At 45.4% G+C, this 286604-nt stretch overlaps 2 protein-coding genes across 2 annotated transcripts; both read left to right on the top strand.

The window, feature by feature from the left end:
- Nucleotides 1-50264: 50264 nt before the first annotated feature.
- GPC3 (glypican 3) lies at nt 50265-195972 on the top strand. Its single transcript, XM_032196473.1, has 8 exons — nt 50265-50450; nt 58378-58539; nt 115175-115869; nt 136477-136610; nt 138680-138805; nt 149637-149757; nt 169350-169503; nt 195359-195972. Exons 1-8 carry the CDS (start codon nt 50288-50290, stop codon nt 195529-195531), a joined length of 1728 nt encoding a protein of 575 aa, XP_032052364.1. The 5' UTR covers nt 50265-50287; the 3' UTR covers nt 195532-195972.
- Nucleotides 195973-213870: 17898 nt separating this feature from the next.
- Nucleotides 213871-282995, top strand: GPC4 (glypican 4). The gene is made up of 9 exons (XM_032196364.1): nt 213871-214083; nt 243633-243791; nt 258575-258966; nt 270349-270514; nt 276908-277038; nt 277159-277305; nt 277753-277889; nt 279720-279895; nt 280222-282995. Exons 1-9 carry the CDS (start codon nt 213915-213917, stop codon nt 280428-280430), a joined length of 1686 nt encoding a protein of 561 aa, XP_032052255.1. The 5' UTR covers nt 213871-213914; the 3' UTR covers nt 280431-282995.
- Nucleotides 282996-286604: the final 3609 nt, after the last annotated feature.

Raw genomic sequence — 286604 nt, 5'->3', positions numbered from 1 at the left:
CACTGACAGCTTTGCTTTAGCAGATCCACAAAAAATGATTGCAAGGATTCAGGATAGAAATCAAAATAAAGCATAAAGATAATGAATGGAAGATGTCCTGGTAAAAGAGAATGCTGAATTGCTTAGCCACACTGCAGATACCACCATTTCTAGTTTACCAGGAAAAAACAAAACAAAACAAAAAGTTCTTCAATTAAAGGCAATTAAAATATAATTTAAAAATTATGAGTAATGTTGACCATACACCCTAGTTGGTAGCCATATATGGATTTCAAAGACCTGTGCTAAGACACAAGTGTCTTGTTAGACACCTGAACTGGTGTCTAACAAGCTTTGAGATCTACCCCAAAACACCACAGGCAGACAAGTCTCCTCTGTGCTTTTACTATAAAAGAACAGCTCAGTTTTAAACCCTGGAATAAGTCTTAGCCGATAGATACTTCGTTGCATTTGTGTGGGTTTTTGTTTGTTTGTTTTGTACAAGGTTGTTAATCTTATCTTCTCTCATTCTCTAAGCAGCCACAAAGGTTCCAGGCTTTAAACTTTAAGTGAAACAAAACAAGCCCCCATAAATGCCCTTCAAAAGAACAAACATTGCCAACAGTGACTAAAGCCTTAACCATTTTACCACTCATTATTTTAGTGTAAAGATAGGTATAAGGTAGTGTGTCCACAATCCTGAAGTAGCGCTCTCATCTCCCAGGATTACAAAGTGTAGGGGTTCCTTACTCAATTTATATTGAGTTAAAAGCACACGGCTTTACACAACATTCCTGTATAGCAGCGTGTTAGCTCTAACTGGCATTAGAGGTCTAAGAGGTGTGCACTGCGGTGTGTATCCAGAAGGATGCTATTTTTGTGTTTAGTCACCTCCATATATGTATTTTCTCTGTGCCACATTTGTGCTGCTCTCTGGTGATTCTGGGACAAAATAGTGGCAAGTGCTCTCTTCAGACATAAACAAGGGCTTTCTACTGACCTAAGTCCAGGTTTGTCTTTGTGGGGATCAATAAAATGTTATGTATCTTGAGGTTTCACGTAGTATTGTACCCATATTTGGAATCTCATGCTGCAAGTCATCGCCAAATACCTCTTCAAAAAGAATGTCCCTTCATCTCCCTGCTTCTCTCTGTCTTGTCCATACAGACGGCAAAGGTTTAATACCTGGAGCAGTTTCTTTCTATGTGTTTGTACAGTGCCTATTAGAACAGCATCCTGATATTTTCTAGGGCCTCTAGCTGCTACGTTGTACAAGTATTTAAGAGAAAATATTTTTACATACTAACTACCAGATTTCTTACCTGTGTTACGGTGCCTTGTGGATTATACAAACTAAGATGTTCCTGCTCCCATAGAATTCACAAACTGATTCTTAAAAGGAGATGAGCATTACTAATCAGTTATGTTACAACTAAAAAGATAAAATGCCATCAAGTAGTAAAGGTTTTACATCATTTAGGAAGTGTAATAAAAATTAAATAGTAAATCAAACAATAAATCATTGTTCAGATTCTTCTTTTTGAGGAGAGGACTGCATTAAACATAAATATCCTGCATGTGGCTTAGCAAGGTGGACATCAGTTCTAATATCTAGAACGCTGGATTTTATATGATTTTATTTCCAGAAGTAATAGAACAATTTCAAACAAAATATATCTGAAGAGGATTAATACAGATCATACTTGTTTTGATTTATGGTGTAGTTAATTCAGACTGCACTCTTGTTTTAAATACACAACAGATGTTTGTGGTTACAATCAGTAACTGGAACATACAAGCTGTTGAGGCTAGAGGTAAGATAAATTTAATGATCAGTGAAAGACATTAGAACCACTTATGTTCTAGTATTTTAACTAGATTTTTTTTTTTTTAATGCGAAAAACACTAAAATTGAAATAGCTAATGATACTCTAATTTAAATAACCATCTTTAAGTTTATGAATTAAACCAGCAAAGTTCACTGTGTGAATATTGGAGCTATTGTCAGAGCTATTGTTTCAAGCCATCTGTGGCTGATGGAAAATATCTTCTCCTTATTTTGTATTCAATATATCATTAAAACCATCACCACTTCCTAAAAATAAATAAACAAATCTTAGACTGTAGACTTCAGTTTTCCATCTAGAGAGGGATTTCGCAGCTATGGATTTAATATTCTCTAGTGTTTTTTGAGGTGCTAGAACTGTCTGGAATATGTTTTCTACAGCTGGACACTAAAGATAACAGGCCACAGTTCCAAAACTTACTGGACAAACCAATACAGTTCACCTCTTCGTGTCAGAGATCCGGTGACTCCAAGTGTGTAGCAGTGTGTGAAGCAGGTACCTGTAATGCAGGTACCATTCAGGACAAGTCAGGCAGAAACATCATCAGCTGTGATCCTAGTAAAAGAACATTTCAGACAGCAGCTTCCCCTCTGCTCCCCTGTTGTCTGCCAAGTGATTGCAGAGAGCCAGCCTATAGATTGTTTCAGCAGAAAAAAAAAAAAAAAAAAAGTTGAGAAAAAACAATGTTAACAAAATCAGGTCTCCATCCCTGCTAGGGATCCTAGAGACAGCCTCCATGGAATTTGCTAACTGCCACAATTCCAAGAAGGAATCAACCAGTAAATAGTGTGAGCATATGGAGAGCTGGCTCTTGGTAGAGTCTATAGGACTGGGACACCCAGTGTTACCTTGGCTCAGAGGTGGGGAGTTAAGAGACAGTTGCACAATGTTAGCTTCTGGTTGAAAGGAATGTTCTTTTGGTTAGCATTGGCTTGTTACCTAGACCTCTCAAATTTTAAGTATTGATAATTTTGTCTCCACATTAGGAATCACTGTTCATCTGGTAACTAGAAGCACTGGCTTGTGAGTACCAGCAACAGCTTTCAAGATTGTCTTCTGGGAATACCGGCACTAGGCAAGTAAAACTGCAAAATTTATGTAAAATGTGGGTGTTAGAATGACATTCAGAGTTATGACAGTCAAAGAACAGTCCACAGTTTTGTTCAAAAGAGGTAGATGTACTGTGTATAAGGTCTGGGAGATGACTCTTGCATGTGCATAGTTAATGTGCTTTCCTACAAAGAATTTACGTCCTTCTGACTGCCAGAGGAAGTGCAGTTGCACCATCACCTGTGTCTTTATTAACTAGAGGGGAGGGAAGATTAGTTTTTAATTTTCAGCCAGATCATCAACCTGAGCTGACTCATCTCAGACCAGAACTACTGCCAGAGCCATGGAAAGATGAACGTGCTGCCAGGAGGGAACTGTCTTTCACCAGCAGCCAGTCCAAGCTGAGTGTGACACGACTGCAGGAGGGCACTTTTTCAGGCTATTTTTTGAAGTGCAGTAAGAAAATGTTGGTTTACAAACCAGGACAGTCTGTTGCTTGGAAACCCACCTGGCCCTACAAGGTAGCATTCTGAGATCCCGAAGCTCTCCCCTTGAGAAAGATGAGATGCCTGATTATTCAGAAAGTATCAGTGATCAACACGCTAGCATCCCACGCAACAAGGAGATGGGACTGACTTGTTGCCAGATCTTGTCACTGATGCTCCTGGCCTCGAGTTCAGCTGATATAAATCACCCTGCATAGCTCTCAATTACTTTACACTCCAGCAACATTGTCTGTTAGAATGATGTGTAACAGCTAGACAGAAAAGCTGTAAACTAAACACATGCTCTGCTATTGTGTTTTATTGTAGCATCTATGGTTTTCTGAACTGAAATTGTGGACTTTCTATGAATTACACTAGCACTACTGAGCAGTCATTATGTGTTGCCATTAAACACATGGCCAACAGCATGGAAGCACCTAAGTATTGTCCAAAGTGCTTTCTCATTTCAGTACTTAGGAAGAGTTGTCAAACGCTAATGGGTTGCCTTCATATTCTTGTATCATCTTAGGATAAAACTTAATTATCACATGAACTACTGTGTGGCAGGAACCAGCCTTCTGACAGAGGTATAGCAAAGACCTATAACAATGACAGTGTCTGTGGGGGGGCTAAATCTCACCAGGATTTTACAGTTGGCATCAAACAGTTTTGGCCAGTTTTTAGTTTATCATTTCATTGGGATGCTATGCTGTAGTTCTCCACAACCTATTAAATTCAGGTTTAAAAATGAAAGGCAATTCTCAGTGCAAATAAATGGTGACAGATAGTTGAAAAGCAGTGTAACAATTGCATATTATATTTTATGAGCTTTCTTCTAGCAGTAACTGTCACAGTAACAGTATGACATCTGGGACACTGAGAATATTTGATAGTCTAGCCTAAGGACTGCAGTAAGTGTTAGTAAGACTATAAAGTCATTATCTCAAGTGCCATTTAACATGGTGTCATTTGACACAACTCAAAGATGGACACTATTTTAAAGACCCATGGATCAGATTCTCTGCTAGTGCACACTGCCATCCTCCCAGGGACAGGACCTGACCACGGATTATCGAAAATTCCCTATGAAGTATGAAAAATACAGATTTATTAGATTAAGTGCAATATTGGACATTTCACTTTAAAATAGTGAGCTTTACCGTAAACACTAACAATCTAGCAACTGTGGTAGTGCCAAAGATGTGTTTATCTCACTTTTTTCTGCTAGCTAATTCGGTGACAACCTCTACATAGCTGGAAATAAAGCCACAAAAGCATTTAAGCAACCAAGGAAAGCCCTCAAATCAATCACTCCAAAGAGGTTTAAAATGAAATTAGGTTACAATCTTGCAGGTTTCTCCTTCCAGAGCAGGCATGATGGAAGAACATTAAGCACAGGAAAAATTCTGCATGTGGTAACAAGGACCCCAAGGACTTAAATGAGTAAATGGCCAAGCAAAGGAGGCAAGTTAAATAGTTTCAGTGCAGAGGGAAGAGAGAATTCGGCAGTATTTACCAAAGAAGTCAGACAGAAGATTAGTTTCAATTTGTCTTAGCTTCAAGTCAAATGTGCTTCTAAATCATCAATACAATACACAGGCATGACTGCAGTAGTGACTGCGTTTTTGGGAGGCAAAGGAAAAGGGAGAAGACTGGCTGTAAGGATGCTCTTGGCCACAAACACAGTTTTGCTTTACAAAAGAAGTGATGAATACTGAGCAGTGCGGCGCTCAGCTCTATGCAGAGCAGCATGGGGAAGACGAGCCTCAAACACAGGACAGGACAAAGGCCAGAGAAAGCTGCTTTGGCATCTGAACTGGATGCTTTTGCTTAGAATATCCCAAACCATTCGGCCGTCTCCTTGTGCAGCCATTTACTCAGTTCTGGACTTGACTGTAGTACAGCTGGAAACAAATGTTTGAATATGTGCGATTCATTTTACTTTCTTGTACCCATTTTTGGTTCTCTCAGTTTGACTCTTCCCAGTTCCTTTGCAAGTCTGAACATCACATCCCCCGCCCCCCTCCCCTAAAACATACCCTTATAACTTATAACGTAGTTTGGTCCTGTAGCTTCTTATAACTTGATTTTCTTTAAGCTAGCTATTGTTTAATTACTACTTTGAAGTCAATTTAGCAGAAAAAAAAATCCCTAGTTTAAGGTGGCTTTTTGCATCCCCACCAAGCTATTCAGCAGGGTATTCAGCCAGGATACAAAACTGGGCTGAAGCTTTAGGAGCTGAATGGATTCCTCCAGTAGAGATTTAATTTCCATGAAATTCCTCCATGAAAATCCACTCACTCAGATCTGACAGACAGGCAAAGACCAGCCAATACCTTTGAACTGAGTAATTTTTAAATGTATCCCACCCCTCGCTGCCCCCCCCCTTCCCATGTAAATATGAATCGCTGGGGCTCGGGGCGGGTTTTAAGGCACCCACCTCTGCACAGGGCGCAAGGCCGGGGAAGCACGGGCGGTTCAAGCGCATGGGGCCGCGGTGACTCCCCGATGACTGCACTTGGGGTGGTTACAGGGAGCGAGCCCCCAAGCTCTCCGCTTCCCCGGCTGTCCTCCTGGGGAGGGAAGCTGCAAAACCCTCGCGTCTCCATTGGGCACCCAGCTGCACAAAGGGGATGCACAAACTGCTGGACGTGAGCGCAGCCAGAAACTGAACTTCCCCCATCATGCACGAGCCTAGCAGTAGCTTGTAGGGTGCTTGTGGTGTTTATTAGAGGAGCAGCTTGCTGCTTACGCTTAACTCGCTGCTAAACCCGCAGAGAAGTCTCTTACACGAGACTTTTCGAACAAGCAGCCTTTTAAAATCTTTTCCTACACAACCCAGGCCGTGCTGCAGAGAGAATTGGTCTCTGAAGAGCCAGACGGACGGCTTCTCCACCCCTTCCTCAGCACTCTCAGCTCCCGCATTTGCAGCACGAAACCCCCTCGGAGCTGGGACCCCGGCCCGGCTGCTCCCGGCCGTGCCCCGCGCCCCCAGCGCCCCCTGCCGGGCTCCCGCAGCACCGCGGGGCCGCCACCGGCGGCTGCTGCCCCTAAGGGGTCCCTCGCAGCCCCTCGCTTCCCAAAATATTTACCCCGAAGGCACCGAGTGCATCGCCCCGCGGCGGGGCCGGCAGATGTTTTGCAAGCAGTTCGAAGGCTTTAGGATTCCAGGCATGCAGGAGCTTTGCGGCATTTAGTTTGCTTGTAGCGACTTCCACCTCGCTCCTTATTTTCCTGTGTTTTCGCCTTTTCTGTGCTGGTCTTACTTCCGAGCTCATGTTGCTGCTTTAGCTTTACTTAGAGTCTTGTTGTAAATCTTTGCTCTTTGGATTTAAATTAATAGTTTCTCCTTTTGCCTGGAGCAACTCTTCATTAAATCTTCTTAAGTTTCCTGATTTTTCACGTAAGTCTTGTTTTCAGCCTTGAAGCTTGAGATCTTTTTCAAAGCTTGTCCTTTGACCCTGCTTTAACTGGGCAGTTTTGCAGTGAACCTTTCTTCTTCTCCTTTTTTTTTTTTTTTTTTTTTTTTTTTTTTTTTTTTTTGGCAATTAGCTGTTCCTGCTCAGCATTTTCAAAGCCTATTTGTAGGTTTTGACGCATAGTTTTGAGTTGCACCAGCGCTACACTGAGCAGCACGGAGGAGTTTCGGAGACTTCTTCCCAGCCGGTCTGCTGCGTTTCTTGTTGCTAATTCCCTTGCATTCCAGGCACAATGACCCTCTGTTTCTTTTAAGCTTTCTTCAGCTCCAACATCTAAATTACCAGCTCCACAGCAGGCAGAATCCCTGTCTGTTTCCTCCTTTGAAATGTTTATCTTTGCACCTACTAACTTAGGTTCATACTCTTGAACAATGAGTTTGGAAAACCATTCTTTCCTTTTGAAACTTTTTTTTTTTTTTCTTCTAGTATTCTTGTAATTGCCATATTGTAGATTTCCCCCCCTCTCTTTGCTCTCTCTAAAGCCAGTTTTTCAACCGTCAGTGATTCAGATTGATTGGCTGGACTCAAAAAGTCCAGTGCATTGCAATTAGGAGAAAATAACTCCTCCCTGTGTTTTCTGTCCATTCCTGGAATTTGTTTCCTATCAAATGAAAAAACAAACCAAAACAAACAAACAAACAACAACAACAAAAAAAAAAGCTACCATCTTTACACTCTAATTTGAATAATTATTTTTATTGTATTTGAATACCTTTCTTTGCAGTTCTCATATAAGCCTGCAGTAGGAAACTCGCACCACCAAAGTGGTTGTATTCAATTTTAGTAAGTGTATTAGCAATGTTAGCTCATGCTAACTAAACTAGACAGGAGCTTAGCTGTATTTTAGCTGTTGCTGTGATATTAAAGCTGTAGGTATGTTATTAGTTTGTTGGAGGAAACATTTTAGAATTACATGTTTTTAAGACAAAAAAAAAGAAGTGTATTTAAGTCATGCATTAGGCAAAACTTAATTTTTAAATAAAGTAAGCTTTATACAACCTTTATTTAAAATGTTTACATTTATGGACAGAGGACTACAAACTATGTTTGCTCTAAACTCACTTCGTCCTGTAATCTCATCACCACTCAATCTCTTCAAAGGCTCTTTGTTTTAACATTTGTGCTGGGATCTGACTATCTGAAACTCTGCTGTGGTATAGGTGCTCAGTGTTATTTAAGAACTGTGGAGGTGTCAGACCTTATTATGGTGCATTACTAAAAAGCTACACATAGTATAAATAGGCAATATATGCTGCTTCTGGTAACCCTGACAATAGCCCTTTAATGCTGACCTACAAGATTCCTGATATTCCAGTCATAGTCCTTTCTTCGTATACAAACTGAGCAGACACACAGTTATGCAGAATCATTTAAGTTTTCCAAGAGAAGCAAATATCTGTAGGAACTTTGATGGTATCTCCCAATGCATATCACTAACACCAACATCAGAACAAGAGTCAAAGTCTGTAGGAGTGGGAAATTTCAAGTACCTCATTTACTCAGGACCACTTGTTCAGCTATGTTTCATTGCACCGTAACTTCTGAATCGAGAAGATGAAACCAAGTTTACTTGCTGTTGAAAATATAGGAAATTTCATCTGGATCTACATTAAAGTCCCATAAGAACAACAGCATGGGGTGAAATATGTTGACAAAGGATTATGGTAAAAGTTTGTTCTCAAAATTGGATAATCTAAGCATCATTTACAATTTTATAATCAGTATAAAATAGGTGTGAACAAGATCTTTGACACAGGGTTTATGTTTGTAGATGAAGAAAGGTAATTACTAAATGATAATAAAAGCTGTAATATTTCATTTAACTGAAATCAAGCAATTGTGCAGTAATGAGTTCAGAGATGCTTTATTATATGTCAAGGATGAATAGAATATGTTATGAGTACAAATGAATTGAGAACCAAATGCTGCAGAGAGGATGTCTTCTACCTTGGTTTCCATGTAAACTTTCCACTGACATTAGATGAGGGTCAGTGTAAACTGAAAGAAAAAGTCCTAAACTTCTGTCCCCATTGAGTGAGGATTAATAATTGTGGAACCTATTTTCCCCTACCATGTGGTTTTGATCTTCCTGATCTAGCCGCTGCTAGACAGCAGTGCAGTTGTTTCAGTCTAGATTCCACTGAACAACAATCTTAGAGCTTGTCGCTATGATGGGGCCAGCAACTGAGCTAACCTAGAAAGGGGCTTGAAGCCATACAGGCAAAGATCTTACTGATCATAAGAAAATGACAACTTCACCTGAAGTTGTCCTTCTAGAACAAGACTGATGTGCAAAGACTGTGTGTAACAGAAATTTGCAGGCTATCTGGAGTGAGGAGCTGTCATCTTCAGGGCTACTAGAAGGGAATTTGCAAGAGTGGTGCACTCATGTAACAAGTGAGAAAAAAAATGCAGTCATGCAAAGGGAAAAAAAAAAAAAAAAGAAAAGGAAGAAAGAAGGAAAAAAAGACAAGGAATGGTGGAAGGAAAACTAAAACGTAAATGCTATTTTTTTGTCCACTATAATGTTAAGCTTTGAATCACTCCAATTGTATACCTCAAAACTCAACTCCAAACTTTGGAAACTTTGAGTTTTACCAATAAATACAATAAGCCATGACACATTGGTTTCATAATAAAAGTATGCTGACTTCCAATGCATCAAATAAGCCAACACCGAACAATAAATTTGCATTTAACTAAACACTGAAGGCTGAATTTTCAAACACGCTGAGGATGCAATGTTGTATAAGGAAAAGGAGTACTTCTGATTTCCAGCCACCACCGTCAGCTGAACTTTTCAGTATCCTTCCTTGTTCAGACTCCAGGCATTGCTTGATGCTAAAGTCAGCCAGTTCAGCTCACTGATCTAAAATTACCTGTGGAGGTGTGTTGTTTTCTAACAGGTCAGCAATGTGAACCAACTCACCCTGTACCTGTGTGAGCACTCAGGGCAGGAATAAGCAGCTGCAAGATGAAAAGAGACTGTAAGAGAGTGGCAGAACCAGCCTTTGTACTGCCATCCTGCTTCAACACTGAACTGAGCAGAAAGGGAACTGTCCTAAGCACCAACATGATTCTGCCAACCTGATATGCCACAGGGACCTCAACAGGAAATTAACTGTTGATCTCAAAATCCTGGATATCTGTCAAATAAATCACTCTCATGCTCATGTACGTGAGACTGAATATACAGCATGATCTATAGTTTTGAGTTCTACCATCAAAACCTAAAGTTTCTGCCAGTTCAGTTAAATTGGCTCCTGAGGTGGTGCAAGTCCTGTATGGTTGATGCAGGACCCACCTGGCCATTGCTCCACCAAATTTCCAACAACTCTCCATCAAGATGTCAACGTCCCGAACTCTGTTACTGCAACTGCATTGGTCCATCTTCATCTCTGGGACTTGCAGCCTGTCCTCCAAGGTTTGCACTAAAAATTGACTTTCTTACTTTATATATACAATACCTCTGAGCTAAACTGGTAAGTAGGGGGGCAGGAGAGGAGGGAAGGAGAAATTCATGGTTTCCTGCTTTAGTCTGGTCTCAGAGGAAGTCATTGTTTCCTGCAGCTTGGGTAGGGGAACAGTACAAAGCAGCTGCGTAACTGCTTCAAGACAGAGATCTATTTAGATAAGCCAAAAGCTGGGTATGACTGAGCAAAGAGCAGCACTGAACATGGCTGTAAAGAACACTGCCAGTCCTACCACCGCATCAGAAGCTGCCAGAGCTGCCAGTGCTATGTAGCTGTATTTATGTGTCTGCTCTCATGCCAGATAATCCCATCACCACCTCGCAAGAACATGATGTATCCACAATCAAGCCCTGTGTTTGTGGAGTCTCCTCTTCTCATCTAATGACAAGGACGTTGCAGAAGGGAACAGAGGGGGTCTAGGTCGCTCTGATAAGAGGTGACTGTTTGTGACCTAGGTAAGTTTGACCTAGGCATAACAAAAGAGGAGAGAAGCACTCAGGTAGGTATATTTGTCTTTTTCTTAATTTTATCTTTTTCTTTTTTTTTTCTTTTTCTTTTTCTTTTTTTTTTTTTTTCCATCTTCCTCCCATACTTTCTTTACCTCAATATCTCCTCTTTTCCTAAAAGTGTCTTTTCCAAATGTCTCCAGGCATCGAACAAGAAGATCACTTTATGAAGTGACTGTTATATTTTGGCGTCAAGATCATTCCAAACTTCAAACTGCATGCTTTCTTTGGTTAGACAGTTTTTCTAGCAACAGATCAAAAATTCCAACTATAACAAATTACACTTGCAAACTGGTAAGCGATCATTGGAAATTGAAATGAGGCCACAGTTTGCCATGCGCAGCAGAGCACACGGCACACTGTAGAAGCTCTTTGCAGAGTGCTTTGTAACACAGCAAAAGCGCTTTAGCTGAATCAGTGTTAGCTACAAGTTTAAGGGAATGCTGCTGTCATCAAAGTTACTCCAGTCTGACGGCACTGAACAGAGCAAAGCTTTACCAAGAGGAACACAAACACTTTGAACAAGTAATCAAGCTGCAGAAAAGAATGGATGGCAAACCACGAATACGGACATTTTACTACATCATGTTTAATCACCTGTTCTTGTAATTGGTAGCACTGCCTCAAAGCTCTAACAACGCAAGACTGAAGAGAAAGAAAGACATTTTTGTGCTGGTTGGCTAGGACATTCATCATTCTCTACTGGAAATGCTCTTTGGAAACATGGGTGAGCCAGAAAATATTTGAGACAAGAACTAAAATAAAAATAAATCCACTATACTGATGGATCAGCATCTAACCTGCTGAAAAAACAGATGTTCCCTTGACCCACTGCTAGCGCTGCCCATCACCCTGGTGCTGTTTCCCCTACTGTGTCTGTCTTTGCAATTACCCTTGGATCGTGCCACCATGCAAGTGTCGGTGCTGGCTGGTGGCATGCCCCAGTGTGCCTCTTCCACCAGGCACAGACACCATTTCGTCTGGAACACCAATTTCAAATAAACCCCTTATCTCCCCTGCTTTCACCTGAATCAGATTAGCTGAGCACATATATGCACAGTAATTAATTAAATGACTTTTCTTAATGAGGACAGTATGAGTTACTCTATCTTTAGATCGATGGGGTCAGTAGTCTTTGGCAAAGAGCTAAGATAATAAGCTGGAGGCAGCAATATCTTCAACTGCCCTTGCTGGCTCTGGAAGAGAGTATTTGTAAACAGCAGGAGATGTCTAAACACACAGTAAAAATAAATATCTCGTGTTACAATTTGAGGAGTACAAGAGCTCTGTTTCCAGGTGACTGAGTAGAAGAAGGCAATGGGGTTAGCAGGCCTTACAAGGGGCCTCAAGACTCAAGCCATCGGATGCCCCATAAGGAGCCGTCACTCCTCAAGTCAGTCAGCACCCGGACTGAAGTCGTGTGGTCTGAAAATGCAAAGCAGATCATCAGCTTGTTCTTCTGGAAAAAAAAAAAAAAAAAAAAAAAAAAGTGCATATTAAACAACTTTTCAGAAAACTGCAAACAGCTTCTGTAATCAACCTTGCAATCCAGACCAACCTTATTCCCAGTATCTTAAATGCACCAGTGTCCTGGTGGCTCCTCAACTCGCTGGCGCAGCTGGAGCATGAGCTGGAGTGTTCTGAAGGAAGCAGAGCACGTGAACAGTGTTGCATCCCTGTCACACACACAGCCACTGGGACATTCATGGGGGTTAAAAAAAAATGAGTGAGGACTCACTAAGCAAAGTGGCATTCCCTCTTCTTTTGTACACAAAGTCCTTCTGAAACCAGTTCTTAGCAGCCTTAGCAGCCACAGAGGTTGTACTTCTTTTCAGGGACAAAGAAACCTGTCAGGTAAATGGCATTTACAAGAAATTGGCAATTTAATTCTAAAGCATTAGAAGAATGATGTCTTTAAGTGTGACATTGTCTTAGGCGTTTATATCCACCAAAAAAAAACAAAAAACAAACAAACAAAAAAACTCCTAAAACCTGCAAAACCACCAACCAAAATCATATAGCAGGAGGATAAGGAGGAACAGCTTAGGACTGCATGAAGACCAAGAAAGTTTCCAATTGCTTTAATTTTCATTTTATTAACTCTTCCTTAATGCACAGTTCATATCTGCACCATGAACCGCATATGAGATATGCTAGTCATTTTGCTTAATGTACTCGGTGGAAGGTGCTCAGACATCACAAGTGATATAGATGGCATGAAGATTGTCTGCTGCTAAATTTCCTGAGAAATTAGGCCCACTCACTAAGTCTACTGAGTGACTTGTTAGCTTTTCCAAGTTCTGAACTGAACATTCAGCAAGGATCTTCTCAGATTTGTGGCTATAAAATAATGCATTGAGAGTTACTGCCAAGAAAAGAAGGGAAAATTAAAGCTTTTAGTATAACTAATAAAAATTGCTTGAATCACAACCAATTTCTCCTGCAGCTTTAGGTAGCACATGGCACAAGTCTATCCTGGATAAAATGCAAGAGATTCTGAATTATCAAGTTACCTTTTTTGAGACAAAGTTAGGAAGCTTTTTGAAGCATTATAACATTTTATTGAAATTTCATTTGAGACCAAACATATTTGAATACTAAACAGTGCATATTATGGTGAATTTCAGTGTAGATATTAGACACCAGCAGAAACAAACAAAAACAAAAGCATGTTTGGGGGTAATATTGTAAAATAATTAAATGGAATTCAAAAGCATCTCAAATAACTTGCATTATAATGTATACGTTTACGTCATCTCAACTTGTATTAGAATGCATATGTTAACCTGTATTATAATGCATCACCTTACCATGACTACCCTTGAGATTCAAAGCTGTGCTTACCTGAGCTAGGATATCTTAATTACATCTGGGAAAGTATTTAGGGTTGGATAGGAGATAAGATATGGAAAATAAATATATTATTTTACTGCATACTGTTGCTGTTTTTAATCTGATTGCTGCAGATATTTGGACAAATGCTCTGAAGGTCAGGGAGCTACACATATAGATGGACACCTTTCACCTCTAGGTCTTCCAGTCCACAAGAGCTCAAGCTCCCTGTGTTGATGTACCTACTGCATCTTCCCAGAGAGAGCTGCTTGGAGAATTACATTTTGCAAATAATCTGAAAAACAAATGTAACCACAGGGCAAGCACATTTCCTAGAGTTATGGGGGCCCTGAAAACTTTTTACAAGGTGGATGAGTTTTCTTGCACACTTTTCCCCGACACCTAGGAAATCAGCTTGAACTTTCCATTATACTGTGCCATCCTGTCAGCTTTTCAAATACTTGAAAACAAAACCAGTGTGGGTTTATGAGACAGTTTACTCTGGCTTTGGGATTGGCACTGGGGTGTCGTACCACACGCTGCTCTACTACCAGCTGGTTAATCTCTCATTCTCCTCCAAATGCATTCATGTAACAGCTCTCCCCATTGTATTCTTCTACTAAAACATGATTCAGACCCTTTCTGAAAACCAGCTGTTCACTCTGGCAATTCCTGCTGCTAATCAAGGTTTCATTAGTTACAAGTTTGTTTTTGTTTGTTTGTTTGTTTTGTCTTTATTTATTTATTTGTTTGTTTGTTTTTTGTCTGGACTTAATCTATCACTTTTCAGCTCTATCAGAAGTTACATTAAAACTCAGATGTATTTTTGTGCACAAGCCCACCCATTTTTTTAACTGGAAATGGGCTGGAGAAGCAGTTTTGATTGGGAAGGCATCCTTTGTCTGACACTATCAAATGAGAGTTGTGAAAAGCCGGACTGTTGGGCAGGTTCCCAGTCTTCCCAGTACAGAGAGAGGTTTGGTACTGTATGTTATGAAGGGGTTGTACTGGTTGTTTGACACGGGTGTCCAAAGGAGCAGTGGAGATAGCTGTAATCCATCCTCCTGGAGAAAAGCCCAGCCAAAGCTTTTGACAGGGTTAATGGAAGAGGAAATATCTTCTGTTGCTCTTCCACAGGTGTATAAATTGCACAGGAAAGCAATTACAGCTCTTCATACTAGTAGCTTGAATTTATTTTGATTTTCATCAGATCAACTAATATAAAATATATTTCTGAGATATGCAATAAAGAACGTTAGTTTATGTAATATAAAAATTTAAAATGAGATTATAGAATTAATATTTAAAATGTTAAAAATTCAATTTTAATATTTAAAATTTAAATAGGTTGTTAAAAATGTATTTTATATGTGCATTTCTTGTGTGTGGTGGTGTTTTGTCCTGTGCATATATAATATCTCATGGAAATGTGTGACAGATATGCTATTATTTTCTGTTTCAGCCTCAACATTTACTTAGTCAAGGATGGAATTAACAGCTTGGTAGAATGAAGGACCTCCAACTTGCATCAAGTAGTGAGTGATTGTTCTGTGTTTAGCAAAGGCCAAACCTACAAATATTTACTGAAATACTCCTTCCCTCTCAGCTTTCTTTCATTGTGTTAAATGGGAGCACTAAATGAAACAGAAATTAACCATAGTTAGCCCCAAAGTTCATTTTTCATTTTGATTTTCCTGGTCTAGTGGTGACTCACCATTCTGGCGTTACTTGCAGCCAATATTTCAGCATTCCAGTGGCTGATAGAGAAATTGGTTTAATTTAGTTCTGGTAAATTAGAAACACCTTCCATTTCCAAGGTAACAAGAAATCTGAACAAAAAGAACAAAGGTGTCTTTTGGACATGAAACACTTCTCAGGGGTTATTTTTTCTGTTTCCAGGTGCCTTCCTTTTGGTCTTGGAAAAATAGGCATCGCAACTTGAGAACAGAGCATAGAATTCTTTGAAGGGGAGGGCATATATGGGAGCCATAAAATATCTTAAAAATACTCTATCTTGTTTTCCAGGGAAGATTTAGACAGCTGTGGTATACATTTCAGTACAAAAAAGCATTCAACTGCAAACTGCAATATTTATGTTGGGAAACAGATCCTGCTCTTGTCTTCTGTAAGCAAAATGTCTTTATTCTGATGCACGATTTAAAAGAAATTAGAAAGAGAGAGAGAGAGCATCACAGATGCTTCTGCCTGCCTCATGAGAATTTGGCTAAAAAGGGAAAATGAGAACATGAGGCAATCCCCTGACAAGTGCCATGAAGCTTTTCTGAATCAGATTTCTTCAAGTTTTGCAAACCTTTTTTTTTTTTTTTTCTTTTCTTTTTTTTTTTTTTTTTTTCCAATAGGAAACTAAACAGAACTCCAACACTTGCTTAGAGATAATACACTTTTAATGGAACATTTCACTTTGGGAAATACCTAATTTTCTATCTTTATAGGATGTAATCAGTCTTACTCCTAAAGCACAGAAGACTGATGCTGCACCACAGGGTCCAGTGCTTAGCATCGAAAAACAAGTCAGGTGTCTTATGTCACCCTCCAGTATCCCTGAACGACTCTCCTCCATTCCAGCCCATCTCACTCCCAAGACAATCTCATGTTTGATCACTTCGCCATTCCCTACAGCCCCACTCCAAGACTTCTCCAGCTTCGTGCAGAGTTTTTCACCCAGCAGCTGCTGTTGCTCTCACTAGGACCATTAAAACTACTTTAGATTACTTAAATTTGGAGTTAGGAGGGGAGATCAACCTCCAGCTTTCTGCTGTTAGAGTATTGATTTTATTCAGGGTGTGATAATGTAAAGCCACAAATTCCAACAGTTAGACACTGGGCTCTATCTTCTCTTTAAAGAGTCATCTTGTAATAGAAGCATGTATAAAAACTGGAACAACAATGCAGGAATATTACAAAGATATAGTATTAAAGCCAACAACACTTAGTATAAATAATTTTATTTTGTGAATTAGATACACATTTATAAGAAATGTGTGTGTTTCCTTCTTGAAAAATTCCAAAGATGGACTTTGGAAAGCTGTTAAATTTCCTAACAGATACTCAGTTTTCATTAGTCTTTTTGAAAGAGTAAAGGATGCATAAGAGTTATGATTTAACTGGAAGAAAATATAATAATTTCTAGTGTTTCTCAATAAAATTGCAAATACCTAGTAAAGCCCTTTTTAAAAGACACTAGTGAATTAATTAAACAAACAAACAAAAATAAATCTAACTATAGCTAGATATTAAAATAATGTTGGATTTTTGTTGTTTGGTGCTCCTTAATTATTTCAATGCTAAGAGCTATTCCAGGATTAATTCTGTGACTTTATGAGCAGATATTTGTTAATGTTTGGATATTCTAACAATTTTTTTAATGATATCTTCCTTCCTCAACTTTAATCTTAACTATATTTTAACAAAGCATGCAACTTAAGTTCTGCTGCACAAAATACCCTCCATGCCTTAACAAACTTTAGGGTCCTTTAACTGCCTTTTTATACAGAATTTTAGGCTGGGAGGAACAAAAGGATGCACTTTTCACGACCCTGGAACCCTGTGACCACTGGGAAATCAAAAGGGTGGTGACACGAAGGAAAACTATTGTCCACAAAAATAAGCTCTTCAAGGGGCACCAGGAATGCACAATAAAATCCCAGTTTCCTTTGTGTAGCTGTTTATGCCTATGTCTTGCATCATCCAAAAGCTCAATAAAAGATCTAAACTAAAAAGGAATCTGGGTTTCTAAGAAAAATCCATATTCTGCACAAAAAAACTATGTGAAAAAGAATCTTTTAAGAATTCATTGTCTTTTCACATATTAAATATGTAACTCTGAGGCAAAGAAAATCCTTTTGCCTGCTCTATGGGAATCAGAGAGGGAGATTTAAAAAGTTATTCTAGCAAATAGGAGCAGATGGGAAAATAACCTGATTTGTCAGGACTGGAGGATTTAGAGATTTTGTTGCCTTCTAACTCTATCTTTACTAGAAAATAGGAGTATGTAAGAGTTTAATTAGAGATCTACTAAAATCTATTTTGACCTGAAAATATTTCAAGTAAAAGGAAAAAAATAAAGGAAAACAAACAAACAAAAAAAGATGACTGGTCCTAAATTCTTAATTAAGCAAAGCTGCTATTGAAGCTAGTAACCTTTTTGTCCTTTGAGGACTACAAAACATGGAAAAATAGCCATACCTTGCAGACAAAAAATAAAGACAAATAAAACTATGTGTGAGTTTTGCATGATAGTCTCTCAAAATAAATTATTATGTCATATATTGCTATACAAAATAATAAAAAAAAAATGTTATTGTTGTTAAAGTCTTTTTCAAAGACTTTTTCTAATTCAATTTGAAATCAGTGGAGAGAAAAATTCCATTGACTTTGTTAGACTTTGTATCAGAGCATTGCCTGGCAATTTATGCAAAACATTAGAATTATTTTTTTTCTTAAAAAAAAATATATATATTTTAATATAAATGTGTAAAGGGAAAATATGCAGTTAGGACACTTGTTTGTGTATAAATATTACTCAGAGATTTGCACAGCAAAATTAAAGTGCTGTGCTTGTAGAGCAACTTCAATGGTCAAATACTATTTGTAAGCAAAAGTGAAATCAACTGATTTTTCTCATTTCTTCTTAGAGACCTGAAAAAAAAAAACATAAGCAAAAGCATATTTTGAGAAACAAATACAGTTCAAATGGCTGTAGTTTAACAGTCTACATTTATATAAGGAAAATGGAGAAGTAGCTTTTTAAAAGTATATATTACTTCAAATTGTATAAATTAGTAATCAAAATGAGTGTGAAAATTTATTTCTGGTGAACAATGCCAAAAGGACTGATAAATTTTATGGTGGTCATCTTTACAGACGTATGTAAAATAATAATTTTAACAAAAGGCAATTAAACTGTCCTGAAAGCGATAAATTCTGAGTTGCTGATGCACATGATCTTTTTAACTATTATATTTTGCTGTAGATTTTATAGTAAGAATACATTATACAATGCTTCTAAAACTGATTATGTGAAAGCTGGAACAAGCAGCACAATAAGGGACTGCAGTCTAATAGGCATTCCAAAAACTTAGTAAAAAGCCCAAACCTACAAGTGACCTCTTGAGCCCTGAGGCACATCATGCAGACTACAACATTTTGGAGACAAACTGTACTTATTCCTAGTCATTTTTTCAAACAATTTGTGAAGTGATTTAACATACCCCAAAAAGTAGAAGATAAATTTATACAGGGTTTTGTGTAATATTGTAACAACAAGTAAAGTTTAAGAATCGAAACAGTCTTAAAGGTTGATGTATTTTTGCACATTTAATCAAGACTTGATGCTACAAATGTCCAAAAGGGATTTTAAAGACAAACAAACCTCAAGGGAAAAAAAAAAAAAAAAAAAAAAAAAAAAAAAAAAAAAAACACATTAGAATTCATTTTATTCTCAATGAATGTTTAGCCTTCATAAAGTTTTGTTCTTTCTGGTTAATGCTGAGAAGAACGATTTATCTTCTAGGCAAGCCAAACACCATCAAAATATTCAGTGAGCCAGTAGTGGTGATCAACATTTTTTAATGCAGCACTCCTTAGGAGGAATGTAAAAGAATAGGATCTATCAAAATGAGTCATTTAGAAAGGAAAGGAAATGTCTACTTAAATCCAAATAAACAAAATAGAAAGGCATATTGTTTTAATGCTATACTTTACAGTGTGGGTAAGATGCAATATGAGTGACACAATCAATGTTTAAATTATACAGAGGTTCTTGTGCAAAATCTTGCTGTAGAATCGGCATCTCAGTTTTACATGGAAATGCATGGTAAATTACACATATATATGTACTGAGTGAACTCTTTTAATTTGTCTTTGAACTTTTTAAGTTTAACAGTTTTTAAGCAGAACAGCCAAAATCTACTGGAGAAGTACATGGCAGAAAAATATACTTTAAATCACTAAACAGAGATCTTTTTGCTGCCTTTTTATACAAAATTCTGGGTCCATTATAACAAAAGGATGCACTTTGCACGACCTTGAGAGCCTGTGACCATTGGGAAATCAAAAGGGTAGTGACACTGAGGAAAACTATTGTCCAGAAAAATAAGCCTCTCCAAGGGGCACCAAGAATCCACAATAAAATCCCTGTTTCCAAGAAAATTCAGGCATTTCCATCAAAAAAGACTGGTAAGATAAATAGAATGTCCTCATAAGCCACAGATTCTTAATAATACAAAATGTCTAAGTCCATGGTAAACAAAGCCCCAACGAAAACTAACATCTACTAACTCAGGCTTCTCAAGACCTAGGTCATGACCTAGCGCCGTGTCACAAGGTACCTCAAATGCATTTCTTAGCTGAAATTGCATGGGGCTTGTTTTGCATAATATATATTTCAGAGTTTCACTCCTGTGCAGAGCTCACAAAACTGCTTCAGATATCTTCTGGATGACAAATATGATTTCAGTGCTAATAATTGTTGCTGCCATTATCCTTTGAGAATTTCAGTTTACGTAAGACCACATGCTGATCTGAATGAAACCCTATCATGCTAGTTGCTTTCTTGCTGTCTGCCCTTAAATTTTGTGCCTTTTTGTTTTTCTTCAGATTTTTCAATTAATCCATTTTGAAGCTTTACAGAATCAGTAGTTAATGCATTTTGGTATATTTAATACAAACTCTTAATCCTTCATTTACTTTTGTTTTATTTTTGTCTTGAATTCTCTTCTTTTTTTTTTTTTTTTTCTAATGATTGTACGGGAGAAGAATATTTGTGTCAGATTCAAATGTCATAATGTTGTATTTTGTGAAAATTAAATGTAGCTATGATGATGTTTGAAGAATGACTGGTTTGATCTTGAGCCATGCTTGTAGTAGTAACTTCCTCTTTTTCTACCTCGATCCTGTAGGAGGCAGAAGTCAACAAATCTCTTGCTATTTTACATGGCATGAAGGCATTTTTGTTACTGAATGCCATGTCTTTGCTAATCAGTACTGGCAAGAATTAATTGAACAGGGAAAGTTATACCTGCCAATATTTTTAGTTGATAGATACTTTTTAAAATCTCATCCTGCAAATATTTACATGCACAAGTAACTTTGCCCCCATAAATAAAGCTACTTGCATGTTTAGGTGCTTGCAGAATTTGCCTATAGTTTCCATGACAATCTGAGGAAAATAAGGTATAATTTTGCTGTAAGATTTAACTAAAAGGCATATGTAATAGGAGGACATGGGAATTAGATGACTTATTTATTAACTCAATTTAAGTGTAAATTCTCAAGAGTTATGGCCTCCAAGAATTTCTGTACATTGGCTGTAATTTTAACTTTTATCCTTGCAAACAACGGTTGGGAGCAGTATTAAAGGGATGGTGTAATGAGTCAGTTTCATGGGCTGAATCACAAGAATTTGAATGTTTTCACTTATTTTTGCAAAGCCGACAACTCTGAAATGTAAACTGCAAATTTGCCTCAACTAGTTGCATATGGCTCATGTTTAACCAGACGATAATTTAATGTAATTAGGTGCACAGTAAACTGTTCTCGAACACTAACAAAATTTGGTGTCCTGAGATACAAAATTTACATGAAACACTGCCTTCTATCCACATCAATTCCATGTACTCTGTCCTATTATGATTAATGAAATTGCATCGCAGAAAAAGTTAATAATTTTCATTTATACTGCGGGGGTAAAGTCATGCAAACATAGGGAGGGGGCTGTCTTTCCAAGGCTAGTAGCTTGAAGTTCTAGAAAAGCGACTGTGGCAGGTTTTTTTGTGGATGAGTTTTGCCAATCTGCTGGAGCAGGAATTGGTTTCGTACCCCATACGAGAAGGGAAGCGGGGAGATCGCGCTGCCAGCGTAGAGGGCACTGTATCGGCTCGCCTATCGCGGTGGCTGGCAGCCCAGCTGCTTAGCTATGCAGAGGAGCTTTTGCTGCGGATCCCGGAGTGCCACCGCGCCGCGGAGATGCTGCGAGCCCTCGCTGCAGCTGGCTGGGAAACACGAGGCAAAACCCCATCCCCTGCCCCGGCACCTGGGCTCCTGGGGCAGCCCGCACCCTGGCTGGGGACTCTGCAGCCTCTGCCTTCGCCCCAGCCGTCCCCCTCTCCCCCTCTGTTATTTACAGCGGGTGGATATTATTCAGGGTTTTGGAGATCCTTTCCGGCTCTCGCTCTGCGATGTACTTCGACCTGTTGGCAGCTTGGGGGCAGAGCCAGGCTGGCTGGTGCTGGCAGCGGGGAAAAGCTGCTTTCTGGAGTTTGTCGCGGCTGAGACCGTTTCTTGCGGGGAATTCCAGCCTCCTCTCCTCGCCTAGACATTTTGTCACCGCGTTCTGGTAAAGAGCTCCCCTCCTGGAAAGTTTTTATTATTATTATTATTATTATTATTTTTCGAGACCGTCTCGAATGTTTGTATGTGAACTCCGGTATTTATCCACACTTAGCCTCATTTCCAGGCTTGCTACATCTGTGGACTTCATTCCTCAAGAAAGCACCTTTTCCCACTGTGCTCAGCTAGACTCCACATTCTTCCTTGTGCTAGGGCTCGTTTACCTCCTATCACGTTTTTCTTTTATAGCAGAAAACTTGGGGCATGGAGTAAAAGGATCATCCTTTAAACATGCACATCCAAAAACGTGTCACACTACTGTCAATACGTTCTCAGCAAGGACCTCGAGCATGCACAACACATTCCCTGAAAAAAAGCCTTGCCTCAGGATGAGAGGTGAGGATGTTATGCCTCCAGCCATAGCTCTGGGAACATACAGCAGGTTTAAGCTGTTTTTATGCCCTTCTAATCCTGAGCTGCTCCACAGGCTGGAGTAGACCCTAGCGTTATTTAGTCAGCCTGAGGTCTCAACCAACGTGTCTCAGCTACGCTGTGAGCTAAGCTCTTCCCTGGATTTCCACAGTGCTATTGCAAGAGGCAACAGGCTCTCTGAGCTGCAACTTCGAGTGCTGCTCCACTCCCGCACAAACGTTTGGAATGGAAATCACTGAAGGGAAACTTTGAGAAGCTACATAATGAAATGCCTCTCCCAAATGGAGGTAAAAAGTACTCTGCACCACCCTGCTCTGAGGAGCGCAGCCTAATTGACAGGATTTTGAATGTAATGGCTTCATACACTGATTTCTGTCGAGGATGTCTGCTGTGGTGCAGTCAGTGCTCCTGAAGACATGCTGATTGTCAGAGCACTTGAAGAATGACGGGCTCTGATCTTGCACAGAACAACAGGGCCTCGGGGATGCTCTGGGTGCTGATGGTACCACGTGAAGCAGGTGCACCTGGCAGTTTCAGATGTTTATAAAGGCTGCCCAGCATCGATGGAAATTTTGTACATTAAACAGACAACCTGAGAGCTTCTGTCTGCAATGTGCTAATATTTATTCAGAGGGGGAGAGAGAGAGAAGAAAGAGAAAGAAGAATCTTAGCAGTGCATGTTGCACACAACTGTAGGAATTCAATGTCGGAAAAAAAGTACCAGCTGTTTTTTGACTGTGCATGATTATACAATGTGTGTGCCTGCTGCCAGTTTTCTCACATGTTCAAATATCTATACCTCTGCCTCCTTTTAGAGACTGCCTGTCAGAAGCCGTTCTCAGAATCTAGCATTAGCTTGACCTCCTAGAGTGTATATAAGCTGACCAAGTGGGGTAAGGTAAATGTGTTCCATTCACCTGAGAAGGAACTCCTGGATAGAGAGCAACATTTAGATGTCATGGCACAGTGGGAACAGGAAGACAAGCTTTGGGTCTTTGGGGCTTCTCATCAGGTCCTTACATCAAACATTGATAATATATGTTGATAGCAAATAAAAACATAGCCAGTATCACATCACATCCTACAGTAACAGAGCAACAAAGCGCAAATATATGTATATATATATAAATTCTATGTGTAACCTGCAGTCAAACAGTAATTTATTGACTCATTTCTAAAATGTCACGTGGCGTAAAGGAAGTATATTTTGGAAGTACATGTCTCATCTAGAAATGACTTGAGCATGCTTTTAAGTTTACACACTGTGAAGATTAAGCGTGTACTATTCTGCTCCACTGACTCGAAGGAGGAGTTAAGCGTGTACACAGAATTCTGTGCAGGACTGGGACTGAAGTCTTCCCTGACCTTGCCCACTACCCTTGGACTAGGCTGAATAATCTGTAGGACTGCTCATGTCTGTGAGCTGCCCAGTGCACGTATGAAGCGTCTATCACATCAGTCTCGGTGTAACCTGCCTTTGTAACTCATTCTGATGGAAAGATGATTGCTCATCAAGACAGAGTTTTCGTGAACTGCAAATTTATACAGCCCCCATTGAAGGTATTTATAGAGTTTTAAGGGGCTGAGCACCTACTGAGAAGTGTGGCTCATCATGGGTAATATTTTCTCTCTCTAATGTCAATATTAATTCTTATGAAAATTAAGATTTATACAAAATCTTGACAACTCACAACATATTCTGATTGCCAGCTGTGGAGAAATAAAATATATTAAGCAATTTACAAAAGGGGAAGTTGTGCACGGTTACAAAATAGAAAACTGTACTTTGTAATTCATATACAGGGATATGCACATGGTATAAAATGTCATTATATGTACAAATAATCAAAACATCAGTGATATTTAGCAAATTTTGGAACCTGTCTGAGAAGAATACATACATTTGGAGTGAAATAAAGTAAAGAAACAGTAATACAACAAAAACTTTTTGATGAGAAAGGTGAGTCTCAAACCACAGAGAGTTTAATAAAATAATATGGGAAGGTATAATCCATGATCTTACTAAAATGGCAGAAGGATATGTATCTGAGGATGTATGTGTTTAACAAGACTAAGCCTATCTATTGAGAATCCAAAAGAGAAACTATGTGGCCAGATTGGCTGTGTATTCAAAATTCTTGTCTTCAAAGAATTGATTTTGATGTGAAAAAAAGAAAAAAAAAAGCAAAAAAAAAGCAAAAACTGTTACTGAGAAGCATTTTCAATATAGCAGTTCAATATTATATTGGGCCCTGTCCTGTGAACACGTGGGTTATCTACTCATGCAAGTAACTGCCTTTCCAGTAGACAACTTATATCCAGATTTCAGGCTTTAACCCATGTGAAACCAGAAAGAAAACATGAAGAACTCAGTACCGTAAAAGGATGAGTTTCTTTAACTTCCCCTGATCTCAATGAAAGTGGAAGCAACTCACAGAATCAAAATCTATAGAAATTGCATAAAAGAGTTGCAGAGAAATTGAATTTCAGCCTGGATTGGAAAGCTAAATGCAGAATTTAACATATTTACATATCTACTGAACTATGGAAATAAATATCAGACAGAGCTTTTATTCTTTATATTTACTTTTTGATTTAATAAACATGTCTATAATGAGTTGTCAAAGAGTTCTTAAGAAGACAGCTTTTAGACATTAGTATGCGGCAATCCTTTAAAGCATATCAGATATACATAAAATGTTATATTATTTATCACAGCAATCAATACTGTAAAAGAAAAAATAATAGAATTAGACAAACTCCACGTCGTTTCTATATATTTGATTCTCAATGCAAATAATTTGTCATTTTATATGTAGATTGGCCTTATTTAGGAGTGGGTTTAGTGGTTTTATAAACGTGTTTCACATAACAAGAATGCAGATAACTTAGGTTAGCTTATGTTCCTATTTTAAAGATTCACAGATGAAGTACAATAAATAGAAAGGTGAATGTTAGTTTCAAATCTGTTTTACTAAGACAGTGACAAAGGTGTGAAATCTTTTGCAATAAAAACTTTTTCTACTATCAGTTATTTTTCATACAGAATTGCAAATACATAGAGATTATTCAGAAAATAAACTTGAGTTAAATTTTTCATTGACACTGAGGAAAAAACTGAATCATAACCTCCAAGTATTTCTTTTTTGTCTGTCCTCAAAAGAATAATTTTCATTCAACCTATTTTTCACCTGAATGCTTTAAAACAAAGACAGTTTAGCAGGAAATGACATGTAATCCATAGTTATATGAACAATCCAAAGTGTGCAGAATGCAAAATTAAGACAAATCTTTAAGGAACTCTGCTCCTGCAAAGATTTACCAAACTTGTGACAGTGTGAGCATTCTCAGAAAAAGTTAGCCATCACTTTTGGATCAGGAGAGTAACTCTGTAGCTAATGATTAAAGTACTTTCTCTTAAATATTCTTTTTGTTTGTTTGTTTGTTTCTTTCTTTCTTTCTTTTTAAGATGACCTGTTCGGTGTGAACATTCTCTTCCAAAATTATGAAATATTACATCTGAGAGACTCCAGACTTGGCTGTAAAATGATTTCTGGGTACTGATTTCATCCTGTTGTTTTGCAACTTCAGTGGAATTCCTTCTTAAGGCTTTCAAATATTCCTAGAGTTTTGAAAAATAACTTAGATTTTATCAATCTGTCAGAAGTCTCTCCATACATCAACTCATATGTATCTCTGAATAGTTTGTTCTGAAAAATAATTTTCTGTTTCACAAAGATGCATCCCTCTTGTTTCTCATTTTCATTTCTTTTATGCATCCAGATAGCTCTGCACAATTCACTGAGCTTTCCTCTGCATGAAAAAAGGTCAGACAATAGTTCTAATTCTTGAAGGAAACAGAAGTGGAAGAGGCAGTCCAAGGCAATCCCTGACCATAGCTGTTAAAGAGTATGAATGAATCAGTAACCATAATGAGATAGAAAAGAGTGATCTGCAACACTGAGAAGAAAAGTGCAACGAAGGAAACAGAAATATCTTCTCAGCAAGTATTCATGTATGTGATTCAATTAGAGAAAAAAAAATCCAAATTTTTGCATATACGTAGAGTAAAAGAGCGAGCAATATAATTTCACCATCAATTTTTAAAGTGGTTTTCAATAAAACATTTCTTTGTCCCTATATAGAAATACCTCAGTCTTTGTAGTATTCCTCCTAACCTGCAACAAAATCTTACCCCAAGAAGTAATGCGTCATACAAGCGCTACCTTATAAGCTGTAAATCATATGCATTTGAAAAGACCATCAACAAAGTGCTGAACTTTATGCAGATGAATACTTTAGCTAGACAATATCCTTTAAAATATTAAGAAATGTTCCAGCACTTTTTTTCTTTTGACTATTGCTTTTTTTAGCAACTGCTGTATTTGCAGACCCCAAGACTCCCTTCCAAGATACACAAAAATACAAGTCAAAGGTCAGCAGGAGGATGTAAAAATACCGTTTAATCTTATCTGTGTAACACTTCATGTAGACTTATTTCACCATCTTCAGACTCTATTTGTTGAAAGACTACTTTATTTCTACACCAACAGAAAAGAGATAATCAATTTGCACCATGTGTTGAGTAAAAGCTGCTACACTTACACATACTTTATTCTTTATATAACCTTTGAGTAATAGTTACGATCCAACTTTGCATATTAAGCAATCAAAAATATCAAAGCATACGATTCCTTTCTTATATAAGGAAGCTTCCTAGTAGTGTGACGTGTTTCATGCTTATTTGCCACAAGTCTTTAAAAACTTTTGTTTGACAGAGTTAGACCTGGAATCTCTTTTCTTTGGGAATGTTTTCCATGCTATTGTGTATACACGAGTTTCTGGAACATTTGTATTTTTCATTGCCGTGTGAATGTGCTACACTATTTCTGCGGAGGCATTGATTGCAAGTTTACACACCCATGCTAAATTATTGACTTTAATGTTGAGGTTTTTTTTTTTTCTTCTCTTTTGTCATTCTCCACTCAGGACTTCAGGAAGGTATTTCGGCTAACGAGGAGAAAATTCAACTTTCGACTATTCCCGAGCTCTCCGTTCCACAAAATGTCCCCGCAGCTCCAAACCAGAAGTCGGTGAATTCGACACCCGGAGATGTTTTACACCAGAAAAGTTCGCCGAGACCGATCCGAGCGGAGCATTTCCACTGATAACGGAGGAGCGGGTGGCTGGTAATGGAAGAAATACCGAAGTAGCCTCCGAAATGCTCGTGCGGGCAGGGAGCCCTCCCATCTCGCCTTGCCATGGGCGCTTTGTTTTAGGCCTCACGCACACGGGGAGAGAGCTCGGGGGCAGCTCGGCAGCACTCCCCCCCCCAACAAAAAAACAAAACAAAACAAAACAAAACAAAACAAAAAAAAAAACGTGGAAGAACTTGGCTGCGGGATTTCCAAAAAAAAAAAAAAAAAAAGAAGAAATTAAACAGCAGTAAATACAGGCGGGACAAAAGCCCCTTTCTCGCCGCGGAGCTGACAGATTACTCCCCGGTTTCCATGGGGACCTTTTTGTTCCAACTTGCGATGGCCGCGATCGGGGCCACACGAGGCACCTCCAGGAGCGGCCATGGGGTGGGGGGGGGAGGTGGGGGGCTGCGGGCCCGGGCCCGTTGGCTACCGCTTGCCAGGCGCCTTTCTTTCCCCGGAGATGGTTACCTCTAATCCCTCAGGCACGGCGGCCGCTGGCAGGGCACAATTAGCACATTTTTGGCATTCCAGCGAGGGCCGCCCGCCAGGGCAGGCCGACCCCTCTCCCCAGCCCATGGGGCGCCTGCCAGGGCAAGGGTGCCCCCCCCCCCCCGTTAAGGGTCGGGGTCCCCCCATCCCCGAGCGGACCCCTCGGGGTCGCCCCGGCGGGGCGAGGTGCGGGGGAGCCGGGCAGGGCGAGCGGCGCCGCCCGGGGGGCTACCACGCCGCCGCTTAGGCCCCGCTAGGCCGGGCCGCAGTTTTCGGGGTTTTTTCGCCCCAAAACAACCGAGCGGGGCCCTCGGTGCCGGGGGAGCCAGGCGTGGCCGCGGGGGAGCCCCAAAACCTCGGGGGGCGGTGGTCGGGGGTGGCTTGGGGGTGAAGGGCAGGGAGCGGCCCCCGCCGCACCCCCGAGGGAGCGGCCCCGCCGGGCGAGGGGCACCCCTCGAGCCCTCGCGGGGGGAGCTCCCCAAAAATCCCCCAAAAAAGCGGGGCCACGTGCGGGGCGGCACCCGCGGAGCTTCGGCTCCCCCCCAGGCCGGCTGCGGGGGGGGGGACGCGGCGCCCCCCAGCCCCGCTGGCCCCGGGGCGGGAGGAAGAGGAGGCCGGGGCCGCCCGGCTGCCATTGGCCGGGGAGCCGCGGCTGCAGCTGCAGGACACAATTAATTATGCTAATGGCGTGGGGAGCGGATGTACTTTTTTTTTTTTTTTTTTTTTTTTTTTTTTCCCCCCTCTTTATTCCTCTCTCTCTTTTTTTTGGCTGGTCGGTGCGGGAGGGAGCCGCCCTGGGCTGGGATCACATGATATTGTCTTCGCGCCACTTTCGTAAAACCCTTTTTATTCCAGGGCTCTGCTCGGGCTAAAAGGTAACGTGTTTATCTTTCTGCTTTCTGCCGCTTTCCGGCCCTTTTCTTTTTCCTCTCCCTCCACCGACCCCGGCGCGGACCGCGGGGTGCCCCCGGGGTTCGCGCTTCTTTTATTATTTTGATTTTGATCTTTTTTCTTTTTATTATTTTTTTTTCTTTTATTTTTTTTTCTTCTTTTCTTCCTTCTTCTCGCGCGGCTCCCGCGCTCGGGCAGCGCCGCTCCGGGTGCCCACGGCGAGCACCGGGGCCCGGCCGCTTCCACCCCGGCCCCCAACACCGACCCCGACCCCAACCCGGCGGCAGCACCGGGGTGGGGGGGGGGGAGGCTCGGGCGGCCGCCACCCACCTGTAGGAGTGCGCGGGGCTCTCCCCACCGCCCGCACGGGCCCGCACCTCCCACCCCCAGCTCCCCGCGGCCACCGGTTCCTCGGGGTGCCCCCTCCCCGGTTCCCCCCCCCGGTGCCCGCTCCTCCAACAATAGACGGGGCCAAACGGAGGGCGAAACTTCGGGGTCCCGCGGGGGGGGCGGCACGGCTCATAACGCCGCAGCCCCCCCCCCCTTCCCACGTTTTTCCCGCCACCCCCTCCCGGTGCGGTTCTCCCGCGCCCCCCCCCCACCCCCCCCGGTGTGGACAGAGGGGGGGGGGGGGAGCGCGCGCGCGCGCCGCCCCCGCGTGGCCGGTGCGTGGGGGGAGGGGGGGCCGCGCGCGCGGCGAGCACATGGCGGCAAGGAGGAGTAGTAACGGGGGGGGGGGGAGGCGGCGGGGCGCATGCGCGGCGCGCGGGGGGCGCTGGGGTTTGTAGTGCGCGGCCGGGCGGGAGGCGGCGCGCGCGCGGGAGAGAGGGCGGGGAGGGAGAGGGAGGGGAGGGTGGTGGGGGGGGGGGGGGGGGGGAGGGAGAGGGAGGGGAGCGCGCGCGCGCGCACGGAGGGGGCGGGCGGGAGCCGGAGCCGGGACCACGCGCTCGGGGCAGCCGCCGTCGGGGCGCCGCGATCGGCTCCGCTCCGCTCCGCGCCGTGCCCGGGTTGCGGCGTGGCCCCGCCGAGCTCAAGGCAAGACCGGGAGAGGGGAGAGGGCGGCGGCCGTGGGGGAACGGGGGCGGGAGGGAGGCGCGGCGGGAGGCGGCCGGGCTGCCCCCGTCGGGCCGGGACAAAGGGGCCGCGCGGAGCAGCCGTCGGGGCGAGTTAGCGGCGGGGCCCGGCCCCCTGCCCCTCAGCCGGTGGGCACAGGAGGGGGGTGAGATGTGAAGGGGGGGGGGGGCGCCGTTCGCTGCTTGCCCGGTGTGGGGGGGGGGGGGGGGGTTGAAGGGGGTTGGGGGGGGGGCGGGCGGGCGGCTTGGCGCGTTTTTGGGGCTTTGAATGGAGGACTCCATTTCCCACAGTGCTCCGGGCCGCGCTTTAATCGCCGCGCGCGGCCCCCGGACGGGGCGGGCGGCACGTGGCGGGGCGAGCCCCCAGCGCGGGGACAACGCGGGGCGCCCCCCGCACGCACCCCGGGGTGCTCCGGGGGGTGGGGGCGGCGTGCACGTGGCGGCGGCCGCCCCCCAACCCCCCCCACCCCCCCCCGAGTTGATACCGGGGGGGAGGGTGCCCGCCCGGGGGCCCCCCCGAGCAAACAAACCCACGGAGCCCCACAAGAAGTGTGGGATTCGGGGCGCTGGGGGGGGTCCCGGTGCCTCCGAGCATCCCCGGCTGGGGCTTGACAGCGTGGCTGCGGGGGGAGGTTTGAAATGAAGCCCCCCCCCCCCCCCCCCCGGCTCTCCCCACGAGGAGCGCCCGGTGCTTTGTGCTGCCCCGCGGCGGGCGGGCGGCATCATCTGGAGCGCAGACCCCGCAGAGCTCGCCCTGCGCCGTCGGGGGAAGCCCCACGAGGAAGGTCAAGGAGCAGGGCTCACGTGGCGCGGGAGCACGGCAGGGCAGGAAATCGGGATGTTTTGATACCTACCGCCGTGCTTCTCAACTGGGGGAAGCCATTTTCACCTTAATTTAAGTGGAAATTAGCTGTAAGCTCGGCCTCCCTTGGTGCGCTCTCTGTCTAACTGCGGTCCCAAAAGTTCAAACCGGTCTCTGCATCTGTGCTTCCACCAGAAAACCTCCACTAAATTGAGTAGTGAATCCATACGTGTCATGCAACATTAATATTGGTCTTCTCTCTTGGCAGGTACCGTTGGCTCCTGTGCTTCAGTCAAGACACTTCTGCGATGCCTCGCCTGCGCTGAAACAAGAAGAGCTTTTAAGTGGAAGAGTTTCTATCTGTTGATGGGCCTTGAGTTGTGCAAAAGTGCTTACAGTGCAGGTAGAGTTTAGGATCTACTGCAGTATAAGCACTTCTGGCATTACTGTGGCGATTCAGTGACGGTAGCAGGGCACAGACGTAACCGGGACTGTTGTTTTGCTGCGTTACAAATGGTTCTTGTGTTAAGGTGCATCTAGTGCAGTTAGTGAAGTAGCGTAGAATCTACTGCCCTAAATGCTCCTTCTGGCACAAGCTGCTGCCTGCACGTCCAAAACCACGCATCCATCTGGCTTAGCTCAGCAACTACGATTTTAGGTAGAGCATTTGTTCATTGAAGGCAATTGCTCAGGAAGTAGTTTTGTCCTAGCAGTATCAAAGTGCTCATAGTGCAGGTAGCTTTGAATCGGACCTACTGTAATGTGGGCACTTACAGTACTGCTAGATAAAGTGCATCCTAGCTAGTGGCAGTTTCTGGAGAAGATGGTACTGATTACAGTCAGTTTTGCAGGTTTGCATCCCAGCTTACTAAAATTGCTGTGCAAATCCATGCAAAACTGACTGTGGTGGTGGTGAATCTGTGGTGAATAATGGGTTTTGAAGCTTTCTGTTTTTGCCGTGAAGATCTGAAGATGCCTTGCGCTGGTTTCTCCATGGGTGGGGATTTGTTGCATTACTTGTAGCTATGTGTAGAGTATTGCACTTGTCCCGGCCTGTGGAGGAAAGGAGGACTTGTCTTCAGGCTGCGCTGCTTAACGTTTGCCAGTTTGGTAAGCTTTGTTTTGCTGTTGTCGGGTGGATCACGATGCAATTTTGATTAGTTTAGTAGGAGAAAAATTGCACGGTATCCATCTGTAAACCGCAAGACCTTCATCGCTGACAACATAGCTTTTGTCAGTAATCAATTCTCACAGCAGTCTGTAGTAATGTGCATAATGGCTGGCTGGTGACTCCGCAGCTTAAAGGGATGGGAAGAAGGAAAACTTCTCCAGACACTAAGGTTTGTCTATCATTTGAAAAGGCTGGGGGATGTGGGGGGGAAATCCTGGGGCAGTTGCAGTGGCCCAGGGAAGGGTGTCTGGGGAGTGTTTCTGTAAGAACATGTAAATTACTGTGGTGTACTTAACAATAAAGAGATTTTAAAATAAAACTTGTATCATAATGTGTCTCAGTCCAGCGTGGTTGCAGTAGACAAGTAACAAAGGTACGGGAGATGCTGTTTGCTGGCTTCTCAGGACATCCTCAAGTGAATTGCCCTGAAGCAGTAGTCACTCTGCAGCCCCCACTACCTCCTTTTTTTCTTTTTTTCTTCTTTTCCCCTTTGCCTGGGTGAGCCTTGAAGCCTGGAGTGGAGCTGCAGCTTGCCTCGAAGCGCTGCCCCTGAGAGGGGGGAGACCTTGGTTTGTCCAAGCTTCAGAGGCTGCCAAAAAGCCACGAGTGGCTCGTGGAGAGCAGGTTGGATGTAGCAGCCTGAACTTTGCTGCTCTGTGGGGCTGCTGCTGGTGAGCAGTGAGGTCTGGATGCTGGCAGGCGGGTCAGGGAGTGGTGTTGGGGGTGGGTATGTCTTCTGGTAGTGCATTTGGGAAGGGAGGTGCTGCTGAAATCAAAGCTGTGCTGCAGTGTGCAGAATGTTTTTGGGGGTTTCTCTGCTAACAGGTACCTTGGACTGTCTTGGGGAGAGGGTTGATGTCCACAAGCTGGGTTTTCTTCTGCCTTGTTATAACTGTTCACATGTGTTATGTGAGAGCTGTTGATTTTTTTTTTTCTTTGAGACTTGATCTGGAACCACAGAACTGGCAGCACCAGTGAGTTGGTAACTTCCTCCTTCCCCACTGCAATACCTTGGTCTAAACAGATCGTTTTGCTAGTTTGGCTTTGTGGCCAGTGCAGCTGGCAGCTTGGGGATGGGGTGGTTGCACATGGTAGGGACTGGCTGCGGGTCTTCGGGAGCAGCAGTTGGGTGTAGAAGCCCTGGCAGCCCAGAAGCTCTTGAATTTCCAGAAGAAATCAGCTGTGGAGGGGAGGTTTGGAGCAGAGCAGCCCCTGCTTAGTGTAGGTGCCATCGCAGAGCTCCTGCGAGGGTTTCCTTGCAGCTGGTGGCGCTGGGTGATTTTATACACCAGAATCTAATCTGAGGCAGTTATAATCTTCCTTGTGCTTCAGAGGGCTGTAATCTGGACCTCAAATCCTTGTCCAGATGGAAGGAAGAGATGTTCCCTGAGTGTAGAGCCGCTCTGGTTGCTCCACTTGTTGACAGTGAGGGAAAATGGCTTGGAGCATGTGCTGTGCTGTGATTCACTCCAGCGCATCGTAACCCAGCCGAGGGAAAAGCATCGGGCTGTGCTCATGCAAGGAATGAAACTGAAGTTCGTTACTGTGTTAATGAGCTCTTGGGAGATGCTCCGGGGTACGTCACAGCAGTGTGCTGCCTTTGTATCGCTAGTGCCAGACCAGTGCCCAGCACTCTGCAATGTGCTGATCCAGCTCCTGCGTGGGGGCACTGGGGTGCTTTTTGGGTGAACTGGGCTCACACTGGCAGGGATGCAGTGTGCTCAGTACAGCCTGTGCTTGATAAAAGCTGGCGTGGGGACTGCGGGGCAGCAGGGGACATGCACAGTGTCTTGTGCTGTGTCAGTGCCAGAGCTCCAGATGGGCACCGAAAAAAACCACCAGGATCATCAATAGTTTTGGCAGAAGCCAGTGAGTTACCTGGGTAAGAGGGGTGCTTGTTGTTGCTGCCTGATGCTGCTTGTGACAGCTGTTTATTAACAGTGTAGGTGTTTGCTTTTTTTTTTTTTTTGACAAGCATCTACACAGTCTGTTCTGAATGACAAGCCCGCCGTTTGCGATTTGCGTGGTTTGTATGAAGTTTACCACTCAAATTGCTGAAACTGAGAAGCAAGCAGAACATTTCCGTACCTGTGTGTTGGCTCAGGCACTGGGAATAAGTGGGATCCTCTGCTGGGAGCAGCCCCTGCACACCAGCACCTGAAGGCAGCGAGCTGGCTCGGTGCTGGGCTCTGCTGCTCGGGCACTGTGGGCAGCACCAGCCAGGGAGGTGGCAAGGAGGGCTGACCCGCAGGGTGTCCGCATTGCAGGTTTGGAAGTCGAATGCATGCTGCTGGTATCACCTTAGCACATCTTTAAGGCTGCTGGGGGAGAAAATGCTGTGAGCAGGGGCTGCAGAGGGTTTATGTGGTGGCATGACTGCAGCCACAGCGATGGGGTGCAGGTGTGGGCGTTTGGGCATCACCTGAATGCTTTGCTGCAGCAAAGGAGGGCAGTGGTGAAACCTCCCCTGGCCACACGTGTGCTGCTGCCGTCCCAGAGCTGGCGCGGGGTTGCTGTGCTGCTTTTTGGACGAGTTTGTTTGTTTATTTTTCTCCACGAGAAGTGCTGCAGCCATGTGGGCATCGGTGCCGAAGGGCCGAGGCTGTCCAGGAGCTGTCGCCGTGGCTATTTCTGGGAGCGGGATGTCAGACAGGAGTTGGCACTGGTCGCTTTTTACTGGAAGTTTATAAATAGGTACGGGCGCGTGCAGGCGTGAGGGAGGGTTTCTCGTGGAAAGAGGCAACTCTCGATCTGGAAACTTCAGAGGGCTCCTAACATCCGAGTGCCGGCTCTATTTCTGCAGAGTGGGAATATTTCATATTATTTCAGTCTCCTTCCTGCCGCTCAACATTTTCTGTTATTTAATATGTGAGCAGTTATTCCCAGCTCTAATCAGTGTTTATCTAGCAGAGCATCCCGTGGGTACTTGTCTTTTTCTCTTAAAGGAAGTGTATTAAAATCATTCCGAATACCTCTGAAACACCATTTGTTTTTTAAAGTATCTTCTGCAGCTGGGGGTCTGCCTGAGAAAGCGTTTGTGTTGCCTCCATCCTCGGTCCCCTCCCCAGCCGTTCTCTTGGTATCGAGTCGCCGCGGCGGTGCACCACGACGACACGCTGCGCCCGCTGACTTTTTGCATCCACCTATTGATCTCAGTTACCGTACTTCTGCGGTCAGTATTCCGGCTGGCGCGGGCGGATCAGAAGTTGACAGTTATTTGGCTAATTCTCTTTCCCGTTGGAAGCATTGATTGTAAAGGTATGTTTCGTTTGCTGAAGGATTTTATAAAATCCGGGGATTGGCAGCACAGAGCCAAAGAAAAAAATAAAAGGAAATCACTAGTGCTCCTTTTACATATAATAGTAAAAAAAAAAAAAAAAAAAAAAGTCATCTAGAAGAGGAAATTACCGTTTAGTTACTCTGGTGATAGGGAGCTGGAGTAAAGTGATTTATTTATTTTTAATGGAAATAGGCTCTTTGGTGCAAAGTGCCATTCTTGCGCTGTTCTCCGCTGGCGGAGGCACCGAGTCTGGCTCCCAAGTAGGTCCCCTGGAGCAATAGCAAATGGCTGGCAGGACGGATTGAAAAGTTGAAAGAAGTAACAAATCTCTTGGGACTTCAAAGGGCACGCTTTGTTGGCCCGCCTGTCTGCTCGGAGCCTCATTGCAGCAATGAAGATGAAATTGGGATCTTCCTGCCCTAAAAACCCAGCCCCCTTCCCCCCTCCAGAGCTGGACAACTCCTTGTTTGTTAGCAGCGCTCACAGTGCCTGCTCCTTCCAGCACCCAGCAGCTGTGCTGATGCTCATCAGTGCTTTCTTAACAAAAGTGTGTTTCCTACCTAGCACCGTGTCACAGAACATCCACTCGTATTCATTTTTATTCATTTTTCATGCTGAGGCTGGACATGGGTGGTAGTGGTCCTTTGGGTGCCAGCTGGTGAGGGTGGGAGGTCACCCCCTGGTCCTGCTGACCGTGGTCTGCTGCTTGGGAAACTGCCTGCAGGACTGGCCAAAATAGCCTTTCCTTTTCCTTCTTTTTTTTTGTTTTTTTAATTATATTTTTTATTTATTTTTTTTTATTTCCTCCCTCTCTCCTTTTAATTAAAAGGGTCTTTTGCATTGACTGAAGTTTTCTGGTTTAACTGATGAAAAATCTGGATTTGTGTTGATATGGAATAAAAAGGATACAGAACGATAGGAAAAGAATTTAGTCTTTGCCCTTTATTTGGGCTTATGCAAAACCTTAAGTCCTTATTTTGCTCAAAAAAAAAAAGAAAGGGAGCAGTTTTTACCATAATGTTTATGACTGTGAAAACCTTGTGAATCAGCCCTGCAGGTGAAGAATGCTGCATCTAAACACTAGTGTTCAATCAAGAGTAACATATGAAAGAGCTTAATTTATTGATTAAAAAAATATAAAATCTCTTTATTGTGTTCAGTACAGGAAGTAGCTGAAAGGAGTGAGAGATGGCTACTCACCCTCTGTTTTGGGGAGATTTCATCTGAAAATAAAAAGGCAGTTTTATTGCTTTTCCTGGAAATGTGCTTGTACTTCCACGATTATTTAATTTCAGCCCCCTAGAAAAAACCTTGTTAGATGTTCATCTCCTCAGTACAAGTCTTGTTAAGTCTGTTACCTGCAGTAAAAGCCTTGCCTAACTCTGAAGAAATTAATTATGAAGCTGGTGGAGTCAGGGCTGTATTGGGAGACTGTGTTTCTTCCACCAACAGGCCTGTGTTTAAGCAGTGGGGAATGTAAGGGCTTTGCTTGCCATTGCCACCTGCCCGTGCAACTTTATGAACGCAGTAAATGCCGCAAAATAGCGTTGTGCTAACTCCTGTTATCGTGTTGCTCAGCCCATGGGCCATTCCCAGGGCAGCAGTGTGTGGTAAACAGACCTGCTCGGAATTATTTTTATGCACCAAAACCCTCTTTTACCCAGTTGCGCCGCACTCTCCAACTAAAACACGGGCCTGGCTTGTTTTAGGAGGTGATGACAGGCAGATAAAATGGAATTAGAGCCTCCGCTTGGGTGCAGGCAGGGTTGCAGAGCTGCCTTTAATAGTTTCTTTCCTGGGCATTTTGCGTTGCGATGCTGTTCCAGCTGCTGGAAGGTTGTTGGCCAGAGACAGGGATTATCTGGCCCCTGAGCTTCTCTGGTGTGCATTTAGACCTGTGCGAGCATCCTGCAGACAGCTGCTCGTGCACCCTTCCCAAGGAAGCGTTGCCCATCGGACCTACTGCTGCGAGAAACCTGCAGCTGCCAGGGTAGAAAGTGGGTGTTAGGGTGAAACTCCACTGCTGCTGCATTTTCAGGCTGTAAAAAAAAAAAAAAAAAAAAAAGAGCACCGTCTAGATTAATGCTATTGCATTCCCCCAGATTATTGCACTTCCCCCCTCCTTTTTAGTGGTCTGTCACTACTCAGTGTTTTAGTGGATGCTCCAAAGCTGCCAGAGTGCAATGGAGATGGGATCAGTTGTTGGTGCTTGGCTGTGCTGACTGCCATCAAGGAGCATTGCAAGCAGGAGGGTAAAGTGAAGGGATTTGGGAGGGGTGGGAACATGCCACCTCTGCGGCTCCACATCAGCCCACGGTGCTCCTCGAGGGGTTCCTAGGGGTGGGAGCTGCTGTCATGTGCCCTGCTCGTGTGTCAAGGGATTGAGTTCAAGCATCCTGGCGCTCGTGTCGGGGCTGGCTACAGGCTGTATCACTCCTGGCCCTGCAGCAACTCCAAGTTAGTGTCCCAGGTATTGAAATGCAGCTGGTGCACTCTGCTCCTCGATGCTGCAGCCTGGCCTTGCAGAGTTTGCTCCTGCACCTCGCGCTGTCTGGCCCCGTCCTGCTGTGCTGCTGCGTCTTGCATCAGCTGCTGCTGTTCTGTGCGCTGCTCGGAAAGATTCGTTCACATCACTGCCAGAAAAAAAGATTTGGTTGGGTGGGGACTATGCTGCCGTGGGAGGCTTCTTGCATCTGTTACTCCTGGATCATGTTGATTCTGGGTAAAGCTTTTATCGCCTGTCATGATAAGCAAAGTCTGTTCCGTGAGCCTGCCCAGAAGCCTCTGTGACAGGAGCGTGGCTGCTTTCCTGAGCCAAGTCTGCGCTCTCGTGGATGGTGTTATTAAAAGTGTCTGGTAAAAAAAAATACCTGAAGTTCTGCCCTTACACTGAACATGAATGGGGCTTTCCTCTGTTTTGGATGCTGGAGCCGCAGTGCTCTGCCACCTCTGGGGGCTTGCCTTGACTCTGTGCAGCCTTCCCCAGCCCAGTGCCGTGGGGCTGTGGTGCTGTGGTTCTGCAGTGGGGATGGGATGGCTGCTATGGCCCCAGTGCTGTGCTGGGCACCCACGGGCTCTTCTGGGATGCTTGAGAGAAGGGGGTGCTGCACAGGTGGGAGGGAAACAGGTACAGAAATGAGCGAGGGAAAGCTTTGTGCTGAAGGTGATGGGGCTGTGACTTTCTCCAAAGGGCAGCTGCCTGTGGCTGGTTGGCACTCATGGTTCCCTGCCCAGCACACTTACTGCACAGTTTTATTCCAAAATCTTCAGTTTCCTCATTTTCCATTCACCACATGAGGGCAGGCTGTTTCTAAATAAAATGCAGTGAGAAATCCTCTCCAGCTCGCAAAGCTGATCGTCTCCAGCTGATCATTTCGCTCTTGCCTGGGGAGGGCCGGGCACCTCCACCCCGTCTGGGTTTCAGCTCTCTCAGCTCCAGGCTGCTGCAGCAGGCGGGGAAGAAGGTGCCTGGGTGTGCAAAATCAATCCAAGCATTGCAATCGCCCCTGCTCGAGGAAGTTTGTCAGTGTAGCAAATCATACTCAGTTTTAAGATTCACGGCCTTAAAGCCAATGCGAGGATGCTTGGGGTGCTGAAGGGAGATGCTGGAGGCTTTGTGCTGAGTGCCCTGGGCAGGCAAAGCACGAGGGGCTGTGAAGAAACTCCTTCGCATGAGTCCTCTCCAAACCTTTCCTTGCTTGCATGAACAACGTGCTTCACTCTCACAGGCAGCCTGAGTGGGCAGACAGCGATTTATGGGGCTGAGGAAATCCTCCTGTTCGTGATTCGGTGTCAGAGCAGCAAATATCTGTTAACATGTTATTAGAAATGGCAGAATAACAAGAATTGAGGATAAAGCCCAAGCCCAGCGGCGGAGAGATGTGATTGCTGGTGGGGAAAAGACTACCGGTTATTATTAATTTTAAAATGCCAGAAATGTCATAGTGACTGCAATAAAACACGTGTCCCTATCGGTTATCTTGGGAATGATTCAGACAGGAGATTCAATGTGAAACTCCCTCAGTGGGATGTATCCTGCTCGCCAAGGGTACAAGTAAATCTGCCTTTCACAGGATTTTCAAAACTTCACTCGATAGGAGTGTGAAGGTGAAATATTTGTCCCTTTGCAAACAGCTCACTGCTGCCTTCAGCACAACGTGAAGCCACAGGAACAAGGTCTGCAACAGGCTTGGTTTTGGTTTTTCTTTTGGTCTGTTAGTAAGTGCAACCCTTTAGTCATCAGCTGCTGAGAAACCATCCTTCCCCAAACCCTGTGGGGCTGCAGGCACTGTTCGCTTTGTATCCAAGCAGGTTGTCCCCTTGATAAGCTCCCTATACTTTTCACTCCTGTGTGAGGTGTTTGGGACAACACCGTGGCTACCTATTTCAGTATTTTACTACTGTCTTCAACCTGGTTGAGCAATTGCAGTTTTGTGGGAGAAATGTGCCCTGTAAGCTGGGAAGGGGATGATGGAACAAGCAAGTGGCGGGGTCACCCTGTGCTCGCTCGTCCTCATTTAATCTGACCTCCTTGAGTCTGGGTCTCCCCGCACTTACACCAGTGTGAGCCCTGACGTGAGCTGCCTAAATCCCAGGATTGAGGCCGCGGGAGCTGGGGGGATGCTGGTGCTGATGGGGCAGGAGGGCAGCTGCCGGTGCTGTGCTGTGACAGCCGGCAACTTTCTTCTCTCTGTGTTTTTTTCAAAAAAATGCTTTTTTTTTTTTTTTTTTTTCCTTCTTTTTCCTTCCAGAGGGACTTGAGTAATTGCTACTGAACTGCTGGGCTTTTACCAGGAGGGGAAGAGGTTTGTTCTTTTCTTGCGTTGTTCTTCCCATTGTGCATGACAAGTGGAAGCGCAGAGCCACGCTGGGCAGGGAGGTGGACAGGGAGCCCCACCATGAGTGTCATTATCCTGCTAACAGCAAGGCAGAGAAACATGTGATGTTCTGCAGGGTGCTGGGAGCTCTTGAGATAAAGTCTAGAATCCCTTTTGGGTCTCCCTGCTATGTGTCCCTGGCAGTCCAAGTACCCAGACAGGGCCCAGCCCAACAGCATCTTGTTCTGTGGCCAGTTTGGCACCAGTGGGTGCCGACAGCTGGGAACTGGGCAGAGAAAGTCCTTCCCCTTCTTGGCCACTCACAGTAGCAGGACGTTAAAACAGCACTTCAAAGGAAAGCTCCCTCTGCCCCAAAATTCTGGCCACCATGAGCATTGATTTGAAAATCTGCTGTTATTGCAGTGAATCAACTCCTTGCTAAACATGTAATCATGAACCAGCAGGCACAGAAATAAGCTAGGTGGATTGAAAACAAAACAGAACAAACAAACAAAAACAAACCACAACCAAAAACCAAAACCCAGCAGAATTTCTGGGTATTAGCACCTGGCTCGCAGTCAGTGCTGCGGCATTCCTGGTTTATGAACAGTGACATTTCCACTGTTTCTTGGTACAAGTGCTGTGCACCGATTTCCTGCGGTTCCTAGCTGCTGCTGTGCCAGGGTCTGACCTGACGCCAGCCTCAAATCCAAGGAAATCCACAGCAAATCTCTTTGTGGAGTTTCGTGGTGTTGGTGCGAGTGCAGGAAAGCTTTTGAGGGGAAATCTGGCCTTAGGGCAAAATGCAACAGCTGAAAGTCAACAAGAAAATTCCCCCTGACTTCTGCAGGGCCAGGATTTGGGCTGGGGGAGCCGGGGTTAAGGGCTCAAGGTGTTGAGACTGAGTCGGCTCTGCTGCTCTGCTTCTGAACCCTGAGGGCCCTGCTCTGTTTTAGTGGGATTTAGCCGCGTTAAACCCGACAGTTCTGCTGTGTGTCAGGTCTGCTGCTGTGATTAGTGCTTCTTTGGATCTGACTCTGAGCAGAAAGGAATCCACCAGGATAGCGTAGAATTTCCAAGGAGACCATCGCTTTTTAAAATCTGCAGATGCGTGACCATGGAGAGGGGAAAACCAGGGCAGTTTGTGTATTTATGGCCTGCCAGACAGGCTAGTATTGCTAATGTGCCACTGTTTTGATGACTGGGTTTAACAACCATTTTTTAGCATCATCCCATAATGATTACATACAGTAACTTTCCTTCAGATCAAAAAATCTATGCCACTGACGCCCTTGAGTGCTTCAGGATTTGGCCTGCCTCAAACTGCAGCTCACAGACCCACTTAGCACCAAGTCTGTGGTGCTTTGGCTTCTTTTAGCCAAGAGGGGAATAAGTGATTTAACAAATCCATCGTCCCATTGCAGGGATGAGCTGATGCTTCTTGCTGTTGCAGGAGTCACAGGGGGAGCCCCAGGTACAGGCCTGCAAGCACAGGGACCTACTTGGCCCTGCCTGTGGCCAGCACTGTGAGGTGAACACAGAGGTGTTCGTGTGTCTTGCCCAAAATGAACTGTTATTTTCTTCATTTCCAGGCTGGTTTTGGTTGCTGCGTTTGCTGTGTGCTGGGGGCTGTTGGCTGCTTCTGTCTGTGATGTGGAGGCATTGAACAACAAAGCTCAGGATGCCCGCCAGCATCCCCTGCTGTGTGCTGAAGTGCAAGGGACTCAATTTCCAGCTACTCCTGTCAGCTTTTGCTCAGTCTCACCTCATCCCCACCACCATACCCCGTGACAGGGGAGATGTTTCATTTAGGAGATGTCAGACCAAGATCACAACAGCTACCAGGCTATGGAAATCAGCATGCTTGGTCATCGGAGGAAGCAAAAGGTGAAAGCCTTGAATAAACATTTGTAAAAGACTTCAGACTTACAATTAAATACTAAGCCTCAGTTTGTTCGACTGTATCACAGTGAAGCTCTTGCAAGTTGCAGGGGACAGTCTGAGGTCTCTGTGGTAGTTACAAACTTCCTCTGTGCAGGCTGTGGGTGATGCAGTTATAGATGACGGTGACCCAGCTGATGCAGGTAGGGCAGGCCCTGGCTGCAGCCATGGGCTCTTCAGCCTTGAACTGCCCAGAGCAGGGCCTGATCCTGCTGCTCTCTTTCCCTCAGGCCACGAGCTCTGCAGTGTTTTGTCCAAGTGCCTCCACCTGCCCGGTGTGGTGGAGTGCTACAGCACACTTAAAGGCTGCAGGCGGTGCTAATCATCATTCCGTGCTTCCACAACAGATGTTGACATTTCGCTATTGTCCCAGAATTAAATGTCAGGTTATTCTCGTTCAAAACTACCGTTTAAATTTTCAGGGATTCCATCTGCAGCTGTATTTATGGCTGACCGGCTGCCTGCAAAGCCGGCATTTCTAAGCAGGTCTGTAAATGGGCTGTGGTGGGTTCACGCACGTGCCAGAGAGCTGCCTAGGTTAATTAATTCCCTTTCCAGACATAACCTGTACAAGTAGGGTACTGAATGGGGAGGCTTTCTCTGAGATCAGTAATTATACACATTGTGGGACCGACTTTTGGATTTCTGCTGTCATTGTAATCTGGGGGAAAAAACAAGAAGCATTCAAGAAAGATCAGATGGGGGCTGCAAACAACCCAAATGGGACAGATATGTGATTAATTTGCAGGAAATTACAGGTCTTTCCAAAATCCTGTGCAGAAACACTGGCACAGTTTTTTACTCTGCACTGCTTCTCACTGCTTGCATGGTTTTAGCCTCTAGCTGTGGCCCTTGGCGGCTGTTGAAGCACTTTGCTTCCAGTCGGGAGGTCAGGCAAACAGCTCCATGCATCACTGAGCCAGTACACGTGCTGGGGGCAGCGCTCATCCTCGGATACCCAGTGCTGCAAACCGACTCATGAGAGCTGAGCTCTTCAGTGCTCGCTGGGGAGCAGTCTTTCAGAGCATCTTGCCCTGGCTGAGGAGTAAAAGCTAGCGAGTGATTTGGGGGAGCTGGGACACCCGGTGTTTCTTCCTGTACACAGCCCTCAGGCTGCTCTGACTGCTCAGCGCTGTGGTGCCTGCAGCCTAAAAGGCAACGGGGATGCTTTCAGCCGGGGTGATCTGCTCTTTGCATCCTGCACCTTCTGGAGAAGAGCCCAAACAGCAAAGGGCAGGAGGTGCAGGGGCCGTGCAGGCAGGACCCCGCCGGAGGGGAAGGAGAGCAGGGGGTGCAGGAACCTGAGGGGAAGAACGGGGAAGGCAGAGCCCAATTCTCCATCCCAGGTTGTCTTCAGGTTGAGTCTGGATGCCTCCATGCAGGTAGGCAAGGGGATGAAATTGGGTGGCTGCATCGATAACCCTCCCAATGCTTTTACTTAATTTATTTTCAGTGGGAACTTGCAGAGAGCGCACTAGTTTCAACTGTATGAGGAGTTGTTGAGATTGTCAGTCAGAAGTATATGCGATCCCTTTTTTTGGAGACTCAGAAAATGAACAAAGAGAAGTAATGAGAAATAATTTGAGGTGGTTTTATTATTATCACATTTAGTGGTAGGGTTGTCTCTTCTATATGTTTTTGCCACACTAGATAGTTGAGCTTATGTTACACAGTAAAAAGCTATTAGTTTTCTCAAAGATTGTCGATTTTCTTTCCAAATTGCTAAATTACATTTTCAATTTTATGGGAATGCTCTTTCATTTGTGCAAAATCCTGTGCTCAGACAGTTAGGCCAATCTCATCATGCAAGACTATTAAATGAACTAATTGGATCTGTGTTACTCATACATTTCTACCAGGAATATCTAATAAATGTGGAAATCCATTTGGAAATTAAGGTTGCCTCTTCATGTTCTCAGGACCTCAGAGATTTCGGGCATTTCAGCAGCAGCCTGAACAAATGCAGCAGGAATTTGCAACTCCCCTGTTGTCAAAGGCTTTTTGCAAGGTATGAACCTGAATGTCTCCATAACTGGCAGTAGTTGCTAAATGACGCAGCTTCTCTGTGGCATTAAATGGATGTTAATCCTCTGGAAGATGCAGGGACATCTCTTGTGCATTGATCTCTTTTGGTACTGAGGTTTTTAACTTCTAAGCCTCCTGTGCTCAACCGTTTTCATGTGTGAGAGTGGTTCCTAGCTCAGCCAAACCTCTTTCTCCCTAAAATCTTCCCTCCTGCTGTAATTTCTCTTGCCTAAGTCATGAACTGGGACAAATGCTCGAGAGGATGCTTGCTCCAGTCCACTAAAATCAGCAGGATATGTACTGCTGACCTTGGAGAAGGTGCAGAAAGAGAAGGGGGGGGGGAAGGACAGGGAGGAAAATTCACTTGGCTTTAAGCATGCATTTTTTAAATTATGCAGTTTCTCCTAAAACAGCCCATTGAATAATACATCGTGGTCACTTTTATTTCTAAATGCTTGCACTTTGTCTGAGATTTAAATGAAGTCCTAAAGTGCCGCTTAGGCTGGGTTTCCTCCAGAGATGCTCACTGAGCAGTGCCTCAGTGTGAGCAGCTCCTTCTTGCCTGTGTCTTAGGGCTCTGGGTCTGCGTCTGGACAGCAGAGCACCCGGTGCTCCTGGTTGGGTCCCCACATCTCCACGAGACTGCTGTTAACAGCCCCAAAGCACTGGCACTAACAAGCTGGGTCTTGTTTCTATTTGCTTTCTCCATTGCTGGCCAAGCCCTCTGGAGGCATTTGTCAACAGCTTTATTCCTTCTTCATGAAAGTGGAGTTTTAGCCTAATTGCATTAATCCCTAGGTTTAGGGAAAACCTTTGAAGTGCCTGACACCAGAGCTGCAAGGAGCAGTGGTGGCGACTGAACGCAGCAGCTTGCTCGCCCTTTATTTCCCTCCTGTCCCCAAAATGTGCACACAAGGAGAGACATGCATTCAAGGAGAATTTCTACTCGAGACACCCTTAGCACAGGTGTGGGTTTGAGTCTTTTGTGAAAGTCTAGGGGGACTGGAGGAGTCAGGAGAATCTCGTTCTGCTTCCCACTTGCTGCTTCTCAATTTCTGCTTAATGTTTACTGACAATAATAGAAAGAAACCCAACCCTCAAAGAGCTCTTTGAGAGGCCTGACATACGTGCACATTGTGTGTAGAAATGTTTTAGCATTTAAAAACAAAACATATCTTCCTATGTAAGCTGTCTTATTACTGTAACTGATGGGAAATAAGACAAATGTGGATGTTTAGTGAGGCTCCTTTTATAAAGAAAACTCCCTTCTGCTGTCCTCCTCTACAGAGGGCGAAGCTTCCTCTGAAATCCATCCCAGTGTCCAGCAGGATAATTAGTTGATGTTTGGAAAATGCCTCCAAATAGGCAAGTGCTAAATCTTGCTTTGTCTTATTAGATTATTAGGCTTGTGTGAGAAGGATGCAATCTTAATAGCAAAGCCCTCTGAGATTTATTACTGTCCTCGCAGATGCAGGCGAGGATGCTAATGACGAGAAGCCCCATGCACTGAGCTCCCAGTCTGGCCAGGCAGGAGGAGCACACCGGGGCTCACATGTGGCTGCTGCTGGCATCACCTCTGGAAGGACTGGGCCATAGAAGCAGCCAAAAAGCCCCTGATAAAAAAAAAATCCCTCCAAAATTGGTGGGTCTGGAGCAAGGACAAAGCAGAAGGGAGTGCTGGTGGTGTGGGGCAGGGCTGTCCTTCCCTTGTGCTCATCTACTGGCTCCAGCAAATGATCCCTGAGCTATGTCAGTGAGGGACAGGACTGCTGCACCCCTAAAATTTCCTGAGTTACCGGGTGTAAAAGTCACCCACTTGCTCTTACACCCCCAATACTTCTGATACCTCATTAACATGTGGTCAGAGACAGGCTCTGCATGAGCCTCGCTGAAATACTCCTCTAATATATCTCTTCACAGAATTTTTGCATACAATATTGAGCATTAAAATAATTTAATAAGGCATAAATCAGGTTTTACTGCGGTGCCTCTGCATAGGAAAAAAGCGTTCCTGGAAAGGCACCTGAATACATTGTGGCCTCCTTCTGAGTGGGAGCAATTTATATATCCAATATAACGTCTGTTGGTTCTGCTGTAAATCCCAGCTCGAAGCGTGCGCTCTCCATGTTGTGCAGAGGGACTTGTTGTACAATGCCGTGCAGTGGTGCAACAGGACTGTACGTCGCATCGCCTGTTGCTTCATGTGCCTGCAGATCTTGCTCTGTGCTATTAAGCCTGTGCTGAAGCAGGGAATCAGGAGTGCAGCTTCTTGCTGGAATTAAGTCCAGACGGCCTCCCACGCCTGTCCCAAAGCTGCCAGCAGGGCTGGTGCAGAGCAGTGCCCTCTAATTTTGCAGCCCAGCTCCCCCGGCGAGCAGGCTGCCCCTGACGTGACAGCCCTGGGCTGGGAATTGTTGGCAGTGCTTTATTTTCATAGGTGAATGCTGTGGACTGATCCCTTCTGTGCCGTCTCCTGGCGGCATCTCTTCAGTTGACTAATCACCGGGAGATGATAAATGAAAATATCAGCTTGAGAGGTGTCTGCCCTGTGTTCCCAGCAGAGGCAGCAGTGCATGGTGAAATAGTTTTCTCCCATCTCGTCTGCTTTCATTCCCTCTGTAGGGCTGTGTCTCAAATGATTTCTTGTGCTCAGCCCTGGGAGAGCTGGAGAAGAGATGGCTTTTAAGCCACATTTGCCGTGCCTGTGCATTTTTAATTTTACAAAGGATGCAAAATTCTTAGATAACTGGAAGGTTAGCTGTAAACCTAGCTGCCCCCTGCAAAGCCTGTGCCTTATCCATGGTAAAGAGCTGGTGTGAAAAGGTCTGGCTTTGGCTGGGATCTTTTCCCATAAAATCTCCTGCAGTTTCAGAAAGTTTTCTGTCCTGCAGTAGGAGAGAAGACTTTTCAAACTCTTTGTAAATAAGGGAGACTCCCAGGACTGAAGACAGAGATTTTCCATGGCTCTGGCAGGCATTTCTGAGGCGTGTGTGACTGAAACTGGTACATACTGGAAAGAAGTTCCAGCTCCAAAGAATTTAATTTTTCTGGACAGGTAAAGTGATTCGTCTGGGCACTCCTGATGTGCAGCTCTGTTGGCATCAGCAGTGTCTTCAAGTGATGCATCTCTCTGAAGGCTTCGCTGCTTCTGCTGTGTGATCTGCTCCCAACAAACCCACCGGGCTTGTGATTTATCAGCCGCTGCTTTTTGGGGTGAGGGAAAGGCTAATGCTTTACGGATCTATCAGCAGAGCTGTATGGTACAAGGAATATGATATCCTGTCAAAGAGGGGAGGGATGTTTGCTGCCTGGCAATCCATCATTCCTCCCCATGCCCCGTGGCAAATGCACTTTTCTTTTTTCCATCAAACAATGCGTGAGTACTGCTATATCACGAAGAGCTTCTCCCTTCTCCTCCTCCACAAATGGTTATGGACCCCTGAAAATGCAGCTTCTGCGGGGTGCAGAATAAGATGGAAAGGGTTATTTTACCAGAGAGAAGCCGCCAGCGCCTGCAGCTCTTAGTTTCAACAAGGCATTCAAGATCTCAAACGAGGCAGCTGGGCCAGAGTCAGCACAAGGGGATCACAGCAGAGGTGAGAAAACCCAGCCAGAGCGTGCCCATGTGCCAAAAACATGAAGATGTGCCAACAGGTGCTACAGGTTCTTCTTTTCTCCCCTGCCCCACAGTGGTTTCCTCTGCTGTAGGCAAGGCTTAGGCAGCTGTGTTGCCATGGGGCTGGAGCTCGTTCATCCCTTTGGCAGGGGAAGAGTGAGGGAAGTGCGCTGATAACCTGGCGAGCATCTGCTGGGGAGTACGGATCCCTCTCCTACATCTCTCCTTGGTGTTTTAATTGATTCAGAGTTTTCCCAGTGGAGAGCTTCGTAAGAGCATTTGATAAAATCAGCTACACATGATCCTGCCTCTCATTACTTACAGGCTTGAGGCAGGTAGATGATTAAGTGAAATTTTTATGGTGTGAGCAGTTGTAACAAGGGAAATTATCATCCTGGATGTGAGACAACGACTTGGCTCTTACTATGTCTGCTGGCAGCCAACTCACCCAGTGACTTTGCTTCTGATCTTGGAGCAAGTCACTCGCTTTCTCCTCCAGGACAAACCCTTACACGTTGGAAGGACAAGTCCCACGGTTGTGTAGCACTCAGGGAACAGCTCTGGACTTTCTCTGGGTCATTGCAGTGCTTGTGGTGGGGGAAGCGTCTGCAATCAGCTGCTGAGGAATGCCTCTGCAGGGGTGTGGGGTGTCCTTTGGGCTCGGGGCCACAGAGCACGGTGATATTTTGGGTCCATGGACAGAATGGGATTCACTCCCGTCCAGCTGCATTCTTGGGATTATTAACCCCAAGGAAAGTCAGTAATGACAGAGTGAAAACTGCAGAAAGTGAGTGAAAATCACTTGCTCCATTGGAGAATAACTTCAGTTACACTTCAAGATTTTTTCTTCTGTTGGCAAACTTTGGGTATAACCTAAAACAGACATTGAAAGAAAGTTGCCACTAGGATTTGTTGTACGTTTCCACAAGTTTTAACTCCCTTCTGATATACCTCCTTGTTGATAAATAAACTTTATTTTTGCAGGGAGTCATTGTCAAGGTAATGACAGATCCCACTGTGAAGCCAGATCCAGTAAAGAGCAGTAATGATGTTTTCTAATTTGGCTTGAAATCTCAAAGCACTCCCTAGTCTTAGCAGAGATACTAAATGCTGCCTGTTTGGCACTGTATATAATTCTTTGCTATAATGGGCGTGCTTGACAATATCTGTGTACTTACCTGGAACAGTAAAAGCCTGCTGTACTTAAATGAAATACGCACAGCAGGTTTGAAGATGAATACAGGATATGCTTGAATGCCTTTTAGACAACTGTTCCTCGGCCCATAAACATAATATAGATTGCAAGAGCGCGTATAAAGGAGTGCTTCAAATACCAGCCTTTGTGTTTTGCATTTCAGTCTAATTGATTCCTAACCCAAAGCAATGCTGTACCCAAAACCCAGGCTGTTGCATAAACATTGCAAATCCATCAGTGAGTCAACGGAGAAGACCCAGAAAAGATGCGTTAACTATCCAGAGCAGCACAGCTCTTGTGAGGCATCGCTGGCATGGTGGTATTTCATTCAAAGGACCTGGAGAAATGAGAGCACGTGGGGGATAAATCCTCACCTGTGTCACCACGCACGCACACACGTGTTGCTCTGCTGAAAGTGGGCATGAATTGCACCAGGGAACACCTGCTCCTGGGAGCAAAATAAAATTTCTGGGTCCCTCAGAGCTCCTGCAAAGCAGGGCTTTGTGCTGCCTGGCTAACTGGAGTTTTGTCAGACGTACTTACCAGCCACAATAAACCTGTAATAAATAGCGCAGTCTGTGGACAGCAACAGTCTCAGGCAATCCATTAAGCAACGAGACACGCTGCACATTCCAGCTTATTAGCCTCATATCCATAATATATTTTAACAATCTCTCCCTGGCAGGCATTTTCTCAGAACAAACACTCGGGCCGGACTTTCATTTTTCATCCCTCTTCAAAACTTCAGAGTGAAAAAGCGCTGGTGGCGAGCTATTAGCAATAATTCGATCCTGTATCCGCGCTGCAAATCTTAAAGGGATTTGTTTTGCTGCTTGCTCGCTCCTCGCTTTAATTTGCAGCTGGGGGCGAGCAGCACGGCGGCAGCCTGGACAAACTCTTTCAGCTTTGTGCAAACGAAGCGTTGCTTCCCACTGCTCGCTTCTCCGTTCAAGAGCTGCTGTCTCCGGGCGTGCTGAGAGCCCCCTTGCAGGCGCTGCTGGGGGCTGGGGTCGCCCTCAGCGCCCCCCTGCACCCGGGGCGCGGCGCCCGGGCCCCGCGGGGCAGGTGCGGGGCGCGGCGGGGCCAATGAGCGCCGGGGCGGCGCCGCGCGCGCGGGGCGACTCCCGCCAGGAGCGGAGCGGAGGGGCCAATGGGCGCGGGGCCCGGCGGGGAGGGAGCCAATGGGAGCGCGGCGGGGGCGGGGCCGCGGTTGGCGCTGGCGGGGCGCCGCGCGAAGGCGCGCGGGGCTGAGCTCCGCTCCGCGCTGCCCCGCCGCGCTGCAGCCCGGTCCCGGCGGGGCGGCCGGCGGCGTGTGCGGCTGTGCCAGCCCCTGCCAGCCCCTGCCAGCCCCGGGATGATGTCGAGCAGAGGCCGAGCGGTGCTGCCGGTGCTGCTGCTGCTGCTCGGTGCGCCGGGGGTCGCACAGGCGGCGGGGGATGCCTCGTGCCGCCCGGTGCGCACCGCCTTCCAGGTGCTGCAGCCCGGAGCCAAGTGGGTGCCCGAGAGCCCCGTGCCAGGTGAGGTCCTTCCCCCCTCCCGCTGCCTGTGGTGTCCCGGATCGGTGTTGCACGCTGCGCCCTTCCTGGGGTCGTACAGCCTCCGGGCTGGACGGGGCGGGTGGGTGCTGCCTCCCAGCCCGGGTCGTGCCGGGGGGATGCGCGGAGCCCCCTCGGGGGCGAGCCGCCAGCGCGGTGCTGAGCTCCCCCGGGCGCTGTGCGGGTGCTGGCTGCGTGCCTGCCTCACCTGCGGGGCTGCTGGCAACCGTGCCTCGCTCCTGCTCGGAGATGTGAGCGAAATTCCTGAATTCTCAGCGTTTTTGGTGACCGGCGGCTGTCAGCATCCCCAGGGTTGCGCGTACGGGGCGGGAGGGTCGCGATAGTCGCGGTGCGGAGCTGCCCGGATCGCTGCCGGGCTCGGCTCGCTGAGCAGCGGAGGGTGCCTGTCCGAGGAGCTGGGGATCGGAGTGTGCGAAGGAAGAGGCAAGAGGCAGGGGAAGTGCGGTGGAATCACCGCCAGCACGAGCTGCTCTTCCTAGCCACGCAAGAGCATCCTTGCATGCGGTGATGCTGCACAGCCCCGACGTGTGAGAGCCCCTGCTGCAGTGTGGGAGGTGAAGGGAGCTGCAGGGTGGCACTGTGGGTGCCCGTCCCCAGCCCTGCTGTCCATAGCGATACCTCGGCTTCCCTACAGCTGCACGGAGGGTTTAGACGTACCTCTCGGTACCCTTGTCCCTCTATCCTCGTGCCCCCTTCCCACGGTTTGGATGCTTTCCGTACTTCTCCCCTGGGAGCAGGAGCAGCGTCTCCTCTCTCTGCATCCCGCAGGACCTCGTTCAGCAGGGAGGGAGGCAGCGCTGCAAATAACCTCGATGAGGCGGCTACAGGGTGGGGACAGGGCTCCTCTTATTGCCATTAAAATGACACTCTCTGTTGCCTGTAATTAAAGGAGTGTTTTTCCCTGCTCCTGTGGAAGCAGTGAAATGCCTGCTTTGATCCCTAGATAACCTGAGTGTGGTTTCACAGGGCGAGGCGCCAGGGGTGGCAGCCGGGGATGCTCCCATGGGGTTGCTGCAGGCTTTGCCACGGGGTTGCTGGGTCTGTGCCTTAGCCTGAGCCTCCTGCTTCTCCAGCATGGCTCAGGCTCCCCAGGAGCCCCAGCTGCTGCCCCAGTTTTTGGGAGGAGAAAGGAGCCCCCTTGCCTCCTTGTAGAGCCCATGGGTAGCCAGTTCCGTGTCCCCTTGCGGGGTGGGTGTTGCGAGTGAATGCCTCCAGCTTGTTACGATGATAAAGTTCCCACATTTCAAATTGAAAGTGGATTTTACATTTGCTTAAGTACATAAACTTGATCATAATTAAAGCAATGACTGCTTGCTTATACCTTGGGTCTGGCCCGTCTTGCATGACTCTGTGTAGTAATTACACTTCAGAGCACTCGCTTCTCCTAGTAGCAGCTGCATAAATCTCAGTAATAGGGGAGCATCACTCAAGAACTATTTTCCAGGCTTCAGTTTAGTGCTTTATTTCTTTCATACATCTGTCAATTAAAAAGAAGTTCTGGAGTTCCCAGTCACAAATCACCACGGAATCGATTCTGGGAACCTTTGCCTATAGATCATATTAGCCTGGAGAAACTGAGCGTTTAACCAACTTATTTTAAATGTGGGTTTGTTTTATCTCTTAACACAAACAGAAAAGCATGACTGCTAGTATCCACGTATTGCATTATGAGCAGTTGTGGCTGAAGGTATAAGTCTAGGAAACATTGCAGAGTTGCAGTGCATGCAGGAGAAATGTCACAGGGCTTCGTTTTACTGGATCAGCGGTGTATGGGCTGGGGGGACGTCGACACAGCGCTCTCATAGGGGAGCCCAGCTGTGTCAGCTTGGTACTCCTAATTTAAGGAAAAAAAATCAAGGGAAGTGTCGTGCTGTTTCATGACTGGAACTAATGCTACGGGAGAAATGCTAGCTGGAGGCACGCATTAGGCAGGGAGCAGGGACTTGGTCTCCTCTGGTACCGCAGCCAGCGGTCCAGGGTTTTGCAGCTCTGGACCACGCTTTGGCATGCCTGCATGGTGGCAGGGGGCAGCAGGACCTGACATCCATCAGCTGCGGCTGGCTCCTCGGAGGGGTGGGAGGCTGTATTTCATGCCAGCAGCTTGGCTCGAGCTCTGTGAGGCATCTTATGCTGGAGGGCAGTGAAGGCAGGGTGACGGGAGAGTGCTTTTTATCGGCTTTTCTGCAGTTGAGACTTAATGCCAGCCTGTGAGCCAGCGTGTGGTTCTGCGCCGGGATAGCCGCCTCGGCTGTTCACACTCAATAATAGCTAAATTCTCTTTTCTTATGCTGCCTGTCTTTGTTTTCTTCTTCCTTTTGTCTTTTCCTGCATAATTGCTCATGTAGAAATAATAATTTGAATTTCCATTTTTCCTGGTCTGTTTCTTCTCTCGTGTTTGCTGTTCAGATTGCTTTGTGTTCCTGATGACAGTCTGGATAACCAGACTGGTGCAAGTGGGTTACTTCCACCCTTAAGAGGATAATGCCCCCTGCACACTATGTGTGCAGAGCCCTTTCTTCTTTTTTTCCTTCTTTTTGGCAGCTGTTTTGTGCCAAGGTATTTTTTAATCTGCAAAATACAAATCCCAGCTCTCTCGGTTGGCTGCAGCGTAGCTTTGCTTGTGAGCTGCCTCCCTTTGTACTCCTCTTCCATTCTGCTTTTCCGGAGTGGGACTAATGGTCCTCCTCCCCGTGCAGCCTTTCTGTTCAGCTTAGTGTGGTAGTTTAAGATCTGAGTTTACTAGATAATTGAGTTTTCTGTTCCTAATTATTTCAGGCCTGCAAGTTGCTCTCTTGATAGTTAAGAGAGCAGGAGCAGAACCCTAAAATTTAGTAACCTCCTCAGGCAGTGATTTTATAGTGAGATCATTACTTTTTTTTTTTTTTTTTTTCCAGGGGTTAATTATAACATCCTGAATAGTGTTCTTCAGAGCCTTTGGAATGGCTGTAGCATGCGTGCATGTGACTGTAATAAATGTGGATGGTGAGCGGCTATCCACCAATTAACGCCATGTTTTTGAGGCGCGTTGTTGATACATTTTTACATCTGTTGGGAGGAAACTCTTACATGGCAAAAGCTCTCTCTTTTCTTTATAACCTCTTCTAAATGACATGGTGTTACATTTGCGTTGCAGTTTTCTGGCCAACTTTGCAAGGCTTCAGAAAGAATCCAGTCGTGAAAGGCAAGATGGAGCAGAAGATAAAGGATAATCAAGTAGTAATAAATATCCCATGCAGTGCCCGTACTGTTCCAACTTTAATCACCTATTGAGCAAGGTTGTTTTATAATTTATATCTCTTTAATTGGGTTTTAAAAAGATCAGCACTTAACCTGGGTTCTGAACAGCCACATTTCCTTCCCTCCTCAATGATGAGCATTCAAAACAAGTGACAGATGCTTGATTACAAAGTGGCGTAACTTAAAAGAAAGTTTTTAATAATAATTAACAAAAAGTCTTGAAACAGCTGGGGGAAAATCCACCGTATTTAAAGATTGAATCGCTACTTTCATCTGTTTAAAACATGCTGCTGGTTGTGAAACAATTAGGGAAAGAAAACTGTCCGAAAGCAGCAGCTTTCCTATGGGCAGTATGAACACAGGGGTGGGATGAAGCCCTCCGATGTTTCCAGCCTGCAGAACGTGAGTGGCAGCACCCCTCCCGTCACGCAGGCAGGCTGCAGTAATGTAATGTTAACCAGGGACATGTTCTTATTTTGGCAATGCCTGGGGTATGTTTTGTGGGAATGTTGATCTGATTTAAGCTTCTGTTGGATCTGGTAGGTTGGTGCGCCCCAGGGAATTGCACGGCTTGTCTGCTGGTATCTGGTGACAGAGCTGGAGCTATCCTGGGCTGCTTAAAATCAAAATACAATCCTTCAGCCGCACTAAGGAGCTTGAAGCTGCCTGTGGATGATCTCTGTGCTTTTTTTGACATGTAATTCACTGAAATTATTTTTCACTTCTGCTGCGCTAACCACCTATCCGTGGGAATCATTTGACTTTGGCCTGCAGTTAAATGCTTGAAATTCACCACTGCCCGTTCCTGGGCTAAAACTCCCTGCCCCAGAAGCAGAGGGGAGATTCAGGGTGCTCCCGAAATGACTGCTGCGGTAGAGAGCTCAGTTCTGTCAGCTCGGAATGTATGCAAAATTTCCGGAGCACTTACACTGCTGCTCCCCAAGATGGCATAAATGGTACGGTGCTGTAACAGTGCCTCGTGTCCGCGCTGCGCCCGTGGAAGGGGCCGCATCCTGCTCGTCTCACCCACGGCAGCTGTATTTCAGAGGCTTGGGCTCCTGGGTGTATCATTGCATCAGTGTCACTGGGCTTGTGAAGACTGGTATGTGGGCGTCCAGATGCAATTTTTTAAGTGTTGGAGTAACTCGTGAGGTGTTTTCTTTCCAAAAATGAAATTGCAATGATCTATAGCAAACAGAGGAGGTCATTTGCAAGGGCTGAGTCTGGAATTATGAGGTGTAATGGCTTGAAACTTAAAGAAAAAGGGGTGTGTGTAGGTTGGGAGATAAAAACAATCTTAACAGTAAGGGCCATTAAGCAGTGGAATGGGCTCAGCTATCGCAAGTCAGAGCTATCACAGAGGGTGTTTGAGTTAGATAAAGTGCTGGAGGGGGTGGATTGGGAGGCAGGGGTAGGATTTGATGACTTGCAGGATCTTTTCCATTGCCTTTATGGAGCCAGAAATGTGGGACAGTTTAGTTAATGCCAGAGTCTGATTCTCAAGCTTGCAGTAAGCTTCCAGGTGTCAGAGGCTCGGCGTGGACCCCAGTGCTGCGCTTCAGGAGCATACGGGGTCTCACAGCTCCAGCGGGTGAGATGTGGGACCTGGGGCTCTTGGGTGGTGCTGCTGCAGCAGCACAAGGGCAGAAAAGGCTCCTCCAAGCAGCAGTGTGAATGAAACCCAAGCCTACCCGAGGTCAAAAATGTTCCCATTCCACTGATGTCTCAGCTGGGGTCAGAGGCTGTGTTGGTGGCTCCTGGGCATCGGAGGTTCCCATCCTTGCTGTTGGGGCTTACAAACAGGGCTGTTGGTCTGCTCTGTGTCTAGGAAAGCCGTATACAGAAACGGGTGGTGGATGGAGCCTGGCCCCCTTCTTGGGCCTTCCGTAGCAGTGCTTTGCACCGAAAGGGACCTTGTCCCTCATGGCTAATAGGAGCCTGTCCTGCCTGTATTGACCTGTTGCTTTTACTGTGACGTTTCTGGTCAGTGGTGTTAGTTGGCTATCTCTGTAAAACATTTTAAGCTGTCAGAGTTAATTCCTGGGCTCTTTCCTCCTCCTCCGTGATTGCTCTGCTACAGCATGTGCCTGTCTTTTTACTTACTTCACAAAAATAAAAATCCATTTAAGGGGAGAAATTGGCTTAATTGCTAAAAAGAAGGATGGGAGATGAGTAGGTGACCTTGCTGCTTCCTATCCCTGGCTCTCGCTTGCACAGATCTCTTAATTGCCAACTCTGATTTTCTATATTGGTATTTCCATTAATCACAGAAAGCTTTTTTTAAAAAAATTGAAATGTGTCCTAATATAATAAATGTAGGAGGAAATAAGCTTCGTATTAACAAGAAATTCATGGCTGTATTGTAGTGTTAAAGGAACCATGCTAAGCCTTTTTGTGGTGTAAATTAACTCAGATTTGGTTTTAAAATACCTCTTTAACTTGCTGTTATATAACCACTTCTTTCATTAATGCAGTGTCTTGCTGCCACGTGATTTTATGGGCTCTGTTATTTTTTCAGTGTGGGAAATACCTGTCACCATGCTCCTTAGGAGCATGTTAGCTCGAACCGATGAGAGTTGCTCTCCAGATGTCTGCAGCACTGTCTCTGTGCAAGGGCTTTATCAATAAATTAATGCTGTGTGCCCCATTTTGCAGAAGGAGTAACTGAGGCAGTGGTAGGGATGGTGTTGAGGTTCCCAGTGTGGTTACAGCATCCTTTTGCCCCTTTGCCACGCACTATTTTGCAGCAGCTGCTGGACTTGTGTTGGTCCTTGTAAGCTCCTTTCCACATGTGAAATGCATGTTCCAGATGAAGAGTTTTGTGTGTTTTTTCCTTTTTTTTTTTTTCCTCCCCACCCACTAGACTGTGCTACAGGAAGGAATGGGGGCTAGAGGGAGGAGGGTTTCTGCTGTGAGCCCTGACAGCTGGTTTTCCCTTGGCACTGTGCATGACTCTTCTTCAGGAGGTACACGATTGAACTGACATTAATATTAATCCTGTTCTTCTAAAGTACACTTAGAAAAGTGACTTTTGACACTTTATAGTAATTAGAGAGAATGTGGTAAAAGACTCTTAAGGTAGGAAGGAGAAGGAAACCTGGAAGGATGCATAATCCTCCCAGAGCAAAGATGTAAATTGCTGAACTTGCTCAACTGCCTTCTATTAAGGAAGAAAATCTGTAGCAATGGGGAGGACAGAGCAAGAGCTGAGGTGTGCATGGAGCATTCAGCCCCATCTGGGCTGTCTGTCACTTGGTTTGGGGATGGCTTCCTAACCCCATTTTTGGTCAGTGCTGAGCCTAATGGGGAGCTGCTCTGATATGCCTGGAGCGTGCTACAATTTAGATGGCAACGACTGTGAAATGAGAAGTTCTTGCTGCTATCTGGCCCTAGATAGTTGTGTCTTGGTGTTTTAATGGTGTTGTTGCTTACTGTCTGGCTTTATAATAGCATCATCAAATTAAATGTGTTTTTGCACGACGAGGGCTATTTGCTCTGATAAGTGCTTGCTGCCCTGTTTGTGTTTGCAGGACCACAGTTCACTACTGAAAGTTGATTGAGAATGTGACTTTTTGTTGCTGCTCTGACAGCTCACCTGCTTCATCTTCTCTTGGTGTCTGAACCAAAAGCATGATTTTTTTTTTTCCTCTAGGTGTTATTTATGACCGATTAGGCAGCAACTCTTCCTGAAATGTAAGCTAATCTTTCTTCCTACCACCAGGAGTGACAGCTTTGGGAAGGATTTTGGGAATGACAAAAAACAAGGGTTAACACTGACGACCAGTGCCTTGAGGTACAGCTTGAGATGCAAGAGCAAGCGAAGGTCCTCTTGCCCTTGTTCAGTGCTGGTGGCTGGTCAGAGGAGCTGCCCGTATGGCCGTGCAGTTGCACATCTGCCTGTTTCAGGGCTCAGCATGTGCCTTGGGGTCGGTCCCTCTGCAGTGGGACTGGAAAAAGTGAAGCGGTGAGCCCTGGGCTTTGCCTTTTGCAGTGGAGGAAGGATTGGATAGGGAAACTGGTGAGAGGACTCAGCTGCATACACCTTAAAAGTCTGTACTAAAAAAAGCAAAGCAAATCATTATTCTTGTGGCTCCCTATTGTTACTAGTAGCACTGTACATGCAAAAGGATGGAGATCAAAGGGAAATAACTCAGTTACTTGTCTTCAGCTAGCTGGTTAAAGTCTCTGCAAATTGCAAGCACAGTCTGTATGTTGGGCTACACGTATTGCTCTATTCATTGTAATCAGCTTCAAACCCTGGTCCCTTTTTCCATCTACCACACCATCTCTTCTGGCTGCCTGCAGCTGCTTGCCAACGCACTACCGGGCACATGGGAGGCAGCAGGGCAATGCTCTGTATTGCTCGGCTCAGCACCAGCACACCTGGGGATGGAGAACATGGGAGCTAAAGCAAGCATCGTGTTGGCATGTGTGTGTAGCGAGCTCTCGGGAGCTATTGCCCAGCAGTCCTGGCTCTGTCTTATCAGTCCTCTCCTTTGGCTGAGCTGCTTGCCCAGGACAAATTCCAGAAATGTCATCAGTTTGCCCAAACAGTAATTGCAGCGATACCAATGCATTGAGTAGGTTTCCTCTATGCTTGCAACAATTCTACCTCCTCATGCAAGTTTTTTACACTTGTTTGTGTCTCTAGGATCAGATCTGCAAGTATGTATCCCAAAGGGCTCCACGTGCTGCTCCAGGAAGATGGAAGAGAAGTACCAGGCAGCAGCCCGTCTGAACATGGAGCAGCTCCTGCAGTCTGCCAGCATGGAGCTGAAATTCCTTGTCATCCAGAATGCTGCTGTCTTCCAAGGTGAGTGCTTGGGGGTGGTCCAGACGTGCAGAAGGAGAAGGCAGTTCTGCTCCTCTTCCTGAGCACTTGGCAATCAGAAGCCCATGTGGCTGAAAGTCTTCCCTTCATATTTATTTTTTGTATATATATTATGTATACTTATACGTTAAAAATTAAATCTCTTCCTCATCTTCAGGAATGATTTGCCTTTCTCATCTTATAAGGAAAGACAGATCTATATTTTGGTTATGTGCTGCCTGAGGTTTGTTCCAGTGTCCTTCTAGCCTGTGCTTGCTTGGATCCCCAGCCAAGTGGCTGAGCACTAGCCCAGAGCCAAAGCTACTGCCTGTGAAAGCCTTTGCTCTTGGTTGCAGTCCATTGACTTATTGGGAGCACGTCCTATGCTCCTTTTCCACCTTCCCCAAGGATTATGCATGCTGCCTGTTTCCTCTGTCCTGTATCCTGAGCCACATCCTCCAGGCAGAGGTAAAACCACTCACAGTGTAGTTTTGGAGTGCTTTCACCACGAGAGAGATGTTTGGGTTCTCTCTCTGCTAGGGGCTGCTCTAGGGGGGCAGTGGCAGTACTGTTGGAGGACTGTCCCGTGTAGGTATACCCACCCCCTTCCCCTCTGAAAAGACAAAGCTGTGGTGTGGGCATTGCTGCGCATGAAAGAGCTTGCCTTTATCAATAAATAATACACCTGTTTTGGTGTATGGCAGCTCTACAGAGCTTGTCCTAAATATTCCTGTAGTCGAAACAGCAAGTGTAAAACTGAAGACCAAGCCACTTTGTGTGCAAACTTAACAATAAATGGAAACACACTTCTAGAAGAATTAAATGATCTGCGCAAGTACCATCTTGCAGGATTCTGGCAGTTGCATATTCTACCATGTTGCAGTAATGTCATCTGGTTCTAACCCCACTGTAATGCCTGGTAAGCATCTAAACTTTGTGTATTTCTTAATTGGTCTCTGCCACAAAAAAAAAAAAGGTTATTCCATGTGAAGGGGAAGAGATTGCCATGTTCACAAGTGTGGTTTGTTTTATTTGACATGGGCTATTTAAGCAGTTGGTAACCTCATGCCATGTTGTATAGTAGCACCTCTCTTCTCCTAACAATAAGGTGATGTATTGTCTTTTTAGCAAAACTGACCTTTAACAACTATTTTCTATTCTGGATACATGCCAGTTTGTATTACTTAAATCTGTAATCATTTCTGTGGCCTTTACGCAAGCAAGAGTTATTCCACCCATGGTTAATGTGCAGTAAAATGATTGCTTGTTTGTTGAGTGCTCTCCTATTGGGATTCCGTCACTCTATATTAATAGCATTTTTACTTATATTTAAAAAAAGACACGAGCAATCAAGTGTTTTTCTTTCCTTCATGCTGATGTTTTTGTAGGATAATCTGACTTATTTTTATTCATACCTCACCAACAGCAAGACCCAAAGCCTGCTAAGTCTGTGGCATCATGGCAAAGCTCTGTTCTGGTCCATGCCTGACTGGTGCAGTCTGTTGTGTTGTGTTTCTTTCAACATAAGATCAGATAAATTGCTAAGGAGGTAACAGCGTTTTTTTTTCAGTTCTTCTTAACGTAATGACTATTAAATTTCAATTCTGCTAAACAGGATGGGGTAAAACTAATGAGAGGTTGGTTTCTTAGACACTGGAAATGTAGACTAGTTTCGGAAATAGGGGGTAAGTTGTCTGGAATAGAAAGCCTTTACCTCCTCCCCTACCACTTGACATACATTGCAACTTTTGAGGCTTTTTTTGTATATATATGAATGATACTCTGTTATATAGGTTGTGCTGTTCCTCTGAACTTTCTGCTTCTTTTTAAAAGAGCTGAATCCCTTGCTTTGGTTTTTATTATTATTTACTGTGATTCCTGGCCATGAAAGTCCTGTCCCTGTGCAGGGGCTTTGGAGCTGATGTTAATCTGAAAAGCCTCATTCTGCTGAATTGCCATTCTTTTTGCTGGGGTTTGGGAAAAGCATTTAGTTGAAGAATTTCTGACCGCTTCTGCTAATAAGAAGATCACGACTAATAAAAATACATTTTGTAATTCCATTGTAGAAGAAGAATTTTTAACTGTAACCCTTGTGCTCACTTCAATTACATCGTATCAAATGTTTTGGATTTGGAAAGGGACTATTCATTAGGCTCTTACAATTGGGTACTTTCATCTTCTAAATGTAGAGGCTTGAAGTCTGTAGAATGCTTTCTTTTTTTTATAGGTGAATCTTTTGCTGCTTGTTCGTACTTTGACAGCTGTGCCAGAAGCTGTTTCAGCTTTAGAAATATTCTGGACCCAACGTATGGCAGTCAGATTTCATGTTTCGTGGCACTGCTCATGGCATGGGATGGGTCTTAGGACATTGCTAAGGGATCTGGCAATGTGGTAGGATGTGACAGACTTCTGCCCATGTGCTCTTTGCTTTCTCCCCCCTTTACCAAGGTGGGTGTCAAGAACACCTGGTTGCAGGCTAGAAAACTTCCAAGCTCTTGGCATGTCTTGTGGAGCTTTGGACCCCAGTGTCTGTGGGGGATCATCCTGCGCTGAGGATGGGTAATTGCACCACTACCTAGAGCGGAGTAATATGTTGGTATGGAAACCTATCCCAGCCACTCATATTAAAAACACAAACGTAAAACCCTTCAGAGTTCATTTTAATATTTTTAGCCTGGTATCTAAAGGGACTGCTAGTCTGACAAACAAAATCTCACCCAGATGTTATTATTTTGCACTAAATTTAATTTCTTCCTGCTGGAGCTAGAGCTGCATCTCTGTTGATAAAGATCAAGGGAAATTGTCTGGCATTTACTGAAAATCTCATCCAGGCCTATCTGTTACAATGTTCACTTAGCAAAGTTTATTAGATTATTAGTTTTAGACCCTTGGGCTTCCTCTTTATTGCAGTTAAGAAGGAAAAAATCCCAACAAAAAACCTTTCCTTCACTAAATTTAAATGGTACAATTAGCGCCTGGTCTTATCTTACAGGCATTTTTTAAAATTATGAAGATGATTTACGTAGTGATTTAATCCTTTGGAAACTTGCTGAGTTTGACAGTGTTAAAATTGATTGTAGCTGCCTTGACTGCAGTTAAATCTTACTCCAGGATTGCTCTGTGGGCAGGTTTTTTTCTTGCTTTCATGCAGTGTAACCATGCTGCTCTTTGCATGTGTGCATGCTTCCCGGCTCAGGGTCTCAGCTGATGGCAGCTGCAGCTGAGCTGTATCAGCTCAGAACTTGCTCTTGTCACTGTCTGAAAATGACATTTAGTGTTGCTCTGGGGTTCTCATCCTGACTAATTAGGGAGTCAATGCTACAAACTTGCTGTGGCAAACAGCAAGAGCCAAGCCACAATATTCTTTTCTCCCACATCCTCTGACTTTAGATCTTGGCTTTTTGGTGAGGAGGGATTTATGGCTCTGCCACCATTTTATGATTAAAACGACAAAAAAGCCCTAAATACTACTGACTTCCTAAGTTTGGGAATTTTCTTTTGAGTGGTCACTTGAATTCTCATCCTGCATATTGATACTATTGCACTATAGTTAACAGAAAATTAAAGCTATATCAGCTGCTCAAATGAAGCTTTCATAACATACTCCTCCTAGCTCTGTGTCCAAGGGAAAAAGTACTCTTTAAAAAGGTAAAGAATGCAGCACTATTAAGCACTGAAGGACTCCCTAGGGAAGAGGAGCATCTGCACCCATTGCTTTGTGTAGGACTTGCTGGTAATCTTCCCCATCCAGTAAGCGTGACACACAGCAGTTAGCGCTCCTATTTCTAGGGACTGCTTCTGTGGGAGTAATGCGGTGTGCTCATGGGGAACGTTGCTTTCATTATTTTAAATGATTGCTTAAATAAGCTAGCAGCGGGATCTCATGTTGTCCTTCTGCAGCCTCTTCTGTTGGTACTAGTCAAATACTGGAGGGGCCTGTCTGCATGGTGCAGACTCTGGGTTGTCAGAGCGTGTTGGTGCCTGCTCTGCCATCTCCTTACAGTGATCGTGAGGTTGCTGGAGCCAGCAGGGTAGCAGTGGTGTAAATCCTGGCATACCCCAAATGCCTGTTTCTGACTCTGAATCTAGCCTCCCTGCTGCTTATGTGGGTGCAGGGCTTGCTTCCACCTCCTTCTGAAATAGCTCCTGTGGGGCAGCACGTGGCAGCTCCCAGCTCTGTGCCGTGGGGCTGCTGAGCTGCTGGGGCAGTGTGTGGGCTGCAGGGGAACCTGGGGTCGTTAGGGTGTAATTACCTGGCCTGGAAATTGGCCAGTATACTGCGGTTGAATCCCCCTTGACGAAAGCTTGCAGTCTTAAGACTTGCTCTGTTCTCTATCAAGATGATGGTATGTAACCCTCTGAAAATGGGAACTAGAACCCAAACAGAGCTCTGTTGGATATACAAGGAGAGCTTGCAGGGGCTACGGAGACTTGAGGGGCTTTTGGGATGCCTGTTTCATAGTAGTTTCTAGGAAGGCTGCTCAAATCACTACGGGTAAACCTTCCTGTATTTGTATGGTATTCTCTTATTCATAGGAGAATCCTTTTTTTTTCTTCTTTTTTCTCCTTCCTCTGGAGCTGAGCCCTTAGTGGTTCTGGCAGAGGAGCTGGTGTGAGGAGGACTTCGATTCATCTCCCCTCTTGTGCTGCAGGAGGATAAAGGCAGAGCTGTAATTCTTAGTGCTACCAGGCAGCTCTGAAGGCTGTAAATCCTCCATTAGGCATAAATGCAGCCATTTTGGTTATTTATAGTTATTTACACTATCCATTCATATCTGTCAGGAATGAAGGCAATTCTGACATTGCAAGCTTCTATCAGGTTATCTTTAATCAGTTTAGAGGCACCTAAACCACAAATATATCAAATAGCCAATCCTAATGTCGGAGTTCTCTAAAGTATGACTGAATTATTTATTTTGTTATGATGAAAATGTCTGGGCTTTATTGGGTTTTCTTTGAAGAACTTGATTCTGCTTGAAGTCTGGAAGATAAAAGATCAGCGATTGTCTCTCCAAGTTTCTTATTCCGAATCCTTCAAGGCTTTTCATTTTTCACAAGCTGCTGTTACTACTTTAGAGTCAAGGTGAGGGAGCTGAGATTTCTTTTCTTCTTTTAAAGAGGTTTAAGTATATAACAACTTTTATCTTTACTAATTATGCCTTGTACTTGTAAATCCAGGATGCGTGCAGCATCAATTAGGTGAGAAGAGACCAGCTATGTGGTGGGAGCTATTGCACGTTAATCGCCTAGAAAGATCCACTGGTACCACTACTGCTACCAGAGCTTTTGTCTTATTTGGAATAGTTTAATAAAAGTAAAAAAGATTCTTAGTCAAATGTGATGTTAGGGGGTGGTCAGCTCAGTAGCTGCAGGTGTGTTGTGAAAAGTGCATGTGAAAATGCTAACTTTTGCTTGTGGGTCTGTAAAATAGTAAGCTGACATTTTAGAATGGACTTGAATCAATGCATCTTTGTGAGGGAATATTAAAACTATAATTGGACTTTGAGTCAATAAGCATTACAAACAGATCTCTGTACCACATAATTCCTGTTCCTATTCAGTCCTCTGCAAACTGAGGTCTTGATGTATCCTGCTTTACATCTCTACTGTAACATTTCTGTGCTTTGAAAAATCTCTTGATTTGTTGTGCAGTGTTTAAAAAAAATAAAAAATTCAACATTCATTTAAAATAGGAATAGTCTCACTGGGTCAGTTCAGGACAATATTGTGCCATTGGCAGCAGCTCCTGCCAGATGCGTTGGAAGCCCAAAGTTTGTAGTAGAAAACTATGGTGATAAGTTTCCCTGGCTGATAACAGTGTTCTGAACTGGTGATTACAGGTAGGTGGAAAGAGGAAAGAGCTGTCTGCATAATGAGATCTCCAGTTGTCAGTATTGGTCTATGGAGGTAATGTTTCCTTTCAAATAACCAGAACTTATTGTTCATAAATCACAGTTAATCTGTTTATTACACTAGCATACGAAGCTAGAAGTCTGAAGTGTGCTATAATGCTTAGCTTTAGGAGCAAAGCAGTAATAGTAACAGCAGTTTCAAATGATTTGAAATTAGGGGATCAGCAAAATGCAGAAGTTTGTGGAGGCTCTGGGCATTAAAAATGACTGCTGAGGATTGATGAGTTTCTTTAACAAATTGTAAAATCCATCATCCAGGAGTTAGGGCATGAAACTGCCCTCCTGAGCCGCATAAACCACGGGTTTGGAAGTATTGCATGACAGCACACAGTACCGGGAAGGGAGATTTTGAGAGATGCTTGTTTTTGCTTTTTTTTTTTTTTTTTTTCTCCTCTTGCTATCTGGAGCTAAATGCCACCACAGCATTGGTGCACAGCTTGCCAGCTCTGGGTGTGCTGGGTTGGGGGTTGCTCCCACGAGGAGCTCATTTGGAGCCTAAGATGTGACTGGAAGGGTGCAGCCTGTGGAGGACCTGGGCAGTTGCACGTGGTATGACATAGCTTTCCCATGCCCTGCCTCTCTTTAATTCCCCTGCAATCAAATACTGCTGACACTCTTCTTCTTTTCAGTGAAATGAGGCTTGGAGGTTAACGGGGGCTTTTCATATAATTGCCTACGTGCTGCTTTAGCAGTTCTTGGCACTCGGTGTCTGGGCTTGGGGGTCCCCAATATAGGGTTTGTGTGGGGAATTCCTGGATGCCTTTGGGCCTTTATTCTGCTACTGGAGAACTGTCCTCTGCCAGCTCTGCTGCTGCTTTTCTGCTGTGTAAGGGGATGGTGCTCATCTTCTGACGGAGGGGAGGCATTGCCCATCTTAGGGCTGCTCCTTGGCTGGGCTGATCCTCTTGTCTGTGGTGCTCTGCTTCCGTAGGAGATATGGCCCTCTTGCAAAGCGTACAACTGTAGGGAATTCGTGATGATTTAGGGAAGTAAAAAAATACAAACCTGTGCTTTGGGGTTGATGCTCTGCTCTTATGACAAACTGCAGTGTGTCAGGAAACCTGTGCTTGGGGAGGGGACCTTTACTGAGGCATAAGGAGGCATCTGGCTGGGATCTTTGCGGGAGAGGCCTTGGCTGCCAGGTGCCTGAAGTGTCCCCTGTATTCCTTCTGTATTCTGCATCTGTATTCCTTCCCTCATGTGCTTCTGCATTGTGCAATGCTATAGTGCTACCCTGTCTCGTCTGCTTCTGGACCCCTGCTGCAAAACGTGATCCTCTGTCTGTGCCACCTTGTAGGAGCATGAGTTGTGAGATAACCAGAGAGGGCTCACATGTTCCTTTGAGCCTTCTGCTTCTACAAGGTGGGCTGTCTTCTCTAATTACATTTTGAGCTAGGAGTTCTCCTTGACAGTTCAAGTACTAGCATTCTCAAAATGCTTCCTAGTGATATGAAGTAGTCAAACTACATCTTCAAGTGCGGTGTTACCCTTGAACGTGGTATTTGTAGAGCTGCTCGGTGCCATTGTCATCTATTCCCCTTTGTAATTCCAGTACAGAAACAGGCACGCTGGTATCTTCCATGTCTTGGCCTGAAGGCATAAATAGAGGCGTTCTTGCTGCACAAAGCATTTAAAATGCAAACAAGCTGGCTTGGAAACTCTGGGGAGAGAAGTGGGGAAGAAGCCTGCACCCAGCAATAAAGGCAGGGGACTGTCTCTGTAAAGAGAACGTTTTGCTAGATTGTCATCTACTTTACTTTTAACGGAGCAATAAGATATAACGATAAAACGGCCAATGGCGCATTTCATCTGAGGGAAATGAACTCTTGCTGAGCCAATTAAACTGTCAATACACTGCGGTTTCACGTTCCCTCTAGCGAAGTGGGTCACCTCAGGTGTGTTACTCACTTTGACTTTACCACTGATGTGAAATCAATTTCAGCGATTTATAATCTTTCATTTTACTATGAAAGTATATTAATCTGTTTTCTTCTTTTTTCTTTTTTTTTTAAAGACAGTAGACTGTTCAAATAGGGCAGATGAGAGCTTTCTACATGAGTGTATGTAGTCAGCAGTGCCCCCTGGATTATCTGCACTGTAGAAGTCTGTAATTTTGGGGTGCACTGGAGGTACAGACAATCCAGTTTTCAAGCTCTGGACTTTATCTTCAGAAGTTCTGAAATCACAGGAGTGTTTTAGTCTAATGTTGCCCTACTCGACTCTAATAGCTTGAAATTGGCTTTATTTCTTCAGTACAGAAGAGGCACACCTTTCTGTACTCATCCCAATATCAAAAGCAGCAAAAAAAAGTGAGTGTGACAGACTCATAATAAATTCTGCTCATTAGAAAATGAAGCAGACACATCTAGCATGAACAGCAGAAGTATCCCTGGATTTGCATCCAGTTCAGACCAGTGTGTCTGGGGCAGATATTACCTAGAAACCCCCTTCCTTCCTGTTACACTCGGAGTGGAGGTGTCTGTCCTGTGTGGTGCAGCACCATTGCCCTGGGTGACCTTGCTGCTCACTGCATGGATGTTGTTTCTTCCTGAGGTAGGTTTTATTTTGGCAGCTTCCTGGATCTTCTGTTGTTTTATGGAGTGTTGGTGGATACTTGGTGTGCCTCAGAGAGGTGTTGTCCCAGTGGTGGTCCTCTCCCGGCTCCACCAAGCAGGGTGAGCTGAGAGCTCATCTTTTCTCTGGAGTGGAAGCTTTACAGATTCATACAGCAAAGGTTATCTACTTACATGGCATTTGAGAGATACAGGCATGAGCAGTATGATTGACTGGCAAGTGTGGCGATCTGAGCTGTGTTTAAAACATCTTGTTTTCGTCTTAAAATGAAATTTCAGCTTCAGATCTGTGGGTGTCGGAGGATGACCATATTGTTCTGTGCACTGAGTTGCATGGTGGAAATTTCTGTGTGCAGCAGGAGGGGGCCTGTGTCTCATCTCCCTCTAAAAATACTGCATCTTGGAGTTGCTGGAAGAGTAAGAGTCTCCAGCCCCATTTTTTCATTATCCATATATTTTATTTTATTTTATTTTATTTTTTTTAACTATGTAGAAGATTTGGGGAGATTCCCACACAAATCAGCTGTCACCTCAAGGAAGCCTGGTTGTATCAACAGAGCTGGGAATGTTCTGGCTGGGAGAAAGCTGGGGTGTATGCATAGAAAAAGACTTGCCTAACAGGGCTGAAATACTTAATTTCTAGGTTTCTAAAGTAATAGTTACTGTCTGAGTCTGTTGTGTTCTTTGTGGTAGGGTGTTTTTTTCTTAAAGCCAATAAGAAGATGAAACCCTTTTAGCTTTCTGATAAGCTTAGGCCTAACATTTTTTTTTTCCCTTACGAAGGGAAAATACTTTTGCTCACCGTCTTGATGCAAAAGTCTTAATGACACTGCAGCTGATAGCAGCTTCTGTGCTACCTATGTGCTGATGTCATTGTATGGACTGAAGGCTAGAGTAACAATCAATTCCAGTTGCTCCACTATGAATTAGGGAGCTGGTTGCAGCATGTCCTAAGTGTTTTCAGCTGTTTTGCACTGTAGATAGATCGGTTCAAAACTAAAACAGGGATCAGTGAACAGTATGGTGAAATTACTTTTTCCTTCCCTTCCCTTTTTTGTCCTTACTCTTCCCTGCACAGCTATAGTGCCTGGAATTGATGTTGGCAGGATGGCAGTGTCTTGGCATGCTCAAATCTTATGCTAAAAAGGCACAAGAAAATACTTGAGGGTATAGTTATGCAGTGATCTAAATAACTTTTTGTTCTGGATCTAGCAATGGTTAGACTGAATCTGTAGCTGCTGCAGTTCGCACACCAGCTTGCATTCTGTGCATGTTTTTGGTGTGATGCTGGTTTGGGCATATTTTCCCCATGTAACAATGGTGGGTGAGCATTGTGCTGTGAGCTGGACAGCTGGGCTTGTGTGTGGCAGTTGGTGCTGCACAGAGCATGAGTGACAACTACCATGTGAAAGCAAATGCATTCCCATGAAGATGCACCTGTGAATCAATGCATCTTTTCTGACAGGTGAAATGTAAGAAGCACTGCACGTTTAATATTAAAAACAACAACAACAAACGGGGAAAAAAAGATCCAAATTTGTGCTTGGGGGGAAAAAAATCACAAGTCTGGTTAGAAAGTGAAGATTAAAAAAACAAACCTCATCTCGGAGGGAAAACAAACAGCAGCGTAGATCAATTGTAAATGAATTCTGTTGCTGATTAGCTCTTCCCAAATTTGTTATCTTTAAGTCAGAAAATCTATGATTGAATGTCATAAAAAAGCAATTTTAAAAGCAGTAGAGAACAGTAAGGCTCCATCTAGGATTACAATTCATGGCTTTGGAATTCACTTTTTTTGAAGGAATTGGTGACTAATAGATTGTCGTAATATAGCATATTTGTATTGGTCAAATTCCTATTATGATTGCAATGAAAAATGTTCTTTTTTTTTAGGGAAAGGAAATCAAATAGACCCAGTAATCCATGTGAGGAGATTAGTTTTCACATTCTTTCCTTTCCTTTTAGTTTAAGCCAATCAGGTCAACACATTCTCGTGAATCTATCTCATAAAAAAGTAAAATCAAATTGCTACTGAATTTCTGAGGAATTATAGAAATGGCACGCATCCTTTTACTGCCTTTTAATTATAAGATTATTTCAGTCTGCCTCAGTCTCCTGTGATGGTGGTCTATCAACTGTTCTTAAATATTGCCTCATAAATTCCAAATACTGCTACAAATAGAAGAAAACACTATGCCAGCACAGATCATGGCAGGGTAAGAATTACCATTTCTACCATCAGATTCTTCACTGGCTAATTTAGGTGCTCAGCTTCCCTCTGGATGAGGCTTTTAAGATTATTTATGCCGTTGTTTGTCAAGGGAGTGCTCGGTCTCTGATGTCCGGCTGCACAGCTGGGATTGACCTTCTTATGAAACCTTTGGGAATTATTATGTACTTAGTGAGAAGTAGATGGAGGTCTTTGAAATGGCCTGAGCAGGATTTTTATTTGTGGTCTAATGCATTGCTTCCCTCATCTCCATGGAAGAGGGGCTAGGACATACAGCTTGTGAACACTCCTGCAGTTGAGCATCTTCTTATGTAGAAAATACTTTTTTTAAAGAAAAAAAAAAAAGTATTAAAAAAAAAACACACAAGTGACCAGGAAAATACTGAGTCTCTTTCATGATACCTTTAATAACTGTTCGTTGTAAGGAGGAGTTGGCTCCCAGTATTAGTGCATCAGTAAGAAATGTTGAAGATGTGTGCTATCTCTTTTTTCCTCTCAGAGGTCAGCAAGAGCCCAGTGCTGGGTAGTGGCCTTCTGCTGAGTGTCCTGTGGAGAGCATGGTGATAAAGCAAAACCACTGCCATGGATGCTGTGTTTAAAATGAATAATACCTGTGGGAGTGAATGATGGCTGTCCCCAGGATTAGACAGTGAGCTGATTTAAGGTGAGTTTAGGAGACAGGGTGGTTATACTTGCGTGGGGTCCTGCAAAATGGTGGTATGGCTGCTTGGTGACTGGGGTGGGCTTGCCTTCTGTAGAAACGAGGGGAACAACAGGATTGAGGGCAGTTGGCCTCCAGGCTGGAGGGGTGTTGCTGTGGTACGTGCTGGTGACTGAATGCTGGAGGGCTTTGCAGGCCTTTGGTGATGAACAACCCAGGAACCCTGCTTTGTTGTAGGTTCGCATCTGCCCAGCTGTGCTGCATTCCTATGGCAGCTCCTCACTGGGGCCGGAACGTAAGATAGTGCTGAGATGTATCCCTCATGCATTGACTGGCACCCGGGGGAAAGCACATAATGCAGTGACCAGGAGGTCATAGCTTATTGCAAGTCGGGTGATATGGTGTTGTAATAAATTAAGAAAGTGCCTGCATTTAAATGGATAGTCTTGAGGGAGGGAGCGGGTCTGCTTTGTAGAGTGCTTGTGCTCATGTAGCCTTCATTGTCCTTGGGAATGAGCTGTAAAGGTTAAAGGTATGTTTCCATACAGAGTAGCTTTCCTCATCTGCTTTTCAGATGGGCAAGGAGGCCCAGATGTTTGCGGAGAGGTGGCACTTGTGGGTTGGGATTTGCAGCAGCTTTAAAGCTGGGGGTGATAAGCAAGCTGCTTTTCTCCCCTCTTGTCTTGTTTGTAGGCTGTTTGTTTAGATAATGGCCTGAAAATGATATTAGTAACCCTGTATGTCATGTTCTGCTAGCAGTAAAGAACAAGCAGTGCATTTGACATTTTGGGGAAAGAGTTCACTTTCCAAGGGATATGGTTCAGAATCTACTTCTTGAACTAATGGACAGTATAAGATTATTTTTACTAGGTTGCATAGATTCTTACCTTGAAGATGCACTGCAAAGTGCATTGCATTGCTAGTATTAAATGAAAGCAAACGCTTCACATCAGATGAGAAGGTAGTCTTTGAATTGGTGAGAGGTTGAAAGCCATTTATTTCTCTACCTTGTGATGCTTCACTGGCATAAGCATGAAAAATAATTAGACTCACTGGTAAGTAAATATTTGATCCTGAAACGCATCTTGAAGTTACAGAGCTGGCAGAAAGTAACCTCTTCAGATGCACATTGATCCTCCTAGATTCGTCTCACACCAACAGCTAGATCGCAAAATTGCACTCGGAAAACTACATCAGAAGGACTTTATTGAGGTTGAAAAAGTTTATGAAGGTTGTGAGCAAACTAAGCAATCTGTGCAACCTCAATTTATTTCTGTCCTGTGCTTTAGAATACAGCCTTTAATTATAGGATAATGTGTATTTTTCCGCAAGCTTTCTTCCCTTGTGTAAGGGCACTGAACAAACATTGGCCATTAATGAGTCACTTTTTCTCCTTGCTGTTTGATGCCTTGTTCTTAATATTTTCAAATAATGCTGAAGGACAGAATTATTTAAATTTTCAATTGTGTATAAATCTTTTCCTTTAATTATGTGCTGTTTCATGATGTTCAACACTGAGTAGCAGTATGTCCATAGATGGAAAAACTGAAATTCTGAAAGAGCCTAGTAAAGACACTGCATTCACCACTGTGTAGCGACAGGTATTCAAGATGTCGGACTTGGCTCTGGGTACCGCTTCCTTCTCTCATGCTGGCTTTGTGCAGTCCAAACCTTTCAACTTCTGGAGCTGGCAAGGCAAGGGTCTATCTGGAGGAGCTGTGCCCAACTTCCAGTACTTAAACTTTTCTTAACTTACCAAACAGGAATAGTAATGCACAAAAATCCAAGCCCTCTTTTAAACAGCAGATTTCAAAGTTGAAAATAATTTCAAGCTTTTTTTTTTCACACTCCTCTCAAAGCACAAGTGAATTGGATCTAGATTGTTTGAGATAAAGGGGAAAAAACCACAACCTCAACCATAACCCCTAAACTATGACAGAAAAGTTCATGTTTACAGACTCACATAAAATCCTGTCAAAATTCAAGTTTGGTTTCTAAGCTTGGGAAATGCTTCAGCTAATTAAAGAAAAGGTCACCAGGATTTTGTACTGTGGGCAAAAGAAAAGAAATCTTCTCTGCCTCGTTCTTGGAAGCAGCTGAACCATTTTGGCTGAAATTAAAATTTGCCTGAGGCAGACAAGTTGTACAAAGTTGCAGTGGTTAGAGCTTGGAAAAATTATAGGTAAGTGGAAACAGGGTCTAAAGATCAGAAGCATTAGGCAACTGTAATATGCAGGGCTACCAGCTCTGCCTATAATCAGTTATAATATTTAATCTAAATGTCTATTGTGGAAAGCTATTGCACTATTCTGTAGTGTGATCATTAATTCAGAGATTTGGAGGAGACTCAAAGGCTGTAGTTAAAGTAAATTTGCTTGCAGAATGTTGGATGGCTTTTTATCCTCTGTATATATAGTGTTAGGAACATGTCAGTTCCTAACAGCCAAATCTGTGTAAGCAATATCTACTATGTTCATGCAAACCTTCTCAGGTGTCCATATAGCTGTTTGCCTTCCTGTAATCAGTCTGGGTAATAGACAAATGTAACCAATCTTGCTCAAAAACAAATCTTTCAAAAGTCTGAATTTATTACTTGTTTGCTGATGCAAACTCATAATGCAAATTTTTGTTCTGTTTCTATAAACTGTTATGCCTTTTTATTCATGTTACACTGACTCTTGCAGCATTGCTAAGCAAATTAAAGCATGTGTGGATATTCTTGCATGGAAGGCATTTCCATACTAATTTTTAAACTCTTTGGGGACTAATCCAGCCAGAGAGCTTAGTTTTATAGTTAAGAGATCACCTATTCAAGGACTTGACTCTAAACACTATGAATTTGCCAAAAATATTAATTTGCCAAACTACTTAATGTGTTTGGAGAAGAGGGAGAGAAATGGAACAAGAAAGAAAATGAAAAGATGATGTGATTCTATGTGTAACAAGAGCTGAGCCTGTGTCAGTCTCAGGAGCTGCAGGGAGGATGCTGCAATAGCCTGAGTTGAGCCCGATGCCACTGTCTTGTGGATGAAACATTGCCCAAATCTGTAATATTGCGGATCATGATTCACTGGGCAATAGCGGAAAAGCCACTGGCAGCAAGTGCAAAGCTTTAAGTTGTACCAAAACTATGTTTTGAGTTACTCTGGGTTGGGATGGAGAGACTTAATACTGAGGAGCTTATGTGCTGTGTTAATGCTAGGTTTGGGTAGTAAAACCAGCCATTAGCTACACAGAATGATGAAGTCAGGTGGTGACCCAAGCTCTTAGATCTTTAGTACTGTAAAACTCTTGTGAAAGTGGGGTTGGTGTCTTCCTGAGGCCAAAGCCTGTTGTTTCTGAGCCTTTCTGCAAGGGCTGTCCTGGGAAAGCAGAGATATATCTCCTCCTCCCTGCACATAAGTGTTTTTTGTAGAGGTCTGAAAGTGCACGTAACTCATTGTGATATATTTGAAGGCTCCAAGAGGAGTGTTTGTGCAAGTATTGGAGCTGAGGTTGCAGTAAAACAGCAGCAGCTAAGCTCAAGGGTAAAAATAGACAGAAAACGAGTCCTACATGTTATTCTGAAGGTGACCCTTCTGCTCTGTCTTGGACACTGAAGGGAGGATCCTGAAGGATCCCTCTGTGATACAGGTGGTGCCAATGTGCAACACTGTTCCTCCATCCTCATTTTACAGATACATAAAATTTTAGGTTGCCACCACTGCATGCACCAAGACTGGAGAAGGAATATAAGACTGGGTAGGGGCTGAGGTCAAGTCTTGCTTCCCTGCTGACCTCTGGGCTGTGTGCCCCCTTTTTCCTGAAGAGCCAGCTTCTAAGGCAGAAGGACTTGCTTCTCTGCTATTTCTTAATGTTTTCTTCTATGACCTGCCAGTTGCTAATTCTTCATGTAGCAGTTGGCGCCACCTTGCTCACTGTCTTCCCTTGCCTCCTTGGCCATGCTTGCTGCCTCCTTTGCTCTCCATGGAGCACCCAGTCTTCTTCTCCCAGAGTGAGATGGTTGAAGAGGTCATGCGGTATTAATAGGGAAGCAGATCTCTGATTCTGTTTCTGCTTATGTACTCTGACATTTCTAACGTTTCATGAAGTGTAAAATGTTTTAGAGAAAACAACAACTTGGCTTTTACTGAAAAATTAATTACCTTGGCACTTCGTCTTTTATGGTGGGCTTTTGTCAGAGGACAAAGCCACTGATGCTGGGGGAACAGATGAGGTGGTAAAAGGACAACAGTAACATTAAAGAGAGAAAATCTGCATTAAGGTAAAAAGATCTAATTAAGCGTTGATTATCACAGAACGATGTAAACTCTTCAGAAAGCATTACCTTCTGTGCACTTATTCTATAGAGCAATTTATATACCTAAGTTTATCTGCTTCATAAATTAGTCTTTCCTGTAATTACAGTTAACGGACTATGACTCTCTTTGCTCTTCAGCAGTATTCTGTTTCTCCACTCCTTAATGCTTAAATGCATCTGGTACAGCAAAGCATATACTGCTCCTTGCATGCAAGAGTTGCAGGCAGGGGAAAAACAGATGGGCTTTGTGCACTTCTTAAATGCTTTTGGAGATCTAGTTTATTGAAAAAAAAAAAAAAAAAAAAGTACAAGGGGAGGTGAAATACCAGCGGGCTGTCCTGTTGATCCTTTCTGACCTTCTCAATGTTGGTGTTCTTTTTGTGCTTGTGAAGGAAGAGCTCATCAAGGAGCTTCTGTTTGAAGTTGAGGAGAAGGTGATGTAGGTTCTTGCTGAAATCTCAGGTGGGTAACCAGCACCTAGTGCTAATGACAGTGACGTAGCATTGGGTTATAAATACACATTCAAGTGTTTGCACCCAGTCAGGGTGCAAACATAAACAGAAGTGGTGCTCTTACATCTGGTTCTCTCTCTCTCTCTCTCTCTCAATCTCTCTCTGTCTCTGGGGTTTGCAATCTGAGCATAAACTAAGTGGCAGCATTTGGGTACAGACCAAGGGGATGCAGAGAAGTGGGCACAATGGTAAGAGAATGAAGAGCTCTTGTTCTGACACTTCAGCAAAGAAGGAGGGAAGGAAAACTTGCCTAGAAATAAGTAGTATTGCCCATGTTTCTGATAGCCTTTCAGATGTAGAACATGGGAGAAGATTAATTAGTCAGCAAGTATATTCAAATTTCTATTTCTTCAAACTTTCTTCAAGAAGAAATGGAACTAGAACATGGCCTGATGACATGAACTGAGAAAGGGAATACTTGGAGCTTGCTTGGCCATTAGTATTCCATTAAAATTTGCCTTGTTTCTAATGATATGAGGAGCACTTAAAAGGATACATGTCATTAAATGGATATCTGACACAGTTCTTTCACTGCTTATGATGCTTTTGATTACTAATATAGATAAAATTTAAATGATCAGAATATAAAAACTCCCTTTTTGTCTTTCTAATGTTTTTGTCTGCCTGTTAAATTATATGGGGAAAGCGAGCGGTCCATTTCTTAGTGCAGTGCTGTTCACCCAAATACTTCAAAATGCTTGATAGCGTAAAATGAAGTGTTCATGGTTTGTTTATTTTCCTCCTAACAATGACATTTTAGGCTGAATCATAGTTGCTCCTTCAAAATGCAGTTGCCTTGTCCTTACTACATAATTGCATTTCTTATACGTTACGGTGCTGTCTTGCAGTGTATTGTGTCAGGTTTTGAATAATGTATTTAAACCCTTGTAGCATAGGGATGACTGTTCTATTGGGCTGAACTCTCTTTTACAGGAAATATTAGTTGTTTTAGGCACATCTGTGTGGTTTTGTGTATTTATTATATTGTGTTTGTTGTTCTTCAGTCTAAAAGCATGCAGAGAATGCTGTGCTGGAATGGTTTCCTGCCCAGGACCTTACAGCATGTTCACTTTTCAGGTCACTATTGCCCAGCTGTAAGAGTTAAAGGAGAGCAGTTGGGGACTACATCTGTTCTCAGCCATCTGACTTCTTTCTTCAGTGCTTGCTGTTGCACGAGTCAGTCTGTAAGGTTTACTTTCTCTGCTTCTTCCTCAGAGGAGGAAATGACAGCAGACATTCACTGACTGTAGTAGGGGTACAGTAACAGGGAATGTACTGGTTGCTGACTAACACCATGCATATTAATATAGCTGCGATTGAATACATCCAGCAGCTCTGACAGTGCTTCTGCTGAGAGGTCCTCTGTATGTAGAAGGTTTGCACTGCTTCAGCTGAGATGTAGTTAGTCGCTACAGCTGCAAGAAAATGGAAATGTACTTTTATTTGTGCACCACTGGTCCTGCTCATAACCAGGTTGCTTTTGTAGGCAGCTTTCATCTCCTTAAGGGGAATGTGCTTTGTTCCTGCTTGAGTGCTTTCATAGTAAAGGGTTTGTTCCTTTAGTTCAGAGTTGAAGTGTTTGCTCTCTGGCAGATGAAGGTATAATCTGTTGTGTGACTGACTTTGAAGCTGACTTCGCCAGCTGAGGATGTGGTCCATACCTTTGGGCAGCATGCAGCCTCTGTCTCGTACAACCCTGCAGGCAGTAAGGAGAGGTGTTTTCCTTCTGACTTCTGGCAGAGGCATCATCCAGCTGCCTTGTGGCAGTGGGCTGGAAGTGTCTCTGCTGTCTCATTGACTGCTTTTCTGCCAGTTGTGTAGTCCTTCTGCATAAGATGCAGCAAGGAGTCTTGTACCAACCCATTCTGCATTCTGTCATCCAATTTAGTTACTGGGCAATGTTGTCTTCCTTTGTGCCATTTAACATACTTCACAAACTCAGACGTAATGTTGTTGCAGCTGTAGAGGCCTGCTAATTATTTAAAACCAAAGGTTAATGAATGATTATGATAAGGGTTGTGTAATATGATTGCAAGAGCTAAATAATTAAAATTTTAAAAAGCAGTTTAACATGTCTTTGACGTGGTGCCTGGGGAGTAGGCAAGAATCTTGTTTTAATCACTTAATAGCAATTTAACAAGCAAGGCAGCAGAGTAGATTGAGGGGTGTTAGTAAGTGCAGTGTTGATGGAGAATTCAATAAGATGAAGAGAGCAGCTCAGTAACCCAGAGCTAGTTAGCACCAGCTGGGGGCTGGGGAGGAGCGAGCTGGGAGCCCAGAGAGGTCAGCGTACCTGAACTGTGCAGGGCTTGCTGAAAGCTGCCCAGCAGCAGTTGGCAAAGGAAGCACAAAACACTGCACCAGGGACTGGGGTTTCTGAAATGGGCTGCTGGGGAGTCTGAGCAAAACCATGTGCTGGGTGAGAGCAGCCATGGGGTGTGAGTTTGGTCAGGGAGGAGGATGGGCTTGGTGCAGCCCCTCGTGTGGTGGATGTGGTAGGAGAAATGAGCTGTAGCTGTATTTGGAAGCTGTTTGCTTTCCAGAGCAGAGTGATAGACCTGGACCATTCATCTGCTGCTGGCGGTGTGTTGCTGCAGCTGGATATTTTATGGGTGTTTGTGGCTGCCCTGAGGGCACTACCCAGGCTTGCAGGGTTGTGCTGTGGGCCACCAGGATGAGTGGTCACTAGCAAGGCAGTGGTTATGAGGTTTCTTTTTCAGAAAATGCTAGATTTTTCAAACTTGAAAATGCTGACTTGAAAGGCAGTTCCCTGTTTCTCCTAATGCTAGATCTGCCCGTCTTGGTAGAGTGTTTTTGCATGAGCATTTTCTTTATGGAAGAGAAACACTATCCGTTCTTGCATTGTGAGCAGGGTCTTGGGCAGATAGGATTGGTAGCTGTAAGGTCATATGCTGGCACTTTCTTCTGCTTTCATTTTGGTTGCCTCTTTCAGGAAAGCTGCGGAGATGTCCCTGGGTGCATGGGACACCTTTTTGGTATTCTGTTTTCATTTTAATAAGGGTTACATTAAGACTGAAGCATTTGCCATCCACACTCTGCAGGCATTAACATTTCACACTTTGAAGCAGGAGACTTCCTCTGAGAGTTGTAACTGTGTGTTGGCCTAGATAAACATTAACTGTGAGGATAATCTTTCCTTTGACATTTAGGGTGCACGGAGCCCATGGGACCCTGCTTTGTGTTGACACAAGTAAGTGCACAGTTGCAGATGCTTGGAGGAAACGGCTGGTCGTCAGCTATGGGGATGTGCCAGTTGCTGCTTTGCAGTGGTGGAAAGTTTAGGGTGATCTTTGACTTTTGGCTCAGTAGCTGCTAGCTCAGTGATGAGCATGAACTCCTGATAACCGATTTGGAAAAAGCAGCTTTGCAGAGCGTTTTGTGCAGCAAGGCACCTTGCTCTCTGGTGCTAAGCCACTTCTGGTGTCTTTGGAAGTCTTATTGTTCTGTATTGACAGCTGGCTTGTAAATCCACTGCTCAGTTGCCAGATCTGGGGAACGTGGAAATGCCTTATAAGCACTCTCATGTTTTGTGATCGTTTTAATTTGCAAATATTTAGAGCCTTTTTCTGTTGGTGTTAAGTAAAATAAAACATGGTCCCTGACAGGTGCCAAGACAGCCTCTGAAGGAATTGCTTTTGTGAGGGACTGAGGAGTTTTGTAGAGAAACTGCTGCAGTCTCTGTGGAAGGGAGAGCACTGGCTTTTGGCTGTTAATTTCATTGTTTAAGGTCAGATGATGTTGATCAAAATCATGCAACTAATTCCATCAACAAGCAAGATTATTTACATAACAAATGGAATTTAATTTGGGTGCTGCTTCTCCTGCATCTCTCCCTGGTTTGGTATTTAGGTTGCACCTGAAAAAATACTGATGTCCATGTTAGGACAGAGTTTATTATGCTTACCTTGCTGGAGAGGTGCTAAGCCAGGGATGTCCCTTTTGGCAACTTAACTTTTTATTGGTGTTTTTATGGCCCCTGCTGCAACTTTCATTCATCTTACTTGACTTCAGAGCTGATCTTCCAGTTGCTACATTTTGATTAGTGAAATAAGGTAGCTTTTCCTACCCATGTATAAGGGACAAAATTGCTTTCCTTATGCCTCCCTCCTTGCCAAAGTCCTACCCAGACTTAATTTTGATACCTTTGTAAATATTTTCTGTGTAACGCAGCAACAATAGCACTGTGTAAATCCGTGAATCCAGGAAAAAAATCAATTTCTTAGAGTTCTGTAGAGCTAGACAGAAAAATGCCTTTTAGCTAAAAACAGATGTTTCAGCAAAAAACAAACATCACAGCTTCTATTTTTTCATAAAAACCAGGCTGTAGTCTTCCAGCTAGTGTGGCCAAGGATATCAGTGAGCTGGCCTTGGCCACAGGTATGTTTTACAGGTGGGTGTTTTGCAGGGCATCCAACAGGAGGCTTCCAGGGAGGGGGCTGAGCTCTGTGCACACTTCTTGCTGTTCTACTAATTCTACTCAAACTAAACTTTCTTCTCTCAGCCCCTGTTCCTAATATAACCAAAGCTGCCTGTAAGTCTTTTTCTTAGCCTGGAATGGTTGTGGCTCAGAGAAGCCTTGTGCATGTCTGTATCTCTGGTTGCTCAGAAGAGATCTTATTTAGAAGAACAAATTGTACTTGCAGCTATGTGTCTGTGCTTCCTTACGTGAGCTGTTCTGAGGAGACCCTCTGTGCCTGCTTGCAGGTTAAACTCCGTGGCACTGGCGGATGTGCACGATGTGCGACCTTCTGCAGGAGCTGTAGTAGCAAAGAAGCTCTCTTAACTGCTATTGCCGTGAACTTGGTAGAAGTAAAGTTAGTTAAAAAAGGCAGTGCTGAGTGTAAATTCTCCTTTGTGATAGCTAGGAAAGATGGATGTACTAGATTCACTCTAAAGGCCTAAGCATTATTTCTTCCCTCTATGAAAATCTCCATCCAGGGCTCTCCACTGATCCTACTGAGAGAGAGAGTTAGGAGAATCTTAGCAAACAGAGAAAGAGAGCGCTTACAGTGTTAAACTAGTGGATACTGCTTAATGTCTTTGCTAACTACTGTGCATTGTGCAAATTAAAACAAGAAGTCTTGGGCCCCTTACCAAGGTTAGTTCCTTGATATAATGTGAGCCTGTCTTAAGAAACTGGCAGAAGCTGGTCCTGCGGATGGACAAGAGCCAAGGAGCAACCGAGTCTGCGCAAAGACAAGAGGTCAACTAGTGGTGATGAGGAAGAGTCACCAACCTTCATCCCCACCACCCCTCGTGATTGCTACCAGGGGACACTGCGCAAGCGCAGATGAGAGGAGTTTATGGAAATGACTTCTTGAACTCATTTTAATATGAAGCGGGGACAGGTTATGCATATGTATAGGCATATTGTGAAACTTCATGCATATGTAACTCTTTACTGCATATAACCAAGGCAAGTTGCCGCATCGTGTGCGCATGTCTGTGGTAGGACTGCCCCCCTTGCTGCCCAGCGCTGAATAAACATAGTTACTTTACAATCTTACTGATTGTGGACTCTGTTTTCTGCACATCACTGCAGGGAGTCGCTTTTTCCTTCTTTATAATTTCAGTCTGAAATTTGGACTGTGTGGCATACACCCTTGCAATATTGCCCTAACCGTACACAGCATAAGCACTCCTCTATTCTTTGTAACTATCCCTCTGGAAAAGACTGGGTCCCTTTTGCAACCCAGTGACGGATTAAGTGAAGAATCTTATAAGTCTTGTTATCTTTCAAAAAAACTTAGTGCTACGGTGGGACTGGGGTCTGTGACCAGCTCTTCCATAGTCCTCTGTTCATCTACTAATGAAAGCTTATCTGAGATAACCAATGTCCTGATAGGATCTGATTTTTCAGCAAAGCAATGATTAGATTACATGTTTTTTTCTATTAGTAGAACTCTCCTTCCTTTTCCTCTTTATTTTCTAGTTAGAACAGCAGAATAGCTTATTCTCTTGCTTACTGCTCACCTCCGCCCCCAAAATAAATACATTAAAACAAAACCAAACACAAGCCAAAGCCCCACAAACACTTACAGTGGTGGTAAAGATCACTTTCTTGGGTTTTTACTTCATGACTGCTGAAGGAAAGCATCAGGCTTGGACCAGAGATGCTATACATGAGAACTGACACCAGGGAAATGGTTTCCCCATGACAAACTGGTCACCTGCCCAAGAGTGCTTGCCCTGCAGGACTTGAGAGAATTGCTGCTCTGTTCCTTGGAGGGCTGCTGTGATGACATTTCCCTGCCTGTTTGGATTTCCAGGTAGATAAGATGCTAAATGGAACTAAAACAGCATTCTGTTCCTGAGAGCAAGACTGAGATTTTTATCTCACTTGAGACTGTTGTCTCTGGTATTGTCTTTCTGCTGGAGCCCTACTAAGTATTTAATAGGTGCACTGGCTTCTGAGATTACAAGCACTTTGCCGGAAACCCCATTTTGTATCCTGATATCCCCTGAGGGAAAGCAATGCTCAAGTGTTAAGAGGCTGGATTCTGTTTCACCCACCTCATATTATTATTACAAATCATATTATCTTAATGAAACAGGGATCCATGTAATAAAGAATCCGTTGTGTTGGCAAAAATTAAAGATGCATAGGAATTGCGATCATGTTACAATAATTGCCTCAGTAGTAACATTAATGCTTTTTCACTTCAGTTGCTCTTTGTTGATTGAACAACCTTTTCCGTAGGCTATAAATCTCAATGGCTCTCCTAATAAAGAACTAAATAGCCTAATAATGTTTCTGAACATAGCATTGCTTTGCTGTTTTAGGAGAAAGCAATTTTTCATCCAAATCCAAACTAGTAAGTGTGACCGTATCTTATCTATACGGTGACTTACAACAGTGTCTTCAGTGGTTAACTGCTTCTGTGGGAGACAGATTCAAAATGAAAAAGAAAAAAGTTCCCGGTAATGGAAAAATTATGATTATTCATTTGAAGTGGGAGATCAAGAACTCTAGTGAAATGTATTTGGCATTCTTTTTGCCAAGTATCCAGTGCAAATAATGAGGTGCTTCAATGTATACTTGGTAGGTGTTTGAAACCTGTATTTTACATTATCAGTGAAGTACCCTTTTCTCATCACTGTTTATACATATGATGCTGCAGACAAAGATGTCTGTTCTGAATACTGGAAAACTAGGGAAGATGATTTGGGGATAGGAAAGCTGTGGTCACGCAGAGACCCATGCTTTTCTATGAAGTACAGAAAACAAGGTTGTCTTGTGAGCAGGCGTGCCATCTGCCTGAGCACTCACTGTAAAGATGTTTCTCTCACTGAAAATGTCTGTCATTCCAGCTGGTGAATAGAAACATTTAAAGCGTTCTTTGCTTCATAGCTGGAGTTGAAGAGCTTATGCTTTTTTTTTTTTTTTTTTCTTGCAGCTGTGCCCAGAGTAAACCCCCCAAAGTGTTCGATGCTGCTTTTTAGCTGTAACGTGAAGGGATCAAAAAGTGTTCAGTCATTTGTAATTGCTGAGTTTGTCAGATTGTTAAAGGACAGCTTCTTGGGGAATTGGAGGAATAAGACACACATACACATTGCTGCTGGTACCACTTATTTTCAAGTCCCATTGACATTTTAGCCTAGCAGCACTAAATATAACTATCTATTTTTTAAATGGTGTTGCTTGTCTTAAGGTTAAATGTTTACCAGTTCATCTGCTTACTAGAAATGCAGCAGGAGTTCAGTCTCTCAGGAGATCTGCAGCAGCTTGGAGTGCTGCTTCTTGAGCTCAGCGTTTGTACGGTGACGGGCACGTTTATCCTGCAGTGTGTGTTCTTTTTCAGAGTCAACAAGATGTTTCTGGTGATGAAGTCACTTTGAGAGTTTAGACAAACATAAGTTGTTACTAGCTGCTGAATTGAGAAGGCAGTGACCCTAATGCATAGCCTGCCTGTAGGAAACACCCTGATCTTCTAGCCTTGTGAAGAGTCTCTCTTCTACAGGCAGCTGCTGTCTCTTCTGAAACTTCTTAATTCTGCAGCCTCGTGTGCAGGAGCACATCCCCTGATCCCTGGGCTCGGGACTGCAGCTTCAGTCCCCGCTTACCGGAATCAGTGCTATACCCTGCCGTGGAGAAGAGATTCTGGGAATGTAAAAACCTTTCTTATGCAGGGGCTTTGATAAACTGAATTATTTTCATATTCTTTTTTTTTTTTTTTTTTTTTTTTCCAATTTGAAGTGTTTAAAAAAAAAGTCAGTTGGGAGCTTGGAGAAGGAGAAGACTTGGACTTGCTTATAGGCTACAGTGGCAGATGCAGAGAAATATTGTGATAATTGTAATGTCTGATGGCATGGTGTGGTTTCCTTAAGGCAAACAGTACTGTAGCTAGTTAGTGCTGCTTTTTTCTCCTTGGAGATGGGCTTCAGCTGTGCTTCTTGAACTCTGGTTAATCTGTTAGGTTCCCAGCTTGTTAATGGACTGTGAAGCCCAGCTCCTGAAATCCTTCAAAAGTCTGGATATGACCTTTTGTGTTTTTTTCTTTCTGTCTCAGGATTTAGTAGCTTTCCACATTGTGGCAGACTAGTAGAGATCTGATGCTTTTCCAGGAAGCTTATCTGAAGGTTTGTAGGCTGTGAAACACGGGCAGTGGTGAGATTCAGAATTGGGCCGACAGCTTCGGTGGGCTTAGTGGGATTTTACATGCTCTGAAACATGTTTGTATTGCAAAGACAGAACACTGGAAATGGACTTAACCACCCAAGCACAAAGTGACAGGAGAAGCAGGAGACACTGCCTGCTTTGCAAGCCCCCTTTGGGCAGCTTTCTTTGCATCCTACTATTCTGGCAATAGATGATAGACAAATGGGGCTTAACTTTTAAGAGATTCGTAATTTTAAGCTTCCATAAACAAGCATTGTGTTGTGAGCAGCTAAGCAAGGGGAGCTGTCACGCCTGCATAATAAGGTTTTCACTTTGGCGATGTTTACCACTGCTGTGGCGTACTTCAGCACAGGTTGGCAGGAAAAAAGGGATCAGGAGGAGATCTGGGGTTGGTGGGGTTGGTGCTGGGCAGTGAGGGGAGACCAGCTGGCTTCTCTTGGTCCACTTGTCTGTCACATGGAAGGGGCTGAAGAAAACACCCCATGGAAATGGAGCAGAAGATGATACGTGGGAGCTTCCCTTTAGGCCTTGGGATCAGGGATATGATCTGAGCCTACTGGTTTTACCAGGCTCTACTAAAGGCTTGAACTCAGATGATCTTTTTGTGCCTAATGCCTTTTTTTTATAGTGAAATAAGCTACTACTGCAGTAACCTTGAAGGCACTTTTATATTGATTGATTTTTTTCTATTAATTCAGAAACTTTACTGGTAAAGAGTGCATAAATAAGTTAGAAACCAAATGCCTCCTCTCACTCCCCTTCTCTCCAGACTGCCTCCAGAAAGCATGGTAAAACTTTGCAGTTGCAACTTCCATTCCCTATCAATGATATCACTGTGAGCCCTGGAAGCTGAAAACCTATGTCCAGTTAAAACTTAATGGAAATACTTAATGCAGGGACTGGGAGGAATGCTGGCTGCTCTAGCAGGGTCTGTTGATGAAGTGTTGTGACCAATTCTGTTTTATGAGCAGTACAAAATGCTGAGTTAGCTTTGTTAGCTGAAAGGCTTTGGGTGCTCTAAATGTTTTTGTTAATTACAACAGGCGAAGGATAACTTTTTTTGTGTGTGTGTGAATAGATAAAAAGTACTTGAAATAAATTTATCATATGTACTTGAAAATCCTTTTGTCTGCATTCCTCTTGAGACTTAGCTTTACTGTCAATTTACATACTTTCTGATAAATGCTTTCTTTCGGTGTAAAACAACCTAAATATTTAAAATGTTCCATTTTGATTAGCTATACTATAGATTTGCTTTGACATGTCATTTCTTTTGTTCTGCAATGTCCTGACAATTCATATCTGTGGCAGCCAAACAAGCAAATTTAAGTATGAAGATATTGTTCATTCCAAAAGTGTCACTGCTAAATGAGGCAGAGTTTAAGCATTTGATTCCCCCTCCTTCTTTGCATGATGGGAGGTCCATTTCTCAATAATGAAAATAGTTTTCTTGCAAAATTCAATTAAATGAAATATCAACCATAAATCAGAACGGAGCTCTCATTGAGTTCCCATATGTGCCTATTGCTGCAGTGATAACACTGGAAAAAGAGAAAATAAGTTTGAAAAACAAATGCTTTTTTTTTTTTTTTTTTTTTTTTCCAGGGAAAAAAGCACACAAAAACAATGACAAAAAACATTTAGGGAAGGTTGCTGGGCTTCAAAGCCAGTCTTGGTCGTGTTCCCTCACTAACATCCAAAGCAGTAGCGTGAAGCAGTCTGGAGAAGCTTTCTGCTCCCCCTACATAATGGCAATATTAAATTTGCTTCTCTTTCTGCTGGGCACATGTCCACTTTGGCTCTTGGAAACTTGTAGGAATGGCAACCTCTTCCAGAGTGCGTGGGGGCTCCTGTAAACAGGAAAGATTGGAAGATGCTGTCTGACTCAAACCACAGTTGTTCTCCATGGGTTGGGTATTTACAATACCTTTCTAGGTTCTCTAAAATTGCACATTTTGTTTTTGAGATGTAATTTTAGAGACGTGTTAATGTCTTAATTGAGACTGGTCCACTTGGAATATTGAAAAGTGTTAGAAAGTATTGCGACTCTTTTGAGTCCTGATTTTTGAGTCTTTTCTGCTAAAACAAAGTTATTAAAACAAAAACACCATTGCTTTCTTTGAAATTTTAAAGGGTGACGGTGAAGCTCTTAGAGTGAAAATACTTTTTCCTATGTTAGAATAAGATGATATGAACGGCTAACAAGGAAAGGTAGGTTAAAATAATCCAGATGCATTTTGGAAAATCTATTTCAATTATGTTCTGTGTGCTTTTAGTGGAGACTATAAATTCTAAAGAATTAAGAGAGTCATAAAGATAAGTGTTACAGGAGAGTACGCCTCACATTTCACCTTCAGAAATTAAAATATTCACTGTGAAATCAGACGTTATAAGGGTCACTGCATTGCTTGTGGTCATTAATAGCAGGAGGTGACTGTTGGAAGATCTAAGGGAAACCATTTCCCATAACATGGAAATTGAATGTGCAATTTACTGAAAATCCCCTTCCTACGAAATGGCTCGCTAATGCCAGATTGTGTGTTAAAGGGAACTTTGCTTTATATTTCAAATTTGCATATGGACAGACCATCTAAACTTGCATCTGCCTTGTGTGAAATACTGATTAAACTAGTTTGAAATGAGGTCATTTTTTCTTTTGTTTAGTGTAGCTGGGCGTAAAGGAGAACAAATGAGTTGTGACCAAGACGTCGATGTTTGTAACTGAGAGTGTGTGGTGGCTCAGGTAACACTTTATAATACGGTGTTCTTGAGTGTTTGTGTATCTCTAGAGGTGTATGTTAAGTCTGTTAAATGCTATCTGCTGCTGTTTAGATAAAATTTGTATGACAAGTAGCAATTAATTTAGACAACTACTCGTGTTGCACTCAAAGCCACCCCCAGACTTTAAAGCAACAACACTTTCCAGTAGAAAGACAGTAAAACCAATGAGGCAGAGCATGCCTGGCTGCCTCTTTGTGGCTATAAATGAGGTGGGGATTGTTGTAATAAATTGCATCATGTTCCTAGTTGTGAGAGTTAGCACTGTAGATGATCTTGCTGGCCTTTCAGATGCTCCCTTTGGCACTTTTCTCATTTGCTTTCTAACAAATTTCGGTGGGTTCCCCTCCTGTGGAACACAGCTGTGGGTGTTACTTTGCTGTCAGTGTACTCCGCCCTGGCTTTTGCAAAAGGCCCTTGCTGCCCCAGTTCCCGCTACATACACACCTTCATTTGTTCCCAGTCCCGGAACTGAAGCAGATCAAGTTGCTCCTGGAGGCAGGCAGCAGCGAGCACTTCATCTGGGGTCTGCATGCAAGCCAGTCTGCACCACTGAGCATGAGGACAGGATTAACAGATGCCACGTGCAAAATGCATAAGTTAACAAAAAAGATTTAGGGCATAGAGCTCACAGGGTACAGTAATATCTAACTGCACATAATGGTGAAATACTAGCTTCATCCTGACATCATTAAATGTGATGAATCTCTGCCTCTGACACCATTCTTCAGTGAGCAGTGCTGTGAACACACATGATTAATGCAAAGGTGTTTGATATTTGGGGTGACATGAAAATTTCAAACGTGTATATTTTCTACAGTGCACCTTATATCTTGGGGCTGCCCAAGTTTCCTCCTTGTACCTCTTCTAAGCATTGGGATGTTTGTGTGCTCAGTTTCTCATTCTTCATTAATGATGTACACAAGTGTCAGTGGAGCTTTCCTTTCTGTTTGTTGCTTCTTAGTCATTGACATAGAGGCATGTGTGATAAAGACTCATCAAAGTCATCATTACTGTACACTCATCTGCACTGAACTGTCTGTAAACCTCTTTCTGATCTAAGTCTGTTTCTGCCTACATGACTTATTATTTACTTTCCTAAAGCACTCCCTTCTGAAGAGCACACTTGTCTTTTCTTGTGTTTAATTCATGATCAAAATATATTAGTGTTCATATTTGTCTTACTTTTCAGTGAGGTATGCATAACGGTAACTGAAAAAAAAAAAATCCCAATGACAAACCAACTGCTTTCCAATACTTTTTGCTTGTGTTCATCTCCAAATAAAATGCCTCACAGTTCATTTCCCCTGCAAGCCCCTGGGTTGGCTGTTGTGGAATGGCTGTTGGTTGTGGGTCTGTCCTGGCTTCTCACCAGAGGGGCTTTGATCGAAGCCAGTAGAGAAACCAGGATTTGTGGTTGCCTCCTGGCACAGCACAGAAGCCATTCAATGAATTTTATTTCATGCATAGTTGTGTTCTGCTGGGAAAAAATTACAGAAAAGCCAAAAGCAGCTTGATTTGTTTAATTCACTTGTATTGCAAGGAATATGCTAAATGCATGTGTTTTGTGGGTGAAAGGAAGAAGTATGGTGGAAGTGAATCACGTCCAAACTGCTTCCTTGTCCAGGCAGGGGGCGTGTATCAGTCCTGGGTGAGACCCTTGGTGGCCCATAGTGAGGAGCAGCAAGCTGTCACACAGCCCTGCTTTTGTGATCCTGGAGCATTGTGCCTGAGCAGCTCTCCCACCAGTCCCTGTGGGCTTGAGGAGGTGACTCCCAGAATGTTTGTGTCCCTAAATATCACTTAAACAGAATTACGTGAAACAATTGCTTGGTGCTGGATGGAGGGAGTGGTGGCCGCCCAAAGGCGTGGCTCTGAGCTCCCAAAAAGTCTGTTGTACTTGCTGCTGTTCAGTACATCTCCTCGCCCTGCTATTGTGGCTGTAGTCAGCACTACGGGGTTTCTGTGCGCTTCGTGTCCTGGGGGAAAGAGGCAGCTGCAGAGAGCGGCGGGAGGCGCAAGAAGATAATGTTGGTCGTCGTCATGTAGAGACCTGGGCACTGTGTTTTCTGTGGCAATTTGGCACACCAGAGTGAGTTGGCTGTGAAGATTGTGAGTTTTCGTTATAGCTTTCTGCAATGAAAATAAATTAAAATTAAATTAAGGAACTTAGACAAGTGTAGGAAATAAATACTATTCATAGTGTAACACCTGGTTTCGATGGTTTAAGGGCTGCACTGCTGGTATTTGCATCCCCTCTTTTTATCTTGGTCTGCAGGTAGATAAAGATGTGGTGGTTCTTAGCCATTTTCAAAGATTAAAATATATATATTAACATATATATTCTCTAACAACTAACTACTGTAGGCTGTAAATAAACACAACAACTAGTTGGGTGTTGCGGAATGCTGTGATAATTACAGAGTATTAAATGACATTGAGATAAAAATCCCTTATAAGTACATAACTGCTGTCAAGGTCAGGGTTTAACAAAGCCTGTCATTCCCATGTTTAAAATGCAGATTGCATACCAAGTCCCAACTGGCCCCCTAGCAGTGCTAAAGCCTTTTCCAACCTGCAGCAGCACGGAAGTTTGAGCATTTCTCATGGAATTAGTGAATGGTTCGTGAAGTCAGGTGCAGTTGTGAATTTGACCATTTAAAAACAAAAAAACAAAACACATTTGATCCTGTTTGGACACGTTAGAGCTTATTGGTTAGCAGTGTAGGCAATTTTCTTACGACTCAGGTATGCTGTTAAAATAAAGTCCTTACTCCCAGTTTTATGTACTTAAAGAGGGCAGTGTTTTTCTTTTCCCCATACAAAAGTATATCCTGTGTAACTGCAGGGAGAGGCTTGAAAACCCCACCCAATCTTGCCTTACAGTCTAAGATGTCAAGAGACAAATAAAATGAGTCTGCCTTGTTTTTATTAAATGGTCCTGATTTTTAGCTTAGTGACTTTTTTTTTTTTACTGCGTTGGGTGGACACGCAGTGAGTGCAGTCCTCAGTAACCATAAACCCTCTGCCACAGACCAATAAGCCTGTCTGGCTGCCTGCCTAGCCCTGAATCCAGCTCTCCTCTGAACTGGCTTGCCTCCCTTTCCAGTTGCATCAATATTGCCACTGGTGGGCAAGGTTTCAGCCTGCCTTGCCTTACCACCTCCACCATGGGGAGCTTCTGCTGTCTGTGCTGCCAGCAGTGGGGCTTGGGGTGTGCTGGTGGGGATGTTTGCGCTGTGGAGGATCCTAGTGACTGTCCCCTGCCTATTCATCGGGGCTCTTCATTTCATAGCCTGCTGTGCTTGTTGCCAAATTCCCTTGTGATGTGACCATGCTGGAGAGCAGGAAGGTGGCCAGGTGCATACCGCTGTGTGCACTGCTCTCCTGGCAGCAGCACAGAGGCTTCTGAGTGAACCACGAGGTACTGCAGGCTAGTGTGGTTTAAAGGAGGACTTCACAGTGATATAAAGTTCATCATACAAATGCTTTCTCCTCCTGTCCCGGTGGCTGTCTGCAGTTTTGCTGTGTGGGAAGCTCTGGTTTGGTGCTTGCACGTTGGAGCCCGTTGTGGCTGGGAGATGCTTAGTTTGTAACTTGGCTTTATCCTGGCTGAAGGGGATTACACTGTTTCTACTGTCACTGACAGATGCTGGTGCTTCACATGCTGAAGGAATTTGCTGTGGTTATGTTTTAACTGAGGCATCACATAAATAGAGTAATTTAAAAACAAACAAACAAACAAACAAAAAAACAAAACACAGTAGCACAGCCTGTGAGGGAATGTGGGGCTGGTATAGGTGGGGAAAGGAGTCAGCAGTCCCGGACAGCATTTGATTTGCTTTGGCTAGGTATTATTCATTTTAACAGGGACTGCAGGCACTCACTTTGCTGCTTGTGCTAGCAAAGTCATGCTTCCTGAGAAGGCTGCTTAGTTACAGCAGTTTTGCTCGAGTCTGTTGGAATTTTTTTGACTAATGGGTGTGAAATGGAATTGGATCTCTGTGGAGCATTGAAGTTGCTCAGGGTAGAAAGTGTAAGAGGAGAAAGTTACTTTATAAGTTACTTTATGGCAGAGTAATTCCTGGGAAACTTGCATCAAACTTTGCCTGGATTTATATCCAAATACCATGTCATGCTGGCATTCATGTGGCTGGTGTAAGACAGCAGAATGTAGCCTGTAAATTGGGCTACAGGCAACTGCTGTACACTGAACTGCTAGTCAGATGCCAGCTAAATCAGACAATATCCTCTTCTTCCTCCTTTTATTTTTTGGACATTACAGAATTTTCTGTATTGTACTCATTTGAATAATAGCTATTAAAAAGGAGAGCCTGCCCAACTAATCCTGATTGTAAAATAGAATATTTGTCTAAGAAGTTGTTGCTCACTTCTTATACTTGACAGCTTCTGTATTGGGCCCCATGCTGCTCAGTGGTTATGGGGACTGTGCTGGTCCAAAATCACAGGTCTACTTTCCTAAATACATAATTTCAGTCATGAGAGGAAGAAAGCTTTTCAAATCAAAGCACATGTTGTCTGTCTTGGAAGTGTTAGCAAAAATTGGTGCAAGAGACCAAAATTAAAGAGGAGAAATTTTAAAATGACCTTCTTTCTTTTCTGAGTGAAATTAAAATATTGTCTTGCTGCAGATGGCTGACTGCAGTCAAATGTCCCATATGTGGCATTGTGTGTATGCAATTACACATTTCATCTTGATAAGTTCGATGCATTTATGTAGCTAGCTGTTTGTCAATCATCAAATTCAGTTCCCCTTCCCCCCCCCCCCAAAGAAGCAGGGTAGGGTTGTTTGTTCTTAATAACATTTTATATCCACTTTTTTTCTCAGCTGAATGACAGATATTAGCATATTCCTTAGGAAATGTGGCTTGGGTGTTTGTATACAATGAAAAGCAGTTGGTAGGGCATCAGCAATCACAGCTGGTCTGTTAGTCATCAAGCTCGGTAAGAACGAATGCGTCTGAATCTGATAACAGAGAATAGAGGCAATGCTGGCAGTGAAACCTCTGCTTTAGTCTGAAATCCTTTGTTTCCTAATAAGGCCTTGAATCTGAAGTGAGAGAGTACCTTGGAGAGGATCTGTCACTGGGAACTTGTTGGTACCGATGTAACAGTGTATGAGGTTTATTGGACTGAATGAGCTGTACTCCTGTTTTGTGCATTTTTCAAAAAGTTTAGGAAAACTTGTTTTCTTTCTCTGTCTTGCATTGCTCACCTGTTGTTATTGGGAGTGGATTCTGGGTGTCTGCTGAAATAAGCCTTGCAAAGGACAAGGTGGGGCTTTGGGCTAGACTAGGATTCCTGTTGCTTCTAACGCATCACATTTAGGTGGCTAACTGTCCAACAGACCCATCCATTTGGGAAGTAGAGGAACTACAGAGCAAAGCAAGAAAATGCAAGCTATGCTAGTAACACAGTATTAGAGCACACAGTGGGAACAGTTCTACTCTATCAGCTGTGAAAATGATCTTCATGAGTAAATACCACTCTTCTGTGCACAGTATCTATTTCACTCTTCATGTTTGTGCCTGCATTAAGAATTATGTTATTAAAGCAACAGTAAGTGGTGTGTGTGGACTGCCTGTGAAGGCTGTTTATGCCTTGCTCTGTGAAGAATGTGTCTGCTCTCCTCGGGCACAGCCAGGTGGACCCTGCAGGGCCTGTGCTTGTTGCTCTGCTGAGCTGCTTGGGTTGGGTTGTTGGTTGGGACTGCAAGCCAGAAACGAATAACTCTAGTATGAAAGTTACTGGTCCCTCTTCTGCTTGAAGCAGAGGAAACAACTCTAAATTTCAATTGCAGGTCACGGTTAGCAGCACTGTAATCGTGTGGTGCAGCAGAGCAGATAAAAGTGGCTGTAGGCTTGTCTATTTTCAAGGCAGAGGAAGAGCAAGAAGCAGTCTTTCTCCTTTGCCCTGTACCTATCTCTGTGCACTGTTCTCTTTCTCTACTTTTGTCCTCACCTCTTTGCTGTAGGCATCTTGACCCACCATGGTTATTCTCGTTCCTAGTCCTTTGCTAACCTGTAGGTATCCCAGGGCTGGGGACCGTGTGGGTACTGCAGGGGGGCAGATGTGCTCCAGAGCATGTGTCTCTTTGCGACCTTCAGGCAGGAAGAACAGCAGGAGCTTTAATTCAGGGTTGTTAATTCAGTTTGCTCAACATATCCTTGGGTGGCTTCCAAGTAACAGAGCTCAGAAATTACTAAAAAATATAAATGTATATATTTATATGTTGTCCCAGTGAGAACAATAACAGGGTAATGGTTGTCTTGCTGCTTTTACCCCACTGTGCTCAGCCACTTGTGTGCTCTTAAGCAGCCTTGGGCTTGCTTTGGTGGTATTGTGCCATCTTTCTGTTGTCCTACCTGCTGTGGGACTGGAGTACAGCTGCAGGACGGAGGGCTTTGGGGGCAGCCCCTGCCCCTTCTGCTGGGGTGGGTGTATGTCCCTATGGCAGTTCTGACTATGTCAGGTCTGTGCTGCATAGTGGCCTAGCTTACCTGCTCTGAGGTCCCTTTTGCAGCCAGAAGGATATTAAAAATCTCTGTGTACGGTGCTGCTGGGCTGCCGTTTGATCAGTGGGCTTTTTCTTGGAGAGATGAGGAAGAGATTCCTGCCGAGGCAAGTTTCCAGTAATTCTCTTAGCAGCTTATTAGCCCTGGGCATTCTTCAGGATGTCGGTGATAAAATCACCACGGCATCCCTCTGCAAGACTGCAAAACGCTTATTTTTAAATGCAGTAGATCTGCAGTTGCCATCCTGCAAGGTTACATTCACCATTCTGTTCAGAAAGTCCTGACGGTGATGCAGTTGAAGCAAACAACGTGAATGATGCCTCAGACTTGTGGTAACACAGGAGCGAGATTTTTCCTCTTTTTTTTTTTTTTTTTTTTTTTTTTTTTTTTTTTTTTTTTTTTTTCCCAGTGTAAAAGGCATGCTGTCTTTTTGTTCAATGTGCTAGTCTTCTGCTTTGCTTCAGAACTGAGCCCTTGGGGAAGAGGTGCAAAACCAGCAAGACGCAGGGAAGAAGAGCTCAGAGGTGGGTCATCCTGGGCATGTGTCAAGTGGATGTGTCCTCCACCAGCAAGGGACTAGCAGGAGGATGTGGAGGTCAGAAGGAAGCAACGGGGGAAGCATGGAGCAGATCTTGAAGGAGGCAGGCACGATAATTTCTGGCTGTTCCCTCAGCTCTTGTTGGCAGCCACAGATGCCCTATGATTGATGCAATTGCTGCATAGGTTCGGAACTGGGCTCCAGGTTTAATGGGCTGAGGTCCTCCCCCAGGGAATTGAGTAATAATGTGTCTGAGACCTGGCTCTGCCCCACATGGCTGTCCTGACTTGCACTTTGTGGCATTGTTCTGCAACTGTTTACACCTCAGTTTTTTTTTTTTTTTTTTTTTTTTTAATTCATTATCAGGCAGCCAGGTTTCTTGCAAAATATTATTAGTTGTTCTAATGCTGTTTTATTAGTTAATGAATTGTTTTAGCTGTAACTTTTATCTGTAATACTTTGGCATCATGGTGCTGGCGGAGGAAAGGAAGAATACAGAAATTGTATGAAAGCTTTTAATAAACTATCAGCCCTCCTGCAGTGAAGCCCCCTGGGAATTAACTGCTCTGCACACTGAAGGAGCACATGTTCCCCCAGTTTCCCCAGAGGGCATGCAAGCACTCATGGCTTCTAGTTTCACTTCCTTACCCCTAGACAGCTCCCCTGGCAGCTGGCGTGGCTTGTGACCCTGGTGCTACTGCCTGGAAACATGCAGAGCTTTGGATCTGGTTTGGGCAGAAATCGAGCCTTCCTTGCAAGGTTGCAGGGGGTGCAATGGCACAGCACCTAGGTATCATGCAGCCTGCTTGGGTGGGTGTCACCGTTTTGCCATCAGCTAGCAGAAAGTGCTTGTTGCTTTTCACGTAGTTAATGTGTGTTCAACTCCTTTTGTCTGAATGTCTTGTATTGGGGCAGCAGCTCCAAGAGGAGGACAAGTCCTGGACAAATCTATTAAAATAATGGGCTCAAATAAGTCTCTAAACAAACAAAAAAACAACCAACAAACAATTGAAAAGAAAAACAAAAACCAAACCAAACTCTTGCATGGCCCATGGATGGAGTCAGCTCCTTCCTTGTCCAGAGAGGGGCTGGAGCTCCTGAATGTGCAGGACAGAGATGCCTTTTCCTTGCCACATTGCATGCTGGCACTTGTTATTTGGGAGGCAGCTGCTGCCAAACAGCAGCCTTTGCCCAACACTGTTGTGCCAGCCTCTCACTGCAGGGACCGAGGGAGCTGGCGAACAGGGGAGCCTGGGCTGATGTGCTCTGCATGCAAGGTATGCCCCAAACCTGGGACAGAGCTGTACACCCCGGCATTGCGCCGTGCTGCTTGATGAATGGAGAGTTGGCACAGCCACGACGCGTACCGTGTGTCTCTGTTTCAGTGTTCACTTTGCCATTTTCCAGGGACAGCTTTTATTAGAGGTTGACTTTTTATTTTTTTGGGGGGGAGGAGAAATTAATTACCACCCTCGTTTCTATTGCTGCCCTGAAGATCAGAAATAGCCAGGAACTTCTTAATGTTAGAATGGCTTTCAAAAACAATATTTTGAAATGTCAAGTTAATGTGCTCTGGGAACAATGAGATTCAAGGACCCAGTATGAGCATCAAATTGCATCTGCTGCCACAAGGACTTCTGGGATTCTCTGAGGCAAACACAGTGGGTAGACTTGGAGTTTATTTAATTTTTTTCAATCTTTCTTCTAAAAGCTAAGTTTTATTTTTCTCATGCCTGTCCTCGCCATAAATGCAGACCAAACCTGTCTGAGATGGCAGATTAAAAATGAAACCCTCATGAATGAGAAATGTAGCCTGCATTTTTTATGATGGAGAAAAAGCAAATCCATCTTAAAATGTGCATTTTTTTTTTAAAAAGTAAATGACTAAAATGACTAAATAGGCGGGATGTAGGTACTAATAAATATTTATTCCAAAGAAAAAAAAAATCTTTGAACAGAATTGGAAATTGTCTTATGCTTTTAGGCAATTAAAAATCAGTGTTTGTTCTTCAGAGTGGAAGTAACATTTTCCAGTAGCTTTTGGAACGTGGCCACTGTCAAATGAAAAGGTCCACAACTGCATGGTGATTTTTTCAGAGTAATTGCACTAAAAGGACATGCTGACTTATAGGAGGGATTGTAATGATCTTGAAGTGAAGGGGAAAAAAATCCAACACTAGCTCACATGCTGTGTATGTTATATTCAAATTATTCTCTGAAAAATTTGGGGAAGAGGAAGGGGGATGTGTGTCTGTAATTTCTAACTGGCCTGATGTCAAACACTGAGGCTTGATTCTAGCTGCCCAAGGTAGAGAATTTAGGGATGCGGCTGATCCCTGTGCTTTTGAGGATTTTTAGACAGGCTGTAGGTACCTGCTGAATCTGGGGGTAAGAGCTATCCCCGATTCCAATTTGTCTCTGAAAATTTTAGTGTTAGACCCTGCAGCATGTGCAAGGGAACATGGAGCAGGACCATGAGGGCTGTGCTGGAACTGTGAAGTGCCTGGAGCGCCTTGTCCTGCACAGCCTCCATCAGACCTGTCCTGTACGTGCTTGGGTGGGGACACTGCGTGGTGTCACAGCTGCTGTTGGTGCAGTGGCTGGTCCTTTGCCCTTCTCTGGGGTCTCCTGTCCCTGGTCACCTCTGGGCTTTGCTGACTGCCCTGGGACATGGTGGTGTGATGGCTCCGTCTGCGGAAGGAACATGCATCAGTATGAAGCATTTAAAGTGCTTTTCTTTTGAAAATTGCTGGAAATGCGAGCGGGTCTGGCAGCTTCCTTTACCTTTTTTCAGTACTTGGTGCTGCAACCTGCACCTATGGCTGTGAATGCATAGCTCTTATCCCACTAAGCCTGCTTCAGAGGAATCTGCAGGTCTGGGTCCTTCCTCTGCCCACTGTGTTCTTCAGAGTGGTTCAAATATACCCAATACCAGGTGCTGTGCAGACCTGCTTGGTGTTAGGTAGTGCTGCTGTGGTTCTGTGGCCAGAAGCTGCCCCTCTCTTTCTGCCCCGGTCAGCACTGTGTGCAAGGTTGCAGCACCGGGAAGTCTGCATCAGCTGGGTGAAAGGGGTGTTTAGTTTTACAGGAGTAATCAACAAGTCTTTTGATTTCCTTGCCACTTCCCTTTTTTAATGTTTTCTTGTTAACTGTGTGCATGGGCACAGACACCTTGGTTAAACGTGCTTTTACACCAGCTGTTCTAAATGCATTTTAAAGAGCTATGAGGAATGCATACGCATCAAGGTCATATAAATTAATAATTATCTAAGTGCTTTTGCCCTTTTCTGCCTCCAGAAAAGAAGAAATGAAAACTATTTTTAAAAAATCTTCCAAACTATATTTATTTGGATAATTTCAGGGACCATTGTAGTGATGGCAGTCACAAGCTGACTTACACTTTGAGATCCATTTCACTGTTATGTTGCATATATATGAGCTAGCATGAGAATTTAAATTACCAAGTGTGTTTGGGCTTGTAATTCATACGGTGCAAATAGATTAATCATGAGCTGCTCAGAACTTGTAATTATCAAAACTTGTTGTAGAGAAGACGTATAAATCATGACAGCCCTGCTTCCCAGCTGCCAATTAAGAATGGGAATTTAAGCTGTCTAAACGTGCAGGGTTCAGTCTAAGAAGTTTCTTTTACTGTGCATCACAGAAGTGTTAATGAAGAAAGGGCTCGCTCACAACTTCTCATTAAGTAACAACTGAATCTATGAAATGTTGAGACTACTGGAATAATTAAGGGTTTTCTATTATTGATGAGTCGGATCTCAAGCGAGATGCATTATCTCGAAGAGCCCAAATTCCAAAGGCTGTGCCTGGTGCTTTATGCAGCTGCTGGAAGCTTGCCTGGGCAGTGTGGTGCCTGTCCACGCAGTGTGGTAGGGAAGAGGAACACCTGACCAGTTTCTTCTTGTGGCCAGGTGAAATATGGTCCTATGGGCAACACAGGCTCAGGGTGGCTGGGGCAGCATCTGAACAACTACTCATGCACCCTCCCTCTTCCTGTGCTGGGATAGTGCCTTGTTTGCTGAGAGGTGAGAAGGTGGCCCTCTGCTTCTCCTGGGCCAGCACTAGACCCTATGAAAAGACCTAGGAGGAGTACTCAGATGCTACTTGCCGCTATTTTGCGTGATCCTTTTATCTGCATCAGTGATGCTCCAGCAATAAGCCTTCTTCAGTGGTACCCAGCCATAAGGCTTTGCTCACAGATGTGTCCATGGGGCAAATATTAGTCACCACAGCAGTTGCTGACCTGCTTAGCACCGAGCTGCTGATGGCAGGGTTGGTTTTGCATGCTCTGGGCAGCCTGACCCAGGGAATGCCCAGGGTGACAAGGCAGTGCAGTGGCCAGTGGGGCCAGGCACCTTGGGCTCCTGTTGGGTCAACTGCCCTGCCAACCCTCTCCGACATGGCTTCTGGGGCCAGTGGAGATGTTAGGCAACCTCGTAAGCCTTTTGTAACTTTAAACCGTTTTGATAATGTTCCTATCAGCTTTAATGTTACATATCCCTGTGTATGTGCCTTGGTAATTGAAAGGGATATCGGGCAAATTTGATCTGTCTGGCTTTGACTTATGCTGTCCTTATCTTAGCCTTCGTGTCATTAAGAAAAAAATTGGTATTGATCTCAGACTATACCACTACATTGTGCTGCAATTTTTCTTCCTTGCTGGTAGAATATAAATCGATAAAAGGTAGCTGCTCGAGACTCAGGCCAGATATGGTGCTGTCATTTATACATTGTAAATCCAATGATAGCTGATCAAATCAGTGCGTCTACTGTTCCAAACCTGACATGATTGAATTGTCAATAAAAAAGATTTTACAGTAAGGGAAGGAGAGCTGGCGGTGTAAATGCCTGGAAGCCTCACGAAGTTTGATACAAAATGAACCTATAAGCTAGGCTATTATTATATAATTCCAACAACCAAAATATTTGGATACTTGTGTTCTCACTTGGAAATGGAGTTATGTATTGGGGAAGCTTTTCATTACAACTTGTTTGAAAAATAATTATTCTGAGACTATGAAATACGAGTGGTCTCTTCTGAGATGAAGATAGCTTCTATTTTGGTAAGGACAAATAGAAACAGTATAGGACTTCTTTGAACTAAAGATTTACAGTTTCAGTGGCTTAGGAGGAAGGCTATTAGTGTTTCTGTTTGCTCAGAAACAAATGGTGCGGCAAGTAGTGTGATTGATAGATTGCTAGGAAGAGGCTGGCTCTGCTCGCGTGTAGAGCCTCTGTGAACATGAGACCAGAATACGGTGCAATTTTTTTTTCCTGGACTGCCAAAAGACCAAATTATGACAAACCTTTTTGTAAGCCTTCTCTTAGAAATTGGGCTGGAGCACACTGCAGCCAGTATAAGGTAATGCTGAGCTGTTAAGTGCTGATGGAGGTTGCTGCTGTAGTTTCCACAGCTGAATCACTTTCTGCCACCCAAAGACCTCTCCGGACCCTGTCACGGCAGCTGGAGGGATAACCAGGTGAGTGGAGGGAGAGCCAGGCAAGAGGCTGTGCATCCCACCAGCAATGTGTGCCCAAGTGGAGCTGGGGGGAAGAGGGTTCTGGGAAGTTCATGGAAAGACCCAGTGAAAGCTAGAAAAATGTGCCCCTCAGAGCTTCAGAATGACCTTGCTCTTAAAATTCTAGGACTAAGCCCTACGGAGTGTTTTGTTGTGACACTCTTTGGTGAAATGTGGTGAGGTCAAGTGAAGCTTTGAGATGGTCATACAAGTGCTTGGCTGGATCCTGAAGATATTTATGTACATGGTTCTCCTGCAGCAAGGGGCTGCGTCTGGCAGCTGCCACAGTGCACTGCATTAGATTTATTTATTCTCTTTAGCTACATTTTCCAAAAATAAAATCAAGTTATTGGTATTAAAGGAAAGTACTGAGTTCTTTCCTGTGCAGATGGACTTGGACAATATACTTCATGGTATCAAAGGCTTCCTACGTTAAAAATGGAGAGCGTGCCTTGGCTGTTGCAGAGAGATACTGGAGGTGTGAGGAGCGGTCTGTGCAGCACTCATTAGGGTTGTGCTGGGTGGGAAGGGAAGAGAAGGCAGGTGAGATGGTAGGTGCAGACCAACCAGCAGGAAGGCAAGGGTGGCAGGGGAAAGATGGTGTGCTGCTTCCCACCTCCAAGTGTGTCACGCTGCTGCTGGCCAGTCAGGCACTCTGAGTTTCCCTCTGTGTGTACGCTGTCATCCTGCCATCTGGGTTGCCTTTTTGCTCCCCTTCTTCTCTCCTCAGCTATTACTCTTGGACCTTGCTGGTGGCTGGCGGCTTTTTATGGATGCTCTAACTCAATCACTTGTGATTGACCATGCTCTTAATCTCTTTATTGTGTTGCACCAATTTAGCTAAATCCTAAATCCATTAGGTGCTCTCAGATTGCTTTACAAGTGTCCAGAGGAGGTGTTTGCAATAAATCCAGTCTAATTCTCCCTGCAGATAGGGTTTTAAAATTTCAGGTCTGGGCTGTTAGAATAGTGGAGTGCTGTAGGGGTAGGTTTGCACAGGCATGCAAAGGGTGAGAAGCAGCTCAGCCTTTCTGTTTGTTTTTTGCTGCTTTCTAGGTGATGTTACTGCCTAGTTCACTTTCTTGATGGAGAGAAAAACAGTGGAAGCATGTCTTAAGAAAACAGCTCTGGTCATCCCAGTGAGGAATGGAAGTGATGTTTGGTTTGTTTACATGGCTTGAAGTACCAAAATAGAACAAATTTACGAATACTTTCAGTGTCCTCCTCCATCTTTTTATCCATCCTAAGCACAAACAAATCTCTCCAGTTAGGCCTGTCAGTGAAACAAGCCTTTCCTAGCTGGTGGTGGCCATTGGAGGTCTCTTGCAGAAGATGCTGTGGTGGTCCCACCATGGAAGAGTTTCCTCCCCAGTAGCCCTGTGCTGTGTGGGATGTGTGGGTGCTGGTGGGGACATGCTCCCCACTGGCCTGAGAGCCCTTCACATGTGGCTTAAGGTGGCTGCTGCAAATTGCATCCACACTGAGCCATGGCTTGCACGTGGCTGGTAATTAAAGCCAGACTTTTTTTTTTTTTTTTTTTTTTTTTTTTTGGTATTTGCATTGGAGGAAGTGTGTGTGCAGTCAAATTGATGTCAAAGTACCTTTTGAAATACTCACCTTCTACAGTGAGTGTCGCTGACACCTACAGTTATCAAATCAATTATTCTGATTTTTGATGTACAGAAGTAAACTGCTATCGTATATATTCCATGTGAGGCCTGGCCTTGCTCTTCTCAGGGCTGCAGATACACCTCTCTGCTCAGTGCTGTTTACATGGGTGACAAAGTGGTGTAAAAGCCTGTTGGTGTTGGAATAAGTGTACCCACTCATGAGGGATTTTCATCTTTAATTTCCGATTTGACAGCAGAAAATGTGAAGCAGCACAGCTCAGAGAGGAGACCTTAATGTTTCCTGTAATTCTTTTTTTTTTTTCTTTTTTTTCCTGCTGCATGCATTGCTAAACACCAACCTGCATTTTTTTCTGCCACTTGCTAACTCCTTTTTTTCTGTCCAGTTTGCATTGCTTTAATGCTGCTTAGGCCAGCAGAAACATTTTGTTTAGGTCACGAACTGTAGATGATAATTTAGTTGAGAGTAAGGGAAAATTTCCTCATTCTACTTAATTTTCCTTTTCTAGCTTTGGATGTGAAAGTTGAAATTTGACTGTTTCAGTGAGTAATGCCCACTTTCCCGGGGTGGGGAGGATGGGAAGCTCCAGTCCTGCTGTGAGGCACCCTGGGGGCTGTGCCTGACCGGCTCCTGCTTTGCTCAGCTGTTGTCAAGAAAGCATGTGAATTTTCAGGCTTCTAATTACCCCAGTAAGAAGCACTGCATCTGGTAGGAATCATCTGCGGTTTGGGGCAGTTTGAAATAGCATCTTGTGCTTACATGCCACTTGTTAAGTCTGTGGTATAAATTGCGAATCAGCCTGGGAACCAGGGAAGGATAAGCCCCCTGTGTTTGAAAACTGCTCAGTTTTTTTTTCATTTATAAAAGCAAAGGTTGGGATTCCCTCAAATCAGAGTAGGGTTACCCTGATATTCTGGGGGAGGGGGAAATGATTTTTTTGTAGCACTTCTCCATTAGATTAAGCTAGTAAGTCTTAGTGAGACTTTGGTAAATTTTTGTGTTAGCGGGGAGGTAAAGATTAAGATGAAACATGAGCATTCTTCATATGAAAGATGAATTTGCAAAATGTTTTGCTGTCTCATTTGAGTGGAAGCATGTGGTTTTCAGTTCCCATAACCTCGGGGCATTACAAAATCATGATTAAAGTCCTAAGAACAATGTGATCAGCATTAAAAATTGGCAAGTTTGAAAAATGATACTTTGTGAGGTTTTACTTAATTTGCCTTTCTTGTTTTCCAGTGCTATGGGTCACATTTTCGATCTTTTTCCCACAGCAGTGAGGGCCTAGGTTGTTTTGGTTTTTAATTCCAAACTGAGCTTAGAATGTTAGCTGCTCTGCCCAAAGCTGGGTTTTCAGGAAAACAGATTCTCCAAGAAGAGAGAACAGTTCCAGTGGCTGACAACAGATTCAGCTTTTGTCAAAGATGAAACTTTTCTACAAATCTCATTTACTGGAGTAGGGAATACACTGGTTTGAATCCTGACCATATTTACATACCTAAGGTGATATGGTATGAAAACATTCTCCCTGCAAAGAGCAAGCTTTCTTATTAAAGACCCGTTTAATATGCATCTCCCTTTGAGCTATCAGGGGAGGAAAATAGTTTATCTGCTATATATACAAATTGGCTGGTAATTAGATGATACTTTATGATGGGATTTCAGGAACAGCAGTTAACTGCGGGCAGCAGAGATGACACTTCTAGCTTTTTATGTTGCTACTTTTTTTTTTTTTCAGTTTTACTTTCTTTACCTGGATGGTTAATTTATTCATGTGCTTTTACATTTAAAAAAATCTGTGCAGACTTCATGGAGACTGCACATAAAGCGCAGAGGCTTAGTAGGGTATTAGAGATTCATCTGGGTGCCTGAAATACAGAGGATCTTTGATTTGGTTTTTGTCTAAGTGCTCTTTGTTTAACTGATAGCTGCTAACTTTGTTTAACCAGTAACACATGTTGTGCTGTTACTGGTCTTGACCTTTTCCAGTTAAACTGGCTTAAAATGAAAGTGTTTATGAGGAGGTTCTGCAGCTCTGGCGTCCATGGGCTCTTTGTCTGGGCCGAGGTGGAGGCTTGGTGTCTGGGAGGAGTTTGCACAGAGCTGCATGTTTGCAAACTTTAATGGCCTTTGCTCCAGCCGGCTTTTAATGTACTCCCCACACAGACACTCTGAGCAGGAACCACTTTTTCCATAGCCAGTTTTATTTTTGTCACTGTGGTTTTATTGCAGTTTAGATTTCTTGGGTACATAAAATGCCATCAAGTTGGCAGCAGAAAAAGGAGAGAGTTTTGCAGCACAAAGTCTGGCCCAACAGCAGCAGAACAGGCTGGTGGATGCAGGGAGGGCTGAAGGAGGTGCTTCGTGCCCTGCCTTTGGGTTTTGCAGAGAAAGGCCTACATCTCCCTGGACCTGATCTGAGCTGCTGCTTCTGGAAGTGCAGCCTGAGGCTCTTCTGGGGGATGCTCAGGGAAAGAGTGTGAAAAGCTGGAAACTTTCCAGAAAAGCAAGGATGTGCACAAGAGTGCTTTTTATTTCAAATGGGAAGATGTATTTTGGTATAAAAACGGGATGCTGTCTGCAAAGGGGATGTTTGGCCCTCTTCACGTGTGGTGGGAGCCAGCGTTGTTCATGGTGCCAGTTGCAGGCGTGCAGGTGTCTTGGTCTCTTCCCAGGGCTCTTTTGTGTGTCCTTCAAATTCAGCCACAGCTCAGCCAAGAGAGGTCCAGCCGCAGATCAGAGCTTTCAAACGCCCTGTAGGTTAGATTGAGATAATGAAGCCGTATGGACTTCCAGAGAGATGTCAGGGATGTGGGCAGAGCTCTCGGCTGCCAGATTTTAATTTCTTTCATTTTCCCCCGGCCTCTTTCATACTGCTTGTGTGGGAGGAGGCTCTGCAATGGCTCAGCCTGGGTGGATGCTGACAGGAAAATGTGAGCTCCCCTGTGCTGGTGCCATCAGAGGAGGAACAGCAAATGATCAATTCAGATAGCAGAAGATGGGCTGGCTCCTCTCCTATCTCTAGAGGCTGTAAAAACTCCCATTACTCCGTTATCAAGAAGGATCCATCTATGACATGCCTGAGCCAGTCAATTAAGTGCAGACCTCACAGGAAATGATTTTTTTTTTTTGATTCTTGACAAGAAGTCAACAAAGAATAGCTTTTGAGGGAAAAGTGTTCTTCCTGGCAAGAACACAGGTGGGCTTCAGGTAAGGAATATAGTTGCATTTGAATCTCGAATTTGAACCTGAGCTCTTTCTCCTGATTTTTCTTTTCTCTGTGGATACAAAAAAAAATAAAAATCAGATGTTGGTTTCTAAAGCAACTGAAGTGTACATATGCTGTTGTAATCTCCTAGAGGTTTTAGTGCTTCCACTGGAAGTGGAGGCTTTGCGAGGTACTGGAAGGGAGGAGAAGCAACGTGGAGGTTTAGAAAAAGAAATTTGCTCTTTTATTTGGTGGTGTATGTACAGGGAAGCATGCAAGCACTCACTTAGAGATTCACTAAAGCATTAAATACCTGCTTGCCTGAATTGAGGTCTTTTTATGCAGGTTGTGGGTACTGCATGTCTTTGAAATGACCCTCAAGGGCTCAATACTTCCCTGTCCAGTGATAAACTAATTCCCAGGACTAATGGTAAAATTCTGCAAGGCGTGAATCCCCAACTTAAATAGATTTACAGTAAGTTAATGGATTTTTCAGCATATCTCTTGCAACCTATTTGTGGTAGCATTATTTTAACATGCACAGTAATTGAAAAAATTGTCAGGTGATGGGATTTATTATCCTCTCTGACCTGTGTTTTTCATGCCTTGGAAAGGCTCCATAATAAACACAACACTTGAAATAAGGAAATACCTTCTGCAGAAGTGTTCAAAAAGGTAGTGAGTCCAGTAATTATTCTTGAGAAAAACAGATTCTATAGTTATGAGAAGCTAATGCTTAGCAAACTCTACCAAGGGGGTCACTTCTTGGTGGAGGGAACTACTTTTTCCACCTCTATGCTGACTACTGTCACAACTTGTGCTGGTGTAAATGCCATTACCTGCTTAGTGCGTTGCCCGTGTCTGTCTGTGCAAGAAGCATACCTGTGTCTTCTGGAGGTAAATGCTGTACTCAGAGGCACTGTATGAAATCAGCACTTCTGCAGGGCTGAAGAATGCACAAGTCTGAACATAGTGGTGATGAGGATGAATATTTAATTTTGTTAGGCGATATATTGTGTTCTTTCCACATGCAGCCTTTGAAATATGCAGTCTTATTTTGAAAGGATTACGCTGGAAGTATCCTTTGGAGAAAGTGTTTACTTTTTGCAAGCATATTTGTCCTTGCTCCTTTTGTTATCGTTATTTATAAATCAAAAGTTATATTGATCTGGAGATTATGTGTTAAACCATGTCTGAGCAGTGGTTGCTCTATTACTGAGGAAACCAGCTGCCATATAACTTTTGGTAAATTTATTGATCAATACTCTGTGTTTCTCTTTAGAAAAAGAACAAGCTGAATTTTAATTTACTGGGAAGTCAGCTGAACACGTGGCCTCTTCTTCAGCAAGGGATTTACGCCTGTGAGGAACTTTCGAGAGATGAATAGTGCCATTACTTTGCAGGGGATTATTCATGTTCTTGAAAGAAAGCCCGTCTGGAGCGGGCGGTGGAGCCTTGGATCGATTTCTGGCAGCAGTGTTTGTGAGCCCTGTGCTTGAAAGCCAAATTGTAATCGTGTGCTCCTGTTACAGCGGCTGCCTCACTTTTACAGGAGGAAGTAAGGAGACAATAAAATATTTCCTTTTTGGAAATGAGTGTTAATCAAAACAGGGCTTTGAGCCAGGGCAAGGGGAATACAGGAACCAGCTGGGATGTGGGATGCTGGGGATGGCCTGGCCGTGGGACAAAGTGGTGCCACCAGGATGTGATGTCTCACCTGCTGCTGCTTCCCTGGACAGTGGCCTGCCCATGCATCACTTAATAAATACATAAGGGGCAGCTCAACTCAAGGTACTGCATAGGTAGGAAGGAAAGAAGTGAAACTAGTTTTTGGGAAGCGCTAAGTCTGGAAACTCGGGCCATGTGTAGGTGATTGTACTTGGGATTTGTGTGTCTGGGGTTTTCTGAGCGCTTCTATAATGGTGCTGATGTGGATTTGGTATCACGTGTGACCCCATGGCATCTCTTAGACAGACTATGGGCTCAGATAGCCAGGCTTCATTTCGAGCATGATGCTGCGAAGGTATTTTGTGTGAGTCCAGGGAGTCGGCTGCTGCCAGGGCACATTGGAAGGGTGGTTGCACTTGTGCTGCTGAAATGATCCACGCTCTTGTTTCCATGTAGGAAGTCCCTGTCCTTCTCAGATATCTTGAGACAAAATCCATCTAAAATCTCTAATAAAATCTCTAAATTGCTTTTGAGAGCCTGGGCATTGCTCTGTCTTGGGAACAGCAACTCTTTAGGGGAAGAGAATTACACTGATGTTCGTTGCTTTTAAATCAGTTACTGAGGAAATGTCTTTTCCGACTTCTGCGAGCACAGGTAGGAAGCAGAAATCAGAAATAAAGGGTTTGTTACTGGAGTGATTTAAAAATGGTCAACAGGTGCCCTTAAATAAGTGCAAGCCCTTCATGTTACTGTAGGGATCAAGAACTGATTTTCTGCCATTTGCTTTTCATCAGACAGTTGAGATAACTTAAAAGAGAATTTGGCCAGGAGAGATTATAAAGGAAGGAATTTGCTTCTTAAATAAATAGTCTGCTCTCCATTGTTGGAGACTTAACAGACTGATAAAAGCCTGCTGAAATGAAAGGGAGCCTGGAAAACCAGACTCAGATCTGCCTTGCTGTAAAGTGACTGAGACCAATGCACTTTTAAAGACTTTTTTCAAATTTTTTTGATGCAAACTGAACTTAACCTAGTGGCTTGACTTACCTTCGTTTATTTGGATGAATAAAGGAATTTGCTAGACATGCATTTTTCAGAAATTGCTTATAAATTTTATTTTAAAATAAATGGAGTACACAAATTGGTATATACATGTATATATATATATATATCTAATTTTTTTTAAATAGCTGGCTGTTAGATACCTGGCTTGTAAATTTGAGGGGGAATTTATGGAATCACTTGTCCTTTGCTTGAAACACATTTCGTCATTCGTCTTTTAAGAGGTATGCTTCTTTTTTTGCGATCTTTATAACCCCATTATTTGGATGCTGGAGCCTCCAATTGGTAAAAATGTGTCGGGGGGGGGGGGGGGGGGGGAGGTTGTTTACAGAGTGCTGTGTTGTGTGGCTCTTTCCTTTTTTTCCCCAGAAATGCACTTTGTGTTGGAGTAGGAAACGCGTGGCTTTGCAGCAATAAAATGCCTGGACCTGTCCATGTGCCCACTTATCAAGGGCAGAAATGCCCCTTTTCCCAGGGTTTCTGAAGGTTTTCCTACTGTTGGGCATAGGGGTCTGTCAGAAGCCTGGCTGGGCTTGCTGGCCGAGCAGCTGGCTTCAAGTACGAGTCGTAGATGGAGATTGTCATCTCTGCAGCAAATGGGAGAGAGAACAATGATATGAATTTGAGTGTAAATATTTGTGGTAAAAATGGTGAAGGTGAAAGTTCCCCAGTGATGTGACATTAGTTCTGAGCGTTTTATTGATATAATTACAGCATGACAAAAGCCTGGTAGTGCTGTTTTCAGTCATTTATTTTGTCCTGTTGGATTGGTTTAATTAACTTTTCCCCTTCAGAGGGAAAGAGGAAAATATGAAATATTTGGAGTGTGCATATTTCTGTGTACAGCTGAAAGAGAAATGCTGGTCTGCTGACCCCATGCTCTGTCAGCTCAGCACTCTGGGCTGCCTCTCTACCCATAGCGTGTTCCCCCGAGGCTGTGTTCAGGCAACACCATGCTGACCTCAGTAAGCCTTGCTGTATGGATCAGTGGCTTGTTTCCTGCAAACTCCCCAGCCATTTTGGACAGCCCTGGACAAGGATAAAGATTACTGTCTCCTTTGCAGTAAATAACTTGCACAGGAGCAATGTTCACTCCCTGCAAATGGTGGGCGCAGATATGGGTGTTCACCAAACCACAAGGTGTTTCCAAACAGGTCACATCCCAGCAAGAAGCAGAGCTCTGCAGGCTCCCTCTGTCCTCAGGCTCTCCTATATTGCTGAGCTCTGCCGTGCCTCTTCAGCAGGCTGCCTGGTGTCCCCCTAAACCAGTGCCCCAGCACGGACAGGAGACTGGACACTTGGACCCGAACTCTTTAACCCTTACTTGAGCTCCAGCACCAGATTATAGGTATGGGGTACATGGGAAGAGCTTTACCTCTTTTTGGGCTGACAGGTTACCAGCACAAGAGGAAAAACTGGGTTCAAAACCATGTTTTCTCTGGGTTAGGTGAATTCAGGGATGGGACACCTTCAGCTACCCTTTGGGTTTAACAGAGAGAGAACAAAATGAGATACTCTGCAAGTTTTTCCAATTTCCCTGGCAATAACATCTTTGTTGGTGTGGAGGACAGGGACTGCTTTGCAGTAGGTAGGAGCTGTCAGGGTTGAGGGCAGAGACATCACAACTGTGGTGAAGAACATCTTTTTACGGGGCTCTCAGAAAATTTCATTTTTCAGGCTTGCAAGGGATAGAAGCTTGTGTGGAGGACTTGAAAAGTACTTTACAGGGCAAATGGGGAGATGCAGGTGGGCAGATAGTGGACCCATGGAGTTTGTAGATTGTATATGTGCCCCCATCTCAGTTCCTACTACAGTGGTGCCAGACAAGGCAGAGGCTCTCTCCAGCCTCTCCCACCCTGCTGCAAAACAGATCTTGGCTAATCCTAGTGCAAGGATGCCACAGGACTGGGGAGGTCTCCCCTGCTTGCTAAATGGGACTGTGGCAGTGAATGTCCTATCGTTCATCCACTGCATCTAAAACCAGAGCTACCTTTTTGCTGCAAAAGCCTCTTAAATCATTCTCTGCTTTCCTTCTTGTGCTTCCATGTCTTTGGTTGACCCTGCCTTTCAGGGCCCTTATTCTTCCCTCTTCCCTTGGTTTTATAAAGAATTGTGTTCATCCAACACTCGTGCCAGCCTTGACTGTTTGCATTTTTAACTTTGTCTTTATTAAATTTTCAAGAATCTCCTAAGCATTCACACATCTGTCACAGCACAAAGCGGAATATTACTTGATGCTCAGAAAAGCAAATTATACAATAGATGTGCAAGAAATATTTAATCAAAAGCACCGCAGCCACGTGTTCAAGTACCAAGCCCTAGAAAAGACTTTTACTGCAGAGTCATTTTTCCAGAGATCTTTCCCAGGAGTTTTGTTTTTATTGTTGGAAAGTCCACTTAGACTATGGCACCTTGGGGAGCACAGCTCTGAAATCAGCTTCCATCGTGCCCAGCCACAGGCATGCTGTGGGAAGCAGTTGATGACAGACCTTAACAAACATGCAACAAAAATGCACGCACGAAAACGGAGGCAGGGAAATGTCAGTTCTGGTTGGTTTCTTGCAGGGACTCGGAGGAGTTCCTGTGCTTTGCTTGCTCCCTGCAGGCAGGGTTGGTCTGGGCACATTGGTCTTGCGAGGTCTAGAGGCAAGCAGCTGTGGGCACAAGTATTTCTTTGTCTCCTGGCCTCTGGACTTGTGCTGGTGGGCTCCGCTGCCCACTTTAACAGTTTTTATGGGGATATAAATAATAAATGGGTGAGCCACAGTGCAACTGACTGCTCAGTGGTTGGACAGTTACATAGAATATAATGGTAGCATGTTTTCAAAGTATTTTGAGTGGGTATAATGAGAAGCTAGCATACAGCATTTTTATCAGAAAATTCACAGGGAGCGTGTTTCAAAATACCAGGGCAGTAGATAAGCTGAACAATTAAAATAAATGGATTTTGAGCTTGGCATTTTGATGGGCACAGATAATTAGGGGAAGATGGTTTCTGCTGAGCAAAATGGTTTGGCTTTGGCTGGTAGGCAGTGCTGGCTTTGGAAACTTCTAGTTTGGCTCCCACAAGAGTCTCACATGGCTGCTCCCACGTGAGGCAGGAGGGTGGTGGGTGTGGAAGTGAAAGGAGCCCCCTCTAATTTGGAGACTGGGTGGAGACCTGTCCTGCCTTGGTCTAATGATGATGTAGAAAAAGTAGACAATGTGAGCCCTGATGGCTTAAAAGTGGGAAGACAGAGTAACTAAATTGTTTTAATTTTTATTACTAATGCTTTGAAGCTAATCTCATAAGCTTTGGGAGCTTAAGTCCATAAATTTTATAGTGACAATATTGTAAAAGTAATCCAAAAGGCTGTCTTATTGTTGGGGGAGAGAGGGAGGGGTTGAAACGTTTCCTAAGCTCCAAATGTGTTCAGAGAAGCAAACCTTGTAAGAGCAGCAGTGGCACCATCTGATGGGTTTTGTACTGCTACAGACAAAAGTAATTATGCTGCCTAGAAGAGCTTTTGTCTCCAGATAATGTTGTTAAAAACTTGCACTGTAGTGTAAATCATAAAGGAACAAATCTAGAGTCTGCTCTTACTGCTGCCAGGGGAAAAACTCTTGGATTTTGTTTCATTTCTGCTCAATGTATTGAAAACCTTTTCCAAGTTTGTAAATAAATATTACCTGCTGTTTGAAAAATAACTTGCAGTTCATCTCACCAGTACTGCCTGTGGCAGCCAGGCCATTATTGCAAACAGTTGTTTCTCTCTTGGTGAGCTCTTTTGTGTCTTTTAGGAATACAGGCTGTTGCAATGAGTCTGAAGTTGTCTGATTCATTGGAGGTATTAGAGAAGTATTTTCTTCTCTAGACCTTGCTTACATGTGAATACCTATGGCTGCTTTTGCAATTGCCATGTCTGAAAATGTTTTGGTGAGCTTACAAAAAGCAAAACTTTTGGTATTTCCTTGATAAACATTTAAATTTCCATCTGTGAACACCAGGGGTTGTGTGGTGTCTTTTTTTTTTTTTTTGTGGTGGAGTGTTCTAGATGCATGGGACTCTTAAATGTTTGGGTACCTGGGACCTGAACAGGATGCAGCAATTGCATTAGGAACACGTTAATTCACTGGAAAATTTTCTACTAGCCTGCTGGAGAGACAAGTTTTGCCTCAGGATGGAAATGATTTCCATGGTTGTAGGGATTCCAGTGCCTGGTTGTCTCCCAATGTGATCTGTATCCTGAGGAGTAAAGGGAGAACACCCTTTTTTTTTTTTTCTTTTTTTTTTTTTTTTTTTTGGGTGCACCCCTATTGCATAGAAGACTTCTGTGGTTTGCAGCACAGACACAGACAGCTATCCATGTAGGAAGCTTGTTTGCAGTGAAATACCAGCTGCACAGAGCCTTCTCCTGACACCTGGCCACCACGTTGGATGCTGCTTTCCCCTACTTTCTGCTATGGGCTGCTCACACCTTCTCACTGTGGTGCTGTGGAGAGGTGGAGCAGCTGGCTTGGCCACTGGCATGTCTGCTCCCTGAGGGTACACAGCTGGTTTTGGTGCTGCTGGTTTTCGGTGAGCTGGCATAGAGGAGCAAAGGAAGGACATGCCTCCCTTTGTTAGCAGCAACACCCTTTCCGAACACCCTCAGCTGCTTGTGAGTCTGCACCCAGATCTGTTGCTGCTCTGTGTCCACAGCTGCTTAAGGGTTTCAGCTGTGGCTATGCTGAGTCTCCAGGGGATGTTGTATGGAAATGGCTTGTCGTGCTTGCTCGTTCAGGCGACTACACCACATAATCTCTTAAATAAACCCATCAAATCCCAGACCGGGCTGGAGCCTGCAGCCTGGGGGAGCCAGCAGGTTAATCCAGAGCTCTTCCAGCCCCAGTCCCTTTGAAGTAGCTGCAGCTCAGGAGCAAATGCGCCTTCTCAGGAAGGCTGGTGTTTTAACTAAGCAGCAGAGTTTTATTATCTGAGCTGAGAACTCAGTGATTTCCTTCTCCTGCCAGTAATCCTCACTCAGGGCACTATTACGCTCTTTAACAATTTATTTTCTTTTCTCTAATTGCCAGTTTGCAATGGCCACGCATCCCTGGGCCGCATTCTGGGGAGCTTTTGCACTTTGAAAGCAGCTTAGTCCATCCTTCATGCCCACTGCTATCCCTCTTCAGGTGCTTGAGGGGAGTCCTGCTGGAAAAATAATACATAATAGCTCATGCTTTTCAATTGTTGCCTGATAAGTGTGCTCTAGAGTAAAGGTTCAGCTACTTCATGCATCCTTTGTGAGCCCTAACAAACTGCCCTTGACAGAGCTAGTCAACAGATGTGCAGTACCAGTGTACCAGGTACAGTGCTTTGCAGCTGGTGATGCTCTGGCTCATGTCCTGCATCAATTCCCCAGATTTCACCTGGCACAATATTGTTCTTCCATCTCTTCCTTCCCGTCCTGGGGTAGAGAGCTGTGATGCTGTGTATTGTTAAGTTGTTCCCAGGTTTTGTCCCTGGCCTGGCTGAAATGGCTTTGGAGTATAATTTGTGTATGCATTTAGCTCCTTTCTTCCTGTGGGTGAAATGTGTTTAAGAGCTGCCCGGGCAGGACTTGCCAGCATGGTGGCCTGCAGCAGCTCAGGCTGTCATCTCCACAAGCCAGACTTGTGGATCAAGGCTATTTAGATTTTAGACCATGCAGAAGTTTTTTGGTGTTTTTTCTTGCTAAGAAAAATCTTTTCCAAAGAAAAAGATTTAAAAGCAGATAAATAACTTTATAACATAGTTGAGTTCTGTTGTGTGTGCACAGCTACAGTGACAGAGCAAAATGTGAAGCAGGTACTGCAAGGCACATTGTGTACTGGACAGCGGGTGCAAGTCTGTCACTACGCTTTGCCAGTCCTATTGAGGTATTTATTCTGCTTCAGGTAGACCTACAGACTAGCTTCCTTAAATTGCAGTTTTCGAAAATATCCTTGAAATAAATTAAAAATTAAAAAAGAAGGGGAAAAAAAGAGACGATTCAATTGTCCTCCAGCAATAGGAGTTCCAATAATGCCATGTTATGAACAGGGCAGCTTTTACTGGCAGCAAATACAGCCTGTTGGTTTTGAGAGAGCAGAAGCCCATGCAATGGGCTGTATTGTAATGCTGTAATGCTGCGTCCCTTTCACCTCCCTTCGAGGCTGGCTCCCATGAGCGCAGGGCGCTGCCCCGCCAACCTGCAGCCTCTTCGTGCTCGCAGTCTGGCTGTGGGTCACTTCTGGTGGCTGGGGGTTTAATATTCTTGTAGCCAGCCCTTTGTGAGGAATAGTTCAGAATAAACAACTAGGGGAGATGGTTATAAAATATTTTGGATCTGGGAGACTTTTTTTTTTTTTAACCAAGTTTTATTATTTCTTGCATCTATTAATGGGGCAGCAGGAGGCTCCATATGCTTTTATAGTCCCTGTTGTGCTCTCTAATGCTTATATGCAAAGGCTCCAAGGTGCATAAAATAGACACTCTTAGCCAGTTATTATGATAAAAATTATGTGCATGTCATGACCTTTAAAGCAGTGGGACTGTGTGTGCATGCTCTTCTGATGCGCCACTGTTCTCAGTTCCTTTCTGAAGCATTTCTCACTGTAGGAGGTTTGCATAGGAGTTTGGAATATTTTTCTAATCAGCGAAGGGTCTCTTGGCTCTGATGACAACTTCCAAAGCATAGAGTAGCAACGAGAAGGAAGAGCGGATGATTTTTTTTTTTCTAAGGGAACTAACAGAGAAGAGGTTAAAGGCGAATGGTGAGGCACAGCATGAAAATCCTGGCACTGTCTGCAGTGCTGTCAAAAATGCTGGCCCAAAAAGTGCTTTGTGCTCTTTGTTGAGGCAAAAGCTATTCTGGTGCTCTTGAGGATAAAGGAGAAAAAAAGTTTCATAATCCCTGTGCCCTATTTAAAGAAACTTTTTTTTTTTTTTTTTTTAAAAATAAAGCACTAAACTTTCTATAGCAGAAAACCAGAATTTGCTCTCCTGTCAGAGCCCAGACATCTACCCCTCGGCATCGGCTGTGCTGTTACGCCTGGCAAGCGTTGCAATGTTCTGCATCGGCACGTGTGAGGAGCGAGATGCCTGCTGTCATGGGGAGGGAGGCGTGAGGAGCGGGCTCTGTGTCCTTCACCACTGTGTCCCTCAATCTGTGGTGTCAGAAAGGAGGGATGGCTGCCGTCTGTGAACGCAGATGGCTGCGATGGGCTTGCTCGGGCAGTGCGAGTGTCGAGAGCACTCAGGCTCTTGCTTTGGTGTGCCTGGGCTCTGTGGGTGACACGCGCTGGTGTGTGCCTTAGGGGCATGTCCAGGAGATGGGCACGCACCAGCTGGGTTGAAAACCTCTATTTGGTAATTTCTGCTTTGATTGCTGCTTGCGCTGTAGCTTTCTGCACACTGGTATGGGGGACAGCAAAAAGCATCGGGTCCCTGTCTACAAGGTGTGTGCACCTGGGGAGAAACAGCCCGGAGAGCTGGGGCTGTGGTGGTTTCCAAAGGTCTTGGTTAATGCCGGAGGCCAGGCAGGGCGAGCAGTGGGGCCCACCACTGCTTGTGATAACGCTGATATCAAACCCCCGTGGAGAGGCGTCAGGCCACGCTCAGCTGCACCTCAGGCTTAACAAATGGAAAAAATAACACTTATGGTTTTAAAAATTAAACATTCCCTTTAATTATTGAACATGAATAATTTCCATGCAAATCGAGCCTGGATGCATGTTTCCAGAGTGACACAGCTGAGAGCGGCTACATCGCAGGGTGTCAGTGACCTGTGAGCTGAGAGGCTGTTCGTTATTTTTAGCATTTTATGACCAGTGCCCTGGAGAATGGGATGCAGGCTGGTGGTGATATTTGGCCAAAGAAAAGGAATTTAGTTTGCACTCGTAGCCTCCCCTACAAGTGCTTTAACTTGCAAACTGGGACAGGAGTGGGGAGTGTGTAGATAGGTTGTCTTCACATAGCTGGGTATTTTGGAAACCTCCTGGACAGGACTATAATTAAAGGAATAACTGCGGGGTGACTGTGTTGTTGGAGGCTCTCCTGCTTGCTGCATGAAGGTGTGTGCAGAAAGTCCTTGCCTCTTTGAAGGAAGAGAGGGGAAAATGCACACTGGTTTTTCTTGCAAGTCATCGGTCTCAGTATGAAACTTGCTGCTGAGCTTCCTGGGCAGCTTGGTGCAGCCTGATGTGTGTGAGAGCGACCTGGCCATGCACCCACAGATGGATGCTGTCACTGCCTGTCAGCATTCCTTTGGGCTATGGAACAGCTCATGTCCAGGGCAGATAAAATGTTGGATCTGCAGCTCAAGTGAATCCTAGTGCATTTAGGAAAACTATGGAGCTGCAGAGGCTTTTCAAGTGACTTTGAGGATACTTAGTGAGGAGTTGGTTCTGAAGGTTGGCTCCATGATTAAACTCGTATATATTTTTCTTTTCATAATGGAATGTCAGCATTTGCTGTTTCCTGATTTTCAACACTATATAGTTTGTCAAACATTTATCTCTGTCTTGAATTGTCTTGAGATAGAACTTCTGTTAATTTCAAATCAATATGGAAGAGGGAGAGAATGAAATTGCAGTCTAGCCCTTTTCTTGGATCAATATTTTCTTTAAAAGCTGAAATGTTAACTAGATCATAGTTTTTGCCATTTTGAAATGTAGCTTGTCTTTGAAGAATATATGCATTCCCCTGAAAATTGACGGTGATGGTCAGTTTTGCAGCAGGCATCTCTGCTGGCAGGCTTTTGAGCCAAAGTGGGCAGGATGGGGCCAGCCTTTGCAGCTGGTGTGTTCTAATATCCTCCCTGTTTCTGATCTCATCATCTTAACTTTTTTTTTTGTTCTGTTTTGCAGAAGCCTTTGAAATTGTAGTGCGGCATGCGAGAAACTTCACCAACAGCATGTTTAGGAACCACTACCAGAGCATGGGGACCAGAGCTCTTAAGTTTGTTGGAGAACTTTTTACTGATGTCTCACTGTACATACTGGGCTCTGACATCAGTGTCAATGACATGATAAATGAATTTTTTGACAGTTTATTCCCCTTGGTCTACTCTCATTTGATTAATCCTGGCTTCCCCGATCCCTCCGTAGAAATGACTGAATGCCTGCGGGCAGCCAGGAGAGACCTCAAAGCCTTTGGTAACTACCCTAAGATGATGATGACGCAGGTGTCCAAGTCGCTTCAAGCCACGCGAGTCTTTTTACAGGCACTCAACCTGGGGATCGAGGTTATAAACACTACTGACCACTTGAAATTCAGCAAGGACTGTGGACGAGCGCTGCTGAAGATGTGGTACTGCTCGCACTGCCAGGGGCTCCTCATGGCCAAGCCCTGTGTTGGATACTGTGGCGCGGTGATGCACGGATGCTTGGCGGGCGTCGTAGAGATTGACCACCACTGGCGAGAGTACATCAGCTCTCTGGAGGGGCTGACCAAAGGCATGCACGGCATCTATGACATGGAGCATGTCCTCCTGAACCTCTTCTCCCTGGTGCGGGACGCAGTCGTCTATGTGCAGAAGAACGAAGGAAAACTCTCAGCAACTGTGAGTGGTTTTCTGCAGTTCCTCATGCTCTTTTCCACAGCAGTGCTTGGTTGTATACCACATGTGCTATGTGGTGTAACCAATCCATCTCTCTCCACCAGCCAAAAATCATCACATGCTCTGATTTCCAGCTCCTTTCTACTTCCTCCTCAGTTCTCTGATTTTTAAAACTTTTGGTAGCATTTGAAACTGCTGTTTGTGGGAACTGAGCTTCATCTTAGGGCTTTACCTCTTGTCAGATTGGTGTGGATTCCTTCTGGCATCAGCCTTGTAGCTAGGACAGTAGATCAGGAGCTGAGACATCCCAGCATCTTTCATTCTTCCTGGGTACTCTTCCTGCTTTGGGTAGGTCTTAAAGGATGTCCTGCTCTCTAGGTGTCCCCTGTCTCACTCATTCTGATGTGAAGTGTAGTAAACCTCAAATTAAATGTGTTTATAGTAGCAGGGGCCAGACTTGCATTACCCTGTGGTCTCTTTGTCCTGGTGTGCTGGGCATCCTGGGGGATGGTCTTTAAGAGACCATCTGTGGTTCAAAGGTCATGGAGCCGAGCAGCGTAGAAAACTGTTTCTTCATCACTTAACATCACTAAAATATACCTCCAGATAGATGCCAAGTAGAGGCATATACTGTGGCATTTCATGTTTCTTGATTTACTAAGAGGTCTGGTTTTCCCTGTATTGGTAACTCATTCCGATTTTGGGCTGCATTTAATCCCAGGGGTAAGGTTATTTCTTATTTATTAGGAGTGACCTGACATTTTAAAAACACATTGTGTGAATTTCTGAGCCTCCTGAGAAACTGAGGCTTTCTTGTTCAGAAAATAGTGCTGCTCTGTTTGAATGCCAAGGATAAATGGAATGCGGTAACATAACGCTTGTTTCGCAAAAGAGATTTTCTTGGTTGATTTTCTCAGTTGATTGCTCCATGCAGGTAGGGTAGAGCCGGGGATGTGGGCAAAGGTGCGGGAATGTTGTTACGCTTTGCTTAAAGCCAACAGTGATTAAAATCTGCCACCGTTTCCCTGTTAGCTGCTTGTTCCTGTCATTCTTGACTCCTGTTTACAAAAGAATTGTGTCTATGTAGGTCACTGTAGTAACTTATCTTTTTTCGGGCCATGGAAATGGATTGGATTATGGATTTTGACCTATGTGGCATTCAGCCAACAGCACTCTTCTGTGCCGTTTTATGTGCCGCTTTTGCTCACTGATTGCCTGAGATGTGCCGTGTGAGGACTGTGGACTGATGTGCTGGCACCTTGGTGGTTTCACACCTCTGGGGTAGTTTGGCACATATGGTGCAAACTCCCTTTATTGCTTGGGAGAGATTTAGGGACCAAATCTCCAGGAAGCTACATTACACATCTTGCGGTGACCAGGAGGTGGCTGTGACCAGGGCTCTGAGGTACTTTACAGGACATTGTTTTTTAAGCTGCTTGTCAAAGACCGCATGCCTTAGCTCCTCTGTGAAGAAAATCCCTAACAGCAGCCTGCCAAGCATTTCTTGTGCTCCTCAGACCGCTGAGAGGTTCCAGGTCCCAGGGTAGCAGCTCTGCCAGGCACAACTTCTGATATTTTGGAGCCAGGGAAGTGTTATCCTCTGTGCTAGAGGACAGAGAAGCTGCTCTGCTAGTAGCCTGGCCTGGAGTTTCCGCATAGCTGATGCTAAGGAGGACGAAGTGCATAAATTCACAGCCAACACTCTGAAATTTGCTTTATTTTGTATTTTAATTTTGTTATGTTTTTCTTCAGTGTTGCATGATCAAGGAATAAAGCTTCAGCTGGTCAGAACCTTTCATCCTTCTCAGGAACAGCAAAGGAGCAGAGATGTAATTGTAGGTTTAGCTTTAGGGCAGGTGAGATAGACAACTCATTTACAAGTGGTGGTGAAGTATATTGAGGGAAAACCTAGCTAAACTGTGAGCCCAATTGGCATTTTCAGGGCAGTAAGAAACAAAACTTCCTTCTACACGTAATGTGTGTAGAACATGGTATTTGTTCTCAAAAGATTGAAAGCCATATTCAACAGTGAGTGAAAGCATCCTAAATGTTTTGCACCAGTAAACACGGTGTGCTTGTAGATGGGAAGGCAGAATGGAAATACTGCCTGTATGGGCTGCGTGCCAGGTTGTGCAAGCACATGCAGTATGTGTTGCTGTATGGTCCTGAAATGAGAAGTTTTTCCTCCCATATTATTACCTTGTTGGCACAATATTAAAAATGTTTTTTTTTTTTAATTATTATTTCTTGAAGACTTCCACGTATACAGTGAAGAAACATGACTGTCAATTATATTATCAAATAGAGACTATCTGTCTACTGAAAATGCGTTTGTGGGAGAACAAGTAGACAAAGAGCTGCTGAAGTTAATACAAGCCATGGCAGTAGAGCCATTATCTGCCCATCCTTTGCCAAATCAGACCATAAATTGACTTCCTTGTAAATAATAATAATAATAATAAAACAACAACAGCAACACTGAGCACCACATAACAATTCAGTGCTTTTGTACTTGACAGAGTAGTTTGAATTCATTAGTGCCATATATAGTTAGGTACTTCAGCATAACTCCTCTTGATTATTTAATACTTGAGAGATTCTTTTTATTTGCTCTAAAGACATTTTTGAGTTATAGGAGTGCAGAGGAAAAAATCCAAGGCAAGCAAGCCAAGTGTCTATCAGTTGTCACTAAAAGAGGATGGCCAATGGGTCTTTAAAGTTTATTCTTAAAATACCACTGTTGCTCACTCAGCTCAAACTCTTATGTCAAACCTGAGCCTGGAGGAACTTTTTTACAAATGAAGCTGTGAGCTGTTCAGTAGAGGAACAGGGCAGTGATGGAAGAGCTGACAGTTATAACTACAGTGTTGCAGATGGCCCAGCTCTGTTGGTCTGTATGTGTCTGGGATCTGGGGTAAACATCTCTGCCCGTAAGTGATAGAATGCAATTTTTTTGGTTGTGCTGGAATGAAAGTTTCTCTGTTAAACTTATCAGCACATATCAAGTTTCAAAGAATATACCTGGAAGCAAACAGTTGTAGTTTCTGTTATCCTGTAAATATGATTGTTTTTAGATACCATCACCATATCAAAGTCTAAAATGCCACAGGACTTGTCTTTGAAACTGTGGGGCTTTACTCTATTGCTGGCTTTTTGTATCATCCTGTTTTATTTCTGACCTTGGCCACAAGCATTTCTGTAGGCAAAGTTCAATTCACCTATATGTTATTAAGCATAATCACAGGTTATTTAATTGTCCTTTAAATCTACTGGAATTATGGAAAACTTACCTTCCATGTCCATAGTGATTATAGCCTGAATAACAACACTACTGCCCTTGTCTGTCCTTTAGACTTCTTTGTTTTGTCTTTGATGGCATTTCTACAATGGTACTGTTTTTTCCTGGTTGTTTTGGATCAGTGTGGGTATTACCCAGCAAAGCATCCTTCTTCCACGTGGCTGCTCCTCTGTCCCTCTTTGCCACCCTTAGGCTGTGTTGCAGGTATTTGCAGAAGGATCTGGACCTGTTTTGTAGCTTGCAGCAGACCTAACTACAAGAGGGTGTTTGAACCTCAGCTCCAGAGGTGTTGCAGAGCCTCGAGGGAGGTTTCTGTGGAGCTCCGCAGACCCTAAGACACGGAGTCATGCTGCTGTTGCTCTGCATGTGGAAATCACGTGCCTTCAGGCATGTATTTAAACGTAAACCGGTGGTGTTCCTGGTGAACAAATGGAAATGCAGAAGAATGAATTCCATAGCATTATGGCAGGAGGCAGTTCCCTCCCAAAGCCTTGCTTTAATAGTTAATTTGTCAGCAATGGTGGTGTTAGGTTTAATAAGTTCTACAACTTTTCTGTTTAAAAATGTCACCCCCTAAACTATGCTATTAAAATACTTTGTCAAGTAGGCTGAGTCTCCGGGTAGATTGGGAAAAATATTCTGTCTAGCACTGTATCTATAAACTATAGATTTTCCTGTCTGATACTTTCTTCCATGTTGAAACAGTGCCTAGTACTTCTATGTCTTCTAGATATTTTAATCATGAATGCAGGGAGCAGCAATTATAGTCGGTCTGTGCTTTCTACCACAAAAAAAGACAGAGATGCAGTACAAATAAATGTCATAAAATATTCAATCCCCTCACCTCTTGAAGTTAATGTTTTCTCTCTTGTTGAAAGTCCATGAGAGACAATAGGTCTGGGTGTCTCACGTAGCTAATCATTGATCCTCCTCTGGGATTCCATACCTTAAGCCAGCACTGCAATTTTATTTTGAAAGGTTGTGGAGTTGAGGTGAAGATTGTTGACTTGACACAGATAGTAAGTTGTCTACATAAATATTTTTTTTCCTCCCTGTAACTCATTAGGGTTTTGAATCCATCCCAACAGAGCGGGGAAAAAGGCAATGCATAGCACAGCGAGACCCAAAGGAGAAAAGGTGGGTGGCTTGAGTTGATGCTCCAGCCACATACTGCATGTGAAGGGCAGGGCGTATGCACTGCAGATGAGATTCATCAGAGAAAATGATTCAGTTTTGGCTTTATTAGCTACTTTGAGATACAAGTCTGGCAGGGCACATGTCACTTCCCAGCCCTTCTCATGGGGCTGGCAGGACTTCTCTTTCCCTTTAACTGTCTTGTGGTGTACCTCTGGATGTGGAATTGCAGGGTGCTGATCCCTGACTTGCACAGCAGATTCTCTGCATGGCAGGACCTGTACCTGCTAGTGTAATGAAGGTTGGACACAAAAGATTCTCTGTAGCTGATATGTTTGTAGCACAACCAAACCAAGGAATAAGAGCAGGCTGCAAAGGAATACAAGATCTTTCTGATTGGTCTTGCAAGTTTCATAGCAAAAGTAAATTATGAAAAACACCGACAAACCTGCCACTCAAAAACATATCAGTAAGCTTCAGATTTTTATCTTTCAGTATAAACACAACGCCATGGGCTGACAGAGCTGCTGAGACTTTGCTGCTTTCCTTACAGTAGAGGTGCACAGCTCTCTGTTGGTGGAGTATTGCCTAGAAAGAAAACAGCAGGGAGCTCAGCAAAACATTTTTATTCACTTAGGATTGATGTCTGAGTTTCTAGAAAGTCTAGGTGAATTGCAAACGAGGGTAGCCAGACGTTTGTTCAACGGGTTGTGGTCAGAGGGGGGGAACATGTTGGAGGAAGGGAACCAGCGCCGTATAGGAGCAGGGTGCCATTCTTGATGTGCTTGCACTGTGAACAGATCCTACTCCTTCACTTTGCTGCAAACACTTATAAAACACTGCTCAGGTTTGGGTTAAATAGGTGATATAGCGGTGCTGCAGAGCTGGTGAGGAGAGAAGGTGAAGCCACTGTGCAAGGCAGCTGGGTAGGCTGTTTTTTTTTTGTTTTTTTTTTTTTGGGGGGGAGGTGGAGAGCTCAGCTGCCCCACTGCAGGCTGAGTGCTGGGTCTGAACCCAACTGTGGTGTTGGCCATGTGAAGCTTCTGGGAGACCCCCAGAGTGGGCAGGGCCAGGTGAACTGGGCCTCATTTGCACTTCACTTTTTTGGGAACCCTGCTAAGGAGACCCTGAGCATGGTGAAAATATAACTGACTACTTTGATTGCTAGTAGCACCATTGAGAGAAGCACTGCTGTTGCAAATTAGTGTGGAAATTTGCAGCACCTGCAGATGCACAGGAATGGAATTCAAGAATACATAAGTAAAGGAGCTTCTGCAGGGATGAAAATGACATCTCTCTCCATATGTGATGATTCAGTGCACTTGTGGAGCATCGAGCAGCGGGGCTGGTGCAGTTTGCCCTGGGTGCTGCCCATGGGCTGCTTTGAAGGCAGCTTCCGTGGTACCAAGCTGGAAGCTGCTTTGCTCCATGGATTACACTGCTGGGGTGGTGGCAGGGAGCCCTGGCAAGTTTTCCTATCTGTTAATGGATTTCTTTCTGTGCTGGAGCTGGCAAGAGACTTCTGAGGCAAGCTTTGAAATTACAGCGCTGTTCGAGAAGTCATTCCCTTTGAGACACTGAGATCGGTTTCTTTGTACTTTTAATGCGGGTTGCTTTCTGTTGGCATAGCTCATGGGATAGTCAGCTGGATGTACTGCCTCTGTATTTTCAGTTTCTTTATCGGAAAAGTTTAATCCTCAGGCTGCTCTCTAATGCTTGCTGGTAGCTAGCTCCATTTTTCACTTTAAGCTGGAAATGCTGGTGAGGTTTTGGTTTTCAGTAAGCTCAGACCCACTCATAGTTATCCCAAGGTGCATTTATCATGTACTTCTGTTAACCATTTTGTGATAATGCAGTGTAATGTGCCTGATAAGACATGTTAAAGCAAGCATCTGTTCCTGCTGCAGGATGAAAATAAACCTGATCACCAAGGACAGTATCAGCAAAGTTCCTGTTCCTGTGAAAATATCTTGGGATTATTATGATTAGTTGTCTGAAGAGGTTCAGATATTAAAGATTTTTCTGATAGTTGGGAAGCATGTAGCAAAGCACTGAATAGTAAAGCATTGATTTTGATCTATAAATCCCTACGTTGTTGGTGGCTTAGCTGGTTCTAAAAGAACAAGGACAAAAAATATTCACACCTGCAGTTTTGCAACCCAGTATCAAAAAACTTTGATCAAGCAACTCTGGCATACTGCTTCTGGCCTTAGATTGCAGGTTTAATGCTGCTCAAATGTGCATGAGTGAGTCACGGGTCTGCGTCTTGCTTTTGGAAGTGACCTTGGCATGGATGCTCTTGACCCTCAATAGGAGTGAAGCTCAGAGGTTATTTTCAGCCTACTGAAAGGTAACCTTGTCTGGCCTAGGGAGGAAGGTCATTGCTGTTGCACGGTTAGTTAATTCTACTAACAAAAGCTCTGCTTCTAAAGGACACAGCACATTTTCACATGTTGCAGTCATTGGTTAGCCTTGCCCATTTTCTTCTGGGCTCCAGCATGGGCAAAGTGGTGTGTTGCCCTTGCCTCCTGCTCGCTCTGGCAGCACAATGGGGCTCTGGGTGCGGTTTGTCACCAAATTGGGTCCAGCCATGAGCACGCGGGGCCGCTAGGTGGAAGCAGCAGATGTGGCCAGCAATGCTCAAACCTGCTGGTGCAAAGCCAGGGGAAATGCCATTGAATAACAACATGGGTTTTATTTAAAATAGCATTTGATTTTGCTTCTATTCATAACTTTTATATTGTCCTCTCCTTTTTTGCTCTTTTGTCCTTTTAATTGGATGTGTGCTGGCCCCTGGCATATTGTGGCATTTCAGTGGAATTTCTAGTGATGCTTATTTCAATTAAAAGTGGAAGGTAGCTGCTGCTGCTGCGCCCTCCTCCTTGTATGCATGTGCAGCAGCATGGGGTGTATCTTCCGACAACACGTTTGATGCCAAACCTAACTTTGCTTCGAAGCTCACACAGATCTTTTCGTTGACTTCAGTCAGAGGCAGGTCACACAGTTGGTGGCAACTTTATGCCTGCCAGTCTGCGGTATAAAAAGAGCTTTTTAAGGCTGCTGCATTTTATGGGAGGGAATATCATATGGTGCCCACTGAGCCCGGCTTGACTTCACTTCAAATCATGTGCTGGCTATGGTGTGAGTGAGATGCATGCAGGCTGCACGCGGCAGGATGTCTTGCATCTTTTCTCATCTGAAGTCACAAGAAGCCTACAGATCTTGTGCAGATTAATTGCTGGTTCTGTGTACCTGTTTGTGCATACTGTGACTTGGCCTATTCCTTGTTTTAGTGGAGGAGCTGGTTTGTTGTTGTGCAACTGGCTCCCAAACATTAAAGAAGATATTTGGTCCTGTGATGCCTTGATATTAGTGGTAAGAGCTAGCACAAACGGTGGCAGAGCAAACTGTCTTAACTGTTGGAAATGATTGCATACAGCTGTGCAATTTTATACAACTTTACTGCATGGATGTCCTGGTTTCAGTTAGGTCAGAGTTGTCCTAATGGAGCCTAGTTTCTCTTGTCATTTCTAGCTCCCATGACAGCTGTGTTTGACAGCTGAACATGGGATGCTTGGGATGTAGAAAAGGAGAGCTGGTGATCATATCTAAAACAGACTATTGCAGGAAGGGGTGTAAGGGAGTCTGTGTTCCTTGGGTGCTGGACCTTAGGCTTCAGAGTTTCAAACTGCATCATTTTATAGTAAACCATATTGATCAAGGACATAATGTGAAGATTTGAAGCAAATGAATTTGAGAGAAAAAAATAATTTAAGTTGAACCAAAGATCACAGTGTCAGAAAAATCCCGAGGCATTTAGGTAGTGGCTGTGACTTGGAGGCATTTTTGTGTCTGGGTTGAGTCCAAGTGTGTGGCCGCATGGGAGGAAATCGCTGGGTATAAGAGCAGACAGCCTAGCAGGTGGATGTGTGGAGCTTGTGTTTGCTCTTTGGGGAGAAGTGGAGATCCGTGTAAAGTGGGAGAGGAACTGTTCCTAAGAGTTGGTGACAGATTTTTATGCAGAGCACAGTCTCACTGTTGGTGAGAAGGTATAAAACAGCTTTCATACTGGGTAGTAAGCCCTATCCCCCACATACTTTCTTGTGACCAGTTCTCATTACATCCCCTGGCTTCTGCTGCTGGGGCAGTGTAGGAGCCAGGTCCAGACAGACCTGCCAGGCTTTGGATGAGCCCTGGGGAAGGTAGCACGAGCTGCCTTGCTTTGTATTTAGCTCTGTCCAGACCTTTCTTCCATTCAGACAAGCATTGCTCTCTAAGCTTAATTGGGGAATCAGGGAGCTGTGTCTGAGATTTTCTCAAAACTGGCTGGATATCTTTGTTTTAACATAGAGATAAAATGCCTAAGTGTCACCCCTGCGGACACAGCTCCCTTGCTTGTCATCTAGATTGCTGCAGCCTCGGGCATCCTCTATGAGCATAAACTCTTTATTTGCAAAATGTATTCTGGTCCATTTCCTTTCTCAAAGATTGTGTCCTTGCTAAGTCCCACAGCTTTGCAATGCCAGACTCATGCTCACAAATATCCATCTATTAATGCTTTTTGCGCTAACCCCTCTTTTGGCTTCATTATCCATGACTGCAGTTTCTACCAAGAACTCCATCTGAGGTCATTCACAGGGCATCCTTCATGTTAACTGCTCTGAGTTTACTTCCAGTGACAGTAACCCCCGTGAGTGTTGCTGCCTTAAAACTATAACCAACTGTCCTATTAGCAATGCTGATGAATGCACCGAGAACAAAACAGAAACTTAAAAGTGGTCCTCTGCAAAGCAGAAATAGTGCCCAGAGCTGCCCAGGCAGATCAGCAGTGTTTTGTTTTGCACTGCAGAAAATGAGGTACGAGGTTGCAATGAGTACTCTGCTTCATTTTGAATTCTCTGCTGGCATGTGGTAAATGCTCTGAGCTGTACGTTATATCATTTTTACATCTTATTATAAAGTAGCTTTGAGGTACTGGACATGAAAGATACCGTCTACAAATACATTTATAAAAAAAAAAAAAAAAGAAAAAGAAAAAGAGTTGAGGCAGATTTTTCAACTGTCCACTTTGGTACGTGCACCCCTTGCTGCTGGCAGCCTGAGCTTTCAGCCTCTTTGGATTGTGGCAGAACACACTGGTGGCGTTTATCATCTCTACCTGTTGTGTTTCCCCAACTAATAAATCCCCGAGGGTGCAGAGCCTGCTCTCAGATGTACGCATGAGGGTGAAGTTTGCTGCTAACTGAATTATTCTTTGAAAGACTCATTTGAGCAAGAGCAGGCTGGCTGCAGAAAGCTGTGTTGATAGCCTACAGCTACTTTGGCACAGTTATTCCTATTTAAAGAGGGAAAAAAAAAATCAAACTTGCAGTTGGTGAATTTAGCAATTCTTTATGCAGGTGTATATCTTTCTAACCTAATCAATTTTCACACCTAATTCTCATCTCTGCTATCTGCTGTGGTAGAGATTATGCTCTGAGACACTGACCTGGAAAGGGATAGAGCAAGTGAGCCCAGTGGTTACTGATGATAATTTGAGGGTGACTGGCATGCTCTGAGTTACTTCTTTCTAAACCTTATTAACTCTTGGATAGCGTGTATTGATCGGTGTCACTGTACTAATAAACTTCATGCAGCTGCTCCGCAGAGCACCAGAGAGCAGGTATTTGATATTGCACCTGCCTGTGATGGTATTGAAACTGTCCTTCCTCATCTCCTCTCTGAGGAACAGCCTAGGGAGCTGGGGGTGCTTGAGGACAGTGGGGACTCCAGAAGGTGATGCCGGGGTGGCTCTGACCAGCCTGTTTCTCCACTGGTTAGGAGCAAGTAACCACTTCTGGAGCATTTTCTACCTGGAGATTTTGGTACGATGTTATCTTTTTGGTGAGTTGTGGAAACTTGTAAAGTGAGCACAAAGTGAAGATATTCAAAAATGCATTTAAAGAATCTTTCAGTCCAGTGCTTTCTCCCCGTGTTTTAGGATACTTGGGTATAAATTTGTTGGAATTTACTTCTGATAATCAGATTCTAGACATTAATTTGTCAATGTCAATAAAGGAATTGTGATTAAAAAATCAAATTCATTTCACTTGTCTGCAAACAGCTTATTGCTGAATGAGTTGCTTTAATATATTAATCAGACATAAAGTAGCATTGTAACGAGGTTAAAAGTGCATACCGATTTCCATTATAAATATATTCTCAATCAAGCAGAACCTAATCTACTGCTGTAAGTCATTCTTTAATTCAATTGTACTAACCACAGTACATGTAAAAACAAGATGTGTTACAACTAAGTCTAAGAAAAAGCCCTGAAGATATAAACATCTTTATAGAAAATAATGATTTACATTTTCAATAAGCCTGATTTGTCTTTGGGAAGAATGTAATTCCTTTATCGTGAGCAAAAATCTAATAGGAGTCTTTTTACCTTGTCTGCCATGTTTTGGGTAAATTATCTTGGTGCTGACCTTTAATTGGATAAGGCTAGAACTGGCTGCCAGGAGGAAAAAAATACAAATGGATCTAGTTGCTTCAAAACTGAGAAAAAAATCAAAAGATGAATAAAATCCCTGTGAATGAAGAACACAGGGCCTTCCTGAAGCCTTTGTTAGCCTTGAATGGATTAATTTTACCAGCAGCTAATCTCTGCTGTGCTGAGAAATTTTTACCACTTTCTGTTATTAACAATTATTGCACTTTTATTTTAGTCTTTGCTTGGTGAGGTTGCAGCACTGCCATGGGCAGAGCCCCGTGCACCCTTCGGCAAGGAGACCCTCCTGGGAGGGCTCCTGTGTCCCTCGAGGCTGCTCATCGCTGCCTCTCGGGTGCGGAGGTGGCCAGATAATGAACCCTGGCAGTCCTCTGGGCTTAGCTGGAACATGAAGTGTTGTTATTACTCTGCTGAAGATATTAAGCAGCTTAAAAACTGCTGAAATGATCTGATGAGCTTTGGTGCCTACAGCCTTGTTGTTTTAGCAGAACTAGTCTATGAGAACATGAAAGGAGGTTGGAGAAAGCAGAAGGTGGCTGCTGGGGGCTGTTCCTGTGAGAAAGTTAAAATAAGTAGGGTTATGGTCCTCTGTAAGGGATGGTTGGATGGGGGGGATTGCCGGGTGCTGAGGGCTTTGGGGCTGGAGGCTTTTCTGTTCAGCTCCATTGCCCCTTCCCAGCATGGAAAGGGAGGGGGGTGTTTTATAGCAAAAAATGCTGTTTGTGGTGTAAAAAACCTTTGGGATGGTTTCAGTACAAGAGTTTATTGAAGTATAAATCTAAAAAGTTGTGTATACCTGTGAGTGCAGATCTGCACAGACTGCAAAACAAGCAATGCTTTTTACCTGCTTGTTTTGACATCACCAGTTAAAGCAGTGTTAGCAGTAAGCTTTGCATGCTCTCTTTTGTATAAATATTATGCTATTGGATTGCTGATAGAAAGAGAACTAATTAAGGAGATGTGGATATCATCAGTAGATTTTTTCTTCCCCGAGATTTTATGAGCAGTAATTTGAAAGGAGCCATATTAAAGTCATTGAGGAACAAGTTAATGCTGCGTTTCCAAGAATATTACCCTTCTACCCAAAGATTATATTCAAGAATAAACAGTGTACAGTAGCTAATTGCTAGCTGACACATTATAATGTCTTTATACTTCCAAAATTGAATCAGTCTGGTTTAAAAAGTCATGTAGTAACTTTTTAATTATTTATCAATGTATTTCTTAAAGAATAATTGAATCTCTGCTTGAGGCTACAGGGGGCAAGTTGGCCAGTGGATATTGACCACATTTGCAACCCAGCTGACACTGCTGCTCTTAAATAATCTCTTACAGGCCCTGTCTCCAGGTTGCTGGCTTATGTTCCAGACTGACAGCAGGTATCTGTTTTTCCTCTCTAAATTAAGCTGCTAGGAATTTATTTCCCTGATTGTTCGTTTCTGTAGTGCCGTAGGCAAAAAATGCAGTATGATATTAAAATCCACAGAAATCTGCAAAGGAAACCAATTAACTCAGGGAAGGAAAATAGCAAATGACAAACCCCGCTTGCCTTGAGCCCTCCTCGTTCCCGTGTTTGCCCTGTGCTGTTTCTCCCTTCCACAGCCCCCTCAGTGTTGGTGGCACATTGCAAGGGGTGACCCCCATGGGTGGCAGGGCTGCCCCAGACTCCGGTTCCTGGCTGCTGCCCGTGGGTGAGTTGCAGCCTTCTTGCTGCTGCTGGCGAGAGCCTGGGCTCATGGCATGTGCTGAACTTGGTGCTCTCAAAGGGGTTGTTTGTACGCTGGTGCTGTGCAACAGGTAGAGATGCAGAAAATTTGTGGTGGAGACTGATAATCCCTCAAACCTTTACTTTGGGACTCATCCCAAACTTTATCCCAGTCTGCATTGGGGTAGATAAAACTCTCTGCAATGGGAGGGTCCTCTTGGGACCTGCAGTAGCAATGGTACAGTAGCGTGCACAACTGTATAATTGCATTGTACATGTATGTAGTAACATCCTTAGCAGAAATAAGTTTCGTTACTTCAAGTCAAGATTTTCTATCAAGGTCTTTCTTTCAGCAATGGCTTTGAAATCAGGTGGTTGGGTTGGGGACTTCAACCTCCTCGGGGCCTCAGAGTCCTGGAGGTATGATGGCAGCAGGGGGCTGGGAGCAGCCATGCCCTGTGGGAGCTGCTCGGTGCATTGGGGCCTCAGAGCTTCAGATGAAGGGGTGGACTTTGGGCACTGAGTACTGCTCCTCAACGTGGCTTTGGTTAGTCTGGCTCACTCCTGCTGTGCTCTGGATTTTGCTTCCATGTTTTCGCTTTGCTATGTTGTCATTTTTCAGGCAAGGCTGCCGTCTCTTTCCAGGAATAAAGCCATGGCTCGGTTGTCTAAGAAACATCATATTGCATAGATCTAACTTAAAAACATAATAGGTACATTAGTATGCTATGGGGCCCAGTTCCAGGAAATGTCTCCACTTGGGAAAACTGCATAAGCGTGTGCTGAAAATTAAGCAAACGCTTTTTTTTTGCTTGACTAATCCTGGCAGTTGGCTGTGCTAGGGCACCAGGCTCATGCCCTGCAGTCTGCTGCCTGGCTCTGACCATAAGAAATGAAATACCCAATTTTGTGTTAAATACGGAATTAACAAAACACTGGAGGGAAACACTGACTTCAAAAGTTGTGCTTTAATTGAATGTCATAGATTATAAATGCAGAATGAACAACTGTGTTCATTTAGCCCAGCTTCCTCTCTACCTATAAATAACAATAAACAGCCTTTTCCTTAAACACAAAGCAGCTTTCTCTGGTGGATTAAATGCTGCATACTGGGGACACTAGAAAGAAGAAACATCTTGTTTGCATTATTTTATGCACATTTGAAAGGGCTCGACTCAAACTGAGGTCACGGCTTCTCTGAGCAAAAGGGCATCCACGTGGTGGAGGAGCTGGGTCGGAGCAGGGGTGGGAGCCGCAGTGGGACACCTCAGGTGCCCTGGCACACGTACACATCGAGCACTGAATGTCAGTGGGCATGGGGTGGCATGCTGTAATGGGAATGCCATGGCAGTCCCCAGCTGATTTCAGCTGTTTGAGCCCTCATGCAGCAGGCAGGGGTGCTGATGGGTCTTCCCCAAGCCATGTGTTCCCGCTGCGGCGCTGAGCCTCTGCAAAGCGTCTTGTGGCGCTCCGCTCTGTGTGGAGGATATGATGAAAAATGAAGTGCGTGGTTATATTTCCTTCTTACAAAGACATCCTTACCGCCCTTGGGGTCTGGAGATCGTGGTGATGGCCTTCAGTGTAACCAGGTCGGGTAACTGCAGGAGTCCCCCAGCATCTGCAGCATGTGGTGAGCGTCACCACGGGCACTGGTGTGACAGACGCTCTGTTATTCTAAGCATTAGTGTTGGTGTGCATTTTACACATTATAGCACTGCATTATTTAAAGGTAATGCATTATTAAACGCTGTTCTCCTCGGCATGGAGAGCAGGTCACTTCCTGCAATTCCTGCTGCTCTGCGAGCATTGTTTAGGATGCTGTTTCTTATGTAATTCTTGCAAGGTGATGTCTGAATAATGGATTGTACTATAACAGAATTGATTATTAACAGTGCTCCACTAATGAGGAATTCTAGAGAAATACGTGTAGAAGACATCTATGTTACCATACTCAGTTTGTTCCTGCCTGAGTGCGTGGAACCAGAACAATCATTACTTACTTAATAATGATGTGCCTCCTAAAATAAAGGGCTGTAAATTATTTTTTAAGCCCATAATCATATTTTCTGCTGTAGGAAGAGTGAGGGAGCGGGGAATTGTTTCTTTCACATCTTTCTGACAAAATGTATATAATGATTACAAGCATATAATAAGAATGTTTGTCCTAGCTAAATGTTTATTCACTTCTGTTAATCAGTATTCGTTTGAGAGTGTGCCACAGAGTTTGTGGAAAGCAATGCAATCAGTTGAGTAGTGTGGCAGATTTAAATCAGTAATAAAAGCCCTGGGGAAATTAACAAGACAAAACATTAACCACAGACTAAACATTAACATATATTAGCATTTTTATTACACCTGTAGAAATGGTAAATGTGCTTGGTTACTACTATTAAAAAGTTTATGTTCTATCCCACATCATCACAATGTATATTTTGTTTTAAGCCCTTTAGAATTTAATTAAGCTGATTTCTATAGCAGCATTTGAGTAATAGACTTCAGGTTCACTTTTATGGTGACTTAGAAGATAAAGAATGCATTTGTACCCTGTTTATAACGCTAATGATACGTGTGACATTTAGCAGAGTGGGCTGTGAAAAAGAAATGTGGAACGGGGAAGAAGCACCAATGCAGGCAGCTGTGTTCCAGTTCTCAGAGTTACTGGCCAAACTGGGTTCCCGTGTGGGATGAATGATGCTCAGGGGCTTGAGGGTACCAACAAAGGCAGCACATTTTCTTGATGTCTTTGATACTCTGTTCTCTGTGAAGCTGCATACTGTAGCAAATCACCATTTCAGAGTCTGTATTCAAATCAATTATAATAGTTAATCGCTTTTCAGTTTAATGTGCGGCTTCTCCCAAAGGAAACTCAGAAATAGGTATAAAATGACATATGTGAACTACAGAGAGCAGAGAAGATTGCAGGAGGAAATCTTTAAAAATGAGACCATCCCCTTGGGGGGTGGAGGGGGAGGTGGTGCTGTGTCTTCCTGGAGAACGAATCTTTAAGCAGAAGAGTTCACAGAGAAGGCAAATGGAAACTCCATGTAGAGTTTAAGCAAAGGTTAAGTACAGCAAGCTGTCCTTTAGAGCTTGTGGTCTGAACAAGAAGCAACAGCAGCAGGTGTCCAGCAATGTCTAATGCCCTCTTATCTTCCAAGGGAGAGTTGATTAGCTTTTTTTTTAAAGCTTCCAGGGAATTAGTTTTAGAATACGCTCTCTCTCTGAAAGGAGATGCTCATATGGGTAGTGAGGCTCACATGTGCTACTTCCCAGTTTTTCCCCAGCTAGTTTTGCTTGCCAAGGTACAAAAGGCTTTCCCCTGCACAGCCACCCTGCCTCGTTGGGTGGCTCTGATGGTGGCCCCGGTGCTGCCATCCCACTGCAGGGTGCCCGCAGGGGGTTGCTCTCCACCAGCTGCACTGCGGCTGTGATGCTTCGTGCAGAACCCGGTGCTGTGGTCATCGTTGTTTTTGAGTATCAATTAACTGTAGCCCACTGGTCCCAGTTTCGATTGGCTTGTGTGCACCCACATGCACCAGTGCTGTGCTTTGCACCTTTGCAGTTGACTTGGATAAAGTAGCTGTGTGGACGTATCTGCTCCCTGGCTGCTCGCGGCGCATCACTTCCATGTGGCCGCAAGTAGGTTCCCTGCAGTCCTCAGGCACCTCTTACTCTAAATTAATGAGGAAGCATTAAAATGGGCTGATCGCACTGCTCCATTAGGGTTTTCCCTGGGCTCCTCTCAAATCAATGCTCCCTCTGAAGCTGCACCATTACCTGGCTCCCAGGGGCGTTCAGAGCCAGCTGCCTCCTGCCTGGTGTGGGAACTGTCCCCAGACAGGAGGCTGTGGGGATGGGCTCCCCGAAGCTGTGAGGAAGAAATTGGGGTGATTGATGGGAGGTCGAGTGTTCCCCCTGCAACTGTGTTATGCTCACTTGGAGGAGGCTAATGAAATGAAGGAATTAGTATGTTTATTAATGAGCCAGGGCAGGGAAATAGCTTTGGCTGTTACAAATCCCCAAAGCCACCAGGACTTTAAAAGTCTGGGGAGCTGGGAGGGTTTTGGTTGTGTTGTATGTCCTGATAGCAGTTTTTGGTGGACTGGCAGATTCTCCTAAAACTAAGTAAAAAAACCAACAACCCATTCCACCCCAACAAAAACAAACCAAAAAAAAAAAAAGCTATTTTTATTGTTTTTGTGGCTTGATATTTCACGCTGCAGCCTGTTCTGGGACAGTGCATGTATGTGATGAGGAATGAGAGTGCACTGCACAGTTCTTGCACTGAATATACTTTAGATAAGGACTCGTGTGTTTATGATGCCTCTGATAGCACTCAAAGCTGCAGAGCCCAAGGACAAGAGCTGACAGCTTCATTCTGTCAATTTGCTTTCAATTCCACATTCATAATTTCGCAGCAGGAGGCAGCCACCTATTCCTGCTGTTGCTCAACATTAGCCTGGCACACGTGCTTTGACGTGCCACCTTCCTCTGACTCTCACTCTCACAGGGTGAAAGAAAGAGCTTGGGGAACTGAGTCTGTGTGTTTCTTAGCTTGCAGCTGGGACTTGGAAAAGGGGAAGGAAGGAAACATGATTTCTGAGATGTTTCACAGGACCACTTGTGGCCCAGAAGACTTTGGCAGATGGTTTGTGAAAGTCTTTCCCCCCTCGTAAGCGCACGCGATTCTGCCCCTGCAAATGAGCAGGCAATCTGTTACTTCTACGTTCTCTCACTTTGTTTAATGTTCAAATCCCAGACGGATTTTTGACTAAAAATGACAGTCATTTGGCTGTGACTTCACAAGATGGGTTGCAGGTTTATCTTTTATTTTTTTTTTTTTCTGAGAAGGTTAATTGGTCCTTGAATAAATAATTAAGTAAAAACTTGCATGTTCTGCTCAAACTTTCTAGCTTCTAGCTATGCAGATTTCATATGCTGCCCCGTTTCGGGTCCACGGTTGTGGGAAGGCTTGCGTGGTTTGCAGCTCCATCCCTTATAGGCTCCTGCAAAGCCCCATTGCTGTGTGGAGCCCACGGCCGGTGGCTGAGGGAGCTGCAGGTTCAGTTTGTGTCTGCCTGGGGATGGCTCTGGTGCTCGGCCTGGTCACACAGCCCTGGTTCACCCGGGTGCTTTGCTTTTTGAGTGCTGTCTCAGATGATGCCATTGTTCCTGCTGTCACTCGGGCCCTCCTCTCCCATTCAGCGCGCTTCAGCATCCTGGAAAAAAAGCCTTGATCCTGGACTTGCTCTTCTCAGAGTTCAATAGGCTTCACCAGCTGAAAGGCGGGCTTTGAAAAGGACAGGGGGGGCTTTTCAGAGCTGGGGAAAAATCAAAGGGAATCATCACCAATGGCTGCTTAAAATAACCGACCTTTTCCTGCTTCTCTCCTCTGCTTTGCATTCCTGTGCAGAGCGTGGGTGCAGCGGTGGAGCTTTTGTCATTACTTTTGTGCCCTGTGTCCCACAATGTTTGCATATCCGTCATTTCCCAGTGGCAGATCCCCTCTCCGCAGACTCCACCAGGCTCAGAGGGCACCTTTTGGGCATGATGTGTGCCCCGTGCGTCTTCCTGCTCTCCTGCCAGTCTGCCCCTTGCAGGGGTGGTGACGCCAGCCAGCGCAGAGTGCAGGATGTGGCATGGCAAAGGACAGAGCCTCTTATGTATCAGCCAAGTTCTGGGGGGAGGCTGGACTCTTTTATTGGTACCACTAATAAGTTTGGAAAAATGGGTGTGTTTTCAGGCATACAAACGCTTCCAAGGATGTCTCATCTCTTGTTTCTCTGGCTCCTTTTTCCTTGCAGCATGCAGCTAGGTTTAACTCGTGCCATCTCTGGACGTGGTCCCTCAGCTGTGTGGAGGCCCAGCAGCTCCTGTTTGGCCAGCCCTTTGCCCTGCAGTGCATCCTTGCTTTGTGCCACTCTGCTGTGCAAGCTCCCCTCCCGCCAAAAACCCAAGAGGCAAAGAAAACAGCCCAAAATGCGGTGCCTGTTTTTCTGTCTCCTTTCCTACCAATGGTTTTTAAGCCTGTCCCGTGATTTGGGGAGGGCGACAGGCTTGGTGTATTCTTCTGCAGGGCTTGGGTTTGGCAAAGCAGAGAGGAAACACAGCCAAGGGTGGGCAGTGGGGACACAAGGGAAGATGCTGCAGAAAATGTGCCTACCGCTGCAGGAGGAGCTGCTTGGGGAGGGAACTATAGGTGCAGAGGGGACTGGTGGCAGTGCCTCTTCCCACTATGCTGCAAACCAGAAACTGCAGAGCCTGGCTCCCTGTTCTCCTGCGTGCTTCCTCTCTTACTCTGTATTGTACAGCAGCCTGAGCAAACAAACTGTGCTGCTCTTGATAATGAAACAGGTGACATTACTAATTTATTTGCCCACCCAAATGCAGGATGTAATAGAACGGAATTAATCTGTTCTCCTCGCACATCAGAGGCTTGTAGCTTTGGGCGGTGGGGGTGCTTTTTGCCTCTGGTGTGTTGTTAACTGGTAGTTATCTGGCGCTTCAGTGTGGTGCAGGGCGAAGATAAATGAGGTGCTGCTAGGAACGGATGTTTTGTAGGTATGTGGTCAGACCCAAGCCTGGATGTGGGTGGTGGGATGAGTCTCTAGGGAAATGGTGTTGGCTGTAGTGCCTTTGTCATCCCTGAGTCCTCCTCACAGCAAGGAGTGACAGATTCCAGCAAAAATAGCCTGGGGTGGGTCAAAAGGAGAGATTTCCAGGACCAAGCAGGCCTGGTGGTGATGTGGTGGGACGGTCATCCCTTGTTGGTCTCCTAGAGGAGATGGGCACAAATCTACCCACAGCAGGGACTGCAGCAGTGCTGCACAGCCCGCACTGAGTCATGGGGCAGTGGCTGTGCGGGAGAGCTTTAATGAGGCATTTTGGATTCTCACCACTGCAGCCACTCACCGAATCATCTGTATGCTAATGAGCTAATTTGTGTCATTAACAGAGACCTGTTAATCAAGACCTCCCATGGCATGGCTGGGCAATAGCAATAATGCTTGCTGTATTTTAGGCCATGTTTTTCTTTTTTTTTTTTTTTCTTTCTTTTTTTTTTTTTAATTAGCAATACATATGACGCTTATCCCTTGGTACCTGCAGTGCAGGCTCTGCAGATGCTGAGCTGCCTTGAGCTGTAGGATGGAGGTCTCAGAATTGGTATTTGGAGGGAAGATATTTCCTAAAAATCTGGCTAGAGAGGTGGAGCATGGCATCCCAAGGTGCTACAAGTAGTAGGGAATACCTTAAGCCCCCCTTCTGCAAACATGAGTTTAACCTGACACATGGGAGCTCTGTCAGGCATGCCTGCGGCTATGAGGAACCCCTTGATGCCCAAAAATGTTTCCTGAGTTTTCCTGCCTTCCCTTCCGCAGAGGGGGTGTTCGTACAAGAGCTGGTTTGCATCCTTAGGGCAACACCTTGCTTTCAGACACTGGTGTATAAATGGGAGGGAGCAGACTGACCGTCATCCTGATCTGCAAACCAGGGTTCAGCAGGATGGGGGTGCTCAGCCTGCACCTTGGTGTGTGCATCCCTGGCGAGGCTGTGGTGCAGGACTGTCCCCAGACACCCCCATCTCTCTCAGGACAGGCTGCTTCACCTTCCAAGGTGAGATGTGTGATGTCTTTAAAAGGCTTCAGTCAGAAACAAATGGGTCCATACTTGCAGGGAGAGCAAGTGCCTTTGTGTGTTCTCTGCTACCTATCTCACTGTAAAATTTGTCCCTGAAACTACCTTACACATGGTGACTGAAGTGAAAAGTAACTTAGGGTCCTAAATCCGCTTTGAGAGTGGTTTGGGCACTTTGGGGTTGGTGGAGGTGGGCAGCAGCACATGGGTTCCTAACTCTCCTGTATTTTTACTGCATGCCTTTTTAAAAAGTCATTGTGCAGGTGGCAGTGTGCATCTCAGCTGTCTTCCTGCAGTTTTTCTGGCCGTGAAATTTCCTCATGCTGCTGTGTTTGTGTTTTCCAGATTAGCCGGTTGTGTGGCCACGCTCAGCAGAGGCAGTATCGATCAGCTAATTACCCTGAAGACCTCTTTATTGACAAGAAAGTCCTGAAGGTGACTCACATAGAGCCAGAGGAGACTCTGTCGAGCAGGAGGAGGTGAGAGTGCTCAAGCTGAACACAGTGCCTGCGTGATGTGATGCAGGGGCAGTTCCCCTATGGGTTGGCCCTGTGGAGGGAGATGGAAGAGCCCCTTTTTTCCCTTACTGATTGCAGTTGGTTTTGACTCTGAACACCAGAGCTGCTCTGGGACTGACTGTGAAGCACATCGAGGTGTCTACACCTGTGTTTTCTCACCTAATGCGTCTATGCTGATGTTATTTTTTTTTTTTAACTTATAAAACCGCCCCTGCTTTTCATCTTTGTCTCGCTTCTGTGCAATGTGTTAGGCATGGCACTGAGGTTCATACACAAAATGCCATGTCTGAGTTTCTTGGGCATTGCTATAGTGCCAAATACGCTCACAGGTACAGTTATAGGTATAAAAGCTCTAGACTAAATCATTGCATGAAACAGCGTGTAGGCTAGGGGGCCTATTTCACTTTATTTCTGTGCAGCCTTTTACAGTAGTTCAGGAATGTTAACAGCCTTTTTCTCTGAATATTTTCAAAGCGAAGCAGGTGCTGCCACTCCTGGCATTGCAGCCTGTGCTTCCTTCCTGCAGGGCTGCATGCTGTAAAAAGAAGCTGTAATTCAGTGGGCTCATGCTGGTGTGGTAGGGGAAGCAGCCCTCCATGCATCCCCTATGGATCTGACAGTGCACCGGGAAGCGTGCTGTGCTTTTACTGCTATCTTGAATATGAAAAAAATCTCTGCAGAAGATAAAAGGGCAGATTCAGCCCTTTTTGGAACTGGGGATGGACTAACTTGGATAGATTTTCCTTTACAGAGCAACAGGGCCACATTCCTGGTATGGTTCCCATGAGATAGCACTAGGGCTTGCATTCCTCCCTTGTCTCGACATGTCGGAGGGTTACGCAGCCCAGGCGCTGCCGGGGATGTCGTTTGAGGGCTGTGCAGACTAATGAAATCTGCTGCAACAGATTACATGAGCTCATACCTGCAGATACGGAGGAGTTTCTCCTTTTTCCTCTCTGCCCTCGCTGAGAGAGCCCTGCTGGGAGCTGCGGTCAGCAGGAAGGTTTCCTTCTGTCCATTCTCCCTGATGCCTTTGGGGTCTGTGGGATGGGGAGCAGGGCTGAGCTGGGTGTGATGTGCTGTGTAGGACCTGTCCTGCTCAGGGCTTGGCAGAACTGAAGACCCAGGGCTTGCTTCACTTTGCATGGCAAGAGGTTGGACCTCTCTTCACATAGTAAGCACAGTGCAGTGTAGAAGGTGCTTGTCCAAAGCACCCCTTAGACGTGTGCAGGGAGGTTGTAAGCTGAACTAGCAACCCTTTGGAAAGGTTTTGGACCTTCCAACCAAACCCTTGGCTATTGGCATGGCTAGGGACAGATGGGCTGGCGCTTGCAGGGTGCTGGCAGGCCGTGCTGTGGTGGGCTGGGGGAGGACTCGGGTTGCCTCTGTCTGCTGCGAGCTCTGCCTGCAAGGCTGTGTCGGTCTGATCTGGGCAGAAACACAGCCTGGACAGCAAAAAACGAGAGCTAGTGAGCAGGCTGCCTTCCCTGGCTCTGGGGCGGCTTTTCCTTGTTTCGTCTGCCCCCAGCTGGCAGCTGGGAGCTTGGACTGGAGAAGAGACCCCAAGTGTCCGGGAAGCCCAGCAAACTCCTGCTCGGGGAAATGGGAGAGGGATGGAGGGAGCCTGGTCCCTCCTGCACCCCAGCCTGCAGCCACCCCTCAAGAGCAGCTCTCCGTTTCTTCCAAGTTTGCTCTGCCTGGCTGCCTGTCACTGCTGGCCGGCACCACGGAGCATGGGGGGCCCACCACAGAGGGGAGCCAGATCTGTGGTTCTGCAGGCTCCTGCTCCCCCAGTCCTGCCTTCCTAGGGCAGACCTGTGTTCCTGAGTGTAACCTGCCCCTTTGAATGCCGACTGTGATCCTGTAGCCAGCTTGGCGCATATGTCTATAAATCATGCATCTTTGAGAATGCACCATGAAACCCATCGTTACCCTGTACAGGTCTGTGCTGAGAGTGTCTGCTCTGATCTGCCACCATGATCTTCTTTGCTTCCTTTGACTGAGAATCATTTTTTTCCCCTTTCTTCCAGGGAACTCATTATGAAGCTGAAGTCTCACAGCAATTTTTACAGCAGCTTGCCAGAATACATCTGCACCCACAGCTCCGCTGTTCAGAACGACACTTTTTGCTGGAACGGACAAGAAGTCGTGGAGAGGTGAATCATGTCTCCCTTCCCCTCCCTTTCCCCAGCACTGCTCATCTTTAGTTAACCAGGTGCGGGAGTGGTCTCTGGCCAGGACATTGCTCATTCCCTTAAACCTTTAGCAGAACTGGTGTTCAGTTGTGCTGCAGCTCAGGTCGATGAGCAAAGCTTATGTGAAAGGGAGAAGTGGTCGTGTGCCGCCCTCCACTGAGCTTTCTGTGCTCTGCTGTGAAAACCCTATAGCTACAAGCATTTATATATATATATATATATATATATATTTTTTATTTTTTTTTGTGGTGGGTTGGTAGCAGTGAGCTGGAGAAAGTGGAGAAGCAGCAGCTCAGCACAGCGCTGCTCCCTGGGAGCAGCAGTAGGTGTGTGGAGGGGCATGTGCAGAGGGTTTTGGGAGTGTCCTGGTTGTAATGGTAAGGTGAATGCAGGCAGGCAAGAAAAGGATTAATAGCATAAAGGGGAAGGAAGTGTTAATAGAGATGGTGCATTCCCTTGCACCTTGCCCCTTAGGAACGTTAAAGAATGTGGAAATAGAACTTGGAAGTGTTTTTTTTTATAATTATATATAAATCTCCTCTAATAACCCTACTCTGCAAAGCATCCGTTGCTATTAAGTAGTTTGCATAAGGGAAGAAATAGAAATAAATTCAGGAAGTTGTGAAATGTTGAAATATTAATTATGACTTCTTGATCAGTAACCTCCGGTGGTAATTAGCCTGCACTTGCAATACTGACCTGAAATACTGAAGGGACTAAAATAGCGTCAATATGTATTTTTAAAAAATTACTCAAGCATCTAACATCACACACTTTAATAAAATGTACCTACTTTCTACTTTGCCTAAGGAAAAATGTGTCCTCTGTCTGTACCTAGTTCTGGGAAATCTTCTTTGCATAAGAGAAGTGCAACTGGAGGGGAAAACATTTCAATATTGCCTCACTGGTTGTTAATTAAAAAAAAAATTAAATCTCAAAACAGTACCACAAACACTGCGGTTTTGCGGGGGGGGAGGGACCTATGGTGAGATCTCTGCTTACAGAAGTTTGCCAGGGCCCTGCTCCAGGCGTTGCTGAAATCACTGCTGGGTGAAGTGGCAGCAGTGGAAAAATGGTGAGTTCACATCCTCCTACAAATGTAAGCTCAACGTTATTTGCAGATTTAAAAATGGTTTTAGATGATAGCCTGTCTTAGCTTTTTTGCTGAGAATACTTGTAGACTGTCAAGGGCAGAGATGTCACCCTAGATTTTCTGCCACCAAGCTGTGGCATTTGTGGCATGATATGGTAGGTCACATAGGTGCCACAGCATGCAGGTGGGGCAAGGCAAGGAGAAGATGAAGTATGTATACACAAAAGGGTTACCATGTTTTCAGCTCTCAACTGCCTGACTATTACATTGAGGATGACATCCTCTGCTCTTCTTGAAGACACTGCCTTTCCACCCCTCTCCTCCTTCCCCCCGCTCCCATTTATCATGCGGATGTAGCCTCCTCTCCCAGCTCCTATGAAATAATAGTAACAGGTCCTTTGCAGTCAGAAAATATATATTTTTTTTTCTGTGAGATGAGTGTGAAAACCCCCATCCCCTTCCTGTGCCATGGAGGGGGCACAGCTGCCCTGGACAGGAAAGCTTGCTGGCTGGGCACAGAAGTGGTAAGGATGGCTGCTTGCATGGAGCAAGAAATTTTAGTTCTTGCCCCTTAAATGCCTGGACTTCCCTGCCACTTATTTTTAAGTCTTTCTTGCCATGTATTTTTAGCATGTGCACCCGTAGTGCTTCCCAGGGCGACCCTCTCTCTTCCATAAGCTACTAAAGTCTGTCATATGTGGCAGTGTTTCTGCTGATGAAACTACAGGATAAACCTCAGCTAAATATAGCTGAACTAAGTCTTCATTTGCAAAATGTGTTTCAAGTTGAAAGAAATGTAATTAAATTGTATGTAAAGCCAATTGTGCTGCTTCATGTGGAGCCAAAACGGTCCAAACTGAGAGCTTCAGGTGTTTGGACTTCGCAGCATGGTATCTTTTTCAGAGAGTCTGAGAGGATTCCTGAAAAAAAGGTACATTCAAGGTAACAGTGTTTGAGTACCCCTAACCACCAGTTTTTTCAGCCTTTTCCCCAAGAGGGAGCCAAGCAACTGTTCATTACAGAGATCTTTCTTAAACTGCTCTGAGAATGCCCATTATATGCTTGAGTTTCTGGCAGAGATAAAGTAGTCCTCCTGCTGGACTAATATGCAATTGTCGGTCATTCAAATTCCAGCTTGCTGCTTTTTACAAGAAACTTGGTGTTTTTGAATCCCTTGTATTAATTTCAGGAAGCTGAACAATGTAGTTTGTCCCTTATGTGTTACTGCTGCCAAACAAGGGGCTGATTCTTCTAGGATTTTTACATATAAAATATACTCCATATTGTCATGTTTACACGTTGCTTTATTGGATACTGGCTTTGGAGGATGCTGACAGGAGAGATGCTCATTCCTTGCACTTAAGCTTAGCTGCTGCTCCTGTGTTTTTTCTGAATCGGTATTTACTCTGTCCTGTTTATCCCAGTGCTCTATTACCAGCAGAGAGTGACCATGTCCTGGTCTGGATGTGCTCAGTGCTTTTTTTTCCAATGCATCTCATTTCTCATTTTGAGCCTTGAACCATTCTCAGTTTCCTCCTTGCCCTTTACTCTCTCTGCCCTGATTGACCACAGCACGTGCATTTGGGACTCTGAGGCACTGCAGCCAGCAGTGCTTTCCTCATCATACAGCAAACTGTGAGCAAGGTCTGACTGTACCTGGGCTATGCTCTTGTTTCATCCTTGGCTCTGGGGCATCCCACCTGCATGGTGCAATCCCTAGTAACCCCCATGAAGTTAAGAGGTCTGAGGACCTGCTTGGCAGAGGGCTTTCCACAATGTGTCTTGCAGCAGGGATGATGTGCAATCTGCTCTGCTGATGGCTCAGCATCACTCACCCTGCTTTGTATATTTTAACATAAAAAAAAAAAAAGATTCATTCTACACTGTCTTTTACAGTGTGGTCCTTTGTCCACCTCATGTAGTTCTCCTTGTTGGACCATTTAATAGCAAGAATTTGTCCTCCTTCCTGAGGTTTGATCTGTGTGGTGTTCTCTTTTGTGTGTTTAAGACATGGTGCTTTGACCTGTCAGAAATATCTTGCAAATGCTGGTGACTGTATAAGGACAACAGATTTCTGTGGCCATGTACTAAGCAGCACCTTTTGCTGTGCTGTTGCTGTGTGGTTGAAGAACATAAACCCAAGTAGGAAGGGAAAAGAAAAGGCATCAAATTGCTGCTATTCAAACTTCCCAAAGTGTGCAAAAATGTTCTATGCTTTTATGAGAAGCCACAAATGTTCACAGCAAAAGCTGCACGTGGCACACTCTACCCCTTGTCAAGAACTTGTGAGGGGTTGTAGTGCTTTGATGTTTGTGGTAGCTGGTGACTGGACCTGCTGGATCTTCCTCTGACCCTCTGCATCCCTGTGCACCTCTCTGCAGTTTTTTTGGGGCTCAATTAACTGACAGGCACTTCTCTGAGATTGCAGAGGGCTGGATGTACAGACAGGGTGGGTGTGCAATAGCTTGAGCAGGCTGGTGAGCTGGATTTTTGCTGACCTGGAGACAAACTGGTACTCCAAAGCAAAACTTCTGCTGGATCCTGACTCTGCCTGTCCATGTGAGAGTTGCCAACTGCAAAGTGAGTTGGGGGCGAGGGCAGATGGATGGGAATGAGAGTTGGGACTGTGTTGGACTGCGTCTGAGTCCTAGTAGTGTGGGGCTGCTGTTTTTTGTGCAGTGCTCCAAAATAACAAATCTGGTGTGCTCAATTGCCAGGAGGCTTTGTGTCAGCATGTGTGTCAGACAGCTAGCTGTATTGATGGGAAACAGGCAAACAAGGGAATATGTTGTCCGGCTTCTCTTATCCCTTTCTCCATACAGTGCAGACTAAGAACAGAGGAAGATTCCTATCACAGAAGTCCTGTCTGAATAATTAACTTGTGTAAAGACTTCAACTTAAGTCAAGTGGGTGTTGAGATATTGAACTCATCTCAGTTTCTGTGGGAGTTAGGCATCTAAATCTCAGAGGTGATTTGGACCTTATATATAGCATCAGGCTTTTGCAGCATTTAATACTAAAAGCCTATTAAAATCTAGACTCTCAGTTTAATAATCTGCTTACAGTAGTATATTCCTTTCAAGCTGTTATGAATAGAATGACAGCAACATTTGCCTGCTGCAAGACTTGTAAGTACATTAAGTATTACTGTTAGATATTGCCATTTCCAAATTGTTCAAGACAAACTTGTACATTAATCTAAATTATCCACATAACTCTTGTTCTCTTTATACCAATTCCAAATTAATATATTTTTAGCACCTTGCCAGATTCTTTTCTTCATGCTAGAAGTCTCAGATTTCCCTGTTTTTGCCAATATACTGTGGTTTGTTTTAATCATACAAATCATAAACAATGAAAGCACAATTGGAAGCAAGGGAGAAAAATGAGATTCTGTAATTGGAACAAAGGAAATTCCATGCCAGCAATAACCCTTTAGCTCATGAAGGGCTTGGTTATTTCTGGCAGTGCTGCAAAATATCTGATACAATGGAGTCCCCAAAGAGGGAGGCTGTATAACTTTTCAAGCACATAAAACACAGCTTTGTAGCAAATGTAAGCTATAATGAAAGGATAGTAGGCAAATTCAGTCAGTTATTGAGTGGCCATAATTGTTTCCAGAGTATTGCAAAAATGAGGACCATGAATCTTCCTATATTAAGCCTGCTGCTTGGTCTCAGGTTTAACCAATTCTTCCAAAATCTATTTGTCTTGAACTTTACTGAACTGATGTGAGAATGGAGGGAGTCTTCAGGCTGTCCTTTTACACTTTAAACTCCCGTTGTTTTGCTATGAATATTACAGTATTTGCTTTTCTTACTGGAGACTTCACATTTAATAAAAACTAACATCTGTTGCACACTTACTGGCTGTAGTGCATGATATAGGATGGTTTGGAAGAGGCAGCATTTCTCTTTGGCAAGGAACTAATACAACAGGCTCTTGGAGGGCTCTCACGGTAGGGAGACCAGGCTGCGAGGAAGTTGATATTTGGGAATGCAGCAGAAAATGTCTTTTTTACTTAGGTCCAAATGCTCCCCACTGAGAGCATTGTATTCTCCCGGTTGCTTTTGAAGAAACTTTCTCAGAGCCGCTGGTGATGTAAATTGGCTGGGGCACTGTGAACTCTGCAATGACTGCAAGTGCTTGCTGTAGCACACTGTAAGCTGGGAAGGCACTTGAGAACCATGCACCTCATGCTCCTGCTGCCTGCACCCCTGTACAGCCAGTGCCTGCATTTGGTCAAGGGATGTTGGGACCATGTACCCTGAGTGAAAAGGGACAGCTGGGGTGGACACATTCTCTCTTCAGAGAGGAAGCCATCAGGGGAAAAAAGTTATCACCTCTTCTTGGAGGCTTGTGGACTCATCCTGGACTTGCTCCCTGGTTGTAGGGTGCAATGTGTGGGTTGGAAGCAACTCTTCCATCATTTTGCTCTTCTTGCAACCTGTGTGATAAGGATCCAGTGTTGCCAGCCTGTGTGGACTTACTTTGCAATGCTGAGGTTGATCTGTAGCCAGAAGGGCAATGAAAGTAAAAGCAACTGTGAGTTAGTGCAGGTTTGGAGAGGCTGGTGAGGCTGCTGGTATGCCTAGATTTCTCTGGTGGTGAGAGAACATCTACCTTTTTTCTTACTCCTTGCTTGCCCTTTTTTTACAGTCTCCTGGTCTCGAAAGAGGCAGAATCTGGCCAATTGAGTCCAAACAAGCTCCAGTCCATCCTGGTTCAAAGTCTCTCCTTTTTTCTCTAAAAGGAAGGGTGTTACCATTTTTAATGCTGACTGTGAAAGGGGAGCTGGGGAGTTGTGTGTAGAAGTCTTTGCAGCCAAAAGCAATGGGAGTGTGTGTGGGAAGGTGTTTTATTCAAATAAAAGCCTTACTTAATGTTTTACACTTCAAAGGCTTTAATGGTTTAAAAAAAAATTAATCTTTGACAGATGTACTCCTCTCCAGGACTGAGCAGACCAGTGGCTGTGTGATCAGGACTCCATTTGAAACATCTAAAAGGGTGCACTCACACCATTGTGTTAATAGTTGTGAATCTCTGGGCCACCCCCTCAAGGCTGAGTAGTAAGTTGTCATGAAACACAGAGCAGCTTCTGGGGACTGCAAGTGTTGGAAATACTGCTCTCAAGCTCAGCCATGAAGTCCTGTGACGTTAAGCTTCTTTTTTTATATGGTAGCCCTGTCTTGTAGCAGTCTGTGCTGTGTTTGTCCCCCATCTGCTCCCTCAAAACAAGTATGATTCAGTGAGCAGAGACGGTAGAGAAAGAGTGCAAAGGATACCGTGCTCTTTAAATTGTGCAGCTGTATTTGAATAAATACTTTACAACTGGAAGGCAAGCGTAAATTAATTGTTACTTGAATGAAAAACTTACTTTCTTTTTTCTAAAAGGTGTAATTCTTCGTTTGACTTAAAGGATTACTTTCTCTAAATCATGTGTCAGGCATTGCAGTAACTCATCTCTAAGCCTAGTATGGCCAAGTAGGATGAACACACATTTTACATTTATTGCCATATTTTTAAATAGCATTTGTCATCTTGTCTTCATTGCTCTGAATTGAAAGCCTGGAAAGAGCTGCATTTGGACTGGAATGGCCAAACATTCACTGGAGAAGTTTGTGGATGGTGGGTAGAAAGGGAGAAGAAAATCCCTTAATGTGACTTCATACTTCGGCATTTACAGATGGTGAATGAAGAGTATGAAAGGTCTATTACTGTGCTATCCCCACAGAAAACCTCAGATCATCAGTGTTTTCATCAGGTGGTTGTCTTTCAAGTTGTTTTAGTGAGGGCTATGTGACATTTATCTTTGTAGAATACCGTGACCCCAGCAAGAGCCCATGCCCAGAGAGCCCAGGCAAGGAAATGCTGCTGACTGACATTGAGGCACATCAAAAAGGAAAAGTATTTTGGGCTTTGCTTATGAAGTGGAAGCCAGACCATGCTCATATTGCAACACTGATATCCCTTCAGTTCAGGGACCCCCATGACCATGGGGTGGACTTTAACCACTGTGCATTTGCTGTTCAGTACTGGTGTCACTGGTAGAGGTGTATGGTGGGTTTGGTGGAGTGGCTCTAGCACCCTGCAGAAGGGGCTGTTCTATTGGCATATGCTGAAAGTGGCCCAATGTGGCTCGGATCTCTTCTTACCTGAGCCATGGCTGGGGAACACGGGAGGAAGGTGATGCTGTTGCTTTGCAAGACCCTGTGAGCCCACCTGCCTTTTAATGACTTGGTGGGATGCAGGGGAGCTGTGGCTTTTCCTGTGTGGGGGCTGTGCTGGGACCCCCTCGTTGTCCAGCTCTTTGGGGTCTCCAAAGGCATCTTTATGCCATGTTAGTCCTTGGAGGCCTGGCTGCTTGGCCCAGGCTGCAGAGAGGGATGCCAGCTGCCTTTTCAAGTTTTTCTGGCATCTCAGGAATGTTCATCCCTTGCTGAAGCTACATTTCAAAGTCTTTAACCCTTGGTTTGGCCGCATCCCACGTGCCTGAATGTGTGCCAGCCCATGCCGCTTTCTGACAAGGGGGAGCTGATATCCATCTCTCACTCAAGGTCTTGGCTTGGCAGCGTGAATGCAGTGTGTCCTAAAGCACCCAAGCCATGCAGGAGCTTGTGTCTGGCTCTTCAGATGTAGCATGTCCCTGTGCATCTGCTGCTTTGTGATTCAGTCCCAATATGTGCAGCTTGCAGAGCCCGCTGCTGTGCTGCTTCAAATTATGTACAATGAGCTAAAGGGTTCATTTGGGGCCTATTATGTCCCCTCATACCTTGCCAGGTGAGAAACAGCAGTCGGTGGCACTCTGCTTTCCCAGTGGGACTGTTTTAAGCAGAGTTCCTTCTGCAAGCACTTTGAGGTTTGCTTCCTTCTCCCCCAGACTTGTCCCTTGGGGAGTGAGGTCTGATGTCCTCATGACTCCGAGGATGCGCAGGGGTCTCCGCCTTCTCCAGAACAAGTCCTGTCTTTGGACATGTTACCTTGACCTGCAGTAGCTGTGTTCCTCCCTCCTATGTGACATTGTGTAGGCTACAGAAATTCTTTCTGGCAGTTGTTGCCTGGATTTCAGAAGGTGTTTCGCCCACTCAAAACCAAGCTATTAAGTTTCTTTGTAAAACGGCTTAGGAGAGAGACTGTAATAATTTAGGCATGCACCAAACTGGGCACGGTTCTGCTCTTACTAAAACCTGTGGGAGATTGATCCTACTGGTTAAATTGGTTAAACCACAGGAGACTTTTCAGCAATGTGTTTTAAAGTTCTGTCAATGTTTTTGAATTAGATTCACAGCAACACCAAAAATGGAAATTTCTTTGGCATCTAAAAAGCCACTAAAAATCTAAAAAGTTTTTATAGATGTTAGTGTTCAGTCGCTAGATGTGTTTGTCAGCCTGGCACAGTAGCATTAGGTGACACTGTGACAAAAAAAGTAGCAGGTTTGATGGTTCGTTGCTTCCAGTGCCTTATTCCCCTGCAAAAGGTTAAAGTCCACAACTATTTGCAGACCAGAGCCGATGTGTGCTTGCGGCAGCGCTGTCTTCCCACGAGATGGTGCTCTGAGCCCACGGTCCCACCGCTGGCTGAGCTGCAGGAAGCCAGGCTTTGGCTGGCCATGGCTTGCTTCAGTCTGGTGTCCAAGCCTGCCTTGCTTTGGCCCCTGTTCTACAAATCACTTAGCTTTCAGCCTAGGACAAACCTCTGACAGCACATTTAAGCGCTTTCCTGAACTGGGAGCTCTTATGTCTCAGGTGTAGCTGTGTTTTGTACCTGCTGGAACAGTGCCTGGTGTATGGGGAGTGCGCAGTCCAGTGGGGTGCAGCTGGAGTGCTGAGCGTTCGTGGATGGGTAACTCATGCTCTGAAAAAGCCTCAGAGTGGAAATCAACCTCAGTGTTTTGGAATGATGTGAATGTTTCAGGCTGGGAACAGGTTCCTGCTCTACCAGTGTAAATCTGCAGTAGGCTTTATATCCCTGCATGTCTGACTCTCTCATTGTTAGTTAAGAGTTCAAGTGCAGCCAAACCCACAAAACCTTCTGTGTACCCCAACAGCTCATGTGGATGAATAACCTTGTGCCTATTGCTTTCTCCCCCAGCAGAGCGTTCTCCCTGAGCTGGCCCCACCATCCCTCCTATCTCCCTCCCCTCAATTTAATCCCTGCTGATGTCCTGCTTCCTCCACAAAGCCTGTGGGAGATGAGCTGCCTGTCATGGTGAAGGACCGAGTAGTGGGGAGGGGAAGGGGAGCTGGCAGGTGGGGGCAGTCACCGGGGCTGGTGCTGGGAGCTGGGTACGGATGCGACATGCAGGAGATGAGGCACAGAAAGGAATACTCATCAAGTTTACCCACGGCACCGGAAAAACAAACATACAGTAAAGCAGACTGATGCTCGGTGTTATCTCCGAAATCTTGCTTTCGTAGGCTGTGCCGGGTTTTGGCAGCGTGTGCTTGGGCTGTCAGCTCTTGGAGATGAGGGCTTGGTTTGTGTTTTTACAGTACCGGGGCCAGTAATTGGGGCTGCAGTGAACACAAACAACCCGCAGCTCAGGAAGGCAGCAGTGTGCTGCTGCCCTGGCTGTGAGCAGTAAATGGTAACAGCCACTTACTGTGGTCCTGAAGCCCAGTTTGAGGTTGGTGCAGGCTGCTTGTCTCACATCCTGAGTGGCACAAGCTATTACCCAGGTACCAGGTGCGGGAGTGCTTTCCTCCAAAGCAAAATATGCTGTGATCCCTGTCTTTCCCCCTTCTCCTCACTCTGGTAAACTTTGCCATTCCATAGATTTGGCAGCAGTGCATTTACACTGCTTTCTTAGTTGCTGATGAAAAAACTGAGAGCTGGCTTGGCCACCCGCCTCAGCACAGCATCCCTGCAAGCTGCCTGGGGAGGGTGCCCATGGAGGCTGTCTCTGGTGGTCTCAGCCAGCTCTTAATTTGCTTTACGCATGCTTTACTGACATGGTGGTACCCGTGTAAATCAGGATATCGTGTGGTGCAGAGTCCAGCACTGCACCAAAGTCAAGGTATGTTCTGTGTTGAAGCTGTTACTTTGATCCCCAAGGCTGGATCTCATCAAAGACTGAAATCAGGTTTGTTTGACAACACCTATTTTCCATTAGCAATGTTGACAGCATTAATTATATTCTGATGCTTTAATTCTTTATTATTGAAATCACACATCAGTGATAGTCATTATTTTGCAAGGGGTTGATGTTATACTAATCAGCTTGCAGTTAACTGGGTCATCCCACTCATTTTTTTTTGGCTGTGGGCACACTACCACTCTTGTACTGGAGTCTCTGTGGTCTGCCAAGATTTATTTTAAACAAACATGAGCAAGCCAGAATTTCTCAGCCAGCTTTTTTAGGACTCTTGGGTGCAAGTTATGTGAAAATATTTATCCCTGTTGTATATTGTTTAACGTCTTCCTTGGTTACTAATGGACTGGAAAGGACTTCATTGTCCTCAAGTGATCAAGTACATCATCTTGCTGCTTTGCAAAGGCAGAGCAGAAATATATACAGGAATCTTCTGCCTTTCCTGTGTCATTATTAACTGTTTTATTCTCTCAATTTTGGAAAGGGCCGGTTCTTATCTTGGGAATACTCTCGTTTGTACTGAACTTTAAAGATCTCCTGTGTTAGCCTGTCACATCGTGGTCTCCTCTGTTCTCACAGATACTTTCCACATTCTCTCATTCCACAGATACAGCCCCCAAATCACAAGGAACGGAGTAAAAGCTCACCCTGGCAACCATGAGGTGAAGATGAAAAGTCCTGAGCCAGTGATCAGCCAGATTATTGACAAGCTGAAACACATCAACCAGGTTTGTTGCAGGCGTGCCAGCAGGGGATGACTCCAGAGTGGGTGGTTTCCAAATCAGTCTGGCCTCCCCCACACTTTCTTCGGGCTCAGCCAGACAACCCTGGGCAGCTCTGTTTTCAGCAGATGGGTGGAGAGCAGGTGCTGCTTTGGCCCGGCTTGGTACCAGGCATGCATGGCAGGTCCTGGTTTAAGCCTGTGGGCAAAACAGGAGCCACAGGGCATGCATGGTGCAGCCCTTTGGGCTCAGCCTGTTCCCAGGCACTGGATGCGTCCTTGTGGTGCACTTCTGGTAGGTGCTCATCCCTGGTACGGTGGGAAGATGGTGCTGCTGTGATATCCACAAGCACAAGGTGCTATGTGGCACGTCTGACATCAGCTCTCGTTGAAATGTTCTTTGCCTTTGCTCATGGCTGGAATGGAGGGTCAGTTGTTAGTTTGCTGCGTGTCCTTGGATGTCTGCTCCTAATCACTGTCAAAGCAAGTTACTGTTTAATGGGGATGTGGCAGAGCTGGATGAGACCCTCTTCGCCAGGCAGGGAGCTTCCTTCCCACGGTCTCAGACCTGGCATCATTGCAAGGACAAGCAGTATCTTGTCTCTACCCATCATGCCAGGCCAGGTTAAGTCTGTGAAGCCCCACTGCTGCCAAGGGATTAAGTGACACCTCTGCGCTGCGTTCAGCTGGCAATGGCTGTGAGCTGTGTGAGGGAAACTGCCTTTCACACAGTGTGAGTGCTGCAGGGAGAGGGTTTAACCTCCCAGAGCTCTCCTACAGTATTGACTCGAGCCAGCCCTGCCTTTGTCCCCCAGCTGGGCTGGGGTCTGGCTCTGGACTCTGCTCTCTGTCACTGTGTAACTCTCAGAGGGGTTGTTTTCTAGGAGGCTGGCAGCTTGGACCTCTGTACTCTCTGGGAACATACAGCATTGGGGTCTTGCTGGAAAAATACTCAGGTCATAACGCTGTCTTTAACATGGCTGAGCTGCCCTGTCTCCCTCAAGAGAGCTTTTACTGGTGGGGATCTTGTCCAGGTTTGCTCCAGCACGATGCTTTCAGCAGTGGCAGCTTCCCATGGTAAAGCCCAGCTGCACTCCGGCTGGTGGGCTGTGAGGGCTGATCTGCCTGAATTTGCTGGCTTAGCGACTTTTCTGCTAACCTCTGCTTTCCTGCTCCCGCGGGTGCCAGGGGCTGTTGTGATAGCAGCTCCTGGCCGAAGCCCCACAGGGCAGGCACACGTCACCGGCCGCTGGCTGGGAGCACTGGGGCCACTGGGACCCCGAGAGCACCCCAGCAAGTGGAACAGGCGATGGCAGCGCAGCCTGCTCTGCCTTCCTGCATGGAAAAGCTGTGCCATCTGCCCACAGCCTGTAATTATTAAGGGGGGGGGGAGAGAGAATAGCATAATCAGCTCCCTATTAAATGGGGTAGAGGGCAGGCTTCAACCTGCAGGTGATAATGATATTTTGCCGTTCACAGTGAGAAAGTCGCACTGAACAAAACATGGTTATTAGCGTACTTGAAACTGCTGACATAAAGTGGTTGTGAAACGCTGGCTGCCAGATTGGGTCAAGTTAGGTCTTCGCTGAACAGTTCAGGCTGCTGAGGAGCTAAGCTTTGTGGAACGAGGGACCCTGGGTAAACATAACTTGGCTGAATGTAGCTGTTTACAGCAGCAGCCTGTCTGTGTCAGCTCCTGCTCTGAGAAGAATAGGGGTAAGTGGGTGAACGTGGTCAGCTCAGTCGTGGTCTTTTACAGCTTTCTCCCTTGTTCGCAGTATCAGACTGGAAAGTTGTAGCATTGCAGGGAGCAGATGAGTTGTTTTGATTTGGATGGCATAAATTGTAAGAGTTTGAAAAAAATCAACCCCTCCTGTGAAGTTATGTTTGAGAAGGAGGGGAAATGAGAATAAAATCAGGAGGAAATGTAAAGTGACTTGTGAAAGTTAGTTATGAACCTAGCTATTCACGCTGAGGATCAGTGGTAAGCAGCTTATGTACTGGTAAAATAACTGTGGATGTTACTTAAATTAGGGATTTTGGGTGGCAGAGCTCACCATCACACTTCTTTTCTTGGCCTGCTGAAGTTTTGTGATCTGCTTCACATCTGGAACACATCTTGGATGCTAAAGAGTAGGAAATGTGGAAGGAACAACTCTGGATGAATTACAGTTGTTTTTCAGGTGTTGGTTTCAGATCTGGGAAAGTGTGGGCTCCTAGGCTTGGGAAGGGTGAAAAACTCTGTATCTACCAAAGTCACTGGACAGTGGTTTCTGAGGTTTTGCAAACATTCAGTCTTTTTGGAAAAAAAGAATTCATGTAGCGCTCAGAGTTCTAAACTGGTTTCCCATGTGACTACCAGTATATTATTTGTCGAGCACAACTTAATGAAATCCTCCCCATTTTTTTGTGTTGGAGATGCAGGTCAGTTTTCATTCATACTGGTAGACTCAGGAAACGTGCTAGTTGGTGCAATTTTTGTTAGAGTTCCACAGCATTTTCTTGTATTTTTTTGCCAATGTCTGCAGCTTGCTGGTGCTTTGGCTTCAGTTTACTTCAGGCTGCTCATGCTGCTGAAAAATGTGTGTTCTTTCATCAGTACACCAAATTTTCAAGTTTGCTTGAGTTTGGCAAATATGTTGTATGAGGGAGGAAATAATGCTTGCTCAGGAGTTCTTATCTTCTCAAACTGAATCTGTGTAAGCATATGCATATATGAGAAAACCTTTTCAAACTTTTCCAGTTTGAGAATGTTATTTGTGCATTAGAACCAAATGCACAGTGACTAAAAAGAGTACAGAAAACTTAACCCATAGAGAAAGGGAAGTCAAAAAGATTGCCAGATTGTTTTAGCTTGGTCTAAGCATCTTTTATCAAGCTAAGATAAATAAATGAATGAAGCATGGCTGTCTGAGTGGTGTGTTGTCTCAGGTCAGTTCTTTCTGGATGAGTCACAATTGCTGATGCCTACTCATCACATCAGAACTCCAGACCACTTTTTTTTTGTGTGCATGTGTGACTGTGGGTGGTGCTATTTTTTTTTTTCGCATTGGTGGGCGAGATGGTTTGTTATTACTGTATTGGAAGCAAAGATTCCTTTTTCAGTTCTGTTAGATGTGTCTACCAAGTTGTGATTTGAGTTATTTTTGCTCTGTGTCCAGAGGCAGGAATAGCCCGTCCATAAATATTAGCATTGTTATCTCAGCTGGGAGGCCAAGGGTCGCCTTCAGGAAAATGAGTTGGAATTGGTTCCTAACTTTTATTTCCCAGAGTGGATGGGGTCTGTTTCTGGCTAGAAGGGTTTTCACTCATCCCACACATGAAACTATATTGGAAGTGAGAGGTTATTCATCGTCAGCACAAGGTCTTGCTCAGTTTCTTTGTGACTTGATAGCAACCCTAGGCAAAAAGCAGTGTGCAAATGAGTTATTTCCTCTGGTCACTCAAGTTTCCCCTCCCCACGGGGATGGCTGACAGATGGGGATGAGTTCAAGTTTTAACAGATATGTGTGGAGGTGGAAGCCATCGTGCCTCATGTCCCATGTCTTGGATGCTCTGCTCTGTCAGTGACCTCTGACCAAGAAAGGTTTGGGTGAGTGGACCTGGGTGATGCTGATGCAAGCGTGCAGCTGGGATGGAGACTGCAGGTACTGGATCAGCCAGTGTGATGCTCTTGGATCTCCTTTTTCTCTCTCTCTGTCCTCAGCTTGCTTGTGCACTCCCTGTGGTGCTTGGAGGGCTCTGACACCATTTCTATCCAGATGCTTTCCCCTGTCCTTACTGCACTTACCTGCAAAGCGGCCCAGTGAGCCGCAGCAGTAGCTGTCCCTGTTCTGTGAGTGGGCAGATGAAGTGAGGAGGTGACATCCCATACAAAGTCTGTGACAAAATAGCATTCCTAAAAATTAAGCTTGGGCCCACTTCTGATTCCTTTCTACAGTTAGATAATTCCTATTGTTTATCATAGGACTATCTCGAAGAGGAAGAGCACAGTTTTGAAAGAGGAGGGGAAAAAATCCACTAAAAATGAAGAATAAAATCCATAAAAGGAAAATTAAGTGGGGGAGATGGGCCTTTACAAGATTGAAGGGTCTGGAAACATATTGTACATTTCCAGACACTGGAGTTAAGGGCTCATTTAGAATATTTCAGATATACTGGAGTTTGACAGTTCTTTGGTTTCCACATCAAACAATCTGTAATTTATTGCCCTTTATAGGGGCTGTGTTTTTATCATATTGCATATTCTCTAGCCAGAAATCCAACTACCATATAAGCTCTTGGAAAAAAAAAATATTAAAAAACACCAACCCTTTGGGGATTGGAGTCCAGGCTATATGCTTTCACAGACCCTGAGAAACCAACTTTGATTTATTTCCTTGGAAATAGGGGGAACACACAATTTCTTGGAGTATTATGGCTGATCCACAGGGTAGGATCTTGCTGCCTTTCTTCATGTGCTCGGTGTAAAGACCCAGCCCTGCAGCGAGATCCGTGTGAACGGGCCCTGCGCTGCTCTTCGTGGGGTTTACGGGAGGATGAGAACAAAATTTTGAAGTTTTATGAGGCAGTAAAACACGGAGCTCTAGACGGAATTAAAAAAAAAAAAGTAGGCAAAGAAGGGTGAATGACTGAAGACAAAATATACTTAGTTTGCAAAAGCATGTGCCGGGGGTTAAATAGCTATGTTTGAAGCTGGCTTGATCAAGCAATATATCCAATATTTGTTTGTAGGTTTAATGGCCTGTTTCTCGGAGGCCTTGCTGCTGGGAGAGGGCACAGCGGAGGTCACCCAGAAGTTAATTTGGAAAGAGGCCAAAAGGCCACAACTTGATTGAATCAAATGTAAACAAAATAGGCCTGGGAACAGCGCGATGCCCAAACGCGTCTCAGGCCTCTCGCTCAAAATACAGAGTGTGTCCGAGCACTGGGGACCGGTGGTGGGGGGCCACTCTTGGGCAGCAGAGGGGTCGGATCTGGTCCCTGCATGGGGAAACCTGTGACTGGTATGGAGATAGCTGTCCTTGTGGGGTGCCCCAAGAGCTGGCGTGCGGAGGTGGCTCACCCTGGTGGGTGCTTCCAAGGGAGTTGTCAAGTCCCGGGAAAAGCCTTGCCAGGTGCTGTCCCAGCCGGCTCAAAGTGGGGAAAACTATTAAGTCTATTGTGGGAGACCCTGGGAGCTGAGGACTTTTCAGGAATATAGTTCCCCTTCAGAAAAAAATCTGTGGCTTTGACAGATTCGGTGGAATCATGTCTCTCTGTGGCCTGTTAGGCTTTGTGAGGTTTATTATTCCCATCGTAGTTTAATTCCCTAGCTAGATAAAGCAGCACAATAATTAGAAAAATGCACAAACTACTAGATTGTTAAATGAAGTGATACATAATGCTTGTCACTTGCAAATACAATATTTAAGTTGCACCAAAACGAGTCACTGTTGGCTGATTTTCCACTTTCAAATTTAGTAAGTTAACACTACAGTATCTGAAGCACTGTATATGTGTAATATAATTTATCAAGTCCTCAAAAGAAAAGTTAATAAACACAATAATTGGACACGCCTTTTGTTCGACATTATTAAACAGTTTGTAACAATTAAAATATTAAAACCACATGTTGTTGAAAGCAACCAGACATTGCAATTATTTCTTACTAAGGCTATTAAATAAAATGACAGAAGATTTTTATTTTAATGATAAATGCATTTTGGAATGGATCACTTAATTCCTCTTTTACTGCACAAAATAATCTATAGCTCCACCAAGTCTAGGCCTGGTATTTAAAGAGTAACGACGTTGTCCTTTTGAGCTGTGCCTCAGCTCTTGTTAACACACCACTGTAAATGCTCTCTTGCAGCCTCCAAGTCCATATGGAAGTGGCAATTACAGGATTTTGCCAGGCCAGTTAAATCAGGGGAAGTGTGACCCTCTCTAACTAGAACATAATTAAATTTTAATGTATTTTATTGTTTGGAAGGTTTTTAAATCCAAAAACATTCTTTCCCTCCTTCTTGCTTTCAGCATGAAGCACCGCTTGCCTGCGCCAGCTATCGTGCGTCAGGGCTGTATCTGCAAACATCCCTGCTTTATCGGGTTTGTTGTGGGAACGCTGTACCCGTAGGTCACCCTAAATGGGTTTTCTTTAACAGCCCGAGATTAATTGAAGTCGGTGTTTGTGCGTGTGTTTTTAAACAGACGGTAACTGGCTAACTTGTAATCTGGGCTCTGTCTGCTGAAGTTTCTTGCTGTTTTTACATATGGTCTTGCACGACATGGAGGAGCGTAACGGGTGCACTGTTAAGCCCCATGCTTTTACTGCTTGCGGCAGTTAAATTTGCTGTGGAATGTGAGGTATTTCCCATTTTAAGTAAGGAAAGGGTGGTAAATAGTCACATTTCTGGCTGTGCTCAGTGATGCTAGAACCTGGCTGTGCTTGAGGACCTGAGCATCTCCCGAGTGCTGAAGTTAAGACTGCTGTCTGTTACTGACCTGTTGCTTTTATTGAAGGCGGTAGCAAAACTGTCAGCATCCTAGAAGCCCCATATTGTCCATTTCTTGGAGAAAATAATTCACTGTAAGATTTTCCTCAGAGCACCCAAGTCCTTTGGTCCATCCCCACATGTACTTCTTTTTCTTACTTCTATGTAGTGGGACTACAGAGCTGTCATTTTTCAAGACAGGACTCACTCTGTTTCCTTGCGGACTTCCATTTCACCTTCCCCAGCAATGAATTTCAGGAACATGCAGGAAAGGCACTTGTAAAGCCCCGTGTCTCCTGCATTTGTGTGGAAAAAAGAAAGCCTCACCTGTACTTCCTTTTTACTAATGCCCCTTTCCTATCTAGTAGTCACGTTGCTCACCAGTGGTGTTTCGCCTCTTATCTGGCATCAGAATGGTTCTTTAACTTGGTTGTGACTGTAGGAGCAGCGAAGTTTTCCTGTGCAGCAAGGAAATCCAGCCTGCAATCCAGCAAGACCGGGAAGCGGGGGTGGCTGAGCTTGGATGGCTTGGTGTTATGGATGGCTTCCGCATCATTTTGTTTGACATTCAGAGCATTTAGGTAACATAAATAGCATTTTATTGCTCACCTTCCCTGAAATTCCCTCGTTGCTGCAGTCCTGTGTAAGAAAAGGGATTCAACTTTGCCCCTGTGGCTTCAGCTCCAGGGGGGATCATGCGGAGAGGCAGGTGCCTCAGGTGTGTCCTCCAAACAATGTGATGGAAATCAGCTGGGAAGAAAAACACCTTTAAAAGGGACTAATTTTCCTTTGTGTCCAAAACAAGCAGCTGATGCACAGCGGCACTTTAAAACAAACACCAGATATCCTGTACCAGCACTGGAGTTTATCCTGTTGTGGAGGAAACAAACCTGGAGGAATCCTTGTGTAGCAAAACAAGTGGATCCGTTGATACCAAATGAACAGTTAATTACAGTTATTCTGGGCCTCGCTGATCGTCTCAAATATCACCTTGTGCTGTGACTCAGCCTGGTAATGTGACCAGTAGAAGATGGCCAAGGTGGGTGTCCTCTCCAGTGGTCCCTGGCTGCCCATGCATGCCCATGGGGCAGCAGCACCAGGTCTGGTGCTGCCTGAGGGCTTCTCAAAGCAGGGGTTGCTCCCTCCCCGTAGAAGTGATGGCCCTCGGTCCTTAGCTTTTGCCAGCAGAGGCACTTTGTCTGCTGAGGGGTCTGGGGGCCAAGTTTTCAGCAGGGGACTGGTTAAACTTTCCCCAGCTCCTTTTCTTTGAAATGTAATTACAGTAGCGAAGCACACAGCCCTCTCTGGAGTTGGTGAGATGACTGGTAGGTCTCTCATTTTTGCATTTCTCTCTAGAGTTTGATTTAATGTCAAGGTTTTTAAAATGTGGTCCAGACAGAGGATTGGGATTGTGGGAGCTAATCTTCATCTTCCAGAGCAGGCCTGGAAGGTAACCTATGGTCATCTTGGCCGCAGAACAAACCTGATTGCTTTGTTCTTTAGAAAAAGGCCCGCTAACAGTAATGTTACTTTTGATTCCAGCTTGTGGTGTGTAACCACATAGCAGCCGTGTTCTCGGGGGAGGGAGGAAAAAGCAATGAAGTCAGATTTGCCTTGGGCAGGTTGGGCCAGCTCCATCTCGAGGTCCTGCCGGCCGCTCTCTTCCTGCAGGCTTCAGGAGGCTGTGCTGGGAGCTGCACTTTGGCGTGCACAAGATGTTTGTGAGCTGTGCCACCTGCAACAGCCCTGCTCGGACCTAGAGCTGTACCTGTACACCATGATTCAGGGAACAGGAGAGGCTCCTGGGACCTCTCCCAGTGCTCTGTCCCACCTTGGAGGTAGCTGCCAGCATAGACTGCTGCAGCCCCGTGAGCTTTCAGCCAAGCCATGCTGCAGTCAGAAAGTGAAAGAAGTTCTGTATGTTTTTGGTAATGAATGATTTGTAATCTTGCTCCTTTTGTTACACCTGCTGACAAAGCAGCTGTTTGTAATTAGGCAGGTCTCTGCTCTGGCAAACCCTTTCCTTTGTCAATAAGGCTGCTTTAACCTGCGTGTGTTGGTGCATGTGTAAATAGCCAGCACGGCTCAGGAAGACTTTGTCAGTTAATGCTCTTGCTCTTTAAACTTCTTAGCTTGCTTTTGACATGTAACTAACTGCAAAGGCCAGGTTATATTTTAGTGCTCTTGCTGTTGTAGCGTGTGCCGCAATAAATGGCCTTTGCGGCACATAAAACTTGAGAGCAAACAGGGAAGGTTAGGTTGTGGCAATATTTATTGTCTATGGCCTTGCTTGTCTGTATTGTGAGGGAACAGTATTTAAAAGAAGAAAATGTGCTCAGCTGTTTTTTTCTGAGGACACATGTAAGAAGATGCTGTCTTGTGGAGCACTGTCAGCAAGGGGAACTGAGGGACAGCTGGCTGAGGATGGGTGTCCTGTAATCAAGACCTCTCATGATGGGCAGGAAATTACTTTTTATTCTTGGCAGGACCCTTCAAGTGCCTCTTGCGTGTGAGTGGGGAACGAGAGTGTTGACCTTTTCGGACAGTGCATTGCTCCTAAATGTGGAGGGTGAGACTTGTGTAGGTACATTTCAGGGCTTCCTCTGCGAGTGTTGAGTCTCTCTGGGGGAGGGTATAAAGTCACCAGTTTTAAATCTAATTTAAATGGTGAGCTGTGTCAGCTGGTGGCTGTGCATCTGTGTGGGAGAATCACCCCAGGCAGGGCTCCTCTTGCCTGCTGCTTTTCCCAGGATACTGAACCTTGCAGGCTCTGCTTTTGGTGGGTACTTTCAGTAATGGTGATAAATTGCACCCCAGTGCATCAGCAGTGTCCATGATGGACTCTGGATGTTTCCTCTTGTTTGTAGGCCTATCCTAGGAGGCACATGCCAGTACTGACACTTGAAAAGCTGTGTTTCTGAAGTTACATTTTCTCCTCTTTGGGTTTCAGCAAGCAGCAGCCGTGCTCTGAGTGCAGAGGAGTGTGGTGACCTTGCCCAGGAGCCAGCCCAGCCATCAGCCATTAATTAGGGACCATAGAGGCTGGAGACCCCCCGTTCCTGGGATTACTTCTGGTCTGGTTTGTCTCAGTCGAGTGCCTGTTTAATGTGAAGTGCATAAATACTTGTGGCAGCAAGGCCTGGGGCCCTGGGCTCCCCGCTCCAGCTGGGCGCCTTCTCCAGCAGTGCTGGCCCCGTCCTGCCTGCAGAGCCCTGCTCCCGTGTCCCAGCTTTTCCTTCTGCACAGGGCTGAGGAACAGAATGGTGGCTGGTGGATGGCAGAGGTGGCCCCCAAGCTCCTAAGTGCGTGTCCAGGCCTCAGCAAGGCACCAACTGCCCTGGTGTGTCCTCAGGAGGGAAGGCTGCTGCTCTCTCTTCCCGTGGTGGATACCCCCAATCTTGTTAGCTATGGGTCTTTCTCCTCCTGCATAATTTAAATCTCTGCTGAAATCAACAGCTCAGTAATTGCCTGTGCACTAGGGTTCTCTTGTCTGGTAGTAGGTAAGTGGCTAGCAAGGCAGTTGTTGGGTCCCCTGTGGCAGCCCTGTGGAGCTGGGGATGCTTAGCAGAGCTCTTTGCAGTTGCTTTCTGAGCTTTCAGGGCCTTGGGACAAAACAAATGCAACACTAAAGCTAAAAAGAGTAGCCCCTGGGAGGGCAGGGTACCCCTTGGGGTGGAAGTCATGGGGGGGGGTGTAATCTAGTAGCAACCTCTGTACAACACAACATTGTACACAAAAATACATGATTTGAGAATTCCCTCTCTGCTGGGAGCTTTTAGGGAAAAAGAGGAAGCTGCTGGGACAGATTTGTTTGTGGAGTGGCAGAAGGAAAAGGGGAAAAAAAAACCCTTCCGACACAGCTCTCGGCTTGCTGTTTCTTACCTGGTGCCAAGGACGAGATGTCTTCTCTCAGGCAGCCCCAGCAGACGTCGCTGACAGCCGGAGAGCAGCCATGTGTGCCAGAGCCTGAGCCAAGAGGAAATCTCTCAGCTGCTTTGACGTGAGCGGGTCTGGGCTGGCTGGCAGGTGGGTGAGGGTGGCAGGGACCCACACTGTGCTGTGTGCCTGCCTCCGGCGTGCTGGTCCCCTGCCCAGAGAAATGTTTTTAGCAGGTGGCTCAGGGTGCATTAGTGGTACAACATCGACCTGTCTTCCGAGGTGCTGTGGTGTGGGACTGCACTGTACTGAAGCCCAGATGTGTGCTTGGTTGAGAGGTAAAAGCACCACGCTCTGAAGTTGTGCATGTGCATCCGCCTTGTGTTTTTTATACCCACCACTTAAACTGGGCGCTGGCCTGTGCTGGAGCATCCTGACCTCAGGTAACAACAGGCTGAGGGCGCCTTCCTTCGAGGCCATCTCTGCTTTGATGTCTGAATGACGTGATGGTGATGAGGTGGTTGTCTCCACTTCTATCTCTGTATTGTTCCTTATGCTCCTACCTTGTCACTGCTTGTTGTCTGATCTTTTATCTGCTGGTGACGTGTGTTTTAGGATTTTCTGAGTGCCTTTTGGATGGCATAGCAGGGTTCTGCTCCAACACAACTAAACAAATATGGAAAATATGGATAATAGCAGTGGATAGGTCCTGGCCCACATAGGCTCCCACACCCCTCCTTTGCTCACTTGCCAACCCCCTGAGGGGTGGCTGCTTGGCAGGTGGACAAATTGGTCCATGTTCTCCTGTATAGTGATGTAGAGTGGTTGGGCAGGAGAAGGGAAGTCATCTCCTACTGTGGATGGTGGTAGAAGGATAAACTTTGTTGGTGAGAAGGAGCAGGAACAAAAAAAATCTTCATTCCTACCTTAGTTCTAGAGAACTGGTAACTTTTAGGAGTCCTATTCTCGCAGGAAAAGATTCAGACAGACTCCAGCAAAGGTGCTGAAACATTATCTACTACCTGATGCAACTGTGTTGAAGTTAATGATTGGTTGTGGAGTTTGAAAGAGACCTGTGTTTAATGGGGGTGGAAGGAGGTCTGTAGGAAGGGATGGTGAAGTGGTGGTTTGTGATCAGGAACACAAAGGAGAAGAAGGAACAGCAGCATCTCACAAGGAATATTTCTGCAGCATTGACATCGATGTGGGGCTCAGGGCACAAGCTGGGAGCAGATGGGGAGTCCCCCAAGTCCTCAGCAGGCTGGGCTGGACTCCACGGCCCCACTTGGCATTGTGCTGTTCTGGTCCTTCCGATTGCTGCACAAAAACAAGCCAAAAATAGTTGCATGGGGAAGGGGAAGGAACTGCCTATAAGGTGAATGAGCTGGTTGTAAAGCCTGGGTAATCTCTTTTTCATGTGTGCCCTGTGATGAACAAGCATTTGTTGGGGCCAGGGAAGTGACACCTCCCGTACTGAGGGAAAGCAGGTGGGAGCCGATCCTGGTGCCAGGGAGGGCTTAAACCTTCACAGGAGCATCCTGTCCCGGGCATTGGCCAGCAGTCACCAAGCTGCAGCAATTCATAACGGCTTGGCAGCCCCTTCTGCTGCTGACAGAGATTTACTGTCCAGTGTGGACTCATTTTAATTACCTCCAGCATTTAGGGGTCTTTATCTGTCTTCTTTTACCCATAGGGATATTGTCAGTTTTGATAGCTAATCTAGAGTTAAGCTGATGATCCATAAAGTAGGGCAACCCTTTGGCCAATAATTCAGTGCTGTCACCAGCTTCTTTGTGCTATCAGGAGAGTGACCAGGAAACCTGATTTACTGACAGCTGAGCATCTTCTCTGCAGTCTGTGAAGGTAGTAAAGGGGGTCCTGCTGTGCTGGTGGACCCAAGGTGAGCATGGTAGGGATTCTTCCTATTCCAGGAAACAGCATTTTGAGGGGCCTACTAAAAGTAGAGTAAAATACTTATACTGTGTCTGGAGAGTACGATGCAAACTCTGAGCCTTCCTTGCCCTGAGCAGGAGTGTGATGCTGGCTGGGACCTGATCTGCTGAGTATTGCTTCTGCAGTGCAAAACCTGAGGTGGTTTGAAGCAGCAGCACAGGGAAGTGCAGATTTTGCTTTTCAAGCAGCTGATAAAACAGCTGACATGCCCAACACATTGTTTTTCTAAGCACTGAAAATGGCTTTTCCAGGTCCAAAGCCTGCTTCCAGTTTATTAACATTTGATTAGCAATTGCTCCTTGTTGTGCTGAGCTTGAAATAGGAGTACAATTAGGAACAGGCTTCTTCTTTGCCTCATCTGTACTGTCAAGATGTATCCAACCAGAAGGTCCATAACAAAACTGCCAGTTTGACTATCCTGCTGCTGAAATGGGTTCTTCTGTCCGCAGGCTAACGGTGTTGGAAGGGCAGTGATGCCTGTCTGTGCGTGCATGCATGCACCCAGTCTTGCAAGGCAGAAATACAGATCCTGGTGTTTACAGTTTACAAAGCTTTAAATTCCCTTATTTTTAGTGGCATTTGGTACTTGGTGCCAGGGAACATTGAGTTTTTCTGTAATACGCGTAGTGTTTTGTTGCTGTCCAAGACAGAGAAAGCTCTCTAGAGCTCAGAAAGAAGCAAGTAAAATTGATGCTATTGATGCTGCATCAAGTTTCGGCTTGTGCATGCTCCTGTGCTGCCAAGGCAGTCTGTCCACAGAAGGGATAGAAAGGAACGGAGCTGGGAAATAGGAAAGCAGAGGGGAGGGCATCAATGCATCCAGTGATGAAGGCTGGTTAAATAATAAAGAAAATATTTGCTAATAAAAGATAATTTTTTCCATGCTATTTCTAGGACTAATAAGCAAAGGAAGTGGAGAGAATCGATTCTCCCTGTTGCATGCTTGTGCGTGATCAGGCCACAAAATTCAAAACACATGAGTTTTTGAAAAGTCCACAACTTTAGGCTTTTAAAATGGGTTCCTTGCCTTGATTCTCGCTTGTGATCAGATAATGACCTTCATAAGCAAAACAACCCCAGCTGTATTTCATAATGGGAATATACTTCTGTACATTGTAATGAGCTGTTAACAGGGAACAGTATCGTGTGAAAATCTGCACTTTTCCCATGATGCTGCCCTGATTTAAAAGCCACCCATAAATTATTCAGTGTTGCAAATTTAAAGGTTAGGATTGGCTATAAGATATATGCCCCCCCCCCCCCCCGACAATGTTTTCAGCAGACTGGAATTTAAAATGGAAAAACCTGACCTACTGGGAATCTCAGGGGTTGTGTGGGAAGTATGGAAGTATGGTGGCCTTTGTGTTGGGTGTTGGGAAGCATGTGGTCGGTGTAGGCGACTTACATGATGCAAGGAGAAAGAACAGCGTTGCTCCTGCAAAACTCTTTCTTACCAAGGCTCCTGAAGGATGGCATCCAAAATTTTGTGGACAGTCCTGAGTTGGTAGCTTGAGTTGAGTTTCTGAAAGGTTTCTAGCAGAGCCAGAGGTTGGCTTTCACTGCTGGGTTTGGTTCCCAGGGTCCTCTTCATGATGCGGAGCAGTACATAGCTGGGCATCCAGAGAGTTTCTGCAATACAGCACTCTGGATGTAGATGCTCGATTATTAAATGTATATTGCAATTCTGAATATTATTTTAGCTGCAAGATCAGTCTCCATCCTCTCCAGCATTTTAGGTTTGATCGTATTCCAGAGGCTTACTAAAAACATGCGAAGAATTTCAGTAAAACTCAGTGGAACACTTTTATTAAATTTTTTCAGTCATGCAAGCTAAATTAAATGACAGCTCTGTCCACCAAAAGATTACAAATATCAATCAGACTTCCCGCCTAAACTTATGAAGGAATTAAATGTTTTTCTAAAAGTCTTCTATTCTCTGTAATAATCTGTTTGGCTGTTCTATTTACTTTACATATTTTTGAAGTGTGTTGAAAGGGATGATTTCTGCCCTAAAGGAACACACTGCTTGTATCTCAGTGCTGATATTTTATCTGAATTTGTGGGCACAATTTTGGTATTGCTCAAATTGATGTTTGCAATACTGGGAGCATAGTTTCCAAAATGAAAAAACGGCTATTAAACTACAGTCCAAGGAACACAATGTTGATTTCTTTTTGGAGACGGGAGATTAATGATAAAAAGTATGTTGCAGCTCTCACTGTTTATGTTAAAATTGGAAAAACAAGACCAGGTGGCTCAGTGGGCTGGTGGGATGGTGAGCTCTGAGTGAAGTGGTTGTTAAGAATGAGGAGTTATAAAGATTTCAACATACGGTGGCCTGTCCAAATCCAGCTGAGTCATTACCCTGCGTTGCTGCATCTGTTTTTGTCTGGTCACTGTATGGTTATGAATAATTGTATAAATCATGCTGGGACGCCCCAGGGAGCTTTCCTTGCAGAAATGCTCGGCACACTGTTCTGATCTGGCTTGTTTTTTGAGCTTCAGGGAGACCACAGGACAAGCCAAGGAACAAATATTTATATGGAAACCAGCTGGGACTGCCTGGCATCCCTTGTGCCAATGCCCTTGTGTCCAGGGTGGGGGCATGATTTAAAAGCATGAGCTTGGAAGTAAAACTGATGCACGTCTGAGCTGGTGGAACTCGTAGTCAGGAGCAAAGGATGTGTCCCACGTGCTTCCTTCCGTGGTTACTGTGCAGATGGGAGATGAATGCCCCGCAGACACCTCTGAGACATGTGCATGCGCGCAGACTCCCACAATTAGCTCTCTCATTTACATTGGATACATTATAGTGTATTTTTGCCATTATGGTTTAGCAAAGAAGAGCAGATATGATTGTAAACTCTTGCAGCTGGGTGAATTGTGATTAAGTTAAAGCTATCTCACTGTTACATACTACTTTAGTGATCACTGGACTATGTATTTTCCTGCCTCTTACTATAGGCTTTAAACCACAGGACATGAATAAACTGTAATGTTAGGGTAGTAGTCAGCTCCAGTTGCTATTTAAGGACAGAGAAGCTATGTTCAGTCCACTGAATGTAATTTCATAAAGCATGCAGACCATGGTGGAGGCTGTGTAATGGTAGTTGAGTGTGGCTGTGACTGATGCTCTGGCTGCAGCTTCGTGGCAAACAAGGCCTGCATGGGAGTCATTACATCTAATTTGGCTGCTTAGGGGTGGCCTTTCAGCAAAAGCAAGCCTCCTTTGCCTCTCATTTTTCACTGCTTCCCTGGATCATCTTCTCTTCTGTAGCATTTTATTTCCTGAAGCATTTTTCCTGGTCACGTTTTGCTGCAGCACATCCCCTCTCCTAGAGAAAAGGTGCTGGCTGAGACAGTGAAGGCACCTGCTGATGCCTAGGCAGGTTTGCAGGGCTGAGGATGTCTCGATGCCTGCAAGCATCACTGTGCCCATTGCACACCACCATCAGCTTGCATTGGCCACATCCGTACCTTCCCTTCCCCATGGCTGAGGATGCTGCACTTTCTCCAGATGTTGCTGTAGACTGCACCAACTGTTTCAGATAAAGACAGGTTAAAAGCCAGGGCTTCACTGGAGTCCTGTGAGTGGTAACCCTGGGTTGTGGTGTGTAGAGGGGCTCTGGTTACATTCATGCTCACAGGGCTCCAGGGCTGTGCTTGTGTTTCATGTTGCTCCCTCTGCACCCGCTTCCTGGCTGTGCTGTGTGGAGGAAGGAGCAGCATGGGGTGGCCACCAGCCACTGCACAGGGACGTGCAGCTTGTGAGGCCCGCGTGGCATTTTTCAGAAAGTTCCCATTTTATTATGGCTACAAAGGCAGAGAAATTAAGCTGCTAATTTATAGCATGCCAAAAAAAAAAAAAAAAAAAAAGTAATACAAGAAATGCTCAGTAATTTCAGTGTTTGAAAACAAACAATTGAAAAATTCTGGTTCCCCCCTGACCTCCTCCAACCCCTCCTCCCCCTGCTAAGCTTATTAAATCTGAAAATGTCCCAGAACTTAATTCTCTCTGCTAGAAAGTTCCTTAGGCCTCTGCTGTTTCATGTGAGTAATGAAAGTTATGCTGCTGACATGTATGGTGAGGTCCCTGCTGTTTTGCTCCATGCCTTAGATGCAGAAGTGAGCATCCTGTAGCCACATGGTTGCAGTCCCCTTGGTCCACAAGGGGCTTTTTTGTGTGTCCTTTTTTAGTGGTTGTGTACTGGGGCAATGAGCCCTAACCGGTATGGGACACCCACGTTATATTTTCAGCTGATAAACTGCTCTGAGGAATGCTGTTAGCTCTGTCATTTACCAAGTCCTTATTTACAGTGAGCTTATTTATTGCTGAATTCCTTATTTGCAGTGTAAAGATGTGTTGCAGGATTTGACAGGCATTGTCTGTCCGTGGCATGTGGCTGCATGAACCATGGTGCTTCTTGGTCCCCCTTTGACATTTGGGCTTGATGTCCATGCCCAAAAGGTGTGTGGTAACTGCTGGGGGGGGGGGGGGTGCAGCACTGCTGCAGCCTGCGGGAGGGCCGACAAAAGGCATCACTGCCAGGAGTGGGGTGCAGGTCTCGCGGTGCCATGGCGTGTGAGAAACACCAGGCTCAGAAGCAAGAGCCAGTGCACGACGTGCCTTTGAGCATGATTTCCCCTAAAAACATTTCATAAACACTGGGGGCTTAGTTTGGAAGAGAGAAATGCAAAGAGTGATAAGGCCTGAGCAGTTGCCGTGTTTGGTTTGTGTGAGGTCTGCTCTGTGCTGCACCCAACTCTGCATTTGCTTTGCTTTTTTTTGTGGTCATGCAATATTCTGGGAAAGGCCCGTAAATATCTAAATAAAATAAAGCTCCTGAAGAGCGAATTGGACGTTTTGAGCCAAAGCCTGTTGAAGGACACAGAAACTCATCCCCTGAGCTTCTCTGAGTTTTGGGGGGATGGGCTGCATTTTACCTCCTAACGCGGGTGTGGAGCCAGGCCATCCCTGGTTCAGGGTGTGTGGACACAACTGGATTGCTGCTTGCTCTGAGAAGAAACAACAGGTTAATGCTGCAGTTGCCAAAATGCTTATGGTGGTGCTGGGGTGTCCTTGTCCTCAATTGCTCCCTGCTATGGACCTTTGTGAGTCTTTATCACCCAGCCCTGAGCCCCTGCAGGGCTACAGGATGCTTGTGGGGAGAGGAGAAATGCAGCAGGGAACACCCCCCCCACACCACCACCACCTTTTCTTGCAGTGTCCTTTTGTCTTTGGTTCACAAAAGCACGGCTGTGGAACAGGGCAGACTGCTGCATGCCCAAAGGAGAGGTTTGCCGCGTTGCTTCTGCCCGCGGGGCACGGCGCACACAGACAGCATGGCCAGGAAAACTGAAGTGGTCTCACGTCGAGCCATTTGTTTTTCATTATGCTATGCTACTCTAATATAAACAATAAGGTATGTGGACATTGCTGTGGACAGAGAGCCAGATGCTGAAAGCATTCCTCCAAGGCTGTATAAACTTCAGCAGCTAAATATTTTAGGAACTGTTTTCTAAGGCTAGCCTAATAGTTTAAAAATATAACCTAGATTCCAGATATTAAAAAATGCCTTTAAAGGCACGCATATTGCTGCAATAGTTGGAAACAACTAAACCCCTGAAGTAAGCAGAAGGCTCCCATTTTGCAATATCTTCTGTTACTTATCCTTTTTGTTATTTTTCTTAATACTGAGATTAAATTCAAGAAGGCTTTTAACAGTGTAGTGGTAGTGATAGAAATTTTCAGCATATATTAATGGGCTGACTCACACTTTCAAAGTGAAGCTGGGTTTATGATGAAATAGCTGGGTTCTTTTAGCAATAGCATAATCAGAAAAGTCAGTGGGAAGAGGAAGCCAGTATCTTAAAGATGTCTAATCCTACCATGCACCGTGAAGGGGCAGCATTGAGAGCTCCCACCCGTGTTTGAAAGCAGTCCTGACCCTGTATTCAGTGGAGGTATTCAAATCTTCATCTCAGCAATGTGCAACCTGTCACGATTAGTTAGGACTTGACTTTAAAGCACTGGAAGTGTTTTTCTGCTTGAAAATACCAGAGTTGCTTTGTGTGGATTACAGATTCTGTCACTGCCTAGCAAAGTTAAATCCTACCTTAATCCACTGCTGTTAGAAAGCTCATCTCTACAAGCATCTTCAAAAATACATCAGGAAACGTGAGAGGTTTGGAAGAAAAGCCTGGCTGTGGGGGAGAATGTTTGTAGGTGCTCTTGTCATCACTGTGCTGATTGCCTTAGGCAGGGCTATGCTGGGACGAGGGCTCTTTGCACCTCTGTGGTAGGATTCGTGGTGTATGGAGCTGTCCTGGTTGCCCAAAGTAGTGTCAGTGCCCCTGGAAATGTTGAGGGCATTACTGGACCAGTACTTCTGGCTGAGATTGAGAGCAGCTCTTTGTTTTATTTTCTCATGTCCACTTCATGCTCTGCCAAAGGACTGAATGACTGGTCTGTCAGTCTAAGTCTTCTCTGGACGTGGTGGGCTTGATTTTCTGAGCTGCTCTTTTCTTGCAGATCCCGAAAACTTAGAGTAGCATCCTCTGTACTTCAAGAGTAAAGAATGAGATTTTTAGGTTATTTTTGTGGGACACCATACGGATCTGAGAGATCTGTCACTTCTTTTCACACGTGTTACTTCTCAGATAGGTGATAATCCATGACAGCCACGCAGTGTTGTCTTCCAAAAGATTGCCTTATATTGAATTGACAACACGAAGACCCATGGTGGCATAGCAGTAACTAAGCCTGGGGCTGAGTTCAGCTGCTCCCTGTATGTGAGTGGGTGAAGGATCCTTGCTTCTGCTTGCCCTCAACCACTGACTATGGCTCAGCTACACCGTTGCTTCTGTGTCCAACTTCCGTGGGAAAAGAAAAGCTTCATCTTGCCAGTAGTTTTTGTTGTGACAGGCAGGACTCAATCTGGCTCAGCTCTGGAAATGTGTTTGGCTGCTGACCCCTGGGCTTCAGTGGCTAGTAGTTGTCCTCCAGCCTCTGGTGCGAGGCTCACTGAGGAAAAGCCAAGGATCAGAGATACTCAGTGTGGTTTTGTTTCCTTCTTCTGTTTCTTCCACTGAGGTTTTGTGTGTGGTTTTGTCCATGAATGAACCTGAGTTCTTCAGTGCTTTGATGCAAGGCATGCACTGGCGTTCTGGCTCACCATTCTGGCTTCACCCAGTCCTGTCCTCTTTTTGTCACCCAATCTCCCTGCAAGTGACAGGTGAAGAGGTAGGGAGGGTGGCAGAAGCTGTTAAATGACTGTCACATCCTGTCTTTCAGCTGCTCAAAGGGATGGCTCTGCCCCGCCAAAAAGCCATGGGCAAAACCACAGAGGAGGAGGAGGAGAGCGGAGACTGCGATGATGAAGATGACTGCAGCAGAGGCTCTGGGGATGGAGAGCTGCGAGTGAGGAACCAGCTCCGGTTCTTAGCAGGTGATGGGGATGGTGGTCCTGCGGCGGCTGTCCCGCTGGGGTTTGTAAGTCTGGGTGACAGCATGAGGAGCTGCTCAGCTTTCCACTGCCATGGCCCAGAGGCTGTTTGTACTCAGCGTCCTGCTGGCTAGCCTAAGTGCTGCTGAGACAGCAGCTAGAAAAGTGATGCTGTTACTTTCCAGGTGGGTTTTGCAGGGGTGTGTTGAGGACAACCTGGCTGTGGGTATCAGTCACCCTCTTCTCTCATTCCCTCTGCTGCCTACACTTGTGAGTTTAAAGGGGAGCTTCTCTGCTTTGGTGGAGGGCTTCAGAAAATCAGTAAAGATGGCTTGACTGCAGCAAAACATCTTGGTTGTTTCTGATGTAGGGTTTAGAGACTCAGGGTAATTTAAAAACAAATGAAAAAAAAAAAACAAAAAACAAAAAACACTTCATTTTTCAGAAGTGATTTAGGTACTCAGGAACCTAAAATTGCATTGACAGTATGATTCATGTCTTTGGTTGCTTTGAAGATGGCCACAAAACATCCTGATGCTTCAAGGCTACATTATTTGTAAGGTCAGCCATATTATTAGTAAGGTCATTATTAGTAAGATCACCCGGTCACCCATTGGGACGAGGAAGTCAAGGTCCATTTGCTACTTAGGGAGTCACAAATCTGTTGGTGCGTGCCTTCTCCCTGACCCCCTAACTGCTGCTGTCCTCCTTCTGACTCCGTGGAGCTCAGCAGCACCGTCTGTTGTGCTCACATGAGCAAGGCCAGGCTGCTTGAGGCCACGTCCACTGTGGATGTGTGGTGTCTGCTGAACGTGGGTCTGCGGCTGGAGGTTTGGTCCAATTAATGCTGGTTCCAGTGCTGCGCTTTGCTCTTCGAGAGACCAGACAACTGAACCTGGATAAAATCAGCTTTACTGCTTTGAAGTTTAAGAGGCAAATTTGGGCTCTTAAACGAAGCACAGATGTTTATAAATTCCCTTCCATTGGTCTGGGATAATTAAAATATCCTTAATGAAGTGAGAGCTGAAATATTAAATGCCAGTTTCATATCAAAGATTATTGACACATTATGTAAAATATATAAAATACATATATTCAAATATTGGTTAAGGGAAGGAAAAGGCTTTTTAAGTCCTCCAGTCCAGGTCTGAAAGAGAAATATGTAATTTGGAGAAGGATAAAATGTCCTTTCTTTCATCCAAGAACTAAATATCAAAGTGTATGTTAAGGAAATGCAGGTGATCCACATTATTTTGAGTTGAGAGCAGAGATACGTGTTTCATTTTCCATGATCTTTGTGTCACACTTTTATGCTATTTTAATGTGTTTCTAATTTCCTCTTATAGCTTTCCTTATAATATCATCAGTGATCTCTGAAACTGTGTATATAATCCTTTCTGCCTTCTTCTATCTCTCTAGGCTAGTTTAATCACTGTATTGATCTCCCAGATAACCTGCCTGTCTAGCAATTTAGACCTCTCTTGTCACTGTGGTATGTGAACATCTTATATGGAAAGAGGGCTTATCCTCCCTGTGCTACTCTGCTGGAGGGTGTTTGCTGCTGACTTTGCTACGGATTGGGTAAACATTAACTTTACATAGTGAAAAAGCAGCAGTGGCTTGGGGCATTGTCTTCTCATCAGGTTAAGCCTCTCAGGCTGCTAAGAGCACTGGGTTTGACCAGCACAGCTTTTAGGCTCTAGCTGGCCTTAGAGGACATGTTCTGTGCCATCATGGTGGCCACAGAGACTTTCTAGATCTTCCTCAGTTGAGCATGCAATTTTGTGTGTGTGCGTTTTGTCTTAGAGCAGAAAGGCAAGTTGATCTGACAGTGGCAGAATCATATTTGGTTGGTATTGGATATAAATTGAGACTCTGTTCAAGTTTTATGTTGGAAACAAGCCCAGGAAAAGTTGCTGATGGTGCGGAAATACTCACTTTCAACATTTTAAGAATATTTCTTTTCACTTTGAAAAGGGTATTTTTCAATTAATTTTTTTCATCATATCATAAGTACATAAGAATATAAAAGCGACCAGAAACCATTCCACATTTCCCCCTGTTCCACAAATTCTAAATTTTAGGTTAGCATGCTGATTTGAAACGATGCCAGGCTTTGAAATCTGGAAATACTTTGTGAAACAAACTTTTACATTTAGCCTGGCTTTATCTCCCTCTTTCCCAAGGTGGTTACCCTGTAACAGAGACACACAGGACTGGGAGCGGCTGGGAGTGAGCTGCTGACGGTTCCCTGCTTTTATCACATGCTGGATGCAATGCAGTGCTCAGGCAGCAAGGTGGCTGGATGGCCAGCAGTGCATGTGTCCTAGCGTGGTGACCAAACATGCAAACCCCTTTCAAGCATGCTTCCCTGCTGGTCTTCAGGTTTGCTGTTGGGGAATGCATACGGGTGCTTTGCTTTCTTTTTCTTAGAGGTCTGGTTCAGCTCAAGAGGAAATATCCCTGGCCCTATGATAGCAGCAGAGAACTCCTCCCTCGCTAAGGGTTGACTATGCCTTACAGATGGACTTGGCAGGCAGCTCTGCAGCGTGTCATCCTGTTATCCAAGGGTAACAGGGAAAAAATCATGTGGTCCTGTGAAGTGAGGTTGTGGACCGCGTCTGGGCCATGTGCCCCAGGTTCTTGGCCCTGCCTTAAAATCTCATTTGTAATGGGATCACTCTGTAAGATAAAGGCTTTAACGAGGCACATAAACATCATGCTGCCACCGAATCTTTGCAGCAAAGTGGAGTGCAAAAGGATGTGCATCCCACTGACTGTCCTGTCAGTGACATGGGGAGCAGGAGAGGTGGGTGACTCCCGCTGAGCGCAGGCAGGCACTGGGTCAGCCTGGAGGTAGAATGAAAAAGTTGTCAGTTTGCCATCTCGGTGGCTTTTGCATGAGAAAGCTCAGCGCTGTCTCACCCAAGAGGCAGGTCGTTTGGATAGTGCATCTGTCCTGACAGTCAGACTTTCTCCCGCTCCTCGGCACGGGTGCTGCCAGTCCTGTCGGGTAATAACTGCAAACAGCTGCTCGGTGCTGGCCTCAGCGAGGTGTCCCTCTGAAGGTTTGGAAAATGTGGAGACTAAAAAAAGAGTAAAAGGAGGAAAAAAAAAAAGTCAGTCTTGAATACAGACTAGTTTTGATTTATCGCCTGTTGTATAAAATGTAACCTTTGTTTCCTATTTATAATGACCCTGTAATAACTGGACAGTCAACTTAAACTTTAATGATTTAAACATACTTGTAAACTGTCAAGTCAAAAGTTTGTGAGTGACTATAAACATATGTTGGTGAGCGCTATATGCTAATAAATTCATTATTATGTTGCCCCAGTGGGAAACATGGAGATGGCAGACTTTTTTATGATAGGTCTTTTATTGTTTGTCACATCTGCAACACATTAAGGATTTTGAAGGCAGATAATGTTTACAATAAGAGGAGGATTGAAAGCCTTCCAGCTCAGTGAAGAGCGCTTCCTGTTTGTCAATGGAGTAACCGTGGAACTGGCACCCTGTGCACGGAGCTCCAAAAATAGAGATGTGTACATACGCACGCATATATTTATGCCACACCAATGGCAAATCATGCCAGCGAATAAATTATAGTATTTTCCCCCAAATTGCGAGTCAGTGCAAATGTATTCCAGAATCTATGATACAAACATGTCCTCGCACTCTGCTGAGATCAGTCATCCTACACCACGTACCCAAAGCAAACAGAGCCTGGGGAAGCTGGCGCTTCACTGCTGCTCCAGACAGCCACCCGCTAATTAGCTCACCTCCGGCATTCTCGCTCAAGATGCCACTTATAACTGACAAGCCGGTTGCCAGGAAGCCTGAAAATAAAACATGGGTGCTGGAGACGCTCCTGTGCTGAATGGCTTTAGCAGGGGCTGTGGGAGAGGAGGTACAACCTTTTCAGGTGGTTTGCAACAGTGGTGGTGGATGTGGTTCCCTGGGCAGTTTGCAGGCTATTGGGGAGTTTGTTGGGATGAAAACGGTGCTTTTAGTGGCAGGAGCATCACCTGGGAGCATCCTGAGCAGTCCAGCAGCTGGGGTCAGGGGAAAAGGGGAAGGTTTACCCTTCCAAAATATCTGTAAGGCAGTAACAAAAGTTGTCTTGGGAACAGATGGATTTGGCAGAATTAAGCAGAAATAGTTTATGCTGGGAAGGGAAGTTGGCCTCATCCCATGAGATGTATAAGGATAGATGTATGCAATAAAGATATATAAAGATGGCTTGGCAGTGTGTGTGTGTGTAAAACAGCTCCCCTGCCTGGCTGTTCATGCAGGTTGGATAACAGGGAGTGTTGCCTTTCTCATCTCCCTTGGTTATTTATAAGGGCAGAGAGAATTTGCAGCTTGAGCCCCATTGCTGGTGCGGTACTCAGAAAGTGCCTTGTTTCTGCACCCTGCTTTCTGCTGCAGCTTCTGCTGCCCAGCCAAGCTGACTGTGTGTTTTTTCAGCAGTCCATGCTGTACTGGGGTGCTGGATGAAAGTCAGGATCAGCACTATGTGTTCATTGCTTTTCCAGGTTCTGTAACTCTAATAGCTTCTGCCTTTTTAGCCACTGATGTGTACCTCTAGGCTGGGTCATCTCAGAAAGTCTTGTCAAATTTATTTGGTTGCATTCCTCTCATTACCCCCATTTTCTCCCGGTTTTATTTCTGGACATCCTGGGAATCTGAGCTCCTTCCATCCCCATGCTGTGGCAGGGAACAGGAGATGCTGCTGCTGCTATGGCAGCTGAATTTCTTTTCCATGAAGAGCACCAAGCTGCTTGTTTGTGGTCAGGGCAGGGGGTGTGGGTGCTGGGCAGTGGCAGCTCTCGAGGCCAGGCAGGGTCAGTTTGTTTGCAGCCCTCGTGGTTTCTACAGCCCATTCTTGTGGGAACGTTTCCTTTAGAAGTGGGTATTCGTACTGGAAAATGGTTGTCCTCAGGCTTTTTGGCCACCTTTGCTGCTTGGCGGGTGTATCTGCATGTAACAGGACAGCGTGGTGGATGCACCAAGGGTGCTGTGAGTGCGTGGGCGTCTGCTGGGCCTCTCTCACTGCTTGTGCTTGGAGGCAGCCCAGTGGCATTTAAAATATTTACAAGATCATCTCTTTGGATTCTTTATTATGGCGATTGTTTCTCTGTAAATGCCTTCAGGGTGCCCGTATCTGAGCTGCAAATATCTGCTGATGCTGCTCTGCCTGATTTAGTGCCGAGCCTGGACAGTCGGTTCATTTGGATGTTTATCTGTCTGCTGAGAGAGACATTTTCAAATACCCAATTTACTTCAAAATACTCCTTCAGCAGGTGGAAAATGTCCCTGTCTGTGTGGATTCTGCTGACAGTGTGGGGACATGCGGCTGTTGTGCCTTCGTGCTGTACAGCAGGAAGATCTGTTGCAGGACCCACTTACTGTGCAGGGCTCTGCCCCACCTTTAGCAGAGGTGCCCTGTCCTTGTCTCCTGTGACTAGGTGAGCTGTTCTGGAGCTGTAATCCTGGAGCTGAAGCTGTATCCTTCTGCTATTTTTTTTCCTATTCTAATAAAAGCTTTAGGACTTTTACCCATATTTTTTGTAGCAGCAACTTTTTTTCCAACGACGGTGCTGTTGAATGCTTGACTGAAGCAAGGATAGCAGAAACATGCTGTTTTACAAGACATTCATCCTGTCCCAGGGCAAAAATCCGACAAGGCCGAATGTCAGCTAGATTATCCTGATGGAAGAGCTGGAATTGTACCAACTAAAACAGTGCAATAGCTTGATTATTGCTTTTCTATTTCAAGTGTTTGTGTTTGTTGAAATTTCTCCTATTAATGAAAATTTGGTTGGAAGTCAAGAATTCTTTGTCACTGTTCAAATACAAGCAAGAAGATAGAGAAGGGGGATCATGCAAAGCAGTTGGCTGAAACTGTAACTGAGTGTCAAGTTCACTAATTCACTTTTGAAATCAACAATTTATTTTATTTTTCAATTGAGAGACTAGGAAAATTATTGGTGGCTTTCAGAGATGTGCTTGTTTATAGGACCCTTCAGATGGCTGTTTGTGATGGTGTGACTGTTTCAGGCCTCACAGTATATAAAATGTGTACATTTTAAAGGTTGCTTTTAACTTGTATGCTGAGAATTCCTCCAAAGCAGTGGTAAGTCCACAGCTGAAAAACTAGAAAGCTCACGTATTAGTAAAATAAATATGCAGTTTACAAAGTACTGCATATGTACAAAAACATCTATGAAAACAGTAAGTAAATCCACTAGGTATGTTAATCCCATGTTCTTACTTTTCTGGTCTTGAGTTGTATTTTTTTTAAAATATTTTCAGTGTAGTAGTAGCAGGTCTAAATCTGACTGAGATATCTGTATGTTGCGTTTTTAGGAGCTGGTTTCCACTTCCTTGGTTCCCTATGACCCAAAGCGAAGAATAATGTACCAGGTTTTTTAAAGCAGGATCAGTGGAGGACATTTTAATCCTTGATAGTTGTGTAGCCATAAATCAAATGCATCACATTCACAATGTGAGAGGAAATTGGTCTAAATACTTTTGGAATCTCCAATCTATGCTGGTTCCTGGCTTCAGTATATGGTGACTGGCTGAAATCTAACAGTTTGAGATATACTGAAGGTCAGGTGGGATGATTTGCTGCTCTTACATTGTACAAAGGCACAAGTCTTTGTAAATCTGTGGTTGCTTTTTAGTCCCAGAAGTTTGTAATGCTACTCTTCTGGCAAAAGGTTTTCCCCTCTGTTCAGGCTTAAACATAGATTGCAAGTTTGAATAACAGTTTGTGTTGTGCCAGAGAGTCTAAGGAGACATTTTTCAACAGTGTAATTTGGGAGCTAATGTATCTTTAAAGCGTTACTGAGTGCGACATTATACATGACTGAACGCATCAAAACAATTTCAAGTATGCAAAGATCTGCCCAGTTGCAATAGTGATAGTCATATTTATCTTTAAAGAATGATGAATCTGTTTTTCTGTGGCTTGAAAATGCATGAGTTCTTCTGAAGCTGCGAAACACACTTCCTGACTCAATGCAAACTTCTTTCCGTGCTATTTTTCTTCAGGGAGAGACAAAATAGTTTAGATAGATTTCTTTTTAAGGGATGAAAATAAAGGGATATTTCAGACAGAAGCAGAGCAGGTGGTACTTGCTAATGGACTGACAAGATAACCTTACACTGATAGTCAGGGCTTCATATCTGTGCCGTTTGCCATACAAAGAGAGGTTTGTCTGCAAGCCTGATAACAATACAACGTGTTGATTGACTTTTCACATGGGAGAGGGTGCCCCTTTCGTGAGTGGCTTGGCTTTTACTAATGCCCTACTGCAGGTAAGCTGATAAGAGTGATTACAGTGATGTAATAAATGAGTCTGCAGTGAGCAGCCCTTCCTGGTGTGGCAGGAGAGAGCTCCTGCCCCAGGGCATGTCCCAGCTGTGCCAGCTGCTGCATGTGCCCAGCACTTGTGTCAGTGTGCTGGCCCTCAGCTGTAAAACATCCCACAAATGTCCCGTGTGTGTTGGACTGGGCTGTCCCACATCCCTGTCCTGTCCCATGTCTGCTGTGGCTCCTGGTCTCAGAAAATGATGGATGTGTCCTGCGTGAAGAAGGGCTGCCTTCATTACTGGTAGTGTTTCCACTCTTCTGCAGTCCAGGACAGGCTGGCACAGCCTATGTCCTTTCCTTGTGGACTTCTACATAAGCACACCTCACTGCATTGTCTTCAGCCCAGATGTGGAGTAAAGGCAGGTGCCCTTGTTAGCTCATCCTTGTGATCACATTGCAATTTGTTGCTTCTGGTTATACCTCAATGGCCAGGTTTCTTTGACCACTGGAGTACTGCTGAAGGAGAGTAGCCATGGGACAACACTACAGCTGATCTGTGGCTGCAGTCCTGCAAAATGGTGGCATGTGGAAACCACAGCCACTGTTTGAAAGCACAACTGGGTTGTCAACACTGGGATCCTTTGGAGCATGCCACTGTAATGCTGGGGACTGGACTTCAGGCAACAAGTATTGAATGTGAAGGACAACATGCAGCAGGGACACTCGGAGGTTGTATGGAGTCGAGAACACAAGAAGGGAAACTCATGGAACTAAGATCCATCAAGGACTCCTAAACAAAGCTTGGCTTAGGATGGCATTGACATGCATCTGCCCAGAACACATCTTGGGGAAACTGTGGAAAAACTGCAAACACAATTAACATTGGTCCAGGTGACCCTGCCTCATTGAAAGGGTCTATGAGAGGGTCCTGGGCTCTCAGCTGGGGCTGTTGCATTGCTTTCAATCATCTTGGCCTGAGAGAGATTCCCAAGAGGGTAGATGTTGTTTCAGGTGGACCGTGGAAGTCAGCTCTTACTAGAAAACTTGTGTACAGCTTTCACAGTACCTTTGAGCCCTAAAGGGAAGAAGATGGGAAATGCTGAAACTCTCCAGACTGCCTTAAAAATCCTGGCATCTTGGTTCCCTTCGTTCCTTCACTGAATTTGAACAAATGTGTTTTTACATGGGATATCACGCCAATGACTTAGCAGTGCAAGCTGCAGCATTGCATTATGGCAGCAAGTGAAGGCTCTGTGGAGCTGATGTTTACTTAGATGTGGTTGAGTGAGAGCCTACACAGTAGTGATTTCCTTACCCAAGATCCATCAGGTTAGGATGGATGCAGATGGAGCATTGCACTCTTGAAAACAGTTTTTTACTTTTTTCTGTGAATACAAGTGCATATACATGGACCTGATCCTAGCACCTGGCACTGGTGGTTAATACTCTCCAGCAGCTGGAAACACAAACCTGGTCTGGAAGGAGCCTGTCTTTCTAGCCCTTGCTGAAAAGATAAAGGAATGAGGGAGAGGGATGCTCCTCCAGAGAAATCTCCCAGGACTCAGTGTTTTCATGTTTCATGAAACTCATGTTTCTTTCTCTCTTCTCCCCAACCCTTGTCTTGCTGTAACTGCAAGTAAAAATAGCTTGCATTTGGGTCTGGACTGCAAATCACTCATCAGTTCGTGTATTACCAGGACACGATCGGTTACTGAGTCAACACTGCTCTGTTCACTTTCAGTGCGCTTCAGAAACGGGGGAATTCATCATTCGTCAGGAAGAAGCTCTCTTCAACTGTTCTGCATTAGCTGTGACCTGTGTGTGCACATCTGCCGTCCTCGCTGGGGCCAACACCAGTAGTAACATGAACTGAACCAGGTGTGTCCGAGCGCTGGCTCCACCAATTCCCTGATGGACCTCCACCAGCTTCCCGACCCTTCGCACAGGGAGATAAATGAGCTGTGAACTGGAGGAGAGATGTCCTTCCCACGCGGTGGATGCTGGTGGGCTGCGCTCTGCCTTCACCATGCATCCCTGGCCCTTGTGGTTTCCTGGCCTTTCATGGCTCTAAGGAGAACCCAGATGGCTTTATTCTGTATCAACGAATTTCACGCAGCTGAGTGCTTCTGAACTGCAAAAGCCAGGTTTGTCAGTCTTGCCAGCTCTTGTGGGTCTATGGTATACCTCACTTTGGGCTAAAAAAGGGCTGACCCCAGAACTTAACCTCCCCCCGTGGTGCTTCTAGGGCAGGTTGGAAGCTTTCTGATGGGGAGACTTTGATTGGAGAATGCCTCTCTGCTGGAACTGAGATGCGGTGAAGTATGCTGAGGTTTTGGACAGGTTTTCTGTTTTGGAAATAAATTCAAACATCTTTCTCTGCTCCTGCAGTGGGGAAATGCAGAAACAGCCTGTTTGCCCATCCTGGAATGTGTAATATTGTCAGCTTTCACTTCAGAGAGGCTTTTTGTCCTTGTTTGAGATTGTTTTAATTACACCACAGGAAAAATGAAATCTAAATGAATTGATTGGACTTTGTTGGAGTAGTATGTTTTGGCCTCCCCAAGTCAACTTGCCTTTTTTTTTTTTTTTCAAGCAACAGAAAATTTGGACACATTTTGCCTTTGTTCTGCTTTGGAGCAGTAGCGCATTCCACGTTTTCTGTGGGAATGGAAATCTGGCATTTTGACTAGCTTCTGTTGTTTCAGAAAATGTCTTCAGTGGTATTTAGAGCTCTTGACAATATCTTGCTGTCCCAGCCGCTTCCCGCATAGGTCGCCCTGCACAGGGCAGCTGCAGCAGGAGGCTGGGTCTACGTCCAGCACGGGTCATAAATGTCCCAGCTCGAGGACGTCACTTGCTAGTGCCTTTATTTTTTGAGACCTTACTTCATCCAAAGGCCTTGTCTGGTTGTCCCTTGCTGGATGCTGAAAGTCCCTGAGTGTCCAGGGTCACTGCATCCTATCTATGGCTGGCTGCTCTCTTGCTTGGTCATATGCCATTATTTGCTTCTAACCAGGCGTGCTACGATGGATGCACTGCAGTGGCAGGTACTGCTGGTTGCTGTGGGACCTTGCTCACTCCAGGCTGCGGCTGCTTCGGCAGCTGGACAGGCTGCCAGGGAGTATGTCACCATCTAAGGTCCAACACAGGACTCCCAGCAGGATTTCTAAAATGTAAATTGCAACTGCAATGTGATACATATCCTTTATTTTTTCCCTTCCTGTTTTAATTCAAATGCACTCAGTATCTTGAGTCTCTGTAAATTCATTGGACTTGAAACTATTTTGGAGTTGCTTGCGTCCCATGGATACTGGAGACGCTTCCTGCTTGGGGAGTCAGACATCTGCTGAAGCATGTTTTTGGACTTTTGTGTTACGCAGACTGCAGTTGGCAGGTGGGAGCTGGTGGTTATTATCAGAGTCTGAGTAATATCCTTTGCCTCGCTGATAACTCTCCACCGGCTGCTCTGCAGCTTTGGTACATTTGCTTGTCCTGTTCTGGTTTCTGTGTAGATTGTTCCGGTAAAAAGTAAATAAAAGTTGTATGCTCCCCAAAATCATAGCAGAACACAGCCTGTGATATTTCTTCCTCTTCCCTTGTCCGCATAAATCATCTGCTAAGGCAAGCTCAGGGAATGTGAAAGAATGCATTTATACCAGAAGTGCTTTTCTTTTGCTCCCTTCAAAGGGCAAACTTTCTTGCTTGTGATTTTGGTGTCTGCTGTCAGGGAGCACTTGATGTGCTGTCGCATTTGATTTCTGTTCCTGGCACTCATAGCTTTATTTCTGCTGTTGCAAAGATGAAAAAAGGCTCAAGGTGTGTCCAGTACCATGCAACAAACACGCGGCTGCATGCAGGGCTGGCTCTCCCCTCCGCGTGGCTGATGTGCATTCTGTCTGTGGGTGCTCTCACCAATACGTTGATTTTTCCAGATGTGGGGCAGTGGCGATCATCAGGTTGGGTAGGTCGCTGCTGGAGCCTGGTGTGTTTGCTGGAGGTGTCTGTCCGGAGGGGAGGGCTGTGTCAAGAGCTGCTGCAGCCAGGGGTGGTGTTTTGGGTGCGCATAGCAAAGGCTCTGTGTGCACTGCATTACCGTTGCGGATCTTGTGGGGAATCCTTTCTCAGCCATCTCCTTGTCTTTTTGATGCCCCCTTCCCACTCCCTGTTTACTTTATTTACCCCTGAAGCATTGAAGGAGCTAATTTGCTCTTGAGCTACTCCAGAGAAAGAAGCTGTGTGGTTTCTCCTGCCTGAGGTCTACTGACTGTTGGGTTTCTGGGGAGCAAACGCCAGCTTGTGGGCATTGGGGTCTTGGAGGTTCAGCTGATGCCTTTCCCTCTACTCTGCTTCTCTAAATGCTTTGAATGGCTGAACACAACAGAGGCAGCACGGGACTGCAGGCAGAGGAAGGTCCGATAGTCTCCCCACACACACACACAAATAATGCCACTGAAATCAGTCCTTGGGCATGCGTACAGCTGGGCACCGGCTGAAATACCTTGATGAACTGAGCCAGGTACTTCAGGCTATTAGCAGATGCTAAATAGGTCTTTCCTATTTAGTGGCCTTAATTTATTAAATCAGTCAGCAATACTCTGTGAGAAGTAGTGCTGGAAAAGGGAGCAGAGTGAGCTCTAAGTTTCCAATTTCTGCTGGATCAGGCCCCTGGAGATCTGTGTGATCTGGTGGACTGGAGGCAGTGCTATTGCAGTGACTCATAAACAGATGTGCCCAATTTACATTGCAGCTTAATACCTTTGTTTAAAAAAATGTTTTTTCAAGACAAATGTGTTAAAGCAGATGTTTCCAGTAAAACAAACGCTTGCGTGATTTACAAACAACTTCCCACCGCCAGAACTCATTAGAAAACGTAGAAGAAAGAAAAATGATTCTGTGTACCGACAAAAAAGATAAAATAAAATCAAAAAAATAAGCAGACTGTGAGGAGGTATTTCTACATATTGAATGAAAAGAACTGCTGTTCTTGGGTGGGGAAGCAGGAAGTTTGAGAGTGATTTTGGTTGCTAATGGCAGTAAGACTAACCCTGATCAGCTGCATATATTAAAGAGCAGAAACTTGTCTGTAAAAATACTTATCCATGTCCTGTTATGTAGGATACAAGGTAACTGGGACCACTGTGTGGGATTGCCCAGAGGCTACCAAATCCCTCAAATCCCATTGAAACCTCCTACAAGCCCCCCCACACTGACTAACTTGATTTCCAACATGCTGGCTCTGGCCAGCAGAACCCGAGTTTGGGTTTTTAATGCTCCAGGGCTCCCTGGGCACGGGGGATGATATAGAGCTGTGGGACATCCCTGGCAGGGGAAATGTTTTGGGTACTGTGTGAGAGCAGGGCTGTGGTGCTGGTGGGTTGCTCTCTTCAGGAACTCCAATACTTGCTCTGCTGCATCTTGCAGCAGGTGTTGGGGAGTGAGGGCTTTTTTATTTCAGTCACTTGCTATTAAGCCACACCATAGCTTTGTGGTAGCCAGGGAGTCCTCTGCAGCCTGTGCAATCCCACTGCCATTTACATCCTTCACTGTTTCTGAGTCCCGTGCCTCCCACTCATCTCCCCACACCAACAGGAGATGTCTTTCTGGGGAACTGGGTGGCTGTGGGACTGCACTGACCATAAAGCAAAGCAAACAGATGCAGCTCCTACAGCAAACCTTGCTCCACAGGTGGACACCTGCATCAGCCTGGGTCTGTCCCTGAGATCCTTCTCTGTGCATCCCATGGCAGGGTCTGGAGGATGTTTCCTCTGTCCGCAACTGCGGCTCAGGTCTCTTGGAGCAAACTCACAGCATTTCCTCAGGGGGCTGTGCATGGCCATGCCTGTTCACCTGCTCCTCCGTGCTTTTGGAGGCAAAGGCAGGCATGTGCTGAGAAACTCTGTCATCTCCGGTCTCTTTGGACGTGCTTTCCGCCCGGCTCCATTGTGGGGCTGCCGTCACACGGTGCCTGCAAGTCCGGCACTCATGTTACATACAATTTGACACCCCATGTGGTCTTAATGGGTTTCCCAGGCTACAGCTGCAGCACAGCTAGCACTTTTTGTTAGCTGAAGGGGCTGGCAATCCCCCTTTGCTGTCCAGCTTTCTGTTGCACCAGTATCATTTTTTATACATATGTGTTTTTTGTTTTTGTTTTTGTTTTGTTTGTTTGTTTTTTTATTTGTTACAAAAGCCCAGAGCGAAAGAAAAAGTGTGGTTTTGGTCCACAGGCTGCTCATCTAAATCCATTGTTTCTTGGCACCTGTGCCCAAGGCAAATCGTTTGTCTAAGGGCTCTGTTCACAGTGCTGCTTCTTTGGGTTGGAGGGGTTGGGAGGATGGGCAGAAAAACACAGCTGGGGCATCTTCTGCAGCCTGTCCCACCCAGGGAGGGGTAACACAGCTGCCTGATAGCCAGTTCCATGTAACAGGCAGAAGCAAGGATGGTTTGGGGACCTTCTGTTGCTTCTTGGCTGATTTCTCACCAGGGCTGTGGAGTTCATCCTTAAGAAAAATGACCACTGAGGTCAAAGACTGGCTGGGGTCCTGAAGGAATAAGGGCTGGGCGGGTGCACTGAGAGATGACTGTGGGACGTTGCTCCCTGGTGTGTCTGTTTCCCATGCCTCGTCAGAAAGAGCATTTTCAGAGTAAAACCTTGAACGGCTGCCTTTGAAGGGGGACTTGCTGGGACCCAGCTGGAGGAATTAAAAGCATGCTAGAAAGAGGGAGATGCTGCTGCAAAGCAACTTGGGGCACTCGGGTGCTTTTCCCAGCTTGCCCATTGATGCTCATGAACCCTCCTTGCAACATCACCTCGGTTTTAGCCATTAGTAAGTGGAAGCTTGTGCTTGGCTCCTTAGGACCACAAGGCTTCAGTGCTTAATTAATCTCTGCAAAGCAGGAAGCATAATTAATTCCTGTGGTGTGCTGCGAGACCTTTGGGTGAATGGCAGCACGTAATCTCCACACTCTGCTTTTCCAGAGCAAAACCCTGTGGTCAGGTCTGTGAAAGCCATTGCTGTCCAGTGCCACGCATCGTGCAGAGGCTGTCCTGGGAAGGCCACTCATCACAGCTCGGTGTTTTGGGTCTCTGCCAGTGCAGATGTAGCTTGATGCATCTCATCTCCCCACCGTGCTGCTGCACTCCTGACCAGTGCCAATCGTCACAGGGACATGGAGCTGAGTGGAGAAAAATCCCACTGTGCTCCTTAAAAAGGAGTGATCAGGGGATAACTCTGTCTGCTTTCCTATTGTTTCTATACCAGCTTTTGTAATTTCTTCCTGAATTACCTTTGGTTTTTAGTCACTTCTTCAAAATAAAGGGTCAAAATTACCCGTACTAGTTCAGTGCTACTTTTTGTTAAACTGTCTTGCAAAGACTAAGCAAATTGGGTGAAAAAAATAGTAAGTTTTGGTAGCTTAAGTACAGCCAGGCAGATTTCTTTCCTGATATCTCTAAAGCTTTTTTTTTTTTTTTTTTTTTTTTGTCAGCTTTGTTTTTGTGGGTGTTAAACATAAAGGAGAGGAGAACAGATTGCAGGTACAGTGAGTTCCAGCACAATTGACTGCCATTATTTAAAAATGATGCTTTTAACCAAGTCTATAAAATCACCTCCTCATTTACAAATTGTCAGGTGTAAAACTGCATGTTGTACAGGATTGTTCTGTCACACACTATCCTGATGCTGTCACGCACGCTCAAGTTTTGGGTGATCCGCAGACATTTTACAACACTTGCCACTGAACACTAGCGGACATAAATCGGCTCTTTAAAAGTATAAACGTTTTATTTCATATGAGTTGGGCAAGATATTTTGAAGGGAAATGTAAATAGAATGAAATTCTTAAGCAAGATTATTGATATGACAGGACTAAGGAGCTTGGGATTCTGTGAAAAGTGGCTCTTTTCATCCCTCTAATAAGTCCATTACTTGCACTCGGGAATATTTTAAGGTCCTTTTCATGCTGAATCTAGAGTTGAGCATGCTTTGCATTTCAAGCTTTGTCTATGAATCAGTAGAAGCCAAAGTTATTTCTGCTTTAAAATAACAGGAGCAGGGAACAGCTAATCTCTTTTCATTCTGAGTCCTTACATTATTTTACTGGACAGAGTTTGTGTTGGCTACAAAACAGGGCATTCACAAAATCTATGAGAAGGAATTTAGTCTAAGAATGAAGCCTAGATTGCAGTATGCATAAAGGCTCCTTCTCCTAAGGCCATTAAGAAATTCCAAATCTGAGCTATTTTGAACAGTGACATTAAATTAGCCTTGCTAATTCCAGTAATTCAAGCTGATAGCTGAGTTTACAAATCTACTAGATGAGGCCTTCCCATAATTACAATCTCAATGTGCTTTTCAGCTAAGGTGAGTTGGCACAAAAAAGATAAATAAATAAAAGGGGGGAAAATGCTCTTTCTGTTCTGTCTTTTGAGATGAATATCTCTAAAGAACAGTTAAATGGCTGTATTGCACCAATAAGACATTCCCTGTCCTGGACTGGAAAGTTCATTTTTCCTCTAATGTGCAAGTATTAGAGCAGAAAAGAGACTGGATTTTTCACTGCTTTGTTTTTTTCTGTTGTGTTTTCAAGGAAGCATTGATACTGCTGGTGCATGCAGTTCAGTATTTAATTGTTTATTTACAGATAGTTATTTCTACTGTGGAAAAGAAAGACTATGACTATTTTAGCCTCTTTTGTGGTAGACAAAAAAAAAAAAAAAACCTTTGGTGGATAAGTCCAGGTTGGAGCAGGTGGAGTAATAATACAAGCAGCTACTCCTCTTATTCCGCTGGAGAAGTTGATTTCCAGATCCTAACACAGCTGGACATTCTCAGAGTGATGGAAAGGTTTTGAGGATATGTTTTCAAAGCCATAAGGCACAAAAACATGAAACAAATAAAAATTGAGTGCATTATTTAAAAGGGTGTTAATTTTATTAGAACTAAGCTGAGCTAATATAAAGGCGAATGTAAGTATTCACATCAGCACTTAACTCTGGCTGCAGTGTTCATAAAATGTCCTTTTGATCAAGCTGTAAGTGTTTTGATCCTTCTTCTATGAGCATCATTCAAAGTGACCTAGCTGTAGCTCAGAGCAGGCATCTGCAGCTGCAGAAGTCCTTGAGCAATAACAGGTCAGGAACTTAAATGCGTGCTCTGCTGGGAATGCTAATATTGCAATTGTTTTGTTTGTTCCAAATAAGAATGACAGTACAAAAACTCTCACAATATAACAATTCCTAACAGAAAATTGATCCACCACCATTGACTGTGGATACTTGAGTCAATATTTTAAAATGCAGATTTTAATCTACCAGAATAATAATGGTATTGGAGCTAAATATTTTTATACCATTGGCATGTGAGTGTCTGGGCTTTCTTCAGCTGATAACGTTGTCACCATTGGCACAGCCAAGCAAGATACCTGGATTTTTACAAGACTGCTCTGATTCAAGAAGACACTATCCTGCTGAGCACCTGCAGGCCTGGGTATATTGCAGGGTTACATGTCCCTTTGTGGCTGTTGTTGGGCTCCTGCAGCTCACAAAACCACAGCAGTGCATTGCACTGTCCCCTAGAGCCTGTTGGGGGTCCACCTGGAAAGGGATGAACCAAAAAGTATGCAGGAGGCTGGCAGGCATCTCCCCCTTTCCCTGATGCAGGGATGCATGTTGATTTCCCCATAGGCTTGGGTAAATGCAGCAGCTAATGCCCCAAATCAATGTCTAGGGCAAAATTGCCTAGTTTGCTATCTGCATAGAAGGGCCTGGTAGGGAGCTGCTAGGAAAGAGAGCTCATTACAGGCACATCGTGTGTGGAGAGGAGCGCCGTGGGTCACTAGCTTCTTTTCCCTTTTTTGGAAGGGTGGGAGAGGAGGGAGGCTGAAATGCACTTCTAGATTTCCAGGAAACATCTCTGTAATCCATTTTATAGAGGATTTTGTGTTTTTCAAGGGCTTTACAAACTGGATTACATAGCTTTTTTATTTTGATTTTCCACTGTGATTGTGACATTCCTGAGATTGAGCCATGAGTGTTCAAGATAGGATGGAGGGGGAGGCATTCATGGACTTGGGCCATGGAGCCCTCTTGCATTGCCACCTTGTCTCACTGCTTGGCTGATACCTGCCTGCTTGCAGTGCCAATGGATGAGTCCCTGTGCAATCGGATGCTCCTGTGTGACTGTCCCCAGTATCCTCCATGGCTGCACGCGCAAGCTGACCCAGGGAGGTGCAGGGCAGGAGTCCAAGGTTGATCCCCTCCCTCCCTTGCTGTTTCTTCCTGGGGGAGGGCCAGCCAAGGTGGTGTACCCAAGCTTCACCACAGTTCCAGCCACGGGCACCAGCTTGACAGTTCAAAACACAGGTCTTGGAGAATGATGGGGAACTAGGAAAGAGCAAGTGTGTTGAGCTGGATCCTTCACAGCACCGCAATCTTGGTGTCCCGGTGCTCAGCTGGGATGATGCTGGATTTCCCATGGGAGCTGCTGCCACCGTCCAGCTTTCAGCACCGTCATTCCAGCGGTGTGTTGGGACAGGCTTTGTGCTCAGTCCAGGAGGGAGGCAGGGAGCAGGAACCAGCCCTGGTTTTGCGTCAGACATTACGTTCACTTGGTGAGCAGCTGGGTTTAATTTGGGTCGGTCTCTCCCTGCAGCCGTGCAGAAGTGTAAAGCCAGGTCCTGGTTTCAGACTTCAGTGACTGTTCCTGGGGCTCCTTCCAGCACACAGCACAGGGAACACGACCTGGAGCCATTAAAAAGTTCCAGTCTGTGAACCCAACCATTCTACTTCTATATAAAATCGGAAAACCGGTCATGGTGATGTTTCCCAGGGCCTCCTGCATTACTCCATTTTTATGGGTTGAAGTTACTTAGTGCTGTTTTAATGCGGAGCCAGGGTTCTATTTATTTATTTATTTTAGCAGCTTAACGCAATTAAAAAAGCTGGGCAGCACTAGAGCCTCTCGGCTCCCTTCCCTTGGCAGTGCTCTCACCTCAGCCTGTGCTCTGCAAGTGCTCCTGGGCCAGCCATGCTCCAGGCAAGGGCAGGACAAGCAAAATATCTTTCCCTCTGTGCCGGCAAGGCTGGGCAGTTGAGCACAGGACCTCAGGGAGCTACTTTAGGAGCAGGGCAGGCTGGGCAAATATGTGCAGCAGTGCTCAGCCCAGATTCTTGGGCTGTGACCTGACATCTCACTCCAAGTGTTTTCTTTGGCATCATGAATGGTGACCTGGTGGTGTCTGATTTTTGAGTGAGCATACACGTTGCACAAAGTTGTGCTCCTTTCTGTTTGAAGAGGCACGTTTCTCGTTGCCTCTTTGGAGTATCCATGCCAAGAACCCCAATCTCTGTGGCCTGGGCATGGTTCAAGCCTGGTTTCCACATGCAGTGAGTCACAAAGGAAAACGTCAGATGTTCCTGGGTACCGTAACACCACCATGAGTTTTCTGATCAAGTGTTGAGAAACATCCTACTGCCCTGAGGGCTGCTGTTACCGGCTGGCATCTGGGAGCCAGGGACCGTTGGCATTCCCCTTATGTTTGCATTTTGGTGGGTCTTTCTAGTGCATGCGTGTCACTAAATGTCCACAGCTTGGAGAATTGAACGTGAGGAAGAGCTGCCTGTCCCCGTCACTCTGTAGCAAAGAGCTTTTGCTACACATGACAATAGCAGTTGAAGGATCAATCTGTGGTGCACTTTTCACTTGACTGTAATGCTTATGGAAAAGATGTAAATTATCTATTTCAGGACCAAGTCAGTCTTGTGGAAGAAGGGACTCTATCCTGTCCCCTGGTTAGACCATTGTTTTCTATGGCTGCAGAATCTTAGGGAGCAAAGATGAAGAAATGTTTGGTGTGATGAGTTGGTTTTGGTCATTAGAGGAAACTTGGAGCATTTCATTTTGCTCTGCTGACACTGATAACGTTACCTCCCAAAATCAAGACTGTTCTAGATGTCAAAGGTGACAGAAGACTGATCAGTTCTGACTGATCAGAAGGGATCAGTTTGTGGGTTTAGAACTTGAAGGTCTCCAGAGATAAGTGCAGGGAGAGGGGTGACTCCATGTCTAGATGGGCTAAGGTGTACAGAGGATCTGGAGAGATGTTGGTTGACCCTGTCCTGCATTCTTGCCTTACTTCATATCTGTTCATGGTCTTTTGTTTCTATCTTTTCTGCTCTTTCTTTCTTATTCTGCCTTTGAAGACGTTGGCTGTCCGTATTTATCTCTCAGTTTTTCAATTCTTCTATCCTAGTTCCTTAAGGTACCAGCTCTTTTCCTGGACAGTACACCTGGATATCAGACAGGGGAATGCTGCTTCGTCATCAAAGTACAAGGACTCTGGTGCTTTCTATTAATAATGCTAATGAGATTTGTTAATTTTTAATAGATTACATGAACGTGTTTTGCTAAACACGTTTTTGTGGCTCCACTCTGTGAGTACGGTTCAGAAACTCTTTCACTTGCTGCCAAAGGAAAAATGATTAATGCAATTGCAGACGCCAGATTCTCTTCAGGGTAAATCTAGAGTGAACCAAGGAGTAAAGACATTTAATGAGTATGTTTTCAAGGTAAACATAGGTCCAGGTCACAAATGATGGTCCTTCCTCCTCTCCAGCCTCTACTGAGGTGGTGCGGAGGGATAGTTGCTTGAATTGAGGTCATGGTGCAGCCTTTCTGCCCCATTCTTTGTGGTGTGCTGGGCTTTTTTGCCCCACTGAAAGCACAAGGAAATCCTTGGACAAGATTTCTGTGGTGGTTTTGTGGGTTGGACAGCCAGGGTTCATGTACCAGCTGTCCATAGAGCTTGTGGCCAATTGCCCTGCATACCCTGGGCACATTTGGGATGCACCATGACCTGGAGCTCCTCGTCTTTCTGTGCTGGACAACCTGGACCCTTCCCAACTTGGCTCCAAAGCCTCCCATCTCTGTGTGCTGGTGTCCCCCAGACAGCCTGGTTCCTACCTCCCTGTTGCTGTGATCGTGGGGGATTTTCTCCCCAACCAGCATTGCTTTGCCGTGGTGCCTGTGGTCTCTGGGTTGCCCATGAAGGCACGTGCTGCAGGCTGCAGGCCATGCACAGCACACCAGCAGCCAGGAGGTGTTGAGCAAGCGAGTGGAGAAAAGTCTTGGTTTGCAAATCAGCAATCTCAAACCTGATTCCCTTGGGTTTCTGCCCGGGAAGTCGGTTTTACCGCGCACTGCTGAGCTGCGCCAGGCTCCCTTGGCCACATTGCCGGTGGCAGTGGGATGATGCTGAGCTGGATGTTTTCTTTTTGTTTTGTTTTGTGTTTTGTTTTTTTTTTTTTTCCTGTCCAAATCCATTTTGCCAAGAGCCGCACCTCCTAAATTGCTGCGGAGGAGGTAGAAAAGCAGAGGCACAAGACCATGCACATGCTGCGCATCCATCTCGGTGATCTCACAACCATGCCAACACAAGCGCCACGGCCAGCCCCGGCTCAGCACTTTAATTACGCGCCGTCGCGGCCACACCTACGGCTGGGCTGTTGCAGCTCCTTGCGCAAGAAGATGACTGGCAAACCTGTTGGTGCTCCAGGATTTTAGTGGTAATAACCCACAGGGCAAAACCTCCCTGGTGAGATGAAACCTTGCTTGTTAGAAGAGTTCAAGGTGTTTTGGAGAAGCAGAAGGTTGAAGATACCAGCTCTCTCCACATAGTTGTGGCTGTGTGTGCAGTGTAACTCTGTGGATGTGTTCAGATGTTGCCTTTGTGGAGGTAGACGTATGTTTGTAGTATGAGAGTTTGTATGAGAAAGTTAGGTAACTAGAGGCTGAGGTGAGCTTTTAGTGTCCAAACAGGACTGGTTTGCGAGGGAATTGGGCTGTTCTTCTGGATTTCAGGTGCAAACACCTGTGATAATGAATCAGTTGATGCTATAGATATGGAAAGAGATAGCAACCAGGGTCAGGCAGTCTGATCTGTAGTACTCTCCAATGATTCACCTTGTAATGAGGTAAATAACTTGGGATTATTGAGCCCAGTAACACCTTTCCCTTTCAGAAATAGTCTTGCTTTGGAGATAGCCAGAGTCTCTTGCATCCACAGGCAGTTAGTTTGTTCCCCAGACAGATAAGGCATGCTGCTTAAAAAAAATAAATAAATCAGTGCGCTACGGAGACTGTAATACACATCCACAGTGGTAGCACATGTTCCTAGACCAGTCCTGAAGGATTCACAGGCAGATGTTCACAACTGATGATGAGAACTGTAGGAGCCTGAAGAGCTGCCCTGCATGCCTATGGCCTTCCTACTGGATGTGTTCTGCGCTTACTGGAAACCCGTGGTCACGATCCATTCCCTGGTCCCTTCACACCACAATTTCCATCATCTGCAAACAAGGACCATCACCACATCCCTGTAAGTACTTTGGCCTGTTTGGCAGCCCCATTTGGTGAACACACTGCGTTAGGCATGATGCTTTTGCCCATGGGGGCATCCCCTTTGCGACCCCTGCCACTGTGCAGGCACCAGCAGAGCTATCAGTGGCTCCATGAAGCGGTTTTCATGCACGGCCATCGATTATGAATATGTTACTATATTAGGTCCATTTCTGGATCCATCTGCCTTGGCAGGCAGGCAGCCCAGATGCCTGGCTGAGAGATGACATTCCCTGCCTCTGGGCTCTCCTTTCCTGGCTTGGCCAGCAGAGCTGCCAATGCAGCCTGCGAGCCTGCTGGAGCTGGGCACTGCCCACTTTGATGTCATTTGTCGGACTGGTATTTGCTATCAGTTATTTTCTTAAGGCTCTCTTGTCCTTTTAGGGGTAGAAAGGGATGTTTTAGTAGGCATTGGTGTGTTTTGTACAGGAATGTGCGTGCCTGCTCTAATGCTCCTGGCATGCCAGTACTTATCCTCCTGGCTTTTTTCTGTGCCAACTGCAGTGGAACTTATTATGCCAACTCCAAAACAATCCCCTCCTGGTTTAGCCGGCTTTTGTAGCTGTGTCCAAAGCTAGTGCAGTTCAGGAAGAAGAGCTTTTAATGATTTGTGCCCAATAAGATTGTGCAGAGGAGGTACACCTAGTTCTAGTCATAATCCATGGAAGAATGTCGCTGCTTCATATTGTGGACTTCAGCGGGGGTTGGCAGTGGTTTTGGTCATCCACGCTGCGAGCTGAGGCAGGAAAGACCATTGAAGCTTTTGCTGTCCTGTGAGCATTCTGCACAGCAGCTTTGTGCTAGAGGGGCTTTGGTTACAAAAGATGCTTCCGGGGGGAGCGGTCTGTGTTCAGCTGGAGACCTTTCACAAGCTGCATAGGGACTGCAGGAAATGGCATAGCACGCTTGGCTTGCAGGCAGAAAAAAAAAAAAATAGCAGAGCTAATGATTGACTATTATTTTAAGGGGATTATCTAATCCGCAACGCAGAGGACAAGAGGGGCCAAAATGAGTGAAGATTGAATATGTAATTAGTGCAGATTGTTGGTAATACCCTCTGGATTCCAACTGATTATAAACAGAAACAGATTTTTTGAGTCATTTACTCCTCCCTCCCCCCCCCAAAAAAAAAAAAAAAAAAAGCATTTGCAGGCCAAAAGGCCACTTATAGCAAACTTAGAAACTACAGAATTTGCAGATTAGGGTATCACTAACTGCTGGGACAGTTCAGCAGAATGTTTCTGGGAAGTGGGGCTGTCGAAGCAGGGAGGCAGAGGACCAGTCTATCTCTGGTTATTTTGCAGTGTTAAAGGCAGAATTTGGGATGGAAAAAAACAAATGGCATGTGTGGTAGTTTAGCTTCTTTTACCCATCCATCCATCCTGCGGTTCCATATCTGTTGTTCCCAGCAGCCATGGGACCCATGGTACATCACCATGCAGTGATGCAGCGAATCCTTGGGGACTGGCCAGGCAGCCTGACAAAGGCTGGGACTTGTAATGAAGCCCACTCAGGAAGTACCTGATTAGGAATATTTTCTATTCTGCGTTTTGAAAAGTGATTGTTATTGTCATTTGTTTTGAATGGTGTTGTTGCCTGGACTTGGTTGTCAGCTGGCCTCTGGTCAGTTATAACATAATACTTTTTTTCTTTTTTCTTCCTTCTACGTACCAAAGGTCATTAGAAATTAAATGAAATGGATTTGCATCAGTTAAAGACCCATTATTAATACAAAATAAAAGATGTATGGCTAAATCTATCAGCCTAAAAATACAATTGAATATAAATAAGCCCAGAGAAGGAAGTAGGGCAAGGAATATTTAAAACAACAAACACCACACCCGAGCAAAAACTTTTGAAGCAGTTAATGAAAGCTAGGAAAATCCCTAATCTCTGATGACAAGAGGATATCTATTCCTTTCTTTTTAATTTGCTCAAAGAATGAATGAGAGAATTGACATTCTCACTGGGGTGAGGGTTCATGATTTCAAAAATTGCCTTTACTCAAAGTTCAGGTGAAATCTCAGAATTTGAAAATTTCCTCTGTAAAAAAAAAAAAAAAAAAAAAAAGTGTGAAATTGTAATTTTGATACACTTGGACCAGACACTTCCAACCTGATTCAACCACTGCATCATGAACCAAACGTTTTGATCTTGTAAGTTACAACATTGTAGAATGAGAGTTTAAATGGGAAGGTCACAATCCTGTGTGCTGCTAAGGAGTCTGCTGAAACACTCTTCTGTTTCAAATGATTTTTCTGAACCGAGGGCAAAGGTAGTTACTTAGTTCCGCAGGATTTTTTTGGTTTTGCCATAACGCCTGAAAACCCTGCTGATGGGCTGCAGATCACTGGCCTGGAGGTAGGCTGGCATGGGCCAGCTGGAGATGCCATCACTGTGGCCCCATGGGGCTTCTTTCAGCTTTTAGGAGACTTTGAAATATGTGGGAGCACCTTCCAAAACACAGCAGGGCAGACAAGTGACTTTTTCCTCTCCTGTGTTTGGAGCCTCAGGGACAAGGTGGCCTCTGGGCCTCCCTTCCAGGGTGGCACCAGTGCCTGCCCTGCCACATGGGGGATTTATGTGCAGCTCTGTAGGGAAGCGGCCTGAGAAGAACAGCAGGAAAGCTGTGGGGAAGAGGAACCACAGTACCTGTGGGAACCTGATGGAGAAGTTATAGATCAGTTTACCAGGCAGGTTTTGCTTGCACCTGGCCCTTTGTGCTCCTTGTCAGCCATTTCTGACCCTCCTTCATGGCCCCCGCTGCCTTGCTTGTCATGCTAATATTGTTACACTTTTGTTTTGTAGTGTTTTGGTATTTTTATTAAGAAATACTGCCGGCGTGTTTGCCTTGGCAATGGTCCTCATTGGATTGATGTGGCGTTTTTAGTTGGAGTGTTTGTTCAGCCTCTTGGATTCTTTCTCAGGGGTGGGGTGGGATGATCCAAGCCCATGAGTATGCTGGTGATCCACAAGGGCTTGTGAAAGGCTTGAGCCACGGTCTCATCTGATGGAAACCACCAGCTTCCTCTACTTCCAAAGGCCAAGCTCTGGGGATGAGACTGGCAGGCTCAGAGGAGCCCCATCCGGGTGAGAAACCTGGATCCCAGAAGGAGATGGCAGCAAGACAAGAAAGGGAGTGAGTGTCCCAGTGCCCTCAGTCCAGATGCTCTGCAGGTACAAGCACCCCATGGCAGCACCGTCAGCAGCACCTTAAAACACCTTTTGCATTTTATTATTGGTCCTGAGAATTGCTGGTTTCTTGCCCTTCCACATTGCCTGCTTGGACTTTGTTATTCATCTTCGTCCCAGGGATACCAGGGTGGCTTACTGCTCAGCAAGTCCTTTGCAGCCAGCGATGGCTTGTTGCAAGTTTTTATCTTGCTGATGATATTGCAAGTTTTTCCCTTACTTATTTTCCCCAGCTCCCACACTGTTGTGTGAGCTCTGCCAGGGCTATCAAAACTTTTATACTGGATGGTTTTTTGGGTTGGAGCTCCCATGTGCTCCATCTCAAAGTCCCTATGTTGCAACACCAGCATGCTGGTGGCATGAAATCCTTTCACATTCTTTGGTCTATGGTGCTTTGATGAGGTGGACAGGGGATGGAATGGGTGTGTTGCAAGTGCTGTAAGGAACATATTTTGTACACACTTAATGAAAGACTCCAACAATACAGAGATCCTCAGGTCCTCAAACCAGAAGGTACTTGGTGAGCAAGGCCTGCTGCTGGCTGTGGGTTCATGGGGGATATTTGTGCTTGCCAGGATTTCCTCACTCCTGCATCCATACTTGCAGTGCGTGGGGAGCAGATGCTTTTTACTTTGCTAAACACCCACTCCACAAACAGGTTTTTTGTTGGGAGTAGCTCTTCAGCAAGCCAGATCCCAGCATCTCTTCTTACTTGGGGCACATTATAGTTGTGATTTTTTTTTTGGTCTTTCAAGCCTCGGGTTTGTTGTGGGGAACTGGGAGGTGCTCTGAGACTGGGGCTGACTGGAGGGCTCCTGTTATGGTTAGTGAGCTCTTCTGTCCCATGCCAGGCCTTAAACTCTCCAGTGCTGGTGGGGCTGGATGCTCACTGCGCCAGGGTGCTGGCACATGTGCCCGCTAACCATTGCTCTCCTTCTGCTTTCAGAGCTGGCGTACGACCTGGACATCGATGACACCTCTGCCAACAAGCAGCTACTGAATCAGCAAAGCAAAGACGGTGCCGTGGTTCCCAGCAGTGACCCCGGCAGCGCAGCCCCGCGCCCTGGCCCCGCTGCTGCTGTTGCCCTGGCCCTGCTGCTGCTGGGCTGCTGGCCCTGAGCGGTGCCAGCAGTGGCACTCGGTGCCTTTCCGTCCTTGTTTTTTTCAGTAAGGAAAACATTCTGAACCTCTCCTGGAATATATGCACATTGCCAAAGACAGGGCAAATGACTTGAGTCAGTTTTATAAAATAATATGATATCTTCACACCTTTCCTCCTCTTTCTCCCCTCCCAAAAAAAAGCGTTTGTTCATGGTAAACTAGTAAATACATAACAGTGCTTTTTAAAGATAATCCTGTTTAATATAAGAAGGTTGATATTAAATTGTTCCTAGCAGTTTTTGAAGACTGAGGTCTGCCTTGCTGTTAAATTGAAGAGCATATTTCATCTTGAGTTGTTTGAATGTGCATGGGGTAAAGAATACTTACGATTTATGAAATACTCTCAGCAAATATCAGACCCCTGTTCCCAGTTGACTTAATACAGATTTTTTTTCTGTAGTTCGAGAAGTTTTTGTACTTACTCCAAATTCAAGAGTCACCCCTAGGAATCGGGCCAGGCGCATAACATGGAGGGCATGTGAAGACAGGAGAGAGAAGGTCAGATGTACAGCAGGAGGCAAGACGCTGTGGAAGAGGAATGGCCATGTGCTGGGATCGCCAGGTATCTGCCACCTCCTGCTGTGGCTCCGCTGCCATCAGCCCCAGCCATGTCCTGGCACCACCGCTGCTGGCTCCTGTGTGCAGAGGGGCCAGACCTGCCCTGCTCCAGCCACAGGTCCCCACGAGTCCCCGAGTGCTCCTGGCACAGGTAGGCAGCAATGGGAGGAACCAGCACAGGAGCCAGGGACAAGCATGAAGGAGGAGGTGCCTCGCCAGCGTGCTGCAGGCAGAGCGCAGGCGCCTCTCCTCTCTCTGGGCTCTGGCTGGAGCTGTTGATGCCCACCAAGGATGCACACGTCAGGCTGCCGTCTCCAGAGCAGATTGTTTCCAGACACCAATGCATGGGGATGTGCTCCTGCAAAGCACACCTGCAGCACGACAGGTTGCAGGTGGTTTCACCTCCCAGCTGGGTCCTGTGAAGTCCTTCCGTGCAGACAGCCACATCCCCTACATCTTCCCTGGTGGTGGTGCATGGGGCCCCGTGGCCCATGCAACGCCCTGGTAGTACTCTGAAGCAAAGCACCCCCTTTCCCATGGGAAATCTGCGAACATAGCTCCAGCCAAAGGACAGACAGCATGGATGTACACGCCGTGCTTTATGGGGATGAATAACAGGCGTCCAACACATTGTGCTACAAAGGAGGAACAGAAAAGGATTTGCAGGAGCCCAGAGGCAGATGAGACTCTTTCTCAAGTGTTTGTTTTTTTTTTTTTTTTTTTTGCATGTTACTTTGCTTAAACAGTCTCTAAAATAAAGGTCAGTTGCTCTATAAATGGTGCACTTCAAGTCACCTCCCCTGTGAGAGAGGCGATGCTCTGCGTTGTTCCTGGAGTGGGCAGCCTGGAAAGCCTGGCTCGGGACTTGGGGCACCGCAGAAAGGCTTCTGTTAGGCTGATTAAATGGATGGGCAGGGGCCAGGGAATGTTTGGTTTGATTCCTGGCCAAAATGGTTACATACTTCAGTTTAAGGTTCTGCTTTTACTGGAGTGATTATATCTGCAGTATCTTAAGCTGCAATATGTGTGTGTACGCATGCACGCACACTCACACGTGCATGCTTCAAATATTTCTGTGCCTCTGACCTTATAAAACAAAGAAAAAAACAACGATGTTTGAGAGAAAGTACATAAATCCAAGCCACGCAATTAAATGGTTTGGAGAGCGGAAACTTCACCTCTTCTTACTTTGAAGTGGTGGGGCTGATCTCGCTGACACTGATTTAAAGGCTTGCGACTGTCTGCCGTGCTGTGATTCATAAGCCATGGCAGAGAAAGAAGAACGGGCTGATCATCCCACGCCTCTGCATGGGGACGTTAACTCCCAGCCACCCACTCCTGATGGAGGGGAGCAGGGCTGGGCTGAGCTGCAGCGGGACCTGCTGGCTGGCAGCCCAGAGATTTCCTCTGGACCTCAGACACCCCTGTCCTGCCTGTGCTGGAGTGTACTTGGGGGAGGTTAAGCAGTGCTGGTGCCACGTTGTTGCCAGCAGAGGCATTTCCTGACCCTCTTGCTCTTGTGTTGGCCCAGGTCTCCCCATCACCACTGTCTGCACTGCAGCTGGCTGTGCCAATGAGCCTCTGCTCCACCAAAGGGAATATTTTATTAGAGCCACTTGAATTCCCGTCACTTCTTCCCTTCTGATCGTTTCCTTTCATCCCCCTGGAGCACTGGGGGTGGGAACAGGAAGGCCGTTGTGTTTGCTCAGAGGCAGTGTGCTACGTCTGCCCTGGCACGTGTCTCTGGTGCCAGAATAGGAGACGTTCTTGCTTCTAAGACTGTGTTGGAAATATTGCATGTACTGTTTTTTCCTTGGATAAATAGCAGGATGGCGCAGCACATGGCACCAGCTTTTCTGCAGTGAACATCCGGAGTGCTTTCTCTCAGGAAGGCAATGCAGGCTGTGCCTCGCTGGGTATTTTACAAAGGCTGCTTGGTTTTCCCAGTGTGATGTTGATGCTTGTCAACAGAAAGCCCCTCTGTAGCATGCTGAGCCCATTTTCTCATTGCATGGACGTGCTGTTTAGCAAAGCTATGTTGTTTGAGACTTTGTTATGATAAGAGATCACACACAAAAAAAAAAGACAGTTTTTGAGCCCTCTATCTGCCAAGTTTCTAAAATAATGCATTATAACTTGGGAAAAGCTGTTGATTTATGCCCTGCAGTGAGTTTGTGTGCGTATGTTTTCACAAGGATTTTGCGTGAAGCTTATAAACTATTGCAAAATTTCCTTTTTTTTTTTTTTTTTTTTTTTTTAACCATAACTGAGAGTTGACTTACCCATCACTCTCCCTGTTGCCATCTCAATGTGCTGCAGTACCCTGTTAGATGACAGGATGAAACTTCCCTTCACTGATCTCTGTCTGAGCAGACTTCTGCCCTGTAACCACCTCTCTGCTCTGCCATTAGCAAGATACGCCCTGGCCACTAAGGTGAAATGAAGCTGGGATTCAGTTTTGGTCAGCTGGGCATTGTTTTACTCCCATGCCATGAGAAATATGAAATTCTTGTTTCTGCACGCCACTGCTGCTCACTGTCCCTTGTGTTGCCATGGGGTGGAACGTCTTCATCAGGGGATGGGGACTGCTACATCCCCTGTGCACGTACATGTAGGTGTGCCAAGACAGGATAACCCAGCGAGGAAACACAGAGCTGTGGCAACAGGAGCTGCTGGGGCAGTGGCTCGGCTGTACTCCCACTGTCGTGATAATGTGGGTAAGTGGCAGCGGCCGTGCCTGGCCAGGGAGGCATGTGGCCAGAGTAAATATCTGTCTGTTTTGCTGCCAGTGGGAAAACTGACACAGGGTTTTATGTCAAGGAGGTGCTCATGGGGGAAAAAAAAAAAAAAAAAAAAAAAGTAAAAATAACAAACAAAAAAACATTCTAGATAATTTCCAGCCCTGCAGTGAAACCCAGAAGCTAGTCCCTGGCTCTTCCTGACTCTGATCCCCAAGCCTCCGCCTGCAGAGCTGTGTGGTTGGTGCGGTCTGCCTCGTGCAGGCAGAAGGACCTGGGGAAGATTTCCAGCCTCGTGGCTGAGCTCTTGACACTTTCTGCTTTGCAGCTCTTGTTGAACACTGGCAGCCAGGAGCTGCTGCTGCCGCCGTGCCCAAGCAGGATGGAGCAGCACCTTGCTGCTCGCAGCATTGATGAGGCTCTGGGTGGGTTTGTGAGCAGCCTGGAGAAGGTGGCAAAGCCAGCACCTTTTGCTGATGTCTGGGGGTAGGGCCGAGATTCAAACACATGCTTCACATGTGTAATGTATTTCTGTGCTAACCATGCATCAAATTATAATTCAAAACCAAAATATTTTTGTTGGATGGGAAATCCCAGTTCATTTATCAATTGACTAATAGTTTAGAGCCTGGAATGCTGTAATCTAACGCACTTAACAGCTGCTTGAAACAGCTGGTGCTTATGGCTCTCACTGTTTTGGGAAGTGAGATCTAGAATATCTCAGTTTTGTTTTTCAGGGGAGTTTTTCAGAACTGCTCCTTCATGTCCACGAGCAAAGAGCTGAAGCACTTGCAAGCAGGGAGCCAGCGGGGATGTAGGACTGGGTTCACTGGTGCTTTCTACCGAAACAAAGCATCGCTTACCTAGGGGCTGCAGCACGTACCAGGCATGTCTGTGAGCATGGCAGCCAACGTGAGTATGTTCCTGCAACTTAGAATAAGGGGGACACGTAAGCATGTGCTGTCAACTGTTTGGATTTTGAGTCCAAACCAGTGCCTGCTGATCCATGGGTAGGGCAGAGGAGAAGCCACCAGCAGAAAGGGCAATCCCCAGCTGCTCCCTGGCCTCAGAGGAGGGTGCTCAGTTCAGGCACAGGCCACAGTGCCGACTAGATGGCCCACTGATCACTGTTGTTTTGCAAGAGGGAGAGATGACTGCTTGTGCCCAGCTTCCTTGGTAGTTTTGTTTTCTTTCTCCTTCGGTTTCTTGGCAGCTGCCAGCCCAACAGTGAGAGCTTTGAGGCCTCAGGGGAGCTGGTGGCAATTGCAGGGGGCGGTGAAGGAACAAGGAGCAGGGGCTGAGCAGGCTGCAGGCAGGGACCGGACTTCTCATAAATCTGTCAGATAAAATCCAGGAAACCACAGAGACCTCAAAATGCTCAGAACAACACGTGTGCTGCTGAGGTGCCTCCTTCAAACCTCGTCACCAGCTGGGCATCGCCAGCATGCAGCACCACGCCGGTTCCCAGCTCACTGGGGGGACCTGTCGTGTCTCAGGACAAGTTGTGTCCTGAAGAGCCTCTTACCTAAGCTAAAGCATCTCAGAAACACCATTTGCTTCCCAAATGTTCGGGCACCTTGCTGGGAGTTTTCCTGAGTTTTTCAGCAGCACTGCAGCTTAATGATTGACAAAGCTGCTAAAATTTTACCAGATCACAAGCCACAATCCCAGAAGCAGGTGTCTGTTCCCATAAACCCAGTGATTTTTTTACATGATCAGCAGCAAATCCAGAGGTGAGGTTGACCCAGCTGGGTGTCAGCAGAATTACAGATCCTGTGCATGCATTATTTGTTGCTTTAGCAAGGACCCAGATACAAAGGTGTGGAAATGTGCAGCTGGAGGGGAAGCATGTGAAACCATCCCACTGGAGGAGGACGCTTGCTGGTCCTCAGCATGAGAATTTGTTTTTTCTACCTTTTATTAGGATCACTGACAAATCTTGGTGTAAGGGACATGTTGCACATCGTAAAAACAGTGAAGCTCTCTGCATGAAGAGAGGCAGTGGGTTTTGTTGGGATCAGGTAGCGGGCTTCTGCCTTCTGCTTGGTCATGGGAGACCAAAGAAGTAAAAGTGGAGTTAAAAAAAAAAAAAAAAAAAAAAAGCAGCAAACAAAACCCTAAATAAGCTTGTCAAAATGTTACTGAAGGACATTCCCCAGAGATGAGGTAACTGAAATTTTGATATAGGCAGATGAAGCAGCCCTGGCATGTTTATACAGTCAGCGAATTTACTGCATTCAAAAAAACAGAAAAGCAGTCGGCATTAATCAAATATCGTTTATTTTGTCAAGCAGTGTGTGCTTTTGAAAATAAACATGGTGGTGTTGTTTTGCTGAAAGCATGCTAGAGCTGAAATACACAGCCTGCCCCCGGGCTGCAAGGGGCTGCGTCCCCTTTCTGTGCCCACCAGTCAATGCCCTCCCAGCAAAAGCCTTCATGCTGGCACCAGGGGCACTCCATGGGAAAGAAAGAGCACTGTTAGGGATTATTTGGTGTTATTTCTGATGCTCCAGGGTGTCCAGAGGCACATAGGAGACCTTACTTGACTGCCCCACCACATTCCCAACGTCAAGAACCACTCTTTGCCATAGCAGAATTGCAGACCTCACGACAACCCCCTGGTTTTGTGGCTATTGCCTCCCTCATCAGAGCCTAGCAGAGACCTTAATATTTGCTTGTAACGAGTCAACACGTTTGGGAATTCCTGCCAACAATTTCTGTTTGCTTTTGCTGTCCTTTTTGCTATTATTATTCCAGTGCACAAAGATGCTGCACATCCAGAAAGGAAATAGCTGCTGGATCCAAGCAGCAGAACCACCCTTCAAATCTACCTCTCTGCAGGCAAATCACTAAAAAAATTGAAAACCTGTCTGTAGCAGCCTGTACCCCTTCAGTGTCATATTATATTACCATCCACCATGTTAGCAAATGGGAAAATAAACATAGGGTGGATAGCAAAGCAAGAGGCTGTTTAATTACAGATGTTAAGAAGAATGACATTTGTATACATTCCTCCGAGAAGTGGATTAAAGTGGTGACCTTTCCCGTGGTGTGAAATCGGTTTGTTGTGGAGCGCAGGCATCTCGTGTCACTTCAAGATCTGCCAGACATTTCGTTGCCCCTGTTGTTTATGGTTAGCATTGGATGATGTCTCTTGAAGCTGAATCTCGGCAGCTGACACTGTTTTCTGAGAACTTGTCATCTGGACTTTATCTAGTAAAATTCCTAGTATTGGGTGTATTTGTTCCCATTTGAAAGAAAAACAATGTGTTGGGAAAAAAAAAAAAAAAAGTAAAGGGAGGATGGTGGCATAAATGGCTTATAAAATTGATCCAAAACCTGCAGAATGATCTGGGATTTGGCGCAGGGTGTCAGACCTGCAGCAACTCACCCCCATTTCCCATCGATGTATTTGTGGTGACCATCTGAGCTCTGTGGGCAGCGCCACAGAGGAACTTAGAAGAACCTCCTGTGACCATGTCAAAGAAGAGGGATCCAGCCCACCAAGGTGCATGCATGTTCCTGGCTGCATGTCAGAGAAAGCCCATGCCAAGCACTGCAATCAAAGTAGGTCCATCCCTTCTGCAAGCACTTCCAGTAGCTGCTGCTGGCAGAAGGGGGCCTGGCTGGTCAGCACAGAGATGCTACTGACTGAGCAGCAAGGGTGCTAATTGGCCCAGGTAATTGCAGCAGGGGCCAGGGTCTGCGGGAGGACGCTGATTTGGTGGTGGATGACTGATGACAGTGAGGGGGCTGGTAGCTCTTGCCTTAATTACTGCCTCTCATCAAGCTACAGCATGGGAACGTGCTGGGTGGTGCTGCTGGGTGCCACCCAGCTGCTCTGCACAGCGAGCACTGCCCTGTGCGTGCCCCTTTGTGCTGTGTCCTGCTGCCCTGGGGATGGCTTCTGCATTTTGTGTCATCATGGCATGGTCTTTTCACCTGTGGCACAGCCCTAGAAGTCACTCCTAGGGCATGCAGTTTCCTCCATCTGCCATCCCTCCCTGCAACAAGCTTATTCCATGCCTAGCGGTGTTTCAGGGAGCAGCGACTTGCAGGTGCCTAGAAAAACATAAATCTTTCCTACTGGACACACAGAACCCCCTTTTCAAAATCTCTTCATTTTCCTGTAGCAAAAATTGTGTAGAAACATTTCTACTGGTGCCACAGGGTGCCCTCACTGCAGTGGGCAACGGGATGGGAGGGGGGGAGACCCCATGCGTGGGGGCCCGTGGTGGCAGCCGCTCTCGCCCTTCCTGCAAACACCTCTGGTGCGACACCAAAGGTCAGGGCTGGGCTTCGGAGCGGCACCAGCAGCATTGTTAGGGCTCATTGTTGTGGGCTATTGTTCCAGGTCCCAAGGGAGCCATTAGAAAGAGGATAAAGCGAATTTGCCCGTTGCAATAGAAACAAGTTGAGAATTAGTGCATGAATCACTCTAAAGTCAAACATATGGGGAAAGAGTGGATTCATTTACATCTTCCTTGCCTTCTGTGTCTGTGCAGCAATCCCCTGCTGCTGGACTGAGCTACATGCTCTTGGGCTGTGCCACAGGTGCACTTGGTCGTGTCTCCATCCCAGCAGTGGGGGGAATTTTGGGGACTTCTCATGGGCTCTGCTTTCCCAGAGTGCTGCGGCAGTGTCCTCTGCAGCTGTGCCTACCCCCAGCCCTGAGCTGCTGCTTTCTGGCCTGGCGTGTGGCTGGCACAGGAAGGTCTCAAGGGTTTTTGGCCCTTTTCAGTGCTGCTGTGAGGCTGGACCAATCCCTGTGGGAAAGCTGCACTCTGGTTCCCACCTTTCCCGTGAGATGTGCTTTGATTTAAACCTGGTAAGGAAAAGCAAACACTTCGCCTCTTCACTAAGCAGAAAGTAATTAGAGCTTGAGACTATGTGCCTCATCCAGGGCTTGTCCCCAGCAGGGCCAGGTCTGCCTGCAGGTGACAACACAGGTGCTCTGGTGGTGTGCGCCACAACATCTGTAATGAAAGGCTGTTTCAGGACAAAAAAAGATTCATTTGCACAATTGGGATTTTCTTCAGACCTATGGTGCTAGGGCAGAAAGTCCAGACAGGGAAATGAACTGTAGCTGTGTACAACAGCTTGGAGACAAATGTTTAGCAGTCATGTATCTGCTGGTGAAAGGATAAATATAGATGTGGGTCTTGCACCTTTTAAACACTGTCTGCGGACTGTGAATGTGGATATGGGATTTGCATGCTGCTTTATTTAGTATTACATATGCTGTCTGAAGTTTACAGAAACTGCCCCGCAGACACCAAGTGTGTGACACCCAAAAAAAAAAAAAAAAGAAAAAAAAAAGTTAAAAAGGAAATAAAATAGGACGCAGAAACAGAGGCAACGAGGCAACCTCTTGTCGCCAGTTCCCCAGCTCCGGTGTCTGTGGTGATATTGGAGGGGAAGATATCGTCTGACCTCCCGCTTTCTCTTTGTTGCTGCATCACAAGGCCAAAGGTTTTCTCCACAAATCATTTTTGTCTTTCACAGAGAAGCTTGCTGAGCTTGGGGGCAACCTCATTCACTCAGGGGGTGCAGGTGCCAGGTGCTGGGGGAAGATGGTAGCGGCTGCCATGGGGTGCCACACGCCAGGTGTCAGCTCCACAGGGACTGTCACAGAGGTCCCTTCTGGGGAGGAAGAGAGTGTTTGTGTGTGCTGGCATGATAATAATAACTGTAATAATAATAACTGCTCTGTAGCTTAGCCCACATGCTTCCTCAAACCTCTGTGTGCCTGCTTCTTGCCCCAAACCTTCTTTCACAGCATTCCAAGGCTGATCATTTTAGGGAAGGTACACATCATTTATTTATTTTTAAGGAGACTGAGTGGTCCCACTGCCTGATGGGCTGCCAGACTGCACCTCTGGCAACTGTTTGATGGAGCACCTGGTCATTGTGGTTCTGACCTGCTAATCCCATCTCCAAACCCAAACTCCTCAAGTCCCTCTGTCCACTGGCTGAGATAAGTGGATTCCCCTGATGCTGCTCAGACAGCTTTTGCCACCTCTTTTACACCACGTCACATGGCATCTCAGTTAGCACTCTGCTGTTTGCTCTTGATCTCACTCCTGACAGCGTGGGCGGGTGAACGGATGTCTTACAGGGCTGCTGCGAGTGCCTGGCCACTGGGCCAGGATCAGGGCTGGCAGTGAGGGGCCATCTGATGCTCTCCTGTAGCCCCTGCCACTGCTATTGCTGAGAAACCCAAAAAGGACCTGACTGCATAAGCAGGGGCAGCTGCAGCTCAGGCAATAAAATCAGCATGGGAGGGACAAGGGGTGCTTCCTGACTGCATCAGTCTGGCATATTGTGCAGGGGGGTCTTCTCACTGGTCCCTGGGCCTTCCCCACTCAGGAAAGTGCCACAAGTGCTGCTCGTCCCTGGGAGTCTTTGGCCAGGGGATTTGCTCTTCACATCACAGCCTCTGTGTGCCAAATCTGCCTCCTGCTTGGGGTCTGAAAAACCCAAAGCAGCCAGTTAGCAGGTATGGGCTGTGCTAGGGAGTGAGGATGACACAGTTGGAAAGTCTGCAAGCGTGCACAGCCACAGAAAGTGTGGGCTCTGCTGGGGGTTTTGTGATCTGGAGCAGCTGAGCGGGGGGGAAGCTTGGGTTCATGCACAGCTCTGCCAGTGCTGGACAACACTCAAAGTGTTGCCCAGACACAACAGGGCCAGGTTGGGCCAGGTCCTGCACATGGGGTGTGGCTCGAGTGTGTTGAGTTTGTCGAGTGGCATTTGTGTGTCTGGGACGAGTGTGCCGGTTTGGGGGCTCTGGAGAAAAACGCCCGTGAGAGCTGGTGCTGTTATAAATGTCACGGTATTGTCATCCCAGCAGTGTGTGAGTGTTGAGTGAGGCTCCAAGGCAGACAGGCCTGCTTTAGGAACCTAATTAAATTTAAAAGAATTTTTAAATTAAAAAATAATTAATTTGGAGTTCCATTCCTACCATCTGGTTTTGCATATTTTGGGTGTGAGTTTTTAGCTTTTACACTGCAGCCGTGGGACCTGAAAAAAGGGGGGGAAAAAAAACCTTCAAAAAGCTAAGACAACAATTTCAAGTGCTGGGCACTTCAGTTAAGTATTGTGAAACCTAAATTGCAACAGCTCAGCAGCACCGGTGGTTACTTTCAGACCTGTGTTGCAGCTACCTGGTGCTTTGCTTTCTCAACTGAAGTAAAGGTGCTGTGAGTCAGAATGAAATTTTCCATGGGGAACTTTTGTTTGGCTGTTAATACCAGAAAATGCTGAATGTTTTTCCTCTCATTCAAGAGCTGGGGGGAGGGGGGAACTGGAGAGGGGCTGGTTTTGCTGGCGAGGACAGGACCATGAGTGTGCTGCACAGAGGAGAGCTGGCTGTTTGGCATGAAGGTGGTTTCTGAAGTGAGGCATGAATGTGGCAAGTGTGCCTGCACAGAGGGGACACCCTTGGACCTGCCATTTTGATCCGGGTTAGAGCCAAGGGGGTGCAAAATGTGGATGTAGCACCCTCTGGGATGCCAGCCTCACCCCACGGTCATCTGTGCCTCTGCACTGGGGACATCCAGGGCAGTGCATCAAAGAGCAGGAGCTGCTCCTGCTGTCCCCATCTCGTGTGGGGCACGCTTCCAGCCCCGTGGCGCAGGACCACCCATGTTGCTGTGCACATCAATCAGCCCTGCTGAATCTCGCCACTGGCCACCTCCCTGACCCCACTATCTCCCTCCTTTTCCCTGCGGATTCAAGTGCAAATGCCTTGGGGCTGCACGCTGGACAGCCCCTGGCACTGCCGGACATGGCCCTTGTGGCTGGCGCGGGATGTCCCATGTCCCTCCAGCTGTGTGACCACACATCCCGGGTGATTTACAGCAGGAAATGTTGGCCTGCAGAGTAACAAATGGCTGAGATTTTTCCTATTCTTTTTTTTTTTTTTTTTTTTTTTTTTTCTTTCCCCCATTCTTCCTCCTGATCAACGATTGCAATGAAATGACTTTCATTTTTTCCCCTTTCTCTCCAGTCTATGCCCAAACCTCAATATTGGTTAAAAATATCATCTGCGAAAAGGCAAATAAATGAGCGCATCAAAGCCAGCTGCCTGGGGCCATTCTGTTGGGAGCAGCAATAAGGCTAGGCACTGGGCCCATTATCTTGCTGATATCTAATGCCACCACTTCAGAGTGTGAGAATGGAGCCTTTTTTTACCAGCCGAGCATACCGGCCTCGCTGCTGTTTGGGAGCACAAAGGACACCATCCACTGTAGCTCCCAAGACAGACTGTTGACATGTTGCTCTCAGATTTCATTCCTGAAAATCTGGAACTTTACGCTGAGCAAATAACATGATCTTTTTCCTTCATCTGGAAAGGATAAAAACAATTGCTGGCTCTTGGATCAGATCTCTCTGTCTTTTTCTCCCTCCTCCCTCCCCGCTTTCCTTGCAAGCTCCGACTTGCTACCACAAGTCACAACTCGCATATTTTCATTTGAAAACTTTAAACCATGGGGGGTGAGGGGCGAGAGTGGAGGGGAGTAAAAAAGATTTTAAAAAAATAGGACTGCAGACATCACCAATATAACCACGCAAGTCTGGAAGCCCTTGTGCCTGTCCTCTTTGCCAGGCGGGGAAGAAGGAGCAAAATGCAAAGCATTTGCAGTTTTGGGGGAAGAAGGCAAGGGCTAGCAATGCCCCTTGTGGAGGATGGGCATCCTGCCTGTTTTGGGGATTGGTACTGAAGATGTTTTTAGGGCTTGGCTGGGACAAGTTCCCTGTGCCAGCAGTCCCTCTGCTGTCCTGCTGGCCTGTTTTGCATCCTGCCTTGCTGGTGAAGTTAGAGGGCTTAGCCACTTCTGCTCCAGTCTGCTAATGACATGCTCACTGCTGTAACGCATCCCTGCCATAGCGAGGCAGATGCCTCCGAACAACACACTGGCTGGACTGGTGCCCAGGTAGAAGTGCTCTGAGGGAAATGAAAGAGCCCAGATTAAGTGCTGGGTGCAGTAATTAGGATCAGCAGAGCTCATCTTGACAACCCCACTTATATATCCAGGTCCTAAGGACCTACCCCTTACTTTGCTACTGAACACCACAGTGCAGCTCCAGCCCTGGAGAGGTGCAGCTTGACCCAGGTGGGGCAGAGGAGCTGGTGAAGCACCGTGCCAGCACTGATGGTGGGAACCAGCCTCCAGCCCCAAGGGAGAAATCACTGCCCAACGGTGATGCCCAGCATCAGAGGGGACTGGCATGGTCTTGCTGGCCACAGCAGAGCAATGGGCTCCGTCTTACCCTGGCTCTGCTGCATGGGTCTTCATCGAGGAAGGATTTGGGGATGGATTTGTACAGAGGGGAAGGTACAGCTCAAGGTTGGTCCTGACTGGCCAGAGGGAGGCATCAGGTATCTGAAGCTTTTTCCAGGTCTAATCTCTGTGGCTCCAGGCTTTTGTGAGCCCACCAGAGGGGTGATGTGCTTATCTGGGGGCTGAGAGGCCCTAGTTTTAATGGGCAAAATGCAAAGATTGGAGCATGTGGCCCAGCTGAACTCTGCCCTGCTGGCTGGCCAAGCATGAGGGAGGGTTTACCCTTAACCAAGTGCATCCTGCTTTGCCTCTTTAGTCCTTTGCCCCTTGCTAGATATTTTCTTGTCATTCATTAATATGAGCTCACCAAAGCTCTTTGTTATGACTGACCTCCCTGGCACTGAGGTCTGGATGCATATGGGGCTGCAGGAGCTCCTGTGGCCATTCAAAGACTCTCTGGTGGCCCAGGCACCCCAAAAACTTCATTCTACCCCTGCCTTGGCTGTACCCACCTGGGGCTGGACTGGCTCCGTTACAGAATGAGGTTTTAAAAGGGAAAAAATATAAAGTTCAGCCCAGGCAGTGATGTCTTCTGTAAATATAGCCCAGACCACCTGGGGTCTGGGGAAGGGCTGAGTGAGGAGCTGCCACTTGGGAAGGATGGAAATGCAAGAATGTCTTGTGGGATTGTTTCCCCGTCATCCCTGAATTATGCTATTCATCTTCTCCCCTGCCACGTAAATGCTGCTCCCCCTCCAGCCACCCCACCCTACGCACTCCCACCCCCTTTCACATCTACAATACGATTGTGTGAGTACAGGCAGAGAATTAGATGTCGTGGTGGTGATTTACACCGAGGAAGGCCCTTAAGAGGCAGATGCAGGATCCCATCCTGCCACCCAGCCTCCCCGCTGGCAGTTGGACGTGCTGGCAAGCTAACACAGGCATGGGGCGTACGGCCCCTGGGATGGGGAGGAGAGGGGACACGGTGCAACCCCCCTGCAACATGTCCTGGGGATGCTGGGCATGGCTGTGGGAAGAGGTGCGGGCGAGCCTCATGTGCCACTGTCGTGGAGTGGGGCCACCAGCCCTGCTGCCACGTGGTGGCAATGGGCAGGATGTGACCCAGGGGCTGGCGGAGGAGAGGAAGCTGTGGCCAGCTCCGGAGTGACAGTGACTGACGTGAGCTTGCCGGGAATCTGTTGGGGAATATTTTTATCTGCTGGGTGTGAGTGTGCTGCACGTCAGAGCCATCTGCTGCAGTCGTTTTGGGGAGAGCTGGGAAGTGCAGGCATGAAAATCTGTGAAAGTGAGTGCATTCCTGTGCCCTTCAAAGCTCTGTGTCCCCAAGTCTCCTCCATGCAGCGTCCGGGGACAGGGCAGAGATGACTTGTGCTTCTCTGGGGGAAAGACAAGCGCTTGCATTCCCTAAAATGGAGATGGTCTTGAGCTCCACACAGCAAGCCCCATGCCTTGCAAACCAGTTTGGAAACAGGCAGCTGAGTGAAACAGTGGCAGCAGCCTCATTGCATTGTCCAGCCTGTTTCCCACTGCCCTCCTAACATCTTCCCATTTTGCATCATTTTGCATTGCTTTGGGAAACATGCAGCGGACATCCAGCATCTCCCTGCTGCAGGAGGCACAAAGAAGCCAACCCACACCTTAACCCAATGCCTAGCAGCTACTGCGGGAGGTTTCTGTGCACTGGATGAAGTAAAGGAGCCCTGGGATAAAAATAAGTGATAAAAATAAATGGAGACATCAGCCCAAGCTGAAACACTGTATCTGCTTGCCCTAAAATATCAGGCCATTGACATTTGAAACCCATATTCAAAGCCTCATTTTGCAACAAGCAGAATCCCCCCCATCCTCGTGACACATGCCCCGGATTAAACACCCTCTGAATTTGTGGTATTTGGGGTTTTATCAAAAGAGAGTGTTTCCACTTGAGCTGCCCTCGTTCCAGCCCGGCTCCTCCACCGCAGGAGAGCGAACACGCCTGGTTCAGGGTTGCAATGAGCCGGCTCCTGCTGATGAGCGGTGTCTGGGAAGACATGCCTGTCCAGCTCCTTTTCAACACTTTCTAACCTTCTTGTGGCATAGGCTTTCCTGCCAGAGCGTAAGATTTAATCACCCTTAATGATAGCCAACCCAAGGGCTATCAGCCAGGTTTTCCTAAAGGGCTCCATCTGAAATCTTTATCTACATACCTCCCCCCATTAAATTCCCTGACAAATGACTGGAAACACAGCAGGGCTGTGGTAGGCTTCAAGCCAGGACCAGAATTAAACAGAATAGATAGCTTAAGCCCTCCTTGGACCCCAGTGGGGTTTGTAGATGTAATTGGTGCCAGTTCTGGGTTTAGGCTGTTCTCTAATGCTAAGAATTGTTGGTGCTAGAGGACTGTCCTGTGCTGACCAACCTGAAGTTAAAATCAAGCCAGTGAAACCTGAATACATGGGAAGGATTTGAACTGATTTTTACCCTAAGCTGGTATATTGCTGATGTGAACCTGATCAATACCAATAAGATTCATACTGACTTACCTACATCCCCCTGAAAGGTTTGTCCCAGTTCCTCCAGAGAGGATTTAAAGTGACCTTAATTAATTCGACACAACGTTGTTGTGCAGATGAAATATGGGGTGCAGGATGATGCCCCTGGCATTTTGTCTGGCAGAAGCAGCATGCCCAGCCTTTAGCACAAGGTCTGTGTCAGCAGGACTGGGCAGGAGCTGGCTCTGCTGAGTCAGGTGCCCCTGTGAGGGTGGCAGGATGTATTCAGGGGCCCCCAGGTGACAGCATGGGCTCAGCTGTCTGCACAGGTTGGGGAGAAGGGGGACATCAGCCCCCATCCCGATGGTGTGGATCATCAGGATACCTATGCTTCAAGAGATTGTCTCCATGTGCTGCTGCTCCGTGCCCTTAGTCTCTGTTGTGGCAGGGCACAAGGTGTTCACTAGGGCTGGGAAAGAAACATCGAGGCTGGTAGTAGAGATAGTAACGGGGAAGAGTTTGGGAGAAGCAGGAAGGATACGCAAGTCAGATTTTTTTTTGCCCTGAAAAAACCCTCAGCATCCTTTTAAAACTAAAATGCAAGTTTTCCCCTCCATTTTTCTCCTTTTTCTCCCAGGAAATAGAAAGAAATGGGAAAGGGGAATCACTGAAGAAGTTTGGGGTGTGGAGGCTGAGAATGTTCTGCCAGAAACAAGGAAACACTGAAGAAATAGAAAAAAAAAAAAAAAATCAGTGAAAATTTTCCTTTTGAGAGTGGCCACTTTTTCATTCCTTAAAAAAAAAGTTTTTCATGAAAAATTTCAGGCAGTCCCATTGTTTTGTTGCAGCCTTTGATTTAACTACTTGATCAAGCATTCGACAAAACCCTCCGTGTTTTTCAGGAGGTTTCTTAAATCCTGCCGAGGTATGGGATTATGAGAAACAACAAATGGCAAGCTGTCTCTAACCCCACAGACTTTCTCACTCTCGTTTTCTCTCTCGCTTTGGAATAAAAAATGCAGTGCTCCCTGCTGAGTTCTCTTTAAAATTCACATTGTCTCTTCAAATAAAGGCTGGGAGGGTGAGGTAGTGCTTTGAAAACCAGAACTCAGTCATACATTGCAGGGCCAGATCCTAGAGGATTATTCTCTCTCAGGACACTTTATAACTTCATGAGAACTTCTGGCCTGGCTTGTCTCACCAGCCAAGCGTGAGCGGCCCCAGTGGATGGCAGGGTGACCCTCTCTGAGCCCACAGGTCGGAACCAAGCTTTTCACCTTGCTTTATCCTCTCCACCGTGGCTGTCCCAGGCCGGGCTGTGGTTATGTGTCTTTCCGTGACTTTTGGTGCGGTTCCTCGACTGCAGCATCCTGCATGCTGAGAGCTGCTGGCTTCACTGCTGTAAGGCTTCAGCTGAAGCACAATTCCCTGTCCCCCAAGAAGTGGCTGGTGGGGCAGTGTGACTGTGCCTTGCTGTCTGAGAGGCTCTTGACAGGGAAATGACTGGAGGGCTCTTTCCTCTGACCCACATTGCACCACATTGCACTGACAAAAGCTTCAGAGGTGGGGAGGGTGAAGTTGGCATCTTTGCCGTAGTTGTTCTGTGTCTTTCCCCAGTGTTGCACAGGGAGAAATGAGCATAATAAATGAGCATACTAAAACGTGTTTCTTTGTTTAAATGATGCTATCACTAGGCCATTCCTCTGCAGCAGGGTGATTTACCCCTTTGGGCACTGTCCTGGCACAGCACCTGGCACAGACACAGGCACACTGAGCCCTCACCGTGCCAGACACTGCGGGGAAAAAGCAACAGCCGATGAAGGACAGGCAGCCTGCTGCTTTGCAACCTTTCCAGATGCAGGGGCCACTCCATCTTTTTTGAAAAAAAAACACACCACCAACAAACTCCCCACTTCAGCATGTGCTGCGTTCCCCTCCCTGTGCTTTCCATCCATGGCTCACCAAGAGCCAGGCCTGTGTCCAAAGGCTGCCAGCTCCTGTCCTGCCCCTGACACATGTGTGGGGCCACAGCTGGGTTTGACCAAAGGCTCTTGGTGCACTGGGGGACCTGGTGTTAGTGTGGGACAACCGAGTTCCCCTGTCCCTTGCCTTTAGAAACCCTCTGTCAGAGGCTAATGATTTGCTCTTAATAGTGGAGCATCTTCATCTGGGCTTAAGCAGCCTGAGTGACATCGAAGCCCAGTGAAGTTAGGATGCTGCCTGCTGCTCTTGCAGTACTATTTCCGTGCTTTTCAGTAAACAGCAGCAAGCAGCAGCTGTTGGGCTGAAACCTCTGGTGCTTACGCACGGGCTGCCCCCGGCACCCCAAGGCAGCACGTGCCAGCCGTCTGCCTTGCTTGTTTGCATTTATTCCCGTGCCTGTTTGCAGGGCTGGAAGGATGAGGGAGGAAGAGCATCCAGAGCAGTTTGGGGCTGCGCTCATTCGGCCTCTGTCCTGCCAAACTCTTGGAAACAGAGAATTGGTGGGGAAAAACAAACAAACAAACAAACAAAAAAGCACGGTCGGTTTTGACGAGTCTTTCACGCACATCGTTCAAACCTGTGACAGCGCCGTCAAAATTCACCAGCTTAGTGGCTCTGTTAAACCTGGAGCAGAGCTGCACCATCTACAGCTCCAGCCACAAAAGAGCAGCCAACCCAGCCGTTCCCAGCCCGGCTCGGGGCATTTCGCTTTCCCTCGTGGGGCATTTTGGAGCCGGCGTGGATGCTCGGCGGGATGCCCCCAAAGCTCGGGGCCGTTCAGCCCTGCGAGGCTCGAGGGGGCTCGGGCTCGGGGGCTCCCCGCGGGGTCCGGAGAGGGGGGACCCGGGCAGGGGGCACCCGCTGGGGGGGACACCACGCCGTCGGCGGGCGGGCAGCGCCGTGCTCCGCTCCGCTCCTCCTGGCCGGGCGGGCGGATCCCGGCTCCTGATTTTCCCGGGGGCTGCAAAGGCTTGTCCCGGCCCTGCGCGATCCTGCTTGGCTGCCGCCCTCCCCGCCTCCCTCCTCCTCCTCCACCTCCTCCTCCTCCTCCTCCTCCTCCACCACCCCATGTGCTTCCTGCCGGGCCAAGTTTGCAGAGCGCCGCCGCACGCCGGGCCAGCGGAGCGGAGCCGCAGCGGAGCGGAGCCGAGCGGGGAGCACGGAGCACGGCGGCGGGGCCGGGCCAAGCCGTGCCGGACTAGGGCAGGGCAGGGCAGGGCAGGCTCGGCGGAGGGGCCGGCTCCGGCTCCGGGCGCTCTCCCCGGCCCCTGCCCGCCCGCACCATGCCGCGGCGGCGCGGCTGCCTGCCGCCCCTCGTCTGCACTTTAGCCGCCCTCAGCCTGCCGCTGCTGCTGGCCGCCGAGCCCCGTGCCAAAAGTTGCTCCGAAGTGCGGAGGCTCTACGCCGCCAAGGGCTTCAGCCAGAGCGAGGCGCCCAGCCACGAGATCAGCGGTGAGTCGGGGGCAGCGCCGCCGCCTTTGTGCGAGCCTCGGCCGGGCCCCGGGGAGCGCCCGCGGCTCGCCCGGCTCGGCACTGCCCGGCCCGGGCTGCGGGGACGCGGCTCCCCGGGAAGGAAGCACCCCGCGGGGCGCACGGCTTCCCGGCCTCGGGCGTGAGGCTCCCGGAGCTCGGCGCGGCTCCTCCGGGCTCCCCCCTTCGCCGTGCCGTGCTGTGCCGTGCAGGGGAGGCGGGCGGGACCGTGCCTGTTGCCGGTTCCCCTCCCCGCAGCCGGCTCCGTGCCCCCGGGCTGCCGCTGCCCCGCGGCCGGGGGGCGACCCGGGCAGCGCTGCGAGGTGGCCGGGACCGGGCAGGGCAGCGCAGCCGTCCCGCCCAGGTGCCCTGCTGCTGCCGAAGTAGGGGAGAAATGATTTTTTTTTTTTTCTTCTTTTATTTATTTATTTTTTTCCTTCCCCTTTTTCCCTCCACATTCGTCCCGAGATACTTGCGCATCCCGGGGACAGGAGTGCTCGCAGCCGGCAGCAGTAGGAAATGGTAGCTAATGTGCTCACACCCAAAACATTTTATTCTTTTTGTTTCATCCTTCATCTCCCTCCCAGGGCTGCTGCTTTTATTTCCCCTTCTGAATGACCTACTGGACCGCATTCTCCGCGGAACAAAGGAAGTGCCTTTTTAGCTGGAATCCTCGGAGACCACCAAGGACTCCAGCTCATGCACTGCAATTTCGCACTACTTTCAACAATAACAAAAATGCATGACTGAATGGCTCAAAAATGTGGAGTGTTAGAGGCATTCATTTCAGTCTAGGACACTGTCACAACACAGACAGACCCCAAGTAAATACCTTTAGATGGCTAATATAGAAGCTGGGGGTAATCTTTACCATCGGTGTGCCCTCCAGATATGCATACATTATCCTTTTCACTGACAAACTAAAATGATTTCAGTCGGTTCCACTTTTATATTGTCAGACTAATGATATGCATTTAGCTTACATCTGTTTGAGTAAAATTGAGGGTCCATTTACTTCTCCAAGAAATATTTTAATGAGAAACGTCTGACTGGTTGCAGTTAAAATACTCTCTCCACTTCGCCCTCCCTGCTTTGTAAAATAGTCTTTAATAAATAGCCTTGCATTTGGTTCGAGTCCAGCCCTTGTGGGTGTAGGATCAGGGCACGGGCAGGCTTCCTCATATGCCTGGTATCTGGAAAGTTTGACCCTTAACTTATTTTGTGTATTGTTACTTAAGATGACTTGGCTAGCTTTGGAGGATGTCAGGACTAGATCCTGCTGGCATGGCTTCCATCGGAGGCTCTGAAGCTGTTGTCTGTGCCCTGTTGCAGTGAGGGCTCAGAGAAATATGATGAGCAAGGTAAGATTATTTGACAAAAGAAAGGCTTTCCGCAGTGACATGCTGAAAATCTCAGCCGGGTTATATTGCTGTTCCAGGGGTGTGGGAGGTTGGTGTCTGGCCTGGCTTGGAAAGCAACAGGTCTCATGAAGTTACGTTTTAAATGTCATCCTACCCTGCGGGGCGTTTCGGAGGGGATGGTGGAAGTCCTTAAAGGAAGCCTGCTGTGTACACCGCAGGTATGATTGTGCTTGAAATTTAAGCTTGCGTGGGGTGCATCACCTGCTATAGTTTCATATTCCCTCTGCAAGTTCAGTGTTTTTGGCGCTGTTTCGGTTTTGGTGTGGTGTTTAAGGGCTCCTGATCTTCCCTCTTGCTGCTCAGCTATTGTATGCAAATAGGGAGATGGTAACAGCTCGTGCTGCTGCTGGCAGTTGACTTCCTGAGCATGTGATAGTTCACCTGCCGCAGTGTCTCTGGGGGGTGCAGGAGCCTGGGGGGTCCCATCGAGCAGGGAACTAGGTCCCTGAATTATGAATTCAGCATTCATAATGCTGAATGGAGGCTGAGGTCTGACACGAGGTCTAAAGGTCCCTAGTGAATATTGCATCTCAGAAATGAGTCACCCACCAAACCTCTGATTTCAGGTGGTGTTTCAGGTGATAACAATGTGTTTTCACTCACCAGGGTGAGCTGGGAAGGCAGTTACCCACCAGGTTGGCTAATCAGTGAGAACAAGATAAACGTGTATGAGGGAAGGAGCTGTGTGTTTTGACGTGTATGGCTCTAGAAATGGGACTTATGCTTGGTAGCCTCTCTCCCCTGGCTGCAACGTGGCTGCAGACAGGTTGGGGAGTATTCAGTGGGCTGTAGTGCTGGTGGGGGAGGTACAGAAACACGGTTGTTACAGGGCTTGAGTTCAGTCCAAAGTCTGTCAAGTTCTGTTTTAGATTTTAGTGCTGGTTTGGTAGATTGCCTGTTATTCTCCTGCAGAATTGCTTCAGAATGCAGTGGACAGGCAGAAACTTCCTAGCACCTCTCCAAAAAAGTGCCCTAAAAGCTGTGGCAAACTAGTTTCTGTAAGTCAGGTGATTTCTTAAATGTTAAAGCAGGGCTTACTGATGTACAAAACCGTTGGCCTTGAATTGTCTGAGTGGGCAGACTGTATGGGCACGTCTGCATGGGCAGACGTGTTCCTACCCTGAGCTGTGAGACAGTGAGTGATGCGTCCTCACCTGATGGGCTCAGGAATCATTCCAGGATATAGTGGCATTTCTCTTTTTCTTTTTTTTTTTTCTTTTCTTTTCTATTTTTGTGTTCTTCTGGAGCAGTAGGTATGTGCAATGTCTTTCTTTGCTGAAATGGGCATTTCTTTTAATCTTTTCATCCGTGTCATTGCTGTTTTAGTTTCATTAAATGACTATTGTTTGTTCATAATTACCTAGGAGTTTCATTTAATATTTGTTTAGACTAGGTTTGGGACCTAATTAGAGTATGTGTAAATGATAGGTTATGTCTTGCAGACATACATGGGCATTTCTGAAAGAAGTGCACAGCTGGTCAGCTCATGGCTTGCTTGATAAGAGGTGTATAATGTGTTCTTTGTAGTGTGGAATACAGAGAAATTGTTTCCTTTTATGTTAACTTGGTGTTGGAGGTGTAAAGAGATGTTAGTGTGAGAAATCTGCATGGAAGCATTTCATAAGTCGTGGCCCTTTGGTGCTGCCTTACATCTGAGTGATCTTTAGGAGCTTCTGCACCTGTGATGCTCTGTGTCTCAAAGGTGAAGGCTGCAACTTCAGGACTTCACCCCTAAATCTTTGGGGAAGGTAACTGCATCCTGCCTGATATTTGGTGTGAGGTGCTGGGATGGTGGAGGTCTGGTGTTGCTCTGCAGGAGCTGGCTGCTGTTGGTGACTCTGAGGTACCCTGCAGATGGGAACGGGGTGGTTCCTGCAGTGCCTGTTCCAGGGGGATGGCCTGTGAATCAGTAAAGGGTTTCTTTTTTTTTTTTTTTTTTTTTTTTTGGCTGCATTTTCCCAGCCTGGGCAGGGATGACTTGGAAAGATGTAGGTGAAAGTCTCAACTTCTTTTTGTTGGAAAAGTAGAGACTTCACAAAGCATATGTGGCTGTTTTTTTTTTTTTTTTTTTCTTTTTCTATAAATTTCCTTTAAAGGCTTTCTGTGGAAAGGGCACATCCCAGGAAGGTACTAGTCCTGCAGCCCGTTGCTGCTCACTTTGTTCATGCGCTACCCAAAAGTATTGCTCTGTATTGAATCCATACGTCTCAGGGTTGTCCGTGGTGGTGGTGGAGCGTAATTCCCTGGGGCAATTGTCTGCAGTGGCTGCTTGCATCAGTTGGTCTTGTGCAGGATGAAATGCAAAGCGAGCTGGTGGTGGTGGCATCTGCGAGACCATGGTGGTGGCAGCATCCATAAGACCCTGCTAGGTGGCTGTTATTTAAAAAAAAAAAAAAAAAAAAAATTAAAAAAAATTACAACATTCCTTTTAACTGAGGCTCTTTCTTGCTCTAAGGTGTGAAATAGATGGAAATTTCTTCCCTTTTCCTACTAACTGGAGGGAATGGATGTTTCTTTTCCCTAATTAAAAAGGAAAAAAGACCTTGCCAGTCAATGGAAAAATGTTGTAAGTTGGCCTGTGAGTGTCCTATAGAAGTGTAATGAGTTCCTTCAACAGCACTGCTGTTCTGGTTTCTTCTTGCGTGGATTTCATGGGGGCTTGGAGGCAGACCTGGGGGAAATGCCAGCCTTTGCAGGGAGCTGAAAGCAGGCAGCACTCCATGTGCTGTCTTAGCAGAGATAGTCTTTGTCTCTCTATTTAAACCAAGTAAATGGAATAGTTGCATCTGTTTGTCTGTGGTGATTGAGAGAGCTTCTTTCATCGTGACAGAGAAAATTGTTTGCCCTTCAATTTTGGGCTTATGGGATTTAACAGCTGCCCAAAGTAGCTGCTGGAGGGGTGCCTTGCTGCTTGCTCACCCCTGTTGTGTTTATAGTTGTCACCTGAGTGCTGTCACCAGTGTGTCCCCCAGGTGTGCCTTGGTTGATGGGAAAGGCTTCTCTCCCAATGTATAAAATTCTACAAACACTTCTTCATATGCTTCTTGGTGAAAGAGGCCACATGGAAAAGCTGTTGTTGGTCCTGGTCCTGGGTGTCTGCACAGAACAGCTCGGGGACTCGACCACAGAACAGCCCAGGCTGGAAGGCGCGTGGAAAGATTGTGAAGTCCAACCCTAAGTAGAGGGGAGCCTAGATGAGATTGTCCAGCAGCCTGACCAACTGCATCTCCTAAACCTGCAGTGATGGCGATACTACCGCGTCCCAGGGGAGGCTGGGCCAGTCTTGGTGCGCTACGAGGAGCACCGGACAAGGCCACGTCCTCTTCACCTTCTGTTTGAAGGTGCGGAGCTCCCTGCCCACCAGCAGCAGCTCTGTTGGCGGTGGCTCTCGTCACACGGCTGTCTTGGCGGGTAGGGTGGGTTCTCGTGCCCGGCATGTATTAATAGAGCGATTGTCTGGCCACCCGTGGGTGGGGAGGTAGCTGTCGGAGAACGTCCTTGCGGCAAATGCGAGCGCTGGCATGGAAAAGTAAACGAGAAAATCGCTTGAAGTATTTTTAGCTGCTTCTAATGTCATTTAGCAACTGGAAACAGCGGGGGGGGGGAGGAGAAGGGGGTTGAGCTGGCAGTATGCAAGCCACCCGTGGCCACTGGTAAGCACCCGGTCCCGTCTGGTGGGGCCATCGCTCAGTGAGCACTTGAGGAGAGCCAGGGACGGCCTCTGAGCACCTTGTTCCTCCAACTGCCGTGCACCCGGGACTCCACTTTCTCTCTTTCAGCTTCCAGAGCAGTGTCTTGTTCGACTACAGCAGCGCATTGTGTCCTAGCAGACTGCAGCGCTAAGCATGTGGTTAACAGCAACTGCGCGCAGTGGTCCGGGCTGAGTGGGAGTATCGTTTTCCTTGGCAGACACTTCATAGAAAGTTCTGTTTTTTCTGCCAGAATAAGCAGTCATTACATTCCATACAATTCATAGTCAAATTATTATCTATTGTTAAAATTGCCTTAATTATCAGATGTTTCCTTAGACATGTAGCTGTTTTTTAAAAGGCTGAATAGAAGTGTGTACATTGTGCAGGAGGCCTGAGCTGCACAATGTTTCTAGTACTGTTCTGTAATTTCAGGGAGATTTTCTGTGGCTTTCATATGTCAACAGACTTTTTATTCTCACTGAAACTGCACCAGAGCATGGCCAAGGCGGCGGCGAGGCGCTGGGCAGAGCTGACTTGCTGTGGGATGCTGCCTGTCCCTGCTACCGGCAGCCCCTGTGTGGGGCGGTCCACATTATTCGCCCCTCGTTATTTGCCCCTCGTAGGGGAGCAGTAAGGGGAGTTCAGGCTGGAAGTGCTGTGAAACCTATGTGGGCAGAGGAGGTTTGGGCAGCACCCTGATGGATGGAGCATCAGGGCTGCCCTATTTTCTGCAAAAAAATAGCTCCTTCACCTCGTCCCAGAAGAGGAGTAATCCCCTGGGACTGATTCCCTGCTTTTTGTTTTGCCCTTTTTTTTTTTATTATTATTATTATTATTATTATTATTATTATTATTATTATTATTATTATTATTATTATTATTATTATTATTATTCCTTTAAGGAAGTTCTTGTTAGCAAGAAAAAACCTCTGGGTGCCCCCCTTCCCAGCTCCCGGAGGCGCGGGGCTGCCAGCGCTGGTCTCCGGGGCAATAACCTCCTTGCATTCCTTACATTCCTTGTGCTTTCTCTTTCTTCTGAGATTATGAAGATAACTTCCTTCTCCCATTGCTAAGCAATGTGAGGGCCCGGGAAAACTCTTGAATTTTCCCCCCTGCTCCCTGAATTACTTTGTGATCTCCACTGAAATCCCCTGTAGCAACCACTTCCAGTCTGCACTGTTCACTGTTATTTGTGCATCTCTGGAAGAAAGCTGCTGCTTCTTATGTTGTTGTTATTTTTTTAATTATGAAGTACTTTAATTAAAAAAGAATAACTTTGTTGTAGCGTGTTTTACCTGCTTCCCAGTTCAAGGACTTTTCTTAATGTTGTGTGAACTGTTTTGCCTTCTTAGCAGAGGTTTCAAGCTGCCATCACTCTTGTGATTTCTCCCCCCCCCAACTTCACACATGTGCAGCCCAGCAGAGCCTGTGGCAGAAGCACTGTGCTTATTCCAGGGGATTTTATTCTTGTTTAGCTCTTTCTGCTCTGAGAACAGAGCTTGGATAGAAGTAATGTGCTGGCAAGAGAGGAGGAGGGATTGGAGGTTACACACATGCGGGGCTGGTGCTGGCCACTTGGGCTGTCAGCAGGCTTTGCCTCTACGAGGATGCAGCTACATGGGTTTTCTTGGGATAACATCACCTATTTGCAAATGGCTGTGGCTGGCAGCTCTGCCCACACCCCTGCAGTCTGTGCTGTGCAGCCCAGCACTTCGCATCCCCACTGTACCTGGGAGGTGCTGAGACATAACCCATGGGCGTGCTGGGGAAATATCTCAGAGCCTCTTGCCCGAAGCAAAATGGTGCTCAATTCCCCCCCGCCCCCCGGTTATTGAATAAAGCACTTCTAAAAATACTAGTTTCCATTCTTCCTGCTCAGTTTTTCTGTGGTTTGCATGTGCAGTGGTGGATGGACCAAGAGGTGTGTGAGCTCGGTGTGAGGCACCTCTCGCTCTGCTTTTGGTGTAGGAAAGGTACATGGTCAGCAGAGGAGCTGCCTGGACTGAAGGATGTTGAAGGAGTATTTCTCTTAATGTTTCCAATTTAGAAGTTGAGAATTGTCTGGATTTTAAGCAAATTCAGATGGGAGCAAACAATGATGAAATGTTTAAAATATGTTTCAACATTTTTGTGGGAATAGAAACTGTTCTTATACAGGCTAGGCTGCAGCCTTCGGGAGGTGAAAATATGTGGCCCTTACACATTGTCGGCATTGTTACTGCTTTTCTTCCCGTTTTTTAAATGCTCATAGGAAATTGGCTTTGGTAATTGAGTTTCTACAGAACCACAACATCCAATGGCTGTTCCTTTCCAGGGGTCACAGTTAGGTTAGTTTAAGTAATGTGCAGGAGGTTTAACCTCTTGTGGTTTGTAGTGCTATTCTAGAAATTGCTGGTGATTTGGGGTGTGTTAGAGTAACAGCTTCACAGGAAAACCCCAAATGTCAGGGTGTCTGGTTTTCGGTGAGCTCTGACCGCTTGCTCTGTGAGAGCCGGGCACCTTATGGTACGTCCCTCGAAAGGGACGCTCTCACTTTGGAAAATGCAGTTAAAGTCTTTATGGCCCACTGACTCTCCTTTTGAAAGAAGCCGGAATAACTGTCTGTTGTATTGTTTACTTACGTTGACTTATAACATCCTCCTGCTCAAAAACACCTTTGTTTTGGGTCCTGCAGACCCTGTGCTTGCTGCCTGGTGCCAGGTCGCATTGCCCTGCATGGCTGGTACCCCCCGGAAATCCAGGGATTTAGGGATTTTTCTGGCAGAGAAGGGCCAGCTTTAAGAAATTATGAGTTGGGGCTGGAGCTTGGTAGCATTGACGGTTTGGTATAAAAAGCTCTGTGTTGCAGGCTGCGATGACAGGCAGTGATAAATCACTCTTGGCTGGTGCTACAGGTTCCAATAATGGTGTTTTAAAAAGATTACATGGGTTTTAATGCAAACTTTTTGTTTCTTTGTACTGTCCTTTATGGGCTCCCTTTCTAAAGAGCGGAGCCTGTTTTGATTCAGCGTTCTTGGAATCTAAAGATGGAGCCAGGGTTTTACTGGGCTGAAATGCTGTTTTTTGGTTTTCCTACAAACATGAGGATCTTGTTGGAGCATCTTTATAGCCAGCTGGCTACCAGGAGCCATTCCGCAAAGGCGCCTGTTTGTTTGTTTGTTTTAAAGGTAACTTTGCCTCGTGAGGGATGAAAGAGCTGGGTTTTGCCCAGCTCCAGTGGGTACTGTTAGAAAAAAGTTTACCTGTGATAGGGAGAGGATTTGCGTGATAGCAGTGAGGGGGAAAAACAACCTTGTGCACGTACCCTTCGTTTCCTTGGCCTGTTCCCATGGGAGGACTGGGCATTTGTATGATCAAAGGAACCATAACAATCAAAGGCCTGGTGGAAAATAATTCCCTTGCCAGGTACGTGTGGGTACCTGGGGCTGGGCAGGGTTTGCCTTTCCTTTGGGAGCAGCAGCATCTGTCTGTGGGATGTTGGTGATCAGGAGGTGCTGGGGTGGCACAGCTGTGCAGTGATGCTGGGGTAGGAGCAGCTTCACTTCCCTGGCAGCCCACTCCAGCAAGGGACAGCCAGCAGCTTGCCCACCCGCCTGGCTGTGGGTTTTTGAACCACACTGGTGGCAGGTCTGGGGAGAGGACAAGGTGCCTTTGTCTGTGATGGCAATGGTCTCCCATCAGGGCACAAACCCTGTGCGCAGATAAGAGGTGGGAGCAGTGCCACCGGTTTTGTTTGGGTTGAAGCAAAACAAGCTGATTTTTGGCTCCGTTCAGATGTGGGGCTGCGAGTGCCACAGGACCATATGTTTTTCTCCTTGGTGGGGGGGAAAAAAATGGCTTTGATAGCGTCTGCTAATGATTCAGTGCTGTTTACATAATAATTGTGGTTGGCTTTCATTAGCTCTCGTAATGAGATAGCTTTCCTTTAGCGCGGTTGCTTCTCTGTTTGGTTTCACACTGTTGTGGCAGGGGGCAGTGAGACTGGGCTGCGGCCCCTCTGCAAGCACAGTGATGGGCTCCTTGCTGCAGAGGGGAGGGGGACGTGTGCTGCCTGGGCAGCCCCTGAAAGACCCAGGTAATGGTGCATCTCCACAGAGTGGAGTTCACATCCAGTTTGGGTGATTTCTCAGTGCAGCGCTTAATGTTTGCACTAAGAACACTTGGTGCTACATAGTGGCGAGGAAGGAAATCCACTGACCTGCTTCCACCAGGAGGAAAAAGCCAGGATCTTTCACCTGTTGGAAGAACTAATATCTACATCACAGATATTGGTTGTGTGTGTGAGATGCTCCTGGACTAGATGCTGCAGCCTCACCTTGGTACAGTGCTTGTTTGCTTTCTGTGTCCGAATAATTGGGAAGGGGGTGTTTGTGCAGTGTCTGCCTGCCACAGCTACCGCTGCCTGAGCAGCAGAGCCTGGAAACTGCTGGGGGACACAACCTAGTGCTGAGCTCTTACTAAATAAATAATGTTGCTCGATGGAGAATACAATAGCCTGAGTGCTACCTTTTGAAAAGGTAAAGTTGGATGTTGTTTTCCCCACTCTTCCCCTTTTTAACTCAACAGTGAGCGTGTTGTGGTTTAAGATCTGTGCCAGAGACAGTGTGGGCACAGCTGACCCTGCAGGCACAGTGCCACTTTGAAGTGGGGTGAGTCCTGCGAGGAGTGGGTGCTCGCCTGTCCCCTTTGGCTGCAGATGACTGTTTCTTTAGAAAAGTGCCCCAAACGTGGTAGGTTAATGGCTCGGATGAGATCCGAAACAGAAGATGGATTCACCACCTTCTTCTCCAAAAAAAACTGCTAAAAATATTTTTCCATCCATTGTCTCAGTTCTGAACTGTTCCTGCAGCTCATTGTTCCAGCTGGTCCTTTGATAGGCAAGGAAGGAGCCAGCCCCAAACCTTGGGATTTTGGCTACTCCTGACGAAGGGCCGGAGCTTGCAGGGACCTTATGGCCACAGAGCCACCTGGGGCAGGCTCCTCGCTGTGATTTGCCTGGGTGGACTGGGGAAGGTGGCACTGTTCTCAGCTGCATGGCTTCAGGTAATTAAGGAGAGTTAATTGGAGAGCAGAGGCTTGGCGGGTGGCTGGTTGAAAAAGTGAAGGGATGGGGCTTAGTGCTGTTCCTGCCCCCGCTGAAACCACCCTGCTGAAGGGACGCAGAGAGCCCTGTGGAAGGGGCACAGCCAGCAAAACTTTGCATAACTCAGTCCTCCGCTTTATTAAAGGCTCCTTTATAACGTTCTGTCGTAAGACCCGCCAGAACAGCCAGCCTTTTCAGCAGCCTGAAACTTCCCTTGCCGGGAAGGCTCCCGAGCGGGAGCAGCCGTGCTGGCACGGCGCTGCTCCAGACCGTCGCCGACGCTGCTTGGAAAACCCAGCCTGTGTGCGGGCGAGGATGCCAGGCATGGCTGGCGCTCCATGGACGGTTTTCCAGGGTTTCCAAAGCCAGAGATGGGTCTGCTTGCCAGGCAGTGAGCTCAACAGGCAACTGAGAAATAGCTGTGACGTGTAAGGGTTAATTTCTAGGTATCAAAATATGCACAAAAGGTTAAATGAGACTTCCTCCGTGTCAGTGAATTACGGCTTTAAAATATTTGCATTCTTTCCTGAAAGATTTAGGAATAATTATATAGCACTCAGGGGCAAGGCATTGCCAGATAAACTTAACAACTCTATAATTTGTACTCGAGGCAGGGTTTCCTGTAAATGATAGCTTTGTTTAATTTTACAATACTGCTTCCAAATGTTTGCTGGTTATGAATTGCCAAGCAAAATGGACTTGTGAATCTGGAAGAGTATTTGTTTGTTTGTTATTGGAGACAATAAAAGCTGCTGAATTAGACTAAAACTTGGCATCTCGTTTAAAACTTCTAGGTATCCTCTCCCATGCAGGGTTGTTGGGGTGGGCAGCCGAGGTATGGTGCTTGCAACTTTCCTGCTTGCTGTACAGAGTCCCTGAGCTGCTCCGGGGTCTCTTCCTGCTGAGCGTTTCTTTTTCTGGGTTTGAGAAAGGAGCACTGCAGTTTCAGTGCACATACTTTATTTCCATTACTCAAAGCCGGAGTCATGCATAGTTACAGCCAGAGACACTTCAGCAGCTCTGGGGATAACAAGATAGCTGACAGATTGGAATGCGGATTTATCAGGGGTAAAAACTGGCAAAATTCCTTATTTCTGATTCTTCTTCTTAAATGGACCCTTCATGCTCCTGCTGTATGAGGCCACCGAAAATTTTAACCCTTGTGTTCCCCAGCTGAATCTAGGGATATGTGCTGGAGCCACATTCGTGTTTTCTGTGATTAAATTGCTCAGACTCAGCTTATGGGTGTTTCTCGTTTCTCTCTCTCTTTTTTTTTTTTTTTTTTTTTTTTTTTAAAGTGAATCTCTTCCAGAAATGTTTTCAATGGGTTTTTATTTTCAAGTGTAGGCCTTTTTACCAGATGTGTGTCTGAGCGACCACAGAATGTAAATTTTACTGTATATTGCCTTTGGACTGGCAGTTTGAAAGACTACTGGGCAGTTAACATAGGAGGATTGTGTCACGAAATCCGCTTCCTTAGGATTTGATTCGTATTAATTTCTTTCAGAGCAAATCACGCTTGGCTTCAATTGCATTTTGATGTAGTGCTACTCTTCTTGTGCATTTGTTAGGACCTGGAAATTGTGTACACTGATATGAGAAACAGGTCATCTTTAGTTATGTATATATGTATGTATGTTAATGTTCTGAGACATTGGGCATTGTCTTTGTGGGAAACAAGTTATAAGACAAGAAGCACACTTGTTAGTTGAATAATGTGAAATCCCTCAATTACAGTAGCTAGGTTCAGAAGACAAGATGAGCTGTTTAGCAGGAGAGTTTCAAGTTAAATTTTAACTTTGGAGAATTCCCGAAATCTGCTGTGAGGAGCTGCTGGTGCAGCAAGATGTGCTTCGTGGCAGCCCCAGGCGCGGGGCCGGCTCTGGCGCCCCGCTCTGACATAGCTGTCTGCGGGGTGGGTATATTTGGAGCTGGTGGTTGCTCCTGTGGTTGTGCGTCTCGACCGGAGGAGAATGAAGAGAATATCGCTTTTTATTTGAAAAGGAAAGGATTGCTCAAGGATTGCGAAACACTTTGTTTTGGAAACCTATCATTGTTCGAAAACAGCGTGGGAGCAAGAGAGGGGCTCTCTCTGGGTGCTTCTGGACCAGTTTTGTTCTGGTGCACCCATGGGGCAGGTCCTCCATCCCCCTCGGGACACCCGGACTGCACGGGAGACCCATGTTACAGCCTTGCTGCAGCCCTGGCAGCATCGCTTTGTGTTGGCTGTGGGTTGCTAAATGCCTCCCTGCTGCAGGGACTTCTCTCCTCTCCTCTCCTCTCCTCTGTTCTTTTTTTAGCTCCAAACTTTTTATAGTGTTGTTGCTTCAGGAGGTGCTTGGATAACAAAGCAGACAAGGGGATGGGAGGGGAGAGACCCTCTGCCTGCTTGGAAAAGACTTAACAACTTCTAAACCTGACCGACCCTTCTAATCGGCACTGCTGACTGTCCTGGATGGGTGAGGGTGGCTCTGGCATGGCACAGGTGAATGTCCCATTGCTCGACCAGCCCCCAGCATGTGGGCAGGATGTTCCTGTGTTGCTGCCCCTGCTGTGGGCTCCCTCCCTGGGGTTTGCCCTGCGCTGGGGGCTGTTTACCTTTCTGTGAGCGGATTTAGTGCTGCCTGGAAGAGAGATGGCAAAGGTCCTGTTTGCACTCCCTCCTCCCCCCCAGCTGAGCCAGGCTGATTGGGGCATGCTTAAAAAGACAAAATTGACCCATTTGATACCTGCCAGCAAAAGCCTGGATGCGGTTGTCCCCTGTTATGATAAGGTGCTTTCAGACAGGCTTGTTTCTTTTCCACACTGCTGAACCAGATCGCAGTGCCCTTGTGTAGCTGTTTGCACAGTCACAGCCGCTGTGCACGTGCAGTCACTGAGCTGTGGTGTGGGGGTGATGTTGCCAAAATACAGGTTCAGTGGCAGAAAGTCTCTGTGATACCTGGGCTTCTCTTCTGCACTCAGTGCTGAAGTCTCCCAGCTTTGCTTATTCCAAAATACCCATGAAGGGATGCAATACTGTGTTGGTTAGAGGGAAGAGACCTTCCTGGGCAGGGAAGATGGGGCATAGGGCCGTGATTGGGAGGCAGACTTAAGCTATGGTCCCCTTCCAGGCTCGGGGCAGGGCAGGGGTGGCTCAGCATGGGAGGCAGTACAAGCCCTGAGATGGGCACCAGGCAGGAGTGTGTCCCTGCGCAGCTCCTGCTCCTGTCTTCAGGAGATGAAATATGAGTTAGGAAGGATGATTTGTGAAACCAGAAAGATGGGCTCATCTTAAGAGACTGAAATGGCCTCCTGTGCTCTCCTACCCTTCTTGCGGCCAGTTGTCCCCTGCAGCTGCGTCCTACGTCTGGGACTCCCATTCTGGGAGGATTTTCCTCAAACAAAGCGTGAGGTGAAGAAGCTGGCTTGCAAATTGTTGAAAAGATTTATCTATGCTAATGTGATGAGGAGTGCCCCTGTGAACCTGCAGGCAGATAATGCTGGTGTTCACAGCTGCACCGGGAAGCAGATAGGGTTCTTGTCTGCTTTGTGGGGGAGAGGAGGAGGAATTCTTAATTTTGAGATATCCTTATCTTAATCCTTTCTACCCTCTCTCCTGCCCCCCTTCTCAACCTTTCAGGGTGGGTTAAACGGCTCAGCTTTGCCTTTTCCACAAATACTGATCACCGCCTGGTTCCAGACCAGGGGAATATATGAGGGGTCTGTTCCACCAGCGGGATGTTTTTTTGGACATAGGTCACATTATGCTGGCTGAGCACAGTGCACTGCTTGTGTGAGCTGGGTGGCTTGGACAACAGATACCCAGGCAGTTTTCTTTTTTTTTTTTTTTTATTTTTTTTTTATTAAAAAAAAAAAAAAGTAGCACTTGATGGGAATAGGAGGCAAGGGCTTGAAAGCACGTTTTTCAGGTAAAAACCTTATTTACAAACTCAGTTGTGGTCTTAGCTCCAAGGTGATTTATTTAAGGGGAAATGAAGGTGGGACATGGGAGGTGTAGGTGATGGTTCAGACTGTCACTGGGGCTCAGGGGCTCTGCTCTGGTCCCAGGATTTTTCCTCCAGATAAATGCCCCTAGGTAGGTGTCAGCAACCCCAGCGTCAGGCTCAGCTGTGGTGGAATCTCCAGGCTGATGTCCTGCTGCCTTGCACTGGGAGAGGCAGGGCTGGATCAGTGCCTCTCGCTTCTCTGTGGTGCAGAAGGGATCTACATTCCCTTCTTTAGGGGGCCAAAGCCATTTCTAGAGGCTTGCTGTTGTGGTATGGGGCTCTGCTTGCTGGAGAGAGGGTTTCATCTTGCAATGGCCTGATTTCAGGGCGTTTCAAAGGTCTTGGGAAAGTTTCACCTCATGTTTTTGGTGCTAGACTTCATCTGTCTCCAGTTGCACTGCTTATTTGCCTTTCTCCATGCGACGTTTTAGGCCCAGCCGTGCGCGTTTTTGGAGGCTTGTCATATTTACACTAGCAGTTCTCAGAAAGTTCAGCTGAAAAGCAACTTTTCTTCCTGGGAAAAGGCAGGAACCACTAATGTGAAATCTTTGTGTATATAGTTGCCTTTCTCTGCTTATAAACAGTGGCCCTAGGATGGATGTGTGGTGGACCTGTTTAGATTTAAATCTGACCCATCTCCTTGTTTTTGGTGCTGACTTTCTCTTTGAGGAACGTGTTCTTTCCTGCCTTTTGCAATAACACGTGGTGTGAGTTTTTAACCTTTAGAATTGGAAACTCACGTCACACTGCAGTGTCCTGCTGTAGACGGCAGCGTATGATTTTCCCCACAATGCTGTATACACAGATTGCTTGGGAAATTCCTGTGTAGCCTTCCTGCCAGTGGGTAGGCCAGCTGGATAGGATGGGGGCTATGCCATGGCTGGGAGCACAGACCTCAAGGTAGTGGAGATGACGAACACCATGGTTGGTTTGGCTTTCCTTTATCCCGTAGTGGAAGGAGGGTGTTTATGGCTATCTCTGGCCTTCTGAGGTTGGTGGTGAGTGGAGCAAGGCTGGAAATCTCTGCGTGTCATTGAATTAATTTGCAGTGAGAGTTTTGCCAGCTTTATATGATCTCTTGGCTGTGTGCAGAAATAGAATATCCTTGAACAAATGTCCTACTCCTGTGAGCTGGCCTCCTTGTTGTACTGATCTTTGTGTCTTCTGCCAAAGCAATGTGGCTTTCTCAGGCTGGCTGGATTATAAGGATCTGATAGCTACACAGAGCCTGTCACGTGTCCTGATAGCTCCTGGTAAATCTGCAGGAGAGGGTGAGCGGGGAAGCCCTTGTGCATGCCTTGGCCTTGCAGCTGTGGTAGAAGAGGAGGCATGAGACCGAGCTCTGATGGCTGTCCCTCCCAGATCCCTTAATTTGGGCTTGTTTTCCCCACCCTGGTTTGCATAGGATTGATGTGAGGTAATTATTTTTGAACCCCTCTGGGTTGGTGACTCCAGTCCAGCTGCAATTGGGAAGGAGGCTCTGCAGTGAGGAGCAGAGGGAAGATGTGGAGCAGAGCCACGTCACACATGGCCATGGCTACTCTGATCCCATCGAAGTCAGGCTGGTTGAGGGTTTGGCAATGTCAGTGGTGAAAAAAGTAAAGCCTTACTGTGCTTTTGTGTGCAGGGCTGAAAATGACCGAGTCTACTTTGCTTTCTCTTGTTTTTATTTTGGGAGTTAGCACCAGGAGCTTGCATCCACCTGCACAGACTGACAAAGCTGCTCTGCGTCCTCTACAAGAGAAGCCTCCTAATTGAAAGGTTTGGCTTTCTGGGGAGAGGGCTTTGCGTATGTCTGGGCTGAGACGCACATCCTTGTGCTGAGCTAAACTGTAGAGAAGCCTGTGGAACTGCAGGTGTGGACCAGAGTGAGTGCAGTGCCTTCTCCCTGGCTGCCAAAATGTACATCATGTTGCTGTGAAAACGTCTTGTGGAAAACTTTCTGCTTGTAAGAAGTTTCACGTATGTCTGCCCAAGACCTGCTCTTGGACTCAATGTTGTTTTCTAAACAAATGAGGCTTTTTGGCCCTTGAAGGGGTATGGGGGACACTAACCATTCTGCCACCTAGCAGCCCATCAGCCCTGGGGGAACAGCTAGCTATGAACTGGTGAAGGAGATAATTTGTTGAGCAGGAGCTGTGCAGGGCTGAGCATTGAAGTGAATAATAGATCTTCTGAACTCTCTTATTTTGTGGGCCCCCAAAAAAATTATTTCCAGAGGAGCCACAGCCCCCTCCATCTCAGGCTTTAGTCTCCTGCCTGTGTGTGTGCTTCCACAGACTCCTCTAGTCGCCCCAGTACAGCAGATCACAAACTGAATATTAAACGTTTCATAAGACCCAAACTGTCTTGGGGGGGGGGAGAGGGGGAGGAGGTATGGATTCAAAATGCATTTGAAAAATCTGGCATTTTTTATATCTTTTTCCAGTGTCTCTTAACCTGCTATAATTCTTAAGTTATCTCTACAGTGCTTAGCAAGCTCTGTAGACAGGGGAAGTGTTTATTCATGTGGGTTTTACATAGATAAATACAGTTGTGAAGTAGTATTGACACATGGAAACGTTCATGGATGCTTAGAGAAGAATCACCTGCTTTGTGATAGCTCTTTGTCAGTTCCTTAGATTGAATGTCTGTACAAAATCCAGTCCTAACAAAGCATGTTGTAGAAAAGGATGCATATTTCTTTGGCTTAAAAAGAAGAAAAAAACCCTAAAACATACACACACGCACGCCCTTAGTAAATGTTTTGTGCACATCGGAAACAAAAGCTCCAACATTTGCTTGTCAGAGCTAATAAAGTGTGCTTGGATCTTAATTTTTCTGCTTGATTTCACAAAGTAATTGAAACTTCCTTTTTTGCTGCAAGCTTTTTTTTTTCTTCCTTCTTTAAAGACGTTTTTAAAAGAACATCTTTTGGTCAGTGAGTTTATGGAATTTTGCTCAGGAGGCAGATGCAGTTCGAGCTCACTGACCAAGTGGTCACTCAAAGCTCACAGGACAAATTACTTGTGTCTGCAAGTCATTTCTCCAAGTTGAAAAACACCTAGACCAAATAAACCTTGAGCTAGAGGTTTTATAGGAGCTTTTGAGCATTTAAGTGAAGCTTTTGTAATCACGGTAATCTGATAAAACCTTAAAAAACAGGGGTCCCATAAAGAAAATAGTAGTTCCACTTGAGGTGATAAAAGCCACATCTGGCAAACTTTGCTTGCTACCTCCTGATGACCTGAGAGAGAGGCAAATAACCCCTGCTGGAGAGGCAAGGACGCTGGAGCCCTGTGTGGCGGTGCCGTGCCCAACTGTGGGCACGCGGCCATCCAGCACCCGCCACCGGGCAGGCAAAATAGTTCATTTAAGAATGAAGCAGCGGCTTTTGAGGGAGGAACAAAGCATTTATCAGAGGGGAAGGAGGCTGTGGTGATGCTTTAGAGGCTGGCCGACTTGAGAGGTGTTTTCCTGCTGTTAGATGCAGCCCAACCTCTAGTTTGAGCTTGCAAATGGCACGAATATTATGTATTGTTATCCGCCCCTGAGTAAGCATGCAATATTGAGTTTTAGAGGTTAGAATAAGGAGGGGCTGCATAATTGAAAACAAACAAACAGCAAAGACAAAAAAAGAAACATAAAACAGCAAACCCAAACCCACAAATAGAAAACAGACTTTCCAGATTGATTAGTTCAAATTTGTTTATTTGAAGTACCAAAAGTTAGCATCATCACTCTTTTGGGGTGTCTCTCAAATTTGGCAATATGTTAACCATGTGTTTTCAGATGATCTTTTCACAAGAAAGTATGCTTTTTTTTGGGGGGGGGGGGGGGAGAGGGAAGGGGGAAACAGGAAAGGTGTTCTTGCCTTAAACTTTGAATTGAAAGGAGTAGGGCAGACTGCAAAGACTAATTTGCAGTCTTGACATGCAGGTGCTGTTCTTGAAGGCATTATGCTCTGTAAAAACTTCTGTTTCAGGGACGATTTTCCTTGGGTGTGTTAAAGAGCATTGAGTGTTTCTTGTAACTTCTAAGACATGCTACTGTTAACTTTTTTTCCACGTCCCTGCTGGAAGCAGGTTTAAGAACAATAATGCACTTACTGGCTTCAGGAGGAAGTGAAGAGTTGAAATGAGCTGCTGATAAGGTCTAATTTTACTTTTGGTTCTCAGGGTGTTAGGACTGGAAGTTGTTTTCTACCTGTAGTAACAGATCGGTAGCTCAGCTGTAATAATTCACATATTTGGCTGAAACACCACTAAGCCCCCAGACGGAGGAATTACAGCTTCAGCCTATTAACTGTTGGCCATTAATGAGCCAGGTATAAATGCCGTGATTGTACTTGAAATTTCTAAGCTGAATCCTCTGTATTTGATGTAAGAACATCTCCTAAGAAAAATCAGTTAACTTCTCAGGGTTTTCACCTTTCTTTTCTGGCATGGAGTAATACACTTCAGGTCATGCTGATACCATCTCATGCATTTGTGCTATCAAAGCTGGTGGAAGTTCCCCACCGCTCAGGCAGCCCAGCTCCGATGTTCTCTCACATCCAGGCGCCTTGTTTATCTTTGACCAGAGGCTTGGATAAACTTCCAAAATAAATTAACATAGCAGTCCGCTCAGTCTCCTTTGGCGGAGGTTTTGCAGAGTGACTCAAACGTTATAAATATGAAAGCAGCTAGACTTCAAACACTTCTCTTGGACAAAGTTTTCACAGTTGTCTCCTATAGCGTCAAAGGAGAATGTTTCCTTCAAGCAAGTCTTTATTTAATACTCCCCCTCAACTTTCTCTATTCGCTTGCCTCTGGCCTGCACTCTTACTTCACACCTGCCCTTCTGATGAAGAAGTAATCAGCGAAGATGGATCAGTGTGCCAGTACTGCAGTCCTTCGGGCTGGTGCAGCTCGAGTGAGAAGCAAAGGTCAGGCTGCGGGCGGCGGAGGCTGGGCCTCCCTGCGCTTGGGCAGCGCTTGCTTGCATGCAGGAATGCGGTAACAGGATTTAAAGGAAACATACAGAACTAACGAGGATTAAGGCTAATTGTCTGCCCTGTTCCATGAAGGGTGGCAGGATGTGGCCATGCGGGGAGTGATGCAGTAGGAAAATCCAGCGGTTACGGTCTCTTTACGGAGGACGTGCGTAGGCTTGGTAGGTTTGCTCGCTGTGTGAAGGAATGGAAAGTAGTAGCTTGGAAAGAGAGGGGGGGGAAAAAAAAAAGAAATAAAGGTTCAGTTCTTCCTTCTCAAAGGTTTTGAGCATGTTGTAGCAAATATTTCTGCAGCTGGTGGCATGGGTACTCCAAGTGGATGACTCTCATCATGCCTGGGCTCTCTTTTTTTGCTGGTGTTGCAGAGCTGTCCCTCTGTGTGGGGAGGTGATGGCCCCCAGCAGGCCCTGTAGTGGGGGGGCTCACTGCCAATGGAGGCCTCTCACTGATGGACCTTGTGTGCCGGCAGGTTCATTTTGAGAAAAGACATGATGCTGTCAGAGGTGTTTTGGGGACCTTGCCTTCTCTTGCAGTTCGGGCTAGTGGCTGTAGTCTTGCAGAGGCCACTGGTATCCCTCGGCTTGAATAAGTGGGGATTTGTGAGTGGATGGGCAGCTTTCCTGCATGCATTAATTCCTCCTTGGTTCTTGGGCTTTAACCATTTTGAATAATGGCACCTAAAGCTCACCATTTTGTCTCTTTGGAGTCTTAGTGGATGAGGCAGATGTGTGGTGGCAGGGGGGGTGCCCTATTTTCTAGCATGGGATGGCTTTTAGTTTACAGCTGGACTTGGCTACACTTGAAGCCTTAAAGCTTTTCATCTTTTTGTTTATACTTTCCCCGAGCAAGCGAGTGGTGCTCTTGCAGATAGATGAGATGGAGCATTTCCCCTTGGTGCAGAGCTCTTACCTTTGTCCTTCCCCAGGAAAGGGTCGTGTTGGGTGCTGTGGCACGTGTGGGTGCAGAAGCACGTCCCTCTGTGTCACCTGTGACTTTTGGGTGGCCCTGGCTGGTCCTGTCTCTTTGCAGAGCCCCTGCATGCCCTCCCTGAACAAGACCAACCCTGTGAAAGGCAGGGTGAATTAGCTGCATATTAAAGGATGAGAAAAAAATTACCCTGCCATTTTTCATGCGTTAGTGTATTTGTATGCTGCCCTTTAACACAGTGCTTTGCAGTTTGGTCTGGGGGCTTCTGTTTATGTCTCCCTCTAGGAAAGTTTGTTGCAGAACTGCTGCAAGCTCTGCAGTGTCTATTACAGGTCTTGCAACAGAGAATTAATCTCTCTGGAAGTTAACTAACGTCTTTCTCTCCTTCTCCAATTTATAGATTAGATTATTGTTTGTATAAAGTCCAGTGTATTTTTTTTTTAATCTCACTTTAAGTCAAAATCAGGAAATAGTGGCTGATTTTCACGAGCTTTGTTTCTTGTTTAAGGGATTACAAACATCTTTGGGGGCTTTCTTACATTTTTGCTTTTGCTGCTGACTCGCATGCCGCTATTACTTCTCTTCCTTTTGATGCACTTCAGCACACGGACACGTTAGCTCCATTTTGAGTGATGATGTGTACTGGCTTTTACTTCAACAAAACTTCACTTCTTTTGAGCCCCTGTGTGGGATCCGAGGGGCAGGGCACTGGGGGGCTGACCGCAGGGGCACAGCACTGCCAGAGCTGAGCTGAGCCAGCAGATGACCAAGCTGCTGGCACACACCGGCCAGGCTGGGTGCAACTCACAAGAACCTACTGTGCGATTCTGAAGCATGGTTTTGTGCATCAAGGCTGGAATCAGCTATGTTTATAAAGAGGGGGGGGGGAGGAAAGTGGAAGAGCTGTTGCCAGTGGTGTATTTCTGTGTGCTGCTGCCTGCCTGCGTGTGGTGCCGCCCTGAACCAGCGAGCATCCCGGGGGGTGCGTGCCGGTGGGTCTGGGCAGTGCAGGATGAAGTGGCTGGAAGTGTCACGGGAAAATATTGTTAGGAATGAAAAATATTCCAGTTCACATAAGTGTTTGTGGCAGAATCCGTTTGGGTTAAAAGCTGCTTTTTTGGCAAATATCCTGAATCTTTATGGAAAAAAACCAAACAGGCAGTTTTTTGGCTTTGTTTGCCTTCTTGATGGGGAATTTGAGGAAAAAATGAGAAGTCTTACAAAGAAAGTAACTGTCTCTGAGCCAGATCTCTTCTATTTACTGTTCCTTGTGCCTGAGGTTTCAGTAATTCTGTGTATTTGCTGTTCCCAGTGGATTCTTTTTTTTTTCTTCCTTCCCCATTTAATTGCATAAAATCATACTCAGTGGCGAGTTGTGTTTTGTTTTTTTTTTTTTTTTTTTTAAGGGTGGTGGGGATGTATGTTACCCCTTTAAGATCTGCTGGACTATTTTGTTGAATTATGAAGTCTGATTACTGACTATACACAGCTTTTTAATAGGTTTTATCACGGCTGTCTATTCTTGCCTTTTAGTGTACCCAGTATTACCAGCTGAAAGTGTCTGGCTTTCTAGTTGTTCTTAGTGGCCAGTGGAGGGACAGGGCCACTACCTGTCTCAGCAGTCCTGAAGACAGGTCTCCTATGCGCTGTGTGCCTTGTCTTCCTCGCCTGAGAAGCTTTTGTTTGTTTTTCCATCACAAATTGCCCGTTGTGTAACACATCTCTCATAAGGCATGTACGCAGAGACGCATTATGAAAACTATTTCATGTCTAAAGAATTCAGTGATAATAAGGAGAATTTGCATTTCCCAGGTTCTCACTCAGCAAAGTGAAGTGTTTTGTTTTTTTTTTTTTTGGTTTTGTTTTTTTAATTAAGAAACAACTCATGGTTTTCGTTGAAGGTTTCTGTCTTAGCAATACCCAGAGAGAATCCTCTAGTTAACCAGAGCTATTTTGCTCCCCAGGCTTGCTTAAATAATAAGTTTAATTATGTAGTGTTGTTTTTTTTTCTTCTCCTTGACTTATTTGTATATTCAGGTCTTTGTGTGGTTTCTCTCCCTTTTGATGTTTGCAGAAATGCATTATCTTCATCTGTCTGTTTTATGTTTGGTGTGCCACTAATTGACTCAATATCCTGTTTGTGGAAACGAAAGTACTCTATCATAGCAGCGTTTTCCAAGGTGTAAAACCCTGCAATACTCAGGCCACCCTGCCAGAGAGGAAGTCACTGTGGAAACGAAATTGCAGTGGTGTTTTTCCTCAGGTAAACAGGTTTTTGACTTGGAGCTGACTTGTGGAGCTGCAGATGGCGTTTGTGAAGGGCGCCGGAGGCCTGCAGGTGAGGCTGGGGCAGCTTTTGGTGGCCTCCATAGGTGCATCTGGACCTCACTCTTGCCCCAGTGCAGAGTCTGGCAGGGTTAACTGGTGATGCTTTGGAGGCAGCTGAGGAGACAGGCAGGCTTTCCTCTTGTTTGGGGTTGAAGAGCTGCATTAGTAGCCTGGGATGCCCTGAAATCACTTATATTGGCCTCAGTGGCAGTGGTGGCCCAGGCTTGGTTGTTCAGGGACATTGCCCTGTCATCAAGTGGAAGATAAGCACTACTGTCACAATTTGGACTCAAACGGGTAGAAGGCAAGGGCCCACTTTGTGTCCTAAGTTGCTCTTTCCAGAAAAAAAAAATTAAGGCTCCTAATGTGCATTTGGCTTAATGTACATGCACACACATAAATCTTTTGTTCTTTTCGGTCCCTGACCCTCTTGGCAGTAAATTTGTGAACCTGAAGCTGTCAACAAAGCAAAATGGAAAAATAAAAGCCAGACAGACCTTGGTTGTGTACGATATTTTAAGTAACTGTAGGTACGCATGATGGAAATAATTAGGGTTATTTGTTGCGTTGAACAGAGGTATGTCACTGAGGTATTGTGTGCGCTGGCATTCCCCATGCCTGCAAGATGGATTAGCAGCTGAGTTAACAGATGCAGTAAAGCTTGACCGAAAATAGTTCACTGTTGTTAAGCGTAGGTGAAAGGGCTTTGGTTTGGGTATCAAAGAGTGTGTTTTGACTACTTGACAAGTTTGCAAAAAATCATTTCAATATTATAAGCTTTCTCTGTGAGTCTGGGGAATTTTTCTGTGCCATTAGAGTAATCAGCAAAAAGCTGAAACACACATTGATTAATAACCTAAGTGGAAGCGCATGGGAAACAAGTGGCTTTAATATTAATAAGGCAAATAAACCATTTATATAAAACGGTTGCTAATTGAGTGGGATGTTAAATACACTGTACACTGGCATATGCTGCCAAATTTCTGTACTTCCATAACCCGGCTATACGTGAGCATGTCTTCTGGCTTTAAAAGCTGCTGTGTGGCTGGAAGAAGGGGGTGGACAAACGGCTGTGGTGGCTGGATGGAGGGCAGGGCTTCTGGGGCTGCGAAGGGGCTGGCACCTGGTCCAAGAGTGATGCTGGCTGCAGACCTCTACGGTGAGGATCTGGGTTTGGTTTTGCTTCTGGTGCCCTTTGGGTTTCAAATCCCAGCAAGACTTGCAGAAGGAGAAGAAAGGAAAGCTGCTTCTGGTTGTGTGATGGTGGCCTTTAGGATGGGAATCGATTCACATCAGAAATGGGGCATGTCGTTTTCTGTCTGATGGTGAGAAATATGGGTAGGTGGCTGCACGCAGCACTTCTGGTCGAAATGAGCAGGCTACATTTGAAATTGTGGTAGCACCATGTGCTCAGGAGCATCGCGGGAGATGTGGTCTGAATGTCCCAGCCTGGTCTGACCTGCTGTGACCAGAGGGTACTGGCAGCACTGCATCATCTGCAGGATGAGGGCTCAGAAACTTCTAATTCCACTGCCCGTGGTGGATGCGTTGCCTCCGTTAGCAGGATCTCAGTGCTGTTTTACATCTCTTCCTTCCTGGCACGCGACCATCTCTGCAGGAGTATTCTCCCTAGGAAAATAAACACAAGTGCCGCAGCAGCACTGCTTTAAAGCAAGCGGTGAAGTCTGACCAAGCGTTGGAAAAGGAAAGCTCGGATAAGAGCCATCAACTGAAAATTCAAGTTTGCTGCTTACGCTATGCAACGTGCGTGCCTTGAAGCATTGTGCATATGTGAGGCAGTCTGGGAGGATTCTCTAGGGTTGCTTTGGGTGTGTGGTATACCCCAGAGCAGGATTTTTTTTTCCCTCCCTTTGGTATTTGCAACTTAATGTTGTTTCACCTACAAGTATTTCAGTGCCAAGCCACTATGTGTTTTTGTAGTGCTTTTCATTAGTGAGTATCTAAAAGCACCACAGGCAGTGACCAGAGTGACCCAGCCTTGCTGTGGCTGAGGCTGTGCCGTTTGTGGCTGTGCCCATGGCACGCGGGCATTACGGCACCACTGCGGCAGGCAGGTGAGAGCTCCTGGGCTGTTCCTGCACCCCCAGCTCCTTTTGTAGCCAGGAAAAATGGGAAACTTCTGGTATTTGGGGTATTCTAGAAGTGATCGAGTTGAGGGAACAGTTCGATAGCCATGTCTTTCTCAATGACTCTGCCGGAGTTGACTGCACGCTCACACTTTTCTTTATTCTTCTCGTCTCTTGTTAATGTGGGGCTGGAGCAGTGGAGCCGTGCTCAGGGGGTGATGCTAGTGTTTCTTGTCATCTTTGTTGGGGGTTTTGCAAAGCCTCAGTAGCATGTCAATTATATATGATGGGTGGAAGCCTAATATTCTGTGATAATTAGAACGTAAGTCTAGTGTGAAATCGGATTAGAGTCCGGCATTACAGTCCGGGATTCCTTTTGTAGTCGGTTCAGAGGAAGTCATAAAGCTCTTTTAAAGATGACACGAGCTGATGTGTGCTAGAGGGCAGAGGCAGGGTGCGAGGATGAGGTGGTGGTGGCCCTGCTCGCCCGTCTTCCAGGGCAGCATTTGTTCCCATGTGCAGAAATGGGCTGCGGTAAGCTGGGCTGCTAGAGCAGTGGGTGGCAAAGTCCAAGAGTAATGTCTCTGCCATAAAGTGCTTTTGGCTTGTTCGCTGAGCTGCAAAGAAGGGCCAGACTGCGCAGGAGAGTTTTCAAGAAATAATACCCCTCTGCCTCCCAGTTAACTGCTCCTGAAAGTTTAGCTGTTTTTGCAGCCAGATGTATTTGGAGTATGTACTTGGTCAAGGCAATGAGAAGCAGGGTGGGAATGGCATGTTAGCCTGGAAGTCCAGAAACAACATTTTGAAAAGGTCTTGGAAAATTGGTGAAGGGAATTGCTTTTCAGGATAATGGAGCCCCTGAGTTTTCACTGCATGCTTACTCATTCGATGAAAACATGTTTTCCAATGCTTTGCGAAATAGTTACTTGATTTGGAAGAAACTCCATGTGCTTGGAGTCTGCTAAATGTGGCATTTTTGTAATGGCTTAAATCATAAGTTTGTAAGATTACCTTTCTGAGTACATTTCCTTAGATTTGCAGATAGTAACACTGTGTACCATTGCATTTCTATGTTTAACCTCACCACTTCCATTCCCCAGAGGTGTATTGTTAACTAGCCATGGAGCAAAATGCTTTTATCATTTTGGTCCATCACTTCTCTCTATATAGAATGTAATTCTCTCTATATTACATCTAATATAAAATAAAGAGGTTTTGCTGCAAGAGGCCACGGAAAAGATCTGCTGCAAGTAAGTCCTTGAGATGTTGCAGGTATGGTGTGCATATGCAGTAGATATTTCAAGTAGTTCTCTGCTACTTAAGCTCTTTTTGCCATGCAGCCCCTGATGTGATGATTGCAAACCCTGCCAAATGATTCAATAAAAAGCATAACTTGAAAGGAAGCTGTGGCAGAGTTATATTTTGCTGTGCTCATATGGTGATAAATTACAAAAGCAGCAGTGTCTTTAGCAATCAACAGTAGATGAAGAGTTGCCTTGTATGGGCATTGTTTGATGAGTTTTAACTTGAGAAATAATTATTGCCGAATGTGTCCTTGACAATGAGCACACACAATGAGTGTTCTTTATATAATGTACATAAACATTGGATATCTGCTTAAGTGGACCTAAACACTCGTATTTTTCACTCCTTTTTCTTAGAGGAGTCCTGGCTGCCTGCAGGAAGCACAGGGAGCGCCGTCTTCACCCTGAGCTCCAGGTTGCTGTGTGCTGGGTGGCGAAGCGTGCCCGTGCTCGTGTGGAGCGCTGGCAGCAGTTGCTTGCCAGGTTTTCAAGTTCTCATTCCTGTGTGCCAGGCGTCTCGCACTGCTGCGCTCCGATGCGTTTGTCTGGCAGCACCGTGTGTGTCCGAGGAGACATGGGCCGCTCCCGACACTGTGGCCACTTGCTGCCAGGGTGGGAGGTGATGCAGCGTTGGGATGTCGTGCTGCTCTCTCCCTGCAGGCTTATGGATGGGAGTGAGCCCTGTGCATGGGGGCTGCGTGGAGGAAGGGAGCACAGAGCCCTGCTAGCTGATGTGAAGTGAAAGCTAGAAATGAGATTCCTTGCAAGTTATCAATGCCTGTTGCTTTGCTCGAGCGAGGGGTACAGAGGTGCTAAGGACAACCCTGCAGGAAAGCAGGAGCTTCAATTGATTTCCCATTGGTATCTTCCACTGTGGCATAAGGAAGCTGTAATAAAAGCAGCCCACAGTCCTAAACTTTTAGGGTTTTTACCACTGGGTAATACAGTGCATCCTCCCCTGCATTAGCACTTAGTAGCAGGAGCTCCTCAGCTCCAGACAGAGCTAATTCTTGATCATAAGCCAAGACCACATAGTGCTGACATGACTGAGAAATATCTTCCATAATTAGATTGCTTGGTCATTCATTTTTGAATGACTGAGTTGCAGTTTGGAGCATAATTTCTTAATGCTCAACCAAATAGTAAATCAAGCTTGCACAGATCCTGTCAGTAGTGTTCTCCTTGCCTGGCTTTCCAGCGTGTACCAAAGAAGCGCTGTGCAAATGTGATCAAAGAAAGACAACTTTGCTTTGTAGTGTTAGCTCCTGATCTATTACTCTGAAATATAAAACAACATAACATAATGGAAAAAGGCATTGTCAAATAGATGGGATTCTAACTTCAGTTTAGTAGTGTAAATAGATATAAAACTGTTCCTTGTAATTATGAAATATGTTGGGCTTTTTACATTTTGTTTTTTATTGATAAATAAATTGGAGTGGTTGTTAGAGATGGCTGCTGAGGGGATCCCAAGGCATCTGTGGACAACTTCAGAGTGTCTGTGAAACGTAACAAGGAAAATAAACCCTGCTGTCAGCAGGCTTGAGTTTGCCAAGTAGGGTGGAGGTGTACCCCTCCAGCACAAAATAAAATAGGAGTATGTAAATTGTAATCACCAAAGAAAGGAATCCTTAATGAAAATGGTACTGAAATAATGAAGTGCATTTCAGGTAAGGTATTTCCAACATAGTTCCCCTCCATCAGAAATTTAGAAAGAGTTTCGAGAGTTTTGAAATTAAATTGTTTTGACACGTCAAAACAAGCCGTGGCTGTAGCAGTAATTATCATTTCCTTGCTATTTATGTGTTTTCCGTTGTGTCAAAGCGGCTTAGTTCTGTATTGGAATCGGAGCAAAGGGATGCAAAAAGAAATAGTGTGGCTTTGCCTGGGGAATTTCTTGGTTTTTAAATGTTTGCTAGTGAGGCAGGTTTGTTAGAGAGGTGTTGTGCTCCCGATGGCTTTGCCTGATGCTGTTGAGTTGCCAGCTGGTGCTGGCTGCAGTGTTTGCAACCTGTGCTTGTAAATCACGGAGGCGGATTTGGTGGGCAGGATCTAAAAATCCTGGCTGCACCTCTTCCTCCATGCTAAATGGCTGATCAAGCTGAGCACGGCCATCAGTGGCAGAGGCAGTGCCACAGGGCTCTGCGTGCCCAGGCTCAGCTTGGCATTGTGACTGCCTCGCCTCCCCTCGCTTTAACACATTGTGCTTGCCACAGGAGATGGTCCTGGGAGGAAAAGGAGTGCGCAAACGGGAAGGAAAAAAATGTCTGGAAGGAGATAGCCTTCAGAAAACAAAGAAAAAACTTACTGTCTAAGCAGGGCTGTTTCCTGTAACAGTCCCGGAGATTTCCATAATTCACAAGCAGTCAACAGTCCTGTGCAATAAATTAGTTGTGGCAGAATTATGGGTTGGTCAAGGTCTCTCTGTAATGCCAGAGAAAACAAACAAACCCTGTAGTGCAAAAGGAAAACAAGTTTAGGAGAAGAGGTTCTTAGGATGAAGTGTATGTGTTTGTATAAATAATATGTATAAGTTTTTGTTTCCTTTTTGCTTTTAAAAGTACCATAAGTGTCTGAAAGGAGGGAGGCTAATGTTTTTAGGCAAGAAAGTCATGCAAAGTGAACTGAAGGTTGAATAGCTGGGCAGATCATGCAGCTGTGGGACCAGGTGTTTGCACTAGGCTGGCAGAGGAACAACCGCTTGTGTTGGTCTTGGGCTCTTGTTTTGCTCAGTACCAATATTGCTCTCATTTCTCTACAAACACGTCTCATGCTTTAGCAGATCAGGTAGTTACATGGTTCATAGCCTGTCGTGAAGAGATTTTTCTGGGCAGTGGGTTGCCAAGTCCCCTGCAGCTCTTGGGGTGAGTCTTGGTGAGCCTTGGCAGTGCTGGAGGTTGCTGCTGACTTTTGGGGTGCGAGCAAGTAGGGAGTAGACTTCCTCTCTCCATCCCTTTCTGTGGGCTGAAGGTTAGGGTTTGGCAGCAGGGTGTGAAAATGGGAGGGATCGCAGCAGCTTGCATGTATTTGGTGTCTTCTAAATACTGCCTGACTTGGAAGTAGGAGCTGCTCATCTTAACTGCTTGTTTTGGTCATTAACTTTCAAGGTGAAGGAAGAAAATTGTTTGAATTCTCCAGAACAAACACCCAGTTTCACCCAAGGTGATGACAGAAAGCTGTAAAATTAGAAGTCAGAAATGTGATAGGAAAGCCTTGTGATAAGTAGTTGCATAAAACATATTTATTTTGATGTCTGTGATGACTGTGATTCTGAGAAAGAGTACTTCTCCAGTGATAACTGGAGGCGGGGATGAAGACTAAATGGCCTATCTGTGCAAAAAGGACCATTGTCATTGATATTGTGTTATGAATAAACTGAGTGAATTGAAAGTAATTACAATACTCAGCAGAAACTTCATGGAAGATATCATAGTGTAGACAGGTCAAATTGCTGGTTCTTCAGATTATATTGTGCAAGATGAATATCTGTTTATTCAGTCAATAAACTGAATAAATAAGAGGATACTTCTTAATGTTCTTACAGGATGATAAGTCGTGGTATCTATATGTGTTGCTATAAATCTCTTTTTCAGAATTAACTTCTGATGTGCCAGAGCCCAACAGGAGCATCTCAAGAATAGATGATGCAGCTGTGGGGCCTCATGAGCTGAACTTTTTGCATTGCATAGGGAATTCTAACTTGGAATATTTTCTTCTCTGCTTTTCAGGTGACCACTTGAAAGTCTGCTCGCAAGCCTACACATGCTGCTCTCAAGAAATGGAAGAGAAGTACAGTCAACAGAGTAAACATGACTTCAGAAATGCTGTTGTAGAGCTTAGCAATCACTTACAAACAATGTTTAGTTCCCGATACAAGAAGTTTGATGGTAAGTGCAGAGACCTTGAACTTGATCTCCTTTGCATAAAATTAAAAAAATAATAAAATAAAATCCCATCCTGTTGTACTATATGCAATTGTTCTCTGCCTCCCCCTTTGCTGGTGAAGTTCATGACTCATAATGGTGAGGGTAGAGCATGGCTTGTTTTGCAATCCCATGTGAGAGTAATATTTGCTGATTACAGTCATTTGTTTCCTAAAGAGATTTCTCTGATTATTCTTTCGAAAAACTATTTTGCTATTAGATTGCAGTTAGTTTTGTTTGCATATCCTCACAGTACACGTAATTGTAATGTGCACATCTCACAGCCCTGATCCACAAAAATGCTGATCTTCCTCGGTCTGTTATGAACCAACATGATTTGTATCCATCTCACTTAGCCTTTAGGGCTAAGTAAAGCAGCAAGTAAATACAGAGATGTCTTTGCACAGAGGCTGAAGGTTCAACTGTGATGTAGGGTCAGAAGCAAAATCAACTAAGTCTCAGCCGAGTTCCCATTGCTCAAGTGACACCAGCTACTGACTGATAAGCAAAGTTCTGGTCTCAGCATTGCCTTCAGATCAGCGATACTGAGGCACAGGAGGGCTGCACTGTCTCCTTATCTTGATGGAAGAAACTTCTTTACAAGTAGCTGCCACACACCTGTGCCAGTGTCCTGTATTCACTGCGTGCCCCAGCAGCCCTTTAACAGGGAGGGAGTAGTAAGGTATCAGGCTCCTGCCTGCCTGGGCTGTCCTTGTTGGCTGCAGTGATGAGCTGACATCTAGCTAGACGTGGAAGTATCTGATTAGTTAGGTGGGCTGGGTTGCCAAGACTTGTGTTGTGCCCATACAGCTTCATTTCCATTTGGTAGCAGAGGGTGATTCCACTGCATAGTTCCTCTGGACTTGTTCTCCCTTGTTCAGTCACTAGAAAATCCATGTTGAACCAATACCCTGAAGTTTGTGTCTTGAACCTACCAGGGACCTCCTCTTTGCTGCTGCAGCAGGTAGGAGACCCTTTCTTTCAAAGGATGTTGGCACTTGGGTGAACGAAAAAGTCCCTGGGTGTGAAATTGCAATGAGTCAAAATGAAATTATGCAATCATCTTGATAGCATCTCAATCTACCAGCTAAATATTTCCCTCTTAACCTCTGTTGTCTCTACCTGCTGGTACACCAAAGGGGTGATAGAGAAAGAACCTAAGTGTCTAGACTTGCAAGCTTATTAAACGCAGAACAAGACACTTAATGAAATCCAGCCCATAGATAAGCCCTTTCAAAGAGGCCAGAGGAACAGCATCTGCTTCACCTTAAATGAATGACAAGGCTGCTTAAAATGCTGCACTGAAAACAAAGAGCATGCCCAGTTCACTGTATTAGCATCTCTGACGTGGTGCAGACGTATTGTTAGGTGTGTCTGCTTGTTTTTATGGTGAGAGATGGCTGCAGGGCTGCTTGATGGCAGGGGGGTATAAGGCTAAGCTGGATACCTCTCAAAGTGGAATGCTTCAAAATGGGGGAGATTTTGGTAGGGAGCCCTGCAAAGCTGTTCTGTTTGTGCTATGTGCTGTTTCTGTCAGCACCTCTCAGCATGCCTGCTGCTGGTCTCAACACTGGCTCCTCTGATCTTAACCCTGGGAGTCCTTGAAAGGCAAATTTGGAAGGGGATGCTGTGATCGTGTTCCTGGAAGCTAGATTTGCTGTACCCAGCCTGTCCCTGAAGCATGTTTCTCTGCCCTTTATGAAACTAATGAAGAACTAGCAACCTCCTCAACTTGTCCCAAAGCCTAATGGCCCATCTTTGAGCATTTGATAATATCAGATCTAAATCTTCGTTTGCTGTAGACAAAGCTGATTTAGGGATTTTTTTTTAATCTTACCTGGGGTAGAAGAAGAGATTAACTGATTACCATCCTCTATCATTTACCTCTTGGAAGACTTTTAATCAAGACTGCTTCCCTCCCACTGACCGAGTCACCTGGAGGCTGAATGCACTCAGTTCCCAGGAGCACTGTTGGTGGTGGCTGAGAAGTCTTCCTCGGAGGTTCTCCAATTCCGTGCAAAAAATTGGCAAGCTTTTGGAGTGCTGTGCTTAGACTGCTTTGGTGTTTTTGCATGTTTGTTTTAAAAGAGCTTCCTGTGGACTGATAGACTGTTTGAGGTGGTTGTTTCCTCAGTACAGTCCCTATGCTTGGTCAGCTGGTCAGGTGTGTTCTGATTTTTCCTTGCATACTTGATTTCTCCTTGTCATATGTCCCTTGGGAGGGGCATTCCTTTTCCTGTTTCTGGACCAATACTACAGTTTTCCAACACTTCTGAGTTTGGTCTGGCTTTTCTGCCCCTAGGATGTGGCAATCCTTTCCTTTATGGGCTCTGCAAGGATCCCTTTATTCCTTTATCCAAGTGGTTAATGATAGCCTTGGGTGGAGTGGAGGCTGGGAGACTGCTGGGACACTGCCTTAAGATTTTCTTCCAGTTTGATGCCCCTGATAATTGTATTTTGGGTGTAACTTTGCATCTTGGTGCACTCTAAAGATAGTTTCAGTCGAAGTAACTGGAAGGAGGAAGTTGAATGGGACACGAATCCAATTTGAAGTACCTTGACAGTTACTTTGATGTAACGGCTCCAGCCTAGAGGAGAGGGAGATGATCAAGACCTATGTGTGTGTCCTGACCTCTGGAGATAAGATTTGAAAAGTACGTGATCCCTCCCAAAGCTCTTCCTTTGCATGGGCCCTTGCTTTGATTTTAGCATTTGGAGCTCTTTAGGACTACCTCATTAGCAGTAGCCAAATCCATTCAAATGAAAGTAAAGCTGACAGAAAATCAGCCATGCATCTTCCTGTTTAACAAGAAATCATCTAAGCTGTGTGGCTAGACTGAACAGGCAAGATGAGTTATTGTGGAGACCTAAATTCCCTTAATTTCACTGGTCTCTCAGCAAGTGGAACAACCACTCCTCTTGCAGGGCAACATCATGGGTGCTTTGGTGACAGCACTTGCAGCTCTCGTGTGACAAGAAGCAACTGTGACCCCCAGCTCTCTGGCAATCTGTGGTGTAGGTTCCCTGGCTGCTAATCTCTTAGCCTTGATGCTCAGGTCTGAGAGGAGAGGCAAACTTGTGCTGCCTCCTTTATGTGCTTGACCTTTGCAGCAGTTGCCAACGTAAAAGGACAGTTGAAGTTGGCAGCATGTCCTTTGGATGGAGGCTGTAATGCCTTGTGGCTGTTGGAGTGTTTGCATCAGCTGTTGCTCAAGCTCTGCGTGCTTTTCTAATGGTTGCCAGAATAGCTCTGATCTGACACCAAAGCCATACACTTCAGCAGTGGATTATCTCCTCTTAATCAGGAGTATCAAACAAATTTCTGATTCTGTCCTCACATGGCTGACCAGAAATCACTTCAGCTCCTAATACGTAATTGTACAGCATCAGATCCTTCTCTGCATGTTTGGTTTGCAGACACTGGGAGAAGATCAAAGCTTTAGAGTTCAGTATCTTGCATATTTTCTTACAGTACAGTTCTGTATGCTCCCAGGGTTCTCTCCTGTTGTAATTCAAATTGCTAGCCCAATCCCAGTCTAGCAGCAAAGTATATATTTTCAGCAGTAAGGGACATAAGGGACATAAAAAAAAGTAGGGAGGAATGTTTAAAATCTCTTTTGCCAGTCAGTGTCCCTCCTCTTCTCTCTCCCAAGGTTTAATAATGTTAAAAGGATTAATGGTGACATTAAGGCTGTGTAAATACTCAGTCCCTTTTATTAAACTTGAGCTTTCATCTCCATTGCCCTTTCAGGCTGAAGTTTTCCATGCTGGGGGCTGTGCTAGGAGAGCAGTGGTTTGGGGAAGACGAGGTGAATACCAGAACAGAAATTGCTCAGCTGTTTGGAGGAATTGGAGTAGGGGCAGGAAGCAGCAGATAACTCTTCTTCAGCATTTCCGCTATCCGGTTGCTACCGAGATAAAATGTTCTTTGGTTGCTTTTTTTTTCTTTTTCATTCTTTAATTAAAGACACCCACTGAATCTCTCAAAAGACATAATTGCTGTGCCAGGCCTGTGCTAGGGAGAAGTGATGTTTTGTAGGCTTATTGCAACTGAATGGTGAATGAGGGGAAGACAAATCCCCAAAACCCCATGAGCAGAGGGTCTGGTAGAAGACTGCTGTAGTGGTTTGAATCTGTGAAGTGCTGGCTGTTTTATTGTTGCCACTGCATTTAAGAAGCTGTTTCATTTAAACCAAGTCTCGTCCCTTTCTTCTGTGTGCTCTGGGTTTAGGAAAGGCAAGCAAGCTTTTGCTTCCCATGTTGTGTAGGAGTATTACGCACCCATAAGGAGGCAAACGCACAGTGGGCTGGGCTGACAGTAGGTTTGGTGCTCACTGTGCCCAAGCGACGGGAGGATTTGTCACTTCAGAATTGCTCAGCCCCAGCCAGCATCTGGGAAGCTATTAAATGTTGAGTGTCCCATTTCTGCTCTGCTCTTCCCTGCTCCCCTCTGACTTTGCCATTAACATCTAAGATAAAACAAATATGGAAGTGTAAAATGAAACCCCTGCGGGAAAATTGAGTGGAAAGAAAGAGAATCTGAGCAGGAGCTGGGCAGTGGTCCCCAAAGGGGTGTGTGGGGCCATGGTGCATCCACCGAAGGATAGGCAGAGGGGATGGCTGGCTGTGGGTCAGTGTCTTTAGGTGTTCTGTAGATTTTGAGAAAGCAGAGTAGGACGTAGCCCCCCTGAAAGAGGTGGTTTCTGGTTGAATCTGGGAAAAAAATAACCTCTAATCTAATTCCTTTATTTAGATATTTTTCAGATAACCCTTGGCTTCCCAGCTGCTGTCTCCAGGTCAGAGTTGGCTGGGAGGTATGCTGGGACCTCTGGGAGTTTAACTGCATTCAACCCCAAATTCTTGATTTCTCGCTTAGTCACGTGGTATAAGTGAGTATAAAGAGTAGGCTGAATTAGTGGGTGTCTTGGGCTGACCCTCCTGTGGGCTGAATGCACCTTGTCTGCTAACTCAGTGGTCCTGATAGAGAGCAGGAGCATAGGTGAGCTGGGGAGAGACCAGAGCAGCTGCTGCTGGTCCATCGCCTCCTCGCAGATGACGTGTGGTGTTGGTGTGGCTTTGTGTTGCACTGTGCGGTGGGTACAGCGTGTGTGCAGGCAGGGAGCTGGAGGAGAGCCCTCCTCTGTCCTGAGGGTAGAGGGGAGGCTTTCCCTTCATGGTGGCCTTTCTTCACTGTCATCTGTCTCAGTGGTCTCCTTCCCACTGTTCCAGAGGGCGCGGAGGCAAATGGTGAAAGACGAACCCCGCGGGTGTCCAGTTCCTATAGTTAGAATTTGGCAGACAATCAGGACGCTCCGCCTTACCAAAATAACTGCCCTTTTGGGACCTTAATGTCTTGTTAACTCTTTTATTGGAAGCTGCCTGCAGGAGCAGAGAACTGGGGCTTCACGCTGCTCATGTGCCAGGACCCCTCGTGTTGCGGGACCCGCTGGCCTCATGCTGGCTCTGGTGCAATGAGCTCTGCAGAAGGCTGCTCCCAGGAGTCTCGGTGTAGTGGGGCTTTCACAGAGGGAGACTGGAGATGTAGTGGACCTTTAATGCTTCTTGTGCAAGAGTCATGTGGCTTTTATGTTGTTGAATAAATCTACTTGGTGGAGAGAGCTCTACCATTGCAACCTTTCCTCTGGCAAAGGCTCTGGTGATGACTGCATCGTTAACATACAAATAACACAGCAGTGTTGTCTGTCTTGCTGCCACTCACGTCTAGGCAAAGGCATAGCCTCATTCTTGCCTCTCCAGAAGAGGATGGCACCAAACCTCACACGCCAAACCAGGGCAGAGGATGGTGGGAAGACACCTCGTGTTTTGCAGTGGAAGCAGTTGCCTCCTGCTGAGAGCCAGTCCTTCAGGCTTGGTTTTGGACCTGTGCTTGTCTGGGATGGGGGTGGAGTGATTTAGGAGAAACGGGGAGAGAGCAACCACCAACAAAAATTTCTTTAAAATATCCCACTTGAGGGCTTTTGTTTGCCCTTTCCCACTCACTCCAACAATAATGAAACAAATTGTCTGCTTTCTCTGCTTTCTGTACAGTGGAAGTTTGTTTATTCTTTCTTTTCTTTAACTGGCTTCTCTCCATCTGGAGATCTTTTAAAAAGGTACAAAACCACTGTGATTTTTCCTCTTCTTTATTGAGAAGGGCAATGCTCATCTATCAATGAGGGGGACCAGATCTCTGTGTGGGGAGGCTTGGAAGGATGATGAGGTCAAGGCATCCTTGGGGGGAGGATATCTCAAGGGGGGAGGAGCCTCCTGCCCTATGGAGGTGTGCAGGGGATGAGATTTTTCTGAATGAAGAGTTCAGCAATGGGCAAAGCCACTTTCTGTGGGCTTAGAGGGATCAAACAGTCTTCTGCCATTTCATGTCCAAGCGGTTCTGATGTTAAGATTGCAGGTAAGCTGCTCTTACCCCTTTGTTTTTTCAGAAAACAAAGATTGGGCAGCACACTTTATACTTCGCTACAGGAAATGTGTCTGGTGCTCTCTGGTTACTAATTGCTGTCAACCAGTCAATGAGCTATTGTTTGTCTGTTTAAAATTAACTCTCTTTTCCTCCTAGAGAAAATCACCTAGTGTATGTGCAGGCTCCGATTGCTTGTGTAGTCTTGGGAGCTACTCCCCTGGATGCGGATGGAGATGGTTGTGCTTTGGGTTCTTGTGGTGGGCTTGAGAGTGTGATATCCTGCTGGTACAGGGCTGACTTGTGCTGTGGCTTTATCAGTGTACAATGGACTGCAGTGTCTTAGCATCCAGCTGCTTGCACGCCAGATGAATAAGAGCGGTGGCCCTGGCTGGAAGAGATCTCAGTGCAAATAGGAGACAAGGGGATCTGAGGTTATGGCAGCAAGAAAGCTGTCAACATCGTTCAGTGGCACAGGTCCTCTTCAAGCTCTTCAACAGCAGTTGAAAGAAGGGAGGCTTGGAAAAAAAAAAGACGTGTGAAATACATTTCCCAGCCTTCCAGAAGGCTCCTTTGAAATGGGGTATGTGGGAGGCAGCTTGAAGGGGTTTGCTTTAAAATCTTTCAGCTGACGTTTGCTGTGTTGGGGTGGGAGGTTGGTGTTCTGGTACTGAATGGACTTGGGTCAGCAGGCTAAAGCAGCTGGGAAGCGATAGAAGTGTTTGAGTCAGTGAGACTGGGGACTGGGTGCGGTGAAAATTAGTCATGGGGAGACTGGAGAGCAGCGGGGGAGAGAAGAACAAGGGAGAGGAGAGAAGTGACAAGGAGGTGTGTTGGGGAAGATGACTGAGTTGTGGTCACAAGGGAGATGCGAGCTGAGGATGGAGGACATTCTGCTGGAGGAGCAGGCAGTGGGAGAAGCCCGCTGTAGCTGGCCCAGAACTGGAAGCGTAAGCAGGGAAGGTTTCTGGGAATGGGAGTGAGCAGGCTGCAAAGCCAGGGTTTGTCCTGTGGGGTGGACCGAGAGGGGACCAAGGTCATTTCTGCTGGTGTTGCTTTCCTTAGGATGGCTGTGAGATGGAACAGAATTTGTGGTGCTGTTACTTGCTGCTTGAATCACAGACGTCAGTTTCAATACCATGCAGTGTGTTTTTTTTTCTTTTTTTTTTTTTTTTTCCTACCTTCTTTGTTGCTTCTTACTCCTTTAAGGAGCTTGGTCACTGTGTGACAGCACTGCTCTTGAGCTGTATGTTAGCTCTTTCGATTTCCTGAAGTACAGATAATGATCTTGTTTCTGGTGGGCCCGAGAAGTTCTAGAAATCCTGTTTTCTCCCCCCCTTCTCTCTTCCCCCCGTAGGGGGCCATGAGCTAATTGTTGCTTTTGTCTTGAAACCTTTCAGTAATTAAGCAAAGTTTTGGGAGATTTTCTAGTGCTTCCCAGCTCTCTGAGGTTCGCATGTCAGGGCTGTTGCTGTGACACTGGCATGATTTAAGCCTGTATTTCTTCAAACTATGCGGAAGAGTTCTTCCCATGTCAGTAAGTGCTAACACATGTTTGAAAACAGGACAGAGAAACAGCTTGTGGATTTGCCCTGCCCTTCCTGAGTTCATATTCAATAAATGTGTTAACACTATGTATTCATCGGTTTCTCAACACTTCTGGAAAAAGGTTGTTAAGCTATGGTTTGTTTTTCCCTGGTGGAAATTACAAATGCAGTATATGCAATAAAGGAAGTGAAGGCATATTAAAAGTAATGAGGCACATTTAGGAAAGAAAAAATCTTTTTCCTTTGGAGTAGGTGGTGTAGCTATGGATGGCTTCAACTTTGAGGTGAAAAGAGCTGTGGAACGTTTGTGCCTTTTCCTCCAAATCCATTCTATCTGTCTGGCTTGCATTCTGTTCACATAGCAGGAGCAGCTACGGGTTGGACTTTGCATCCACAGATGCAAAGTCTGTGAGGGTGTGGGGATGGGGATGGTGCTGGCCCCTCGTGGCGCAGCCTTTGGGGACGTGGCTCAAACAAGAACATTCAGCTAGGAATCCATCTTGCTGTGGTGTGCTTTTTATGAGTAAACCCTTTCACAGGAAAATATAATTAATCTGTTCTGTGGCAGTGTTCTCCCGTATACACTAGGAAACGTAATTGTCTATACAGACAAGCAAATTAAAGGTTTCGGTAAGACAGACGGTCCTTAATTAATCATAATCTGGACAACATATTAAAAGTATACCTGAAAAGCTGGGTGGCAAATTATCTGAAACTAATTAACTGTGCCCGTAAAAATGCAGTGTATTCCCTCTGTGTCCTTGAGTCTAGTTTTGTTTGTTTTTAAGGTGTGTTGAGTAATTGCACGTCTACCTGGTATCAGTTTGCATAGTTAATTTGGAAACCCTGAATAGAATACCTCTAAGGCCAGTTGAAAACATGGCTATAAAATAAGCAAAGCCAGTGCGTGGGAAATTTAGCACGTCCTAAGGCCACTGGAAATGGAAAGGTGCAGCGTAGATCTGACCTTCATTTGGAAAGACACAAGTACACCCTAACACAGGCATCTGTGGAGGGGGCATTAGCTTAACGGACTCAGAGGTGGATGAAACTCTGCCTTTTTTGCACTGCAGTTAAGGTTTTCTCCTCGATGAAAACGTGGGCTTTTTGGTGCTGAGCCCCTACTCACTCATGCTTGTACTCCTTGCAGTTGCTGGAAGAGGAAGCGTTTCTCAAGCAGAATGTTGTGCCTCTCCATAAAGAGGTTTTGTTTGAAAAATAAACGTTTCATCCCTGACAATGAAGAAATTCAAGGCAAAACTTCACACTGTAGGATGATCGGCTGTGAGTTCAGCCCAGAGAGCTCACCCTTTGGGGCACAGCTGCCTTGGAGTGCACAGGGTCCTGCTGGGGGTCAGGAGGCAACTTGGACCGGGTAGTCCTGCTGCTTCTGCCTTCATCACCAGTGTTTGTTAGGAAATGCCAGAGCTGGCTCTGGGCGAAGTGGAATGCACCTCCTTGATGTGCTTCTCTAATCTCCGGGAGCTGCCATTGATTTAGGTAGAGCTGTACCCTGCAGCAGAGGGCTTTCCCATCAAAAGCCCTCTAATATGAAAATCCAACCTTAATATATCTGAAAACATTAGCACGAGGAATAGGAAAATATTGTGTCTGTTCCTAAGAGGAGGATATTTTCAGATGAGACCTATGAATCCAAGATTAAAAAAGTCCAAGGAAGTGGATTTATTGTCTGTAGGTGGAATTTGCCCTGTGCCTTGCAGTGGGTGGAGCGATTGCGTTTTTTCAAATAGCTAACGTACCCGTACTTTGGAAGTGATTGTTTTGAATTATTCTGGTGGTGGAAGCACCTTCGGGGGGGTGCAGCATTCTCCAGTGCAGGGTTACTGGCAGGGCTGGTCTGCCCTCAAGCTGCAAACAGGTAATAAGTCTTGTTACCTGAAAAAAGGAAATTGCCAAGTAACTATGGTTAAGTTTTCTTCTTGTGGAAAAATCTTTTATGGAGGGTTTGTTTAAAAGCAGGGATTTCTTTTCCTCCAGGACTCTTATTACAGAAATACCATATATCTCACGTCCAGTCTTTCTTACTGTTTCATGACATCCCTAGGTTTTCCCTGAGTGTTGGCATTGAAATTCTACACTGAAATTCAAATGTGTTAAAAGAATAAACAGAGCCCAGAGCTGTAGATTGCCTGACTGCAGATTACATCCTTTTCTATCTCTAGAAGTCAACTGCATTAGAAATGTCATCTTCCTCTGAGCATCAAAGTCCATAGGGTCCAGAGGATTTATTTACAAATTTCAAAGTTTCGTCTTTGTATTAGGGAAGGTTTTCTGGCTTGGTATCCTACAGGGCAGCTCAGCTGCATTTTGTGGATGGCAGCACTGGTACCCTTGCAGAGGGACGGCATGGCTGAGCCCTGCTTTTCTTCCTCTGTGGCACCTTCCTGAACTGGAAGATGGTTTTGCATCAGTGGGGCTCAGCTGAGATGGGCAAAGTAGTAAAATGTGCAAGCAGAAATAAATTTACAAGCAGTATGTAAGGTGCTGGGAAGGCAGCACTGAGAATTCTTAGGGAGGTGACAGCTCATTATACACCTCCTCATAGTTTGCAGTGTTCGGTAAAGTCATGAATAACACCGATACCAAATGCAGAGTGATCAGCAGAGGTGGCTCATAAGTGGGTTTTCAGGAACACTGCTTGCAGAGGATTCCTGTTTCAAGTGACTTCTGTTCCTGTGGGAATTCTGCATTGGTAAGAGCTCCACAGATGCTGTCCCTTAATTTTATGCAGCTCTGTCTTTCATGGGTTGGACCAGAGCTGATGGACCCACCTGAATGTGGTGCCACTGTCTGTCATTCCCAGTGTCTCATCTACTGTCTGTCCAGCGGACCCAGCCTGTGCCCCAGTCCTGCCAGTGCATGCCTGTGACCTGTATCTGTAAAGATTAAACCCAGCAAAGTGGCAATTTTCTCCATGTAACTCAGACAACTCTACACACTCTACTACTAGCTAGGAGACCGGGAAGATGGGACATGTGAGATTTCCTTGAAAACCATGTTGATGCTCCTGGGAATCAGTTTGTGAAACCCTTCCCAATTTTGTGTGTTCCTTGATTTTGCTTGTTTGTTAGAGGCCTCCCTGCCCCTTGGTCTGTGAGTTTAAGCAAAATAACTGGTAGGCAAATGAGAGCCTGATATCTCTCTGGATAGCAGAGTCTCAGAGAGCACCGGCAAAGTATGATTTGTCGTCTGTGAAAAATGTTTGCATTTGACAGCTTTTCACAGGAAGCCTGTCAGAGTGATAATTTAATGAGTACAGATTGCTTGCAACACAGCTGTAAAACGTGCTTTTACAGTGCTGTAAAATAAGCAACCGAGTCCTTTGTGTGTTTGCTTTGTTTGAGAACAAGTCAACTTCTAATACAAATGAAAGGTGGTCATTTATTTTACCCAGCAAACAGTCAAGACGTAAGAGAGGAACCTGCCATTTTTCTTCTTGTGGTGGCAAGGTTAATGCTGGGTTACACTGGCATTTGCTAATCAGCTTGTTTCTGTGAAGGGGCGAATTAATATCTAATTAGATGGAGTGAATTACTAGACAGTTTAGCATTTAAGTCATAAAAAGGACTTTTGGAGAGTGTAACTTCCTCTCTTCACTGCGGATGTCTTTGCCCATGGTTTATGCAGATAAAAGTTTGATGTTCCTTTGTGCCAAAGCTGATTTCTTTAAGATAGAGGACAGAAACTGAGGCTGCAGACTTGATATGTGCCAACAGCCAGAGTAAAACACGTATCTACCATTTAATCCCTGCTGCTGACCGAGTTAAGAGTGCTAATGCAATGACCGTACGTTGCACTAGACATTGCGCATGTCCTGCTGCTCGTCCATCCCTGCTTGCTGGTGTGGGGTTCACCCTTTGCCATAGTGCCATGCTCAGTGGCTGTTTTCTCTGGCATCTCAACCTCTCATTCCACCCCAGGAGCCTCCATGTGCCCAGTGAGGCCTCATGCAGCCAAGCCACCCATGCCAGTCCCAGGATGCCCCAGATGGCACAGTCTGGGCTGTGCTGAGGATGCTGAGGGAAAGCCTTGCAGGGCAGGAGGGCGAATGCCAGCTCTGTGTTGCAAACACGGAGGCTCTTCTGTCCTTTTCCTCTTCTGAGCTGGGGAGTGACACTTGAATGTGTGTTTCCTGACTATGAAAATGATTGCTGGTGCTCAAGCCAGAAACGGTTTTGCACATACATGGTACTTCCTTCAGCAATGCTGTGTTGGGGTTTTAGACGTGGCTGGTTCTGGTGGGAAACTTTCAGTTCCTGTATTTACCTTCCTTTTAAGCAAGTAAAAGCTGCTGTCTCTAAGACTGCAGGTGCACAGATATTAACAGCTAATTAGTGTTCTTGCTTTAGGATAATTAATGAACATACCTGGTTCTAGCCTAGATTAAAATTTGCAAAGAGATGAATTGATCTAAAGCTTGGATCAGTTTATTCAACTTTCTGTTTGGATTGTAACCAATAAAATAATGGATGTATCAAGATTATAACTTTCCTGGCTTAAAACATTCATTTGGATTCCTTTCGACTGACAGCTGAAAATAATAGATTTCACATCAATGTCATTTCAAAATATAATTCTTGCTGAAGAGTTTTGCTGATGCATCTGCCAGCTCTTGTGCCTGGTACTAAAGTGTTTAAATAAACAAGTTATTTGGTGATATTAAAAGGTCTGAGCAAAGGAAGGAAGTGAGCCTTCACAATGATTAAGTGAATTAGAAATTAATATACACCAAGCTAATCTCTGTAGTATAAACTCAACAGAAAAAAATCTTCCTGGAGAGGAAATGCCAGTCATGGGAACGAAAGTGGAGGTTCCTGCTGATATTGGACAGAGGACGTGTCGGGTGTTTGAAATCAATCTCTTCTTCCCTGGATCATTTCTCTTGTGCTCCTAAGAGGCTGCATTATATACAGCTATGTCAACCACCAAGCCCCATGACTTTGTTCGTCAGGAACTCGAAGAATGTTTCAGTTTTTCCAGAAAATGTTTTCTGTGTTAGTCTTTGTTTGTACTGGAGCACTTTGAAGCACTAAAATCTGAACTTCAGCATACTTTTAATACGTTTTAACAAGGTTTAAATTCACACCGCGCCAGAATATATTACCCCCTCCTTCTAACAACTTCTGTCTCTAAACATTACTCCTTTGAGGATTAAAAAAAAAATTAGAGGCATGTTTTATTAAAAAATATTTATTGAATATGAGTTACAGAAAAGCAGAGGTCAGAATCCTCAGTTGTGAATGGCATGCATAAAATAACTGGTTCCCTCATCCCTGCAACGTGGGGCAGCGGCACAGCTGCACCCAGGGTGCTGGGAGCACATGGTGAGCACCAGGCACCAACACTGCATGATTTCTGTTTGCCTGGGGGAGTTTTGCAGATCCTGTTGGGTAGGCAAGGAAAACCTCAGCTATGAGGAGTGTGCGCTGGTCGCCAGAATGATGGAAGTCCCTGTGGCACTTACTCTTGGTCTCCTTAGCTCCTTCCCACGCCCATATAATGTTGAGTTTTGTTACAAAATGGCCCAAATGAATTTGACTTAGTGGACCCCTCCCCTGTTTTTTCATTTTAACTCTTCTGTGTTGCATATCCAAGGTGAAGTCTATCCAGTAGGGTGGGTGATTTTTCATCAGAGCTATCTAAATGCTATTTGTTTTTTCTTTATTTGTACTGTTGCCACTTTTATGGGAGCAGTATTTCTTTTCATTTGTGCTGCTGTGGGTCAGCTTATTCTCTGTCCAAACTACCTCAGTGATACCTGCACTTTCGTCTGTCAGAAACAAAGCATTTTCCCCAAGTGTCGAGGCTTTGGCAGCCCTGACTTGGTGGGGAATATTCTTTAAATTGACCTGGCCAGATGTCATTGGCTCAACTCACTACCAGCATCAGAGGTGTGTGTGGCACTGCCAAGAGGCAGTGATGGTGTTTCAGCAGTGTCTGTTCTCCGGCACCGGTCTGTCTGGTGCTCTCGGACAGTGAAGTGAAGCTGGGGTTTGCTTTTTGAAAGCCATGAAATCCCAAGGCCCCCAACCATTTTCTGTCATCTGAAAAATCTCTTGGCCTTCTTGTCAGTGTCAAGTGTTCAGCCTTTGGATTTTGAGAAAATTCTCACTTAATTGCACTTTCTTTGTACTGCCACAAACATATGAAGCCCTGTCTGCAATCAGGAGCAATTACATAATTGGAGACAGGCCCTGCCCGGAGATCTGACAAACTTGAAAGACAGGAGAAAGAACCCAAAGGTAGATTTTTGGGTCTGTTTTTAAAAATGTATTAAACTTGTTAGTTTTTTTAGGCTGGTTTATGATTATTCCATAAAATGAATCAACAGTAACTGAAAAGAAAGATGCACTTTGTTCAAAACAGCTGTTTTAAAGCAAAACACATTTTGATTTCTGATAACATTATGCTCCAAAATAAGTTATTTTTAGCTATCTTAAAGGTAATGTAAAGGTTTTTTTTTGTTTGTTTGTTTGTTTGTTTGTTTTTTCCAGTTTGCTGACTTTTGTTATGGTTTTTAGTATGGATCAAAAGATATTTCACTCACCCGAGTCTTAGGATTGGGAACAGGGTTTTTCTGAGAATCATTTATTTATGAAAATAATTTTGAAATATAGAAATCCTTTGAGAATTTGATATAGAAATTCTTTGAAATCCATTTCATTTCAAGGATGGTTTCATTGCATTGGATTTTCAAGTTAAGCAGTGTGCAAATGCGCAACCCATTGCTAGTGTTCACCATGGCTTCTTTTGCTGTTTTGTAGAGTTCTTCAAAGAACTTCTTGAAAATGCTGAGAAGTCGCTGAATGACATGTTCGTGAGGACGTACGGCCGCTTGTACATGCAGAACTCGGAGCTGTTCAAGGACCTCTTCGTGGAGCTGAAGCGGTACTATGTGGGTGGCAACGTCAACCTAGAGGAGATGCTCAATGAGTTCTGGGCACGCCTGCTGGAGCGCATGTTCCGGCTGGTAAACCCGCAGTACCACTTCACGGACGAGTACCTCGAGTGCGTCAGCAAGTACACAGAGCAGCTGAAGCCCTTTGGGGATGTGCCGCGCAAGCTCAAGCTACAAGTGACACGAGCATTTGTGGCGGCCCGCACCTTCGCGCAGGGCCTTGCTGTCGCAAGGGATGTTATCAGCAAAGTGTCTGCGGTGAGCTCCCTCTTGCACTTATGCCTGTTTCCCATGGACTTCCTGTGGGTAAAATCTTTGTGTTGTCCCAGTTCTGTAGAACGTGATACATGCACTTGACTCTTATGTAGGTACTTAAATGAGTTGCTGATAGTTGAGCAGAGATGGGGCCAAATTCCATCTGTTGGTGGGGAGAGCCCAGCTGTGCATCGTGTGGTAGGGTTGTGGACAGTGTTGGCCACCACTGTCCTGCGTTGCAGTCCAGCAGCAGGGACGTTTCCCCTGTTGGTGCTTGTCCTCCTGTCTATGGAACAGCAACAGGCAGGAAATTAACTACCATCTGCAGTGGAAATAACCATGTTTGCTTGTATAATGACTGTAACTTCTTCTTAATATAGCTCTGAAATTACAACGAGTCATGGGCATCTTACGGAGCAGCTGATGATTTGCTCCCTGCTCCCAGGCATGGGGAGAGGCTGTTAGCACAAGCAAACAGTACTTTTATGATAACAGTAAGCTGGAGTCATATGTACAGGGCAGGAGCCAGTTGTGTTTGGTGCCACACACACAGCATAAGTTAGGCCACAGACTTTCATGGTTAAGTCACTTTTTTGGGTTGTCAAACAGCTGTGTTGGTCACCTTAATGTTTACCTCTCTGTTCATATAAATCACCTTGGAGTGGTTTAAGTAGGATGAGTTGTTGTGTTTTTTGTTTGTTTGTTTTACACATTAGATTTGTCTGTAATTTAGTTTGAGTTGTATGGTAGATGGAACAGGTGTATTAGATAATCCCCTTAAAGTGTTTATATAAGATTTATAAAAAAAAAAAAAAAAGTGACTTCCTTTTAACAAACTTAGTTCATTTCCCATGGGCTAGAAGATTTAGTATAATCATTTAATCAAGCAGAGGGGTTTACTTTCTCTCGACTTGGTTGCAGAGCAGTAAAGCACTAGGCTGGAAGGGCAGGCAGTAGTTTGAATCACCCTAAGTGCCAGGAAAAAAAAAAAAAGGAGGGGAAAAAAAAATAGATGAGACCACAGAATCCTCCAGCCTCAGGGATGCCATCCTGTGGTGGGAAGATGTGGGTGGGAGGGTTGGTGTTGGATCAGGCTAAGCGTGCCTCCACGTCAGGTCATTGGAAAAGTCTGTTGACATCTTGGTTGGGGTTTCAGATTTGGTGGCTTCTTTCTGGCTGCTTTATGTTGTGGCAGGTATCGTGGTCAAAAAAAAAAAAAAAAAAAAAAAAAGGGCAGGAGGCGATGGAATTTTCAGTGCTAGGCCATTAAGATGAAGTATTCCAGAGATCCGAATGCTGAACCCCAGTATGGTTTTGGGGAATGTGCAATCACTTGATAGACAGTAAACGTGTGTGATTGAGGGATTGTGTTTATGCCCCATCTGCTCAGAATTCATCAAAACGTCTCCAGACTTGACACAGTACCATGAGGGCTATGGTCCCTGCATCTGTTATGAATAAAAGTCATGAACCCAAGGTGGCACCGTGATTTCTTTTTTCCTTTTGAAGATCCTTGAGTGTAGAGTTGCCTTCAACTCTGGAATTAATTGCTCGAGTGTGCAAGGTTATCCAGAGACCCACTCAGCTGCAAAAATAGCTCCTGCTCCGTGAAGAATTAAGTTACTGCACTTTCCACTTCAGTTTCACAAGTTGCACTGGAGATCGTGCAACAGATCTGCTTTTCGAAGTGGTAGCAGGGGTCTGTGCTGCTGAATACCTAAGCTTTCGTTGCAGTAGTGGAAAGAATAAGCTTTTCTAATAGTGTGTGAGTCTCATTCAGTGGAAGCCTAACATCACATTTCTGCAAGACACAGTGGGAAGTTCTATACGTGAGTTTAAAAGCTGATGCTTTTATGCCTGCTGCTTTGTGGTTGTGTTTTGGGGCTTCCCACATTACATATAGATTAGCCCAGCTCTGCTGAGATCTAGATAATGACTCTATTGACTTGGCTTCCTTATTATTTTTACTGAAGAGTTGTAGTGGGATAACTGCTTGTATCATGGATTAACTTGAGGGATAAATCTTCATCTTTATGAAAAATGACCAAAGTAATGCAAATTAGTTGTAATGCTTTTTGTAACAAGCAAGTCAAAAATTCTTAATTGAGAATCCTCAGAAGGAGAAATACAAACTACTAAAGGATCCAGCTGTTTTTCACTTTCACATGGTGCTATTAGGAGAGCAAAGAGCACTTTACAGTGGTACAGCATTGATGCCTTTTTAATGATACTATATATTTTTACATCTTCGCTAGGGAGATGCATTTAGAAAGGTATTGTTCTTGCATAAGTTTGAGGAAAGGGAGAAAGGAAGAGAGAATATTGAAAAGCTGTGGGTGCTTGATTTCAGATCCAGAGTGCTAGAAAATAACTTTAATTCAGAAGTGATTGGATCAGAAGGCATGTTGCTGCCCAAATATACAACTGTAAAACACTGTATGATTTTGAAAGCACAGACTTTTTTCAGATTGTGTTTAAAAAACATATATATGCATTTTTGTTTTCCATTTAAATCTTCTCTCCTCAAATTCCCTCCTTTGGACCTGAAGTACAAAGTTCTCTAGATCTGTCCTGATCAGCAAATCTAAGAAAAAAGCCTAGGTTGTCATTTCTGCCTGCTTGAAATGTTTCCTGCATCTGATTTTGTCTGTGGATGGCTGTAGGCCTCCAATGCTTTCCTTTGTCATCTGCTGAAGCCTGGTACTTTCTCTCTGACCTTCCTGCCCCTGCCTTTGGGAGACGGAAATCTGCCCATCCCGTAATCACTTCTTGCTACTTAGCCCTTGACAAGCTCTGAAATCAGCAGGGTTAAATTGCTGCCAGCATTGACATTTCCTGCCCCAGCTGAGAGGGCTCTTTTCTGGGGAAAAAAGGAGCAAACACAAGCCAGAGCCCAGAATGACCGAGAAAGGGTGAGAACTGGCAATCCTGCAGTTCTCAAGCTGCAGAGACGTTCCCTTAATTAGTGACACGCGGTTAAACCCGTGGCTCTGTCCAGGGTCGTGACACCTTCGAGGGCAAAGTGCCTGGAGGCTTGCTGCATGCAGGTATGGGACAGAGGTCCCCGTTGTTGGGGGAGAAGAGAGAAGTGAAGTCAAGGACTGAGCCCACTGACAGCGTTTTGTAGGGTCAGGAGGAGCGTGCTTGACCCAAGGGGTAACAGGAGAAGTCTAGTTAGAGGTTAAAAGTCAGAAACAAATGCCAGTTGCAGGATGAAGCGTGCAGCCGTGTGACACTGAATTGCTGTGTTTGCATCACCAGTCTCTCCACAGAGCTGCAGGTGGGGATGTGCTGATAGGACCCTGCCACAGTTGTGATGGTGCTGAGTTTTCTGTAGCTCCCCAGGGGATTGATGCTGTTAAGTTGTTGTCTTGAGGTTCTATTACCACTTTTTCCTCCTATGCTTATGTCTGATCAGAGCACTGGAGACTCTTGAATTTCTTCCCTGGCATGCTGAAAGCCACATGAGATGCAGTTGTCTACAGAGCAGCCTAGCAGCTGGAAAGGGTATTTCAGGGAAATGGTCCTTGGGAACCCTGTGTGCTTTGTCAAGGATAGGCAGCAGCTTCTAAATTATGTGCAAAAAAATAGTATTTCAGTTGTTAAGTACAGGTATAAGCCATATGAAATAGATGCACGGCTTCATATGAAGAATGCACCTACTTTGTGATCTGCGGTCCTTGAGAGATGGTAAAAACTAAGAGGAAGCTGCTGGAGGTGTTTGTAGTGGGTGGAAAAGCTTCTTTGGTATCGGCATTTCTTTCCTAATGAAGTGTGATGATAGCAGCCAAAGAGGGAATTCTGTTGAAACCATTTATGGAAGATAACTGTGGGAGAGGGCAGGTAATCTGCCTTCCCACAGCTGCTTGAAAGCTGGAGAAAGAGCCTGATGGCTTTTTAAACCTCTTTGCTCTGAGCTGCCTCATCTCTAATCAGGCATCCATTAAGCACAAGGTGAAACGTGAACCTGCGTAGACCAACTTACTCTTGGCCTGTGTGAACTCCCTTACCTCCAGCTGCTGTGCCTTAACCGTGGCTCCTGAGCTTTTCTATATGGATGTTGAATGCGAACCAGGCATCAGCTTAGGAGAAGTGGTGATGAAAATGATGAAACACTAAAAGAATAAGAATTTAAACCTTTATCAGCAAATATATTTGGGAGCTGAACTCTTACTTCTGTAAATGTTGTGTCCCTCACCACTGCCATTTGATGATCTGGATCTAAGAGTTTAGTCAGTGAGCAAAGGTCCAATCTCCTTTTGTGAGTTCTTTGTCCTTGGTTGGACTTATGGGGCACGTGTCCTTAATCCTAAATCAGAAGGAAGTTCATGTTTCTATATCTGAAGCCGGACACCTGTTGGGCAAGAGCAGATCCTCCCAGTGAAGTGACGGATCGAAATGAAATTTGTTGCTTGTATGCGTGTATTGAGAGGAGATGGGAAGCAGATGCTGCTGCTTCATGAGCAACTGAGAACCAGCCAGAAGAGCAAAGGAGCCCTTGTAGTGTTACAAAGGGACCTCCAAAAAAAGTTATGTCCAGGCAGTAAGTTGCAAGCTGCTGAGCTGAACAGAGGGGCCACCGTGCACAAGGACGTTTCCATCCATGTGTCAAGGGCAAACATCAATGCAGAAAACAATACTAAGCACTTCTCTACATCAAAGATGACCCTAAGAAGACCTGCCAAGAATGTGGCTGCATCTGCCTGAGCTCCAGCCATCTGAGGGTCTGTGCTAGACATAGCCTTCAAAGCATACTCGAGCAGCAGTCATCACGGATTTAACAGGCTGAGAGTGTGCATGGATGGATGTGGCTGCAGGTTTGGAGCTCATGGCATCACGTAGGAGTATCTCAGTCCATTGGGATTTTTTCTTTCTTTTTATTTCTTTGCCCCCCTCCACATTGTGACTCAGCTGTTAATTCTGAAAATGATATGAGGGATAACTAAGAAAGTTTTTTTGGTATCACTGCCAAGATAAATGCTCTCACTGTTTGGCTCATTATAGCAAACAAAATGCTCATAATTATCCTCTGTGTCTCTGGGTTGGGGAGAGGCCGGTGCTTTAAAGAAGCTTTGTTTGGAGGGCATGCTGCTTCTGAGGACACGGAAAGAAGGAGCTGCTCACCCGGGAGTCATTTGGAAGAGGTGTCTGCATGGCCGTGCATAGGCTTGGGGTGCCTGCACCTGGGCAGGATGCAGGCAGCTCTGCATCTCTTGCACTTGCTTCTGCCATGCAAATGCCCTCAGGAAAGCCCAGGGTTGACTTCAGAGACCTGCAGCAGGGGTAGCGTGGTGGCAGCAGACAGGATGGTACAATGCTATGTCTCATGGAGAGCAACAGCTAAAGAATACAGATCCTCCATGGCATCTCCCAAGACAAGCACACAGTGCTCTCCTTTTAAGACATTAAAATTAAAACCTAGCAGGTCAAGTGTTTTGGTTCTCAGGAGTTCTGTTCCTCCCTGGTAGGGTGACATCTGCATATGCTTTGGGGGGGGGACAAGCAAACTGTAAGTAGTGAATCAAGCGTAAATGCACTCTTGAACTTTTCCTCATGCGGAGGTGACTATAACCAGACAGATAAAGCTGCAGAAACGTTACCATGGGTAGCGAATATGGACAAGGCACAGAGCTGTGCAGTTACCAAATATTGCTGTTAAATGTGCTCTCTTGTGCAAGACCTTGGAGGCCCAAATCTGTGGTTGAATGAGATGCTTTCTAAATTATTCATACGCTAACACAAGGCCAGCAGATTCAGTTAAATGCTGAAATGCGTTGTTAATTCCAAAACACTTTCATTGGAATATTTGGGGTGGGGTATTCCAAGAAATGGCAGTGATCTGTTTCACGATGAGCTGGATGTTTGACTGGCATGTGCCAAGATGATGCTCTTGTAGAAGACAGTGGAGGAAAAAATTATACAAGTAAGGTTGTGTAGATCCTCAAAATTGATGACTCCTGTCTTAAAATTGGCTGCTCACCTGGAGCATCCAACATTACTTTAGTTGCTTTTGGAGGCTTTTGTTTGTTTTGCTGTGTGTTTTTTTTTTTCCGTGAAATCATCTTTGTGTCACTGAGAAGTCACTCTTTGAATCTTATTTATCTAGTATTGCTCTAATTCATTGTTTTTTAAAGAAAACACAACATAAATCAAAAGTAATTTCACTGCATCTATTTTCAAATTGTGGGATTTTGTTTTCTGATGGCTGTGCTGCTGGCATGGCAACGCTATTACTGTGTAAGCTTGGAAGATAAGAAAGCCTGAATTATCAGTGTTATTACAAATAGTTATTAAAGTTGACAGGGTTTTAAATGTTGTTATTAACATTCTTAATGTTAACTTCAGGGTAGAGTGAGAGCATAAAATGTGGCTCTGGCTGTCTGGCAGCTGGAAGGAGTTGCCAGTCTGGCTGCAGCGCATTGCAGGACCATCCACAGCTGGACTTGTACCACCCTTCCTCAGTTCTTCCTTACTTTTGGAAGCAGGAGGAAAAAAAACTGGTTGAGTCTCTGAACCTTAGCTGCTTGCATGGATCAGTTTTCTTGAGCTTTAGTGGCTTTATGTAGGGTGTTAACAAGGCATTTCACTTGATAGGTGAAGCTTGTACCAGAAGCATGCATCCAGATGCACTTGCTAACTACTAGGAGAAGTCTAAGGACACAGGGCAAACCATTTCCCTTATGTGAGATTCTAAAATGTGATGAAAATGGCAATGTATCCATAAAACAAAAACAAAAACACATAGATTTTTGTTACACTGAGAGCACATAATTTTTACAGGAACATGAATGCATCTTCCCCAGTAAATGTAAGTGTGTGGGGGGGTACTCAACAAATATGATATGAAACGTTTGAGTTAACCACAGAAATCCCATAATTGTTTGCTTTCTGCTTAGTTCTTGTGTTTGTGTGAAAATCTTGAATTTTTAAATAGCGAGTCCAATACGAATGTGAAGATTGGTGCCAAAACACATCTGTTAACAGCTTTTAATCTTCACGTTTGACAAAGTGTACAGACATGGACAAATTGTAATTTACATGATGAAACCACAGGGTGATGGATTGCTGCAGTGGCATGGAACGGCACAGAAAGGAAATAAATTTCACAAGATAAAAGGAAGGGTTTGGAGTGCATTTACTTCTATTATAAGCTTTTACAGGGTATGTGCACTACAATGTACTACCTGGGTTCAAATCTACTGGACTAAATCCTGTTCAGCAAATAAAGCTTTCTTTGGGACTCTGCTTTATTAGAAAGGAGATTATTTGGTTTTGAGGGTCATTCTAGAGTAGAGTTTGAATGAACTTGAGTTGCTTTCCAAGATAAACACAACCCCAGAACAAAGCATATCTGGGTTTACTGTTACATACAATGGTGTTTTAAGAGCTTGCACCTGGCATGGCAGAGTGAACATTAAAAGCTTGTGAAGAATTGCCAGTGCAACATATGGCACATCCCTCTGACAGATCTAGAATTGGTCTGGACTGGGCGTGGGCCCATTGCCAGGGGTAAGGTTCTCATTGCAGCGATACGCAGCAGTTAAGCATTTATCACTGTTGTAACGAGGTGTAATTACTCGTAATCTTTCCTGAAACTCTCTCTTACAGGCAATCTCTATTTGTGCCTTCCTGTTGCTTCTCTGAAGCTATAAAACGACAAACCTGGACTATTGAATTCCCACTTTATCTTCCTCTTCACCTGCAGTTGTATTGCAAAACAGGAGCTTACCTGTGGGTTGTGTCCATCATGAGCTATGGCTCCTCCAGGCAGTTGCTGCAGGCTGAGGTTTGAAGGAACTGGTGTTCTGTCACTTGGCATGATCCTCTGCTCAGTTTTGTGTAGAGTTAGAAACCTGTATAGGAAAGGAAGCAAAACCCTGTTTGTTTTTAAAATCATGCGAGGTCTTTGTTCAAAGGAAGCGTGTGGTGTCTAATCTGAGTGAGCGGCCGGTGTCTTCGTAGCGTGGTTCGTCTGCCACGGAACGTGGGAAAGCAGCTTCGGTTTCCCATGCATCTGCTGGGATTCATAAAGATCAACCCGATGAAATATCAAAGCAGGGCAGATGCTGTGAGGTTGCAGCCGCTCGGCGCGGATGGGGAACCTAAGATGGGAAGGCGCCTCCTGGGTCACAGCCTGGCTGGTGATTTTTCGTAACATTGTGCCATGCAATCTCTTTCATGAAACTTCAGCCTTCTGTCAGAGTGTTAATGGAGCCCCCGGCCCACTTTACACTGCTCTAGCACCTGGCTGGTCCTATGAACCTCTTGCTAACTTCCTTCCCAAGGAGGATGCAGAGCATTTTTGTGAGAGCAAGCAGTGGTGGGACAAGCTGGGATCTGCTGATGAGCCTCCAATAAGCGTGGAGGTCCTGGCGCCTACTGCGGGGTGGCATGAAAAGGTTTTTTTGTCACAAAAAACAACAGTGTGGGGGTTCCTCAAAAGTTCTGTCTCTGGGTATGAGATAATGTTTAGTTCCCCCCCTTAACTTTTTTTGTTGTGCAAAGACTGAACCATCTGGCTGGCAGATGATACCTTTACGTTTGTCTGTTTTCAGTTTTCTTACTATAAATCATCTGATTTAGCTGTTTTCTGTTGCATGAGCTCTTCCCAGCACTTGAACTAGCTCTGCTTTAAAGCTATGCTGCCCCAATGAGGAGTTATCTGCTGGGGCTCCTGCTCCTGCTGAGCCTCCCAAACGGGTGTGCTCTGAAGCCTCTAAATCGGATTCCCCCACCACCGCAAGCAGCTTTCTGCACTGAGCACCCCACCTCCTTTTGCTCTGCTAAATGGGCTCCGTCTCGCTCGCTTTTCTACACGATGCCTTCACAGAAAGCAGCATTTGTTCGGTTTGCTCTGCAAGGATGTGTTTGACTGGCCTCTTGGCTCTGTGGATGGCTCCTCTTGTAGGCAGGATTCCCCTATCGTGGGGGCTTTTGTGAGGGCTTGAGACCACGTGTGCTCCTGCCACAATGCCATGAATTCTTGGTTTTGTGAAGTCCCCAAGAGGCTCGGCTCAGCCGGCAGGACAAGGGACAACCGTTCTTTGTCCTGTGTGCTCGGTGCAGCATGACGGCAAATGATTTTGTCTTGGCCAGACGTGGTGGTTTCTGATGGCATCTTCCCTGTCTGCCTCATTTGCAGGGAGCTGTTTCTTGGGATCTTAGCTCATGTCTCAGAGCTGTCGCAGGCCCTCTGTTTGGAGTGTGTATGAAGGCATCTTGTTTCCTTTCTAAAAATTAAAGTGGCTCTTGTTGACAGCAGCAAGCTCAGTTGCCCTGAATGCCTGAGCAGTTGTAGCTGTACCCTGGAGCTGCAAATAAGCGGGGTACAGATGATGTCTGAATACTGCTGGCCAGCCAAAATCCAGCTCCAAGCTCTATAAACCACAGAAGATTGTCCTTCTGCTTTTCTACTCAGTTTCCATGCCTGTTGAAGAGAAACCGTGGTCTTTCTGAAGTTAGCAGAAAGACAGCAGATTTCTGTCCCCAATCTCTTTTTGTAAGAAAAGAGATGAGGTTTTAAAACTCTGCTGCTATTGTTGGCGAAGCTAGCCTGTTCCCAGGGATGTCAGGCGTTGGAGATTTGTCTGGAGCCAGCAGTGGTGCCTGGGGAAAAGCACAAGCACACAGCAGGTGATGGGGTCACTTCCTGAGGATGTTCTCCCACCTTTTAAAAACCGCTGTTCAGACTGGTGGAGATGGATGTGGTGCTTCTGTGAACGTGGTAGTTCTGTGTGGATCTTTTCTTCCGCAGATTTTCATAGTCCTGAGTGTGTGGGGTGTTGTGCGTGTGTGTGCTAGTAAAAACTGTTGCTTGAGCTTTTTCCACCCTTCCCTGGAGTTGATGAAAGCTTTCAGCATGGGAGATCTGTGACAGAGTTGCGGCCCTCTATTTAATCTTGTGCAAAGAACTGATTATGTGACGGGTTTTCTTTGTTTTTAAATCTGTTGCTTGCTAGTTCTGTGTGCTGCTAAACAATTTTGTACCAGAATAAGCAGGGAGCAGTTGTGCTTTCTCTATAGCCCTCATGCTATGCTGGGCTTCATAATAGCAAGGCCGTTATGTGCAGTATGAGGGCTTCCTCACGTTAGTTTGCCTCTTCTCAGCTTTCTCATCCTCTTTGCCACAAAACCCATGTGGCCGGCAGAGATGTTCCACTTGTACCGAATGACCTCTTCTCTTCCTTGTGAGGACACACAGTGTCTCCTCCCCTTGGCATGGTCTTGGATCATAACCTATTTAGAGCACTCTGTAAACGCCTTAAAAGAAGTAGCAAGTACATGGCTTAAAACTCTAGAGACTGTTTATATTTTGTCAGCATATCTCCGATCCTGTCCTAATTTTGTATTTTCACATATGCTTAATCAACCCTAAGACTGGCTCCTGGCGAGACTGGTGCCTCAGATGGACCCACCAAATGGTCAGTAGCAATACGTGGTGCTAGCACTAACGCTTCTCAGGCCAATGGTGTGGAATTTGTTTCAATGAATGTTTTGAAGCTGGGCCAGAGAGTGAATCAAACGTGAATGACCATGAGTCACTTCTGAAAACAGCCCTGTTGAGGGTTCAGAGGTGACTTGCCTGCTGCAGATAGCTCCGCCTGCACGGGCCACAGTGCAAAATTGCAGGTATGTTGGCTTTGGGAGTCCTCCAGGCTTGTCTTTTGGCACTCTGTGCCGAGAGGCTGCCACCTCCATCAATCGTGGCTACCTCCATGGAGAAAGAGTTATGCTATTTAGCATGGTGGGTGCTGAGTATAAAAGAAGCTGGGTGTCTGTCATGTAAATGTTATGTTGCAGGGTTTGAATGTCAGATAAAGGAGATGGTCTGGCTGTGAGAGAGCCGTGCTGGGTGATTGTCAGGGAAGAGCTGCTCTTCATGGGTTTTGTGGGGGGAGTATCAGCAAGCATCACATTTCTGCCACTTTTCCTTGAGAAAGTCCGGAGTCGTCATCTTCGGTGTGTATTTGAAGCAGGGCATGGGTAATGCAGCCTTGTGGTTTCCCTTTTGGCTTGATCATTTTCACTAAGCTCAAATTCTGCATGTCTCCCTTGGGGTGCCTGTCCTTGCAGCCCAAGCAGAGGTCCCTCAGCATCTCTGTGGGTGCATGACAGTGCAGATTACATTCTGAAGAGGGGAGGACTGGCTGTGATCCATGAGTAGCAGGTGTGCCCAAGGAAGTAAGCCAAAATCCTCATCCACAACCCAGATCTCTGGGACTGTGTACCTGTGCATCATGCCTCATTACACCTCCTTTGCACAGTTCCATTCCAACTAGCCCCCTGGTAAATGTGTTGTTTGTTTGCTTTTGTTTCTTTGTTTGTTTTGTTTTCTTTGCTCTAGTGACTGAGGGCTAATTTTCTTCTCCTTTTTCTCTTTTAAAGGTGAACCCCACACCACAGGGTACAAGAGCACTGCTGAAAATGATGTACTGCCCGTACTGCCGAGGTCTGGTATCGGTGAAGCCCTGTTACAATTACTGTTTTAATGTTATGAGAGGCTGCTTGGCCAACCAAGGGGATTTGGACACCGAATGGAATACCTTTATGGGTAAGGTCCCATTAAAACTGTGTGTAAGGATATCCTGATATTGTTTCCCCCATTTTAATGGCTTTTAGGAGCAGCCATGTGTGCTACAGCAGATTTTTAGGTGTCTGATCGGTTATCATTTTCTTCCACATCTCTGTGTAGAACAAAGCTGTTGTAGTTCACATTAATTTCTAAATACACGAGACTTTCATTGCACCAGTGACCTCCATTGCAGGAAACTAGGCAGATAGAGCTGCCATGTGCTTGTAGGCCTGGAATGTCTCTTATGTCACAGCTGGGCTTGCTCCAGCATCTCCTCTGTCTTGATGCATTACGGTGTCCAAAAACATAAAGGCTGAGGTCAATAAAGACCAAATGCCAGTTAGAAATAGGGAAACAGTGTCCTGTTTTGGTGCAAAGACTTGCAACCTGTAAAGCCACGTTGGTTGGATGGTTGGTCCATACTGCCCTTGGATCTGCTCTCCTCTCTTGCTGACTTGGTCCCTGTCCTTTTGCCTCTGCTTCCAAGGACTCCCATTGCGCAGCCTTCCCATCCTTTCACTGGTTTCTCTCTGGTGTAGGTATAAGCTGTTTCTTTCCATATGACTCCTTGTACGTTGTTGTTACCATACGTCTGTTCTTCCCAAAGTCGTTTTTCTTGCTATGCAGTCTGGGAGGCTTCATCAGCCATTGTGAGCTTTGGCTGTAGACCTGTATTTTATAGCAAAAATTGAAACGTAAAGTGTCTAAATCTGTAAACAGCTTATTTGGTGCTAAGCTACCATCTTTGTCAATAGGCTGTATGTGGTGCTTTGCAAATACTTTTGCCATCATCTTCTTCCCGTTTATTTCTTTTCCATGCTTATAAATTTTATTATTTGATATATGCAGTAAACTGACTAGTCTAATACATGAGTAGACAGAAATATTAAATTCTACGTTCAGTCAAGACTGCAGAATTTGTGACACATCATGTTTTTTGGGCACAGGCAAGATAATGTTAAATGTTTTCGTTTGTGCTCCTTTTCAAGGAGCTTTGATTTATCTGTGAAAGCATCTTTTGGGAACAGTCACTTCGCTATAGTTTTAATGTATGATGAAGTGCACGTGTAAAGTTTCTGCAGCTACTGACAAGGCTGTGGTACTCTTCCAATTCTGCTCTTGGAGGGGAAAAAAAATAAACGGTTAGAAAAAAAGTCCCTTTCATTAAACTGTGAGATAAAAAAGGGAAATTGCTGATAATTGGTGTCCTAGGCTAGATTTAAATTGTAGAACTTGTGTTTTGTGTACAGGCTTTTCATTTAATTGCTTGTGCCAACTGGATGTATGAAGGGTATTATTTCAGAAGGTGTTTTTTTGCCTGTGTGTTCCATGTAGGGAGTTAAATGTGACACTAAATTGGGTTTCTAAGTCATTCTCTGGGAGGCTGTCATTCCTCCCCCCCACTCCCCCCCCCATTCCTGCCAGCCGTCTTTCTCATGAGAATATTAAGTATTTCAGCTACAATTGTTGCTGAAATAGCTCAAAGCCAGGAGACTTGCAAACATCTAGTCCAAGTAGAAAAGAGGAATCCTATGAAAGGGAAGGGCATAATGCCAGAAAACAGACAAAAGCACAAGCAGCTAATTGCTGTAGGTGGTATGCAACTAAAAACGAAACTTGGGGGAAGCCAGCAAGCCCTGTCACACGAGACTGATCAGGGACTACATACGATAATTAAGACTATTAAACAAGACAAAATAAATAAGTGCAATTCCAGGTTAGAAGCAAAGCTTTCTTCTTGCAGCGCTTGCTCCCTAAAGGCTTCTTGCCCACTCATTACTGAAGTACAGTATTACGCTTTGTTACGTTTACTGGCACTATTTGCACTTGTGGTGGAGCACAGATACCAAGAACTTAAGCTGTGCTTTCTTCAGTCAATTTAATAACTGAACAGGTGCTGGTTATGTTGCAGATTTTGTTTTCTGTCTCAATTTGACACTTGAGGCAAACTAAATTAAACAGATCTGGTGTTTTTTGGGGGAGTGCATATGTGGCAAATGTCCTTTGCGTGTTTTTAAGTTTAAAAGCAAACAAAAAAACAACAACAACTCACTTGCATGTGCTTGTGCTTAATCCTGGTTTGCACTGTGGGCGTAAATACTAAGCTATGATAATTTGTGTGCCAAAAACAGATTTTGAAGTGAGTGAAATAATTTAAAGATAGTTAAAGAGGGGAACTAGCAATAGATACTGGAAGTATGTGTGAATTTGTGTATGTGTGTGTAAAATATGCATCTGAATGTTTGTGTACATGTTTCTGTTTAAAAAAAAAAACACACACACATTAATTTGTAAGATTATTTCTGACTATAGTATAGCTTACTGATTCTTTTTTACCATTGTCTTTCTTTTCAGTAACCTTTATTTATCTCTGTCTTCATTGCCTGGTTATGCCCAGATTGACAATGTTTAATAGAAGAATAGCACCCCTAAAGTTAGTGGCTCTCTATGTAAGTCACTTATGTAAAGCTTTTCCAAACTGGGATGCTGAGTTTGTAGGCTCTTCAAGACAAAGACTTCCTCCTGCCTTACTTTTGCAAAGTACCATTTAAGTTGCAATGTATGAAACCATGACTGAATTGTATTCTTTTATTCTCATTTAACTATCTTTAAATTATTTTGCCATCCATTCTCGACACAATTGTACACCAATTAGGCAGCGGTATACTTTGTTTCAGACAAGCTTTGGGGTGGGAGTATATGTAAAGGCTTTCCTGAATTAACAATGTTAATCTCCAGTGCCTTTTCATGATTTTTTTTCCACAAAGGTTTACTCTGCTCAAAGATGTAGAATTCAGGCTCCCCATATACATATCTGGAGTACTACTTTGTGTGCAAAGAATTTTTTCCTTTTAAAAAAAATGATTGTTGTTAATGAATGGTCAAGGTCTTCCCCCTCCTTCCCTCTCCTTTTAAATCAGATCTTGGGGTTAAGACTGAAAACTGCCTTTTGTTCTTCAAGTCAGACAGTGAGGCTGACGATGTGGGTTTCTGATTATTGGTGGCACAATGCAAAAGAATTGCTTTCCTTCATGAGTGCGAGGTGCTTTGTCGCCAAGGATTGTCTCAATGCCAGTAGCAAGGACAAATGTATGCAGGAGGAAAAGAGTCTTTAAGGGATGATGCTATATGGTGTGGTGTAGGTTTTTTTTTTGTTGTTGTTGTTTTTTCCCCTCTCCAAATCCACTTCTGTCTCCCCAGCAGTGAGGAAAGACAGTCTTTGTCGTGCTCTGTGTTTGTAATAAATGACCAGCGTATGTTTTTAACTCTGCCAGACTTCTTTTGTGAAGTAGATCAAACTTGCAGAGCCACCTTGCCGTGGCTTGTAAGTGCCGGTTATTTTGAACTGGAGCTGGGGAGGGGGAGCGGGGAAGAAAATCTTTCTGGGAGACAAGTTACACCTAAGCTTAGTTTATGATTTTAGTGCAACTTGCCTCCCCTCTCAAAGTGCAGCAGTGCTAATGTTATCTTGAATCCCAGCCAACCTTATTAATGTCAAATGTGGCTGCCAGAGGGAATCTACTGCTCGCTATGACTGCTGGTGAGGACACCAGCCAGCTCCTGGTGGGAGGTAAAAGTTTGCAGGATCACCCCCAAATCAAGACTGTGGGCTGGGTAGAGTCCCCCATTCCCCTCCCCCTCCTCTTTTTAATGAAAGTTTATTTCATTTAGTGCTTCTTGTCAGTATCTATCACTACTCCTGAAGAGCTACAGTTGAATATATTCTCCAAGGGCAATTATTGCTTTCCTTATCTTTTATAGCCAGCTTTGGCAGCTCTGCTGGAGGCCGAATGCATTTTCTATATCAGCAGTCAAAGCAGTGGCTGCATTCCTTTGCTGTGATACATGTAACGCCATGGCACCATCAGTAACAAAGGACCCAATTCGCTCTACATTCCCATGGTCTTGTGTATGGCCTGCCCGGCTCAAAGTTTACAAAGACGCCAAACAGCCAGAAGAATTGGGGTTTATGTTTCCTTTCAGTCTTTCACAAACACTTTATTGATCTGCGGCCTTTCCTGGCCACTCAGAGAATTAAGTAGTTACAAAATGGAATGATTTTCTTTTTTAAAAATTACGCATTTTTGTATGTTTTATTATCTGTCTATTCATAATATTTTTATTTGAAACGAGTGGCTTCCTCCAAACTGCGATGGGATGTTCTTTATGTGCGTGAAAAACCCCAAAAGCTTTGACAATGATGAACACATTTAAGTTGTGCTCCACTTGTTTACAAAAGTCTCTATTTGGTAGCACATCAAAAGCATTTTTCTCTCCTCCGGCACAATGGTATATTCATGCTAGTAGTCATTACTCAGAGATTTGAAGCATCACTTTATTGGAGCCCACCACAATACAGTCTAAGACTCTTTGTTTCATTTGTTATTACCTTCTTTAAAAAAATGCATTTATTTCAGACCTGTTTGTAGTCAGTGACGGCTAAATTCCAGCCATGCCCTGCAGCAGCTCTGTCATTAATGCTGGTTGTGTGCATCTGAGGGGTGAGGGTGTTTCCTGGGGCTTGAGCTCCTTGTGGGTTTCATCCCTAAGCATCCCTTGGATGGCACCACTGGTCCTCACTGAGGCTTCAGCTCCTCCAAAGGAATTTTTAGGGTCTCTTGGTCCCCTGATCAATCCATGCCCAGCAAATCTTTAAAACAGATTTGTCTTTACAGAGTGGATTTCCAGGTTAGGAATGCTTCTGCAACTTGTGTGGTGTTTTTTGTGTTGAATTTTTGGGATTTATTTTTATTATTTTTAAATACGTAAGTAGCTAAATTGCATATTTTATTTTTTTATTTTTTAGTGTAGCTTGAAAGGAATTGGACATGCAGGCAGAGCTATTAGTCAATGTTTTAGTATTTGGAGTATCTTTATAGGACTGTAATTGGTAACTGAAGCCCACAGAAATTTTCTGCTTGTCAAAAGTACTTTCTGCACTTAAGAGAATGAACATCACAAAAAACACTTTTCAAGAGAAATTAATAGAGAAATTGATAGACTGAACGTAAAACACTCATTTCTCCCTTAATGAAAGGGAATGGGTGTATCCTTGGGAATGGGGAACCACTCCTTGGGAGAGGGCTTCCTTGGGGCTGTAGGTGCTCTTATGCTCACCTGTGTCATACAGGCTAGAAAAATTATAAATAAATAAATAAATAATAATAATGCAACTGCAAAGTTACGAATTTGTGGCAAGGCAGCATGAAGCGACACGGGAGAGGAGAGCAGAAAACAGTGCTTCAGAAATTGAGGGATTGCAGAGGAAACTGATGTTAAATAAAGGTTGTGATGGACAAGAGGAGGTGACTGCCCAGCACAAGACATGGGCCTGCAGGTGCTGTTTAGGGGAGGCTCAGACAAGGCTTAAATTAAATGCAGTGCAGGGTGAAATCTTTAATGCCAATAATAATTTCCCAGAGGAAGTGATGGAAGTACAGTAGCTGCCACGTTTAATGATGTATTTGAAGAGTACGTGCGTGTCAGCACGGGAGGACCGAGCTGGTGTTGTCTGAGGGACTTTTCCATCTGCCCTTGCATAGAACACGTGCCATATATATCATCAGTGCACAGCATTTGTCTTAGGCTCCTGCAGTCTCCCTTGTGCCCATGTAATGCCGGATCATACAGTCCTATGTATTCTCCAGACAGCCAAGTCTGTAGCTCCCTGTAAGGGAGAGGCCGCAGTGGTGGTGCTCTTGGACCCTTCCGTGTCAGTGTCTGCTGGTCAGGACTGGCATGACGAAGCTGGTGGCTCTCTCTCTTTCAGCTCTGAAAGCAGTCTTTAAAAACAAGTGACACAAGGAAACCTTTAATAAATAAGCATGGAGAGGAGGGTTTTAGTAATGCTAGTTTTAGTGGGAGTAGCTGATTACAGACTACATTTTGGCAGACTGCGAAGGCTCTCCCTCACTTAGCGCTGCTTTTGATGTGTATGAGCCCGTGGCTGAGTGCTGGCAGCCCAGTAAGTGCCAGCCAGTCTGTTGAAGTTATAGGCCTTGGGAATGCAGCACAAGGTTTCCTGCAGACATGCGCTAGTCAGAAGTGATGCTGTGGTGGTGAACATCTGTGTACTGCTGTGGCACCTGTGTGGTTCTCCTTGGTCAGCCCTGCTGGGCTGGTCATGGCCACGTCTTGCCTTGATGTCTTCGTACAGAGCAAACTAGTCACTTGTTCACATCGGATTGTGAGGAGTTTCAAATGCAACACCACACTGCCTTTAATGAGTGATGGGGAGGGGATGTTGTTCTGCTCAGGAGCATGCTTGAAATGCCCATTTTGGAGCAGAGGGTCTGTGCATCCCCGTGTGCTTGATGTGTGTTATCCTTAAAGCAGCTTCATTAAAAGCTTTCATTTCTCTCTTTGTGTTAGATTCAATGCTGCTGGTAGCAGAGAGGCTGGAGGGGCCTTTTAATATTGAGTCAGTCATGGATCCCATTGATGTGAAAATTTCAGATGCAATCATGAACATGCAGGAGAACAGCATGCAGGTGTCTCAGAAGGTAAATGGGCAGTGGGGACATTGGCTTTATTTGCCTAGTGTATTGTATTTCCCTCTGGGTTCTGAAGAGGAGGTCTCTTGTAACTCCCGTTTCGTAAAACCATTTCCTTCTCTTGCATAGGTTTTCCAGGGATGTGGCCAGCCAAAAACACTTGCACAAGGTCGAACCGCTCGCTCTGTCTCTGAAAGTGGTTTCAGTGCTCGCTTTAGACCATACAACCCGGAGGAGCGGCCAACTACAGCCGCTGGCACGAGTTTGGACAGGCTGGTGAGTGCCCTGTCTGGCCAGTACTATGCAGGTGCTACTCCCCTATGTACTGTGGTGTTCTTTTTCCACTTGTAATTTGTAGTTGTTGGTTGGTGGTTTTCTCTTTTTCTTTCTTAAATATTCCTTGGCTGCCTTAAACTCTCTGAGGGGTGTAATCTGTCCATGGCTCTGGATGTAAATTACCTCAATACTTGTGTGTCAGAAAGTGCCTGTTTAAAGGCTTTGCTTATGAGTAATATGTGTTTGAAGAGTGGTGTTTAATTTTGTATTAAAAAGTAAATCAACCATCAAAACGACACAACTTTACATGCAGCCTAAAGATCTGGCTTGTACACGTCTGTTGTGATAAAAATACCTTTCCAGCTTTGCTTTTAATGAGTGTTTGGTATTCTGGATTATGTCTCTTTTTTTTTTTTTTTTTTTTTTTTTTTTTTTTTTTTTTAATAGGTTACTGATGTAAAAGAAAAGCTGAAGCAAGCCAAAAAATTTTGGTCATCTCTCCCTGGCAACATTTGCAATGATGAAAAGATGTCTGTAGGCACTGTCAACGAGAACGAGTGCTGGAACGGGAGCGCCAAGAGCAGGTTTGGAGAAACCCCTGCCCTGGGTGAACGCTTCCCCTCAGTTTGTCCCCATATGCTGGCCTAACACCATGAGCCACTGCTCTTCCAAGGCTTACACACATCTCCCCTGAGCCTGGCTGCTCCTTTGGCTCATCTTCTTGTAGGCAAGAGAGCTTGGATGCAAAGCTAAAGGGTTGTCTGAGCTCTGTGTGGTGGATTGTTTTAAAAGATACCCAGATGCAGTTTCTCTCTTCGCACTTAAGACTCTTACTGACCACTCACAGGTCTGGGGAGGTGAGGTGTACAAAGCCTTGGCTAAAAGACTGGAGATGCTCACATTGTGTTGTTGCTTCAGTGCCCCCACTTTGTGCTTCTTGCATGATGCTTACCAGGAGCTATTTCTGAGTTTCTTGTTAAGCAAGGGCAAAGGAGTTGGAAGCCAGAGAAAGGTCTGCTTCTCTGCTGCTGAGGACACTGGCACAATGGGACCAGTGGTTTTCATGCCCACTTTTTGTGGAAAAACAGTTACAAAACCTTTTTTTTTTTTTTTTTTTTTCCTAAGAAAGAAATTACCAACACATGAATAAGCCAAAGGATTTCTGTCGTATGGTTTATGTAACTGTTTAACTTTTATTTTGGAAATAGAAGGTTTTTTTTTTTTTTCCTGCTCGCTTACTGAGGAAATAAGCAAAATCCAAGATGTTCATTGTGTGTGTATATATATAAATATATATATATATATATAAAAAAGTCCATGGTTTTCCAGCTGTTTTTCTTCATATTTACAGCTTTTGTTCTTAATATTTAGATATTTCTGGTGTGCAGGATTACTGTATAAATTTTACACTGTTTCATGGGTGCCTGAAACTCTGCATTGCTCAGCTAGCTTTATGGTTTTGGTCTCTGTCACAAGAAATGGCTCTGCCCTCCTGTCTGCAGGAACTAATGTTGGTACTGTAATTAAGCGAGAGTAATATTTTCTTCTGTTAAACAATGATTTTTCTTGCAAGTCAGGTAATTGGATTTAGAAAGCAGTGTCATATATCTGGTCTGTAAGATAAAAGGTGTCATTCCTACTCTATAAGATGATACTACAAATGCCTGTTTCAGGAGATATATTCTGTTGGGTTTTGTTGCTCAGTAGCTCATTTAAACCAGCAGATTGTCCTTGTGTTTAGATGTGCAGCAGCGCAGACCTGAACATACGCACATCCTCAGGCAGAGTAGGGTGGCTGTTGTCTACCAATAAGTTGAGTTATGTTATCTTATTTTCAAAATCACAGATGTTTTTCCTGCTGGGGTTATTAGAGAAATTGCATCTCATGTCTATGTGGTGAGCAGTCCATATGTAGCAGCTTTATTGTTGAGGTGTATTATACAAAGCCAGAAAGGCTCTTGCCTCCAACAGTTCCTGTAGGTTTCTCTGGCATAGCTATGACCCCAAAGGCTGTTTTCCTACAAGTGTCATCTAACTGGACATCAGGGCATCTCAATAGCTTGTGTTGCTCTGTTGCCTTGCAGCAAGCTGATTTATGCTGCTGTTAAGCCATTATTATTATAAACCCTATATCTTCCTTCTTTTTTCAAACGGAGGAGAAAATTCCCCAACCCCAGGTAGAAGGCAAGGCATGTAAAAGGCACAGGATACATAAGAACACTGATTAATTTCTCATGCTAAGAAGCCAGAGAAGTGCTCCATGTGGGCTAGCATGTGGGAAGAAAGCATTAGGCTCAGAAAACCACCTGAGTGGAGAAGCGGGGTTGGCATCACTGTCTTTCCACACTCTCACCCCTCAGCGTGGTCGCTGCTGAGCTGCAGCTCCAGTAACACCAGGAATGGTTTCTTTTTAGATATGACTTTGCAGTGACTGGAAACGGCTTGGCAAGTCAAGTGAATAACCCAGAGGTGGAAGTCGATATTACCAAGCCAGACATGGTGATTCGCCGGCAAATCATGGCTCTGCGGGTGATGACCAACAAGCTGAAGAATGCATACAGTGGGAATGACGTTGACTTCATTGACATCAGTACGTTTGCTTTTGTTTGCCTTTTGCTTTACTTTTTTCTTCCTCCTTTTAATTGGAGTTCGTGCTAACACAGAGTAACTAGCTAAGCTTCAGCTATCTGTGAGTTAGTAAGGAGGGTGAGAAATTGCATCTCTGGCAGGCTGCGTGCAGAGTCTCATAAATGCTGAAATACTGTGCGCTGTGAAGTGTCGGCATTCTCCTTACACCAGGAGCGTCACAGAGGCATCTGCATATTGTGATTTTGTTTTTTTTCTTTTCCTTGCTGCCTTTTGCAAACAAAGCATTGAGCTGCAGAGGGCTACAGCGTGTGTGTGTGTTTCCTGCAGGTGAGGAGAGCAGCGGGGAGGAGAGCGGCAGCGGCTGCGAGTTCCAGCAGTGTTCCCCGGAGTTCGAGTTCAATGCAACCGAAGTTACTGGAAACTCCAACAAGAGTGATAAAAAAGCGAACACTTCTGCCGCTACCAGTAGCGGTTTATCACAAGCAGCCTTGTTCCTTAGCATTTTGTTCTTGGCCATGCAAAGACAATGGAGATAATTGTGCAGCATAGTGGGGAAAAAAAGACTTTTATTATCAAAGTTAGAAGGCACCTGCTTTCACTTTTATACCATCTAGTGACTTTGCTTTTTAAGTTAATGGACAACAGTGTACAGTTTTTACTATGTTGCCACTGGTTTTAAGATACTGATTTTTTTCCCTTGCTATTCTGGGAATAACAGGAATGGGGCCTACCAGTCTGTCCCGTTCACCAAGAGTCCATGATAGAGGTGGATAACAGAAATGTATATACAAGCCTGTAGTTAGCTCTGCATTTGTCTTTATCACTTTTTTATTTTTTATTTTTATTTTACCACATTTCTTACAAAAAGAAGAAACCCAGGGTCCTTTCTTGGCATGTAACAAGTATGTGTTTCTGAAATGAGAAATATCTGTACAGAAGCAGGTTTTATTTATCATGTTATCTTATGGGGAAAAATAATTACCAAACAAGCAGAAAACATGTTTCATGTAGTTAACTTCCCGTTTATCCACGTAATGTTAGTTGCCTTATCTGGAAAAAAGTGGAAGTAATTTGTCTTTATTATGCAGCGAAACAACATGAAGACAGAACCGGTCAGTGTGCCAAGTGCCCCATTTGCATAAGGTGGTAATGCCAGGAGCAGGTTGTACTTTCTTTACAGGATGTTTGGTTAAATTGGAAGAGACTACAGAGAATTCCAGTTTTGCAGATGCTAAGAAGAGTTATCAGTTGTTCCCCAGGATCCTTGCAATTAGCTGTAACTCATGTAGGTCAGTTCCTGAAGTGCATCTCCAGTGGGAATAAGGCATTAAACTTGTTTGGTTGGAAGCAACTTGTTGTGTCACAGATCCAAATGCCAACACGTGTCTTGTCTGCAAATTTGTTAGATGAATGCTGGATTGATTTTTTTTTCTATTTCTTATTTTTAGGAAAACTTTGCTGGGGGTGAAGGAGGGAGAACTGTTGGTTTTGTTTTTGCAAGAGTTTTGTCTCCTCTCTGACCAGGGGCAGAAGGGAAGGCTGGGCAGAATGCCCTGTGGCACTGTTGCAGGCAGGAGCTGGCAGGGCTGAAGACGCCTCCTTTTTGGTGCTCTTGGTCCCCTGGGAGCCAGTGCCCAAGCACAGAGTGACTGCAGCTTTTCGAAGCTATGCAAGACGCCCGTCTCTCTCTACGTATGCTTTTGCAGTTGGAACAGTCTTGTGGTACAACAACTCATTAATAAAGGAAAAGTATATTTTTAAGAAAAAGATATTAAATAATTTTTAAAAGAGTGGGGGGGGGGGAAGTCTTCAGAAAGACTCAAAATTATTCTGCGTGTGTCTCCTCCTGCTTTAGGGTAGCCTTTAGGTCTGGCTGGATGCTGGGATCCAGCCAGGAGAGCAATCCAGAGAGAGGGAGGGTTTGCTGTATTCCACCCTTGTGTTGTAAGGATAATTTTCTATTTTTATATTGAAGCATTAATTACTTGTTAGCTCAGGGTCAGTGTTATATTCAACTTTATTTTCACACCAAATTTCTGCAAAGCTATAAAGATGGAATATTCTTGGCTGGTATAAACAATCCTGAAGGCTTAATTTTACTAGAAGTAGCCCGTTATTTATTAAAACATGATGTTAGTAGAGTAGGGATATTCTGGCTAGATTATTTTTCTTTAGAAAATAAATCATGGAAGCATAAAATTGAAAAAGTTATAAATTTATGTGTGGGAAAAAATGGATTGTAAATAGCTAAGTTGCCTTGTGAGGAATTGGAAAATGTGCTGATACTTAGAAACTACCTCAGTTCTGAGGAATTTCCTTTCTAGCTTTGAGTGCTATTACATTTACTTGGTAGAAGTGAATCTGGTCTCCAATATGTAGCTGAAAGAGTTATCCCTATAGACCTTGTTAGATTGTTTTTAATTTAGAGGGTTGAACTACATCCAGCTGTTTTCTTTCAGCTAAGTTCCTTAACAAAGAGAATTTCTGAATTAAATATTGCTGATGGTTTCCATGACTTTTACTGATTTGTTTGGTTTCATGGCATTTTCTGATTGCCCTTTAATTATTTAAATGGTTCTAACCATTTGAATTTTAATCCTGAAATAAACAAACCTTAGATGCACTACCATTGTAAATATATCACAGTAAGGTCTGACTGGATAACCCTTCTGGCTTATACCCAGCTGGCAGGCCGGCAAAGTTAAATGAAGAAAAAAAATTTAAACTTCTTCAGAGCTCAGAGAATGGTGAAACAAAAGCCCTGTGTTCAGAGTGGCTGACTTTTCCAAGATCTCAGTTTTTGGCAAAAATGTTCATATGTAAGAAAGTTGCTTGTAAATTCTCCTGCTTTTAAGCGTTCTGCCCAGTGTGTACTTAAAGAAAAACATTTCTGAATTTATATTTATCATTTTACATCTAATTGCTTACTAATTATTATTCATTAGTTTGGTAAAAGCAAACAATGCAAAGACCTGACGTGAGTTTTAAACTTGTCCAGTTGACGTTGTTAATAGCACAACAATCCTCCACTATATCAAGGACAGATTTGTCACCTGGGGCTACAGGAAACAAGAGTAAACATCAATGTAGGATGATGAAAAGTTGTGTTCCTGCTTTTATTTTGTGTTTGTGTGTGAAATTGGCTCTCTGACATGAGCTTGTAAACTAAACCATACGGGTGGGGACTGAGGCATGCTGCTGGCTGCTTGCTCGTCAGAAGGCATCTGCTCCATTTCTTCCAGTGTTTGTTTTTTTCCAAATAACCATTGCCATTATGGTCGTGCTTTAAAGAAAAATTCCCATGTATAAATTAATTATTAATGCAAGTACTAATGAGCTTCAAAAACAAAGTTAACCAGAGAAGGTGGTATTCTTGGTGGCATTGAGGTGCTGTCTCCCAGAGTTGAATAAAAAAAAAATCCAGCCTCTGAAAGGATCTGCTGTAACAGATCAGTGACTCTTTTGCTCTTCTGAGTGAAGCACATGCCACCCTGTGCTGCGACAGCTGTTCAGGTGATGTACACGTACAGGTCGCTATGGGTTTCCCCAGCAGACCAGCCTGCCTATTTACACTTCTGATAGTAACGAAGGGTGAAAAAGAGAGCAAACAATGGCACTCCTGTATTCAAACAGCCTCTCATTTCATTCTGTGATGGATGGTGTGGTCCGAAGTCGAGACCGGTGACTGGAGCGGCAGGAGGAGTCCCTCTGGTGCTGTTCTGGCCTTGGCACTGCCTCCTGTTGAGGTGATTCTTGTTGGGAGGCTTCTGGGCAGCAAAATGGGTGATGCTTCAGTGAAGGCTGAGCTTAACCTGGCATTTGTCCTCACAGGCAAGTTGGCATATGTATTTTTGAAAGGTGCAACTTCTCAGTACTTTAATTATTTCTTATACCTGATGATGATGAACTTTCCCTCCCCATCCTCTAATTGCTTTAGCTGGATGCAAGACTTGCTGAACCAGGTAAGGCCTCTAACCTGGTCCTGGCTCCTTGGTCATGGTAGCATCTGCTATCAGACATTTCAGGGCAAGGCGCACAAAAATCCTTTCAATTTCTTTGGATGTTTTTGTAGCATGTCCTACAGTAACCAATGGCTCTGTTTGTCACACCACCACCACCACGGGCACCCTCTACCCTCACACTTCTCTTGTGCAGTCCCCTGTTGTGAAAGCAGTGATGCATGGTGCATGGCTGACATGCTGGCAGCAGCAGTAAACCACACCAGTGGCGCTCTGCACCAGTGCTGCTGCTCTTGCGCACTTCACTTTCCAGCACAAAACCTCAGTGTTTCTTGTTGGTGGGAAGGCCTATGCACTTGCACATCCCTACAGCTGGGAGCAGTAGTGGGCATCTCCTGCCAACACAGACACTCCTGACGCATGTTGGGGATGCTGAAGAACAAGGATTGTGCCAGTGGAAGCTGGTGGCTGTGGCTGAAAACCCAAACCTGGATATATCCATCTCCCATTGCTGGAAGAAAACAGCTTGCTTGTTTGTTTGTTTTGTCTTTTTCCTTAATGCTGTTGGTTTTATTTTCCCATTTAGGATGGGCTGAGGGGGCCTTCCTCTGCTGCTGCTTTTCTTTGGATGCTGTCTATAAGGATAGTCATAATTTAAAAACATAGAAATGAAAGCAGAGTGGTAAAATTGATGTAGGAGTATTGCAATCCCCAACCTGGATGGTGAGGGTTACACCCCAGGGTGAGATTTGCAGCAAGTAGCTGCCCTGGGAGGGTGGAGCAGCCACCTTAGTCAGCACTGTCCCATGCTGGCCTTGTGCCAGTGTCCCCTGTGCTTGGTGTGGTTATTTTCCATGTCCCAAACAGTCGTGTGGTGTCATGCCACACTTCACAGCATCTTCTTTCATGTGGCTGTGATTTAATGGCATAAGGTGATCCATATCTGCAAGACACGTGTTGATTAGAGATTGTGTAACTGTGGCTTTTTTTTTTTTTTTTTTTTTTTTTTTTAAGGACAACCTGAATGTAAACCAGCCTTTAGTACTGGTTTTCAGTTCTTCTTGATACTGCTGTTGCAGGCATGTTTTCTGGGGGGTTGTTTGGTGTTGTTTTTATGGTTTGTTTTTGTTTCTGTTTTAAATCCTCTGCTTTGGCTTGTTTGAGGGCATGTAACAGTGTAAATTGCCTGGGAAGATGCAGCTCTTTATGGGCTTGCTGTAATTCTGGGTCAAGTGTGCTTAAATTGCTGTAATTTGTATCTAATGGATTACATGGATTGAGAGCCCTTTTATAACTGCTGGATCAAGGAGGGGCTGCCTGCCTCGGGAGGAGGGGAAGGCGTCCCCTTTGTCCCTCTTCTCTGAAAGGGCCGTCCTCTTTGGCAGTCTGTGGGGCTGGGCAGCCTGCCGAGATGGGGGGGGAGGGCTGGGCAGGAGGTGTTTGCTGAACCCTGCAGGTCTTGCAGAGTTACCGGATGACGAATGAACATTTCATCCCCGGGCATAATTCCATCCGGGGGATGCTGGTGGCATGTCCCAGCGTTGGTTTCTCTCCCAAGTGTGGGGGGCTTGATGCTGGGGCAGTTGGTGGAGCTGCTTTTCCTCCTGAGTCTGCTCTGCATTGTTGGCAGCTTGTTTGGGCTCCTTCCAGCCCACTCTCACTGCCTTTGCCCCTTATTCCTTGCTGACTTGGCTGGTTCTTCCCATAGTTTTTGCACTGTCGTGGATCCTGCTCTTGCTTGTGTCGTCTCCTCCAGAAGCTGTCCTTTTAATCCCCAGCCACAGAGCACCACAACTGTTAAACTGGAGTTTCCATATTCTTCCTAAAGCAGCTCTTACAATTTACACTGGCAAACCCACCTAACCATGTTACACATTTCAGAAGCCAGTTTCTCTTGGAAGTCCAGGAATGGGCCATTCGATGGGGAAGGGCACCAAATAGGCTACAGACCTACTTGGGTTTTTGGCCCAGTACTGCCAATGTGGGTATTTGCTGGGCTGCTGGGTGCACTGCAGTATGGTTGAGGAGAGGGTGGAAAAAGCTGGGGCCGTGTCCTTGTAGCTGTCCCATCTGTCTACCAGAGGATGACCAAGATGATGGAGGAACTGTGTTCATGTCTGGAAGGAGCCTTCTGCCACACTCAATCAAAATCGGTGCTCTGCATCGCCTTCTTTTACATAGCTGTTCATCTTCCCAGAGCCTTCCTTTACATAGCTGTTTGTATTCCCAGTGGTTCCCACCACGTTGTCTCCTGCTATGTGTGCCATTAATTCATGTAATCTGATGCAAATCAATATGCTAAAACCCTCATTAATTGGGTTACTGATTTATACTAATGAGACTTAAAATCTTGGAGGAGTTTAAGGCTATTTGTTTCTCCTCTAAGTGGCTCGACGACTTATTGTCAGCCCCACAATGCCTGGCCCTTGGCTGGGCTGGTAATTGCCTCGTGACTGTATTTGCATCAACATAATGGTGAGGATGTTAGCAGGAGTTAAGACATCGCATTTTTTTCCTTCGAACAGGAAAATTCAGGATTAGCAAGGTGGAATGTGTTAGCCTGTAGTTGCTCACAGCCCCATTGTGTAGAGTGGCTGCTCTTTACCTACAGTCCAGGTCTGTTGCTGCTTCCAATGTAAATTGATTTTTTTCAGAACTTTGCAAGTCTAGCTGTAAAATTCAGGCCTGCTTGAAACTTGGCACGTTAGGAATTGGCCAGGCTTTTATTTTTTTTCTGGTGGAAAGAAATGA

Source organism: Aythya fuligula, chromosome 13 (assembly GCF_009819795.1).
Source record: "Aythya fuligula isolate bAytFul2 chromosome 13, bAytFul2.pri, whole genome shotgun sequence".
In the NCBI taxonomy this organism is placed as follows: Eukaryota; Metazoa; Chordata; class Aves; order Anseriformes; family Anatidae; genus Aythya; species Aythya fuligula.
This window is presented reverse-complemented; position numbering and strand designations above follow the sequence as displayed.

Bases quoted from the DNA above. Each gene is read 5' to 3' on its own strand.
- GPC3 (XM_032196473.1), top strand. From the start codon at position 50,288: ATGATGTCGAGCAGAGGCCGAGCGGTGCTGCCGGTGCTGCTGCTGCTG. The intron at 50,451-58,377 runs GTGAGGTCCTTC...TTGTGTCTCTAG, and splicing joins GCCCGAGAGCCCCGTGCCAG to GATCAGATCTGCAAGTATGT. The intron at 136,611-138,679 runs GTGAGAGTGCTC...CCTTTCTTCCAG, and splicing joins ACTCTGTCGAGCAGGAGGAG to GGAACTCATTATGAAGCTGA.
- GPC4 (XM_032196364.1), top strand. From the start codon at position 213,915: ATGCCGCGGCGGCGCGGCTGCCTGCCGCCCCTCGTCTGCACTTTAGCC. The intron at 258,967-270,348 runs GTGAGCTCCCTC...TCTCTTTTAAAG, and splicing joins TTATCAGCAAAGTGTCTGCG to GTGAACCCCACACCACAGGG. The intron at 279,896-280,221 runs GTACGTTTGCTT...TGTTTCCTGCAG, and splicing joins CGTTGACTTCATTGACATCA to GTGAGGAGAGCAGCGGGGAG.